At 41.9% G+C, this 288358-nt stretch overlaps 3 protein-coding genes, 2 long non-coding RNA genes and 2 pseudogenes across 22 annotated transcripts; 3 read left to right on the forward strand and 4 right to left on the reverse strand.

Moving 5' to 3' along the window:
- Nucleotides 1-35164: 35164 nt before the first annotated feature.
- Cyp7a1 (cytochrome P450 family 7 subfamily A member 1) lies at nt 35165-44849 on the reverse strand. The gene is given in 6 exon segments (NM_012942.2): nt 35165-37459; nt 38041-38216; nt 40208-40338; nt 41354-41940; nt 42644-42884; nt 44736-44849. Coding segments are annotated over 6 exon segments (1512 nt in total). The 5' UTR covers nt 44816-44849; the 3' UTR covers nt 35165-37162.
- A 54148-nt stretch (nt 44850-98997) lies between these two features.
- LOC102549899 (uncharacterized) lies at nt 98998-117557 on the reverse strand. Of its 4 annotated transcripts, none has more exons than XR_015620632.1 (5): nt 117467-117557; nt 115994-116075; nt 105707-105887; nt 101784-101880; nt 98998-99997 (listed from the first exon to the last, which is right to left on the reverse strand). It is a non-coding gene; the product is annotated as an uncharacterized LOC102549899 (long non-coding RNA). The 4 variants fall into 4 exon arrangements; XR_015620633.1 differs by having other exon boundaries at nt 117246-117552; XR_015620631.1 differs by lacking the exons at nt 115994-116075; nt 117467-117557 and adding an exon at nt 111271-111928.
- LOC148005658 (uncharacterized) lies at nt 111871-141791 on the forward strand. Its single transcript, XR_015620635.1, has 3 exons — nt 111871-112042; nt 137637-137817; nt 138968-141791. It is a non-coding gene; the product is annotated as an uncharacterized LOC148005658 (long non-coding RNA).
- LOC148005659 (eukaryotic translation elongation factor 1 epsilon-1 pseudogene) lies at nt 121129-121652 on the forward strand (annotated as a pseudogene).
- Nucleotides 141792-154119: 12328 nt separating the features above from the next.
- On the forward strand, nt 154120-180843 carry Sdcbp (syndecan binding protein). Of its 12 annotated transcripts, none has more exon segments than NM_031986.2 (9): nt 154120-154186; nt 165194-165259; nt 167361-167445; nt 168854-168963; nt 173269-173430; nt 174543-174718; nt 178000-178171; nt 178800-178891; nt 179686-180843. In NM_031986.2, coding segments are annotated over 8 exon segments (903 nt in total). In that variant the 5' UTR covers nt 154120-154186; nt 165194-165208; the 3' UTR covers nt 179741-180843.
- A 604-nt stretch (nt 180844-181447) lies between these two features.
- Nsmaf (neutral sphingomyelinase activation associated factor) lies at nt 181448-241397 on the reverse strand. 4 transcript variants are annotated; one of them, XR_015619776.1, is made up of 31 exons: nt 241114-241397; nt 228241-228330; nt 224294-224372; nt 224043-224110; nt 223926-223962; nt 220859-220909; nt 219759-219830; nt 219343-219390; nt 219194-219246; nt 214294-214423; nt 212329-212400; nt 210375-210483; nt 208954-209130; nt 206746-206825; nt 205752-205842; nt 205568-205631; nt 203342-203393; nt 203131-203251; nt 202661-202792; nt 202107-202149; nt 201473-201636; nt 199986-200094; nt 198580-198638; nt 193750-193817; nt 192972-193039; nt 192461-192584; nt 190636-190763; nt 183693-183843; nt 183276-183378; nt 183053-183162; nt 181448-182110 (listed from the first exon to the last, which is right to left on the reverse strand). XR_015619776.1 is itself a non-coding variant. In NM_181389.3 (31 exon segments), coding segments are annotated over 31 exon segments (2763 nt in total). In that variant the 5' UTR covers nt 241173-241388; the 3' UTR covers nt 181448-182015.
- Nucleotides 241398-276748: 35351 nt separating this feature from the next.
- Nucleotides 276749-288358, reverse strand: part of LOC148005660 (ubiquitin-fold modifier 1 pseudogene) — a 16692-nt pseudogene continuing 5082 nt past the window's right edge.

The following is a 288358-nucleotide window of genomic DNA, read 5'->3' on the forward strand; positions in this document are numbered from 1 at the left end:
GCCAGCCTGGTCTACAGGGTGAGTTCCAGCACAGCCAGGGCTGTCCTCTTTGGTGCCTCACCTCACTGTCCATCCTACCTTGCAGAATGTTGGGGCTTCTGAGAGCTAAGGGTTGTTTAACACTGCTAGCCTCTCGCGCTACCACCCTGCTGATTAGCCCATCTACGTTCTTCTTTCTTAGTTCTCCTAATTCGCTTCTTGTTATTTTAAGTCTCACTTTGTTTCATTTGTATTTCCCCTTTTGGTTCTTATGGTCATTCTCACTCATTCTCTCGCCCTCTCTGTAAAACTACAAAATTGTCCTTTGTTGTCTACGTGATGTTAGTTATTCCTGTTATGTAATTCCTTTTATATAATTGTTCCTCATAGGCGTTAAGCAATTCAATGATCCCTAATACTTTCTCATTCTAACTCTGAACAATATATCTTTTCTTTACTGATTATTCATAATTCTCTATGTCTTAGTTTGATGTCTTAAAACTAAAGGACCTAATGTTAAAATTTGTCAAAAATTTCATGAACTTCATGAAATTCATAGGCAAGTGGATTGAACTGGAAAATATCATCCTGAGTGAAGTTCAGGATGTTCCTATATCACTAATGGCTTCCTGGTTTTTTGTTTGTTTTTTTTTTTTTATCTTGCTTCCGGGTGCAATTTTCCTCTGAAGGTGCTTTGTATAAACATGTGAATTGCTTCAGCTATCAAGTGGAACGACTTGGGTTTCACTTGCTGTTACCATCAATTTTCAGAACATTTATAGTAAAATCTTTTATAAATATCATTATTGGGGGTAGGGGGCCAATGTCTAGGACTTGCCAGAGACCTGGGATTGGGGGAAGCCCCAGGGTGTTTATGGGGGGCATTTCAAGCTGAGACTCCTTGCAGTGGGGAATATGAATCGTCAAGTGGCCACATCCACAGCCAGGCAACAGGAGGGATAAGGACAGCAACCCACCCACAAAACCTTCCACCCAAAATGTGTCCCACCTACAAGATGGACAGGGACAAAGATAGTGCAGAGATGGAAGGAATGGTCAAGCAATGACTGGCCCAAACTGAGACCCATCCCATGGGCAAGCACCACTCCCTGACACTATTAATAATGTTCTCTTACGCTTGCAGACAGGAACTTAGCAGAACTGTCCTCTGAGAGTCTCTACCCAGCAGCCAATAAAAAGATATGCAGAAACCCACACCCTAACATTAGATGGAGCTCCGTGAGTCTTGTGGAAGAGTTGGGGAAGGATTGAGGTGCTTGGAGGACATAGTGACTGTAGAGGAAGACCAACAGGCTCAACCAGCCTGGATCTTGGGGGACTTCAAGAGACTGAACCACCAACCAAAGAGCAAGCACAGGCTGGACCTAGCTACCCCCATCCCATGTCGCCCCCACATATGTAGCAGATATTCAGTTTGGTCTTCATGCAGTTCCCCCAACAGCTGGAGTGGGGGCTGCCTCTGAATCTGGTGCTTACCTGTGGATCCCAGTCCCCTGTCTGGGCTGCCTCCTCTGGTCTCAGTGAGAAAGGATGTACCTATTCCTGCAGTGACTTGTGACTTGATGCGTTGTTATTGGAGGTAGGGTGATACAGAATGGGGAAAGAATCTTTCGTGAGAAGGTGCTAGAAGGAGAGGAGAGGTTGGCACTGGGGTGTAAAGTGAATGAATAAATAAATAAATAAACTTTAAAAAAATCTTCCTATATTAAAGTCAATAACACAGGAAAGAGGTGTTTCTGAGAAGAGAATAGCACATCATAAAACATGCTGAGGAGCCGAACAGTGCGAGAGCCACATCTGAATCCTGGGAATCTATTTAGCTAAAAGTGCAGATGGGCATGGCAACATCCTGATTAGGTCTTAAATCAAAGGCCTCTCACCCAGGCAAGCTTGCCTAGGTAACACTGATGCCAGTCAATGTCCATCCAGATGCAGGAGTGGAAGGTGAGGAACAAGCAGAGTGGCATCGAAAGAGAACACATTTGAGTGCAAAGCCCCCCCCCCACACACACACACTATTGGATAGTTGGCCCCTCCTCCCATCACCCATCCCCTTTCTTCTATGAGGGTGCTCCCCCTCCCACCCAGCCACTTCCACCTCAACACCCTGACATTCCCCTACACAGAAACGAGCCTTCACAGGACCAAGGGCTTCTCTTCCTATTGATGCCAGACGATGCCATCCTTTGTTACATATGGGACTGGATACCTGGGTTCCCCCCACATGTACTCTTTGATTGGTTGTTTACTCCCTGAGAGCTCAGGAGGAATCTGGTTGGTTGATATTGTTGCTCTTCCTATGGGGTTGCAAACCCTTTCAGCTCCTTAAGTCCTTTCTCTAACCCCTCCATTGGTTCCCCGTGCTCAACCTGATAGTTAGCTGCAAGCATCTTAATCTGTATCAGTAAGGCTCTGGCAGAGCCTCTCAGAAGACATCCATATCTGACTCCTGTCAGCAAGCACTTCTTGGCATCAATAATACTGACTACATTTGGTGGCTGCATATGGGATGGATCCCCAGTGGGGCAGTCTCTAGATGGCCTTTCCTTCAGTCTCTGCTCTACTCTTTGTCCCTGTATTTCCTCCCATGAGCATTGTGTTCCCCCCTCTAAGAAGGACTGAGGCATCTACATTTTGGTCTTCCTTCTTCTTGAGCTTCATATGATTTGTGAATTGTATCTTGGGTATTCTGAGCTTTTGGGCTAATACCCACTTATCAGTGAGTGCATACTCTCTCTCTCTCTCTCTCTCTCTGTGTGTGTGTGTGTGTGTGTGTGTGTGTGTGTGTGTGTGTTGTGATTGGGTTACCTCACTCAGGATGATATTTTCCAGTTCCATCGATTTGCCTATGAATTTCAAGAAGTCATTCTTTTTGATAGCTGAGTAATATTCCATTGAGTAAATGTACCACATTTTCTGTATCCATTCCTCTGTTGAGGGGCATCTGGGTTCTTTCCAGCTTCTGGTTATTTTAAATAAGTCTGCTATGAACATAGTGGAGCATGTGTCCACGGTATATGTTGGAGCATATTTTGGATATATACTCAAGACTGGTATAGCTGAGTCCTCAAGTAGCACTATGTCCAATTTTTTTGAGGAACCACCAGACTGATTTTCAGAGTGGTTGTACCAGCTTGCAGTCTCAACAATGGAGGATGTTCCTCTTTCTCCACATCTTCACCAGCATCTGTTGTCACCTGAGTTTTTGATCTTAGCCATTCTAACTGGTGTGAGGTGGAATCTCAGAGTTGTTTTGATTTGCATTGCCCTGATGACTAAGGATGTGGAACATTTCTTTAGGTGCTTCTCAGCCATTCGATATTCCTCAGTGGAGAATTCTTTGTTTAGTTCTGTACCCCATTTTTAATAGGGATATTTGGTTCTCTGGAGTCTAACTTCTTGAGTTCTTTGTATATATTGTATATTAGCCCTCTATTGGTTGGCAAAGATCTTTTGCCAATCTGTTGGTTGCCATTTTGTCCTATGGACAGTGTCCTTCATCTTACAGAAGCTTTCTTCCTGAATCTTAAAAAGTGTATTGCAGGTGAATTTTTAGATCTTGTCAAGATCCCTGAAATAAAATTTTATTTTCTGACCTCCCAATATATCTTTTATAAATTTGAAATCATTATGACCTCTGGTCTTCAAGTATTTCATAATGTGTATTTAAGATCTGATCATCTCACCTGTTCTTTGCTGCTATGACTCCCTCTCACGATGAACTCTCTTAGCCCTGTCACTGTAAGCCCAGATAAACTCTGCCTTATGTTTTAAAAAAAATCTGATCTTCTTCTGTGTTAACTGACACCTAATTGGCTTTGTTTTTAAATAATTCAACTCTGAAACTTGTATATTTGCCATTCTCTCTGCCTCACCTCTCACTTGTTAATAGTGGATATTTCTCCATTGAGAAATTTTTTTATTGTAATTTATTTCAGATTCCTCCCATTTCTGTTGGAAAATACAGAATCATTGTGTTTTGTTTAGGTAATATGTGCTTCCTTTCTGATTGGATCATGTACTTGAACACTTGGTTCCTCTGTGGCACGGTTTGGGAGGTTATGGAACGTTTGGGAAGCACAGAATTATTTGCATAAATGTCAGTACTGGGGTGGGGTTCATGTGTTTATAGCTGTTCCCCACATCTTCCTACGTGTGGTTAAGATGTGATCTCTTTGCCTCCTACTCCAGCCACCTTCTGTCATCCCTCCATGGCCATCATGCCTCTGGAGCTATCATCCAAAATACTTTTTTCTTCCTTTAATGGCCTTTGGTCATGATATTTTACCAGCAGCAGAAAAGTAACTAATATCCAAACTGGCCTAAGAAAATTAATTCTTATAAAGAACCAATCATAAGAAAAAAAATGCTATGTCAAAAGCAATTCCTACTTACTTCTTTAGAGATATGAAAGTAGAGATCAATATTTAGAGTCACTAATACATATCTATCAGCTATTTAGAGGATAAGTAGCCAGGGGTCCTCCTCACTCCCAGTGCAAATGAGATGGATCTCAGTTCTGAGTAGCCTGGTAAAGTTTCCCCAGCCTGAGAAAGATCTATGAGTCCTATTTCTGTTACTTACTCTTGTGTGTCTCTGGAAAAAAGTTATTCAGAATTCTGTCTTCACTTACAAGATAAACAACAGCTAATAGTATTTTCCAAACATGGGGACATAATAACTGATACAAGATAGTTACATATTTGTGAACCACACCCAGCTCTGAGAATACAATGTTAGTAGGGTTATAGGGAGAGAGAAGGAGAGAAAAGGCTACATGTTGGACAGATATGGCTCCAGTTCCCTTCCTTCTAATTCTTGTCTGAGATAGATCCTGATTCCCATTCATTATGGAGCCTTTCCCAGAATTCTCTAGCATTGGCAGCTGACTTAATTTTCATGAGCATCTTTGGCCAATTCGATATATGTGCTGCCATCTTGCTGTCCTTTGAGCATGGTTCAGACTCATAATAGAATGACACAGATATTGAACTTGGAAATTTCTGTGGCTTTCACATGCACTCTTATCTCTGGAAAAAAAGGCCTTAGAAAGGAACTGCACGTGCCTTCTTGATAGCTACCTTTGCTAAATAAGAAATAATAAACTGAGTCCCTAACCAAATCAATTGATGTCTCCAGCAGGAATTGCAACACAGGAGCAATTCTGTAGAAAGCAATTTGCCTTTTACAGAAGTGGTAGTAAATGGCATTTGCCTACCAGTTCATAGAGGTCTGGTTTTTTATTCTTAAGATGTATCTATAGCATTAATGGGTTATTTGGTTTGTCATTTCATCTGACTAGAGCTTATAAGCCTAAGAATATAAAATCATTTTAATATAAGCTTAAGTACCAAAAGATCAAACCTACATGCAAGTTTAGTCTGGGGGTAATGCCCCCTGTCCCCTTACCCCCAAGACCTTTTTAAGCTCAGTTCAAGGTCTACTCTTGTCGGTAAACAGCCTTGATCTTGGATCAAGACTATGTTGACTTTGGAAACCATACAGCTAGCTCTTTAGTTACTGAACCCTTGACATCTCTAAACTATCTAGTACACACATGCACACCTTGCTTATGATATTTATTTGTTCTAAGACATATGAATCATGAACTCACCTTTTTGATCAGCCCGTTGTATGAACTTTAAATTTCTAAGAACTGAATAGAGCAAAGGGAAAAATAGTATCTCAGTTTACTTAACACATCTGTGTACAACCAATGATTTCTTTGAGATTTATGTTTCAAACCTTCTGTAGAACATACCCTGTCACCAACAAAATATATACCAATGTTAAATGGAGGCCAGAGTATGAAAATGTTCATGTTGTCCTTCCTTGAACTTTCTTGTGGTTTGAATCAGTTGAGCAAGCAAGAAGAACAGCATGTCCCCTGGCCAGATGCTTCAAACATTGCCTGAACTAAATTCCACTAGATCAGCATCCCACACTGAGCTCATCAAATTACATACTTGAACTCATTTACTTCTTAATGTCTGTATTCCATGCAACCTTCCATAGAAACAATGCAGTATACATAAATGGCATGGGTCAGGGAAAATAGAACTATAACCCAAGTCCATGCATTAACTATCAGTGAGTCCTCAGACAAATTCTTTTCCTCTGTGAAATCTTGAACAGTGTAGCAATGTCTATGTGTCTATGATCTACTGTACTTGGTCCTTTGCTTTACCCACTACTGTCTGGAAAATAGGAAACATTTTGCTTGTTATTTTATTTACTTATTCTTTAACAATTCCTCTCCACTTAGTCTCTCATTCCCCTTTCCTCCTACTGAGTGAATCCTTTCTTCCCAAGTCCTCCCACTTTCACCTCCTCTTTTGTCAATTTGTTTGCTTCTCTTTTTCTTGCTCTATTATACAAATTATTTATTTTTTATTTACCTACTTTACATCCTGATCACAGCATCCCCTCCCTCCTCTCCTCCCAGCTCCCTACTTCTCACCTCCCTCATCCCTTTCTCCTCTAAAAAGGGGAGGCCTCCCATGGATATCAGCCACCCTTGGCATATCAAGTTGCAGTAGGACAAAATACATTTTCTCCTATTGTAGCTAGGCAAGGCAACCCAGTTAGGGGAAAGAGGTCAAAGGCAGGCAGTAGAGTCAGAGACAGCCCCTGCTCCTGCTGTTAGGAGTCCCATATGAAGACTGAAATGTACAACTATTAGATATGTGCAGAGGACTTGGGCCCCTATGAACCCAAAATAATTGGTTCTGTAGGTTTTCTTGTGGGGTCCTTGACCTCTCTGGCTTCTACAATCCTTTCTTCCCATCTTCCACAGGATTCCCCAAGCTCTGCTCAATGTTTGGCTGAGGGTTTCTACATCTATTTCCATCAGTTACTGGATAGAGCTGTTCAGATGACAGTTATGCTAGGCTCTTCTCTGCAAGTATAGCAGAATATCATTAACAATGTCAGGGGTGGGCTCCCTCTCACGGCATAGGTCTCACGCTGGGCCACTCAGTGGTTAGCATTTCCCTCAATTTCTGCTCCATCTTTGTCCCTGCACCTCTTGTAGGCAGGATAAATTATGGGTCACAGGTTCTGTGGCTGGGTTGGTGTCCCAATACCTCCACTGGATGTCTTTTCTGGTCAGTGGAAATGGCTGTTTTAGGTTCCATATCCCCCGTTGCTAGGAGCTAGTTTGTTTACTTCTTAATAAATCAACCTTTTAAAGTAATTTGGAATGTTGTTAAAAAAAATAATAAAGTCACCTACTGGCAATTACCATGATCTCAGAGTCCTCTCCCAACACTTTTCTCAATATTCAGTCATTACAGTGTATGTTAGACAGCTTACCAAAATCTCTGGAAAAAAAAAAAAAAGGATGTCGATTTATCCTCTTAAAGATGCTTTCAGCATTGTCAACCTTTGAGATTTCATTAGAGTTATGACCAGTGTGGTAAAAGATAAAAACACCTATAAACAATATATTTGACTTATTCATATGTCTTTAATTAAATTAAATTTGTCTCCTCTTTGATTAAATTACTTGTCTGTGCTTAGCTTAAGTTAGTTCCATGTATAGCACTTCTATTCTAGAACTGTCTGAAATGTGTCCTTTCATCTTTAGCTTTGAGTCGTAAACAATCTTGTTAGTTTTCACAAGTACTGTTTGGGGATGCAGCTGGGCTTATGAGTGGGCTTGACCCTGTACTCAGAAAACGGGATCGCTATGAGGGTGAGGTTTCCTTCATAACCTAGAATTTTATAAAGCTGCCTCAGTTCTGTTCACTTGAGTGACAGCCATACCTATGCCAGTAGCGATGAAACAGCCACTCTGCCCCCATAAAAGTATCATTTCTAGGCTGCTACAACTGGGTTTCCTGGAAGCATGACTCTCAAACATTTAGTCCTCAGTGAACATTTCTAAAAGCCGAGATGCGCTCTGGGGGTTACTTACAGCAATGGATCTGAAGTACAGAGACTGTGGTAGCTAGCACAGCAGGAAATTGTCCTGTTTGATTTTGGAATTATGTCTCCTGAGCTATCAGCACAATGCTATTTCCCTTGGATATAGATCCTTGTTATAAGGCTTTACAAACACCAACTTGAGGCTGAGGAGATTACTTGGTAGGGGAAGTGCTTGCACTCATACATAAGGACTAGAATTTGGATTTGCAGATTCTGCATGTGCTGTGCGGGCCTAGTCACCTGACCGTAAGCCCCAGTTAGAAAAAGATGGCAGAGCGAGGTGGCTAGCTAGGCAGTCTACCTGGGCTTAGCGTGTGCTACTTTGTGGCAATTTATGGGCATTTGAATAAGAAGAAATAATTAGCTCAGAAGGAATTAATATTTACATGTATACACAAGATAAATATTAATGCTAATATTAATGTTAACTAATATTAATATTAATGCTTCTGGCAGCAGTGCTTTAGCTACTTTAATGTACAACTAATGTTTATTCTCATCTTCGGTCTAGTCTCTGTCAATTAGTATGAGGAGCAGAGACTAGAGGTTGGTCAGTTGATTTTAGGACCACATTTGCTTTTGGTAGTCAAAGTTTTGGAGATCATAACAGCAGGTTCCACAACAACACGAGCAAACTTGTTGGCCTTTGTGGAGCTACAGCTTACACAAACTCCCTTTGTCAGCATTGGAATCAAGCCACTTACTCGGGTAACTTAAGTATGAGGTGAACAGACCCTGTGGGTGGGAGCGCCTGGATTTTGTGCCCAGAATAGGTAACTACAGGGCAGAGAGAGTCCGCAATTGGCAAGCATGTTAGTACTGGAATAGCTAGGGCCCCAGTTAAGGACTAGCCTAGAGTGAGATCATACAATGCTAATCTTTCTATCCCTAGTTTAGTCAACTAAGTCTTCCATTGTGTATATGTGCTACTGTGCCTTTGCTATTCATCTGTTTGTGGGCATCTGTGTTATCACTATGTCTTTAATACTGCAAACAATGGTAACATGAATATAGGAAAACAAATGTCTCCTTGACATAATGATCTTGTTTCCTTTGGATATATACCCTGAAGGGATAGTGCTGGGCCACAGAACAGTCTGAATTGTTAAGCACCCTCCAAGCTGTCTTCTGTAACAGTCTATATGTTTATCTTACCTTCCCAGCGTTATATAACAATCCCTTTTCTCAACACACTCACCAAGGCTGTCATTCTCCTTTTGAGAGAGCCATTCTTACATGTATGAGAGAATAACTCCTTGTAGCTTTGTGATATTCTCTTTCTTTCTTTTTCCTTCTTCAATTCAGGATTTCTCTGTGGACCTCCCCTGGCTGTGCAGAAGCTCACAGAGATTAGTCATGTTTTCTTGATGAAGGTCGTTACTGAGTACTTTCCCACATAGTTGGACTTACATGTGCACCCATGGATACGTCTTCTTTAGAGAAATACGTATTTCAGAAACTTTCTTCTTTTCTACTTGGGTTCCTGTTGTCAGACTTAGTTGGTTAAACAAAGTCTCATCATGTAGCTCATGCTGCCTGGCAATATGTAGCCTAGGTTAGCCTCAAATTTCAATTCTATGTCTCCTGAGCACTAGTATGATGGCATGTTCCTCCATGTCCAGCAGAATTTTTTATTTTTTCCTACTAAGTTGTTCATATTACTAATATAAAGTATTCTCTCCCATTCTTCAGATTTTCTTTATTCTATTTCCTTTGTTATACAGAAACTTTTTAATTCAGTGCAGTCCTATCTCTTGTTTGTCTTCTGTTATCTATGTTTCTGAAGATATGTTCATATATATATATATATATCTTACCAAATAGATAATATATAACCAATATATAAGATATATACATATATGTATTGCATATATATGTATTATATATATGCAAACCCAAAGCCATTGTTAACAAGTGTCTTTTCAGTTCTTCCAGCAGTTTTTCAGTTTTAAGCCATAACTAAGCTTTTATTTCATCTCGAGTTGATTTTTATGTGTGAAGTCAGATTAGAGTCCAGTTTTGTTCTTCTGCATGTGGGTCTCCAATTTTTAAAATACTAGCTGTGGAGGAGACTGTTCTTTCTTGATTGCATACTGGGTACTTTGCTGAAGGTCAAGTTACTGTGGTGAGGTCGTTCTGTTTCTGGCTGCCTCTACTGTTCTACTGCTCCCTACAGTGTTTCTGTTCCAGTGTTCTGCTGTTGTTGTTTTGTTGTAGTCTTGCAAATAGGATATCTCCAGTTTTGTCATTGCTATCTGTTTAGGACTCTTTTCCTGGCTATGTTCAAAATGTTATAAGGTTTCAGCAGGAATTATTTAATATCCAAAGGAGTTTGGGCAGTATGATGTTTCTTACAATATTGATTCTTCAATGCATGAACATGTTATATTTCCTTCCATTTGTGCCTTGTTTCCCATCTTCCACAATTATTATGTTTTTTAAAGACTTATTTATTATATATAAGTACACTGTAGCTGTCTTCAGACACACCAGAAGAGGGCATCAGATCTCATTACAGATGGTTGTGAGCCACCATGTGGTTGTGGGATTTGAACTCAGGACCTCTGGAAAAGTAATCAGTGCTCTTAACCACTGAGCCATCTCTCCAGCCCCACAAATAATTCTTTGAACAGAACTTTCACTGTCATGGTAAAGTTTTCCCCCTGGAGTCTTACATGTGATGGTTTTCTTCTTTATCCGCTATTTGAAAGAAGTTCTTCTGGCAGTGATCTGCACACCATCATTGCCATGCTCCCAGGTGGAACACTGCACGCAGAACCATCCTGTGGCCTCATCATAGTCTACTCTCCAAAGAGCTTTGGATTTGGTGGCTTTATCCCATCTCTGTTCAAGGGAGGCTCAGGACAAGAAGAAAAGCAACCCCCATTCCTTCCCTTAACCTCCGTGTGCCAAGTATTCCTCAGACCATTCTTCACATCAGTTATTTGCGGTATCTTTCCATTGGCTTTTGGTTTCCCAATATCTTCAGCACATAAGTACTGGTCCTTGGTAATCTGACCCTACAGGGGTTCTAGACAAGCAGAAGTAAACGTTATTAGATGGATGAAGCAAAGAAGTGCAGGCCGACAGGAACCGGATGTACATCTCTCCTGAGAGACACAGCCAAAATACAGCAAATACAGAGGCGAATGCCAGCAGCAATCCACTGAACTGAGAACCAGAACCCGTTGAAGGAATCAGAGAAAGGACTGGAAGAGCTTGAAGGGGCTCGAGACCCCATATGTACAACAATGCCAAGCAACTAGAGCTTCCAGGGACTAAGCCACTACCCAAAGACTATACATGGACTGACCCTGGGCTCCAACCTCATAGGTAGCAATGAATATCCTAGAAAGAGCATTAGTGGAAGGGGAAGCCCTTGGTCCTGACAAAACTGAACCCCCAAATGAACGTGATTGTGGGAGGGTGGTAATGGGGGGATGATGGGAGGGGAAGCCCATATAGAAGGGGAAGGGAAGGGGTTAGGGGGATGTTGGCCCCAAAACCGGGAAGGGGAATAACAATCGAAATGTAAATAAGAAATACTTGTTAATAAAGATTTAAAAAAAAAGAAGTAAACGTTATATTCTCAAGAAAGACAAAACGTTTCTAGGAGGACACTGGTCCCAAAATCTGAGATTAACTATCTTTTACCGTTCCCCTTTTGTTTGTGAGGCTTTGGATCTACTGGGGGGGGGGTGTATAAAGGAATGATAGTTTACTCATGAAGTATTGCTTTACTATTGTTAAGAATGTGGACAAGAATTTGAAAAGAAATATCACTTGTGTACATATGCAAACACTGCCTGATAATTTGGAAATTCTGGTTTTTTTCCCCTTAGCCATTAACATTGTAGTAGATCATGAGACATGAAGTCAGACGTCTATCACCAGGGGTCAGAGCTTTTCTTAGTCACACATCATGTAACTTTAAACTGCAGTCTCCTTACCTGTGACATTACATAGTCTATAGGGTGCAAAAGACCGTGGACATCATGCAAGCCCTGGGTGTAGCGACTGCTCTCACCTTATTAGGAGGGTGCTCTTCCCTGAGTCATGGGTTTTCTTTACCGGCAGTTACATGGGCTTTTGGCTCTAGTGTGGAGGCAGACCTGTTCCCTAAAATCAATAATGACTTGAGGTGGCATGTTTACTTTGACTTTAGTCCTATTGGAATTCTGTAACCTTGGACTAAAATGGACAGTTCTCAAATATAGTCCTTCTAAAGGGCAAAGTTACGAGGTTCTTTGTACCCTATTTTGTCCTCAGGAATAGGGTGGGGACCTGAAAATAGAACAAAACTGCATCCCCTTTCTAAGCAGGACTGTACCATGAAGGAACAAGGTCTACTCTGCCCAGGCAGACATTTATAATCCTATCATTACTGATATGGAACCATTTACTTCTTCCTTTGGGGCTGCATCATACAGGTAACATGTTTAGCATGGATTTTCCAGGACATGGGGTAGCAGGGAAAGTCACCATGTGTCACAGCACTTGGAAATGTGCCACATCAGACAAACCCTTTCAACGGCAACTCTAACTTCTGTGGGGCTTACCTAGTCCTCTGCCTGGTTTCAACTTTTTCTTTCTCCTAGCAACCCTCTGTGGTCAGTGGTCTATTATTCCTCTCTAAAATGAGGAGACAGATACAGGGAGATGGCAATAGATGGCTAGTAAGTGGAGGACCCAAAAAGTCAATTCTGGCTTTCTAGTCTATAGCCCAGCCTACAGTTCTTTGGTGGGACAGCCTCCAAGACAGCCATGTATTTTTTCCTTCTAGGAACCACTTTGTGGAAGAAGTCTAAACCTTATGACTTCCTTCTGTTGTTGCTATTTTGTTTTTGACACAGGATCTCATACTACACCCCGGTATAGCCTGGAACATATAGTATGGCAGGTTAGCCTTATACTCTCAATGGTGCATCTGTTGTAGCCTCCTACGTGCTGGAATTATGAGCATGAGCCACCATCATGCCTAATATCTAAAGGACAGGATACAATAGTAGTGATAGATGCCTCTCTGAGGTTAGGGTCTCATCAGACTACAGAGTACATGTATAACATGCTTCCTTGTACTCAGATGGCTCATTACAAGGAGAACCCAAGTGCTACTGAGACCGTGAAGAAGACCATACAAATAAAACTGAGTACAGGTTTATAAAGACGATCAATAACTCTACAAGGGAATCTGAGCAAGACTCCTTAGCTCCAGTCTGCCCTTCTAAGGACTGCAACCTCAGAAGAGACCTGAACCAAGGCATCCAGCTAAATAGTTCTGCATTTCTGAAAACCAGGAGTTAATGTTATTTGGGGTAATGTGTTATGTATGCTGGTAATACAACCACCAGGACAGAGTGCTAGGTTCTTATTAATTTTAAAACAGCAGAAGATATCACAAGTAGACAATGACTTCTTAATGAAGCCTCTGGTTAGCAGGGGCACTAATGGCATTGTTTTGCTCAGCTTCATAATTTTTTAGAACTTTTGAGAACTTTTTGAATGTTAAAATTTATTTACTAATTCCTCTCTCAGAGGAAGCCATTTATTACCTATGGGAATCATATGGAGACTGGGTTTAATGGGAAGTGATGGGGCCCCATCATCCAGGCTCCAGAGCTGACAGTGTGCAAACATCTTGGGCAACCCAACCTTACGTCTCCTGCTTCTCTCTTCACTTCCTCTTTCTTGTCTTTTCCTTCTTCCTTATGTAAGAGAAGAGCAGGCAGTTTACCTGCATAACAATTAACATTCTGACCCATTCCTATGGACCCCCTACCTCAGCCTCTTAAGCATATCCTACCAGCAGAGGAGAAAATATTGGTACATTAGTCAGGGGTCTCTAAAAGAAAAGAACTGGTAGATGATATATAATATATAGGCTGACAGGGTGTGGTCCAGGCATTCCAGCAATGGCTGTCACACAACAGAAAGGCTAAAAATCCAACAGTTGTTCAGTGCACAAGGCTGGATGTCTCAGCAGTCCCAACCTGGGGCTGAAGTTCTAGAGGATTTTTGGAGATCTGCTGATCCTCAGTCTATGCTTGAATTCTGAAGAAGTTGGATTAATACTGGCTGCAGCAAAAGGATAAGTGGACTTGCCAGCAAGGATGAAAAGGCCAGATTTCCTTTTTCCATGTCCTTTTCTGTGGGCTGCCACCAGATGAGTTGCCCAGATTTCGGATGGGTCTTCATGCTTCAAATAATCTGGTTAAGAAAAATCCTTCCCTGAAATAAGGGATAAAAAATGGAACAGAGACTGAAGTAAAGGCCATCTAGAGACTGCTCCACCTGGGGATCATCCCATATGCAGCCACCAAACCCAGTCACTACTGCTGATGCCAAGAAATAGTTGCTGACAAGATCCTGATCTGGGTGTCTCCTGAGAGGCTCTGCCAGAGCCTTATCAATATAGAGGAGGATGCTTGCAGCTAACCATCAGACTGAGCATGGGTACCCCAATGGAGTAGTTAGAAAGTAGGACTGAAGGAGCTAAAGGAGTTTGCAACTCCAGAGGAAGAACAACAATTTCAACCAACCAGAACCCACAGAGCTCCCAGGGACTAAACCATCAACCAAAGAGTACATGTGGAAGGACACATGTCTCCAGCCACATATGTAGCAGAGATTGGCATTGTCTGACATCAATGGAGGAGAAGCCTTTGGTCCTGTGAAGGCTCGTTTCCCCAGTGTAGGGAAATGCCAGGGTGTTGAGGTGGGAGTGGCTGTGGGGGAGGGGGAGCATACTCATAGAAACAAGGTGAGTGGGGATGGCAGAGGGGGAACCAGGAAAGGGGATAACATTTGAAATGTAAATACATAAAAATTCCAATAAAAAAAAGAAAGAAAAATCCCTCACAGGAGTGCCTAACACTTTGGATTTTAATTGAGTACAAATGTAGTTAAGTTGACAATCAACATTGACCCTCACAATGAAAAAGGATATGTAACACTAAATGCCTTTCCAAACAGTCATACAGAACCTACTACTTACTGTAGAAGCTTCCTAAAATATATACACACACATGTGTAAAAAAGAGTTAAGAAGAACTCACCCTATTGTGAGGTGTCAACATTCCTATTAGTTACCACAGGCTAACAAATGAAAAGCTCATTGCCAAGAAAAGGTTGCCTCTTGAAGTTGTTAGTCACTGAGGTAACATAGGTCACATAGTGTCAAACATTATAGGCTATCAGTGCTCTTGGTTGCCATGGTGGTTTGAATGAGAATGACCTCTTCTCTTCTCTTCTCTTCTCTTCTCTTCTCTTCTCTTCTCTTCTCTTCTCTTCTCTTCTCTTCTCTTCTCTTCTCTCCCCTCCTCTCTCTCTCTCTCTCTCTCTCTCTCTCTCTTTCTCCTGCGTGTGCGTGTCCTACATGCAAATGGAGTTGTGAACTCTTAGCTATTCTTGCCACAATGACTTTAGTCCACCATCATGTACTCTAACTCTCTGATACCATAAGCCCAATTAAATGTTTCTTTTGTAAGATACTTTGGTCATGGTACTTTCTTAGAGCAATAGAAAACTAATTTAAGACAGTTACCCACAGGGGTTGGGGATTTAGCTCAGTGGTAGAGCGCTTGCCTAGGAAGCGCAAGGCCCTGGGTTCGGTCCCCAGCTCCAAAAAAAAAAACCAAAAAAACAAAATGAAGGTATTAAAAAAAAAAGACAGTTACCCACTAGAACTTGACACTTAAACCATATTGCTGAAGACTTGAGTAGTAGAATATAGAGAAATAAAACTTGAACTACTATGGAAACTTCTTCTCCACTGGCTAACATTCACAGTGCTAGAAAGTGCTATGAATGCTACTGGAAGAGAAATGTAATGCTTAGTCTTACATAAGTGTGAGCCCTGTAAGCTATAATAATGATTGTCCTGAAAGGATTCCCCCACTGGTACAAGAATGAAACAAACATTGTGGGAATGACCAAACACTTGGTGATTGGATGTAAGGCCACCATATCTGGCATGATTATCAGGCCAAAAGCATGTAAGTCAGAAGCCCTAGGGGAGAACCTATAGTTCTGGGTGGACAAGCATTAAATACACTAACAGTGACTTATCATTATACCTGTAAACCAATGCATCTCTCGACTCTCAGCAGATAAGTTTCAGTTTTCAGTAGTTGTTAATTGATAGGCCTGAACATGTGAAAGTGCAGAGAATAGTAGACTGTGGAATCTTTAGCCCTAAATGGGAAGTCTGTGCCATACCACCTTCTCCCAAGGCTCAGGAATCATTTTGGAAGAGGGGGGTGGAAAGATTGTAAGAATGACAGGAGGTGGGTAACGGTAAGGAAACGGTGTCTGGAGGATGCACCAGGGCAGATGCACATATGAACTCATGGCAGTAGTGATCACATGCACAAGACCCGTGTAAACTCTAGCCAGACCAAATCCCAGCAAGGAGAGGGGAACCGATGAAGACCCAGAGCTCGGTGAGGGGCTACTGACAATCAATCGATTGCTGCTTGGGATGGAGAGTGTGACCTCTGGTAGAGCAGCATATCTCAGTAGAAGCTCACACATCCAAGAGTAATATGGCAGAATAATTTAGAATTGATGGTTTTCTTTAAGACAAAATTTTAGGTAGGTAGGGAAGGCAGTGGATCTACAAAGGGCTGCAAAGGAGGGTGATTGATCAAAATATATCATGAAATTCTTTAACTAATAATATAGAGAAAATATATTAAATTTCTCTAGAAATTGAATTTTTCTTTATGTCTACAATTATCAAAATATTCAAGAGAAATTGTTATTGTTTCTATATTTAACAATGTATTTTAAAAGTACTGAGGGATTAAAATATGACCCTGTCCACCTGTCTTACATGTTTTTGGTAAATTTTAGTGGAGGAATGCTGAAGTGTCCTCAAACACAAGCTTGAAAACTCTGTAAGTCACTGCCCTAGGTTGCTTTTTGTTCTTTATGTGTATGAATATTTTGCTTACATGAATATATGTCTACTATGTACATGCTGACTGTTTCCGCAAAGTCCAGAAGACCATGTTGAATTTTCTAGAACTGGGGTTACAAATGTATGTGACCTGCCTCATGGGTATTAAGAATCAATGGTGGGTTCTCCAGAGGGTACCAAATGTTTTAAACCACTGGGCCATCTTTCTGAACACTGACTTTGTTTTTTGTTTGTTTGTTTGTTTGTTTCTTTCTTTCTTTCTTTCTTTCTTTCTTTTTCTAAGTCTTTGTTTCTCAGGTGTGGGACAATCTCATGGAATCCCCCTTTTAGCACAGTTCTGACCACCCACAAAGGCTCTAGCACCCATTCCTTAGTGTTGTAAGTTGTGGTTGAGAGGATTATATATGTGAATTGAACCTAAGCCTTGAAGGCACCTGGTCATCCCAAATTGACATCTTAACTTAGCTCCCTGTGGAAGGCATATTTCAGAAGGGAGTCCATGTTTGAGTGATATTTATAAATGTAGGTGGTGTGAGAAATGCATCTCTGAATAAGGAGTTACTTAGTCTATCATTGTGCTCTTATTTTCTCCCCAATTCTTTCACCCTGCTTCACTTGCTCTTAATTTGTCATCTAGAGCTGGGGCAATGCTTTTATTGTGAGTACAGAATGCTGTTGAGAGAGAGAGAGAGAGAGAGAGAGAGAGAGAGAGAGAGAGAGAGAGAGATTCAATCATGGCACATTTGGACTAGGCTTTAACTTTCTTTATTCTTACCAATCATCCTTTCCAATGTCCTCAAGTGACTTTAGATTTACCCATGATACAGCGATGGTTACAGCATTTTACAAAGATAACAAATACGAACACTGTGTAAGCTACTGTGGACTTTCTAGATCTGGTGCCAAAATTTCAAACACCATGAGACAGCATTGGAAGACATCCAGTGTAAGGTTCTAGGTTGGAGCACTGAACCCCAGGGTTGTTTTTCAGGATTACTATGTTAAACACAGGTTGGTAAGAGCTAAGGAGAGTGGATGAAAAAGCAAACTTTTTTCAAACAAAACAACCTTGAAGTTTTGTGGGCGAGTAGTCATATAAAGGCTAGCCTTCGAAGAGGAGGTGCCTCCAAATTTGATTGCAGGATGATGTTTATTCATGCTCCAAAAAGGATCTCCATCACTAATCTACCCATTGAAATATACAGTGCACTCCCTAAAAAGTAACATATTTTACACTTACCTCTACTTACATAGGCAATTAAAATTATATAATCTGTGTTTGTTAAATGATCAGACTGATTACTGCAAGCAAGGACTGAGTCTTTCTGTCTCTGTGAATTGATGTTGCCAATACTGAGGTGGGTATGCCCTACCCATTCAGCAGCCCTCAGCTCTCTCCTGAACAAATGTTGGACTGCATTAACTGAGAATAGGGCATCCAAGCAACACACATCATGCTCATACCTCTATCTCATTTCTGAAGGTCCTTTGAAATAATATGGCCTCCCATGTGGATTGTTCTAGTTGAACGAATGCATAGATGTTGTGTGGTTAGGTTGTTACTGTGTATTAACTTCCAAAGGCCCCACTATCACCATATGAGCCAAAGTTCATGAGAGAGATCCTTGCTTACCCAGAAGAACCTGGGAGTAGGGAGGACCGAAGATATATATGGATATCTGTGCTTGCTTTTTGTGCTCAGAACATTCAGCACTACTCATGGGTTCTACAAGCTTCCCAGAATCTTTCTTCATGCCTGTTGGTTCACATCTCCCCCTCTCCTTGACCTGGTTAGCACCTGTCTATTCACTATTTCTATGACTGACGTTTTTGTTTTCAAGTGTAACTCACTCATGTGCTGTCTTCTTGAAGGTACCTAATTTAGCATAGCATAATGTTCTTCAGTTTTGTGGATGTTGTTGAAAAGAGCAGAATGTCCTTTCAATGACTGGACAATGAACTGTTGCATGTACGGACCACATATCCCTTAGCCAACAGTGGAAACAGGCTGTTTCTATACCATGGCTGTGAGAATGCTATAGAGAACATGAGAGTGCAAATGTCTCTTGGGGTTTGGTTCTTCCTTCCATTTGGATGGATGCTCAGAATTGGCATTGCTATGTCGTATAGTAGTTATATTTTCAACTTTTAAAGAACTCCTGTCCTGTTTTCCAGAATAGGTATACTTGTTAAGAGTGTATTATTGACATTCACATCAGTGTCACAGAGGGGCTATTTCTCCACATTTTCCAATGTCTGTGATCTCTTACCTTTTTTTCTGTTGTTGTAGAAATGATTCTTACAGATGTGGTATAATATCTCACTGCAATTTGAAACTCATTTCTCTGGTGGCTAACGGTGCTGAGCAGTATTTTAGATATCTATTGGTAATCTACATACCTTCTTCAGATTAATGTCTACTCAGGTGCTTTGCCCAAGTTTTAAGGTTTTGGAGGATGAGTCATATAAGTCCTCATAAGTGTTCTCTCAAATATGTGGTTTAATAAGGAGATAAACATTTTGTCTCATCCTGTAGGCATTATTCTACTTTCCATTCTGTTTCTATGGTAAATTACCCTAACATCAAGAAACACAGAGAGAGAGAGAGAGAGAGAGAGAGAGAGAGAGAGAGAGAGAGAGAGAGAGAGAGGGGAGGGAGAGAGGGGGAGAGGGGCAGGGAGAGGGAGAGGGAGAGGAAGGACAGGGAGAGGGAGAGGGACAGGGAGAAGGAGAGAGATACACACATACACACATATGCATGTACACACACACACACACACACACACACACACACACACACACACAACCTTAATGGGGTGAAGAAATGGGTTAGTGGTTAAGAACATTAGTTTCTCTTGCAGAAGACCCAAATTCTGTTCTTCCAACCATGTTGGATCATAACCACCTATAACTCCACCTTCAGAATATCCAATGCTTCTGACTTTTGTGGGTACCTTCACATGTTAACATGCCCACATACATTCAAAGGGGAAAAAAATCTAAACCCTTATGTTTTTAAGGCAACTTAGAGGAGAAATGTTTTTAGCCCAAAATTCTAGTTCATATGTTACAGTGTGTGGGGAAGTCATGATGGCAGGAACTCAGAACAGTCACATCATATCCACAGCCAAGAGCAGAGAGACATGAAGATGGACACACCCACCATCTTGCTTGATACTCAGCTAGATCTCTCTACTCTTACACATTTAAGGGGCCCCTTGTGGCCAAAATATAGTCTGAACCTGCCTCTGTCCATTCAGAATCAAGACAATCTCCTACAGCTGTGACCCAGGCCAGCCTGATCCATATAATTAACTCCTCGTTAAGACTCCTTCCCTAGGGGTCTGGGTTGTGTCAAGTTGACAGTTAAAACTAATCAATTTGTTTAAGTATTTCTTTTTATTATTTTTAAATTTTTACTATTTATTTTTATTTTATGTGCATTTGATATTTCACCTGCATGCCTATCTATGTGAGAGCATCAAACACCTTGGAACTGGAATTATGAACATTTGTTAGCTGTCATGTACGTGCTGGGATTAAACCTGTGTCCTTTGGAAGAAAAGTTGGTGCTCTTAACCATTGAGCCATCCCTCCAGGCTGGACTATTTCCTTTCTTAGCAGAAAAATTTAATATGCTGTAGTTGTGCATTTTTTGTCCTTGTTTTTGTTGACTCTACTTTTGGTATCAGATAAAATTTTAAAAAATCATTAACAAGAAGCTTTGCTTAAGCCTTATTTATAATAGCCAGAAGCTGGAAAGAACCCAGATGCCCTTCAACAGAGGAATGGATACAGAAAATGTGGTACATCTACACAATGGAATATTACTCAGCTATCAAAAACGAGTTTATGAAATTCGTAGGCAAATGGTTAGAACTGGAAAATATCATCCTGAGTGAGGTAACCCAATCACAGAAAAATACACATGCTATGCACTCATTGATAAGTGGCTATTAGCCCAAATGCTTGAATTACCCTAGATGCCTAGAACAAATGAAACTCAAGACGGATGATCAAAATGTGAATACTTCACTCCTTCTTTAAAAGGGAAACAAGAATACCCTTGGCAGGGAATAGAGAGGAAAAGATTAAAACAGACACAGAAGGAACACCCATTCAGAGCCTGCCCCACATGTGGCCCATTCATATACAGCCATCCAATTAGACAAGATGGATGAAGCAAAGAAGGGCAGGCTGACAGGAACCGGATGTAGATCTCTCCTGAGAGACACAGCCAAAATACAGCAAATACAGAGGCGAATGCCAGCAGCAAACCACTGAACTGAGAATAGGACCCCATTGAAGGAATCAGAGAAAGAACTGGAAGAGCTTGAAGGGACTCAAGACCCCTTATGAACAACAATGCCAAGCAACCAGAGCTTCCAGGGACTAAGCCACTACCTAAAGACTATACATGGACTGACCCTGGACTCTGACCTCATAGGAAGCAATGAATATCCTAATAAGAGCACCAGTGGAAGGGGAAGCCCTGGGTCCTGCTAAGACTGAACCCCCAGTGAACTAGATTGTTGGGGGGAGGGCGGCAATGGGGGGAGGATGGGGAGGGGACACCCATAAAGAAGAGGAGGGGGAGGGATTAGGGGGATGTTTGCCCCGGAAACCGGGAAAGGGAATAACACTCGAAATGTAAATAAGAAATACTCAAGTTAATAAAAAAAAAAAAAGAAGCTTTGCTTAATTTACATCTAGGAGTTCTAAGTTTCAGGACTTGCAACAAGTCTCTAATACATGTTAAGCTCTTCTCCAATAAAAACATGGGACAGGGCATACTTTCTCGCTTCTCCATATGGATATTCAGTTTTTATGATATAATTTATTGAAGGGACTTTCCATTCTCCACCGTGTGTTCATAATGCCCTGTTTAAAATGGCTTAAGCATACATATAGCCATTTATTTCTGTGTTCTTTATTCTACTTTATTGGTCTACTGTCTATTTTTATGTCCAATATCTTGTACTTTGGTTACGACAGCCTTGGGATACAGTTTGAAATCAGAAAATGTGATGTCTACAGCTATTTTTTGTAAAAGTGCATTGAGAATCCAGGGTATTTAATAGTGATTAGTGAAATTTCAGATTTCATTTTCTATGCCTGTAAAAAAATTGTTGTGGAAAGGTGCTGCATTGCATCCGTGTTGGATAATGTGATTATTAATTTAATGACATTAACTCTTCCAATCCTTTTACCTGGATTATTTTTAACTGCAATTTCTTTCAGCCATATCTCATGATTTTCAGGTTGAATTATCAAATGTTGCATCATCAAAACTCATTTCAGTCAATTCTTTTATCATGGTAACTTGGCAGGTGTGATTGAGTATCTGGGTAAGTTTAGGAATTATACCAAGACTTTTCTTACAGAAGTTATTTCTAGCAGCCATCCAAGCACTAGGTTCACTATTGGTGGACTTCTCTGAGGTATGGTTAATCATGTTTGTATCATAATTTGAATATAAGATGTCCCCACATGTCCCTGCTTTTAGATGTTTGTTCCTGAGCTGGGAACTGATAGGAACTTTAGATCTTGGGGATTCACTGGAATAAGTAGCTCAGTGGAACATGCACACATGGCCTGTGGTCCCCACCCCTTCTGCCTTCTTGACTTTCTATCTGCCATGCGGCAAGTATGTTCTAACATACACACTCCTGCTGCCATGACATTCTACCTCTATACTGACCAAGGAACAATGGAGCCAAGAACTGTGAACAGAAAGCTCTGGAACCCTGAACCAAAATAAATCATTCCTCTCTTGTTCGTGTCAGCCACTCTGTCCCAACAACAATAAACCAAACATAGTCATATTTTATTCTTGCTGGTTTTGGAACACTCTGCTAAAGTAACATTTTGGCTACTCCTGGTCGCTGGATACGTGAGGGATTAAAAGATATGCTTTTCTTCAGTAGTTTACATAATGAATGAGTTGAACATGATAGAGCACTCATCAAGTTCATACCTAGAATTTAATAATTCAATTACAATGAGCAATGAATCTTTAAAAGTAGGAGGTTTTCTTCCCACATATTTGAATGTCTCTAGAACCTGACCAAAACAAGACCTACACTTATGCCCGTGATTTTATCTCCAGTTCCAACAAGTATAACACTCCCCCAACTGATGTGAGCATAGACAATCTATTTTCACACAGTAATAATGACGGTCAGGCTAAGTCAACCTGTTATACACATTCCTATGGCAGAGCTAAGCATCGACTGCTGAAGATGCCTATCCATTTCTGAGCACATCAGCCTATGTCTTGTGGTAGCGTACTTCTTTCTTTAGAAAGCAATGGACCAGATCTCAGAATACTGGAATATTCTTCTTGAAAGTCCCACTCCTAGTCCCTACACCCACAGAGACAAGTTGGTCAAATATTCCTAAAAGAATTTGGGAAAGTATGGTTTCTCCACTTTGTTGCATATCAATGTTTCCTGTGACTACTCGTGGATTAGTAACAAGGACAGATCCAACTGATCCACAGCTTAATGGGACCTGGATTCCAAGGCTTCTGGAATATAGCATGAAGAAGTGGACTGATATCCAAGATGTAAGAGAGTCAGATAAGTGGCTGGAGAGATGGCTCAGTGGTTAAGAGCACCGACTGCCCTTCCACAGGTCCTGAGTTCAATTCCCAGCACCCACATGTCAGCTCAGGGATATCTGTAACCCCTGTTCCAGGGGATCAGACTGCCTCACACATGTAGACAAAACACAAATGTACATAAAATAAAGAAAAATAAATTTTTACAAAATGAGAGATCAACTGCTCATGAGATTGTTGCAAAGATTTGGAGATGACAGACGTGTACAATGGATGACCAGGATCAGATGGTACCATTCGTTCAGCGTCTGTAGGACATAGCAAGTGATGGGACGATTTGAGCATTTGGAATAGCTCACAGGCCCAGAGCACAAGCCATAGAGCTTCAGGGATGTGCTCCATTCCCAGACAAACCATCTCCAGAAGAGCCGGTACAATGTTAGGGAGAAAAGATTTATTTGGGCTCATGGTTCAAAGGGGTACAGTGCTCCTGGAGGGACTAGAATTTAGAATCAATGTCTCCAGGTTACAGAGATGAAACCACTACTATACTTATTTTTTTGTAGCTGAGAAAATCAAGAAATACAAAGTTACTTTTCATTTTGCTTGAAACTTACTGAGCCCTTTACCTTTATTCAGTTGTCTCACGGAAAGTGAGGCCATATAGGGCAAAGTTCTCTGGGTTTTGGTCTGGGTCTGTTATCTCTCCCTTAGCACATTCACCTGATACGCTGCACTTTCTACTCTCAATGCAATGAGTGAATTTGACTTTCTGCTTGTCGTTGTGGAAAGATAGGCCCCATTGACAACAAAGTTTACTTAATACAATGTGTCCTTGGCCTCAAACATTGTGCTCCCAAGTATCTGCTCAGTACATGTGAGGGGCTATGGGAAGAGTTGAGCTGAAGAGGGTTCAGCAACAACCTTTACTGTAAGGAGCAGACTTGGCCTATTTATAATAAAAGGAGATCTACATGGTGAACAATACTGCTAAGCCACCGCCCAGCCTTTGAAAATTATACAGTGAATAGGTTATATCAGGATGTTCCTAAGCAAAAGCTTCATTATAAATAGAAAACAGGACAGGTTCAGAAAGATGAGCATTTCTGAACAAATGGGCTGGCTGTTTGGAGAAAGAACCCTGTCCAACTTCCACTCACATTGACTCCACATCTCATATAGTAACGGTGTTGTCCCAGCCTTCCTCTCGCTCTCCAAAAGCCCTCAGCAATCTCCTTACAGAGTAGAGGCCTCGCGTGGTCACCAGCTTAGTAAATCCATCTGTGCCAGGGATTATGGGAACCTACCAGCTGCATGCTCAGTTCTGTGTGTAACTCTTTCCCAATATTTTACTAGGATGGGAGATCAATAGAAAGAAGCAAAAGGCTTCCTAGTAATGCCACCAAACAGTGCGGTACTCGATGAAGCTTGGACTGTGAAGAAAAACAGTACAAAACGCCTCCACACAAATCATTTGTTCATTCTGTCCTGGTCTTCACTAATCTAACTGCCCACAGGTGTCTGGTAGGAACAGGAGCCTTGGCAGGTTGGGAAAAGAAATATAGTTATATTCTTTAGCAAACCGCAATACTTGGCAATGCCTCCAAGAGACTGAGGAACTAAAAGCCCTTAAAACCAGAGATAGCGGATTCCGCGTGCTGAGCATGCTTCTGTGACCTCAGTACTGGTAGAAACATTTGCCCTCTATCTTCAGACATGTGCAAATGTCACTTATCATACACCATGTCACCCTGAGGGGCACGTGTTCAGGGTGCTGTCACTGTGTTCTTGATAGTTCCCCTAACCATTTTCCCACTGACACCTTCCAAATAAAGGAGGTAAATACCAGACCTAGAGACATAACTGTGTGATAGGGTGCCTTCCTGACATGTACAAGGCTCTCAGTTTGACCCCAGCATAATAAGTAATTAACTAATTAATTAATTAAAATATATGTTTAAACTTCTAGTGCACATTCTCCTACTTTCATTTTTAAGGAGAAAAAGAAACACAAAAATTCTGATATTTCAGAGGTTTTCTGATTTCACTACTTTTCTTGCCAGAAGAGCAGAGACTGTGTTTAGATGTCACACTGATACTGGTGGGGAAAACCACCAACTCCCTTGGGAGGCCCCTCCCCACCATCCCCTAGTCTCTCTAAAGAGTCCAAGAAGCCTAATTCAAAATGACAAGTTGGAAACTTGAAACCACAAAAATCATCAATGAAAACCTCACTGTCATCACTTTTCAAACTGAACAAGAGTGAACACGACCAAAAGAAAGAACAGAAAGATACACACAATCGGGCATCCAGGTCAAAAGGGGAGCTCAGCGTGTGAAAAAATAAACCCTTGTCTCAAAGTTAATTTCATCTGTCAGATTCATACAAGTACTCATGACTCTTAAAGCCATTTGTTTGATCTCTGATTAGTGGGGCCCTGTATCTGATGCCCCACACCAAAGGAGAAAACCTTTATGTAGTTATAGTAATGGAAATATTTTAGACATGTTTTGATTATTTTATTTTTCAAAGATATCTTTATATGTAAGCGGAGTTCTGGAAGTCTATAAAGCCTGTGATTTGGTGAGTGGGATCTGTAATAGACAAATGTACAATTAGCTCAGCGCAAACACCAGGTAGTGGGCAAAACAAATATGGGGTTTCTAGAGTCCTGCATGCCCTACTTTTGTACTGTGAAATTGTTTTAAACAAAACCACTTTTCTGTTTACTGAATGTCAGCTTCTAACTAAAGTGAGATTGAACTTCATGACTGTAGACGGTACAGAAAGGTCTACAGAGTTGGTACTGCTGCGTTATCCTGGTACAGGGTGGGACTGACTTGCTAACAGTTAGTATGGGTTGAAAAAGCATCAGACAGAAGCTCCAAGCTAATGCCATTCTGTGACTGAGACGGAATCTAAAGCCTTGCTCTCACTGCCTCAGAGACATGCTACAGCAACCATAGGAACAGCACAGGACTTACAAGAAGCATCTCACGCTGTTCTGCCATTGGTGAACGAGGCACCTTGCTGTCTGAGATGAGGATAGGATAAAACACAGTTAATACATTGTGGCCTGCCTTGGCTCTCAGACCCCTCAGTCTCCTCCCGGGCCTCCTTGACCAGTTGACCTCAGGCCAAAATGCTCATAGTGTCTGACCCAGTGATGTTCCCAAACAATGGGGACCTAGGGACAGTAATGGCCTCAAAAATTGTGCTTACTGTGGATTATCTTTTCAAGAATTAAGACAGTCTGCCCTCTGGGAGTCCTGCAGATGCTGGCTTTGGAGCACAGCAACCTGGGTTCAAATTCTCAGAGGTGAGGTGAAATCTCAGGGTTGTTTTGATTTGCATTTGCCTTATGACTAAAGATGTTGAACATTTCTTTTTTTTTTTTATTAACTTGAGTATTTCTTATATACATTTCAAGTGTTATTCCCTTTCCCGGTTTCCGGGCAAACATCCCCCTCCCCCCTCCCCTTCCTTATGGGTGTTCCCCTCCCAACCCTTCCCCCATTGCCGCCCTCCCCCCATAGTCTAGTTCACTGGGGGTTCAGACTTAGCAGGACCCAGGGCTTCCCCTTCCACTGGTGCTCTTACTAGGATATTCATTGCTACCTATGGGGTCAGAGTCCAGGGTCAGTCCATGTATAGTATTTAGGTAGTGGCTTAGTCCCTGGAAGCTCTGGTTGCTTGACATTGTTGTACTTTTGGGGTCTCGAGCCCCTTCAAGCTCTTCCAGTTCTTTCTCTGATTCCTTCAACGGGGGGACTTATTCTCAGTTCAGTGGTTTGCTGCTGGCATTCGCCTCTGTATTTGCTGTATTCTGGCTGTGTCTCTCAGGAGCGATCTACATCCGGCTCCTGTCGGTCTGCACTTCTTTGCTTCATCCATCTTGTCTAATTGGGTGGCTGTATATGTATGGGCCACATGTGGGGCAGGCTCTGAATGGGTGTTCCTTCAGTCTCTGTTTTAATCTTTGCCTCTCACTTCCCTGCCAAGGGTATTCTTTTTCCTCATTTAAAGAAGGAGTGAAGCATTCACATTTTGATCATCCGTCTTGAGTTTCCTTTGTTCTAAGGATCTAGGGTAATTCAAGCATTTGAGCTAAAAGCCACTTATCAATGAGTGCATACCATGTATGTCTTTCTGTGATTGGGTTAGCTCACTCAGGATGATATTTTCCAGTTCCAACCATTTGCCTACGAATTTCATAAACTCGTTGTTTTTGATAGCGGAGTAATATTCCATTGTGTAGATGTACCACATTTTCTGTATCCATTCCTCTGTTGAAGGGCATCTGGGTTCTTTCCATTTTCTGGCTATTATAAATAATTATAAATATATTATGCAATGAACATAGTGGAGCATGTGTCTCTTTTATATGTTGAGGCATCTTTTGGGTATATGCCCAAGAGAGGTATAGCTGGATCCTCAGGCAGTTCAATGTCCAATTTTCTGAGGAACCTCCAGACTGATTTCCAGAATGGTTTTACCAGTCTGCAATCCCACCAACAATGGAGGAGTGTTCCTCTTTCTCCACATCCTCGCCAGCATCTGCTGTCACCTGAGTTTTTGATCTTAGCCATTCTCACTGGTGTGAGGTGAAATCTCAGGGTTGTTTTGATTTGCATTTCCCTTATGACTAAAGATGTTGAACATTTCTTTAGGTGTTTCTCAGCCATTCGGCATTCCTCAGCTGTGAATTCTTTGTTTAGCTCTGAACCCCATTTTTTAATAGGGTTATTTGTCTCCCTGCGGTCTAACTTCTTGAGTTCTTTGTATATTTTGGATATAAGGCCTCTATCTGTTGTAGGATTGGTAAAGATCTTTTCCCAATCTGTTGGTTGCTGTTTTGTCCTAACCACAGTGTCCTTTGCCTTACAGAAGCTTTGCAGTTTTATGAGATCCCATTTGTCGATTCTTGATCTTAGAGCATAAGCCATTGGTGTTTTGTTCAGGAAATTTTTTCCAGTGCCCATGTGTTCCAGATGCTTCCCTTGTTTTTCTTCTATTAGTTTGAGTGTATCTGGTTTGATGTGGAGGTCTTAATCCACTTGGACTTAAGCTTTGTGCAGGGTGATAAGAATGGATCGATCTGCATTCTTCTACATGCTGACCTCCAGTTGAACCAGCACCATTTGCTGAAAATGCTATCTTTTTTCCATTGGATGGTTTTGGCTCCTTTGTCAAAAATCAAGTGACTATAGGTGTGTGGGTTAATTTCTGGGTCTTCAATTCTATTCCACTGGTCTATCTGTCTGTCTCTGTACCAATACCATGCAGTTTTTATCACTATTGCTCTGTAATACTGCTTGAGTTCAGGGATCGGGATTCCCCCTGAAGTACTTTTATTGTTGAGGATAGTTTTAGCTATCCTGGGTTATTTGTTATTCCAGATGAATTTGCAAATTGTTCGGTCTAACTCTTTGAAGAATTGGATTGGTATTTTGATGGGGATTGCATTGAATCTGTAAATCGCTTTTGGTAAAATGGCCATTTTTACTATATTAATCCTGCCAATCCATGAGCATGGGAGATCTTTCCATCTTCTGAGGTCTTCTTCAATTTCTTTCTTCAGAGGCTTGAAGTTCTTATCATACAGACCTTTCACTTGCTTGGTTAGAGTCACACTGGGGTATTTTATATTATTTGGGACTATCATGAAGGGTGTCATTTCCCTAATTTCTTTCTCAGCTCGTTTCTCTTTTGTGTAGAGGCAGATTACTGATTTATTTGAGTTAATTTTATACCCAGCCACTTTGCTGAAGGTGTTGTTCAGGTTCAGTGGTTCTCTGGTGGAACTTTTGGGATCACTTAAATAGACTATCATATCATCTGCAAATAGTGATATTTTGACTTCTTCCTTTCCAATCTGTATCCCCTTGACCTCCTTTTGTTGTCTGATTGCTCCGGCTAGAACTTCAAGAACTACATTGAATAAGTAGGGAGAGAGTGGGCAGCCTTGTCAAGTTCCTTATTTTAGTTGGATTACTTCAAGTTTCTCTCCATTTAGTTTAATATTAGCTACTGGTTTGCTCCATGTGGCTTTTACCATGTTTAGGTATGGACCTTGAATTCCTATTCTTTCCAGGACTTTTATCATGAAGGGGTGTTGAATTTTGTCAAATGCTTTCTCAGCATCTAATGAAATGATCATGTGGTTTTTATCTTTTAGTTTGTTTATATAGTGGATTGCGTTGATGGTTTTCTGTATATTAAACCATTCCTGTATGGCAGGAACGAAGCCTACTTGATCATGATAGATGATTGTTTTGATGTGCTCTTGGATTCGGTTTGCAAGAATTTTATTGTGTATTTTTGCATCGATATTCATAAGGGAAATTGGTCTGAAGTTCTCTTTCTTTGTTGGGTCTTTGTGTGGTTTAGGTATAAGAGTAATTGTGGCTTCATAGAAGGAATTCGATAGTGCTCCATCTGTTTCAATTTTGTGGAATAGTTTGGATAGTATTGGTATGAGATCTTCTATGAAGGTCTGATAGAATTCTGCACTGAACCCATCTGGAGCTGGGCTCGTTTTGGTTGGGAGACTTTTAATGACTGCTTCTATTTCTTTAGGAGTTATGGGGTTGTTTAAATAGTTTATCTGTTCCTGATTTAACTTTGGTACCTGGTATCTGTCTAGGAAATTGTCCATTTCCTCCAGGTTTTCAAGTTTTGTTGAATATAGACTTTTGTAGTAGGATCTGATCATTTTTAGAATTTCCTCTGATTCTGTAGTTATGTTTCTCTTTTCATTTCTGATTTCTTAATTTGAACACACTCTCTGTGTCCTCTGGTTAGTCTGGCTAAGGGTTTATCTATTTTGTTGATTTTCTCAAAGAACCAGCTTTTGGTTCTGTTGATTCTTTCTATGGTCCTTTTTGCTTCTACTTGGCTGATTTCAGCTCTGAGTTTGATTATTTCCTGCCTTCTACTCATCCTGGGTGTGTTTGCTTCTTTTTGTTCTAGAGCTTTTAGGTTTGCTGTCAAGCTGCTGATATATGCTCTCTCCTGTTTCTTTCTGCAGGCACTCAGAGCTATGAGTTTTCCTCTTAGCACAGCTTTCATTGTGTCCCATAAGTTTGGGTATTTTGTACCTTCATTTTCGTTAAATTCTAAGAAGTCTTTAATTTCTTTCTTTATTTCTTCCTTGACCAGGTTATCATTGAGTAGAGCATTGTTCAACTTCCATGTATACGTGAGCGTTCTTCCCTTACTGTTATTGAAGACCAGCTTTAGCCCGTGGTGGTCTGACAGAACACATGGAATTATTTCTATATTTCTGTATCTGTTGAGGCCTGTTTTATGACCAATTATATGGTCAATTTTGGAGAAAGTACCATGAGGTGGTGAGAAGAAGGTATATCCTTTTGTTTTAGGATAGAATGTTCTATAAATATCTGTTAAGTACATTTGGTTCATGACTTCTCTTAGTCTGTCTAAGTCTCTGTTTTATTTCTGTTTCCATGATCTGTCCATTGATGAGAGTGGGGTGTTGAAATCTCCTACTATTATTGTGTGAGGTGCAATGTGTGCTTTGAGCTTTGGTAAGGTTTCTTTTACGTATGTAGGTGCCCTTGTATTTGGAGCATAGATATTTAGGATTGAGAGTTCATCTTGGTGGACCTTTCTATTGATGAATATGAAGTGTCCTTCCTTAACTTTTTTGATGACTTTTGGTTGAAAATCGATTTCATTTGATACTAAAATGGCTACTCCAGCTTGCTTCTTCAGACCATTTGCTTGGAAAGTTTTTTCCAGCCTTTCACTCTGAGGTAGTGTCTGTTTTTTTTTCTCTCATGTGTGTTTCCTGTAGGCAGCAGAATGCAGGGTCCTCCTTGCGTATCCAGTTTGTTAATCTGTGTCTTTTTATTGGGGAATTGAGTCCACTGATGTTGAGAGATATTAAGGAATAGTGATTGTTGCTTTCTGTTATATTCGTATTTGGATGTGAGGTTATGTTTGTGTGCTTTTCTTCTCTTTGTTTTGTTGCAAGACAATTAGTTTCTTGCTTTTTCTAGGGTGTAACTTGCCTCCTTTTTCTTTTTCTTTTTTTTCTTTTTTTTTTCGGAGCTGGGTACCGAACCCAGGGCCTTGCGCTCGCTAGGCAAGCGCTCTACCGCTGAGCTAAATCCCCAACCGTAAGTTGCCTCCTTATGTTGGGCTTTACCATTTATTAGTCTGGATCTGTAGAAAGATATTGTGTAAATTTGGTTTTGTCATGGAATATCTTGGTTTCTCCATCTATGTTAATTGAGAGTTTTGCTGGATACAGTAACCTGGGCTGGCATTTGTGTTCTCTTAGGGTCTGTATGACATCAGTCCAGGATCTTCTGGCTTTCACAGTCTCTGGTGAGAAGTCTGGTGTGATTCTGATAGATCTGCTTTTATATCTAACAACCTTTTCCCCTTACTGCTTTTATTATTCTTTCTTTGTTTTGTGCATTTGATGTTTTGACTATTATGTGACGGGAGGAGTTTCTTTTCTGGTCCAATCTATTTGGAGTTCTATAGACTTCTTGTATGTTTATGGGCATCTCTTTCTTTAGGTTAGGGAAGTTTTTTTCTATGATTTTGTTGAAGATATTTACTGGTCCTTTGAGCTGGGAGTCTTCACTCTCTTCTATACCTATTATCCTTATGTTTGATCTTCTCATTGAGTCCTGGATTTCCTGTATGTTTTGGACCAGTAGCTTTTTCCATTTTACATTATCTTTGACAGTTGTGTCGATGATTTCTATGGAATCTTCTGCTCCTGAGATTCTCTCTTCTATCTCTTGTATTCTGTTAGTGATGCTTGTATCTACAGCTCCTTGTCTCTTCTTTTAGTTTTCTATATCCAGGGTTGTCTCCTTTTGTGCTTTCTTTATTGCTTCTCTTTCCATTTTTAATCCCTTCACCTGTTTGATTGTGTTTTCCTGGAATTCTTTCAGGGATTTTTGTGATTTCTCTCTATAGGCTTCTACTTGTTTATTTATGTTTTCCTCCGTTTCTCTAAGGGAGTTCTTTATGTCTTTCTTGAAGTCCTCCATCGTCATGATCAAATGTGATTTAAAATCAAGATCTTGCTTTCCTAGTGTATTTGGATATTCAGTGTTTGCTTTGGTGGGAGAATTGGGCTCCGATGATGCCAGGTAGTCTTGGTTTCTGTTGCTTGGGTTCCTGTGCTTGCCTCTAGCCATCAGGTTGTCTCTGGTGTTACCTTGTTCTGCTATTTCTGACAGTTGCTAGACTGTCTTATAGGCCTGTGTGTCAGGAGTGCTGTAGTCCTGTTTTCGTGTTTTCTTTCAGCCAGTTATGTGAACAGAGTGTTCTTCTTTCAGGAGTGTAGTCTTCCCTGTCTACTGGTCTTCAGCTGTTCCTGTGGGCCTGTGTCCTGAGTCCACCAGGCAGGTCACTTGGAGCAGAAAAGTTGGTCTTACCTCTGATCTCAGGCCTCAAGTTGTGCCTGGTGGGCTACACTTCAGCTCTCTGTGAGGGCGGCAACCAGTAGGGCCTGCGCCTCCTTTTCTCGGGCCCCCATGCACTGGGGTCCCAGATGGCATTAGGTGTTTTCCTCTTGAGTCAGAAATGTGGGCAGAGTGTAGTCTCTTCTGGCTTCTCAGGTTTGTCTGCCCCTCTGAAGGTTTAGCTATCCCTCTCACGGGATTTGGGTGCAGGGCGAAGTCACTGTTTTGATAGCTGAGTAATATTCCATTGTGTAGATGTACCACATTTTCTGTATCCATTCCTCTGTTGAAGGGCATCTAGGTTCTTTCCAGCTTCTGGCTATTATAAATAAGGCTGCGATGAACATAGTGGAGCATGTGTCTTTTTTATATGTTGGGGCATCTTTTGGATATATGCCCAGGAGAGGTATAGCTGGGTCCTCAGGTAGTATAATGTCCAATTTTCTGAGGAACCTCCAGACTGATTTCCAGAGTTGTATCAGTTTGCAATCTCACCAACAATGGAGGAGTGTTCCTATTTCTCTGCATCCTCACCAGCATCTACTGTCACCTGAGTTTTTGATCTTAGCCATTGTCAGTGGCGTGAGGTGGAATCTCAGGGTTGTTTTGATTTGCATTTCCCTGATGACTAAGGATGTTGAGCATTTCTTTAGGTGCTTCTCAGCCATTCGATATTCCTCGGCTGAGAAATCTTTATTTAGCTCTCTATCCCATTCTTTAATAAGGTATTTGGCTCTCTGGAGTCTAACTTCTTGAGTTCTTTGTGTATTTTGGATATTAGCCCTCTATCAGATGTAGGATTGGTAAAGATCTTTCCCCAATCTGTTGGTTATCTTTTTGTCCTAATGACAGTGTCCTTTGCCTGCAAAACATAATTTAATATGATATTTTAACACATACATATACAGTATACATCGTTATTTTAATGTAGATGCCTTTTTCAAATAAATTTTTCCTGAGATGAATGATGTAGTCTTTAGTTAATTCCTAAATTGATATTTTGGATAAAACTATAATTGCAGATTTTTAAATCAATTCCCCTCATGTGCTTTAAATTTGGTACATCTTAAGTTAATGTAATTATCAATTAAGAAAACATGTAGAGTTTTTTTAACCTCCAGATTTTATCCCCATCTCAGTTCACCCTCTGATTGTTCCACATCCCATACCTCCTCTCCTTCCCAATCTGCCCTCCATCTCAATGAGGATGTCCCCACCCCTCCATCCCCCTTCTCCACCAGAACTCTCCACTCTCAGGGGCCTCCAATCTCTTGAGGGTTAGGTGCATCTTCTCTGACTGAACCCAGATCCAGCAGTCCTCTGCTGTATATGTGTTGGGGGCTTCATCTCAGCTGGTGTATGCTGACTGGTTGGCAGTCCAGTGTCTGAGAGATCTCAGGGGTTCAGGGTAATTGAGACTGCTGGTCCTCCTACAGGGTTTTCCTCCTCCTCAGCTTCTTCCAGCTTTTCCCTAATTCAACCACAGGGATCAGCAGCTTCTGTCCATTGGTTAAGTACACATATCTACATGTGACTTTTTCAGCTACTTGTTAGGTCTTACAGAGGGCAATCATGATAGGTCCCTTTTTGTGAGCACCCCATAGCCTCAGTAATGGTGTCAGGCCTTGGGGCCTCTTCCTGAGCTAGATCCCACTTTGGGCCTGTCACTAGACTTCCTTCTCCTCGGGCTCTTCTCCATTTTTGTCCCTGCAGTTCTTTCAGACAGGACCAATTATGGGTCAGAGTTTTTCACTGTGGAATGGCAACCCCACCCCTCACTTGATGCCCTGTCTTTCTGCTAGAGGTGGGCAGGGAGTTCTTACACAAGACCTGGCAAATACTTGGAAATTTTTTTTCTTTTTTCTTTTCCTGTGACAACACTGATTTCTGAAATGTTAAGCTCTATGTCCTCCTGGTCTCTCTCACAGAGCCTTGTCTTTTCAGTTACACAGCAAGAAGCTGTAGACCCTGGGCTCAGCATACAAAGCGCTTGCTGTGTAAGAGAAAACTGAAGCACATCCCGCACCAGTGTAAATGCCAGGAGGGTATGGTGACCTCCTGTAATTCTAGGGCAAGTTGGCTAGACTATCCTGTGCATTGGACTCTGGCTAAAGGGAGAGACCTTCAAGAGAGAGCAGTGGAGGAAAACACTCAGTGTAACCTCCAGTCTCCACACATATGCACACATATGTATATGTATTAGTACTCACACATGCCTCCACAAAAATGCATACCACACACACATGTACACATCAAAAAACTGGAATTGTAGACATAATGAAAAGAATGAGGCGTCTGGTATCCCAATAAAATTTTACTCATGGATTTGCTAGTCTGTGTGTCACATGTCACTTCACATATGACACAAAATGTGCCTTCCCTCCAAGTATTTAAAAATTATTCTTAACACTTAGGCTGCACAGAAATAGGAAGAGTAACCTTGCTCCATGGGTATCATTTGCCAACCATCACCGCACAAGAATAAAGACATGAAAGGAAGACATCACCGTGAAACCCATCATTCTGTGTATGAGAAATGGGCATTCAAGAAGCCATGGAAAGATGTATGGATACATTCAATTTGAGAGTCATCAAACTTGTTCTAAGAACAAATTTAGTTTACTACAGATTAGTATATAACAGAATTGTGTTACTCTTATACATCATCTAAACAATTAAAATTTCTGATAGGGAAAATTACTTCCTAAAATAAGTGAAAACAGGAAGTACAGTGAGTTCACAGCTTAAGCTACATGGAGGGTCCCAGTCAGCCTGGGTTGCTAAGGGACTCTGCTGAAATGAAAAAGGAAAGGGAAATATCCTACTTAGGTAATAAATGCATGATAATAGTGATAAGATTTTAAAAGTTTAAGGAGTCCCGTGGATAAAGCTCGCTGCAGCAGGAGCCTCTGCTCGGCACCCACGACACCCTGCTTCAGTCCCCGAGGACAAAAACATGGTATTGAATTTTTCTGTAACCATAGGGAGACATTTGAGTGAGCGATTCCTTCAGATATTTTTGGATTTCTTCAAGATATGAATGAGACAAAAAGAAATAAATAAGATAAAAATCACCGTAGATGAATAATTTAAATGTTCTGTTCAAAGTTAAAAAACATACAAACATTCATACATCATTTTCTGAAAGGTATATAATTTTAAAATTACTAAATGTTGCAATATTTTTATATTTATGGTATAAGAAAAAGATAAATATAATTTACATATAAATATATTTTAGTAAAACTGGCACGGCTAATGATTCTCTTAAAGTACATTACCAAAGCATTATTGCACTTAGTGTTTAAACAGTATTATTCAACTTTTCATTATTATTCTTCATCTGCAGGGCATTTAGAGATAAAACATAAACTATTTTTAAAGAACATGTAATGTCAACTTGTACTTAATGAATTCCACATACCTCAGAGCTAAGTTTTTTAATTGCTCATTTTCTCTGAGTCCTGATTGAAAATTTATCTTTTAGGTTGATTCATAATCAGTTATGACATAAAGATTAGCTGTATTTTTTAGACAAGATCCCATTCTGTAGTCCTGGCTTGTCTGGAGCTGATGTAGACCAGAATAACCTCAGACTCAGAGATCTGCCTGGCTCTACTTCTCGAGTGCTGGGATTAAAGGCTTAAAAGTCTCAGGGTAGGGTTCTGGGAGGTGCCTTGTTAATTCCTAAAAAATACTCTTCTCATTGGCATGCATGTCAAAATGGGGGAAAGATAAGGTAGTTGAAAACTGGAATGAAAATTTCTAGCAACAGTAAAATAAAATATAGCGAGAGCATGTCGAAACCTCCCCAGTGTTTCTAGAACAGTAAGATTATTTTCGAAGCTCATAGACACAGAAAAGGCTGAAACATAGTTTCCTTTACCTTTATGCAAAGCACAGTGTGACCCATTACAACATTTTTATAATACAGTTTCACACCTGAAGAACCTTACTAGTGAAAAATCAGTAATTTCACTAAAACGTGAATTTCAAGCCCTTTCATAATTAATTGGTAGTTTTCATAAAAATATAAAGCAATTTCCTTAGGAAAAATATCCTGCCAATTGGAATATCTTCATTTTGAAAATAAATACAAAAGACATTGCTTTCTGAAAGTGATGAAGCTCTGGCCCCAGCTATGTGAACACCCAGGAATGTGGGCAGCGAGAACAAAGTTCTTCCCACTAATCCAGTCGCTAGGGCGCATCAGTGAGCATTGGTCCCGAAGGCCTGTTTAGTGATGACTCTCAGCCGCCAAGTGACATCATCCAGTGTTCGCTTCTTCCAACCACGTATCAGTGTTTCAGTTTATATTTAAACTCAATATCATGTAGTGGTGGCAAAATTCCCAAGCCTGCCCGGGACTGGTCTAGAGGGGGACACTTGACTTGGCTCTCCACAAACTCCAGTTCAAAGCAGGAGAGCATCAGGATCAAAAACTGCTTGATTTCTTGGACGGCAAAGAGTCTTCCAGGACATATTGTCGCGCCTGATCCGAAGGGCATGTAGAAACACTTCAGCTTGTTTCCATTACTGTAGAAGGTGGTCTTTGCTTTCCCGCTTTCATCAAGGTACCGGTCATATTTGAAAGTCTGCAATAAGAATACAACAAGCCAATGAGATGTTTTGAAAGTAGCGTGTCCCATCCTTGACTTGGGAGACCCAAAGTGTAAATTTCTACTAATAACTCCGTCCTCAGCAAGTTAGCGCGCAGCCAGCTCTGAACCAGAGGGACACTGGGAAGAGCTTACAGAGACCTGGTGAACTAGAAACTCTAGGTGCCTCCGAGCTCTGCCTGGGGACTGGTTCCTCAGTTAGGCAAAGAAGCAAGAAGGTTTCTAAACAGAAACTAAAAGGATGAAGTCAGATAAATTGTCCTCCAATAGTGTGGATCTGGGAGAAGGTACTTTTTAAAGGAAAATAAAGGTAGCTTTGCAATGACTGAAAACATAATAATCTAGCAGAATCTTTGAAATGAAAAATATAAGGTCTAAAACTCTTGTCTCTATCAATAAAGTGTCCAAACATATTAATATTTGTTGTAATGATGGGGAAATAACTATGGTCCCGATGAGCAAATCAAAGCTGTCATACAAACAAATCCAAACCCATTCCTTATCTAAACCTGCATGGATATCACCACGATACTGAACTTTGATGAGCAGAAACTTACCAAAGGGTCTGGGTAGATTTCAGGATCCAAGTGCATTAACTGTGGATAAAGAGCTATCATGTCATCTTTTCGGATGTTATAGGAACCGTCCTCAAGATGGAGAGTGAAGTCCTCCTTAGCTGTGCGGATATTCAAGGATGCACTGGAAAGCCTCAGAGCCTCCTTGATGATGCTGTCTAGATATTTTAAAATAGAAGAAGTCAGATGGGAGGGAGGAAAAGAAGGAAAGGAAATGGCAGTATGGGAAAGAATAATGTATACATTAAAATAATCTCGATTTATTCACTTTTATTTTTGCGGCTGTTTTGCCTGTATGTGTGCACGTGCACCATGCACATGCCTAATGTCGGCACAGGTCAGAAGTTGTCAGATAATCCAGGCCTGGATTTATGGATGGTTGTGAGCCTCAACATGGGTGCTGGGAGTTAAATCTGGGTCCTCTGCAAAAGCAGCAATTGCTTTGAACCACTCGGCTATCTCACCAGCCCTGAGTTTATGCACTTACAGGCTACATAACATAAAACCTGAACTACTTCTGACAACCTACACAAAATGGGCAAATGTAAAGTCAATGGGTGAAAGCTTCCCAAAGCCGTGTCTGTTGCCACTGTGCTATTCTTGGCGACTCGGGTGTTCTAAAATATATTTTCAATCTGCTCATCTAAGTCAGTGGTTCCCAACCGGTGGGTCATGACCCCTCTGGGGTCAAACAACCTTTTCACAGGTTACTTATGACTATCTGAAACCACAGACTTTACCTTACAATTCACAATAGGAGAAAAATTATAGTTCTGAGTAGCAATGAAAATAATTTTATGGTTGGGGGGCCACCACAACATGAAGTGCCACAGCATTAGGAAGGCTGAGAACCATTGATCTAAGTTACTATTTGGTATGATATAATATTCTTCACCGTCAGTGAGAACTAGATAGTGACCCCTCATTTTATAGAACATTAATATTATTTCTGTAGAACACCAGACAGTTAATGATATTGGATAAACTAGTAATCGGTTTTGTGTGAATTGTGGTTGACACTTCTGAGACTAAACACGGTGATAGAGAGATGTCTCCAGTGATTTCATGGATGTGCCATTCAGTGTTTCGGAGGTCTCCCTTTCAGCCATACATTATCTGAGGATGTGAAGTGCTGTCTGCTTCTGAGTAGAGGCATGCAGGAACACGGTAAACCTCAGACTACTTGGAGTCTAAGAGAGGTCCAGTCTAGCCTTCCAGCCTCTAACCTCCGCTGCCTTGTTCTCAGGGTCCATGACATGATTGTGTGCACAGTCATAAATAGGTGGTGCTTCGTTTACAAATGAGAGGGGGGAGGTGACCAAGTCTCCCACATCTGGCAGCACTGGACCTAGATTTCTGCCACTATTGTTCTTTAACTTTCTTTTTATTCTTTATGAATTTTACATCGTGCACCACCCAGTCCCACTCATCTCCCCATCCCCCCACCTCTGCCTCCTACCCTTTTAACATCCCTCCAAAAGAAAAGAAAACAAAATAATAATAATTATTATTATCATAATAATTATTATTATCTTTGCATGGAAGCTGTGGTAAGTCACAGTCTGGCACACACTTCTACCCAAACAGCTTTCTCGCTAGTGTTCACTGCAGTGAGTCATTGGTCTGGTTCGAGGCCAGTATTGATGTGTAGCTGAAGCCAGAGGGCTGGAGCCAGACTCCTGCAACTTTTAATAAACTACACTGCTCTGGTACCATATGTCGGCTTCTGTCCCTTACAGGAGAGAACTTACAGAGATTATTTTACTATAAACGCATGACGCTTCTGTATTCTAGCAAATGTAGAAACACAGGAAGAAAAGCCTCAGTCCCACTACCCAGCCCAATCATTCTTCCTTGATGGTACCTGGCTCCCATTAACTCCATCGTTCATTTTTCCCTAACCTTAATGGTTTGGATGGACTAACAGAGGCAAAGACACAGAGTGGCTGCCACTGTTTCCTTTTCTGATCCCACGCATCATCCCACCCTCTGGGTCTCAGTCCCTTGCTTGGTAGACACAAATGAAAATGTCCCTAGCTATCAGATGTTTTGGGGGTGTGCAAAATGCTTGGCATAATGTATAGTACATAGTTTGTGTTGAGCATTGTTATTAATGACAAGGTGGATGGGGGTAGCATAGCGGGCACACCTAGTACCGGCAGGTCATTCAGTTGCACTTGATCCAAGTAAATGGCACTCCCTCCAGAGCTGAGCTCTTGGCCAGCACTCTGTAAAGCTCCACTCACTTCTTCAGAGGCTGCTTTCATTGCTTCAGGACTCCTGTGGAAAGAGCCGTATGGGGAAAATGTCCTCATTCAGAGAACTGCAAGTAAATAGCAATTATCCCTTCCTTTTAATGAGGTGGCTATGGTAGTAGGAAGTATGCCAGGAGAGGTCCTAGTACCAGGGTGTGCAAGGGGAGGAGGTCATGGGAATGTGCGGGAGGATGTATGGCAACGGGAGTCTGCCAGGGAGTATGCAAAAGGGCACTGAACTGGATTCGTGTCCTTGAGTTTAGGAATGGGCATTAAAAGGAGCTTTGCTATGCAAAAGCAGAGCTTTGGTCAGATCTCTATAAACTAAGGATTGAAATATACGATGAACATAGTAAGTCAGAAGGGATATGTCACCTAGCATACAATTACAAGGGATTGGTTAATTCTCAAGTAGAAGTTAAAATTTACCCTTAAAATTCATACCATGGCTTCAAAACTGTGCTTCCATTTATATATTACTGTTTTTGAATGGTGGGATAAAGGATATTCCATTTCAATGCCTGGAAACTGGTAGGACGCTGAGTTTAAAACCTACTTTACCTGATTACAGTGAACTGAGCCTCAGAAATGCTTGACTAACAAGTAGTTGTGCTATTTAAAATATGGCTGCAGCTCCTATATGATACAAAATCGATGGTGTTACTTTGCTATGAATTCCAGTGAATTAGTAAGGTATGGTCACTGCTCTTATCACACCTGCAAGTCAGTCATCATTTCAAATGTTTATATGGTGGTGACGACTGCACTCAGGGATTTAATTTGATATTAAGAGGAACATATCGGGTGAGGAGCAAGACCAGGCCAGGGAACCTGTACTAATGGAGCGCCAACCTGTCTGAGTTCTGTGGCTTCTGGGACATCCCTTTCGATGGGACTGTGCACCTAAAAATTGCTGCTTCTGTTACGCACATGCTAAACACGGACATTGAGTATTACTTTCTTTGTTGATAGCACAGAAAGCTCTATAAGTCTTTTTGGGTTTTGAGTTTAAAATGCAATTTCTGTCACTGGAAAGTTACCTGATCATTTGAAATAAGCTCCAAAAGGTTGCAGGAATGGTGTTTGCTTGAGATGCCCAGAGAATAGCGAGGTGCGTCTTGGCCTTCTCCATGTCGTCAAAGGTGGAGAGCGTGTCATTGAGAAACATACGTAGACGGATCAGTTCAGAGACCTGGTCCCTCACACACAGGTTCTTGTGCTTCAATCCCTCAGCCAGCTTTTCCCGAGCTTTATGTGCGGTCTTGAACAAGTGAATAGGAAGGCCTGCCACCAGTGCCGGAAAGACTTGGTCAAATTGTTTGAAGTTGTCAAGGTTGTTTAGAATAAGTGCTTTTTGTGTGTCTGTCTTTGAAATATCTCTGCCAAACAGTGTTAGATAGCCAGCTTCAAACATCACTCGGTAACAGAAGGCATACATCCCTTCCGTGACCCAGGCATTGCTCTTTGATTTAGGAAGGCCAGGAGGTCTCATGACAGATTGGAGGTTTTGCATCATGGCTTCAGAAAGTGAACACAGAGCATCTCCCTGGAGGGTTTTGGTAAAAGTGTTGTTTATATTTTCCGTGGTATTTCCATCATTTGGGTCAATGCTTCTGTGTCCAAATGCCTGGTAGAAAATAGAATCCATGAAATGGGGAGGGTCTAAGCCCAAGCTAGCTAGTGTTAGAGAGTGGCTGGAAGATAGATTAAATACATTCCCACTTCTCTGTCTGGCCTTCCCTAATATGATTTTACAGCACATTCCAAAGGTAGAATCAAGTCATACTCTTCCCTTGGGGTCAAGTTTAAATCCCAGCTTTACCGTAGGATTTCTCTGGATGGCCCATCATCCATTGGTATTGTTCTAATCTGCCTTTACTTTCTTTGTAGATACTCTTTAACCAGATTACAATGTACTTAATGACAGAGACTATAACTGATATTTTCTTGCAAAAGATCATTAAATGCTGTTTTCTCTAGAACAGATTCTTGATGGCTTCCAAATCGTGTTTAAATATACAGCCTATATCTTAGGAATGAAACGTGTGTACAAGGACTGAAGGCTAAGAGTGCCAACACCCTGCTCAGGGTGTTGTGAAGGGACGAGTGGTGCTATGAATCTGTACCTTCCTGATTCCTGCAGTGTCCTCTGTCTCCGGAATCATCAATGACAGGTTTACATCTGCCTTAAATGTCTAATGCTTATTACTAAGAAACGCCCTGATTTTATGTTACCTCTATTCTGCAACCTAACAAAATTGGAACAACTAAATACACTAATACATCAACAGACCAGGAAACAAACAGAATCTGTATAACGAATTAATTACCTTCGCAGAAGTAGTGTAATGAAATTTTTTCCAGTCAAAATATTTTCCATGACATAAGACTTTGTGGTATGACAGGGAGTTTGTGATGAAATGGACATATTTCCCCATCAGTTTGCAGGTAAAAACGTGACCATGCTTCCTTTGATTAGCTCTTAGGAACTCAAGAGGATTAGATCCAAATTTCAGAGCACAGCCCAGGTACGGAATCAACCCGTTCTCCAAAGGAGGTTCACCAGCTTTCCTGGAAGACAGAGACTTGAGAGGTTAGGAAAATGACATGTTTAGTGTTTTCTATTACTTAGTTCAAGCTTCATGACTACGGTTTGTAGATACTTCTTTTGATGATGGGGGTCCTGCTCTTTTACTAAAACAGTGGCTTTTTTGAGCCTACTAAGATATTGGTGAAAGGTGATTATTAAATCTACCCACTTGGGCTGGAGAGATGGCTCAGCGGTTAAGAGCACCCGACTGCTCTTCCAGAGGTCATGAGTTCAATTCCCAGCAACCACATGGTGGCTCACAACCATCTGTAAAGAGATCCGATGCCCTCTTCTGGTGTATCTGAAGACAGCTACAGTGTACTTATATATAATAAATGAATAAATCTTTAAAAAAAAAATCTACCCACTTACCAACCCAGCCAGCAGCCCACCCATCAGTCTATTCACCATATATACATACATCATCAAGTACTCATCAAATTCTTTTCTGTGCCTGTGTCTGATTGCTTTTTCCCTACAACAGGGCTTAAAGTGTTAACACAGCCAACAAGATTCTTGTTCTTGGTGTAAAAATGAAACTATCACCTAATGATTAGACTTGCTCTAAGAATCATTTCCCCCAAAGAATGCCTAAAATGTTCCATTTGCTTGTTTTTTTTGTTTTGTTTTGTTTTTTAACAGATGTGAAACATCAAATAACAGAAAGGGCTACAGCACTAAAGTTTTTTTTTTCTTTTTCTTTTTTTCAGAGCTGGGGACCGAACCCAGGGCCTTGCGCTTGCTAGGCAAGTGCTCTACCACTGAGCTAAATCCCCAGCCCCAGCACTAAAGTTTTAACAACCTACATAATTTAAAATATTGGCATTCTGAGGGCTGGAGGTGTTACTGAAGAGCGGAGCTTGTGCCAGGATGAAAAAACCCTCCATTTGATTCTCAACTCTGAAAAAAAGAATGTTAGTATTCTGCAATGATATTTGGAAAGAACAGGAATCTCATTTGAAAAATTAGATAATTATAAAATGAAACTGGGTCAGGTAAACATTGACAGACAATGAACTATAATCCACTACTCTTTTTCTCTCTCTTAAATGTTTTATTAAAATTATGAGCTTATTTATCTCCCGACATAAATGATTTTATTTCTTGTAAGAACAATTAAGTATAATTGATATTTCCTTTCCTAGCATGAAAATCAACAGTTTAATTAAAACTGAAAACTTTCAGGTTTGAATTAAAATAGCCAAAGGGGCAAAGAAATTTCTTTAAAGTAAGACAACGCACAGTAGTCTACCTCTCTGAAGATAATGCCAGGGGCATTCTCCTATTTTGATGTTGACATCACAGAAAATATCTTAATATCCTGTCCCTAAATGTTCTTTGAACTATTCAAATGGCTGTCATGTGCAGGCGCCAAGGTTTCACAGCCACACAGCTGATTACCACTGGAAGGAAACGTTAGAGGCAGACAGACTCACACTTGGTGCTCTCACCAGGCTTAGACTGAGTCTGAGGAAAACTCAAATGAATGTGTGTTTGCTGAGGCAGTGCGTCTATTCAGTTCATGTCACAGAAAGATCCCTCCCAAATACTACTCTTCTTAGCTTAGGTTTGTTCCGCCCATGCAGACACAAACTTACATCGATGACTTGTGATTTCTTTAGTTATATTTCACAAGATCTGCATTACCAGTGGCATATGTGAATGTTCCAAGGGGGACTCTCTACATCTTACTAGATTTAGTCAAAGAAGTACGTCTTTAAATTTTAAATTTAAAAATATTAATGCATTAGTATTTTTTGCACTACATAATAGTGAAGGCAATGAATACTAGAAATAAGCTAAAAGACAAATTTTTAAAAATCTTTCCATACCTTCTCCTTATTCCAACAATAAACCATATGCAACAGCTCACCAACACGGCAATTCCCCAAATCAAAGAAATAGTCATCATTTTGCAAAAGCAGGAAAATTTCCAAAGGGGAGACTCTTTGCCTAGCAAAGCAAGGCTGTCCCGAAACAGTGGGTCTGACTAGACTTTATATGTGCACAGGACCATGATCCAATAACTTGAACTTGAGTGACCAAAGCAAACACTATTTGTCCTCCTACTAGAAAAAAGAAGAAAAAAATAGCATTACCCGGCCTTGAACTAAGTCCATAGTCTCAGAAGAGGCTCCAGAACAAACAGAGAGCTGCAATACTCGATAAGCTGAAGGTCTGTCCCTCATGTGCTGACATAACATCCAAAGCCGGGACAGCAGCTAATGCTGTGCTCTGTGTGTAGAAAAAGAAGTAAACAGATGAGCACATCTGTCAAAGGTGTGGAGCACGACGCAAAGCAAAACAGGCAGAAGCTTCCCATCACAACACTGGCTGCCCATAATGTTACCCTTCGGGGAAAATTATTTAAATGAACCTCCAGAAGTATCCCGAAACCAATCCTAAGGGACGCGAACTGTATGGAACTATTCTCCTGCTTGACTGCTCGGTGTGTTTACAAAGCCACAGGTATTTCATGTGGTATATGACAGGTTACCTATCTACCATCATCGAAATAGAAAACCTCCCAGGACTCATCTACCAGGAAGCCACAGCTTGAGAATTCACTCCTTACCAATTGTTATTGGTAATTAAGATGTATTTTATTTCAAATAAAGACTACAACACTTCTTGTCCGAAAAGTAAATATGAATTCATAATTTACCTCCTATACTACTCATAGACTGGCATACATCCTTCCCAACTTTATTTAACATAATCTTTCATTCTGTGCTGGAAGTTGAACCCATGGCCCAACTCCTCCTAGGTAAGCCCTCTACCTCTGTGATATACCCCAGATCCCTGTTTAACATAAATATTAATTGAGCGTTTTTATGTCCCAGGAACTCTTTGAAGATATTCTTGTTTCAGGTATTAACAAGATATGGAGTTTCTCTACTGAAGATTATATTTTAATGGGGAGACAGGTGGCAAATATGTGTTGTGTATCCATAAAATGAGGTGTCCAGAGCTACTGGGGGATGAAGAGGGCTTTAAATATGTTGATAGGAAAAGCTTTTCTGAAAAGATGGTCTTGAGATGGAATAGCCAAGAAAACACATTTCCAGGAGACCGGACAGCAAAAGTGAAGTTCCTGAGCAAAGGATGAGCCTGATGTGCGAAAATATAGAATGAATGAATTAGAGCAGAGTGAATAGGGGAGGAGTTGGGTTAAAACAAGAGTCAAGAAGATAAGCAAACACTGGCTCATGGAGGGATGCTTGGGAGTGGGGAGAGGATCGTGCCGGTTGCCTTGGAAGGCAGTACATCAGTACAGTGTGCTGAACATTTGAAAATCCAGGAGACGATGTCAAATTGTCAACTGAATGTAAGAGTCTGAGGTAAGGAGAAAGGAGAAATTGGGGATGTAAATGTCGAGCCATTAGCATTTTTGATATTTAAACCCTTTCGGGTCACCTAGCACAAAGTAAAGCCAAAGAAATAGGTAGAGTGTGGCACTAGGCCACAGTGAGTGCATTCTATTCCTTGATGTCAAAGAGGGGAGAAGAAAATAAAAGAGATAAAATGTACATGTGTATGTCTCTAGATACATATCTGTATGGTGTGTGTATGTGTGTGTGTGTGTGTGTGTGTGTGTGTGTGTGTGTGTGTGTGTGTGTGTGTTATTACCATTGACATGTGCTTAAAATTCTGCAGAAAGTTATCCGAGGGGACACTTATTCAACGTATTCATTTTTTCAAGATTTATTTATTTTATGTATACGAGTCTGCATGTACACCTGCATGCCAGAAGAGGGCATCAAATCACAATATAGATGGTTATGAGCCACCATGTGTTTGCTGGGGATTTAACTCAGGACCTCTGAAAGGACCGTGTTCTTATCCACTAAGTCACTACCCCAGCTCATCAACTAATTCTCGATTGGTGAGCATTGAGTCCTGTCTAGTTTTCTCTATAGACTCCATTTGCAATAGTTTTTTGACCTCCCTAAACAGAGTCCACAGATCCTTTATCGTGTGGTCTGGGACTATAATCATAAACATCAGTTGCTACACAGCAGGATAGATTTTCTCAGAATCTATTATCTCAGACCTCCTAATGCTTTGTGCACCTTAAGTATATTTATATTGCTTTTATAAAATGACACATGGCTCTTGAGGGGCCTAACCCTAATGCATCCAACCACAGCAGAGTAACCGAGGAAGCAACAGCCTCATAGCCAAGCAAGCCAGGTCTCTAACCCTGTCCCATAAATGACAGCAGACAAAAATAGGAGAAGCCACAGGTGGCCTCTTAGTATTCTCTTTACAAATTCCCATGAACCTGGAATTCTCTGCAAATAAGGATGTTTCAACATGGGAAGGGAAAAGCACTCTCGGAGCCTCAGAAAGCTTCCTGAGGTCTTCTTCACCCACCTTCAGAGCAGCGTAGACTCTCTCCAGTCGCCCTGGCTGGCATTCATCCTGATGTCCACTACCCTGTCCTTTTCTTGTTCCTCCCTTACTTGTAACACCTTGCCATGTCAGGCACCCAAGCACGTATATGGAGACACAGACACACGAGAGTGGAGATTCGAGATTCATACTTAGTTTTCGTTGTTACATAGGCATTGGCTTTCCTTCTAACAAGTCCACTTCTTGCTGCTATCCTGTGCTCGCAAACAGCATCTACCAAAGCTTCTAACCTGGGGCTGGAAATGCTAGTGCTCTCTGAAGTTGTTAAAACTACAAGTAGACTGCAAGGGGATGTGTGTAAACGATTTTCTGATGAACAGTGCATGAAGTTTCATGCCTGGGTGTGAGGACAGCTGGGTGTTCTTAGCATAGTACTGGGACTTTATGGTGTTGAATGCCCAACTTTTTCTCCTCCTTTTCTTTAATTCCCTATTTTAGTTGGTAAAATTTTATTAATTTTCTGTTTCTGTCTTTGTATCTCTCTGTGTGTGTGTCTCACACACATGCACACAAGCACGACACACGCACACACACACACACACACACACACACACACACACCATGACACCTATTGCATGGTAGGCACTGAACTAATCCTGGGGACACTGTGTAAAACACAACAGCTGTGACCCTGACCTGTGGAGTTTCTATTGCAGCAGTACAGATAGATGCCCTGAAAAGACAGGGTTATTATTGTCCAAAGTCCTGGCATACCAAGTTGAGTTTATTTCGACTCTAATACTGCTCTAATGGGTCACTTTCTTTTCCATTTCTGTGGGATACTATAGAAGACCATAAATCCTGCAGTTTGGAAGAACTTGATTTTGGCCTCAGAGAATATAAGGCCTAAGCCCAGTTTCCAGTCATCATAAATAGAAATGGGCAAAGCAGGCTAGAAAGTCAGTGGTTAAGATCCCTTGCAGAAGACCTCAGATTGCTTCCCAGCACCCATACAGGAAAGTTCACAAGTGCCTGTAATTCTAGTTACAGGGAACCTCTGGCCTCTGTGGATACCTGTGCACCTGCTGTACACACAGACTCACACTGACAACCACACATATGCATGAAGAAAGAAATCATTAAAAAATAATTGATAAAACATGGGGTCTTACACACAGAAGAGTAGAAAGAAAAATCAACCACTACAGCTGTTAGCATGCATATTCTGGTGGCACATTTGATTGAACTGTGTATTAAAAAGTACAATAGCAGAGCAAGGGTAGAGCTCAGTGGTGGGAGCACTTGCCTGGGATATGTGAGTCCCAAAGTTCAACTCCCAGCACTGGAGGGAGGGAAGGGGGAGATAGAGAAAGAGAGAGAGGGGGGAGGGGTCAGAGAGAGAGGGAGGGAGAGAGAGACACAGAGAGACACAGAGAGACACAGAGACAGACAGAGAAACAGAGAGAGTGGCAGAGAGACAGAGAGACAGAGAGAGAAATAGAAAGAGACAGGGAGAGGGAGAGACAGATGGAGAGAGAGAGACAGAGACAGAGAGAGACAGGGAAAGAGAGAGGGGGAGGGAGAGGGAGAGGGAGAAAGAGGGAGGCAGATGTGCAGTAAATAAAGCAGGTCGAATGCTTTACATAAAAATAGTTGTCAACATGGTCAAACAACTGAGTCAAACTAGCTGCTGTTCTGAGTTCAGCTGAACTGAATTAAGGTGAGTCTTTGACTTTTCCATGTCTGCAAAATGAAAAGTCCATGTGAGGTGCCAGAGCCAGTTCACAGAAGGGCAGGTCAGGATGGGGTGGTGAACCTGGCTGTGATTACCTTAGGGCAATTATAGTAAGCTTTTGGGAAACATGTCTATTCACTTTTGAGTTAAAAGTATATGAAGCTGTAGAAAATAACTACTTGTGTAATAGAATAGATTGTCTGATTCCCCAAGATAATTGTAGCTACGCAGAGTAGCACAGCCCTGGAAACCCAGCACTCGGGATGCTGAATGAAGCAAGAGGACTGCCATGAACTCAATCACAGCCTGGATTATATAGTCAGTACCAGCATCCAGTACTATGTTGCAAGAACTTGTCTTGATAAAAAGAAAATGTACTTTTGAATCATAAATACCTGGTTTTAAAATTATAGGTATCTAGTAAAACTCAAGTATAAAAAATATATGTGTTAAGTCATTGGAAACTACTTAAGTTTTAGGGAAGTACACAGTGCCTTAATTCAGTGGGAAAACGTAATGTACCACCACCTAACTATATATTAATTAGTATTTATTTCATGCATTTTGTTCACATTAACTTATCACCTGTTTTGTGAAAGACATTTCTTAGATGCTGGAGATAAAGAGATAAATGGACAAAATGAAGCCTCTACCCTACGTGGGGATACAGCCAATCAAAAGTTAGGAGAGACACTGCTTGGCGTCTGGCAACATTTCTATTATTAGGAAAGGTTAAAGCAAGGCCTTAATGTTTTGTGCCAAGACTGTCAGTACTTGCCTCCCTAACCACGTGATAGCAGTGTGAGATGAGTGCTGCTGTCTCTCTATGCAGATGGCCTGATCCTGTGGGTCTCTGGCACCTAGTCCACATCCATCTCTGCTGCACCCACTATGCAGCATCTAGGGAAAACCATATTGCCCAAGTTACAGAGATCAAAGTTAAGTCCTTTCTTTGCTTTCTTTAGAACCCTCATCCCAATCTCAGGTTGGTCTATAAAGTTCAACTACGCCATCAAACTGATGAACCAAATGAAATGAGCCTCACGGGGTGAGGGCGCAGAGACACACAGACGAACAGATGGATGGACAGACTGGCGGACAGGTCTACCAGAAGTAGATTGTGTTCTTACTGTCTTGATAATTTCCTTAGATGCACACAAGACTTAACATCAACAGAATATTAATTTATAATGTTCCTAACTGCTTTGTCTTTCAATGCCACAATCAAGATATTTCTTAGTTCTGGGCTATGAAGATTTATACTTTCATTTTGCTCTCGTGGCTTTTAAATGTTTTGCTCTTAAATTTAGACCTGATTAATTTTGGGACAGTTTTTTGTATATGACACGGCATAGGAGTTCAGCTTCATTCTTTTTATGCATTGCTGTAGCTGTCACAACACTGTTTGCAGAAAAACACTTTGTTAATGAAAGCTTTTATAAAGATTATTTTATTTTATGTATTTGAATGTTTTGATTGCATGTATGTCTGGGCACCACATCTATGTATGGTGCTGTGGGAGGTCAGAAAAGGGTGTTGAATCCTTTGGAACTGGAGTTATGGACAGTTGTGACTGCCATGTGGAAGCTGGAAATCAAAGTTGGGTCCTTTGCAAGAACAACCACTGAGGCATTTCTCCACCACTCTCCCTCATTGAAAGTTTCTTAGATATTTGTGTAAATTAGTTGACTATATATGTGGGTCTTAGGGCTAAAGAGATGGCTCTGTGAATAAGACCTGGGTTTGTTTCCCATCATCTGCAGGTTGTCCAACAACCCTACCCAGTTCCAAGGGATCTGACACCATATCCTGCAATTCACATAGACAGTACATTTATCCATAATACTATATACATACATATATATATGTGTGTGTGTGTGTGTGTGTGTGTGTGTGTGTGTATGTATATAGCATTATAAATGGTTGTGTTCTGAAATTTTAAGTCTATTCGATTCATTCTATCAATGCTGCTCCTTATGTTCATAGTACGCAGCCTTGGTACAAGTTAGGGTAGACTTGTGTTAAGATTTAAAATCAGTAAATATAGGTCTCCTCATAGGATTAATTTTAGAGACATTTTCGACGATTGTTTAGTGAGTACTCTGCATCTCTTATATTTCCACATAACTTTAGGATCATCTTTGATTACATCTAATTTCTTGTCTAGATCAATTTGAGGAGAGGACAGTCCATCAGAATTAGGTTCCTTTTGATTGGGGAACATGAGTTTCTGTTTGCTGAGGTCTTCTGTAGTTTTTTTTTTCAATAATGTTTTGTCGCTTTTATTGTATAGTTTGTTGCACTTATTTCTAAGGACTTTATGTTTTCACACACGGAGTTGTTTCATAACTCCAGTTACAGTGTTCATCGCTACTGTTCAGAAATTATAAAGCTAGACTGGATTTTTGAAATTTCGCCTTGCATCCCCTAACTCTGAAGAAGGTAGCTCTCAATACTACTGTGTAGATTCTTCAGGTCTTTTAATAAACAGGCTCATTTATTCTTTGAGACTATTTTCTCCTTTTATTTCTCTGGTCTAGCTGCACCAGATACAGCCATTAGTAAAATGTGGAACAAGTAGTGAAGACAGAGATCCTTGTCTAGGAGAAAATATTTCAGTCACTTATTTCATTAAGTGTATCAGCTGTGGTATCTTGAAGTCTTCTTTGTAGATATTGATTTCTTACTTGTAGAGTGTTTCTCATGGAAGGGGGAGAGATTTTTGATCTGTTGTTTTTCTTTGTCAGTGAGATTCTTTGTGTTTCTCTATGCTGCTGGGAAGTATTTCATTGTTTCCTTTGCTTCCTAGGCTATTTCTATTGGTGGGATAAGTCCTGCTTGTCAGGGGTATAAGGCTATTATGGTTATTATTGCTAACTTTGTTTATGGAAGATTTCTCAATCCATGGGCACTAGGGACACTGGTTTGGAATGGGTCTCATATAGAAGATCTTTGACTTTAGTAGTAGGCATGTCTTAGTTTGGGTTTCATTGCCGTGAAGAGACATCATAACCAAGGCAAGTCTTATAAAGGAAAATATTTGGCTGGCTTACAGCCTCAGAAGCATGTCATTAACATCATGGCAGGAAGCATGACAGCATATACAGGTCTACATGGCCCCGGAGATAGAGTAGAGTTCTACATCTTGATCTAAAGGCAGCAGAAGGAGATTCTTCCACACTGGGCAAAGCCTCATCATATTGAGACCTCAAAGCCCACCCACACAGTGACACACTTTCTCCAGCAAAGCCACAACTCCTTCAGTAAGGAAGCATTGAAACATGGGATTATATGGGGGCCAAACTTATTCAAAGGTATCACTGCCTCAGTATGATGATTTTGAAGTTTCTTCCAAATTCTAGATGAGTTCACAAAAGGTGGCTGCTAGCTCTATATTAGATGTTCAGTACAATTCACTTAGAAAGCCATCTGGTTCTCAAAAATTTTACAAACTTTCCTACTTTAACCCTCCTTCTAGGACAGATAATATTCAGACTTCTTAAATTCTGCCTGAATCAATTTGTTTTGTCTTATTTTACCTGGCTTTGTTTTCATGGTTCTGGGTTTTTATTTTTTCAGTTTGTATTAATTAATTAATATATTTATTTTGGTTTTGCCACACATACAACAAACTTTAATATCTATTCTAAAGGTTTCAAAATACAAACCTCAACCACAATTGGTGACTTCTACCAAAACACATGTGTGAACATGGTAAATAATTTATTTCTTTCAAGGCTATGATGAAGAAGAGAAGAACAGAATGTTTTTGTTGATATTGAAAACATCTCTGATGCGTACACTCTTTACCAAGTCACTTACATGGATAGGGTTTTTATCTGGTATAAGTTTTTTTCCTATTTACTGACATTGAGATGACATAAAAGACTTTAAAATATTTACATCACTGTAGACATGCCCAAGAAATTAATATAAGTTCACTCTAAGAAAGAAGCAAGGTTTTTGACAACGTCATGTAAGTCCCGCTATAAGATGATACAACAGTCTAATTTTCCTGGAAATCAGCATGAACATGAATATTCTTACACAAAGACATAGCCAAATCTCATAATTACAATCTAAGGAAGTTGATGAACAAATAAAAATTTACTCATGTTATTTAGTAAGCATTCATTACTACAACCCAGGGGTTGAGGCATTTGAGGGTTTACCCACAGTTTTTCTTCATCATGAATTGGATCATGTAACAGAAAGCAAACATGTAGGCTTTAAGTCAGAGAAATCAATCCTTCTCAGTTGGTGGTATCTTTTGCGGAGAATTGGGAAATGCTCCCCTGCTGGAGAAAATATGTCATTGGGGGTGGACTTGATATTTTTTACATACTCACACCATTTCTAGTTCCCACACTCTCGTTAATGCTACAGGTTGAAGGTGTGAGCTCTGAGCTCCCTCCTTTAACTGCAACATTTGACACTTGTTGCCCTGACACTTTCATGGTGATCAATAGCCCTCCTGAACAGTAAGTCAAATTAAATGCTGTTAAAAGTCTCCTTCCTTTTGAGGTTTGGTCTGTTGCTTTGTATTGTAATGCTAAGGGCGGGCCCCCAAGTCCTGGTTGAACCAGAGAAAAAAGAGTCCGCACATAGACCCATGTGATCCTGTGGGACCTTGCCCCCAGGTTACTTCAGATCAGTGACTAAAGATGACAACTGTCAATAGCAGAAGAGACATAGACAGGGCTCAGGGTCACTGGACTTGGGGTCAGAGGATAACTGCCAGTAGGAGGAGAAGGTAGAGAGAACAGAAAGCCACCATGGTTTAGGGGAGTCATAAAAGAATGGCCATGTGAGGTGGGTAATTGAAGTTAAGATCAGCAACCCATACGAAACATGGCAAATCACATGTGGGGTTATTGGCTGGGAAATAGATGTAATAGCATAGACGGCACATGTTTGCCACGCTCCTGTGCTGACTAAGACTTATTATAAATATAAAGATTATGTGTGTGTTTTATCTGGAAATAAATGGTAAAAGGTGGGAGGAAACCCTGGGTTGGGGTTAAATTTGTGTACAATACCTTAGAAATCTTATCACAGAAACAGAAAAGGCACTAATATTCACCCATAGAACTTTACATCTGAATGAATTTGGCAGTTTTTATCTTTATAAGAAGCTAATTCGTGGTTTTTTATTGGTTTCATCGATTCCCATTTCTCTCCACTATTTATTCTGGCTTTGACCTTTATTCTCACTTCTTATTTTTAAGATTTATCTAGCTCCCATTTTTATAGATCATCATGGCGAAAGAGTGAGCTGCTTGGTACCTTTCTTGGACTTTTATAAATGTATTATTACCATGTGCATTAGTATTATATGTGTGCATAGGGTGTTGGGGAGTGTCCCACGCGCCACAGCATGTGGAAGTCATAGGGCAATTTAGTGAAGCTGTTTCTCTCCTTGCTCTTGTGTGGCTTTATGGGCTGAACTCAGGTAGCCAGGCAGGTTTGCTCACCCTCTTTCCTGTACTTCGTGCAGCCATCTTGGTTAAAGCTTCCCTCTGAGCGGTGCTGCCACTTACTATAATATTTTGTTGGTTTATTGTACTTTATGTTTTGAGCATTTTTTTTGTTTTGTTGTCGTTGTTGTTGTTTATTTTTCAAGACTAACTCACCATGTAGCCCTGGCTCTCCTGAAACTCACCGTGGCAATCAGGCTGGCCTCACACTCACAGATCTGCTTGCGTCTGCCTCTGGAGTGTTGGGATGAAGACCTGCACCATCATGCCCAGCTTGTACTTCATTATACTCGCCACATTTTTATCCAGTTTGTGATTTCTTCTTTGATTCACTGGTTATTTAGGAGTATATTGTTAAAGTTCCACATATTCGTGATGATTGAAATATTTTTGTACTATTTCATTCTAATTTTATTTCATAGTTATTAGAAGATACATTTTGTATGATTTCGATATTTTTAATTATTAAGATTGATATTATGACCTGTTGTATAAATGTCCCACAGAATGTCACACATGCCCCTGAGAAGAATTTGTGCTCTCCTGTTGCTGTACAGAGTTTGCATTCTAAATATGTCTGCTATGAATACTTTAGGTACAGTGCTCCTTAAAGCTTCTAGCTTCTTTTCTTTTTTGTTTCTTTTCTTTTATTCAGAGCTGGGGACCGAACCCAGGGCCTTATGCTTGCTAGGCAAGTGCTCTACCACTGAGCTAAATCCCCAACCCCAAGCTTCTACCTTCTTACTGACCTTTCTAGCTGTTCATAACATCATTAACCTGAGGTTCAAAAGTCTCTAAGTTTAGTTGCTGAACTGCGTGTTTCTGATGCATTCTGCATGGCTTCGAGGGCTGGACTAACTGACACGAGGAGTAAAGATAGGGCAGACACATGTAGGGATGCTGGGATCAAGTGCGCTGTCTTCACTTTGGTGGGTGGCACCAAACACACAATCTGGAAACTCAGTTCATTTATTATACATATCTGAATCAAGGAGTTATTATACCAATCAGAAGAAGTTTTATACTGTTGAACCGATCAGGGGGATAGGTTTAGCTAGTCTCAGTAGGAGGCCTCTACAGGGGAAGTCTCAGGCTCCAGTCAGCCCAGAGGAGGAAGCTGTAGCTGATGGCTTTGGTACACCCAGTCAGTGTTCACACCTAGAGGAGAGGAAGGCTTTGTTATCCCTCTGAGCCTCACCCTTTGCCTCTGCCATGTAAGTGTCCCTGACAGCAATACCCATTCTCTCAGGACTCCATCTGCCCCTTACTCGTCCACCCAGGGTTTCCTCTGCTCTTCACATATTTCTCCCTTCAATTCTGTCAGTTTGCTTCAGTCATTTTTGGAACTTTGTCATGAAATGCATATATGTCCATTGTGGCTTTAACTTCTTTAGTTGCTTATTCTCTTGAGAATTATAAAATGTTCTTTGCCTCTAATAACAATTTGTGATTGGCATTGTCTTGCCTTTGCCCTAGTATATACAGCTCTGGCAATAATGGAATACCTTTCCCTTGCATGATTCATTTCTGGCAAGTGTTGAATAGTTACAAGCTATACACAGTATACACAGTATACAACTATACACAGTATATATAGTATATACAGGAATATAAGATCAAAATTTTTATTGTTTTAAGTTTCATTCAATCTTTTATTTCCTTACTCTTCCTGCATAAACATGTTTGTACAAGGAACTTGGTTAGACATCACATTGAAAGAGATTAATGAGTATATTGCCCTCTAGTGGACACCTTGACTAAATTATAGTAGTCGCCTTTTATTGGTAGACAATAAATTTCAAGACCCTTACTGAATGTCTGAAACTGCCAACAATATCATACCCATACTGTGTTTTTTCATATACGTGCATACTTGTGATAAATTTAACTAATATATGAGGAAACATTGTAGCATCTAAATAATAATTAGAAATTGTAACATGCTATGTAATCAGAATCATGTAAATTTAGACTCCCTCACTGTTATAGTTTGAATGAGAAGCATACTCCACGTGCTCTTGTTTGAAACTTGGTCTCATATTGATGGTGCTGTCTTGGGATTTGATGAAAGCAATGGATGATATGGCCTCCATAGCATCGGTCACTGGAGGCAAGCCTTAAAGATTACATCTGCTTCTGGCTGTGCCTGAAATGCTTTGCTTCCTATTATGCCAAGGTGTAAAAACAGCTACCTCACAGAAGCACTGACAAAGACTGAGCCTCTCCTACCATCACTTCTTCCCTGGTACCACGCACTGAAACGTTCTGAACCATGAAGCCAGATGAACCCTTCTTCCTTGAGTTGCTTCTGTCGGTAATATATCACAGCGATGAGAAAATGAATATATATTGTCCCTAAAGCTATCTGGTTTTGTTGTCTTCACCCTTCTTCTCCTGGTGATATGAGATAATGCAGTGCCTATTTAGAAGATGCCCACAGTGAACTCAGATAGCACTTTACTTGTTCACCGAGTGTGTGAGTCTTTCCTCTTAGGGGTTCTTCCTAAGAAGTTTCTCAATCTCCATCTGAAAGAGACCCCTACTGTTCTATCCTTATATCATTGACTTATCCATATACATAATTCATGTTTTCCACCCCTCTTGATCTTTGAGAGTAAAATTCAATACCTTCAATAAAAAGTTAATCTCTTTCCTTTCATCTCTATAATTCCATTAAGCCGATTCTAAGAATGTATTCTGTGAAGATCAAAAATGGCTGCTAATCTCCTAGGGATGTGGGCATTTGGTGTGGACCCTGCTGTGGGGTGGCTATGAAAGGTACCCTGATTCCTGGTTGAGATAGGTTGAAACCTCAGAAGACCCTAAAAGGGATTGTAGGCACATTCCCATTCTCCTAGGATATCAGGGGCTCACATAGCTGTGCCCACCATGGACCCCTGTAGAGAGGTTTGAGACAGACCAGTCATATAGGGCAATGCTCCAAACCTCTCCTCCACAGGTGAAGACATGAGCACAGGTTACATAGGCTCAAGACAATGTCCCAAGCCCCTCCGCCAAGGTGAGAACTTGACCAAAGGTCATGTAGTCTCAAGACAGATCAATCACAGACTATGCCCCTGAATATATAGATGAGGTCTTCCCAAGCTCTCAGGCCAAACTAATAAGAAGTACCTGTGAGACAGTGACCCATCCAAAAAACTGTATTTGAGGGTCATGTTCAGAATTAAATGTGTGCAAGAATCACTCCATTGTCTAAGAGCTTCTGTCATAAGAGCTGTAACACTGCTGCTTGGGGAAGAGATCTGCTCTCCCAAAATCACCACAGAAGCCCTCCTGTACCCTTCACTGGCTAGTCCATCACCTGCTGACTAAGCATGGCCTGAAACAGAGGCAAAACAACACCTGATCGAGTTCTCTTTCTTTCTCCTGGACCCATGAACCTAGTCGGACCAAAGATCTCCTTGGAAAGCCTCCAGCATGGAGGCCCACCCCCCCCTAGATATTCCTGGCAGCCCTCCTAATTCTTTGCTTCTAGACAATCTCCATTTCTTTGTGACTCCATCAACCTACAGAATCCCTCTCTTCCAAGGAGCCATTGCACCACACTAGTCTGGGATTATGTAGGGGACATTTATCCTCCTTCCTGTCCTCCATTCCAGTCTCTCCTGACTTACCCTTAGTCCTACTTCAACCCACCTGTCTGAGCCCCTCTTCTGAGATCATTTCTATCCCCTAGGAATTTGACCTCCTGGTACAGACAGAGTCTCTAATTCTTACCTGGTTCCCCTCTCAGCCTTTGATTCTAACCCATCACAATTTACTTTTAACCCCCCACACACACTGGCCTCCAGAACAGCTCTTCATCAGGTAACCCAAACATAGCATACTTGGCAGAGACCTGGGGTCCCCATGTGGCTAGACCCCAGAATGAAAAACAGCAAGAACAGAATAACCACTCAAAAACGATAACACTAGATATCTACACTAAGAAACACATCAAACACCATAGCTCCAGTACTTAGATCCCAATGCAAAAAATCACAATCATAAATAACCTATACCGTATACTTCCTCAAGATGCCAAAAACCCTATTGTGTTAGACCCCAAGAAAAGACATTTAAATGAAGTACAAGACATGACTAAAATAGCAATTGTGAATATGTTCAAATACCTTTAATAGGATATGAATAGATGCCTTAATGGTGTCTATGAGAACACAAACAGTAGAATGAGATAATGAAAACAATTCAAGACAAGAAAGAAGAATTTAACAAAGAAACAAAAGCTGAAATAAAACAGGAGATGAAAAACTCAGATGTCAAACAGAGACCTTAGAGATAAGCATTAACCACAAAGGCACTAAACATCCAGGAAATCTGAAACTATGAAAACAACAGGGCTGGAGAGATGGCTCAGAGGTTAAGAGCAGTGCCTGCTCTTCCAGAGGTCCTGAGTTAACCCCAGCAACCACATGGTGGCTCACAACCATCTGTAATGGGATCTGATGCCCTCTTCTAGTGTGTCTGAAACAGCTACAGTGTACTCATATACATTAAATAAATCTAAAAAAAGAAAACAACAACAACAACAGAAGAGAGGAAGGAAAAGGAATCAGTTCAAAGGCACAGGAAGTATTTTGAACAAAATCAAGGAAAAAATGTCCCCAATCTAAAGAACAAGTTGTCTACCAAGGTACAAAAAGCATGCAAAATTCCAACCAAACAGTGCCAGAAAAACCCCCTAAGGCACATAATAATCAAAACTTTAAATGAGTTTTTTTTAAAAAAGTATACTAAAAGCTACAGGAAGAAAGGCCAAATCATACCAGAAATCAGGCCAGTTGCAATATGACCTGAGTGTGCAATGAAGACTCTGAAAATCTCCCATGCTCATGGATTTCTTGGGTTTGTGTTAATATTGTAAAAATGACCATCATACCAAAAAGCAATGTACAGACTCAATCAGTTTTTGACAGAAACCGAAAAGGCAATCTTCAACTTAATATATAGAAATTCAAAAAACCCAGGACAGCTTTCTAAAATCCCGCATAATAAAAAGATCTGTTGGAAGTATCACACCCTAGAGTTCAAGCTCTAATAGTAAAAACAACACGGTATTGGCATAAGAACATACATGTTAAACAAAGGCATCAAATTAAAGACTGAACATAATTCTACACACCAATGGATAAGTGAATTATGACCAAGATAACTGGGGGAAAAGACAGCATCTTCAACAAACAATGCTGGACAAACTGGAGGGCTGTATGCAGAGGAATGAAAATGGATCCATATCTTGGCCCTGAGTGAAACTCAGCTCCAAATGGATCTTGGAGATTAACAAAACAACAGATACCCTAAATATAGTAAAAGAGCAAGTTGAGGATAGGCTTGAACTTGTTGGCAAAAATAAAAAGGACTTTCTGAACAGGACAGAAATTAAAACTAACAATTGACGAATGAGACCTCATGTGGAAGAGAAACTTCTGTATGGCAAAGAACACTATAATTCAATCAAAGCGACAGCTTACAGAATGGGCAAAGGTCTTTACCAATTATACATCTGATAGATCTAGACTATATTTAAAACAAAACCAAAAAAAAAAAAAAAAAACCAAGGAAACAGCAATCCAATTCAAAAACATATTACAGACTAAACAGAGAATTCTCAAAAAATCTGAGATACAAAGAAAATGTTCAACATCCTTAACCATCAGGGAAATGTAAATTAAAATTACTTGAAATTACATTGTACCCCAGTCCGAATGGCAAAAATTAACAAACGACAGCATATCATGCTGGTGAGGAAAGTGAAACATATATCCATTGCTCCTGGGAGAGCAAGGAAAGGCAGTCTCTATGGAAATTGGTGTGAAGGTTCCTCGGAATGCTGAAAATCTTATCTACTACAAGAGCCAGCTGTATCACTCTTGATATATGGCCAAGGAGCTCTACAGCTGACTCCAAAGATCATTGTTTGTCCATGTTCTTTGCTGCTCAAATCGTAACAGCCCAAATCTGGAGATGGTCTATATGTCTATGAACTGATAAATGAATATTGAAAATGTAGTACATTTACACATGATTATTATTCAACTGTTAAGAAAAATGAAATGAAATCTGTATGTAAGTGAATAAAGCTATAAGTCATCCTGATTGATATAATCCAGACCCCATATCTATGCTTTCTTTATATGTGGATATTAACTTTTAGACACTAGGGATGTGTTTCACAGGTTAGGAGCTAGTGAGGAACCAGTAGGGAGGAAGAGAATCCTCCAAGAAAGGAGAAATAGACTATAGTGTTTTGAAGACATAAAGAGGAAATAAGGCTAGGAAGATTAAATGGGGATAGTACCAAAAATGGGATAAAGAAGGAACTATGGGGAGGGACAATTAATGCTATATGCCTTTTTAAAGAGCCACATGGAAACTCACTACTGAAAAAGTTCCCTAACTGTATACATATGTGAAAGGAATCTAAATGGAGTCACCATATAATCAGGGAAGACCACGCCCTTATTTGACTTCTTGGTCACCAGGTAAAATGTCCAATTGACAAGAATGGGTTTTTACATCATTTTAAATAGTTGGCCAAAGGGGTCCCACAGACCTTCCTCCCAAATATCACAAGCTCGGACCAAGCCTATTGATTACTCCCCAAAATCAGCAAAAGGGCAAGGCCCTATTCATGAAGACACAATTTTCTTATATCATCAGACATGGAGAAATTGAACTGATATCTAACTAGAAACTTCGCCCTGCTGACTAGTGTTTATGTTGCTAGAAGGTGCTTTGCATGGTACCAGAGGAGAAAAGTCATCATCAGTTTCACCTAGCTTCAAACCCTGTGACCTACAGCAGAGATATGCCTGCAATATATACTAGTACAATAGTGGCACAAGCATTATGGGAGTAACTCACTACTTTTTAATTATTATTATCATTGGATTTAAGGCCCACTCTATGATGTGGAGGCTTTCGCATATTCAACACTACTAAAGTGGCCAAGAATATGAGACTAGATAGGCCTAGTAGGAAACATTAAACCACTGTTCTGCTAAAGGAACATAGCAACAAGAAGACTCCTAATGATATTCTGCTATACTCATAGATCGGCACCTCGCTCTATCCTCATCAAAGAAGCTTCTTCTTGCAGTAGGTGAAACACTCAAAACAATGTGCAAAGAGTCAGAGACCTTAGGGCACTCAACCCTAAATGGGATGTTTTTATCAGACCTCTCCCCTCAAGTCTCAGGAATCCATGCAAAAAGAAGAGGAAGAAATATTCTAAGAGCCAAATGTAGGGAATAGGTCCAAGGAAACAGTGCGTTCCAGACACAAAGGGCTGATCACATATGCGCCCACGACTGAGAGCATGCACAAGACCTACACACGTTCAAACCAGACAAAACCCCAGCACTGAGAAGAGGAGGTAGACCCAAGGTCTCACCCTTAAGCTATTTGCAATTGATAGCTTCTGGGTAACAGAAAATCGGTTTTTCCAATAGATTGTCACTGGGCTTATCAACCGTACTCTCGGCAACACTCTATATCCAGGAATAGTTGGCCAGCAAAAAATAGACTCCATGTTTCTTGTGTGCTTTTTTTTTTTTTTTTTTTTTGCTTTGTCTTGGGTTTTTCTCTTATTTTCTTTTGTTTAGTTTCTCTGTTTTTATTTTGTTTTGGTTTTTTTTTTTTTTGTTGTTGTTTTCCCTAGGATTTAGTGGGTGGGGTGAAGAAGAACATAAAGTTGGGTGCATAAGGAGGTAGAAAGAATCTGGGAGAAAGGGAAGGAGAAAGAATATGATCAAATTACATGAGAAAAATAATGTTTTTATTGAAAATAGATTTTTCTCAGGGTTGGAGAGTTGGCTCAGTGGTTAACAGCACTTATTCTTGCAGAGAACCAGAGTTCAGGTCCCAGCATCCAGGTACCAGAGATACTTGTGGTACACAGACATATGTCAGGTAAGCACTCATACACAAAATATAATAAATCAAAACATAGGTGGGAAGAAGTGGTAATGTCATTTTAAAAAGAAAGAAAATAGATTATCTCATAAAATACATTCCAGCTTCCCTGAACCCCCTGCTCCCAAATCGACTCCCCTTCCATTACCCTTCAGAAAAGAATGGCCTCCTCAAGGGGATACAGATCGGAAAAGGAGAAGTCAAAATATCACTATTTGCAGATGATATGATAGTATATTTAAGTGATCCCAAAAGTTCCACCAGAGAACTACTAAAGCTGATAAACAACTTCAGCAAAGTGGCTGGGTATAAAATTAACTCAAATAAATCAGTAGCCTTCCTCTACACAAAAGAGAAACAAGCCGAGAAAGAAATTAGGGAAACGACACCCTTCATAATAGACCCAAATAATATAAAGTACCTCGGTGTGACTTTAACCAAGCAAGTAAAAGATCTGTACAATAAGAACTTCAAGACACTGAAGAAAGAAATTGAAGAAGACCTTAGAAGATGGAAAGATCTCCCATGCTCATGGATTGGCAGGATCAATATAGTAAAAATGGCCATTTTACCAAAAGCGATCTACAGATTCAATGCAATCCCCATCAAAATACCAATCCAATTCTTCAAAGAGTTAGACAGAACAATTTGCAAATTCATCTGGAATAACAAAAAACCCAGGATAGCTAAAACTATCCTCAACAATAAAAGGACTTCAGGGGGAATCACTATCCCTGAACTCAAGCAGTATTACAGAGCAATAGTGATAAAAACTGCATGGTATTGGTACAGAGACAGACAGATAGACAAATGGAATAGAATTGAAGACCCAGAAATGAACCCACACACCTATGGTCACTTGATTTTTGACAAAGGAGCCAAAACCATCCAATGGAAAAAAGAGAGCATTTTCAGCAAATGGTGCTGGTTCAACTGGAAGTCAATATGTAGAAGAATGCAGATCGATCCATGCTTATCACCCTGTACAAAGCTTAAGTCCAAGTGGATCAAGGACCTCCACATCAAACCAGACATACTCAAACTAATAGAAGAAAAACAAGGGAAGCATCTGGAACACATGGGCACTGGAAAAAATTTCCTGAACAAAACACCAATGGCTTATGCTCTAAGATCAAGAATCCACAAATGGGATCTCATAAAACTGCAAAGCTTCTGTAAGGCAAAGGACACTGTGGTTAGGACAAAACGGCTACCAACAGATTGGGAAAAGATCTTTACCAATCCTACAACAGATAGAGGCCTTATATCCAAAATATACAAAGAACTCAAGAAGTTAGACCGCAGGGAGACAAATAACCCTATTAAAAAATGGGGTTCAGAGCTAAACAAAGAATTCACAGCTGAGGAATGCCGAATGGCTGAGAAACACCTAAAGAAATGTTCAACATCTTTAGTCATAAGGGAAATGCAAATCAAAACAACCCTGAGATTTCACCTCACACCAGTGAGAATGGCTAAGATCAAAAACTCAGGTGACAGCAGATGCTGGCGAGGATGTGGAGAAAGAGGAACACTCCTCCATTGTTGGTGGGGTTGCAGACTGGTACAACCATTCTGGAAATTAGTCTGGAGGTTCCTCAGAAAATTGGACATTGAACAGCCTGAGGATCCAGCTATACCTCTCTTGGGCATATACCCAAAAGATGCCCCAACATATAAAAAAGACACGTGTTCCACTATGTTCATCGCAGCCTTATTTATAATAGCCAGAAGCTGGAAAGAACCGAGATGCCCTTCAACAGAGGAATGGATAGAGAAAATGTGGTACATCTACACAATGGAATATTACTCAGCTATCAAAAACAACTGCTTAGGGTTGGGGATTTAGCTCAGTGGTAGAGCGCTTGCCTAGGAAGCGCAAGGCCCTGGGTTCAGTCCCCAGCTCCAAGAAAAAAAAACAAAAACAAAAACAAAAAAAAAAACAACGGCTTTATGAAATTCGTAGGCAAATGGTTGGAACTGGAAAATATCATCCTGAGTGAGCTAACCCAATCACAGAAAAACACACATGGTATGCACTCACTGATAAGTGGCTATTAGCCCAAATGCTTGAATTACCCTAGATGCCTAGAACAAATGAAACTCAAGACAGATGATCAAAATGTGAATGCTTCACTCCTTCTCTAAAAGGGGAATAAGAATACCCTTGGCAGGGAAGAGAGAGGCAAAGATTAAAACAGACACAGAAGGAACACCCATTCAGAGCCTGCCCCACATGTGGCCCATACATATACAGCCACCCAATTAGACAAGATGGATGAAGCAAAGAAGTGCAGACCAACAGGAGCCGGATGTAGATCGCTCCTGAGAGACACAGCCAGAATACAGCAAATACAGAGGCGAATGCCAGCAGCAAACCACTGAACTGAGAATACGACCCCCGTTGAAGGAATCAGAGAAAGAACTGGAAGAGCTTGAAGGGGCTCGAGACCCCATACGTACAACAATGCCAAGCAACCAGAGCTTCCAGGGACTAAGCCACTACCTAAAGACTATACATGGACTGACCCTGGACTCTGACCTCATAGGTAGCAATGAATATCCTAGTAAGAGCACCAGTGGAAGGGGAAGCCCTGGGTCCTGCTAAGACTGAACCCCCAGTGAACTAGACTGTTTGGGGGAGGGCGGCAATGGGGGGAGGGTTGGGAGGGGAACACCCAGAAGGAAGGGGAGGGGGGAGGGGGATGTTTGCCCGGAAACCAAAGAATTATTATTAAGTATTAAATAAATTTAAAAAAAAAGAAAAGAAAAGAATGACCTCCAAGACGCAACAACCAAACATAACAAAACAGGACATAATAAGAAATGGCAAAAGACCTGATACTGAGGCTGGTCAAAGCAACCCAACAAGAAAAAGAATTGCAAGATCAGGCAACAGAGTCAGAGATACAACCACTCCCACTCTCAGGAGTCCCACAAAAACACCAAGCTGACAATTCCACAAAGCAGATCTGAGTAGAGCAGAATATCATTAGGAATCATTTCATTGTTTCGGTTTTTTGTTTGTTTTGTTTTTGTTTTTTCAGTTGTATTTGGTTCTAGCCAAATCTCAGGGCTGTCTAGTCTCCAGTTCCTGGCAATGAAGGCAGAGTAAGGCCTGGACTCCCTCTTGTGGCACAACCTCAAATTACATCACACATTGGTCAACTACTCTCACAAGTTCTGTGCCACAATTGCCCCAGCACATCTTGCTGACATAACACAGACATTGTAAGATTTTGTGGCTGGTTTAGTGTCCAGGTTTCTTTCTGTAGCCTTCAGAGTACGTTCCCACATCAAAGAGACTAGAATGTAAGGGTAAAGGCCCCATGCAGGTATCAGCTCCACCTCTCTGTTCAATGAGCTATGTGGATGTTGTCCTTGGCAATGGGACCCCACTGTTGGTTTTTGGAGAGCAACCCTCTGCCCTATGGGATCCCATGGAGATTGCAAAATAAAAATGAGTATTTTATTTAATGGCTTCCAGATATGTTGTGAAGAAAGGAGGAATCTCAGAGTGTAGTCCTGAGTAGTGAATGTGTGCTGTTCAAATGGAGAATGTAGAACAAGGGAAGAGGTGGGAGAGAAAGCAAAGTCAACAGGTTTCTGCACTGCAGAGAGAGATGAAACTAAAGATGCCACAGTGGTGAGGAACAGGCAGATATGACGTGCCTGTGGAACCAACTACCTGACATCATGGTGATATACAGGAATGGATTGCTGCCAACATCCATGTCTGTGTGTCCATGGCCCTACTTCAGCTGGGATCTCTGCTGATATCTGTGACCCATGTTGTCACAGAAGGCCACCTGAATGTCACTGGTTTGAGCTGTTGCCTGAGCCCATGTTGATTTCTGAGGTCTATTCTAATGCTAGAGGTCAAAACAACCTGAGAAGCCTGTGCTGGCCCTGAGACCATGGTGACATCCTGACCCTGACTGCTATTGAGGGCCTGCTGCAGCTGGGGTCTGTGTCTATGTCCATGGTCCAAGTTATAATCAAAATCCATGCAGATGTCCATGGTCTGAGCTGCCACCTGAAACCATGTGCATATATATCTGAGGGCCATGCTGCCACTGAGGGAACATACTGATCTGAGTGCCCTATGCTGAGACATTGTGACATCTAGGCTTATGTGCTGCCAGGAGTAATGTCTGGGTTTATCCATGGCTCTATCACAGCCAGGGTCTGTTTGTGTCCCATGTTACCACACATGTTATCTGGGCTGCCTTCTAAGGTCATTTTGATGCCCAAGCACTACAACTACCTGGCCCTGGCACTTGACCAGTCTTTATTTGGAAGGCTGGTTCTGGACATTTTCAGAGACATTTAAAAATTGACAGCTGCCTTGTATAAAGTTACATTTGTAGTGGAAAAAAATTGGGACAGGATATGGATTTCAACAAGTGTTAGGCTCTTAGTCTTTTATTAATTGGTCATGTTAAATTCCTTTTGTTTCTTCTATGGTATTTAATCTAAGTTGTATTGATTACACTTTCTAACTTAGTTACTGTGTTGAAATCTGACATGTCTGTTATGGTGATCTATGAACTAGTTTTTGTTTTATTGCCCGTGAGTATTACAAGACCATGGTATTCTGAAAAAGGCTTGCAAATATTGGAAGAAGTGAGTCAGGCTTTAAGCAGAAGCAAGAGGAGTGGGCTTGATTATTGCTAGTATAGCAGCTTTAATTACATTAATAGTTAGCGCCACTTCTTCTGCAATTGCTTTAATATAAGAAGTTAAGAGAGCTACTTTTGTTTATTATTTAGCAAATAATTTTACTAATGTTGTGAGTATTCAAGAGGATTTAGATAGGCATTTGGAACTATGGATTGATGATCTTTATAATACTTTTCAAAGTATTAAAGAGGAGATTCAGAGTTTAAAAGTAATAAGCCATCTTGAGTGTCATGCTAAATATCAATTTGTGTTACTTCTAAAATTTACAATGATAGTCACTATAATTGGGAAAAAGTTCAAAGACATTTGCAGGCTATTTGACATAATTCTAACACCTCTCTAAATGTTTTAACCTTGCATACTGAGACTATGAATTTAAAGAATGCTGCTCCCCTGAGCTTTGATGTTGCAGATATTGCTGATAAAATTATTTCTGGCCTGAGGTCAGTATTTCCATCTTGTTCAAGCTTCAAGAATGGCATATATAGCTTGATCATGCTATCCCTTCTTGTCCTGAGAATACTTTTATTCCTACCCATTGTGATAAAACTTGCCTTTAACAACATTAATATGTTGATGGCCAAAATATATGGCTTGAAACTAAAAATGGATCTCCATACGGAGTCATTAATTTAACAGGCTGGCAGCTAAGGACAGGTAAGGTACTGCACAGAGCCTTACCAACCTAAGACAAAATAGCATTGTTTTTTAAATAATGCATATTCCACAATAGATAAGGAAGGCATTCTTGACAGAATACCTAAGACAGGCACAGTTTTGTTTATGAAATAAAAAGGAGAGATATGGAGAGTTTTCTAGACTGCTTCTAGAAACTTGGCAGGAATTTGACATCAGGTCAGGAGAAAGAAGTAAACTCAAGGTGGGAATCTGACTTTGGGCTAGGACTCAGGAAATAGGCTCAAATTAAGAATATTTACATTTGAGTTAATGCAAAGCTCAGAGAAGGCAGGTGTGGCAATCCTTTTGACTTGGTCATCCTGATTAGCCCCTAGAAAGGTGTTTATGAGATTTTGTTTATTGTCTTGCTTATTCCTTGACCCAGAACTGATATTATTATTTTGCATGTACTTAAAGTGGTATAAAAGCAGGCTGGAAAAAATAAACCAACCTCAGTCTCAGACTGGTTACAGTATTATTTAATTGTCATTTTTCTTTTAATCCTCATTCCTGTCCTGGAGAACTTGTTGAATGACTGAGCTGGCTCAGTCACCAAGGAAGTTAACTACACCAGTGAAAATACAGGAAATTAAAAAAAAATCACAATACCAAAACCAAAAGAAAGGAAATACATACCACCATCATCACCACCACAAAAACAAAACCAAACAGGTATCAACAGTCATTGGTCATTGATATCTCTCAATATCAATGGACTCAATTTCCCCTATAAAAAGACTCAAACTAACAGAATAAATTTAAAAACAGGATCCATCCTTCTGCTATATATAAGAAAAATACCTCAACAACAAAGATAGACATTACCTTCAAGTAAAGGACTAGAAAAAGATTTTTCAAGAAAGTGATCCTGGGGTTGGGGATTTAGCTCAGTGGTAGAGTGCTTGCCTAGCAAGCACAAGGCCCTGGGTTCGGTCCCCAGCTCCAGAAAAAAGAAAGTGATCCTAAAAAACAAGCTGACCAAACAATTTTAATATCCAACAAAATAAACTTCAAACCAAAATTAATCAAAAGAGACAAGGGAAGAACACATCATACTTATCATCCACCAAGACAATGTTTCAATTCTTAATGTCTATGACTAAGTGAAAGGGTATCCACATTTGTAAAGGAAACATTACTAAAGCTTAAAGCACAAATTGATCCTCACACATTGATAGTAGAAGATTTTAATACCCTACTCTCACCAATAGACAAGTCATCTAGCTAAATACTAAACACAGAAATATCAGATGTCATAAGCAAGAGGGATCTAGCAGATATTTACAGAACATTTCACTCAAACACAAAAGAATATACAATCTTCTCTGCACTTCATGAAACATTCTCCAAAATTGATCACATACTTGATCACAAGGCAAGTGTCAACAGATGAAGAAAAATTGAAATAACCCCCTGCATCCTATCAGACCACCATGGATTAAAGCTGGATTTCTTTTTTTTTTCTTTTTTTTTAAATTAACTTGAGTATTTCTTATTTACATTTCGAATGTTATTCCCTTTCCAGGTTTCCAGGCAAACATCCCCCTAATCCCTCCCCCTCCCCTTCTTTCTGGGCATTCCCCTCCCCATCCTCCCCCCATTGCTGCCCTCCCCCCAACAATCTAGTTCACTGGGGGTTCAGTCTTAGCAGGACCCAGGGCTTCCCCTTCCACTGGTGCTCTTACTAGGATATTCATTGCTACCTATGAGGTCAGAGTCCAGGGTCAGTCCATGTATAGTCTTTAGGTAGTGGCTTAGTCCCTGGAAGTTCTGGTTGCTTGGCATTGTTGTTCATAAGGGGTCTTGAGCCCTTTCAACCTCTTCCAGTTCTTTCTCTGATTCCTTCAACGGGGGTCCTATTCTCAGTTCAGTGGTTTGCTGCTGGCATTCGCCTCTATATTTGCTGTATTCTGGCTGTGTCTCTCAGGAGCGATCTACATCCGGCTCCTGTTGGTCTGCACTTCTTTGCTTCATCCATCTTGTCTAATTGGGTGGCTGTATATGTATGGGCCACATGTGGGGCAGGCTCTGAATGGGTGTTCCTTCTGTCTCTGTTTTAATCTTTGCCTCTCTATTCCCTGCCAAGGGTATTCTTGTTCCCCCTTTTAAAGAAGGAGTGAAGCATTCACATTTTGATCATCCGTCTTGAGTTTCATGTGTTCTATGCATCTAGGGTAATTCAAGCATTTGGGCTAATAGCCACTTATCAATGAGTGCATACCATGTGTGCTTTTCTGTGATTGGGTTACCTCACTCAGGATGATATTTTCCAGGTCCAACCATTTGCCTACGAATTTCATAAAGTCATTGTTTTTGATAGCTGAGTAATATTCCATTGTGTAGATGTACCACATTTTCTGTATCCATTCCTCTGTTGAAGGGCATCTCGGTTCTTTCCAGCTTCTGGCTATTATAAATAAGGCTGCTATGAACATAGTGGAGCACGTGTCTTTTTTATATGTTTGGGCATCTTTTGGGTATATGCCCAAGAGAGGTATAGCTGGATCTTCAGGCAGTTCAATGTCCAATTTTCTGAGGAACCTCCAGACTGATTTCCAGAATGGTTTTACCAGTCTGCAATCCCACCAACAATGGAGGAGTGTTCCTCTTTCTCCACATCCTTGCCAGCATTTGTTGTCACCTGAGTTTTTGATCTTAGCCATTGTCAGTGGCGTGAGGTGGAATCTCAGGGTTGTTTTGATTTGCATTTCCCTTATGACTAAAGATGTTGAACATTTCTTTAGGTATTTCTCAGCCATTCGGCATTCCTCAGCTTTGAATTCTTTGTTTAGTTCTGAACACCATTTTTTTTGGTTCTTTTTTTCGGAGCTGGGGACCGAACCCAGGGCCTTGTGCTTCCTAGGTAAGTGCTCTACCACTGAGCTAAATCCCCAACCCCCTGAACCCCATTTTTAATAGGGTTATTTGTCTCCCTGCGGTCTAACTTCTTGAGTTCTTTGTATATTTTGGATATAAGCCCTCTATCTGTTGTAGGATTGGTAAAGATCTTTTCCCAATCTGTTAGTTGCCGTTTTGTCCTAACCACAGTGTCCTTTGCCTTACAGAAATAAAGCTGGATTGCAAAAGTAACAGACATAACAGAAATCCTACAAGCTCATGGAAAACAACTTTCTACGGATGACCACTGAGTTAAGAAATAAAAAAGAAATTAAAGACCTTCTAAAATGAATAAACAGCATACCCAAACTTATGGCAACAATAAAAACAGTGCTAAGAGGAAAGATCATAGTACTAAGAGCCTATATTTAAAAAAAAAAAAATCGGAAAGATCCCATATTAGCAAATTAACAGCACACCTGACAGCTCAAAAGAAAAAAAAAAGTAAACTCAACCAAGAAAAGCAGATGGTAGATATTAATCAAACTGGAGGCTGAAATTAGTAAAATAAAATCAGAACAACGCAAAGAATCAATGAAACAAAGAGTTTGTTCTTTGAGAAAATTAACAAGCTAGACAAACCATTATCCAAACTAAAAGACAAAGAGACAATATTCAACTTAACAAAATCACAAACAAAAGGAACATATAACAACACACACCAAGGAAATCCAAAGAATCATTAAGTCATACTTGAAAAACCTGCATTGCACAAAATTTAGAAAATCTAATAGAAACTGATGATTTTCTTGGTAGATACTACTTACCAAAGTTAAATCAAGATCATGTAAACACTTTAAATCCATAACCCCTAAGGAAATAAAGGTCATTAAAAGTCTCTCAACCAGATGGCCTTGTTAGGCACCAATGGAAGGAGAAGTCCTTGGTCCTGCCAAGGTTGGACCCCTAGTGTAGGTGTGGGGGGAGGGCAGGTGGATGGGCAGGGGAAAACCCTTATAGAAGAGGATGGGTATGGGATAGGGGTCCTATGTCCAGGAAACCTAGAAAGGGAATAACATTTGAAATGTAAATTAAAAATATCCAATGAGAAAATGAAAAAGAAAGGTCTCTCAACCAAAACAAGGCCAAAGCCAGATGGTTTTGGTGCAGAATTCTCCCACACTTTCAACAGAGAACTAATACTAATGCTCCTTAAATTATTCTAAAATAGAAACAGAATGAACATTGCCAAATTCATTTTATGGGACGACAATCAGCCTTATACCCAAACCACACAAAGACTCAAAGAAAGAAAATTACAACCAATTTCCTCTATGAACATAGACACCAAAACATTCAGTAAAATACTTGAAAACCAAATTCAAGAACACATCAAAAATATTATTACTCACCATGAACAAGTAGACTTCATCCCAGAGATGTAAAGATGTTTCAACATATGAAAATCTGCCAATGTAATCCACCATATAAACAAACTGAAAGGGGGAAAGAAACTTATGTTCATCTCACTGGTTGCTGAAAAATACTTTGGTAAAACTCCAACACCCCCTCATTTTAAAAGTTCTGGAGAGATTATGGATATGAGGCACTTATCTAATATAATAAAAACAATATATGGCAAGCCAAAAGCCAACATCAAATTAAATGGAGAGAAACTCAAAGCAATTCTACTAAAATTAGGAACAAGACAAACATTTCTACTCTCTCTCTATTCAACATATTAACTGAAGTTCTACCTAGAGAAGTATGACAATTGTAGGAGATTAAGACTCAAATTAGAAAGAAAGAAATCAAATTTTATTATTTGTAGATGAGATGACAGTATATCTAAGCAATTCCCAAAATCCTGCAGCTGATAAACACCATCAGTGAAGTGACTGGATACAAAAAAAGGAAAGAAACGAAAAGAAAAGAGAAAAGGAAGAAGGAGGGAGAGAGAGAAGGAAGGAAGGAAGGTAGGTAGGAGGGAAGGAAGGAAGGGAATCAGTAGCCCTCTTACATATAAATGACAAACTTAAAAAGAAATCGGAAAGCATCACCCTTCACAATACTCACAAATACTATAAAATATCTTGGCATAAATCTAACCAACTAAGTGAAAGACCTGTGTGACACAAATGTCAAGGCTTTATAGAAGGAAATTGAAGAAGATATCAGAAGATGAAAAGAGCTTCCATCTCATGGGTTGATAGGACTAACACACTAAAATGGCCATATTACCAGAAAACAATGTACAGATTCAATGCAATCCATGTCAAAATTCCAACACAATTGTACAGGCCTCGAAAAGGCAATATTCAAATTCACATGGACAACAAAAAATGCAAGATGGCTAAAACAATCTTGAAATATCATAGAACTCCCAGAGTTGTGACTGTCACTAATTCCAAGCTGTACTACAGAGTTTTAGTAATAAAACCTGCATGGTATTGGCATACAAAACAGGTACACCGATCAGTGAAAGCTAACTGAAATCCCAGACATAAATCCACATACTTATGGACACCTGATTTTTTTTTATTAAAAAACAAGATATACAAAAGAAAAAAAAAAAGAAAGCTTCTTCAACAAATGGTGATGGTCTAACTGGATGTCTGCTTATAAAAGAATGCAAATAGATCCTCATCTATCACCCTGCACAAAATTCAAATCCAAGTCGATTAAAGACCTCAACACAAACAAGATACGCTGAACTTGATAGAAGAGAAAGTGGGGAATAGCCTTGAATATAGTGGTAGCAACTTCTAGAATAGAACACCAATAGCATGTGCACTAAGGTCAACATTCCATAAATGAGACTTCATGAAACTGACAAGTTTACATAAGGCAAAGAACACTGTGGATACAACAAAAGTGCAGCCTATAGAATGGGCAAAGTTTGTCACCAAATCCACCTCTGATAGAGGGGTAAAGTCTAAAATGTACAAAAACCTCAAGAAACTAGGCAACAAACCAAACATTCCAATTTAAAATTGGGGAGCTGGGTGGTGGTGGTGCACACCGTTAGCACCAGCACTCAGGAGGCAGAGGCACGCAGATCTCTAAGTTCAAGGCAAGCCTGGTGTATAGTTGAGTTCTAGGACATCCAGGGTTATGCAGAGAAATTCAGGGATGGAGATCTAAACAGAAAATTATCAATACTGGAATCTCCAATGACTGAGAAACACTTAGAGAAATTTTCAACATCTTTAGCCATCAGGGAAATGCAAATCAAAACTACTTTGAGATTCCATCTTACATCCGTCAAAATGGCTTTAATTGGCAGCTCATGAAGGCAAGGATGTGGAGCAAGGAAGGGGAACACTCCTCCATTGCTGACCAGAGCCAAGCCCACTTAAACACCCTCTGTTTCTGGGAAACCTAGCCAGTTACAATAAAAGAAGCACACCTGCCATGGTTTAGGGTTCCAGGAACCGAAAGAATATTGGGAGGTTGGTGATGGTAATGGGCTGACCTTGGGTCCTGTGTGACCTTCCTGCTTGCTTGCCTTTATAAGCCACTGCCCTGAAATAAAGTTTGAGAGCTTGATCAGACAACAACTTACTCTCCTTCTTTGTGCCTCCTTTCCCCCATTCTTTCACTCGCTCCTTAGGTCTCTGCTGAACCCCACACAGGTCGGGGCAACTGGCGCCTAACGTAGGGCCTCAGTAAGGGGCTCCGACAGAACATTGCTGGCCCATGAACGTACCCCTAGCATATGATCGCCACTTCCCTGAGGACGTGAGAGAAGATCCACACTCTGACTGTAGTAACCGCCGACTGTGAGTCCGATCTTCATAAGGTAAGACCACGCAATGCAATCATGGGACAGTCATTGAGCAAACATGACTTATTTTTAAAGGGGCTTAAGGAGTCCCTCAAGGCAAGAGGAACTTGGGTTAAGAAAAAGGATCTTGCTAAATTCTTCATATTCCTTGATGATGTTTGTCCTTGGTTTCCCCAAGAGGGAACTATTGATGAAAAAACAGCTTTTTTCTCCAGAGTGGGAGACTGTCTGAAAGACTTTTATAGGACATTTGGTTCAGAAAGGGTCCCTGTTCAAGCCTTTTCCTACTGGAACTTGATTAATGAAGTACTTAGGGTTTATAAGACATGGACAGATATTCAAGAGATACTTAGTGAGGGAGAAAGGTCTTACAGCGCCATTCTCCGGCTCCTTCAGTCTGCGATACTGTCTCCATTGTAATTCCAGATCCGGGCCCCCCACCCCCACCCCTGGTCCGCCTGCCGAGTCCTAGTAGGCATCAGCAAAAGTTCCTACTCCTAGTATTTACCCTTCCTTGACTCAGTTGAAAGCCCCAGTCCACAACGAGCCTGATGAGGTCAGGGAGGTCCTTCCCCCAGAAGATCCATCATCCCTAGAAGAGGCTGCCAAATATCATAACTCTGATTGGCCACCCTTACATACTGTCCACTCTAGGCCAACCCCTTACACCACTACTCCCCCATTTTGCGCTCCTGTTTTTTATTTTGACTCAGATATTGCCAACACCACTGAAAATGCTAAAATAAATCTTTGCTGGGAAGTAGCCTCCCTTAAAGATTTACTCTGAAAGAAAAGAAAGCATCTTACCCTATTGAGGGAATTGCGAGCTTTGAGTCTTGAGCTAACCCAGTTGCTCCCAAGCCCACCCCTCTTAAAATTGAGATGAAGAAAAATCCTAAAACTGAAACAAAAAAAAATTCCCTAAAACCCTTCAAGCATTCCCAGTCACAGATCAAAATAGCCTCCCCAACCCCACCCCGCCAGGAACAGCCGGAGAAGACAATGCTTCCGATCAGGGAGAGAACCCACCCCCCTCAGTTGATGAAGCCTCGGATAATGAGAATGAGGTTTCAGGAGATTCAGATAGGGAAAAGGAAGAGGTTAGACATCAACAGTATCGCTGCCTCTGGTTTAAACACGTAAAAGAATTAAAGATGGCGGCGAAACTCTATGGCCCGGTGGACCCGTTCACTGTATCCATAATTGAAACCCTGAGTGACCGATGGCTTACACCCAATGATTGGTATCTTGTGGCACAGGTAACCTTGTCAGGAAGTGCTATGTTCTCTGGAAAAATAAATTTGTTGAAAATTGTACAGAAACAGCAATCCACAATTCCGAAAACAAAACCTCCAAAACTTGGACCAAGGATAAACTTTTAGGTCACAGCCCCTATGACACGATGAAAGGCAGGCTAAGTTTCCTCCCGGCCTCTTAGCTCAGATACAAAACGCTGGTCTTAAAGACTGGAAAAACTCCCCCCTAAGGGGTCGGTAACTACCTCCCTGGCCAAAATACAACAGGGTCCCGAAGAGCCCTCTGGCAGTTTCATCAGATGCCTCACAAATGCGACTGAAAGGCTTGTCAGCTGAGACAAAATAAAAGAGAATTCATTAAACATCTTGCTTTCAAAAACAAAAACCATACTTATCAAGCTGCCATACCGCCCCACCGTAGTGGCAAGGACAGAGTTTGGTATAGCCCAAAATGTTTTCGCCATACTACCAGCCTAGCCATTGGAGCCACCCTTAAAGACTTTACCTAGGATAGTCGTCCAAAGATTTGCCTCAATTGCAAACGACCAGGCCATTTCTTCAAAGAATGTAGGGCCCATAGGGCTGAACACACGTCTGCCTCCTCCCTGTGTCCTCGATGCTAAAAGGATAGACATTGGGCTCCTAAGTGCCATTCTAAAACAGATGCCCAAGGTAACCACTTGCCCCCAAGGCAGGGAAATTCCCAGAAGAACCAGTCCTTGGCCCTGAGCTGGAGACAAACCCCTGGGGCTATCGGGCTTGTCCCCCAAACACCCAACCCTCAGTTCAAATAACCCAAGAGTTGCCTGCCTTCATTGAACAACCACAGGCAGCGCAGAACTGGACTCTGTTCCACCACCCGCGGAAAATTAACACCTGAGATGGGAATTTAAATCCTACCTATGGGAATTTTTGACCCACTACTCCCTGACACCTTCAGCCTCCTTCTTTCTCATGCCAGCCTAACCCTCCAGGGTCTGAACATTTCCCCCAGAATAATTGACAATGATTATACAGGAGTGATAGAGATTTTAGCCTCCTCTACTAACCGCAGGGTCGGGACAAAGAATCACTCAATTACTTTTGCTCCCCCTTATTCACCCCAACCCAAATGCTCAACAAAAAACTAGGGGTGCCAGCAATTTCGACTCCTCAGGTGCTTACTGAGTCCAACAGATTACTCAAGATCTACCCCTCCGTAAATTAAAACTAGATGGAAGGAGTTTTGAAGGACTTATAGGTACTGGAGCAGTACAGTAATTTCAGAGAAATCTTGGCCCTCCTCCTGGCCCCTTACTATTTCTATGACTTACCTTAAAGGCATCGGGCAGAACACCAACACCCAATAAAGTTCCAAGGTCCTTACATGGACAGATGAGGTAGGTAATACCAGCACTGTCCAACCTTATGTTGTGTCTGGCTTACCTGTTAACCTTTGGGATGTTCTTGCCCAATTACATCTCCTTATGTGTAGCCCAAATGAAACTGTAGCCCATCAAATGCTAAAACAGGGCTTCCGCTCCAGACAGGGACTTGGAAAACATTCACAAGGCATAAGAGAACCTATTCAGGTGAATGAAAAGTTGAATTGTTTGGGTTTGAGTGCACCAGATTTACCCTAGTGGCCATTGAAACTCCTGTACCTCAAGCAGATAAAATCACTTGGAAATCTAAGGATGCTGTGTGGGTTGATCAATGGCCATTGACTTCAGAAAAGTTGGCCGCAGCGGTGGCGTTAATACAGGAACAGCTTGCCACCGGCTACCTTGAGCCTAATACCTCTCCTTGGAACACTCCCATCTTTTTTATCAAGAAAGAAACCAGGCAGGTGGAGGCTTTTACAAGATTTGAGAGAGATTAATAAAACTATGCTTGCTATGGGAGCCTTGCAACCAGGTTTGCCTATACCCGTGGCCATTACTGCTGGGTACTAAAAGATAGTGATAGACCTTAAAGATTTTTTTACCATCCCTTTACACACTGAAGATAGAGAACGTTTTGCATTCAGTCTACTGGTGACAAATTTTAAAGGGCCCATGCCTCGCTTTCACTGGAAGGTTCTGACTCGGAATGGCCAATAGCCTCACCTTATGCCTAATATTTGTGGCCCAGTTCATTGATCCATTTAGGGCATTAAGGCCTTCCATTTACATAATCCATTATATGGATGACATCCTCCTGACAGGACCTGATGATTCTGAATTGCTTTGCTGTTGCCAGCAGCTTTCACAAAAGTTGACCACTAAAGGCCTTCAGATTGTCCCTGATAAAATTCTGTTGAAAGATCCCTATTTTTACTTGGGGTTTGAACTTCATCATCAAAAGATTATTATACAAAAAGTCCAGCTTAAGACTAGCCACTTAAAAACCATAAATGATTTTCAAAAACTTTTGGGAGATATTAATTGGCTTAGGCCCTATTTAAACTCACCACAGGAGAACTAAAGCTCCTTTTTGACATCCTTAAGGGAGACTATAACCCCTCTTCCCATTGATCTTTGAACCCTGTGGCCAATGCCCTGCAAATTGTTGAAGGGGTTATTCAAAGTCTGGGAGTTACCTTCATCTCTTATGAAAAAACCCCTACTCTTTGCTGTCTGAGCCACATCCCACACTCCCACTGGAGTGTTTTGGCAAAAAGATCCCATTTTGTGAACAAATATTCCTGCTTCTCCCACTAAAGTCCTTATCCTTTTTACCTCCTTGGTTGCTAAACTTATCCTCTTAGGGCAAGAACAAAGCAGGCAGTTCTTTGGCCAGGACTCTGATAAGCTGATCTTACCCTACTCTAAGGACCAGATACATTGACTTATGCAGACTACCGATGAGTGGTCTGTGGTTTGTTCATCCTTTTCAGGAATCATGGATAATCACTGCCCTGCTGATTCAATTTGCAAAGATTCATCCCTTCATTTTTCCAAGGATCACATCTCCTCGACCCTTGAAAAGGCATGCCTGGTGTTTACAGACGGCTCCTCTGGTGGAAGTGCAGCTTGTGTCATGGATGGACAAACCACCACAATTCAGTCTCCCTTTTGCTCTGCACAACTTGTAGAACTCTTTGCAGTAATTAAATTATTTCAAATAATGATAGGTTGTCCTTTTAATTTATATACAGGTAGTGCTTATATTGCCCAGTATGTCCCACTCCTTGAGATGGTCCCTTATATTAAGTCCTCTACTAATGCCGTCCCTTATTTTCACAACGTTAGAAATTGATTATCTCTAGATGTCAGTCTTTCTATATTGGGCACCTCTGTGCTCATTCAGAACCCCCTGGCCCTCTCTCTGAGGGAAATGCTTGTGCTGATGCTGCTACCTGTTTGGCTTTCCCCATCCCTATAGACCCCATTGTACAAGTCCCAGAGAGCCACTCATTACATCTCTTAAATGCTCAGACACTTGGACCACTCTTTAGAATTATCTGAGAAGAGGCATGTCAGATTGTTAAACAGTGCCCAGCTTGTGTCACATAGTTGCCTAACCTTTATTTGGAGGTCAACCCCAGGGGCCTGATCCCAAATGAGATATGGCAGATGGGTGTTACCCATGTGCCTGAATTTGGACATCTCAAAAATCTTCATGTGGTAATAGATACCTTTAATGGATTTATTTTTGCCAGCCTACACACTGGAGAAGCCTCAAAAAATGTTATAGCCCATATCCTAAATTGTCTTTCAGCTATGGGTGAACCTAAGGTTATTAAGACAGACAGTGGCCCTGGCTATACGGGAAAAAATTTTCAAGAGTTCTGCCACAGGCTACAGATTAAACATGTTACTGGCATCCCTTATTATCTTCAAGGCCAGGGCATTGTTGAACACATTCACCCAACTCTCAAAAACACTCTGCTCAAGTTAAAATGGGGTGGTTTATACCTCATAAAAGGATCCCCAAAAATAGTCTTCATCATGCATTGTTTGTCCTCAATTTTCTGAACCTAGGCACCCATGGTAGATCAGCCGCTAACTGTCTCCAGCACCCTGAAACAAACAAGACATATGCTACGGCCATGTGGAAAGACCCTCTTGCTTATAAATGGGATGGCCCAGACACAGTTCTTATCTGGGATAGAGGGGTGATGTGCCTATTTGATACCGAGGAGGGTGCTGCTAGGTGGCTACTAGAAAGACTTGTAAAACATATGGATGTCCCCCAAAAGGATAGCTCAGCCCCAGAAATATTAGAAAGTGATGAAATCCAGGGAAGAAAGTCTCCCTGAGATTCCTCTTTCCTTTTCTCTTCACAGGTTAAGAAAAATAGATCATTCCCTGTCAAGACTTTTTGTTCTACTGCTGTTCTTGATGTCTACATATGGAGCTAATTCTCACCGACCCCTCAATCTTACCAGGCTGGTAATAAATGGAGAGGATGATGCTCTGTGGAGCATGTCTAAGGTTACAACACCAACTCCTGGTGGCCTAGTCTTCACCCAGACCTTTGTCAACTGGCCATGGGCACCCCAGCCAACTGGGACCTAGAGGGATACTATAATCTTCAAAAGGCTCCCTCATTGCCCTCCCCTCCTGGGAGACATGGTCTTGACCCATGGGGTGGTTGTGCCACAAAAGATAGAAGAGTGTTGAGAATGCTACCCTTTTACATTTGTCCCGGCTTCTACTGAGATCGCACCTTAAACCATGGGTACGGAGTCAAGGCAGAATACTTCTGTTATAATTGGGGCTGTGAGACCACGAGTGATGCTCTTTGGAATCCTTCTTCCTCATGGGATTTCATTAAAGTCACTGCTAATTATACACACCATAAGTCTGGAAGCCCAGGTTGGACAAACATAGAGAAGTGTTCGGGGTGGTGCCACCAACTACATATTCAATTTACAAAACTGGGAAAAAAAAATACACCTGTGAACCAGTAACGTTTCATGGGGTCTGAGGCTTTATAAGGCATGCCATGGTGGTGGTGTGGCTTTCACTATAAAGTTACAAACAAACCTACCCGGGGCTGATAAACCAGTCATGCGGATTAGGCCAAACCTTGCTTTGAATTCCCTATATTTTTCGGGGAAATCTTAAACCTTTCCCCACTATTTTAGCCCCACCCCCTTTGCCCTCTGCTACTCATTTACCTCCAAATAGGATTTATGAGCCCAATACCTATCGATTTATCTTCAATATTGTTAATCAAACCTTTTTTGTGTTAAATCATTCCCCTCCTGAACTTACTAAGTCCTGCTGGCTGTATTATCATTCTGACCGCCCCCCCCCCACATCCTTTTTATGAAGGAATTGCAACAAGTATTAATGTTTCGGGGACAGATGATCCTTTCCTATGTAGGTGGCACCAACAGAGGCTAACTAACGTTGAGCACGCTCTCTGGCCAAGGATCCTGTGCTGGCAACCAAATTCCCTCCACTCCTGCCCAGCTATACAAGCAAATGATTCCCATTCCCTCCTTCTTCAAGTATCTTCTTCCCTCGAATGATATATGGTAGGCCTGTAGTGATGGCCTTACACCCTTCGTTTAAACTCCCAATTTGATAAATAATGCTACTGCCTTTTGTGTACTTGTACAACTAACTCCCCGCTTGACCTACTATATAGCCAATGAATTTGCCCAGATGTAGGATCCTGTTACTGATCATGCCCTACTTCGAACAAAACGGGAAGTCATAACAGCAGTTACCCTGTTGTCCTCCTCGGCCTTGGCGCTGCGGGTGCTGGGACGGCATAACCTGGTTCTCTCCAACAGACATTATTCTGACCTTCGGCAAGCCATTGACAAGGACATTAGGGAACTGGAAATTGGCATTACCAAACTAGAAAATTCCCTTGTCTCTCCTTGTCTGAAGTGGTTCTCCAGAACCGAAGAGGACTCGATTTGCTCTTCCTCCAGCAAGGGAGGCTATGTGCGGCCCTTAAAGAAGAATGTTGCTTCTACACTGACTATACCGGGATAATCAGAGTTAGTATGGCTAAGGTTAGAGAAGGCTTAGAACTAAGAAAGAAACAGAGAGAACAAGAAGAGGACTGGTTTAAGAGCTGGTGTTTCTCCTCTCCCTGGCTCACCACCCTCCTCCCCTCCATTTTGGGGCCCCTAGTTGGTTTCTTCCTGCTCCTGGCTTTTGAGCCTTGGACCTTTAACCGGCTCACGGTCTTTATCAAACAACAAATTGACTCCTTGGCATCCAAACCCCTACAGGTCCATTACCATGAGTTCAATTTGGCAGATAGAGGTCTGGCTGAACCCTATGATGACATATCTCCCTTGGGAGCTGCATAACACTCACATTTATGCTCGCCTGTATTGGCGTGGGTACCTGCAAGGGGTGCGAACTAAGTACAGCAAAGGGAGAACCCTATTGTCTGTCTCTGAGTACCCTGTGAAGTAAACCTGATTGCATAGAGGTTCGTGTCGATTTCCCTTCAGCCACACACCATTGAGAGATTCTCGGAGTTGGCAGGGGCTAAGAACTCCCCTCCCTAAAAAGACACCCCCCAAAACTATCAAAGACCAGTGATAATGACCGGAGGATGAGGTCAATACTTCCCCCCTCGGGTTAAACCCCGCTTGTCTCTGTGACATCGTCATCACATATTACTCGCCAGCCTCACATAAATTGATAAAAAGGGAGGAGATGCCAGGAGCCAAGCCCACTTACACACCCTCTGTTTCTGGGAAACCTAGCCAGTTACGATAAAAGAAGTACACCTGCCATTTGTGGTTTAGGGTTACATGACCCAAAAGAGCATGGTGACAGTAATGGGTTGCCTTTGGGCCCTGTGTGACCTTCCCACTTGCTTGACTTTATAAGCCACTGCCCTGAAATAAAGTTTGAGAGCTTGATCAAACGACTTGCTCTCCTTTGCACCCCCTGTCCCCCACTCTTTCACCCCCTCCTCAGGTCTCTGCTGAACCCCCCTTAGATCTGGGCACATTGCTGGTGGAAGTGCAAACTTGTACAGCTAGTTTGGAAACCAATATGACACTTCCTTAGACACAGCTTTACCACCCTACCACAAGGACACTTTGTCAGCTATATTAATTGCAGCTTTAGTCATAATACCCAGAAACTAGAAACAACCTAGGTGTCCCTCGATCAAGAATAGATAAATAAAATGTGGTACACTTACACAATGGAGTATAATTCAGCCAAAAAAATGACATCGTGAAATTTGCAGCAAAATAGATGAAACTAGAAAAGATATACTGAGTGAAGTAACCCAGATCCAAAAAGGTAAACCTGGTATGTACCCAATAATAAATGAATATTAGCTCTTAAGTAAATGATAATCATGCTAGAGTCAACAGACTCAGAAAAGCTAAGTAACAAGAAGTGTTCTGGGGAGGAAGGATACATGGATGTCCTTGGTAAAGGGAAATAGAATAGATTCTGCAATGGACTAGGAGTGGGAGAGATCATGTTAAGGGTAAGATGGAGGGAGTTTGGGGAAAGACTAGAACTGGAGAGCATTTGGGCAGTGATGTGAAAACCTAGTGCAGTGGGAGGTCTCTTGAATGCATGGGGGTGACTCCTGGTATTGGAGGATAAGGAGCCTAAACAGTTCGTGTTCTGTGACCACAAAGGGCTTCCTGGGAGGGACTGGGAAACACCAACCCAGACAGAAAACCTTCAACCTACAATCTGTCCTGCCTGAAAGATGTGCCAGGGCATAAAACTTGTTCAAGTAGCTAACCAAAGCCTGGACTGATTGGAGGCCGACACCACAAGCAGAACCAGAGGCTGGATAGACCAGTGACCTGGGGTAGAACCAAATGTGACTGGCCAAAAAAATTAATAAAATGATTCCTAGTAATGTTCTGCTATAGTCATAGATCAATGACTGACCCACAGCAAAACATTAGGCAAGAAGAGACTATGTTGGAGGTCCCCATTGGATCCCTCTCCTTGGAGCTCAGGGAACTGCCCAGAATTGGGATAGGAGGAGCTGTGGGAGCCAAAGGGGTTGAACATATAAGCAGAGCACAGCTGTTGGATCACTTAAGTAGTGCTCATGTGGATTCACAGAGACTCAATTAGCAACTGTAGAGCTTGCGTGAGTCTATGCTAGGTCTTCTGCATATACGCTATGACTTTTGGCTTGACGTTTGGGAAAGACTCCTGACAATGGGAGCGGGGCTGTCTCTGACTCCTTTGCCTGTTCTTGGAGCCCTTTTCCTCCTACTAGGTTGCCTTGCCCAGCCTTGATGTGAGGGTTTGTGCCTGGTCTTATTGAATCCTTTTGTGCAGTGTTCAGTTAAGTCCCAGGAGGCCTGCTCTTTTCTGGGGACAGACATGGGGACAGTGGATCTGAGGAGGGAGAGCAGAGGAGGAGAGGAACTGAAAGAAGTGAGAGGAGGGGAAATCTGTGGTCATGATTTGTTGCATGAGAGAAGAATAAATATTGGTTTTAAAGAAAGCTGCACAACGGAGGGAGGCTATCTTGAAGTTGAAGGCAAACAACTGATACCAGTACAAGAAAGTGCTGTGAGGAACCAAGTAAGAAACCTTGCAAACCATAGGTCCAACTCGTGCAGACATAGGGTGTTCAAATGCACATCTGGATCTCAATCATTCTGAGTGTCAATTTTAAGTGGGCTGAATGTCACAAGCAAAAAACATGCAGTGGACCCCAGGACAGAAGTTCTCCACTGTGGCTTGGGATGAGTGACCAGGTGAGAGGTCAGCATGCCTGCCGTATTTTGACCTTGGGGTGACTATTACTTTATAGTCCCAGGTAAGGGAGCTCCAGCTGGTATGACTGCTAAGTTCCCAGACCTGTTATTTCTGATATTTTCAGGTGCCATTATTTACTGGAGTAAAAATAATTGTCAATCTGTATCTCTTTGGCAAATGGTGGTTATTTACTGTGTCAACAATATGTGGGGTCATTCTTCTCTAGCATTTAAACTCAAAGCAGAGAAACTTAGATCAATGCTGTTTTACAAAACAGAGTGACAACCTACCTATTCCCCTCTGTACATTCTGATTCTTAGGAGCAGATGCTCAGTAGCTCTGTAGCAAGACAAATCACATAGTTGTCTTTTTATGTGAAGCAGAGCATGAAGCTAGACGCAGTGCATGTCTCTTGAAAGGTTTGTCAATCAGATAAATGCGAGCTTTGCATTTAACTGCCTGCTTGGTGAACAAAATTGAATCTGTATATTTGCCAATGGTTTGCAGAAGACATCAGGTGCTACTCTGAGTTCCCCATGTGTTTCAGTAACAAAGCCTGAATATGTCATGTGTCATGTCTACCCACAGTATTTCTTAGATTCCACAGTGCCATGATTCAGGTAGGCCCCTGTCTGATATTCCTTGAGTAACATTTTCAGGTCATTTTCCTTTCTTTAAATCTTTATTGGTTATTTTATTTATTTACGTTTCAAATGTTATCCCCTTCCCAGTTTTCCCTCTGCAAACCACCATCCCATTCCCCGATTCCTCTTCTATGAAGGTGCACCCCTACCCAGCCTGCCTAACAGCGCTAGCATTCCCCTACACCAGGACATCTAGCCTTCACAGAACCAAAGGCCTCCCCTCCCATTGATGCCAGATAAGGCCATCCTCTGCTACATATGTAGCTGGAGCCATGGATGGTTGAAGTTTAGTCTCTGGTTGTTTGATATTGCTGTTCTTCCCATGGGGTTACAATTCCCTCCAGCTCCTTCAGTCCTTTCCCTATTTCCTCCACTGGGACCCCTGTGCTCAGTCCAATGGTCAGCTGCAAGCATCCTCATCTGTACTGGTAGGGCTCTGGAAGAGCTTCTCAGAAGACAGCTATATCAGGCTCCTGTCAGCATGCACTTCTTGATATCAGCAATATCAATGTCTGGATTTGGTGGCTGCATATGGAATGGATCCCCAGGTGGGACAGTCTCTGGATGGCCTTTCTTTCAGTCTCTGCTCCACTCTTTGTCCTGTATTTCCTTTAGACAGGAGCAATTCTGGGGTAATATGTTTGAGATGGAATGGTGCCTCCATCCCTCAACTGGAGGCCATGGCTAACCACTGGATATGGTCTCTATAGGCTCTCTCTCCACTTTGTTGGGTATTTCAGCTAATGTCATCCCCACTGGGTTCTGAGAGGCCCTTGCTTTCCTGGAATCTGGGACTTTCTGGTGGCTACCCCCAGTTCCCCATCCACCATTGCTACGCACCTCAGTTCAATTTCCTAACCCTCTGTATATCTGTATAAACCCATAGGTGATCCTGCCTACCGTTTTTCTTCCCCAGCTTCTCTTCCTCCCAAGTCCCTCCCACCCTCTACCTCCTGTGAGTATTTTGTTCACCCTTCTAAGTGTGACTGAAGCATCCAGGTTTTGGTCTTCCTTCTTCTTGAGCTTCATATGATCTGAGAATTGAATCATGTGTATTCCAAGGATTTTTTCCTAACATCCACATATTAGTCAGTATATACCACATGTGTTCTTTTGTTACAGGGTTACCTCAAACAAAATGATATTCTCTAGTTCCATCCATTTGCCTATGAATTTCATGAAGTCATTGTTTTTAATAGCTGAGTAGTACTCCATTGTGTAAATGTACCACATTTTCTGTATCTATTCCTCTGTTGAAGGACATCTGGGTTCTTTCCAGCTTCTGGCTATTATAAATAAGGCTGCTATGAACATAGGCTGCTTCTTTCTACTTGGTTAATTTCAGCCCTGCATTTGATTATTTCCTACCATCCACTTCTCTTGAGTGTATTTGCTTCCTTTTGTTCTAGAGCTTTCAGATGTGCTGTTAAACTGCTATATATGCTCACTCCAATATTAACATAGTGGAGCATATGTCCTTGTTATATGTTGGGGCATCTTTTGGGTATATACCCAGGAGAGGTATAGCTGGGTCCTTAGGTAGTACTATGTCCAATTTTCTGAGGAACCTGCAGACTGATTTCCAGAATGGTTGTACCAGCTTGTAATCCCACCAACAATGGAGGAGTGTTCCTCTTTCCTCCACATCCTCGCCAGCATCTACTGCCTCCTGCATTTTTTATCTTAGCCATTCTGACTGGTGTGAGGTAGAATCTCAGGGCTGTTTTGATTTGCATTTCTCTGATGACTAAGGGTTGAACATTTCTTTGGGTGCTTCTCGGCCATTCGATATTCCTCAGTTGAGAATTCTTTGTTTATCTCTGTATCCCATTTTTAATAGAGTTATTTGGTTCTCTCAAGTCTAACTTCTTGACTTGTGTGTGTGTGTGTGTGTGTGTGTGTGTGTGTGTGTGTGTGTGTGTGTGTGTGTGTATGTATGTATGTATTGGATAATAGCACTCTATCAGATGTAGGATTGGTAAAGATCTTTTCCCAATCAGTAGATTACCATTTTATCCTGATGAGTGTTCTTTGTCTTACAAAAGCTTTTCAATTTTATAAAATTCTATTTGTCTATAGTTGATCTTAGAGCCTGCACCATTGGTGTTCTGTTCAGGAAATTATCTCCTATGCAAATGTGTCTTAGGCTCTTTCCCACTTTCTCTTCTGTTATATTCAGTGTATCTAGCCACTTTCTTGAGGTTGTTTATCAGTTTTAGGAGTTGGTGGAATTTGGGGGGGTCACCTAAGTATATTATCATATCATCTGCAAATAGTAATATTTTTACTTCTTCCTTTCTAATTTGTATCCTTTTGACCTCCTTTTGTTGTCTAATTGCTCTGACTAGAACTTTGAGTATTATATTGAATAGATAGGGAGAGAGTGGCCATCCTCGTCTAGTCCTTGATTTTAGTGGGATTGCTTCAAGTTTCTATTTAGTTTGATTTTGGCTACTGGTGTGCTGTACATTGCTTTTTACTATGTTTAGGTATGGCCTTAAGTTCCAGATATTTTCATGATCAACATGAAAGGGTGTTGAATTTTGTCAAATACTTTTTCAGCATCTAATGAGATGATAATGTAGTTTTTTCTTTGAGTTTGTTTATGTAGTGGATTACGTTGATGAATTTCCATATATTGAACCATCTCTGCATCCCTGGAATGAAGCCTCCTTGATCATGGTGAATGATGGTTTTGATGTGTTCTTGGATTGGCTTTGCTAGAATTTTGTAGCTTGAAAGTTTTTTGTTTTTTGTTTTTTCTGGAGCTGAGGACCGAACCCAGGGCCTTGCACTTGTTAGGCAAGCTCTCTACCACTGAGCTAAATCCCCATCCCCAGCTTTGCTAGAATTTATTGCATATTTTTGCATCAATATTCATAAGGGAAATTGGTCTGAAGTTCTCTTTCTTTGTAGGGTCTTTGTGGGATTTTGGTATCAGCATAACTGCGGTTTCATACAACAAATTAGCTAGTTTCTTTCTGTTTCTATGTTGTGGAATAGTTTGAAGAGTATTGGCATTAGGTCTTCTTTGAAGGTCTGATAGAATTCTGCACCAAACCCATCTGGTCCTGGGCTTTTTTGGTTGGGGGAATTTTAATGACTGCTATTTTTTTATGGGTAATGGGACTGTTTATCTGATCCTGATTTAACTTTGGTACCTAGTATCTGTCTAGAAAATTACCCATTTCATCCATATTTTCCAGTTTTGTTGAGAATAGTTTTTTGTAGTAGGATCTGATCTTTTTTTTTTAATTTCTTCAGTTTCTGTTGCTATGTCCCCATTTTCATTTCTGATATTGTCAATTTGATTACTGTCTCTGTGTGCACTGGTTAGTCTGGCTAAGGGTTTATTTATCTTGCTGATTTTCTCAAAGAACCAGCTCCTGGTTTTGTTGTTTCTTTGTATAGTTCTCCTTCTTTCTACTTGGTTGATTGCAGCCCTGCATTTGATTATTTTCTACAATCTACTTCTCTTGAGTGTATATGCTTCCTTTTGTTCTCAAGCTTTCAGATGTGCTGTTAAACTGCTACTATATGCTCTCTCCAATTTCTTTGTGGAGGCACTCAGAGCTATGAGTTTTCCTCTTAGCACTGCTTTCACGGTATCTCACAGGTTTGGGTGTGTTGTGCCTTCATTTTATTAGATTCTAAACTGTCTTTAATTTCCTTCTTTATTTCTTCCCTGACCAAGATATCATTGAGGAATTGTTCAGCTTCCATAATTATGTGGGTTTCTGATGTTTTTATTGTTACTGTAGACCAGTCTTTGTCCATGGTGATCTGATACAATGCATGGAATTATTTCCATTTTTTGTATCTGTTGAGGCCTGTTTTGTAACCCATTATATGGTCAGTTTTGGAGAAGGTACTATGAGGTGCAGAGAAGAAGGTATATTCTTTTGTTTTAGGGTGAATTGCTCTATAAATATCTATTAAGTCCATTTGATTTATAACTTCTGTTAATTTCACTGTATCTCTGTGTAGTTTCTGTTTCCATGATCTGTCCATTGATGAGAGTGAGGCATTGAAGTCTCACACTATTATTGTGTGATATGCAATGTGTGCTTTAAGCTTTAGTAAAGTTTCTTTTATGAATGTGGTTGCCCTTGCATTTGGAGCATAGATGTTCAGAATTGAGAATTCATCTTGGTAGATTTCTCCTTTGATAAGTATGAAGTATCCTTCCTCATCATTTTTGATAACTTTTAATTGAAAGTCAATTTTATTTGATATTAGAGTGGCTACTCCAGCTTTTTTCTTGGGAGCATTTGCTTGGATTTTTCTTCCAGTCTTTTACTCTGAGGTAGTGTCTGTCTTTGTCACTGAGGTGTGTTTTCTGTATGCAGCAAAATGCTGGGTCCTGTTTACATACCCAGTCTGTTAGTCTATGTCTTTTCATTGGGGAATTGAGTCCATTGATATTAAAAGATATTAAGGAAAGGTGATTGTTGTTTCCTGTTATTTTTGTTGTTAGAGGTGGAATTATGTTTGTGTGGCTATCTTCTTTTGGGTTTGTTGAAAGAGATTACTTTCTTGATTTTTCTAGGATGTGATTTCCTAGAAAATCTTTGTGTTGGAGTTTTTATCTATTATCCTTTGTAGGACTAGATTTGTGGAAAGATGTTTAAGTTTCATTTTGTCATGGAATATTTTGGTTTCTCCATCTATGGAAATTGAGAGTTTTGCTGGGTATAGTAACCTGGGCTGGCATTTTTTCTTCTCTTAGGTTCTGTCTTTGTTACAGTTTATTGCTGTAAATAGACACCATGACCAAGGCAAAACTTATAAATTACAACATTAAATTGAGGCTGGCTTACAGGTTCACAAGTTCAGTCCAGTATCATCAAGGCAGCAACATGGCAGCATCCAGGCATGCATGGTACAGGAGGAGCTGAGAGTTCTATATCTTCATCTGAAGACTGCTAGTGGAAGATTGACTTCTAGGCAGATAAGGTGGGAGGTCTTAAGCCCATGTCCACAGTGACACATCTACCCCAACAAGGCCACACCTCTAAATAGTGCCAGTCCCTGGACCACGCATATACAAACTATCACAGGGTTTGCATGACATCTGCCCAGGATCTTCTAGTTTTTGGAGACTCTCTTGAGAAATCTAGTATAATTCTGATAGGTCTGCTTTTGTATGTTACCTGACCTTTTTACCTTACTGATTTTAATATTCTTTCTTTGTTTAGTGCATTTGGTGTTTTGACTATTATGTGACCAGAGAAATTTCTTATCCAATCTGTTTAGGGTTTTGTAGGCTTGAGTGTTTATGGTCATCTTTTTCTTTAGATTAGTGAAGTTTTCTTCTATAATTTTGTTGAAGATATTTACTCTTACCTTTTGAATTGGGAATCCTCACTCTCTTCTATACCTATTATCCTTAGCTTTGGTCTTTTCATTGTGTCCTGGATTTCCTGGATGTTTTGGGTTAGAAGTTTTTTTGCATTTTCATTTTCTTGGACTGTTGTGTCAATGTTTTCTGTGATATCTTCTACACCTGAATTCTATCTCTTGTATTCTGTTAGTGATGTTTGTATCTATGACTCCTGATCTCTTTCCTAGGTTTTCTATCTCTAGCGTTGTCTCCCTTTGTGATTTCTTTATTTTTTCTCATTCCATTTTTATATCCTGTATGGTTTTGTTCAATTCTTTCACGTGTTTGGTTGTATTTTCCTATATTTCCTTAAGGAATTTACATGTTTCCACTTTAAGGGCTTCTACCTATTTCCTTGTGTTCTCATGTGTTTAAGGGAGTTATGTCCTTCTTAAAGTCCTCTATCATCAACATGGGACATGATTTTAAATCAGAATCTTGCTTTTCAGATGTGTTGGAGTATACAGGGCCTGCTTTAGTGGGAGAACTGGCTTCTGATGATGCCAAGTAGACTTGATTTCTGTTGTTTATGTTCTTGTGCTTGCCCCTCACCATCTAGTTATCCCTGGTATTAGCTGGTCTTTCTGTCTCTGACTGGAGCTTGTCCCTCCCGAGAGCCTGTGAGCCTTTGAGCCTGTGAATCTGTGGTCTTATGTATGTCAGTTCTCTTGGGAGACAAGCTCTCTCCATGTGGGATTGGGATGCAAATAGCTGTGTTACAGCCTCAACTCCAGGACACTGATAGATCCTGTCCCTGGCTGTTCTGCAGTTCCTGGTTCCTGTGGGCTCCGGTTCCTGTGAGCTCCAAGTGTGTCCCACTTGGGCCAGGTATTGGGGCAGTAGTGGTGGTCTCACTTGTGATCTTAGGTGTGTCAGCACTCCTGGGGACACAAGCTCTGTCTGAAAAGGATTAGGGTTCGGATAGCTGTGGCATAGGGTCATCTCTGGGGTGCAGATGGAAACCAGAAGTGATTTGATGGGTCTTATGTAAAGAATCTGTTGTCTAACTCCCCAACAACGGTAAGCTGTGAATTGGAAGTCCAAGAATCTCGTAGTTTCTCAGTCCCACAAGGCTAGTTGTTTCATCTGTCTTCTGTAGAAGTACACCCCAACAGATGTGCTGGCAAGTAAATGCAAGTGTTGAAGAAAAGAGAATCTTCCTCTTCCAATGTCCTTATGTAGGTCTCCCTCATGTCATTTTCTTATTGGCAATGTGTCTCAACTTTATATCTCCTAGATTTACAAACATCTGTCCATGTAATCTTGAGGGGTGATTGTAATGTTGACTTTGGTGCTTTAAATGAGAAATCCCCCAGAAGCCCAGATGCCTTGATGTACTGGCTAGTTTTGTGTGTCAACTTGGCACAAGCTAGAGTTATCACAGAGAAAGAGCTTCCCTTGAGGAAATTCCTCATAAGATCCAGCTATAAGGCATTATCTCAATTAATGATCAAGAGTGAAAGGGTCCATTGTGACTGGTGCTGTCCCTGGGCTGGTAGTCTTGGGTTCTATAAGAAATCAAGTTGACTCTCACCGCCTGATCAGGTGGGCACTCCTGAGGCTGCAGAGCGGAGGAGACCACCAACACTGCCCACCCCTGCCCACATCCCTGGCCCAAGAGGCAACTGTATAAGGCCTCTGGGTTCCCGTAGGGGAGGGCCCGGGAGCGGCAGGACCCCTGCGCCTGAGACACTGCCGGAACCTGAAGGAAACAGACCGGATAAACAGTTCTCTGCACCCAAATCCCGAGGGAGGGAGAGCTGAACCTTCAGAGAGGCGGACACGCCTGGGAAACCAGAAGAGACTGCACTCTGTGCACATCCAGGCGCCAGAGGAAAACACCAAACGCCATCTGGAACCCTGGTGCACGGAGGCTCCCGGAAAGAGCGGCGCAGATCTTCCCGGTTGCTGCCACAGCGGAGAGGACTTAGGCAGTACCCCACGAGCAAACTTGAGCCTTGGAACTGCAGGTAGGACCAACTTTTCCCTTGCAAGAAACCTGCCTGGTGAACTCAGGACACACAGAGGCAAAATTCCTCTAAGGCCGGGCACTTCCTGTGTTTATAGGAAGTCCCACACCGGCGGATCCCAGACCGCAGCAGCTCTCTGCTCCCAAACCCCGTGGGAGAGAGACCCCACCGCCTGATCAGGTGGGCACTCCTGAGGCTGCAGAGCGGAGGAGACCACCAACACTGCCCACCCCTGCCCACATCCCTGGCCCAAGAGGCAACTGTATAAGGCCTCTGGGTTCCCGTAGGGGAGGGCCCGGGAGCGGCAGGACCCCTGCGCCTGAGACACTGCCGGAACCTGAAGGAAACAGACCGGATAAACAGTTCTCTGCACCCAAATCCCGAGGGAGGGAGAGCTGAACCTTCAGAGAGGCGGACATGCCTGGGAAACCAGAAGAGACTGCACTCTGTGCACATCCAGGCGCCAGAGGAAAACACCAAACGTCATCTGAAACCCTGGTGCACGGAGGCTCCCGGAAGGAGCGGCACAGATTTTGCCGGTTGCTGCCACAGCAGAGAGGACTTAGGCAGTACCCCACGAGCAAACTTGAGCCTTGGAACCACAGGTAGGACCGATTTTTCCCCTGCAAGAAACCTGCCTGGTGAACTCAAGACACAGGCCCACAGGAACAGCTGAAGACCTGTAGAGAGGAAAAACTACACGCCCGAAAGCAGAACACTCTGTCCCCATAACTGGCTGAAAGAAAACAGGAAAACAGGTCTACAGCACTCCTGACACACAGGTTATAGGACAGTCTAGCCACAATCAGAAATAGCAGAACAAAGTAACACTAGAGATAATCTGATGGCGAGAGGCAAGCACAGGAACCCAAGCAACAGAAACCAAGACTACATGGCATCATCGGAGCCCAATTCTCCCACCAAAGCAAACACGGAATATCCAAACACACCAGAAAAGCAAGACCTAGTTTCAAAATCATATTTCATCATGATGCTGGAGGACTTCAAGAAAGACATAAAGAACTCCCTTAGAGAACAAGTAGAAGCCTACAGAGAGGAATCGCAAAAATCCCTGAAAGAATTCCAGGAAAACACAATCAAACAGTTGAAGGAATTAAAAATGGAAATAGAAGCAATCAAGAAAGAACACATGGAAACAACCCTGGACATAGAAAATCAAAAGAAAAGACAAGGAGCTGTAGATACAAGCTTCACCAACAGAATTCAAGAGATGGAAGAGAGAATCTCGGGAGCAGAAGATTCCATAGAAATCATTGACTCAACTGTCAAAGATAATGTAAAGCGGAAAAAGCTACTGGTCCAAAACATACAGGAAATCCAGGACTCAATGAGAAGATCAAACCTAAGGATAATAGGTATAGAAGAGAGTGAAGACTCCCAGCTCAAAGGACCAGTAAATATCTTCAACAAAATCATAGAAGAAAACTTCCCTAACCTAAAAAAAGAGATACCCATAGGCATACAAGAAGCCTACAGAACTCCAAATAGATTGGACCAGAAAAGAAACACCTCCCGTCACATAATTGTCAAAACACCAAACGCACAAAATAAAGAAAGAATATTAAAAGCAGTAAGGGAAAAAGGTCAAATAACATATAAAGGGAGACCTATCAGAATCACACCAGACTTTTCGCCAGAAACTATGAAGGCCAGAAGATCCAGGACAGATGTCATACAGACCCTAAGAGAACACAAATGCCAGCCCAGGTTACTGTATCCTGCAAAACTCTCAATTAACATAGATGGAGAAACCAAGATATTCCATGACAAAACCAAATTTACACAATATCTTTCTACAAATCCAGCACTACAAAGGATAATAAAGGGTAAAGCCCAACATAAGGAGGCAAGCTATACCCTAGAAGCAAGAAACTAATCATCCTGGCAACAAAACAAAGAGAATGAAAGCACACAATCATAACCTCACTTCCAAATATGAATATAACGGGAAGCAATAATCACTATTCCTTAATATCTCTCAATATCAATGGCCTCAACTCCCCAATAAAAAGACATAGATTAACAAACTGGATACGCAACGAGGACCCTGCATTCTGCTGCCTACAGGAAACACACCTCAGAGACAAAGACAGACATTACCTCAGAGTGAAAGGCTGGAAAACAATTTTCCAAGCAAATGGTCAGAAGAAGAAAGCTGGAGTAGCCATTCTAATATCAAATAAAATCAATTTTCAACTAAAAGTCATCAAAAAAGATAAGGAAGGACACTTCATATTCATCAAAGGAAAAATCCACCAAGATGAAGTCTCAATCCTAAATATCTATGCCCCAAATACAAGGGCACCTACATATGTAAAAGAAACCTTACTAAAGCTCAAAACACACATTGCACCTCACACAATAATAGTGGGAGATTTCAACACCCCACTCTCATCAATGGACAGATCATGGAAACAGAAATTAAACAGAGATGTAGACAGACTAAGAGAAGTCATGAGCCAAATGGACTTAACGGATATTTATAGAACATTCTATCCTAAAGCAAAAGGATATACCTTCTTCTCAGCTCCTCATGGTACTTTCTCCAAAATTGACCATATAATTGGTCAAAAAACGGGCCTCAACAGGTACAGAAAGATAGAAATAATCCCATGCGTGCTATCGGACCACCACGGCCTAAAACTGGTCTTCAATAACAATAAGGGAAGAATGCCCACATATACGTGGAAATTGAACAATGCTCTACTCAATGATAACCTGGTCAAGGAAGAAATAAAGAAAGAAATTAAAAACTTTTTAGAATTTAATGAAAATGAAGGTACAACATACCCAAACTTATGGGACACAATGAAAGCTGTGCTAAGAGGAAAACTCATAGCGCTGAGTGCCTGCAGAAAGAAACAGGAAAGAGCATATGTCAGCAGCTTGACAGCACACCTAAAAGCTCTAGAACAAAAAGAAGCAAATACACCCAGGAGGAGTAGAAGGCAGGAAATAATCAAACTCAGAGCTGAAATCAACCAAGTAGAAACAAAAAGGACCATAGAAAGAATCAACAGAACCAAAAGTTGGTTCTTTGAGAAAATCAACAAGATAGATAAACCCTTAGCCAGACTAACGAGAGGACACAGAGAGTGCGTCCAAATTAACAAAATCAGAAATGAAAAGGGAGACATAACTACAGATTCAGAGGAAATTCAAAAAATCATCAGATCTTACTATAAAAACCTATATTCAACAAAACTTGAAAATCTTCAGGAAATGTACAATTTCCTAGACAGATACCAGGTATCGAAGTTAAATCAGGAACAGATAAACCAGTTAAACAACCCCATAACTCCTAAGGAAATAGAAGCAGTCATTAAAGGTCTCCCAACCAAAAAGAGCCCAGGTCCAGACGGGTTTAGTGCAGAATTCTATCAAACCTTCATAGAAGACCTTAAACCAATATTATCCAAACTATTCCACAAAATTGAAACAGATGGAGCCCTACCGAATTCCTTCTATGAAGCCACAATTACTCTTATACCTAAACCACACAAAGACCCAACAAAGAAAGAGAACTTCAGACCAATTTCCCTTATGAATATCGACGCAAAAATACTCAATAAAATTCTGGCAAACCAAATTCAAGAGCACATCAAAACAATCATCCACCATGATCAAGTAGGCTTCATCCCAGGCATGCAGGGATGGTTTAATATAAGGAAAACCATCAACGTGATCCATCATATAAACAAACTGAAAGAACAGAACCACATGATCATTTCATTAGATGCTGAGAAAGCATTTGACAAAATTCAACACCCCTTCATGATAAAAGTCCTGGAAAGAATAGGTATTCAAGGCCCATACCTAAACATAGTAAAAGCCATATACAGCAAACCAGTTGCTAACATTAAACTAAATGGAGAGAAACTTGAAGCAATCCCACTAAAATCAGGGACTAGACAAGGCTGCCCACTCTCTCCCTACTTATTCAATATAGTTCTTGAAGTTCTAGCCAGAGCAATCAGACAACAAAAGGAGATCAAGGGGATACAGATCGGAAAAGAAGAGGTCAAAATATCACTATTTGCAGACAACATGATAGTATATTTAAGTGATCCCAAAAGTTCCACCAGAGAACTACTAAAGCTGATAAACAACTTCAGCAAAGTGGCTGGGTATAAAATTAACTCAAATAAATCAGTTGCCTTCCTCTATACAAAAGAGAAACAAGCCGAGAAAGAAATTAGGGAAACGACACCCTTCATAATAGACCCAAATAATATAAAGTACCTCGGTGTGACTTTAACCAAGCAAGTAAAAGATCTGTACAATAAGAACTTCAAGACACTGAGGAAAGAAATTGAAGAAGACCTCAGAAGATGGAAAGATCTCCCATGCTCATGGATTGGCAGGATTAATATAGTAAAAATGGCCATTTTACCAAAAGCAATCTACAGATTCAATGCAATCCCCATCAAAATACCAATCCAATTCTTCAAAGAGTTAGACAGAACAATTTGCAAATTCATCTGGAATAACAAAAAACCCAGGATAGCTAAAGCTATCCTCAACAATAAGAGGACTTCAGGGGGAATCACTATCCCTGAACTCAAGCAGTATTACAGAGCAATAGTGATAAAAACTGCATGGTATTGGTACAGAGACAGACAGATAGACCAATGGAATAGAATTGAAGACCCAGAAATGAACCCACACACCTATGGTCACTTGATTTTTGACAAAGGAGCCAAAACCATCCAATGGAAAAAAGATAGCATTTTCAGCAAATGGTGCTGGTTCAACTGGAGGGCAACATGTAGAAGAATGCAGATCGATCCATGCTTATCACCCTGTACAAAGCTTAAGTCCAAGTGGATCAAGGACCTCCACATCAAACCAGACACACTCAAACTAATAGAAGAAAAACTAGGGAAGCATCTGGAACACATGGGCACTGGAAAAAATTTCCTGAACAAAACACCAATGGCTTATGCTCTAAGATCAAGAATCGACAAATGGGATCTCATAAAACTGCAAAGCTTCTGTAAGGCAAAGGACACTGTGGTTAGGACAAAACGGCAACCAACAGATTGGGAAAAGATCTTTACCAATCCTATAACAGATAGAGGCCTTATATCCAAAATATACAAAGAACTCAAGAAGTTAGACCGCAGGGAAACAAATAACCCTATTTAAAAATGGGGTTCAGAGCTAAACAAAGAATTCACAGCTGAGGAATGCCGAATGGCTGAGAAACACCTAAAGAAATGTTCAACATCTTTAGTCATAAGGGAAATGCAAATCAAAACAACCCTGAGATTTCACCTCACACCAGCGAGAATGGCTAAGATCAAAAACTCAGGTGACAGCAGATGCTGGCGAGGATGTGGAGAAAGAGGAACACTCCTCCATTGTTGGTGGGATTGCAGACTGGTAAAACCATTCTGGAAATCAGTCTGGAGGTTCCTCAGAAAATTGGACATTGAACTGCCTGAGGATCCAGCCATACCTCTCTTGGGCATATACCCAAAAGATGCCTCAACATATAAAAGAGACACGTGCTCCACTATGTTCATCGCAGCCTTATTTATAATAGCCAGAAACTGGAAAGAACCCAGATGCCCTTCAACAGAGGAATGGATACAGAAAATGTGGTACATCTACACAATGGAATATTACTCAGCTATCAAAAACAACGAGTTTATGAAATTCGTAGGCAAATGGTTGGAACTGGAAAATATCATCCTGAGTGAGCTAACCCACTCACAGAAAGACATACATGGTATGCACTCATTGATAAGTGGCTATTAGCCCAAATGCTTGAATTACCCTAGATCCCTAGAACAAAGGAAACTCAAGACGGATGATCAAAATGTGAATGCTTCACTCCTTCTTTAAATGAGGAAAAAGAATACCCTTGGCAGGGAAGGGAGAGGCAAAGATTAAAACAGAGACTGAAGGAACACCCATTCAGAGCCTGCCCCACAGGTGGCCCATACATATACAGCCACCCAATTAGACAAGATGGATGAAGCAAAGAAGTGCAGACCGACAGGAGCCGGATGTAGATCGCTCCTGAGAGACACAGCCAGAATACAGCAAATACAGAGGCGAATGCCAGCAGCAAACCACTGAACTGAGAATAGGTCCCCCGTTGAAGGAATCAGAGAAAGAACTGGAAGAGCTTGAAGGTGCTCGAGACCCCAAAAGTACAACAATGTCAAGCAACCAGAGCTTCCAGGGACTAAGCCACTACCTAAAGACTATACATGGACTGACCCTGGACTCTGTCCCCATAGGTAGCAATGAATATCCTAGTAAGAGCACCAGTGGAAGGGGAAGCCCTGGGTCCTGCTGAGACTGAACCCCCAGTGAACTAGACTATGCGGGGAGGGTGGCAATGGGGGGAGGTTTGGGAGGGGAACACCCATAAGGAAGGGGAGGGGGGAGGGTGATGTTTGTCCGGAAACCGGGAAAGGGAATAACACTTGAAATGTATATAAGAAATACTCAAGTTAATAAAAAAAAAAGAAAGAAAGAAATCAAGTTGAACAAGCCAGAGGAAGCAAGCCAGTAAGTAGCATCCCCCCATGGCCTCTGCATCAGCTCCTGCCTCCTGCGCTGCTTGAGTTCCAGTCCTGGCTTCTGGCCCTGCCAGCGGGGACCCAGTTATTCAGGATCCCGAAGAGGCTTTCTACCTGTGGGCCAAAATGGGGGTGAAGAGAAGAAGGAGACCAAGCAAAAGTTCTGTTGTCAAGGTCTCGTTTATTGAGAGAAATGTACAGCATTTAAAGCTCTGAGGCAGGAATAGAAGCGGGAACTGAAGCTTAGGGTGGGTGAGTTTGGGAAGTGCCCAAGGATAAGGTGAATCACTACACTGCAAGATATCCTCCTATAACAAAGAGGCAACAGTCTTCCGGGGACATGTTCTTTGAAAAGGTTGAACCCTTCTCAGGAATCTGCTCAGGGACATCCGGTGTTTTGCTCAGGCTGAAACATCCTGTCATTGCTCCCAGGGTCTTCCTGGGAGAGGCTTTAGTTCAACAATCTCATGTCCGTATGGCAGTCATTTCAAGGTTAAACCTCTGTGGCCATGCAGCCCAGAGTCAAGTAGCCACCTTGAGCTATGCAGTCACAAAGCGGCTAGGCCCAAATCCAATACGGCTCACTGCATCTCCCCCGTTATTCTTTTAAAAAGGACCATTAGGTGGAAGTAGTGGTCTGAGAGAGATCAGACATGCCTCACAGAGTGCCCAGCTTGGCCATGGCGAGCCACTCTTGCAGTCAGGACTGCACCCCAATGGCTAGGAATGAACTTATGCTGTAACACACCGTTCTGGGCTATACGTGTGTGTTTATTGGGGGAGAAACTGGGCAGAGGAGCATTTGACCGGCCCGTACATTTAAACGGGGTGTAGCCACTTCTGTCTTAGGATCGACCTCTCGAACCCCAGCCTTATCCGTCATAGGATCACTTTGTCGCCCGCAAGGCACCATGTCTTAGATTGGTCAAGGGTCAGAGGAAGTTGCCCGTCACTGAAGAAGCTACATCAGGTCATCTTCTCATTCCTCTCACTTGAGCCCAGGGGCGAAAGAGCAGGGGCCAGATGTCATTAATTTAAGAGATTGTGGAAGTTGAGCCTCTCCCAATATGTTGTAGGCACCTCATCTTGTTCGTTGTCTCTCTGGTTCTCCTCAGCTGTTCCGGTCTCCAAGCGATGATAATGTACTGAAACAGAATTTCTAGGCAAAGCAGAATGTATTTGTGATTTAATAAAGCCTGTAAGCCATTGAAAGGCCCAAGGACCAAAGGAAATCAACAAAGGTAGGCTCACAAGAGGTCCCAAAATTGAGGACAACAGGGTAGAGAGCCATGGGGATGTAGAAAACCAGTTTTTATACCAGGACTTCTGTTGCTCTCTCTCCCTTTTTTGTTTTTCCAGGCTATCTCTCACTTTTCCTAGACTGTTTCTACAAGTCCAGTCTTATCTACATAAACACAGCATTCTCTTTTAAGGCTGCACAAAGTCCTCCTTGTTGTAGGAAGAACAAATCAAGCTCTCTTCTATTTTGCAGTACTACTTCTGAAAGGGAGGCAACAGAATCTTTTAAATTGGCTAAGCCCTCTCTCAGCTCAGCTAGGTCCTGGTCAATTGCAGCGCTGAGTAAATGATAGTGTTGTTGATTTAGTTGGGAAGTCACAAGAGAAGCGATGCCTGTTCCTGTCTCTGCTGTCCCTAACCCCAAGAGGACTGCAAGAGTGATGACCCATATAGGCTCTCTCTTCTCTCGATGGGGTGCACCAGGGTTTCTATCCCAAAAATCCAAGATATCTTGTGGTTCATGAATGCTGAGTCTGGGGAGTAATTGTACTAATACGCAATAATCGCGCTGCTGTAAGAAATCAGATATTATTACATAGGTAGTCAGCCCTGATAAACATGCCAGATAGGTATGGTTTGGGGCGAGCAGGTACTCATGATGTTTGTTAACAACCAAGGTATGGTTGCATATTTCTAACAGCTGGTGAGAAGAGAACATATGTTCTCCCAAAATACAACTTCCCACCCCGGATACCTCAGTGAGGGTAAATCCTAAAGAGTCTCCATATAGGACATTGGATTCATTGGAATAAATAAATTCTCCAAAAGGGCAATGCCTTCATAAAATGGAGGGGAGGCAGAAAAGCACATCCAACATTCCACATATTTGGAGGAATTGTTTATCTGCTCTTGGAGAAGTAAAGCTGAGGCGGATGCATTAAGGATGGAAAGTATGACTCTGGAGGATGGCAAGGGCCTGGAGGAATGGTTGGCTGAAAGACAGTAGTACTCACAAGGGAATCTTGTGGGGCCTGTGTGGCCACCGGGTTTTTGGGCTCTGAGCCTTTTTTAGGCAGAGAGGGAACAAAATTATGAAGAACAGGGTTTGGTCCAATAGAAGCCCTGTATGTGCTAGGGACAGTTTTGAGTAACTTTATGGTAAAATAGAGTCCCTGGTCATAGCCAGTCAGATAGAGGCAAAGGCCCCAGGAGAGGCCTCGTGGCTCCTTTGTCCAATCTTTCGCATTTCCTTAGGGAGTGAAATTAATTACCAAGGGGCTGCACCAACTGGTGCAGTGGTGAGGTTCATTTTGTGTATCCACCTCCACGGTAATATAATCCCATGTGGATGAGGGATTCCAGTAAGTATCTCCTGTGGTTTCACACCCCCAGGAGGCACAATGGAATTGATCCCTGTATCCACACTTATAGTTTAGGGAGCGATCTCTGTGGGATTCAGGGCAGATGTAAAAGTCAGTTTCCCTAATGTTGGTGCGTCGATGGACAGTGTCACAACTGACATATCTTTCATTAAAACTAGACCCATGAGGGGCTTTATCTAGGGGTAAGTATTTGTCTGTGAGGCCCCAGTAAGAATTTCCTCCTGCAGGTAGTTTACATAAATCTGGACTTAATTGTGGCCAGGTGGGGTTAGGGCCAGTGTGGGAGGTGGTAAAGGCAGTATCTCCAGCCTCATTTATAATTACCCAGGTGTAATTCCAAATCTGATAGGGGCTTGATGTTCCGGATGTCAGCACAGTTGGAAAGAGAAGTTTCAGTAGAATCCAGTAGAGCTTCATTGCTCTGAAAAAGAAAACATGCATTTTTCTCAGGCGCCACCCTGGAATTTGTTATAAGGCTTTATCAATCTTGGAATTTGTTTGAAATTTATTGTAAAGCTTTATTAATCTTTCAGGGAGCCATCTGGCTCTCCCCTCTTTAGAATTATAAATACAGGCGGACCCTTTTCCCCAGACTATCACAGGGTCATGACCCTGCCACTGTCCAGTTAGGGGGTCCTTCCAGAGAACGTGAGCGTGATCCATCTTGGTTGAGGGGTGCCATAAGCGATCGGCGGCTGAACGCCCTTGATTATCCAAAGTTAAGAAATTTAAAACAAAAAGGGCATGGGATAATAAAATTTTAGCGCCGCCTTTAAGAGAATAAAGAGTTGCTTGGGCAGTAAGCTTTAACAGTGTATTTTTAACGGTTTGATGGGCTCGTTCCACAAATCCTTGTCCTTGTTTTATTCGAAATTGGGAGCAAAATTGTTTAAATTTGTGACTAACATAGCCAGGCCCATTATCTGTTTTTAGCATTTTGGGTTGTCCCATAACAGAAAATGTGTAGAGCATATGAGCAATAACATCTTTTGTGGCCTCTCCTGTGTGTGCAGAGGCACATATGAACCCACTAAAGGTATCAATGGTAACATGTACAAATTTTAATTTACCAAAGGAGGGAAGATGGGTGACATCCATTTGCCAGAGCTCTCCAGGGACCAGCCCACTGGGGTTGACCCCTAGGTAGGGGTCAGGCAGTGGGGTCGAGCAGCCTTTGCAATTATAAACTATTTGGTGAGCCTGTTCACGGGTGATCTTATATTTAATCCTAAGGGTTTGTGCATTAAGGTGATGTAAGTCATGTGCTTTTTGGGCAAGTGTAAGGGGCATAGAGAAGGCCCCCTGGGCCAAGGCCACGAGTCAGGTGAGGTGATCAATGGTATCATTACCATCGACCAAGGGGCCTGGCAATCTGGTAAGTACTCGGATGTGTCCCAGAAAGAAGGGGCAAGAACGCCTCTGAATATACTTTTGTAAGGTGGCAAACTGGGGAGCAGCATTGGTGGTAGGCTGAATATAGAGCACTGTTTCTAACAGGGGATAGAAAAGGCAAGATAAGAGCTATCTGTGCATCAGGTTGTGCACAAAATACTGCAAGGATAGCTTGAAGCTCTACCAGCTGAGCGGAATCTAAAGGAATAGAGAACTGTTGTATTTGACCATCAATGGAAAATGTGGCTTGACCATTAGAGGAGCCGTCTGTAAAGACAAGGTGGACTCCCGACATAGGGTGATCACATGTTACTTTTGGAAAGACCACTAGGACTGTAATTTTGTGAGAAAACAGTATCAACTTCTCTGAGGGGTAATGATTATCTCTCTTACCCTGAAAGGCAATGCAGCTAATTGTCCATTCATCTACCTGTTGACTGAGCCAAAAGACCTGGGAGAGGCTACAGGATAAGATTAAAACAACGGGGTCCCTTCCAAAGAGCTTATGGGACTCTTCTCTTCCAAGACGTATGATTTGTGCCACCAGCAAGGGATAGGTGGAAAGGACCCTAGTTAAGGAGGCAGGTAAATGTATCCAGTAAAGAGGATATTGCTGCCAAAAAAAAAAAAAAAAAAAACTGCTGTTAGGGAAAAGGAGGTAGGAAGGACATCATTGGAAAATGACAAGAATACCAGTGAAAAATCACAAGGAGGAGCTTCCTGTTTCTCAAGATTGTTTAACTTTATGGTCCTCTAGTTCCTGGGAGAAGCTTCCTGCTTCTCAAGATTGTTCTCTAAGATTTTAATCTAACTTTATGGTCAGCTAGTTCCTGGGAGAGAGTTGTCAAACCGGCCGATGTAAATTACCCATTCTATGGTCCTAGGAGAAGCTTCCTGGAACATATAATTCTGGGGCCTAACCTGTTTCTTCTGCTCTAAACTTTGCGTCTAGGGGGGCAACTTTAAAACTTTTACCTTTGAACCCCCACTTCTTCTAGTGGCTAACTCTAATCATAGAACTAAATTAAAATGTGGTATTACTGACATAACATCAAAATCCTAACAGCACTTACTCTTTCTCTAATGAAGGTAACTAGCTTATTTAACACACATGGACCTATAACCAGAAACAGAAGCAAAATTAAGAAGGGTCCCATAAGGGAAGATTTCAGGGTAGTCATCCAAGGAAATCTACTAAACCAGCTCTCGAACCATCCCTGATGTGCTTCTCTGTCTCTCTGTCTTTTGTCTAACCTTTTTCTAAGTTTACTCATGGAGTCTTTAATTACTCCTGAATGGTTTACATAGAAGCAACATTTTTCTTTTAGTGTAGCACACAGACCTCCTTCTTTAAGGAATATCAGGTCTAATCTTTTTTTTTTTTTTCTGAAGGACTATCTATGAGAGGGGGGTTCGGGATTCTTGGAGGTCAGCTAAAAAGTCCTTTTTACTCTTTCTATATCTAAGCCAATGACAATTCTGAATTCTCCATAAGCCTTGTGTTGCAGGGCAACAGCAGATGCCCTTGCAGCACCTAGCTGGACTCCACCTTAAGATAGCCCTAAGTAATTCTCAACTCTCTTTTGTGTCTTACTAAGTCTTTAGCATCAGGATTCCAATCTGGACACTATCTGAACCTACACACAAAGATCATGACTGCCTTTTAGAACTTCTAAACTTAAACAGGTTGTGATCCCAGAGGCACAGTCCCAAGAAGTGTTAGGAGTACTAACATATGCAATGTCACATCATTTGCAATAGAAATCAAGCCTATCCCCACACCTATCCCAAAGGAACCCAGGGCAAACCTGAAATTCTTGTTTCTCAAGCACACTCAAGTGAGCATTATAGATTTCCTGTAACAGCCACTAACAAGCATCCCAAGTGGGATGGTGAGAAAACAAGAAGAGAGTCCAGAAAATAGAGGTCTGCTGAAGAGGGCAAAAGCATTTAGTCACATAGAAAGACAATCAAAAGATTAACAGACCAAAAAACAAAAGTGCGCACAAAACAAAAAACAAGCGGCCGCCGCAAGATTGCCACAAAACTGAGCTGATTCAGATGGGAGCTTCCATGAGCTCAGCAAAGACAGATGAACGGGAGCAGATTCCACATCACTCCTCCTTCCCAACCAGAATCTTCCCATTGTCAAAGTCACAAGTAACACAAAACAAAGACCTAAGACACACAGACAAAGACCACTCTGGAAATACAGACAGCCGGAAAGGCGGGTCTTTTCTCCAATCCATGAGAATCACCGAATCCTCACCGGCACCCAGACGGGAATCTCCCAGGCGTCCCTGGGGTCCCTTTTTACCTCCTGGGACGTCTCTCAGGGCAGTGCAATCGGTGAGTCCCTGGCACATCTACCACTCACATTTGCGTCTCTCCTGAGACACGATCCTCCCTCTCAGCCTGAGATGGGAGTAGCTGCAAAACCAGAACTCCAGAACTCCAGAACTCGCAAGCAAATACAGACCCAGAGTTTAGCCGGCACAAAACACAAAGACACAAAGACACAGACACTACCTCCTGAATCAGAACCACCTAGGATCCTTTTTCTTACAATAAGACATTTAAACACTTTCCAACCTTATTCCAACTATAGGAATTAATTTCTGCTCCTTGAATAATAAACCAAGGACAAGTTTCTCACACAAAGACAAAAAAAAATTCACTTAAAATTAACCAGGGACACTTTTCATCAATAAAACAAAAGAACTTGATTAAATCCTTTTTCTTAACTCTTAATCCTCTCTCCCTGAGTGAGCGCTTGATTTCTCCTATGAAACAAGCCTCCTAAATCTATACCTTCCCCACGGCAATTAGATGACAATTATTCGAACGGTCCTTACCTCCTTCTTCAGCGACGCACGAGCGATACGAGCGATACGGCCTGAAGAGTCCTCGATTCCCGCTGCAGCTCTCTTATCTCCGTCGTCCTGTAGTCAGCCTTGCTTCGGGGTCCCTGTTCGGGCGCCACTTGTCCCCGCCAGCGGGGACCCAGTTATTCAGGATCCCGAAGAGGCTTTCTACCTGTGGGCCAAAATGGGGGTGAAGAGAAGAAGGAGACCAAGCAAAAGTTCTCTTGTCAAGGTCTCGTTTATTGAGAGAAACGTACAGCATTTAAAGCTCTGAGGCAGGAATAGAAGCGGGAACTGAAGCTTAGGGTGGGCGAGTTTGGGAAGTGCCCAAGGATAAGGTGAATCACTACACTGCAAGATATCCTCCTATAACAAAGAGGCAACAGTCTTCCGGGGACATGTTCTTTGAAAAGGTTGAACCCTTCTCAGGAATCTGCTCAGGGACATCCGGTGTTTTGCTCAGGCTGAAACATCCTGTCATTGCTCCCAGGGTCTTCCTGGGAGAGGCTTTAGTTCAACAATCTCATGTCCGTATGGCAGTCATTTCAAGGTTAAACCTCTGTGGCCATGCAGCCCAGAGTCAAGTAGCCACCTTGAGCTATGCAGTCACAAAGCGGCTAGGCCCAAATCCAATACGGCTCACTACAGGCTTCCTTTGGTGATGAACAGCAATGTAGAAGTATAAGCTGAATAAACCCTTTCCTCCCCAACTTGCTTATTGGTTATGATGTTTTGTGCAGGAATAGAAACCCTGACTAAGATACTTGAATACTTTGTCCCCAGTTGGTAAAACTGTTTGGGTAAGTTTAGGAGACATGGTCTTGCTGGGGGAAGCATGTCTCTCAACACCTTGTGTGTGGGTGCAGAGGTTTCAAAAGTCAGAAACCATGCTCAGTTTGCTAACTGACTTTTGTTTGTGGTTTGATGTATGAGCTGTTAGCTCTCCACTTCCAGTTTTACCTGCCATATCTGACACAGGATGCTATGCTCTCTCCACCATTATGAACTGTGACCATGAGCCTAAATAAATTTTTCCTTCTGTAAGCTGCCTTAACCATTGGTATTTTTTTCCCACAGTGATAGAAAAGCAATATGCCATATTATCAATATAAACCTTCCTATATTCAAAACATATGTAGGCATAGTTGTTATATGTGTAGAGTGATAATCTATGGTTGGAATAATAGCCTCAAATAAATAATGAACAGATGATAACAAATTATGCACATTTTCTGTTTATTAGAATTCTGACATCATATATATACATGTTAGCCAGTTTTCTACAGGCATGTGTAGTATCTGTACTTTAATGATTAATTCAAATTGTCAAATTGGAACAACCTAAAGTACTTGGAAAGAGAGTCTTTACGAGGAAATGTCTAGATCAGGCTAGCCTATGGGTGTGTTCATAGGTGGTTGAGTTGATTCTTTATTGATTAGTAAGACCCAGCCTGCTGTGGAAAGCATCAATCCCTGGTAAAGGATACTGAACTGTATAGGTGTAGAGAAGACTTGAGCCTTAATAGGCAGGTATGCATGCATTAATTCTCTATATGCCTATGACTATGGGTGTGAGTAGCTGCTTTCAATTCCTGCCTTTGCTATCTCTGCAATGATAGACTATAACTTCGAATTGTAAGCTAAGTAAAACTTTTGTAAGTTACTTTCTGTCAAGATATTTTATCTCATAATATATCACTTTAGGGGTATGATTTCAATCCTTCTGCCACTGATCAGCTCCGTTTTGATGATGCGGAAATGATGGTTTCATCAAGACTTTCCACTGCAACATTTTCTTCCCCCACAGAGCACACACATCCCCACCAAGGGGAACAAACAATTCAGTCTCATCCAGTTATTGCCTTTTACTCAAAATCTGACCTTACTGGGTCATTAGCTGTCATTGTGTTCAGGTGTGTCTTCTTCAGGTCAACTAGCATATTAATTTAAAACAAGTTATTTACTCACTGTATTACAGTCCTATAGGCAGTGTTGAATAGTGTTCACTACTCTAGTTGGCACTGAACCTAGAAATGGGGTGGACTAAAGTCTCATGCAACAGCCAACTTTATTCAGAGCATCGGGCGATTTATACTCTAAGGGCTAAGAAGAGTCACCTGAGTAAAGTATCAGAAGGGCATGCCTCACATGGCAAAAACATGTTTTCCATAAAGATATATGAATAACAACAGCTGAAGTAAACTCGGTCTTATCCACTGTACCAGGGAGGAGCACGAAAAACACATTTCAAGAGTCGTTCTGTGTTCTGAAGAAACTGGAGTCACAAGACTTGTCTTGTTTTTTGAAGTTTACTCACAACCCTTCAGCATTCTGAATTAATTTAATTCTCCTCACATGACTCTATTCTTGAACTGTGTTGCAACAGAATATCACTAAGATAACTGCAGTAGAACTCAGAAGACGTAGAACATAGTAATCAGTGTATCACAATTAGCAAATGCTACTGATGGGATATACCAACTGCAGAGCTATCTGAACATAATGACTTAGTCTGTGAGCCTCTGATTCGAGGTATTGCTTACCCATGATCCTCTTCGTTAACATTTAAAGTGACAATTATACAGACTTTTCAAGCTAGGTAGCTTTGAAAGTGGCTTTATTGCTTAGTTAAGAGCAATTATCAGATTTATGGTTTGTTTGGCAATATAATACCTTCAAAATCTTAACTGGTTTTGAGCCTCCCAACTGACCATTCTCACGTGCTGGTGGCCACTGAGTAAGATTCTTCTCAAAATGCAATTTGTTTAGATTTTAATTTATTTATTAGAGTTTATTATAATCTCTAACTATTTTGTTAACTTTTTATAGGGAGAAATGGGCAAACACCCCCAGACAGTAAATGAACAACAGACTACAATAACGATTATGTCCAATGTGTCGAGCCCATGAGTTCACTGGGGTTACTTACAGGAAGATAGTTAAGGGCTATTTATAGAATGGGTGACTCAAAAGCAGCTGCAACAGCAGAAAGCCCACCCCAGCATGGATGAATCACAGAAGCTATATCCATAGAACTCTCTGCATGACTTTTAGGGAGCTTGACAGGTAGGAAAGTCTCCTCCAGGCAGTTGAACTGGTCAGATACCTCCTATCCCTAGAAAGTGATTACTGCTTCTACAACATTGAGTAGGGACCTATGAGTCTAACATTTCTGAGTTCTATGACTTGTGGGTTGTTTATTTCCTGAGTCTCAGGAACCTCCTTCCTCCTGTAGCAATTGCTTGTATATAGTATTTGTATTGTCTGTATACTTGAAATGTTTGCATACTTGTGTTTAATTTCCCAATGAGGTAGATAACTCAAGGAATTTTTTTTCATAAAATCAACACGGTAGGAATGAAATTACACAAAATTTATTTTAGGCAAACCTGAGCTTAAATCTCTTGCTGGTACACAGCAGGAAATGATTAGAACAGATTGTAGTAATGGTTGTGCCGTGAGCACCAGTAAAACTGTGTGTCTCATAAAGTGCATTTGAGTATTTGTAAATATATCAAGTGCATTATTTTTTATTGTGTGCTTATATTAGGAAAGTTTCTATTTCTAGATTACTAAGAATTTTAAAACCAATACTTCACTTTATTTTTATTAAGTGTTTTTTTCAGAATCTATTAAGTTGTCCCTATACTATCTTAATCTTAAAATTAGTATTATTGAAAAGAAAAACATATATGATTCTTGTCTCTGTGTTTTCTGTGCAACTAATCCAAGATCCTAGACTGGGTATATTCGAAAGCAAAGAGAACCATTTTAACTCACTCAGATGGTTCAAGGTGGAGGAGCTTCCTGTAGTGATGGCTGTTTGCTGCAGAGTCCTAAGGCAGTACAGAGCATCATAAGACAAAGTGCAGGTGACTGTGTCCATGTGCATGTCTTCTTATAAAGCCCTGGTTTTCGGTCCTGACAGCTCCACTCCAATGACTTTACATCATTCTACTCCCGAAAGACTATATCTTGCAAACCCATAATCACAGTGAATTTCCATTCACTCAGTGCCTCCCAATGGCAATTCACCTTCAACATGAGTTTTGGATGAATCTACTGTATTTAAACAAATAACACACCCAGTTATTACTTACATAAGAGTTAGCACACATAACAGGAGACCCTGTGTATCCTTCCTCCATCCTCTTCCCTAACATTTTGCTCCTCCTCCTAACCTGAGTTTGATTTTTGCCTGTTCTGACATTGCTTGCATTTTTAATCGCATGTGTGTTTCTCCATAAGATATGTGATATTGTTCATGCCTTTAACACATCCTGTAAGATTTTTGCATTGCAGGTGGAGCTCCATACATTACTCTTCTTCTTTCAGCATTGGCTCTTTGAGGTTCCACTCTGTCCACAATGTGTATTAGTTTGTTTTAACCACAACTTAATGTTTACTGACTGACTACACAAAATGTTCTATCCACCTACTGGGAATGGTCGATCTCGTTGTCAACACTACGTTTTGCCTGTTTCAATGCCATGTATTTTGCTTTAGGTTTGTTTGTAATTTAGGGTGATTGGATTTAGTGGACGATACCAGACACACAGCCTGATTTGAGTCTCCCAGAAATAATAAGTTTTCAGTATGTGTCACAAACATTACTCCTGCAAGAATTTCATTCCAAACACAGTGAGAGGACAAGCACCGGACACGCTATTACCAGCTGTTACCTCAGCATCTAAGACAACAAAGAGGAGATCAGGAGTTCAAGACAAGCCTGGCCTATATAATGAGACCCTGACTTAGAGAAAACAATACAAATGCTCCACAAAATTCCAGCACATGCACACACAAAGAGCAATTAAAAAGAAAGTTCGCTCAAACGATAGTTGATTTTACTTATTGATATTCTGGTCTTTTTTTTTTTCTGTTCAAATTTATTCTTAACTACACCATCTTATCCCACCCCCCATTCATAAGAAACAAAAATATGGTTCTACTACCAAATAAATTAATTCCACCCCATTACTAAGGGGCCAAGCAGGTCCCACACTTTGAAAAATAGTTACAGGGTAGACAGCCAGGAGTGGAATGCTAATTTGTAAGCATTCCATTTGGGGCTTTTCAGAACAGCCAAACTATTCTCCAGAGTGCAAGCAAATGAACGTCCTTGTGGTCTGCAGAGTTTTACTCTGGTCAAAACTTCCCATGCAAAGCCCTCCACAACAACAACAACAACAACAACAGAACAAACTAAGAACTAAAGCTTTGCCTGGTACAGACAGACATAATTCCAAAATTTCTTGACTGCTGGAGGCTGCCTCACTTCGGCACACATGGCTGTCACTGGTGCCAGTAATGCTTAGAATCATTTTTGTTCTTGTTGATCATGAGAAGGTCGTCCTCAGTGAACTGCCAATTCAGCCTTTGCTTTTATTGTGGGCTACCTGCCCACTAGTACACTTCGTTTCTGATAATCACGCAACAAACACCTAATCTGAGGCGTCTTCCCATTTGGTTTCTACGGATACTTCTTAATGTGAGAGTATTTTAATATGGCCAAATATTTGAAAATATTTAAATAGTTGAAAAATAATATCTACCTTTTACAACTTGCTTCAATAAATGTAGTCTGCTTTTCTTTGTAGTGACAACCGAAAGCAGCTTGGGAAGAAAGGATGTTTCCTGTTAGGCTTCACAGTCGTCACTGCGGGAACTCGGGGCAGGAACTGCAGCAGGGGCCATGGAGGGCCACTGCTTACAAGCTGCTCTCTTGGCTTGCTCAGTGTTTTTCTTTCTTTCTTTCTTTCTTTTTTTTTTTTTTTTCTTTTTTTCGGAGCTGGGGACCGAACCCAGGGCCTTGCGCTTGCTAGGCAAGCGCTCTACCACTGAGCTAAATCCCCAACCCCTCAGTGTGTTTTCTTATATAAACCAAGAGCATCTGCTCAGGGGTGGTCTCACCCGTAACTGCTAGGCCTTCCACATCAATCTCGAATCAGGAAAATACACATACAGTCTGGCAACCCGCAACGGATGTCTCTCTCTCTCCCCAGGTATCTCTAGCCGTGGCAAGTTAAAAAAACTCCCCAGCATAGTCTGGAAACGAGGCGAATTTCTCCGTGCTTACTCCTACGTCAGTGATTTTGGTCTGGTTTAGTTATTGCTACTCTATATGGCAAATGCCTGAATGACTGTTAGCGCCTGACAGGCTCTGAATGCTTGATGAGTCAACCGCAGTGTGTAACTGCCAACGAAGAAGTCAGATTCTGGGGCGAGCCCTTCGATAAGGGTTGTGGGGCGGGGCCTGGAACCAGAGTCCTGGGTGTCCATAAACAACCTTGGGCCCTCAAGAGAAAGACAGAAAAATTTGCCCAGGTAAAGCTTTAAAAGGATCATTATTCTATTTTATCTAGTATTTGAGTGGAATACACGTGAGATTTTTGAGTTACTTATCCTACAATCTCACAAGAAATTTATAGTTTGAGTTATATTAATAGACTTTTCAACTTCCATGCACATCTGCCTTCCCAGGATATACCATTCTTAAAAACAGAGGTTTTATTTATAAGGACTGAATCCAGGGTCTCATGAATGCTAAGCGAGTACTCTACGCTCACTGCTTAAAATATTGGATTTTGTTTGTTAATAACATTTTATAGGCTTTCATATTTTACGGTTATAATTTTTCTGATAGTATCTTTTTTCTAATAGCATTATCTGAACATGTAGATCAGGAATTATCCAGGGCATTCAGTACTTCAGAGATTTTAATGATGACAATTTTAATTTTGAATTTTAATTATGAACTTTGCATGGAGACTGTCAGATTTCGTTACTCTGCCAGGGAAAAATCTTTTTACTTGGTCTCTTTGGATTTTTAAGCCTGGAATGAATTTTATTTGTTTTTTATAAAGATCTTAACTGGCACCTTTACAGTCTCAAGATTTTAAAATCACATGTATTTGCCCGTGTGTGAAAGAGGAGGTGGGGGTTGTAAGCGTGTACCACATGGAGGACAAAGGACCGTTTGCCGGAGTCTATTCTTGCCTTCTGCCGCGTGGGTCCTAGGAATAGAATTCCGTTGCCATGCTTGGCAGGCAGGGCCTCTACTCACTGGCTCAGAATCTCAAGTGTTTAGCAGAGCAACACAGATAGTAGATGTTCTGCACATAGCAAGCCAAGAAGCTGTGAAAAACATGAAAGACTAGGCTGCTGCAGACCCAAAGGGCCTGTGTACAACGGTGAGGCAGTCCGTCAGTCAGGAAAGTGAGCCGTGGAGCCTCTGAAGGAATTGTCAGCGTGCTCTGATTCCAGATATTCTTGAAGGGAAGTTCTCTCCCTTCTCCTCAGACATAAAGAGGGGTTTTCAGAGGATCCACAGGACCCTTCTTGTGCCTCTTGAGGACGCTTGACTCCACAGATGATAGGCCTACTGCAGCCAGGGTAACAGACAAGGAGAGGATCTCTCATAAAGCAAGTCCCGGGACACCATCAGAGAAAATCTTTCATGTTGAAATATCGTGGGACGATTTGAACATCATGGTGACTGTCGCACAGTATAGCCAAACTTGAAAGCTTTATGCTGCTCACCTTTCATATATTTAATCGTTATCGGATAATGAAATATTTTAAAACATGCCCAAATTACACTCACCCGTTTCAGAGAGCTTTCCAACAGACAAGCTTCTGATTTTTGTCTGCCACATCTATACTTTTGTTACTTTTTGTATTTTTTTTCCAATCAGTATGTATGCCAGGGCACATGTGTGGAAGTCAGATGACTGTGGAAGTTGGTTTTATCTTTCTACCCTGTGAGTCCTAGGGATTATTAAACTCAGGACATCAAGTTTGGCCACAAGCACCTTCACCTGTTAAGCCCTCTCACTGACCCTGCCTTTTTATTCTTTGGTTTTATTTTTTTCTGTTCTAATAACTTCTCATATTTATTGGTCCCTTTCTCTGAGGTTATTTGGAAGGGTTACTTCTCCTACTTTTTTTTTCTAGTGTTTACTCTGCTTGCCTTCTAAGTTGTACTTATCACTTATCTTTAATACTTTTATTATATTTTCTCTTTTTGATTAGTGCATACTACTTCAAAATAATGGACTTCGCTGTAACATTTGGACTTGAGGGGCCCACACTTGCTTTCTCCCTCATCTGCATCCCCCCACTCCTGCTGGCTGGGCCTTTCATCTTTCCAAATGCTGCCCCTTCTACTTTCACATCTTTCTTAAAAAATCCAGGGCTTGGAGCGAAGGCTCAGCAGCTAAGAATTGCTGTTACATAGGGCCTGGGTTTGAGACCTAGCACCCTGTCTTAGTTGGGGTTTTATTGCCATGAAGAGACAGCATGGCCAAGGCAACTCTTAAAGGGGACAACATTTCATTGGGGTTCAGTCCATTCTCATCAAAGAGGAGCATGGCAGTGTCCAGGCAGATGTCTGGAAGAGCTAGAATTCCACCTCTTGGTCTAAAGGCAGCAAGTAGACTGGGTTCCAGGCAGCTAAAGCCCACACCCACAGTGAGACACTTCCTCCAACAAGGCCACACCTCCAAATAATGCCACTCCCTGGGTCAAGCATGTTCAAACCACCACACACCTACACTATTGCTCACCACCATCTCTAACACCGGTCCCAAGGAATTGGAAGCTTTCTTTTGGCCTCTGTAGGCACTGTACAAATGCATATGGCGCATGTAAGTAGGCACAGAAAGAAGCCGCCAAAGCAAGCCACTCAGTGAGGGAGAGAAGCAGTTTACTAAAAGCAAAAAAACCTGCCAGCTCCTCCCATAGACAGTGTTGGACAGTGACAGCTGGACCTAGGATAGTGTAGGACAGTGACTCCCGCAACACTTCTTAGGTGTTATATGGATATATGATATGTGGGGGGAAGGGGAATATCCAGGTGGCTAGTGAGGGGCTCTCAAATAGTGGGGTACTGCCCTTTCTGCTTAGGGCTGCTCATCCAGCCTTTATCAGCTTCTGAGAAATGCTTTATGTGTCTACTTTGTAGCAAACCCCAGCCCAGGTGGAACCCTCTTTGTAACTTAACAGCATGAAGGCAAAACACTGTTCACAATAACGTAGCAGTAAGTACAGCCTTTGTCTTTGCTCTAAGATGATGATCTACAATTCCATCCATTTTCCTGCATAGGACACAGTTTCACGTGGCCGTGGCACACTTACTGTGCTTTCCTCTCTCCACTCATCTGTCAATGGGTAGCTAGGCTGGCTGCATAACTTGTGACTCGTGCCACAGTAGCCATGGGTGTGCAGATGTTTGTTATGTGCTCACATAGACTCTGTCTGATACCCAGGAGTGATGTAGCTGCTGGCCCACATTATAGTACGGTTTGTAGGGTTTTGTTGCTGTTCTATGGGTTTGATGGTGTTCTGAAACTCCCACACTGAGTTTCATGATGACTGGACAATTTTACATTCCCAACAACAGTGTATTTTTCCATTTGTTCTAATAGCATATGTTGTTTATTTTCTTAAGGATATGCGTTATGGTAAGGGTATGACACAACCTCCATTGATTGATATTTGACTTAGATGGTGAGCACTTCATTTCTTGTATTTATTGGCCATTTGAAAAATTTCCCCCATTAACTTATTTATTTATTCACTTTACATCCTGGCACAGCACCCACCTCCTCCCAGTCCGCCTCCCACCATGGCTCCTCCTCCACCCTCTTCCCTTCACCTTGGAGAAAGGGGAGGTTCCCCCTGGTACCAACACACCCTGGAACCTCAAGTCATTATTGGACTAAGCACATCCTCTCCCACTGAAGCCAGACAAGGCAGCATTTGAATTTCTTTTCAGAAATGTCTATTTAATCCATTGGCTCATTCCTTGGTTGGATTGTTAGTTCGTTGATGGTCTATGTCTTTGTTTAGAATCCAAAACAATAGATTTGATTAACACATTCTCATACATGTGCATCCATGCACACCACTTGCATTCAGCCTTCCACTGCTCCCTGAGTCCCTTCCTGGCCCCTGGTACTGTTCCTCCATAGAAAAGGTCCACTTACCTTTGTGTCAGGTGTCTGCACACGTATTAGAATATTAGTTATGTAGTGAAGAAAGGGGATGAAACTGGCCTTCTCCATCATACTCTCTTCCATCTCCTCTTTCTGTAGAACCTGTTTTATTTTCATTTCTATTGCTGTGATAAAGAATTCCAAATGTCCCCAGTGGGAGCACAGTTGTGGGTGGCTGCGAGCTACCATTTTGTAAATGATAGCAGTGAGAAAGGAACGCATTGCAGTGCTGTAAGCACTCAGTATGCATGCTGCTACCCTGTATGCAAATGGACCTCACCTCTGTATAGTTGAGAGTCTCATCAGAAATGACTGTGGTGCCTGGAACCTGGGCTCCTCAGTGGTTGTTCAAATTCAAATGTCTGTAGTGGAGACACATCAGATGATAAAGTCGTCATGAGAGTATACTTGATTTCTGGGTGTCTCATTACTTTATTCCAGTATACTGACACATACTTCAAGACATCTTTCCCAGAGTGCCTCAGACCTTATTGCTTTAAGAGGATGATGATGTTTTCATAACTTTATTTAATGATTTAGTAAAGTGATTGAATCTGGTGTAGACTTCTGGGTGTGTGTGTGTGTGTGTGTGTGTGTGTGTGTGTGTGTGTTTAAAGTTTTTATCAAACTGTAATATTTGTGAATGGAATGCCTTGTAATATGAATGTTAATATAATATGTAAAGGGAGATTAAACGTTTGAATGATTAAACAAAAAAAAAAGAATTCTAACAAAAACGTGCCTTAGGCTTGGCTGTAACACACCTGATGCTTCCCTAATGTATATAATAGGCTACTGTAATGACCTGAATCTTGCACAGCTTTGGCTCTGGCTACTCGATCATGGTGTTCCCAGGGGTGCCATAAATGCTAAGTTATTAGGTTCTTGCTTGAATTCTATAATAATATGGGCTTTTAAAACTACCGAACAATTTTTAAAAAAGAATCCCTCAAGCCATAGCAATAGGCGATCACAGCCTGTCAGATCCCAGAGTTGGGTTGGTTTACCCATGTAGAAACCTTCAATGAAGTCATGCCCTCTTGAAGAAGAACCTTGTGCAATATCAACCTTTCTTCCATCCTTTCCTGAAAGGACTCATAGCCTCTTCCTAAGACAACTGCACACAGGGGAAAGGAAATAGATCTGCTGTGACCTTCTAGATGCGGGTTCTAAATTGATATACGTAAAGCATTGCTGTCCTTTAATCAAAGTATAGGCTGGTAATTGGCAGCGTTTTAGCCTAAGTCCAACTCACAGCGGGTACAGTGGACCTCCAAACTCATGCTGTCCTCATTTCCCCAGCTTCAGAAAGCAAAAGTTGGCAAAAGTCCTCATTTTAGTTCTCTGACCCATGGAGTGAGGTGGGACAGGCAAAACCGGAATCCATTAGAGCTGTGTCTACCAAAGAAACTATGGAATTAAAAAGCAGTGTTGCATCCCTTTTGTATTCTGTAATTGGATTACGGAATTTAGTGCCACCACCAAGGACTTCAAAATTAGAAGAGTGTAGTTCTCATAATAGCTCATTTTACCTCTTCTCTTCAGCCTGTGCAGAAAACAGATGATGAATCATAGACAATGGAGAAAACAGATGAATCACAGACAATGGCAGCTGATCATTGCAAACTTAGTCAAATAATTACTCTAACTGCTGCTTCTGTACCAGGAATGCTGTCTGAGTTTGAGCAGAGTAAGGGTTCTCCTGCAACATGGTAAACAGCTGTTGATTTTGCAAACGCTCTTTGCTTCATACCTGTCCATGAGGACCACCAAAAGGAGTCTGCTTTCATCTGGCAAAGCCAGAAGTATAACTTTACTGTTGTGCTTCAAAGGTCTCTCAGCACGCCAGTCCTATGTCATAATTTAGCTCATGAAGATTCTGACCACCTATCTGTTCCACAAGACATCACACTGGACCATGACATTGATGACATCACTGTAACTGGGGCAAGTGAGCATAAGATAGCAACCACTCTGGACAAGTTGGTAAAACATGCATATCAGAGGACTGGAATTGAATACAACCCAAAGGGCCTTCTACTTTGCTGAAATTTGGGGGGCCCAGTGGTGTAAAAGATGAAGAAATATTACTTCTAGTATAAGGAGAGTGCATGTGGCTTCTCCCACCACCACGAAGGACTCACAATGTGTAGCGGGCCTATTTTGGAGGCCACACATTCCCCACTTGGGTGTGTTGCTCAAGCCTACGAACAAAAAAAAGGAGAACAGAGAAACCTTCCCATTTTCAGTATGGTCTGGAATGAGAGAAGGCTTTTCAACAAGTTTAAGCTTTCGTGCAGTTGCTCTGCCATCTGGACCATATGATCCAGCTTACCCAATGGTACTTGAAGTGGCAGTGGCAGATAGGGATGCTATTTGGAGCCTTTGGCAGGCTCCTATCCATGAATTACAGTGGAGGCCCTTCGATCTTTAGAGGAAGTCCCTAATGTCATCTGCATACAACTATTCTCCCTTTGAAAGAAAGCTAGATGTTGGGCCTTAGCAGGAACTGAACAGTTAACAACGGGCCATTGAGTATCATGAAACCTGAACTGTTCATTATGAGCAGTGTTATCTGACCCATTAAGGCCTAGCAGCCACTCTGTAAAGTAGCTTGTACAGTAGCAACCCATCATCAAATAGGCATGATAAAATCAGGTCTGAGCCGGTTGTGATGACATAATTGTGTTTCATACGTTCCCACTCTTGCTTTCTGACTCTAAGCATGTAACTATAGCCTCATGGGTGTGCTGTGTGATCAATTGCCTGGGGAAGGGATTAGGACCCAGTTTGTGAATAGTTCTGAACATTATCAGGTACCATGCAGAAGATGGCAGTTGCAGCATCGCAGTCCCACTCTAAGACAGCCCTGGAGGACATTGGTGAAGAAAAAGTCTTCACAGTATTCAGAACTTCAGACAGTATACATGGCTGCATTTGCTTAGAAAGGAAAATGTCTTGATGTACAATTACATACTGAAGCAAGGGCTGTGACAAATGATGTGGCTAGATTATCAGGAACTGGGAAGGAGATGGTGAGGTAACTGGTGAGAAAAACACTGGAGAAGAGATAGCTTGATCCCTGGGCCCCACCTGGCAGGAGAGAACTGACTCCCCCAAGTTTGTACTCTGACCTCCACATGTTCACAGCAGCATGCACACACAAACATACACACACACACACACACACACACACACACACACACACACACCCCAAAATGTTTAAGTGTATTGGTGCAATCTCCATGTATTTGTGTAGTTCCTACAGTTTCACTTGCTACTGCTTTCTAATTTTTTTCCACTATGACATGTTAAATACAAGAAGTCATTTTGATTCTTTTTTTTTTTTTTTGGTTCTTTTTTTTTTTTTCGGAGCTGGGGACCGAACCCAGGGCCTTGTGCATCCTAGGCAAGCACTCTACCACTGAGCTAAATCCCCAACCCCGTCATTTTGATTCTTTTACTTGCTAAGAAATTATTTATTACTATAAGTGTGACCTATTTTGGAGAAAGTTCAATGGATTGTTGAGAAGCATATGCCTTGAATTTTTGACATTGTCTGATTGACATATAGTGCCAGATGATTCTTCAGTTTCTTTAGTAATTTTTTTTTAATCTGGGTGATCTATTGATCCAAGTGAGATACTGAAGTCAACCATGGTTATTGTATCTGTACTTCTCTGTCCCTTTGTGTCCAGTAGCATTTGCTTTGTGAGTCCGAGTGGTGCAGTAGTGTTTGGTAAAGATATTTCATCACCGTAGCTCTTTGATAGTGTGTTAATATTGATTGAATTCCTTTTCTGAATGATTTTTGACTGAAATCTGCTCTATCAAATGGGAGCAGAGCTGTTCTTGCTCACTTTGGACTCCATATTCCTTGAATATAATCTTCAGTCTCTCTCTCTCTCTCTCTCTCTCTCTCTCTCTCTCTCTCTCTCTCTCTCTCTTTCAGTGTCATGTCAGCCTTCTCCCTTAGCTTCCTCTTTATTCATCTTTGTGATTTAAAATGTAGGATCTTTCCTGTGTCTCACTGGTTTATTCTGTGATATTCATTCTTTCCCAAGCTCTCACATCTCTATGTATACTTTTTTTTCTATGCATTGAACTCCTTCAAATATCTTCTACAATGATTGCCTAGTGCTTATTAATTGTTTTAGTTTCTGATTACCATGACTGTTGACCTTTGTCAACTTGTGCAGCTCTTGTCTGGTGAATCTGATATCTTAATGCCTGAAAGACTTGGGCATACATGAGAGTATGCACTTAGGAGAAAATATGTTATCAGTCTGATTCTGTTTCATTTCAGTTAATGCTTCATTCTTCATGTGCCATGATTTTGTTCTTTTTTTTATAGCTTGGTGAAATCTCACTGTACCATATGTACTAACTTTCTTTATTCTTTAGTCAGTTGGTGACTACATAGACTGGTTCTTCTTCTTGGCTATTATGGACAGAATCATAATGTGGCACTAAGCGTACATGTGCAAGTGTTGCTGGGATGTGCTAACAAAGTACTTCCTATATCATTCCCATGAGTTATGTAACTTTGTCATGTGGTAGTTGCAAGTGTAGTTTTTTGAGGAAGCTCCACAGGGGCTCCCATAGGGGCTGTATTACTTTTCCCTTCCCCTAGCAGTTAGTCAGGGAATATCTTTTTTTAGGTCCTCACCAGTGTTTCTTGTCATTTATTTCCTTGACAACAGTCACGGTGACTAGAGTAAGGAGGAATTAAAAAAGCTGTTTCAATTTGAGTTTCCATGCTGGTTAAAGATATTGGTTATTTTCAGAAATATATATATCGGTTTCTTCCAAACTGTCTTTCATTCAGTAGCTTGTTTATTGAGTGCATGATGGTGGTGGTGTTTACAATTCTCATTTCTTCATATATTTCAGATACCAATCCCCTGTCTGTTTAATACATAGTTGGCAAAGATTGCTCATCTTATAGGCTGTTATAGTGTCTTTGCTGTGCAGCCTTTTAATTTCAAATAAACCCAACTGTCAACTCTTGGAATTACTTCTTGTGCTGTTGGTACTGCTGCTGCTGTTGTTGTTTCTTTTCTTTTTTCAGGAAGTCCTTGCCTAGATACACTGTGTTTGAATATGCTTAGCCCATGGGAAGTGGAGTTGTAGCCTTCTTGAAATAGATGGGGCCTTGCTGGAGGAAGTGTATCACATGTAGGTGGGCTTCCAGGGCTCCTAGTGCTCAAACTCTGCCCAGTGCAGAAGAGAGCCTCCTGGTTGCCTGTGGAAGACTCCTTCTAGATGCAGAACTGTCAGCAACTTCTCCAGTACTGCGTCTACCTGAATTCTGCCATGCTTCCCACCATGATGATAATGAACTGAACCTCGGAAACTGTAAGCCAGCCCCAATAAAATATTTTCTTTTATAAGAGTTTCCTTGGGGGCCAGAAGATGGCAGTGGTCTCGGAGTTGAGGCTACTAGAGAAGAGTCTGGGACTGAAGCCAGGGAGTAAGCACAGTGCTCAGGATGAGGGACAGATTCCAGTCCTACAAACAAACAATGGGCCAAGTCTAATGGGATTGGGTACCATGGAGACCCATCTAGTCAAGCATGTCAGAAAGGAGCACTTTCGGGGGAGCACAACAGAAGAAAAGGTAATAGTTCAACAGTGGTTAGAGTTCAGGATCACTTGGGTAGGTGGTCACTCCAGTAAACACGACACCCAGGCTCTGCTCAAGGGTCTTAATTCCTATCTTGAAGATAAAGTCTACCTTGGAGGACATAACATTACCATGACAGATATCCTATGGTACCATGGGCTCTACCACTTTATAGTTGGCCTGACAGTTCAAGAAAAGGAGAACTATCTCGATGTGTCTCCTGGTTTTGTCACATTCAACATTACCCAGACATCAGGCAGCATCTGTCTAGTGTTGTCTTCATCAAGAACAGACTGTATGCTAACTCCCACTAGGAGCCCTGCCGGGCAGCAGCCAGAATAGAAGTGTAATGGAAAATGGACCATGGTACTGATATAAATTAATATGACATTGTTGTTTCTTTGTTAATGTTGGTAGAATTTTTAAAGTGTAAGCTCAAGTCTGAATGTTTTATTTTGTCCCTTAGTTGAGGCTTAGTAAGTTTTTAGTGGAAAAGTTCAGCTGTTACCCAAACAAATCATGATCAGATTACAGATTTCGTTTTTTTATGGGTGAAGTTGATTTTAGTAACAGTTGCAAATCAGTGGCTCAACTTAAAAAAAAAAAAAAAACAGTCCCTGTTTGTGTCACATCTGAATGCTCACCTTTGTCCTGTTTGTAAAATTCATTTTTCTCTTAGATATTTATTTTAGGTTACTAAAACCTATGACAAATTATGGTGAGGAATCAGAAAGGGAAAATAGATATATTTGTTCTCAAAATATTTATGTGAGCTAATAAATGTGTCTTTTTTTTTTTTAAAGAGTTGCCTTGGTCATGGTGTCTCTTCACAGCAATGGAAACTCTAAATAAGACATATACCTCTTTTTTTTTTTCCTGGCAGACTTACGAATTCCTTGCTATTTCAAACATTTTAGACATTTGGGTTCCAATTATTGAAAACCTGAGAACCTTTAGATAAGCCATATTGCTTTGCCTTTCATATTTCTTTTGTCCCTGAGTTTCAATTTGGGCAACTGTTGGGGCGAATAACATTTCCAGTTTTATTTGCAGTGACTTGCTGTTGGGCAGCCTTCTCTTGAAGGTCCCGCCCCAAGTGTTACTCAGAAAGGAGAAAACAAATTAGCGCATTACAGCCAAAGCAAGCCAGACATAGAAACACAATTACTGCCAAGTACTACACCCACTAACAGCTGTAGAAAGGAAAATTGAAAAAATGAATAATGTAGAAGAAAACCATAGCAGTTAAAATTTAATTTGGCAACCATAATAGATGAATAAATAAAAGAGTGGGAAGGGAAAAAAAAAGGAAAAAGAACCAGCAATAAATGAAAGACAGTAAAGGGGGCGTGGAGAAGAAGCGATGGGGAGAGAATGAGCAAGAGCCGGAAGATGATCCCGCAGAGGACAGGAGCCCTGTCAGGAGCTTCGTTTCTGTTGTTTTAGGGCCATCCAGAGCCTGCCCCACCTGGGGATCCATCCAACCCAGACACTATTGTGGATGCCAAGAGCTATATGCTGATAGGAACCTGATAGAGCTGTCTCCTGAGAGGCTCTGCCAGAGCCTGACAAATACAGAGGCAGATGCTCACAGCCAACCATTGGACTGAGAGCAGGGTACCCAATGGAGGATTAGAGAAAGGACTGGGGTAGCTGAGGGGGCTTGCAACCCCATAGAAAGATCAACAATATCAACCAATCAGACACCCCAGAGCTCCCAGGGACTAAACCACCAACCACAGAGTACACATGGAGCGACCCTTGGCTCTAGCCGCATTTGTAGCAGAGGATGGCCTTGTCCGGCATCAATGGGAGGAGAGGCCCTTGGTCCTGTTGAATGCTCGATGCTTTAGTGTAGGGGGATGCCAGGGCAGAAAGGCAGGAGGGAGTGGATGGGTGGGTGGGGGAGTACCCTCATGGAGGCATGGGTGGGGAGATGGGATAGGGGTTTCTGGAAGGGAAACCTGGAAGGGGGACAACATTTGAAATGTAGATAAAGAAAATGTCCATTAGGGGGAAAAATGAAGAAAAAAAAAAGATGAGCTGTCCCCTCAGTCAGTCCCTCAGGCCCTCCCTCCATCTCTTCACAACGGAATCTGTCCCATCTGTTTACCCCAGGGGTCATGGAGGTCTTTGTGTTCACAGACCTGCACTAGGTGAGACTGGAATGGTAAACACTCCCGGCTGTTTCTTCAAGGGAAGGAATGCAATACCCACTATCTACCCGGAAGGCTAGCAAATAGTGAGTGAGGTCTGCTACCAAAGATAGCAAAGAGGTCACCAGGTCATTAACGAATCCACCGCCAGGCTTCTGAGAAGGAGAACCGGTATTTTATTTTCTCCACTGAGGGCAGACCTCTGCGTGTTTAACAGTCCTGGTTCCTTAGTGTTCTCCGGGTATGAGGACATTTGTGCACTCAACACTCTGCTTCTCAGAGAGATTTGTGCATACTTTCCTGTGCATGACGTACTGAGTCAGTCACCACCAAAATAGTGTTCACCAATTTGTGCTGTGCTCAAATATGCCTGGAATAAACCACTCAGGGTCAAGTTGGAACCATCACAGGCTACTACCTCCTCCAACCCCACCCCACCCCCATAGTCCCACTCTCTGAAGTTTGTAAAGGTACTAAGAGATCTCCTGCATTTCTGCTTTCTAATATTGGCTTTTAAGGTTCTATTTCTTTTGAATTTCATTAGCTCTTATTTTGACTCATTTTTTGCTTGAAGATAAAGGATCCCTTTCCTAATAAGCAAGTCAGTTATTTTTACAATGCAATGAAATTCAGAATATTACAATGCAGGCCCAGCTGCAATCATTCTTCAGGCTAATTCCTTCCACATGTTCTCACTTTAAGCTCATGTAACTAGTCAGATATCTAGATATCTGTACTCTGACTTCCCAGCCAGCTTGTATCTAGACATTACCATAGTGGAGGAGATCTGGACAGTGATGATGGCATGGTTTATCTACCCCCCAACCCCCATCCCCAAATGAAGCTTTACAACGTGGCAAATTGGTAAGAAGTCTTAGCATGAAAAACAAAGCACACTGTCCATGTATTTCTATACTTACGGTTTTTCATGTGTCTCTAGCCATGTTCTGTGGCTCAGCACTTGTCGTGAACTAGAACATGACATCTCTTAAATTGGGCCATTATTAAGGCAGAGTGACAGAAGATAAATGTTGTCTGTTCTTACTGTAATATAGTTAATTCAAGAATGACATTCAAAGACAAGCCTAACACCCACATGTTGTTGTAAAAATATAAAAATAAAACGGTAATGTTGGTCTTTTACCCCGCTGGGTCTACACCTCGGTGTCCCACAATATCTGCTAGATATCTTGGCGGAAACACATCCCGGCCTCGCACTTTCCTACACTCAAACCCTCACATAAAAGAACACACAACACAATAATCTTTGATCCAGTTGATAAGATATAATTGCCCACTTAAACATACAAAGCCCGGTACCATCCATCCCTTGAGAACATTAATAGCAACCTGTAAATACACAGAGCAGAATCTTAACATAACCTGCCATCTTGTCCTGCCATGGCTTCTCTGCCTCTCTCCCTCCTGTCTCTCCTTTCTCTCCTAGTTTCCTCTTCCTCCTTCAAACTTCTCTTCTGCCCATCCTTCCTTCTCCTCCAATGACAGGCTTCCTTCTATCCTGTTCCTGTCCCTCCTCTGTACTTTACAAATTCAATGGGGAGGTGGCTCTGGTGAAGTCATCTGACTTCTGAGTACTTGACTAGCCAGCTGTCCTTGGGGCAGTGGAATTAGCATCAAAATACAGATAACTTCTTCAGGGCAAACCACAACACCCACAAATGGCTTTTTCCTGTTGTCTAGGGAGCACTATTGGTAAGTTCTGAGTTGTTTGCCTAACATGTAATGTTTCCAGGCAATTTTTTGGTTTGTTTAATAATTAATTCTAAACAATAATTATTTCCCTCCTTCTATTTCTTCTTCTTCTTCTTCTTCTTCTTCTTCTTCTTCTTCTTCTTCTTCTTCTTCTTCTTCTTCTTCTTCTTCTGCTGCTGCTGCTGCTGCTGCTGCTTCTCCTCCTCCTCCTCCTCCTCCTCCCCCTCCTCCTCCTCCCTCTACTCCCCCTCCTCCTCCTTTTTTCTCCTCCCTCTCCTCCCCCTTCTCCTTCCCCTCCTCCTCCTCTCCCTCCTCCTCCTTCTCCCTCTACTCCCCCTCCTCCTCCTTTCTTCTCCTCCCTCTCCTCCCCCTTCTCCTTCCCCTCCTCCTCCTTCCCCTCCCCTCCTCCTTCTCCTCCTCCTCTTCCTCTTCCTCTTCCTCTTCTTCTTTTGAGACAGTCTCCCTATGTAGCCCAGAAAGACCTCAAATTTCCAAGTACTATGTATACTCAACATCACTGACTTCATTATGGCATATTAGTCTTTCATAGACTGTTATCACACTGTTTAATTTAGACTTTAAACTGATATAGCTTGTCTGATATTTAATCTATTGACACAACGATATCATTTCTCAATGTCTTTAGTTTTGGTCCAAACATCAGATTCACCCTCTCAGTCCCTTATTGTTTAGTGTGTAGCAACGTCATAGCAGTATGCAAAAGGACAGTCATTGGTTTCATTAGCTTGATGGTCCTTGCTCTTTGAACTTTCTGAACCCATGGTACTAAGCTATGATTGCCACTGCCTACTAAGCTTAAACAAAAGATATATTTTCCAGAAACTGTAGAAACCTAGTTCTAGTGTTTTTACACGGAACTGTAAGATCCTGTAGAACTATGAACACAGGAAGGGAGGATAAAGATCAGATGAATAGGTTAAAATTTTTAAATTGGGAGGATAAACAGAATGGATACTTGAGCAGAGGCGGAAACTGCCTGGGCAGATCTCATATCTTAAATACCACAGATCTTGACAATACCCACCAGAACTGAGGCATGCTTTTAAGGCCTCTTGACAGTTTTTCTGCATTTATTGACCCTGTTTCCTGAACGGCATACATATTTAACATACCATCCTTATTACGAACACTGCTTTCCAACTCTGTGAAGGTGTTTCAGCATCTCATTGCTTGCCACTGCTTGGTTTGTGGTGTCTATTGATTGGACATGGGCGCTAGCTTGAAAAACTGAACCCATGAAAACCGCTAAAGATTGCTGGTGGGTACAGTGCGTTCATTCACTTGGGAGCAGTGCACACTTGCAATGTGCCTAGAGCCTTCTACTGTGCATTTTTTTCCACATCCTGCATACATTCCCTCGACAGGTCAAAGTTGATTGTTTTCTACACCCAGTTATCTGTCTCTGAATGTTTCACTGGTTCACTTTTTTTTTTTTTTTAATATTCCTTCTTTGTTTTTGTTTTATATGCATAGATGTTTTGTCTGGGCACCACATGCTGCTGTGCTCACCATGGCCAGAAGAGGGTGTCAAGTCCCCTGAGACTGGAGTTATAAATGGTTGTTAGCCACCATGTAGGTACTGCAAGTTGAACCCCAGACCTCTGAAAGAGAAGCTAATGCTCTTAACCACTGAGCCACCTCTCCAGTCCTATCCACAGAATTTGTAATAACTGTCTGGCCATGATAAAATGTCCCTATATGGTCTTCCTCTCATATAGCACAGTTATAAACTTGAAAAGAATTTTGATAAAGATCCCATCAATTTAAATTTTTTCAGTAAATAATTAATGTAGGTTTTCCTCGCTGGTAAAAAATAATTTATGCTTCTACTTTATTGGATATTTTCAGAATAATTTCTCAGGCCATACAGCAACTAGCTAGACACTGCTTCAAAGTCTAATAAGTAGACACCAATTGTCACTCTCGATTGTTTCAGCAAGATCATTCTCACTAAACAATTTCAAAAAGTTTGATAACCTCTCTAGTGGGAGTGGTACTTACGTAGTTCAGCTTTTGTTCATATACTTCCCAATTGTCCCTCTGGTGCTACCTATCTGTCTGTCTGTCTGTATAGATATTGTGTGAAAGTGTGGTATGTATGTATGTGTGTGTGTGTGTGTGTGTGTGTGTGTGGTCTGTGTGTGTGTATGTGTGTGTGCTGGGAACTGAATCCAGTCCCATTTATGCTAAGTCTATACTTGATCACTGAGCTACACTCTGGACAATTCTTTTTTATTTAGAGTTTTGGGGTGTGTTGTGACATCCAGGCTAACATGTGGAGGAGGAGTAATACACAGTAAGCCTTTTCTCAATGTGAGGATTTATCAGATACTTATCAGTCTTGTTACTTGTCAGCAGAGAAAAGAGAATGTCATTCCAAATACTCTCTTGGAGTTTGAAGCATAGATACTGTCAGGGATAGGGGGTCGGGTAAGCATATTGAAAAAGAAAAATTAAAGTATCAGCTCGGGGAGCACGGGACTGTAAAGAATAACCCCATGTCCATCCTTCACCTGTCAGTTTAGACCATTCTGTCATCAAGGTTCTGGTCTGTAGTTTAATTCCTGAGTAGTACATTTGAATAAAGTCAACTTTGCTTGTTAAGCTGGGTCATATTAAAAAAGCTGTGAGTTCTTATCCTGGCTTATTCAGTAAATTACTATTGAATTGTTTTCCTAGTTTGTGTACATAGAAATTCATAAAAGCAAAGCAGACAAATAAAAAGATTGATCTAATCCAAGAGGTAGATGATAAAAATCAAGTCCGCCCTTATCGAAATGCTGAAGACGTCCCTCTTTTGGTCTGTTTTGCTTTTATGTATAATATGGATAATATAAAAATAATACCTTGAGGCAGTTTATGTCAGGCTTTGTTTATGTATTATCTTCATTCAAAGAACCATTAGAGATTTTCAAATCAAAGGGATTTATTTGGTTTTGAGTTTATATACATTTTCTGAATTCCCAGTTATTGCATGGTCATCAGAAAGCACGATCTTGGGTTGAGTTTGATTTTCAATAGTTTTGAGATATATATATATATATATATATATATATATATATATATATATATATATATAGAGAGAGAGAGAGAGAGAGAGAGCCATAGTTATATTTTGAGGATGGTTTTGTGGTTATTTTAAAGTAAGTCATCTATTTCTCTGAACCAGATGTGTAGATCTACACTCCTGTGTTGAGATGGAAACATTGCTTGTATTTAAGCTGTTGCACCTTTAGAATTCTTGCCCTGATACTCACATTTAAGTGTTAATGTGCTTTTCCACTATGTTTAGAGACTTGTGTATTTTTCCTTCTGTAAATCTTTCAGCTTTTGACTGCTTTATATTTGGATCTGTTTTGAAGGTGTACGTTTGGTATTGTGGACTCACCAGATTGATTTCTATCAATAATCAAATGCTTTTGCCTACACCTGAATTTGTTTGTTTTGTGTTATTATACATTTGTGCTTATTTGTGTTTACCTCAAATGTCTTCTTTTTCTTCTTAGATGTAAAAATTTTTAAAGCGTAATTTTTAATGACAAAGAGCTTCAGTTTGTTCTTAACATTGCAGTGGAGTTTGTCTTTTAACATGTCATTCTTTTCAGCTGGGTGATGGTAGATACTCTAATCCCAGTACGAGGAAGGCAGAGGCAGGCAGAGCACTGTGAGTTCAAGGCCAACCTGGTCTACAGAGCTAGTTCCAGAACAGCTGAGGCTACATGGAAAAACTCTGTCTAGAGAAAAAAAGAAAAGAAAGAAAGAAAATATTATTCTCGTGTCCTATTGGGTTGTCACACCTGCTCATCCGACTTTTTTGTTTGTTTGTTTCCCAGTAACCACTGCTGCGTTTCGCTTCTTCCTGCCTGTGTCGGATTGCGGAACTCCTATTCATATCTCATTTTTTATCTGTGACGTAGGCACTACAAATCTTTAAAATAAGATTCTTATTCCTAGGGGTCATAGTGGTCTGAATGGAAAACGTGTCCCACAGTCTTGGGCATCTGGACATGTATTCTGCAGTTGAGGGTGCTGTGTGGGGAAGTGTGGGAAGTCGAGCCCTGCTGGGGGAACTGTGTCACTGGGGAGTGAAATAGCCTTCCTTCTAGGCTTCTCTCTGTCTTTCATGCTTGCAGTTGAAGATGTGAGCATTCAGCTTCCCTTCAACTTGCCTCCTTGCCTGCTGATAAGCCTCAATGCCGTGAAAGCTCCTTACCTTCTGGAACCTTAGGCCAAAAGAAAACCATTCCTTTTTTTAAGTTGCTTTGGGCATGGTACATTCTCACCATAACAGGCAAGAAACTAATATGGTGTTTAGACACACATTCATTCCGATTTGGCGAACAGGTTCTCGATGTGTAGTCGTGGCTTACCTGATACTATAGACTTTGTTCTTCGTGTTGACATTGATCTCTTGGCAATCCTCCTGCTTCAATCTCCAGAAAGGTGGAATTAAAGTGTGAGTCACCACCCCTGGCTTTCTGATATACTCACATCATTAACGGATGCATTTAATTTATGCCATTCTAGCAGCATCGGACATAACCTATGCCCTTTAAAATCACTCTTTAACCTGAGAGAAGATGAACAGGCTGTGAATCTCCTCATCCTTAGCACCTGGAAACCATATAAAGATAATGAGATAATTGCTAAGGGTTTTTTCTCCATATTATATGCCAGTCATTAGATTCAACCACAGATTTTGCTAGTATTTAAAAAGTATTATTTTAAAACTCTTACATTCATTTTGTTTTATATAGTCATTAACTTGCTTAATTTGCCTCAGTTCTTTGAGAAGAGAATGTGTAGACAAATCCTGCGAAATACTCTAATTTTTTTTTTTGCTTCTTTATCTACTTTAGTTGTAGTTCCTCTAAAACAGACATGATCCAAATTAGAATTCATCTGCCTGTGCTTAGGGCTAAATATGATGCCCTTCAGTTTGGTTGCCCTGAGACATTGCAACAGAAACCATTGCACAACCACTGCCATCAGTGTGCTTCTGAGTGTCTCCAGCAGAAGGACTTGGTTTCACTGTTCCTACTCCTGCTCTCAGTGAGCAGCAGGGGCTGCCAGCTATGGAGAACATGTGGTCCACAGGTCACATCCAAAGCTGAGAAGTGTCATGGATAGCAGTACAGTAGATGCAGGCACTGCGATCATGTAGCAAGGTAGAATGAGGTCTTTCAAAGATGCCAATGTAAAATTCCTCTGCACTTAAGAATGTGAAGAAACAAGGGCTTATGTGAAGAACTCTGGTGAGCTAAAGTTGCATGGAATGTCCTTGAACATAGCATGAGGAAGAGATGGTCTGAGCCCAAAGCATCGCTGTTGACGGAGAAAGGCACCATTTGCACTTTACTAGTTTATGGTCTGAAAATCTGAATTCTGAAATGGAGTCAATGGACTACATCAAGGGTTTTGCCAGATCTGGTCTCTCTTAGACATTGTAGGGGAGAATTGGTTTCTTTGCTTTTTTCTAGTTTCTAGAAGCTTCCTAGATCCCCTCACATAGGACGTTTTGTTGCCTGGAATACTTTGCTTATCACCCATCCTCCCAACACATTTTGGATTAGCATATTTTATGAGGGGGAAAGTTTCCCCAATGCTCTTTAATTCTTCCTCTCTCTTTTTCTTTTTGAAAAGTGAAGGTAAAGTGTGTTTGATCTAGCTGGGATTTTACTCAGATGTTCACAGAAGCCTGAGATAAAGCACCTTAAGCAACTTGTGGTAGTTTGAATGTAATTCGCTCCCATAGGTACATAGGGAATGGTACTATTAGGAGGTGTGGCCTTGTTGAAGGAAGTGTGTCATTGTGGAAGAGAGCTAGACCCAGTGACATAATCTCCTTTTGTTACCTATGGATCAATATATTAAACTCTCTGCTTCTCCAACACCATGTCTGCCTGGATGCTGCCATGCTTCCCTCCAGAGTGATAATGGACTAAACCTTTGAACCTACAAGCCAGCCACAATTAAATGTTTTCCTTTCTAAGAGTTGCCTTGGTCATAGTGTCTTTTCACAGCAATAAAACCATAATTAAGGCAGAAGGTCAACATTTTCTTTCTTTTTTTTTTTTCCTTTTCTTTTTTTCAGAGCTGGGGACCGAACCCAGGGCCTTGTGCTTGCTAGGCAAGCACTCTACCACTGAGCTAAATCCCCAACCCCAACATTTTCTTTGTTGTTATTATACAAAAAGGAATCTAGAAGTGAAATATCAGGTTACAAAAACATCTGCTCTGCCAGTTATCACACTCCAGAAAGCAAGAGGGAGCTAAGGTAGACAAGGCCAAAACCTCCTTGAGGTTTGAAAACAGATTGTATCTCACCAGTCATATCTAGCTGCAAAAGGTCTAAAATATTACTGGTTTTCCAGCAGAGTTCCCAGGTACCTGATATTAAGGAAGAAAGATGACCAGATAGGTGGTTGTAATACAATTGGCTTTCTGTGTTTTGTGCTGTTATTAAAAGTATGAATATAATATACCATAACATCTATTAAATGGGGAACAACTTAAAGATCTAGAAAACTTGGCTCGTCCCATCACAGACACACACTGTAATATATGAGTTCATGGGAGGGGGCTAGGATAGCTCAGTTGGTAAAGTACTTCCCGTGTTCTAGCCCAGATCCCACAAATAACCACAGCATACTGGCCAGCCAGCCTAGGCCAGTGACAACCTCGGGAAAAAAGTAGGCAGTACCTGAGGACTGACACCTAAAGTTGTTTTCTGGCCTTCACACACATGCACACACTCTTCACAAGTACCCATGATTACACATGAGCACACATGTACACAAACATGCAAGAGTGAACAGAAAGCCACAGAATTCTCCTTCCAATTCCTCCCAGGCCTCTCCCCAAACAGATAGTCTCTTTTTCCTTTACATTCGTGTGTGTGTGTGTGTGTGTGTGTGTGTGTGTGTGTGTGTGTGTGTACATGCACGCGTACGCGTACGCGTAGATATGTATGCAGAAAGACATAAGTATATCTTGCTGAGTCTGGTTTTGTTGCTTGTGTATATATGGGTTCATGGCTAGCAACTTTATATTGGCCAAACAATAAGAGGGCTCACCTCAGAGAAGGTAAATCCCCCTCTCCCAGCTACCAATCCCCTTCAAAGAGACTCCTCCTCATAGCAAATGGAAACCATCCCAGAGCACCATGTGTGTAGGTCATGTGAATTGGCTCACATAAAATTAATAAATGGGAAAATGAATCAATGTAATAATATCAACACAGTTTGAGTCCTATACATGGGATGTCTCCAGCACATCACCCCCATGTAATCAGTGACAACCTTTCTCCACAGTTACAGAATGAGCTTCAACAATGCACAAGCCTGTAAGAGAGACTTAGCAGTGGTGCCTTCCTTTAATGTTAGTGTTTGCAAGAGCTCCTAGGAGTCTCTTGAGGGTTATGTGGTTAGTAAGGTGTGATGACAGATAAGGAAGCTTCCAGAACACAAAGAAAATTTAGAAAGAAGGAGTGGGGAGCAGAAAAAGAAAAGAATCCCTCTTGATTAAAAAAAATGATGATAGCCCATCACTCAAGCTTTTAATTTTTATAATGCTAGTCTGCTAGAATACACACACACACACACACACACACACACACACACACACACACACACACCTTGGAAAAGTAGAGACAAGCCCCTGCCTTCAAAGCCATCTCAGAATAAGACTGGTTGGGGGCTTGCCTCTTTTTAAGGCATGCTTTTAAATAGCTGCCTTGTTTTTGCTCGCTGCTCCTATTTGAATACCGAGCACTGTGTTCTATCTCTCAGCCTGTGTGTGCCATCTGCCGTGTTGTTTACAGTATGTATTTTTGTAGAAAACATTTTGATAGACCCATGAGGTTTTATAAAGAAATTACAATGAGAAAGCAAGGAAACTAGAACTAATACAATGTTCCCCTTTCAGATCTTAACACCATTTTTCAGCCAAAGTTGGCTTTCTAGCCAAAGGAGGCTTCCCTGCCTCCTACCATGGCTTCATTTTATTTAATGTTTAGACTCAAATCTTTATAAAGGCAAAGCACGTCTCTTTGTAGTCTCTTTCTCAAGAAGCTGCTAGACAATGCAGTGCCTACACAGAGAGCAGAGAAAAGGCTTGGGACTCTCCAACTCAACACAACAGAGCCGTGGGGAAGAAGTTCAGGATGCTGGACAGCAAAGTCAAAGACAGATGGCCGTATGGCCTCCTCAAGTGCAACTTGTCCATCTGCTCCTTGGTCTAAAAGATAGCTGCCAGGAGGAAGATGGAGACTAGAGCTAAGAACTGAGGAGCACAGAAGTTCCCCCTTATGACTAGGATACATTCCAAAGCACTGCAATGCTCTAAAATTTAGAGCAGCGCTAATCTCTTTATAGACTATGCATTTTCTATCCATGCAGGCCTATAACCTAAATTATTTTATAAACTACACATAATGAGTGTAAGGAAGATGCTAATAATAGCATAGAACAACCACAATCGACTGGAGTAATGGAAAGCATGCCTTTCCCCTCTCCTGAACTGTCTATCGACTACTTAGCACCTTCCTGTGATGGTAGGCGATGAGCCCATCTTGAGTACCAAGGATGGAGGATGGTAAGGAGCCAGTTAATTAAAGGTTATGTGCCCAGCTGCTGGAAGATCTGACATAATTTATGCAGGGCTATGTTGCAGTAATTATTAAAAAATAGAATCTTTTATCCTGCACAAGTGCTGGCACCATTGGGCCGCATGGCATCTTCAGGATATTCTCATCTCAGCAGTGGCCAGTTCCAGTGTGGCACCATTCCATTTTACCTCTAGCCAGGGCAGTCTCTTGGCCCCCATCTCTAGCTGCCCTTTCCTGGCTGTCTCTCTGCCAGCCAGGAACTCTCTGGTCCCAGCTACCCAGTAAAATCAGGACACTAGAGATCCAGCAGTGTCTGGCCCTATCACGGCTTCCGGTTGTGGACTCTGCCCACATTCCCAGTAACTACCCCCTGATAGTTATAGTATAAGCTCCCAGCAACCTGTTAAAATCATGACTCAACAAACTGTAATTTAGCAATCAGATTTATATGTTAAATTCTCAATTCACAATATGTCCACACAATAAACTCACAACAAACTGATAAAGATATAAAGCACCCACCCAGATAAGATAAACTGACCTACAGAAATCCGTCCACTAAGAAATATTCATAGCTACCTATGGCCATTTGAGGCCACACGGATCTGAGTCGTCCTTCTCTGCCTTCATTTCGGTTCTTCTCCTTTTCTCTCTCTCTCTCTCTCTCTCTCTCTCTCTCTCTCTCTCTCTCTCTCTCTCTCTTCCCCAAAACTTTATGCCTGCCCCACTTTCTCATTCTCCAAAAACAGGCCTTTGCTTAACTTGTGCAGCCCTCACCTGCATATAGACATCAACCTACAGGGCTGGATCATACGCCCTTGTTCCCAGGGGCATTTTATACATAATCACCCCAAAGTGACTTCTTTCCAGAATGCGTTATATAACCCACTAATATATATGGTATATTAATGGTATATATGGTATATTAATTAGATACCAGTTGCATTTATTGTTTATGGTTCTACAGACATTTAGTAGCCGACACACTATGTGCTGAGGCATACTTCTTGCCCTTGATCCAGCTAGGCTTTATTGCCTGTCACTACTGTTGTGATAGAGTCATGGCTCCCATCTGGACAGACCACACCAGGCCACTGTAGTTCCACAGGAGAAAGGTTTATAGGGAGGGGCTACAGAGATAAAGGTGGGAAAGAAAGAGATTCTGGGATTTCAGGGTCCAGATTAGTGTATTACGATAAAGCCTTTGGGAGGCGTTCTAAAAATTTGTCCCCGCCAGCGGGGACCCAGTTATTCAGGGTCCCGAAGAGGCTTTCTACCTGTGGGCCAAAATGGGGGTGAAGAGAAGAAGGGGACCAAGCAAAAGTTCTGTTGTCAAGGTCTTGTTTATTGGGATGAACGTTACAGTTTTTAAGGCTTTCAGGTAGGGGGAGTGACCTTTGTGAAACATGAAGGAGGGGGAGATGAGGGTATAGGCAGTGATAGCTGGAGGCAAAGAAGTCAGGCGATGAGGTCAGGTGGTGGAGACACCGGGTGTTGACTGAGGAAATAACTGGTATCTGCTCGAGCTGAGGCATCCCTTGAATGTTATCTTCCTGTGCCGTAAATTCATGGGAGAGGCTTTGTCCAACAATCTTAAGACTTAAGGCAGTCATCTTAGGGGTGAGTCTCTGTGGCCAAACAGCCCAGAGTCACCTAGCCACTTTGAGCCATGCAGTCAAAAAACGGCTAGGCCCAAATCCAATATGGCTCCGTGCAAAAATTGAGATGGGTTTTCTTGTTTGTCCTAAACGACCTCTTGGAGGTTTTCAAAATTTACTCATTTTAAGGTGCCTTATGGAGACTAGCCAGGAGGCAGGTTATGATTCTATCTCTGGCTAAAATACCACCTGCGGAATTATAATTCCATTGAGGATTTTGGTCAGGTACTGCCTCAGATCCGATTGGTTATTTTCTGTTTGATGAATTTTGACTGCATGTGGTCTCGCTTGTTCCCAAACTCGCTTGTTCCCAAACTCGCCTACGTTCATCGGGAAGTAAATTATTAGTAAGGATCATGTGTACGTCGTGGAAAGTCAAGCTATAAGACTGAGGAGTGTACTGAAACTCTTTAATAAAGGCAGAGGAGTTAGAGGTATAGGAACCCAGTCTGCTGTCCAGTTGAGAAAGCTCACTCACTGAGAAGGGACCATGCACTCTGGCAAGGCCATCTACCCCAACAACTTCCCCTAAAGGAAGGGCAATGCTGTGTCAGGTGTCCCTGGGGGAAAGGCACTTGGGGGTTTAGCTGTGGCCTTAGAGTGGATCATAGGATGGGTGAAGGTAGGTGCCAGTTCATGGTGATTAGAGAGATCTGCAGCTGGCACAGGTGGGGAGAGGTCTTGAGAGGTCGAGCAAGGAGGCTCCGAGGTAGCCTAGTGAGAAGGAGAAACTGAGGCGGCAGTTTGGGTTTTTGGAGGCGTGGAAACAGTCTGCATCAGAGAGGAGGCCGTTTGGTAGCTGGATCAAGGGTTGTAACGTCCTCTAGTGGAGGTTTCATGGCTAAGAGAAGTTGGGTCCGGGAACAAGAAGAACACAGGGAGGGATTGGAGCGAAGATAGGTAACCGCTTGGGCATAGGAAACCTCTTTCCATTTGCCAGACCGATGGCTCTATGTATGAAGATCCCATAAGACAGTCCGATCTAGTGTCCCATTAAGTGGACATTTGGAGCCATGGTCTAATGGGTAATGAATCCAGACCATATTGCAGAGTTGTACTTGTTTTGATGCCCTCATGTCGGGCATTAACTTCAGAGATTTGAAATTTTCCAAGAGACATCACAGTGGGGAGCCTGGAGGTATGTTCAAAGAAAACGAGTCACCCATTTGGGGGGGAGGGTATTGAATTATTCATACTGGTGTCCGGAGAATAATTTCAATAACAAAATTTCAGCCAGGCCAGATGTCTAAGTCGTCACTTAGACCCTCTAGAGGCTATATTCGGCGAGATCAGACTCATCAGAACACATCTCTACCCAGGCCTGGGATTTCCTGAATAGCCGCAAGAGCCCAGAGGTAGCGTGCGAGAGGCACTTTTGAGTGGGTAGACAGCCAAGGGATGAAGTCTTATCTTGTATGTCAGCTAGGAGGCTGATCATAAGGACTGTGGCCGTGAACTGCCAAACCCTTAGCCCATAAAGGCTGGCCAGGCCCTATTTAGGAAATTAGGGTCCTCTCCACCAACTGACAAAAACCTTACCTATCTGCTGACCTTCATGTGAGAATTTTAGCAGTCTGGTAGAAAACGTGAAACTGTATGGTTGGTGTGGGCCTGTCTGACTAAGTAACCTAGAGGGCAGGAGCTAGCACCTCATGGTGAGCCATGGTGGACAGCAGCTCAGGTGATGGAAGTCCGTGAGTCCTACAGAGCCAGCAAGGGGCGGGGGGGGGGGTTATTTGGGGGTTGAACACGGTGGCGGTGATAGAAATCCATCCACGTGGCCACTTCAGTGGGGTGTTGGTGGCAGCTGTGGCTCACGGCCCCAGAACAGCAGCTGTGCAAGAAACGGAGTGGCAGAGCGGAGGTGGCACAGTGCTGTAGCCAGCAGCTCACAGGCCCTGGCCGCAACAGCCGCAGCAGCTGCCGGCTGACACTAGAGGTTCTAGAGGTTCCTGAGTGTTGGCACCAATGTTGGCACCCAATCAGACCACACTAAGCCAATGTAGTTCCACCTAGGAGAGGTTTACTGGGGGTGTAGGGTGGGACGGTAGGGGGACGCAAAAGAGGGAAAGAGAGAAAAAGAAGGTGCGAAGGTCAGGAAGGGTCTGCTTTTTATTTAAACTATGGTGTAATCACCCACAGGTAAAGATGGGATCTAAACCAAATGGACGCTGGGATTGTATGGCCATTGCCATGACAACAGATGCCCTGGTTCCTGTCACCTATGCATGATGTCACCTCTGGGTTGAGGAGAAAGCTGGATCCTAATACCAACAACTGTTGTTTGGGGGTTGCCTGGATACACATAAAACATTGCTGAAAGGTATGCCACAGTCCTTCCTTCAGAAGACCTATTTTCCATTGGGCTTTTATCTCTGCCACGACCTTGCTTCCTGTATGTCCCAGTCATCAGTACAGACATATAGCAGAATCCTCTGTTCAAGGTCTCCCACCTTGAACATCATTTTGTTTGAGGTATTTGCTTAGCATCACCATTTGCTGTGGTTTGGTAGCTTGGGTCTTAGAATTCTGAAAACATCCCCAGACAATCACTTTGGATAGTTATAATGACGATACCACGCCAACTTCTGACTCTGGCAGATTTGGAATCAGCAGCTGCGGAGCCTGAGAGCTGCCCATGAATCACCCTCCCAGGTGAAGGCAAATTTTCTTGGCTCTCCAGGACCATGCCAATGGAGAGAAGAGGCTTTGCCAGATCTGCCACATGGTGGTATTGAAAGATCCCACGCAGAGAGACCCTTACTCAAGTCTTGGGAAATCACGGACCCCAGACACAGAGAGACCATTTTGGATGTAATAAGCAAAGGCGAGGTTTATTACAGAGACCTATTACAGAGATCTCTGGGCCGACACATATCCCACGCAGGAGACAGAGGTGTCCGCCGGCCCGAGAGGCTGGGAGAAAGAGCATTTAAAGGCAGAGGCTGTAAGCACCAGGGGATGGGGGATGTCAAAGGGGAATGCACCACAAGTTACAGGATTGTTTTATGGCTCCAGGAGATAAGGGGATGCCAAAAGGTTTTATGGCCCCCTGGTTCCTGGAACAGAGCTACTAAATCAGGAGAACGGTTGGGTCTTTAGGTCCTCATTATTTTTAAAAGTTTGTCAAAATTGATGAAGCATTTGTATTTGAAACACCTCTGGTTAGGCTTGGGCCTCCCGGTTTCCTGGAGTGCTCTCTGCAGGACACAATGGCTGGAAAGCACAAGTAGGGGCTTATCAGGGTCTGGAGGACATCTGGTTAAAGTATGACTCTGAGTAAGCTGGGGGGATGTCTTTGGATGGTTTATGGGTCAGTCCTCATAGCCTGAGCTGGTTTTTGCATTCCTTTTCTTTATCTTTATGGCCTGCTATTCCTGGCGGCAGGGCTTGGCCCTGAGTTTGTGGCTTTTGGGGCTTACTCTTTTAATTTTATATTTTTAAACCTTAAATTTGTATAATTCTCCTTTCAGTATCAACCCAAGGACAAGTCGTTGATCCATCAAGTCCATGATGGTGGCACCACAGCACACAGGAGTGGAGTTTCCTCTTTCAGTTCCCTTTAGCCCACAATCATCCTCCAGATTCCATTGACTTCTGCAGCGGCCACACAGGGGAGTTTAAGGGACTGTGCTGTCTGTATTGTTATATCAGCTCCTCCTAATCGCTTAATAGTCTGAGTAATCTCTTCATGCTCCCTAGGTCACTGATACCTGTGTACCTGAACTCTGCTCAGGAAATCGACAGTATTTGTGGATAGTGCTATAGATGACCTCATACCACTGTCACAGCTGTGACTTACATTGTAAACTCACTGGCTGTCGTTTGGAGGGTTGCCAGCACTCAGAAGATATCCTCTCCCAGCATATATTTAGCCACTAGAGACACATATATTGTGTATGACCAGGAAGTCATGGTGATGTTGATCGTGGGGCCACCATAGCTATCTATGTATGCAGTCAGCCTAGGAAACAGAGCAAGGCTCCCATGAACTGACGTACAGTCAATCCCAGTATCAATAAAGGCCAACACTCTTCATTCCTTGGAGGACAATTGAACATGAGGCCTTTGGTCTTCCAGAGTCCCCTTAGAGTAGCCTCTCAGCCCCACCCCTAGCTCAAAGGGCAAGGTAATGCAACTGAAGTAGTGCCAGAAAAGCCTGGAGAAATAGCTTTCATTTTTCTGCTGGTCCAGACTTCATTTCCATGTCTTTAAGGAAGCTCTGGAACCACAGGAGGAGGAGGGGTTCAGTTGGTTCCACAATGCTAACAGTACCTCTTTGGCTGGTGATCTATCCCAGCTAGAATGAGTTCTACCCATATCTGCGCTCCTGACTTCTGCTGGAGAGTGATTTAGCCTGTGCTCATCCCCCATCTGAATAGCTCATAGAGCTCTGCTCCCTTTTCTGGCTTTCCGTGTTGCCCAGGGCCGTGGTCACCTCTTGTATACGCTGGTCTGTGTAATACTACAGCCAAAGACCCAAATGTACGTTCAGAGCAGTAGCAAAAATCAAACCCCTCATTCTGGTCATAAAAATGCCTTGTATCAGGTACCTGGGAGTTTACATCAAACATAATCTCTACCATCTGGATAAAGACAGTGTACAAAGTCCATGTATACACAATCCCTGGCAACTTGTCAGCCTCAGACCATACCAGAGATGTTCCAGCTGTTATCTGGCCCATTATCAAGCGTCCTCCCAGATCCTGTGGTCTCAAGACAAGCAAACATTTCCTTAAAGATCAACAATGGGTGGTGATGGAAGTCAATTTCTTCACCCCTTTGCAGTTCACTGCCTGCACTTCCCTTGTAGAGGTGCAGCGATCAGGCAGGGACTGGCTCCCCTGGACTCTGCCCTGCTTTCCAAGCTGCTGCAGCTCTGCGAGATTGTAGGAAATGTAGATCATGTGTGTATGACTGTCATGTGCCTTGGGCCTGACCACACAGACCCAGGGGCTGCTCTGTCTCCGGCTTATTTGCCAGTAGAACTTACAAGAGGAGGTGGGGCATCGCTTCATACCCCGCCTCACCTTAGATGATGGGTCCTAGGCAGCTAGAGTTCTAAATCACGTTTCCAGGATTCTAGTTTCTCCACAGCTCTTAGCCTGCCTTGGCTTCACACTGCAGGGCATCTTTATAACCAGCAGCATAACTTTCCTACTGCTATTTGTTTTATTGTCTTGTTTTGTTCTTTTGCTTTTGTTGTTGTTGCTGCTGCTGCTGTTGTTTTTCCTGTCAGGGGATCTACCAGGACCCCCAGAGCCTTTTCCCAGGATGCAGGCAGTCTGAGCACCTCATCCCAGATTTCTGCTGGGAGTCCAGTAGGAAAGAAAGGCTACCAAAGGATATCAAATGCTGTATTCGAGCACATCTCCTCCACGCCTCCTTCAACCACTGTGGAAGATAGTTCATTTATTTCTGAGGTCCTACCCTACAATGCTGCCTATGCCAAACACTGAGGCAGAGTTCAGGGGGTCAGGGGTTGAGGGTCATGAAGAGCTGGGAGATTAGAAAACGATTTGTGGATGCTGCTGCCAGCAGAGCCCCTGGCAGGTTGAGCACACGCCTTTTAGTAGCACTTGATAGAGACATTTTCTAGAGAATCACACAAAAGTGGCGTCTTGCCAGAGCTGGTTACATAATAAGTTATACAACAGTCCCGTTTCCTGATTACTCATGGCTCCCTGGATATGCAGTAGCTCCCACATGAATCAATCCCCCACCAATGCCATGCTGTCCAGGCTGGAATGACATGAGAGGTGAGGTCAATGCTGTAGGCATTGTGACATCTAGTTGCTACAGTAGAAGGGTGACTGAGCCATCTGCTTTGCTTTATCTCACAGTCAGGGAACCAACATGGCAAAAAAACCAAACCAAACCAAACCAAAACAACAACAACAGCAGCAACAACAAACCTTAGTAGTTAAGTGGCATACGCAGTGTTGACACACTGGCTCAAGGGCAAACCATGTCTTAGATAGAGCAGAACAGGAGAAAACAGACGGTCTGAGATTTCATCTCATATCCAAAGGAACAATTCAAAATCAGTGACTTATTTATGTCTAGAAATTTCTGTTAGCATTTTTATAACTCTTGCCCATAATTGAAATCAAAGGAACCACAACCCACAATAAAGGAGGGCATAATGTGTCTGCATAGTTTTGAGTAGAAGGAGCGTGACACCCAGCTTTTGAGTAGATGCTCAGATAAATAATATGTGAGGCTATGAACAGCTAATTCCAGTTCGACTTGCAAAACAAAAAACAAAAAGACAATAAAACAAAACAAATATTTGTATCTCCTCGATACGTAGACTGGATTATGGGTCCCGGGATTCCACTTGGGATTTAATAAGAATAGTAATGCTCAGAGGGTTGGGGATTTGGCTCAGTGGTAGAGCGCTAGGCCCTGGGTTCGGTCCCCAGCTCCAAAAAAAAAAAAAAAAAAAAAAAAAAAGAATAGTAATGCTCTGTGTATGTATGTGCAGAGTGCGTGTATGCATGTGCCCATCTGCACACACATGTATGTGCAGACCAGAAGACAGCCTTGGGTGTTACTCTTTCTCAGGAACCAGCCACCTCGTGACTCTGTTGTTGTTATTGTTTGTTTCTTTGCTTGCTTATGAGATGGGGTTTTTCATTGGTTGACCTAGAGTTTTCTAGTTAGGCTAAGCTAGCCAATAGGCAAGCATCAGGCATTCTCCTGTTTCCACCTCACTAGCTCATTTCTTCATGCTTTTCAAGCATTTGACTATAACTTCAGGCCCATGCTTAGAATAGGTTTATTTATGCTAAATCCAGAATGCAATCTCAATTTTATGCCAGTGACCTAGATTAGCCGATCAATCTACCTTCCCAAAACATAGTCGAGATCCCATCTTTGTATTCTCTCCTAAAAAGCACAGTGACACCTCTGCTTGGGTTCCATCCATATTGCTTACTGAGGATGCTCATGGAGATCTGACTTTAAATGCTGGTCAAACTCTTCTTTCTTCCAGTACCTGGGATCCCACACAGCTCTTGCTCCCAAGATCCACTTGTTGATTCTCTAGGACTCTTACGTAGCTGTTCTGTGCATTGGACCAATTACGTGCACAAGGCCAATTATCAGAGAAGAGTTCAAAATCGTTAATGAGGACCAACCTCCTTATATGAAAGCCAGAAGCACAGGGCTCTCTGGCTTCCATTTGTGGTCTTGAGTTACCTCATCCTATAATGATTTTCAAACCATCTTTATTGGCAACAAAGAAACCCAACTTAAGTTAAAAACATAATCAGTTCAGTGTTGTCACTGCTAATGTTGCAAGGGAAGTGACAGTCTTCTTCTGGGGCAACTATAGCACATGACTGAACTTGAACAGGCAAAGAGAAACAGAAGCATCTCAACTTATATTTTTTCCAGACACCGTGGCCACTGAAACCTTAATGTCTGAACTGTTAGAATGTAGAAAGATACAGTATAGATCTGGGGGAGGAGGGGTGGCTATTACACACAGGAACCTTTTCAACTCCTTAGGCATTGCTCCAGGAGCAAAGATAACAAAAAACAAAGCCAGTTCAGCTCTCAGGCAGTTCCTAGTTAGATTCATAGATGGTTAATACTCAAGAGACCGCAGGGAGGAAAAGACTATGCTTGCTAAAATGTAAAACTGTGTAAAGGCTGTAGCAAGAGCTGAAGGCTAAGATCTCATGGTTGGACTAGTGTAGCTGTTCAGTTATCTGCACTTGGGAAAAATAAAAGGACTATATGATTCCCTATAGGAATAGCATTAGAAATCCTGTACACCCCTGGACGGGTAGATAAATGTGTGGCTGAGTCTGAGCATCTGGAACATCGGCTCTGAGTAACTTGGAAATAAGCCTTTGGCACCCGGGGAAAGTTCCAGAGTGGGAAGCAAAAGCAGTCAGCACATTGAAGGAGTTCAGCCATGTCCTAGGAAGGCACTGATCCACAAATGATGGCACCAATGTCACCATGGCACACACCTGGCAAGGGACAGGTGTCCTTAGGTTTGTTAATGACTTTATTCAGTGTTCTTAAATAGTTAGTCCAGAGATTATTAAAATTTAAGCTGAGTATAAGTAGCCACCCAATATGGTAGTATTCCTGTAAAAATTGCCCTCAACACTGGTGTGTTATATCCTTCTTACTAACATGTCAGTATCAAAACCACTATAATATATCCTTATATATTGTTGATTGCTTCTTTTTATTTTCTTGTTAGAGGACTCTTGTTTACAATGGGCTAATACATCTTAAACTTCCTCTCCTTATAAATATCATTCATGACAGCCAACTAGACAAGATAGACTTTTGAAACGCACTTAGTGACTGAGTCACCATGCCACGATTGAAACTTTCTTTTTAGAGAAAGTCACAAGTCACTTTTACATTGCCTTAAGCTTTTTTAATATATTAAAAATATATTTAATAGAGGGAAGATATTTCAAAACTAAGTAAATTTTATTTTACTTTCTTGGAAAAACATAAGCCAGACTAGAGGTATAGTTGAGTGATAAAGTGATTGCCTCACATGCCTGAGGGCCTTTCAGTCAGTCCCTGGCAGGAGGTGGAAGGGTCCGGGTACAAGGGGCGACAGAAGCCAATTATTACTTTTTAAGGGGTTTTGATTAAAGGGTCCAGGGGCTCAAGTGTTGTGCAAATTAGCTTATATTTTACAAATTGTGTTTAACATGCCTTCCATCAATTAACAATGTTTTGACCATCTCTAAGAGATAAGGGTCATGTGACTTTATAGTATAGATAATGTGTCACAATGAAAACATGCTGTGATAGAACTTGAAAAAAATAGCCTTGTAATATCCAGTTTAGCAATGGGGACTTTATAACTTACACAGCTCTGCTAAATCCATCTTTTAAATGATATTAAGGAATAATAATTCACCTTCATAAATACCAAGGCTTCACACAATGATTTATCCCACTGTTCTCTGTGCTCTTTGTTTGTTTGTTTATTGAACCCACAGCCTTTCGTGGTAGGTAAGCACCCTACCACTAGCAGCACTGCTAATCTTCAACGCTTTTTTAAAATATGGTGCCACCCTTGTACATCTAGAGTGCCACACAAAAGACAGTATGATGTAGTTCTTTTCGGAGCTATAGTCTCTTCTCCATGAGATTCTCTAGGATGTGCTTCAGCTGCAGTTGCCTGTGTTAGACCTGTACAAGATCTAGTCAGTCATAATTCCAGGATGAATGGGAGAGGCCCCACCCCCTTTTTACTAACTATTGGTAGTTAATGACTAGCAGGGGAAGGGGAGTCAGTGTTCTTGAAGGATGTGGCCCTCATAAGTTGCCCTTGCTCAGATGGTGGCCCTGGACCCACATCCTTATAGGAAGCTCTAATTGGGCTCATTGGGTTATAAAAAAAAAAATCAGTAAGACGACATGAAGTTAGCAGAGGGATGGGTGCGAGGAATCTGAGAGGAGTTGGAGTGGTTTATAATCAAAATATATTGTAAACAAGTATGAAGTCATAGAATAAATAAAAGGATTAAAAAAAGAACAGCAGCCAGAGATTTATTTCCAGAGGAAGGCAGCAGGGGAGCGTTTTAGGTGATATATTGTTTAACAAAACGCTTATAATCTTGCTAGTGCTTTGGGGTGGGGGGAGCTGTTCTAGAACAAAGGCCGACCTAAGGACTTTCGGGAAGCTGCTTTGTCATGTGCCTGAGACTTTTGCAAGAGGAAGTTACATCACTCACAGAGCATGTGACCTATCAGGGATCAGCTCCTCTCCGATTTTTGGTAAAAGGAAACCTTTGAAGAGCAGCAACGCTAATTTTAGTAGCTCCAGGCAGCTCGAACAGAGGAAATTCTGAAGATTGATTTTTTTTCTGATAATTACTTGCAGTTTTACTCCCTTCGAATAAATACCACTGTACTGTAGGCATAGCAGGAAATACCAAGGTGACTTTTACAAGCAGCTATGTCATGCAGGTTGGTTATGCTCTACCAGAATGATTGCTAGAGTATATACACACTTACAGATTTATTTTTACATCAAGTTACTGAAAAATCCCTCTGTAGCCCAAACAGGTTGATACTGGATTTTGGGGGTGGGGGTGGGGTTCACTAGATGATACCAAGGAAACCAGGGCCATCTCTTAGTCCCATTAATAATAATTTTAGGAGACTACAGGGATGGCCCAGTGGTTAAGAGAACTGACCACTTCTTCCAGAGAACCTGGAACTCCCAGCACCCACATAGCAGCTCACAACACAACTGTTTGTAACTCCAGTTCCATCAGATCTGACACCCTCGCGCAAACAAGCACACAGGCAAAACATGAAATGATAAGGATACATAAAAAGATAAAAAGAATTTTAAAATGGAATCAAGCAGAAGCTTGAGACCATTTTATTAGGATTTAAAAAGAAAACAGCACAGGGTAGGTGTTAGTTTCAGAAACCTGCCTCCTTAGTACATCTGAGAAAACCTGGTCATTAGCTTCTTCTTACATCCCTCAGGTCCATCATGTTACAAGGCCCTGCTAGCTGGCATTCCCCACCCGAAACTTCTCCAGCACAAGAGGCTGCTGGGCTTCTCTGCCCCACAGCTGCTCTCCCCTACATAATCCAGCCAGTGTGCTTACCCCTCCTCTTTTGGGACTCGTAGATGTTGCACCTGGTTCCCCTCTCTTCCTTCCGCTCTCCCTTCTCCTCACCTGGTTCAGGATCACGTCTCTTCTGGACTCTCCCGGATGTCCCCGCCTCTCTCTGGCTATGTTCTCCCACATATCTGTCATAAACTTTCTCCTCCACCATACACAGGGACAGTCAGTTCCCTCCTTTTTCATTTTTTTGTTCATTAGGTACGAAAGCTATAAACCTCAAAAGCTACTCAGAGGAGGAGAGTAGAGGAGAGAAGGAAATTGCTATGCTTCTTAGCTGGCATGGTGTCAGAGACGTGGGACAGGCAGACCCATGATGGAGAAGCGGTGTTTTGGAGAAAGAGTGAGTTCGAAACAGTGCTAGGGAAAGAAGGAAGAAAAGGGAGACCTACATTTTTCTGAATAATTCAGAAAAGCCGGTAGATTTAAGCAGCATTGATGATGCTCTGGAAGAGTTAGTGCTGGGGGCAGGAACTGTGGAAATTAAAAATATATTAGCCCATTAAAGGAGAATTATTTTGCCTGTCTCTTTAGAGTAGCTTAAGGTAATCCTACTTTCTAAGGAAGGGTTCTACCTTCCTAAGTGGTGGCCCCTGCCTAGGCCAGAGACTAGGCCAAAGACTCTAGTCTCTTGACCAAAGGAGTATTCATTCCATTGATGGTTCTTTATTGGTGCTCTACCATGATCATGTTTCGACCTAAAGTAATAATACTTTAATCTAACTAGGTTTACATAAAGACTGTTCAATCATGAGAGTCATGTATAGTAAAGCTCTTAACCTTTGAGCCATCATTCCAGACATCTTTCAGACGCCATTAGTAAATGCACAACCGCTAATGCACACGTGTCTTCAGATCTAATCAGTCCTGCAAACTTCCAACTGTCTTGCCTCCTCTCTGTGTTCATTTCCGTATGCTCCACCTCAGTCTGTCACTGTCAAGAGTATGCTTATGTCAAAACACTGGCAATCATCTCGTTAGCTCCCCATAATGAATCCAAACCTGACTAATCATGGAGTCTTTCTAACTCCTTTTCTTAAAGTTATTTAAATTTCAAGTTGTCTACATCTCTACCCTCAGTAATTGAAACATAAATACTGCTGTAGAGGTCTCTATACGAGTTCGTCTTTCAGTTGCTATGTCAAAATACCTACAGCTGGGCATTTAGAACTTTATTGAGCTCATAGCATTGGAGGCTTAAAGCCCAAGATATCGATGATCCCATCTGTTTAGGCTCTGGTGAGAATCTGCTTGACTGTATGACAGTTTAGCCTAAATATAAAGAAGTCACCAACTTCAGAAGAAGGCCACATGGACAAACAGGAAGCCAGAGCATGATTGTATAGTTTGGTTTTTTTATGTCAGCTAATTCCACAAGTCAGGTATGAGTTTCTTTCCAAGAGAATGTCACTAACGGACGATCCATCACCTTTAACTAGGCCCCATCTCTTAGGTTCCATATACTTCTTAGTCCCACCATATTGGGGATCAGCAATGAGCCTGTGGAGGCCAGACCACATGGAAGTCGTAATTAGACCTGTCCTTGCCTGTAATCTGTCCCCCGCGCAGCAGTGGGAGCAGCGCTTTCAATGTGACCTGATGATGCTCTCAATGCTCTCTGCGCTTAGGAAGCATTTCCTCCTGCCCAGCCTCATCTTAGCCATTCATCCTTTATCCTGGAGCTCTAAGCAGCTGCCGAGTGCATCAAGGCTCTGTTCATCAACTGAAAAGCTTTTCCACATTCTTTCCCCTTTGCCCAGGACACTTTTCTTCCATTAGTCACTTGGCTAATCCCTCCCCTTCCAGCTAAAAGCTACATCTCCAAGGAGGCATTAGTGAACTCCTAGGCTAATATCGATTCCCTTGTAATGTCATTTTGTAGTGCCTGAGGTTTTCTTCTTCAAATGTCTATCAGAGCTTTGTAGAGTTATTTTAGTTCCGTATTATTGTTACTCTTTAAAGCAGTGCTTTGAGGTGGGTATAGGAGCACATGCCTTTAATCCCAGCACTCGGGAGGCAGAGACAGGTGGATCTCTGAGTTTGAGGCCAGTTTGATCTCTTTGAAGCTAGCCTGGTCTATAGGGTGAGTTACAGGACAGTGAGGGATATGCAGAAAAAGCCTGCTTCAAAGGACCAAACAAACAACAGTCTTTTGTGTTTACAGGAAAGTTGACCTAATGGTACTGAGAGTTCACATATACTCCCTCTACTCAGAACACAGCATTCATACTAAATGTACGTTTCTGCAGTAACACATTTAGTATAAATCATGAGTCAAGATGGATATAACATTAAATGAAAACCACAGTTTTCATCAGAGCCCTCTATGTGTTATACAATATATCCTGTCAACAATTCTCTGACACTGAGAGTTCCAGTATTCTATTCAATTTTGATTCAGCGTGCTTCCAGTTCACAACAGACCCCCAACTAGGCAAAGATCTTCAACAAAATTGCCCTATGTTTCCCATGCGTTCACACTGCTCTCTAACTAGGGCAGGCATTTGAAAGTACTCACCTTCCCCCACTCCAGGCTCAATGATTAGCTGGGATGACTCACTGAAGTCACCCTGAGAACTGTACTTGTGAGAGTAATTTTATTATAGAGGATATAGCTGGACAAATGAAAAAGTCCAAAAGCTAAGGTCTGGAGAACTAGCAAAGGCCCTTACCCTTGTGGAACTGGCCTGAATGTAGCACTTCCTACCCACCAAAGGCTCCAGGAGCTGTCACGCAGAGATGTTTTATTTGAGATTTCATGGTTTGGTCATGGGCACGAACTCAGACTTCTGACCTCTCCTCTTTGGATGTGAGTGGTTTTGGCTGAAAGCTTTAACCCTAACCACGTGCTTAGCCTTTGTGACTACCTCTAATCTGAAACTCTTTAGAGCCCTCCATCTCAGCCCAGCCATAGATCATTTCATTTGATTAACAAAGACCCTTGTCACCCAAAAACCTACAGTCTGAGGGTTTTGGAAGATTTGTAATAGGAGCTGGGGATAAAAAAGCACATAGATACCTATATAAACATACATATATATCATATAAGTAAACAGATAACGCAAATACATGCACACACATAATGTTCTATCATATGTTCTTTGACAAATTCTTAATATCATGTATCTACTGTTATGGTATCACATAAAATGTCTACCAACCTCTGTAATTCACATACTTAACCACTTCTCTATGTTCCTCAACCTCTTGGTAATCCCTGGTATTTTTAATGCCTTTAATTTTGCTGTTTCTGGAATTAAATATTGTTGAAATCACACATTGTAGTCATTGTAGGTTAGTTTCTAAAATGCATTTAAATAGCTTCCTTTCAAATAAGAACTTACTAGGTAGGTAAGTCTGGTCTCCAACTTATAGTCTTCCTATCCTCCTATTCTTAGCGGGGCATTAAAGCTACTTACTGTGATGGTGATCTTTCTCATGTCTTTTTGTGGCTTTATAGCTCATTAGGGGTCTGTGTGTGTGTGTGTGTGTGTGTGTGTGTGTGTGTGTGTATGCATTTGCACATGTACACAGGAGTACACACATGCACCTGTGTACATAGGTGCATATGCACATTTGTATCCATTCATAGGCCCTTCAAAGACCAACCATGGGTATTATACCTTCCTCAGGTACTGTTCGTGGGAAAACTCCGCCAAGTAAATTTGCAGTCCACCATAATAGTCTCTGAGCTTGGCGGAAAATGGGAGACTCCCTTGCTGGCAGGTTTCCCCCTTTCCTGATCTTGTCCCCCACATTGGCCTCTATCTGAGGAAAGTCACATAGCATTAAGAACCAGGCTCATGAGGTATCTAGATAGGCCCTGAGTGTTCAGAGAATGAGCATTCCTCCTCGGCATTTCTCCTGCAAAAGGTATTTAATCCTTGGTTCTTCCGTAGTAAGATGTATGCACTCACGTTCACCATCAGATCTGTCTCTCCATCAAGATTGCATTTCTAGTAAGGAGCCATGACTAAATCTCCTGGAGAAGGCCTTCTCTTTTCCAGCCCGCAACAAGGCTCTCTGCCTTCCCCTTCCTGCCTGCTGCATGAACTCCCCGAGGGAAAGCATGGACAGGGACTCCATGCAGTATGCCAGCAAAGCCTGGCTAGAGAGGAGATTGGGAACTACAGCAATTGACCCAGACTCTGCTATTTCCCTTTGGGGAAAACAGGAACTGAGGATCTCCATTATGGACCGTATCTGCTTACTCTGAGCAGCCTGCGGGCAGCACTCCTGGGGCCTTAGCAGTGAGCCAGGCATGCAGCCTGGCAACTGTCCACCCTAGTTTTTTTGTTTTTTGTTTTTTTTTTTTTAATGTGAGTTCTGAGGCTAAGACGCGGGTCTTTGTACTTACAAAGCAGCACTTTGCTGATGGAGCACTTGTTTCTCTACCTCTTGAAGAACATCTTGTGACCGGATTTGGTAATGATAAACAACTCTGATAAAAATATTCACAGGCAGTTGCTTTGTGGACATAACTTTTCAGCTAAGTGCCCAGAAGCATGGCTAATGGCTCTCAAGCATGATTCATAGGACAACATCACAGTTAAATTGCTAAGGAAGTTTAGATTGCTGTCCAGTGGCTGGGCTCATGAGTGTCTCACCATTCTAATTGGCATTCGGTGTTATTACTGCTTTGGATTTTAGCTTTGTGATGGATGTATATTGTGGTCTCATTTTAAATTTGCTGTCTCCTAGTTTTACAGGATTCTGAACTTCTCTTCAAATTGCTCTCCTCCTGTATCTTCTTTCAGACCTTTCGCCCAGTTTTTATTTATTTTCAGACAGGGTTTCTCTTTCTCCATGTAACCCACCCTTGGCTGTCCAGGATCTTGCTTGTAAACCAGGTTGGCCTTGAACTCACCTATCCTCCTGCCTCTGTTCCTGAGTGCTGGGGTTAAAGGCTCTTAGCACTAACACTTGACATTTTTATTGTTGAAATTTAAGTGTTATTGGTGTCTTGGGAATGCACATCTTTTCTCGGATGTGTTTTCTTGTTGCTTTACCTCTTGGTCTGTACCCTGTTTCCTGTGAACTCTCTTTCATGACACGCAAACTTTTCTTTTTAATGAAGGTCAGCTTATCAAGTGTTTCTTCTGTGGAATGTACAGCTAGAAGCCTTTCCCCAAACTTTCCACAGATCTCCTATATTATTTTCTAGAACTTTTACAGATTTGCATTTTAAATTTATCAAAAAATTTTTTTTGTTTTGTTTCATATGGTTTGGTTTGGTTTTTAAGATAGGCTTTCTCTCTCTCTCTCTCTCTCTCTTTTTTTTTTTTTTGGTTCTTTTTTTCGGAGCTGGGGACCGAACCCAGGGCCTTGCGGTTGCTAGGCAAGCGCTCTACCTCTGAGCCAAATCCCCAACCCCCTAGGCTTTCTCTTTATAGCCCTGGGAATCCTGGAACTTGCTCTGTAGACCAAGTTCCAGGCTGTTCTGGAACTCACAGAGATCCTCCTGCCTCTGCCTCCTGAGTGCTGGGATTAAAGGCATGTATGCCACCGCCAGGCTGAAAGTGATTATTATAAAAGTCTAACGTCCATATACTACGTTCATTTTTACCTGAGGACATCCACTTATTGAGGAAATACCCACCGTCCACTCCTTTCTCTCTCTTCCTCTTCCTGTTTCCCCTCCCACAGTCATTGGTCACCCATAGCCAAGTAGGACGACTGCCGTCAGGTTTCCTGCTTCTTCATGTTCTCTTTCATGATCCTGGGAGTCAGACTCAGAGCCGTGTGCTTTCGAAGCAGGCGCTCTTTGGTTTTCTGTCAGAGATCTCTTCCATGTACTTGTTGACTTTATTTCTCTGCTTCTATTTGTCTGTCCAATCTGCTCTGTCTTAATTACTACAACATCGAAGGAGTTTTGTACTGAGTACTGCTACGAACAGAGTGTGTCTCTAATTCCCAATTCCTACAGGGAAGCCCACTCTGTAGTATGATTCACGAACTCTCCCCTCTTCCCTTCATCTTCCGACCTTTTTTCCTCATCATCCCCTTGTTTTTCTCTCCTGTCCTTCAGATGGCTATCTGCAAATTAGGAGGTGGTGTTGTTATTAATATCAGATATCAGTTATTAATAATATCAGATATCGACTGCACCCGTGGGGAAAGAGCACACCAAACCAACACCAACACGGTTCCACATGGTGAGATTTTAATGGGGGAATGAGACAAGGGAAGGGGCTAGAGAAAGAAGAGAGAAGAGGGGGAGGGCGCAGGGAATCTGCCTTTTATTTAGAATGTGACATAAAGGTTCCTAGGTGGAGGTGCGAATTGAACCGAAAGGTCTTCTGGGGATGTATGGCCATTGCCATGGCAACGGTGACCAAACAGTGTCACTGCTAAAGGCAATTCCTGATACCAACGGGTGGGTCCTTGTTAGATCCACAGTCTTTATCCAGACCCAAGATACAACAGGTATTCCCAGATTGCACAATTGGGAGGGAGGAGTTTTTGTTGCTTCAACCACCTAGCCTTTGGTAATTTGTTCTCATAGCCACAGTAAAACACCATCAAGCTATACTTTATTTATACTTACTGTTCGTGTGTGCACCGGTGTGTATGTGCACAGTTCTTATGTCACACAGCACAAGTGTGAAGTCAGAGGACAGCGTCTCAAGATCTGGCTTTTTCTTTCAGGTTGACAGTTTGGGGTTTTGTTTTGTTTAAGCTCTCGTCTTAAAGGAGATAAGAGATAGTTTATTTTGGAGTCATTTTGAGAGACCACGGCTTGAGAACACAGATTTAGGTTACCCCAAATTCCATGTTGTCATGTGGAAGCAGTTTCACTTAGTTCTGGTAGTCTTACAGCACAGAGGAAGTCGTCAGTCTAGGCAAGTTTATAATATGGAGGTGTGTACATCAGAGAGGCAGGTACATGGGTGTGGGGGTGAGGTTCAGGGAACCTGTATGTAAGACACAAAGTGTTTTCTGATGACAGTCTAAGCTTTTGGATTGGTAAAAGCTTGTTGCCTGCTAACTCAATATATTCTAAAGACCTTTTATCTATTGTCACAAGATAAGATGTTAGTTTGGACGGGAGTTGGGGTGGGGGTGACTGTTCTGGAGGGCCAGGATTTAAGCCCAAGAGAAGGTGATCTTCCTCTGGACTTGCAACATTCCAGCCTATTTCCACAGTATGGAATTCTAAGCAGGAGTTTTCCTCCGCACAGATATACATTCAACTGTGCTTGTAGCAAAGTATTTTTATCTCGATATATTTTTAATATTGAATTCCAATTGCTCGTTTTGAGCAGATAGGGAAGTAATTGACTCATGTACATTAACCTTGTATCCCAGCAACCTTGTTGTAGCTGCTTATTGGTGTTTATTTTGTCTCTGTTTACATAGATAATCATGCCATCTGTGAATAGAACTGTATTTCTTCCTTTTCAATTCTGTAACTCGTTTTACAAGTTTTTCACCAGTTCTGTCATAAGCTCCCCAGAGCATCAAGTTTTCATTCTTCTTGTCTTGCCATGTTTATTGTTTTACTAGTTACCGGAGATATCGAGTTATTGTAATGGGGAGTAATTTAGGTAGACGATTGCTTGCACGCCAGTGATGTCATACGCCGCTACTAAGAAACGGTCAGGTAATGGCCTCAGCAATGGAATGCTGTAGATTTTGTCAGTTTCGCATATTAATGTAGACCCCAAACATCTGAGTTCTCGTATCAGCACCATCAATTCTCAGAAAAAGCATAGTCTACGTTTTTAAGATTAGAATGTGGCTTTCTATTTATTCTTTGTGTGTTCAATACCGAGAGTAACAGGCAGCAGCCAATGAGCATTAGCTCTGGGAACAAAGGGTAGTAAAAGGCGGCGGGGCTGCCAGGGAAACGGGGCTGGAGTGGGGTCTTGGGCGGATTTCCTAGAGGGAGACTGGGCGGGAGGTCGCTGGGGCTGCGCCGCGTTGTCATGGGGACGGCGCCTGCGCCTGCGCCTGCGCGGCGGAAGGCGGGGGCGGTGATGACGCGCAGGGCGGGCCCCGAGGTTCGGTTGTGTGGAGCCGGAGCGAGCGGCAGGAACATCGCGGTGTTCGGGGCAGGTGAGCAGCCGCGGGGGTCCCGGACCCTGGCAGGTCTTGGACGCTGATCGGGCGCTCTGCTCGGGGATCGGGTAGGTCTGGCCGTGTCCTCACCCGCACTCGCTCGCGTCCTCGGCGGCGTCAGGACGGCTGGGCGCGGACGGACCGGAGGTGACAACGGTTAGCGGCCGAGCCGCTGCTCTTGGAGGGGGCGGGGAGGACCAGGGCTTGCAGCGGGGTGTGTGCACAAGAACGGTCCCCAGAGGTCTGGTGACTCAGATCTCCTTTGAGGATTTCCTTCTAATACCGGGCGGAGGGAGGCGCACGGACGTGGAAAGTTTCCAGTTTCAGAAGTGCAGTTAGGGAGCGGTGGAGTGGATGGAGTGAGTGGGGATCGTCTGTTTTATTTGTCCTTTCTTCAGACACTTAGCTTTTTTGTCTTGTTTTGTTTCCATTAGGTAAATTACTTAGAAAGTGTAGGGTTTGAAATTCTTAACACGCACGCCTTACACTGAGAACTAATGTTAAGAACGAAAGTTAACCTTGAAAACAGCTGCTGCCCTGGTCAGTTGTCTTGCTTTCTGAATGCCAAGGTGATAGCGTTAAATAGATTTGTACTCTCATTTTCCCGATCTAAGGACGAGGACAAGCTAAAAATGTGCCTTTCCATCCTGTTAATAACTTAGTTCCTTAAACTTGTAGGTCTTACGTGGTACATAGTATTACTAACCAGATGATTTGCACCAGGAAATAAGGAAGTGGAATGACTAAAAGGTTCAGTAAACAATCGCTCCATTATAGCCGAAGTTACTTAACTTTGGAATCAGATTTTAGCTGTACTGGAACTATTGAAGAGGATTTAAAAATAAGGAACAAGAAGGGGCCGATTAACATTTTGATGCACTTTTTAATTAAGCAGCTCTTTAAAATGAGCATGACTCACCAGTTTTACCCCCGTTTTTGCCACTTTCTCTTAGGTAGTAAACATCAAGAGACTGTAAGACACCCACAGACTTTAAAATACACATTTAGTAATAGTTCTCTTTGTATTTATTAATTGCCAAATGTTGGAACACTTATTGAAAATTTTAGTTTAGTAAACATATGGCTCAAAATTTAAGTATGAGAAAGTGTAAAACGTAAACTTTTTTCATCTCCCCTGTGTTTGGATGATGCTTTGGCTGTATGATTGTCACCCTTTGCAAGTTTGTAACAACTAAAGACATGAAACGTCTTCCTGTGTGTGGAGTTATAATTGGAACAGATATCTAAATTGAGTTACTCCCATTATACTTTATTTTCTTAAAGTTGTACAAGGCTTCGAACCAACTGTATTAAAAATTGACAGTTTTTCCCCCTTTTTGCTAGCTTTTTAAAAAACATTGTGTTTGTGTGTGGGTGTATACATGTGAATGGGAGTAGGGGGTGTAGAGGTCAGAGTCTGCAGATCCCTGTAGGTTTGGATTTGGCGCCTTTGTCAACTGCCCAAAGAACGGGTGCTGGGAACTGAACAGCACGTGATCTGAAGAGCCGAGCACCCAGAGCTGCCAGCAGACCTAGACCCCCAATGCCCAGCCTCAGGACAGCTCTACATTAATAACCTTGTCATCTTTCCATTACCCTCTGCTAGTGTACATGGTCTGAATCTTCCTGGACCCCACTCCTGATGGAGCATAAGCAGAAACTCCTTTTGTGTTCCGAGCTGAAGGCTCTCTCCTCTTCAAGACTCCTGTCTTCTTACAACAACTCCAGCTCTTCTTAACAGCTGTTATGAAGGGCAACTCATTTTAGCTCTCTTCAGTAGACACTATAACGCCTTTCATTAATCTGTGACACATATGGGAGCAGTTCTCAATGGCTGATCATCAGAATCCCCTTGGCTTTTGTTTAAGAGGACAGGTCTCAAGTCTCTCCCAGACTCCATAAGTCTAAGGAAGTGTTTTTTTCTTTTTTACTTTTATTTTTATATAGTCCAGTCATTGCCCCCCTCCTGGGAACAGTTTTTTTTTTCTTAATGCCTGAGGTTTTTAATCTGAAGATTAGCCAAAGTCAAGTCGTTCTCTTAGGACCTGAATAAGTGTGTCCTCTGCCACTCTGTGTGTGTGTGTGTGTGTTCCATGTCACCGGATGTCTGTTAGGACTGATTCAGGTATGTTCTTTGACACATTATATGAACTACAAAGAATGTCTTTTGTCGCTCAGGACAACCAAGCTCCTTACTGTTTTGAGTTCAACACAGTCCTTCTTATTTTTGCTTTTAAATTATTTATGTATAGTTGTCCAAAGTGAAAAGTTTCACACTAATCATCTCTCTCTTATTTATCTGCTGTTTGCCTCTTCAAGTGATGCACAGCAAATTTGGAATACAGATAAAAGTTGTTAAAACTGTACTGTCCTCTTAGCAAGGGAGGGTGGGGCTTTTCTTAATACTGCAGGACAAAGTTCTTCCTGTTGACTAAGGGATTTTGTTTCTCCAATGAATAGAAATATGTTGTTTACTCACTGATTCTCAGGTTTGAAGAATTTTGTTGAGAAAGATTTCATCTGAAACCTCTCAGTGTATATGATCAGGTTATTCACATTAAACCTAGACTTCACCAGAGGGTCTCACATGCACCACCTTTCTCATTAGCTTTCTTTTCTGCAACTGTGGCTGAGAGAGCAGAGTTCTAGCTTTCTTATTAGACACAGCAGCAGCTAAATCCTAGTTCTTTCAAAATCTCACTTCCCTCATTTGAATTGTGTAGGCCTAAGTGACATACATTGCTCTGGGCATTGAGGGACAGGTAGAAAATTCATGATCTAGAAGTTCCTTCATCGGATGCTGATTTTCCCCAACTGTGTCTACAGAATAACAGGATCTTTGACCAGCAGCAGAGCAGTGGACAGTGATAACTCGTCACTCTCAGTTTATCCCACCTGAGTAACTGTCCTTTCTAGAAGGCACCATGTCTGCAGATAACATTTCTTATAGTCTTTTGTTGTCTTCTTGTTTGAGGACACTCTAGTATTACCCAAAATTAGGGGGAAAACAATTTTAACAGAAACTCTTTGAGGAGTTATTTTCTAAAACCTACTGATAACCAGGAATTCAGGGTTCTTCATAAGACATGACAGAGTATTAATGGTTTCAACCAGTATGGGGTGAGCTACACATGCCTGAAGGGCTGATTTTTTTTTTTTTAATTTATTTATTTTATGTTATAAGTACACTTTTGCTGTCCTCAGATACACCAGAAGAGGGCATCTGATCCCATTACAGATGGTTATGAGCCACCATGTGGTTGCTGGGAATTGAACTCACGACCTGTGGAAGAGCAGTCAGTGCTCTTAACTACTGAGCCATCTCTCCAACCCTGAGACTGGCTGGAGAGGATTGGTTCTTTCCAAGGAATAAAACCAGTACAGAGTGGAAGGTTGCAGGCAGACCTCCACAGATGGCAAGGACTTCCCCTGCTGGTTTGATTTCAGGAACACTGGATGATGTATCATGCCATCTCTCCTGAATGGAAGGCCTAGAAGCAGAATTCTGTGGTTTAATAGGAGTCATAAAGGATTAAAATGAGAACTCTTCACTAATGTAATCTCGTAATTCACATTGGTCACTGTAAAGAGCTCCAGTCAAGGGTAATCATGGTTCTGCAAAAAGAGCTAAATACTTCTGACACTTGGAATCAGATCAGAGACTTAGTGCAGGAGCTTTCTTTTCCTCAGCTCTGTGATTGGGGACAGTGGGAAGCCAGGCAACAGCTTTGGCAAAGGTAATGTTTTGTATCTTAATCTGAACACCAGATTCAAGCTCAGTGGATAGGGTGCAGTCCAAGTCGCTTAGGGTGTTTTATAACTGACTGCTGTGGAAATAGAAATTAAATGATCCACTTCAACTTGGAAAGGATCTCTTTGTTTTCCCAGTATGGAAGATAAATGCCTATGATTCCATCCCTCTATAATGATAAACACTGAGCTTGAGTGATTTTGTTGGAGTTTTGGAGCACTGTTATTTGTGCAAAACTAAAAAACTAAGGAGTGCAGAGGCTGGAGCCAGTCTTGATCACGCAAAAGGAGGTCATTGAAGGCCCAGTTTTCTCCAGGAGTTTCCTGCCTGTGTGCATTCCTGCTATTGTCAGCTATGGGAGGAATTTTATGAGGAGCTGGGAAGCTAGGGCTGCTTGGGGAGGGTACATAGGTGGATGTGAAGAAGACTAGGATTGCTGAGGGAAGAAAGGCTGTTAGTAGCTTTCCTGTGCTCTCTTCTAGACTGTGGAGTTAAAAGGTGACTTTATTCCGAAGGAAAGTTGCTAGAGCAATTGCTATGCATAAGATCTGTGGACATCTCATTTGATCTAGGCCAAAAAACAAAACAAAAAACTGGCTGGATTTTAAGCAGAGAAGAAACAAGGTGAGAACAGCAAGGGGGATCAGCAGGCGGGAGAATGGCAGACTCAAATCCTAGTCAGAGAACTTAGCCAGTTCTTAGAGGGAAGGAAGGGGCCAGAAAGAAGGGCTAACCCTGGGCTCAAGCTGAGAAGTAGAAGGAAGTGTAGAGGTTTGAGGGAAGAGTAGTGTTAGCAAAGGTTGAGAAAGCTTGTTCAGGGAGAAGAAAACTCTTCAGTTGATTGTTTACCTAGAGGCAGTGATTGGCCCGAAGCAAGAGAGCATCTGGTTCTGATGGAGAGGTGCTTGTTTGCTGTAATGGGAAGAACACAGGGTAGGAGAGCCTTTCATAGCTGCTTGTGAGATCAGCTAGACACTTCTGCTCCGAGTCCCTTTCTCCTGCGTGCTGCATGTCTGTATGCTCGATAATAAACTGGAAGTAAGTCGTGCTTTACTGAGATTTGAGTAGCTCTGTCACATTACTGAAGCACTTGATTTGTAGCCAACGTGCTGATACAGAACTTGTTGATCCCACTGGGGAAGAATAAGGTGACTTCCACAATTTTTGAGCCACATTTGAGCAAGCTTTATTAAATAGTAGCCAGAATGATGGACACCGGCCAGGTCTATACCAGAGATTCCTAGAGAATGGCTAAGTTACATTGGTCAGGTCCTTATAAAGGCAAAACCCACAAGGCTATGGACTGCCCACCGTCATCCAGTGGGGACAGGCATATACTTCCTGCTGCTCATGTGTGGTCAAGCATATCCTGTGCAGTTGGGACAACCAAACCAGCCTTGTGTACAAAAGTGAAAAAAAAGTGGCTTGTTACCTTACGTGAGCAATAGCCCCCGAATTCCAGGAAGTGATCTGTCCTTGGGCAAGTGGGACTTACAGTTAGAGGCATTTTTGTCTATAGATCACAATGTAAATATTTCATTTGCAGGATATCTGATGTGGGACCCCTCTGAAAGGGTCATGCTATCCCCAATGGGTGGGGTTGTAACGTACAGGTTGAGAACCACTGCTCTGAGTCTTGACCTTCTCTCTGCTCTCTGCATGAACCATGTGTAGCCCTTCTTTCTGACCTCTTCCTCTAAATCTATTAATTTGGCAGAAGTACTTAAACTGCAGCAAAGTACCTTCCCAGTGTTTAAATGTATTGTTATTTTATGATGGGTTGAGCATGTTTCCTGTGGTAAGCACAGGACCTCAATCTGTGGGCTGTTACCCTTTTGAGAGCTGAACAGCCCTTTCACAAGGGTCACCTAAGACCATTGAAAAAACACAAATATTTATCTTATGATTCATAATGGTAGCAAAATTACAGTTATGAAGTAGCAACAAAAATAATTTTATGGTTTTGGGAGGTGATCACCACAACATGAGGAACTGAATCAAAGGGTCACAGCACTAGGAAGGTTGAGAACTACTGGCTTAGGACACTCAAAACAAAAGTGTGGTGTTGTAATGCTAAAAGCAGCCACTCGGTAGATAAACAGTTATGTGCACGCATAAACTCAGACCTTTAAAATGCATAGAGTCAATTAGGACAGAGGAGAAACTGATAATAGCGTATGGATTTCCTTCTCAGCTCTGACAGTGGAGAGGATGTGGAAATGATGGAGCATTAGCAAGCAGAGGAGGACTTGAGTAGCACTGTAGACCAAATGGACCCTAAAGCCATCAACAGGGCATTCCAGCCATTTCACAGAAGACATTGTGGGTACAGCTCATTTCACTTAACAATGAAAAAACCCTGAAATATCAAGCATCATTTTGACCACAGTAAAAGTAGAAAGCAAGGGGGTTGGGGATTTAGCTCAGTGGTAGAGCGCTTGCCTAGGAAGCGCAAGGCCCTGGGTTCGGTCCCCAGCTCCGGGAAAAAAAAAAAAAAAGTAGAAAGCAAAATACACTCTTGATCACCCTTGTAGGGTAAAAGAAGAAATCGAAGGGGAAACTAGAAAATATAAGAGACAAAAATGAACTAGAATGTGTTTAAACTCAGGGAGCCATTATAGGCAGTCGTCAACTGCCCAACATTGGTGCTGGGCACTGAACTTAGTAGGTCTTCTACGGGAGCAGTGAGTGCTCTTAACCACTCAGCTATCTCTCTCTAGCCCCCAGATCTAAGAATATGCTTATAAGTACCAATTCTATTCTTTTTTTTTCTTTTTTCTTTTTTTCAGAGCTGGGGACCAAACCCAGGGCCTTGCGCTTTCTAGGCAAGCACTCTACCACTGAGCTAAATCCCCAACCCCACCAATTCTATTCTTAAAACTTAGTAACAGGTCAGGAGTAGGGAGGGTAGCTAGATTGTAAAATTCACACCAAACTGAAATGTTTGTAGAATAACCATAAGGATCTTTAAAAGGAGTGGGGTGGGAAAATTCACACTCAACTTAATGTAAAGGTACAGTAATGAGCAGCAGGACTGGTAAAAAGGAAATCAGAGTATTAGAGGCCAAGAGTGATGACACACTTAACCATCAACCGATTTTCAACTAGGCTGCCAGTGCCATTCTTTTCAAGGTAGAATTCTATTCTTTTCAAAAAACAGTGCTAGGAACAACATCTTGATATGTAGGTAGAAAGAATTAAATACATCAGTGTTTCAACGGTGTTAAAATAAATTCAAACTAGATAAAAGATCCAAATATAATAGCGATTTAAATCTGTAAAATTCATAGCCCAAAGCAGTGTTTTAATGACCATGAGTTAGTTTCTGTATGTTGTCTTTAATGTACAACTAACCGGGGGAAACACATTTAACTTTATCAAACAAAAACGTTCGTGCTACAAACAACACTCAAAATGAAAGGCTATCTAAAGAATGAAAGGAAAGTATCTGAAAATCTTATCAGATAGGAGTCTGTGATATGTTTGAACATATACCCTCCTTCAAAATTCACTGTTTAAGCTGTGCCAGCATGAAGGTTAAAGTGAGTTTGGGCAATGAGATCTGAAGGGCTCTGCTCTAGTTTAGGACTAGAGATAGTATCCTTCCAGGAGAGACACCACAGAAATGCCTTGTCCCTTCTGCCTTGTGAAGGCACAATCAAAAGTTGCTGTCTGCGGCACAGGACATGACACTTCTATCTGTTCTTGGACTTTCTAGTGTGCAGAACTTTGAGAATTAAATTTGTATTTATAAACTAGCCAGTTCCATTGATTTTTTTTTTTTGAAACCTGAATGAATGTAGAATTTGACGCCTAGAATTTAAGCAGAACTGTTACCATTAAAAACAAATCCAGTTAAATAAACAGGAGGTGGTTTTAAGTAGGCGTTTCTTCATAGATAGAAGATGTAGGTGTAATAGGGTCTGCCAGTGGCCAAGCACCTGAAGCATTATTGGTTAGGAAAATGCAATTTTGACCACATTGAGATGCTATTTCACTTCTAGCATGGCTGTTACCAGAACCACAGACTGTAGCAGTAAGGAAATGGAGAAATTAGAATTCTGAGAGTATAAAAATAGTATGATCCTTTTAGAAACAGTTTGATCGTTTACAAAAAGTTAAATGTAGGTTACTGCACTGATTTAGAAATTATGTTCTTAGCTATATATTAAAAGTATAAAAGGTCATCGTTATGCAAAAGTTTCTAAAGCATATATATTATTTACCAGTAATAAAAAAGAATATTTGATTATCAAGAATATTATTCATTATGGCCCCACAGTACAGATGAGAATGAATAAACATAAAATGGTGTATAAGCAGTCTAATGTATGCAGTTTTAAAAGGTTGAACTACTGATTGGTGGAGGCCACAGCATGGATGAACTTTAGCATACAAACATATGGTAGAAAGGAAGCCAGCAAAAGGATATTAGTAATCCTAGTTAAAATGTAGGTAACCCAGGGGCAAGAGGTCTACATACAGTTGTCTGAAGCAGCAGTGGATGTCATGGGGGAGGAGGGCGGTGCCATTTGAGTCCATAATAGTATTCCTGTATTAGATGTGGGATGATGGTACAGCTCATGTTGATATGAAAAATAAATTCTTAAAAGGATATGTTTTTCTGTATGTGAATGGTAGTAAAATGTCAATTACTGCCCATCCAAGAAATAGAACTCTAGTGGCCTTTTAATAAAGTTTAATGTACAGAATTAATACCTATAGCATGGTTGAATAAATGGTGACTGGTTAATGAGCAGGAAAGAGTCCTCTGGAGAATCTAGAAAGGGTAGGTTATTTTTGTTTTTTTTTTGTTTTTTGTTTTTTTTTTTTTACTTTTGTTCGAAACAGGTTCTTTCTATGTATGTAGTCCTGAAACTTGCTGTGTAGATCAGGCTGGCGTGATCTGCTTTCCTTTGCTTCTCAAGTGCTGGTATTAAAGGCATGGACCACCACCTCATCCTGCTTCTTATTTTTGAGATTATAAAGTAATTACAACATTTTTCTGTCCCCTTCCTCCCTCTAACCCACCAATATATCACTCCACGCCATCTTTCAAATTCATGGCATCTTTTTTTATTTTTGTCATTTGCCTATATGCATATATATTTATATTTCTAAATATAATCTGCACAGTCTGTATGCTACTTGTATGGTTGCTTTCCAGGGCTGACCATTTGAAATTGAATAACCAATTAATACGTTTTTCCCTGGGGAAGATCTCCCCCTCCCCACCAGCCTCTTTGATTGTCTGTATTTCTTTGTGTAGCGTTGAGGCCTTGTGACCGTTCCCTGTCTGTATTGTCATGTATGCTGTTGTCCCTACTGGGCTCGTGTGTAGGCAGTCATATTGGTAGGCAGTCGTATAGGTGAGGCTTTTACGGGCAAAGCTTCAACAACCCCCTGGTTTCTGACACTTAGAGCCTCTTTACCCCATCTTCTGCCGTGTGCCCTGAGCATTTGGTGGAGTGTTTTGTCCATTTATCTTGATTTGGTTTTCTATATTGGTCTCTATCTGTTGCAAAGAGAAGTTTTCCTTGATGAGGGGTGGAACCGTGCTTTCTGAGGATGGACACTTAGAATGTGGTGAGGGCCTGTACAGGCTGGTTTGTAAGGTTGTGGTTGTAGGTACACTTCCGTACCCACAGCCTCACTAGCCCTCAGTGCTTAGCTAGGCTTGTGAAGTGGGTGGCATCTTCACCTCCCGTCTCTAGGGCAGTAGCTAGAGGGCGCGTGTTTTGGACTCTCTTAAGACAACCCTGGGCAATACCTCGAAAGAGGGCTTCTCATGTCTTTTATTGGGGTTTTGTTTTAGTAAGTAACCACTACTACGACTGAGAACGTGCACAGAAGGGACAAATTGGCTGCTGATAGAATTGTTCTGGGTCTTGTGAGATGCTCCTTAGTAGACATGGTCGAACATCCAGTGAGGTTTTACTTTAGCATGTCCCACTTTAGAATTTACTACAGATCCATATGAAAGGATTTCTGAGTGAAATGTTCCTACAGAGAGAACTTGATGGCTTTCTCCTGCTTTTCTGCTCAATAGAACTGGGCTAAACTTGTTGAATCTTCTTCCTGTGGTGGAAACTCCTGGAGAAGCAGGTTCTGCAGGAGCCTGGTGGGGGATGTACCAGCTCCAGCATGGCAGAGAGGCGGGCTCCTCGGCTTGCCGGCTTCCCTTGCCTAGTGCTCAGCATTCTCCTCCTGTCAGCAGGGCAGTGTTTAAAAGGTTCAGCTCTGGTTTTGGAGAACAGGAAATAAAGAATAGATTTGGAAGTAGGAGGTTGATGGAACTGGCTCAGTAATTTGCCAAGCCTATTAGAAATTAGGATACATTGGTTTATTTGGTTAAGCGAAAGTCTCAGGTATTTATCTCAGAATAGCTAAACAAAATTTAAAATACGTGTCTGAGTAATTTTTCAGGTAATTTTATTTTAAATTTTTGCAAAACGCAATTTATGGTAGCTTAACAAACACTGAACTATATAGAAATGCAAACAATGAAAGGCAGTAATTGGGCTGGAGAGATGGCTCAGCGGTTAAGAACACTGACTGCTTTTCAACAGGTCCTGAGTTCAAATCCCAGCAACCACGTGGTGGCTCACAACCATCTGTAATGAGATCTGATGCCCTCTCCTGGTGTGTCTGAAGACAGCTACAGTGTACTTTTATATAATAAATAATTGTTTTTTTTTTAAAAAGAAAGATAATAATTTCCTTCTTATATCCCGTTCCTCCAGATAAAACCATTGCTATAAAATAGATGGCGTACGTTAAGTTTTTTCATATACTGTTATCTTCCCAGTGCTGTTTTACATGCATACTGTTTGCTCTTGGCTCTTGTTGTTAGAAGGTAATGTCCCTGCCCAACAGTGTCTTGTGAAAGGTCATTTTCTGACTCTGGTTTAGCTGAGGGGCACTGTGTTAGCTAAGGGTAAGCCACATCCCTTTCTTCTTTGATTTTCACAACTTGTGAAATGAAGGGAGCTTTTCTTGACGTTTGAAGTCCATAATGAATGTAGTTAAATATCTATGGGAACAGAGAGACAGTTTGGTAACAACTGTTAAATGTCTGTTAACTATGATATGCCTTAAATAGTCCTGTTGTTTCGTTTTTTGGGTTTTTTCCGAGCTTGTTTATTGTATTAAACAGTTGTTAAATGTTTATATGCACATTGCTGGCTATACATACTGTGCGATACATTTCTATGGCATTTTAAAAAATATGCTTTTGTTGTTTGTTTGTTTAGAAAACACCTGCAAAAATGTCTCTCTATCCATCTCTTGAAGATTTGAAGGTAGACAAAGTAATTCAGGTATGTTTGCTTTTAATTAAAAAGTGTTTCATAATGTCTTCATTTGTTAAATGAAACAGGAAGTATGCCTTTGTTGATGTATTCCTGAGTCTGTTTAGGTCTCTTATAGACTAAAACATTAACTAGAAATCATTTTCATTTCTCTACCTATGAGCACTGGGATAGAATTTCTTTAGCTAAACAAGTGTGTGTTTGTGTGTATGTGTGTGAGAGAATGTGTGTATGTACATGAGAGTGTGTCTGTGTGTGTGAGTGAGAGTGTGTGAGAGCGTGTGTGTGTATGTGTGTGTGAGAGAGAGAGAGTATGTGGTGTGTGTGTGTGTGTGTGTGTGTGTGTGTGTGTGTGTGTGTGTGTATACGTGTGTGTATACATGTAGCGGAATACAAGTATCTTGGAAGTCGGCTTAAGTGGGGGCTTTAGATCTGCTGTAGTGGATTGGAGTTGCATGTGGTTGTGAGCTGTCAGGCTCCAGTGCTGGGAACTGAATTTGGGTTTGCTCAAGAGCATTCCACTGTCTTCATCCTCACCACTGAGCCAAGTCTCCTCCAAGTAGTATTTCTTTTCTTTCCCCTTCCTTCCTTCCTCCCTCCTTTCCTTCCTTTCCTTCCTTCCTCCCTCCTTTCCTTCCTTCCTCCCTCCCTCCCTCCCTCCCTCCCTCCCTCCCTCCCTTCCTTCCTCCCTCCTTTCCTTCCTTCCTCCCTCCCTCCCTCCCTTCCTTCCTTCCTTCTTTCCTTCCTCCCTCCCTCCCTCCCTCCCTCCCTCCCTTCCTTCTTTCCTTCCTCCCTCCCTCCCTCCCTCCCTCCCTTCCTTCCTTCCGTGTGCATTGTGGTTTGCTGGCATGTATGTCTGTGTAGTCTCCTGGATCTAATTATTAGTTATGACGGTTGTGAGCTGCCTTGTGGGTGCTAGGAATTGAACCTGGGTCCTCTGGAAGAAGAGTCAGTGCTCCTAATTAAGTCATCTCTCCAGCCCCAGATAATGTTTCTTTAAATTTGTTTTACAGTCTTCAAAGATAGCTTATTTCCTTAGTACAGTTTAAATTACAGAAGACGTGTGTTAGTTGAGCTGTAGAATGTGCACGCCAGCCCTTTGCATAGTGGTCGTTTAGGTGTAGCGTTGTGTTTTTGTTTTGTTTTGTTAGGTTTTTAGGTCTTTAGGTATGACGAGTCCTAGAATAAATATGCCCCCTCTCTGAGGATAAAATGAACAATGAGATGATTGCTGCTTTTAGAGCAGGAGGGAAAGCTCAAGGGGAGACTAGAAAGTAACCAGGCTTCAGCTTATGTCAGCTGACCTCTCTGAGAGAAGCAGATTTCCCTCACAGGACGTTTGCTGTTACAGCAGAGAGCTTGCTGCTAGGAGGTGGAATGGTGGAGGGGCAGGAAGTGGGGTGACTCTTCTGTTCCTGTAAGATTTTAAGATATTCCAAGTCCAGCCACTCAGGGTAGTGTTCTGTGCGTGTGCTTTTGATCTTGAGATGCCCTGGGAAGAAGCTGCGGAAGAGTACAACATTCCTTCTTGGTGTCTGCCCTTTTCAGCACAGCAGTTCATATTTTGTAAATTACTTTACAGTAGCCATTACGCTGTTGCATTCAGCACCACATAACTGTAGAACTTCTTTCAGTTGCAGACTCTTAGCAGCCTGTGCTTGTCTGGTCTGTATGCAGCCTTGGATTCAGTCCACCCCCAGCATTAAATAAACTGAGCATAGGGGCACATGCCTCTCACCCCGGGACTTGGGAGGGGGTGGCCAGGGCGGCAAGAGTTGATGGTAATGTGACACTCAGCTACAGATGAGTTTGAGGCCTGACTCAAACACCAAGAGAGAAAGAGCGTGCGGTTACTTTGTTTGCAGGCGCCCTGTTAAGCACTGACCGTAAGATGTGGCAGATGGTGTCCTTCAGGTTCGAAGTACTCCTAAGAATTTTAATTTACAGGTTTCCTTTGGGGGGGAAATGATTGCTGAAGTGTTTCAAGTGAAACTTTGAATAAAACTTCAGTTGTTAGTTTGTTCTGGGAAGTACTAGAATTAACATGTAAATAATATAAGAAAGATGTAGGCATTTTTGGTATTTGCTAGAATTTTCTTTTCTTTTCCAGGCTCAAACTGCCTCTTCTGCTAATCCTGCCAGCCAGGCCTTTTTTTTAAATGTGGTCGATTCTGCTGCCTTTCCTCCAGGTGGAAGTAAGTCTTCCCTGACACTGAGTCCAGCGTTCTGTCTGGACGTTTCGGTTTATGAAAGGACTAACTTGTTTAATCAAGAGTGATCTATGAGTATGAAGATGGGTTTGGGTGCATAATAAAATGCTTAGTTTGCCTCGTAATCCTTATCATAGTCTATTCATTAGTGAGAAACACTCCTCCATGGGACCACAGTTTTCCCAACTGCCGCTCTCTCACACATCCGGAGCTACCTCTTCCTTACTTTGCCAGGGAGCTCAGGGAGTTTCCAACTGTGTTCTTTTGGGAAGTTTCTTTCAAAACTAAGAGTTGCTGTTCAGACTCCATAAACTATAATTTGTCTGCTTTCCATCCCGAATCCAAAGGCTCTAGGACCCAGCCGCTGTAAGACACTAAGATACAAAGTAAAGGATTAACTTAAGAGTTTCTGGCCTTTCATCTTCTCAGTCGCCCTCTCTTAACTTTATTCTTTGTAATAAATCTATTCTGAAGTCAAAACAGATCATAGAAAAAGATTTTGGAAGTAGCTCACTTCAAAAAATGTTAACCATTGTTAATGTTTAAAAATTCTGTTTGTCTTATTTCATTGGAATATGCCTATCATTCTTAAAGTGGTAGGACAGAGTAAATCACAAGCTCTGGCAGTGTCTCCTCTTACGTGAGAGGAGCCATCCCATCCAGAGTTAAGCAGCTGAAACAGTAAACATGTTGGGTCTTGTGAACTGGAGTCCCTGCCATGATCCCTCAGCGTCTAATGCATTAGGGCTATGTTACAAACCCAGAAGGTCAAGCAAGGTCAGTTATTTGGAAAATTATTTTTTACCTTTGAGTAGTTATCCCTCTGTGTCTTTTATTTCTGTCTCTAAATTCTATATTTGTACTGTGATCATACACAGTTTTTTCTTATTTTTCTTAAGAGAAATGCAGCAGCTGCCAGTGTTGGGTGGTATTGTATATGGTGAGTCTCCTGCAGAGGTCAAGCAGACAGGATAACCTGCACAGGTCTCCTGATGGCGAGACCACCTTCAGCCTTTAAGGTGTTGTGATGTAGCCATGGAGGGCCTCAGATTTGTGGCAGTCCTCCTACTTCTGCCTCACTAGTGGCGCTCTGGGCTTAAAGCCATGTTGCCACCACGGCTAGCTTGAGCCATCTTAAATGAGGGACTTGAACACCTGCAAGTGTGGCCTATGGTGGGTTCCAAAGTGCCTCATGGCCACAAATGGATGACTCACTGGGTTAGAAGGCTAAGACTGTTTCAGCATTAAAGTGGTTATGGACTTTTTCATTCTAATTGTGACAGAGATGGGAAGATGTCCTTCCATTTTATGCATGAAAAATAAGACACAGTAAGTCCATACTAAGTTGTTATTTTGCATATTCTGCCAATGCCTTTGTCTTTGTTTATATTAGATCTCTATCCTAAACTGTATCCAGAACTCTCTCAATACATGGGACTGTCTTTAAGTGAAGCTGAAATATGTGAAAACATGCCTGTGGTCTCTGGAGCGCCAACCCAAGGGGTATGTACAGTATAAGCTTGAATCTATCAAACGTACTTTATACAGGTATAAACTCTCATTTGTAGGGAACTCACCTATTTATAACTTTGGGGCTGAACTCTCCTATGATTATTAAACTCTACATCTCTGACCATTGTCATCCACTGTTGATTAGGTCATTGTCTCTCCTTTGTCTTCTGCGTTTTATCCTTCCCCTGACATGTTTCCAAGCTAGTTTTATCCTTTCTAGCTGTGTAACTACACTGAGGTTTGTAATTCTGACATAGCCCTACTAACTAGTACAGTTATTTCTTAACAGACCTCACAGCAAGTCTTGTTTCAGACAGTATTTCATTCCTGGCAGATTAGTTATTTGAAGTATATATCTGCCATATTATTTTGTCCACAATCTTAACATTCCTCCTCTTGTAATTAGAAACCATTTTTTTGTAGTTAGACTGAGATTTTAGGTTTAAATGTAACATGTAGCTTTTGCTCTAATTATAGTTACATGCTTCATGACTAAATCCACTTCTGTCCTCTTGCTACTGCTTAGTACAGAACCTGGCTTTTATATATTGAAATTTCAGTATTTATTGAAACCTTGTATTAGTTATGATTTGTACAGTGAACTCTTTGGATTTGCTAATGGAAGACACACACATGCACATATGCGTGCCAGCTAACTTTAAAATGCCTTGGCTCCCTCGAAGGCTGGGCACTACAAACCTTCCCCTGCTACCCAAGCCCAGTCTGGGAAGTGGCCACTCACCTGAATTCTCACATCGGCTTTCTTTCTTTTTTTTTTTTTTAAGATTCAAATTTTAATTTATTTTGCATGTATATGGACACAAGTGCCATGGGATGTATTCTAGCTTTCTTTTTTTTTTTTTTTTTTTAAGGTTTATTTATTTATGTTCAGCATTCTGCCTGCATATGTGACTGCAGGCCAGAAGAGGGCACCAGATCTCATTACAGATGGTTGTGAGCCACCATGTGGTTGCTGGGAATTGAACTCATGACCTCTGGAAGAGCAGTCAGTGCTCTTAACTGCTGAGCCATCTCTCCGGCCCTCGGCTTGCTTTCTTGTAGTTCCTGTGTCGCATCCTTCTATACATGGTGATCTCTCTTCTCTCCCGTGTATCCTAGCCTGAGCAACTCTCAGGGTTCTTCCCTGTCTCCCTTTGTCCATCTGTTAGCTGCTGGCATCATTATTGATGGATTAAAAACCAATTGAGGACAAGGACCTTTAGTGCTTGGACATGCAGATTCCTGATTGAATCAAAGCATTAGAACCAGTCTCCACCAGTATACAGCATATTACATATCAATTTGTGTACATTGTGAAATATTTCTACAATCAAGTGAAGCAATCTAACTATCACCTCCTAGAGTTACAACTTTTTTAGTATGTGGTTATAACACTAGCAAGTTTCAGTTGTAAAAATATTAACAGCCATGGTTACTGTGCTGTTCCTTCAGACTTATTTTTATTATTGAGAGTTTGTATACTTTGTCTGCCTTCCCATTTTCCCTCCATTCATTTATTGGCCCTGTCGAGCTCCTCCTCTGCCCAGCTCTTACCCCCAACAGGGCCTTCCTTCTGCTTCCTCCTGCTGAGACTGTATAGAGAGAGTTTACATAAGATCACACTGTACTAGCTTTTTGTCTCTGACATATTTCCTCTAGTATAATGTCTTCCAGGGTCAATCTTACTGTTCCAATGCCAATGTTTTTATGGCTTTAGTAATAAGCCATTGTGCATTTACAGACAACACTTTCTTTATTTAGTCCTCTGTTGACAGACACTAGTGTTTCTCAGCTTTGACCACAGTGATGAATGCTGCAGTGAACACGGGAAGGCGGGTGTCATTGGCATGGAGGGATTTTATTTCCCTTTTGGTATATACCTGCAAGGGAGATTGTCTGACTGTATGGCACATGCGTTTTTCACATGAGGCTCCTTGTTACTATTTCATAATGGTTATTCCAGATATGTTCACTGTCTGACAGTACACAGGAGTTTACGAGCACTTCTGTCTTTTTGATAGGTAATATTTGCTGTGGGGTCTGCTTGAATCCAACATGGATCCAATGTGACAAACACCAGGTTAATGCAGATGACAAAAGTTATTATAATCAAGCCACTACTCGTCAAATAGACTTATGGGCTGAACTATGACCCTGAAAGGATGCTCTATGACATAAAGGATGAAACCATAAAGCAAGGGTAGTGGGGTGGGTTGTACTATTGTCCAATTATATTTCCACATAAGGGGTTGAGCAAGGGAGTTTTCACCAATTGGAGGAAGTTCCTGGGTCTGGGAACATGAACATAGTTTGACGCTGCTAGCAAGATGGAGTGTTGTCCTTAGATGGCTGGACTCATTCAGCTGTTTCCTTATAGTAGAAGCTGCTCAGCTCAGGAAAAGTCCCCAGCTCCCCTAGGGCTGGGACCTTAAATGTAGTTTCTCCCTAGGATTAACTGGAGTCTGAAAACGAAGTGGTGGGACTTAGTTAGGTTCTTTTGCTTGTTCCCAGCACACTGACACATGAGGTGGTGATGTCACTGACACATGAGGTGGTGATGTCACTGTCACATGAGGTGGTGATGTCACTGACACATGAGGTGATGATGTCACTGTCACATGAGGTGGTGATGTCACTGACACATGAGGTGGTGATGTCACTGACACATGAGGTGGTGATGTCACTGTCACATGAGGTGGTGATGTCACTGACACATGAGGTGGTGATGTCACTGACACATGAGGTGGTGATGTCACTGTCACATGAGGTGGTGATGTCACTGTCACATGAGGTGGTGATGTCACTGACACATGAGGTGGTGATGTCACTGTCACATGAGGTGGTGATGTCACTGTCACATGAGGTGGTGATGTCACTGACACATGAGGTGGTGAAGTCACTGTCACATGAGGTGGTGATGTCACTGACACATGAGGTGGTGATGTCACTGTCACATGAGGTGGTGATGTCACTGACACATGAGGTGGTGATGTCACTGACACATGAGGTGGTGATGTCACTGACACATGAGGTGGTGATGTCATTGTTCTGGCTTTGACTTTTTTAACGATAAATGATCTGTCACACCCGTTTGTTTTCTTTGGGAAAAGGTTGTATGTAGGCATTTTGCCCATTCTTGAGTTTGCTTTTTCCGCTGTTGAGTTTTGAGTTAATTATTCCTTGGGATATTTGCCCCTTACTGCATGATGATTTTCCAGTCACTTCTCCCATTCTGTGGGCTCTCAGTTTGGTGAATGCTTCTTTGGTTGTGAAGAGCTGGTTGTGAAGAGCTTTTTTGTTTGTTTTGAGATAGGTCTTGAGGCTGGCCTCAAACCTGATCCACCTACCTCTGGGTGTGCACCGTCCTGCCCCACTCCAGCTGTGAAGACTCTGGTTTTGCTGTAGCTCCGCTTCTGCACTTCTGCTTATGCCTCTAGTGTGAAGATTAAAAAAGGCACTGCTAAGATCCGTGTCGGAGATCGAGCTTGCGTTTTCTCCTAGTTGTTTGTGTTCCGCAGATCTTAGCTGTGGCTTTGCAGTCCCTCTGGAGCTGACGTACCTTCCATATAAGATCAGCCACAGTCCACTGCCCTGCTCTTGGCGCCTTGGTTTTCCTAATCCTGTTTGTGTACAGATGGAGATTTTGTCAAGAGTAGTTTAACATGTTTTTATGTTGTCTCCTTATGTCATTCCTGGCTTAAGGCCTTGTTCACATTGAACTTATTTATAAATTGGTAATTTTATGATTACACCACAGAAAATCTTGGAAAATTAATGTTGCAAAAGTCTAGTGTGACGTTTAAGTTCTAGGAAAATATGTTTGAAATAAAGGCAATCCCCAGTGCTGCTGTCAGCCACAGAGTGTCTTCTGAGAAATGACTCATGCATTGCTCTCAGGGGCGCACCAGCTTCATCTAAGTGCACTTACCCAGGCTGAGGCCGCATGACCTCGTTGGGCAATGCAGACGTTTGAGACAGCTGTTGTCACTTATGTGGTCTCTGGCAGAGGCACTTCCGAAGTATATGCTGACCCCGAACGCAGGGGTGCCAGCTGACAAGTCACTGAGTCTTATCTTCCCAAGGTTATGGGGGAGTAAATTACCAAAAGAATGAGGAGATAAAAGCACTGTCATTATTGTGGGAGCAGACTCGACCTGAGGGAAGTTATTAATGAGCGATATTTGTAAGAACTCCTGAGGGAAGTTATTAATGAGCGATAGTTGTAAGAACTATAACTGAATGTGTTTCAGTTAGTTGCTGTGTTTCTAAATACTGTCAAATTTTGTATTTTCTTAGCAGTTGGTAGCAAGGCCATCCAGTGTGAACTACATGGTAGCACCTGTGACAGGTAACGATGCGGGGATTAGGAGAGCAGAGATTAAGCAAGGGATTCGGGAAGTCATTTTGTGTAAGGATCAAGATGGAAAAATTGGGCTCAGACTGAAGTCAGTAGATAATGTAAGTATTTATATTTTTGAATTTATCTAAATAGGTCTCAGAATATTAATGTCAAACATTGAAATGAAAACAGTTTGGCTAGTCATAACCACCCATCTACAATGGGAATATTATGTATCTAGAGTTTTTACGTGGGACACCCGCTTAAAGAAGCCGTGCTGGCACTTGCAAGCAGATCCCACAGTTTTCTTCTGAATTTCTTTACTGAGACGAGTGCTGTCACTGGGTTTATATAATCATATGAAAGCATGCGTGTGATAGAATTCTGGGCTTCACATAGGGCAGCATATGTGAGAGTAAAGGAAGAGTGGACCAGTGAGAATTGGGTGCACATTTTTAAACTAAGTGATAATTACTTATGAGGTGGTTCTGCAAGTTTGTTATTTCTGTTCATAAAATTTGAACCATTATCCTCCTGGATTCTGTTGCAGTCTAACTGTTCCTTAGCTTCAGTGAGTCCATCTTTCCACATAGAAAATAAGCGTATCACAGTATTCAACTGAATGAGGCTGATGTAGGCAGGAAAGACGAACACTACCTTTCCACTCAAAAGGCTGAGGGCATGATTGTGTGTAGCCCTCTGTCCATGCTTCAGATCCATCATTGTGCTTGTAAAGCCCTGGCCTCACTGAAGCTCAAGTGTGGTATAGTTCAGCAGAGGTGCCTTAGCACCGTTCTAGTTTACTGCTTGGCACAGGTCAGTCAGTGGGATGCTGCCTGTTGCTACTGCTTCATGGCAGATCTCATGTCTGGTCCACCACAGACTGTAGGCTTGTGCTCGGTTCAAAGTCTGATTGAACCAACAGAAGTTCAAGATAAGTGTGTGTGTCCTGGGAGTTTATTGTTAGAAGTACTTTGTTGTTGCTATTGTTTATCCCCAGTTTTATTGATTATTTTAAGAGATGAATAAAGTGGCCTTTGAGCTAAAAAAATACGGAATTGTTACCCCAAACTATCATTTAATTGTTTTTATAATTGTTTGTGTTGAGTGTTGGCCGGCATATTTGTGCACCATATACATGCCTGGTATCCTTACAGGTCAGAAAATGATGCCAGGTCCCCAGAAACTGGAGTTACATGTAGCAGTGATAAATTATTTTCTTGTTCTCTAGGGTATATTTGTTCAACTAGTCCAGGCTAATTCCCCAGCCTCCTTGGTTGGGCTGCGATTTGGGGACCAGGTGCTCCAGATCAATGGTGAAAACTGTGCCGGCTGGAGCTCCGATAAGGCACACAAGGTGCTCAAGCAGGCCTTTGGAGAGAAGATTACCATGACCATTCGTGATAGGTGAGCTGCTCCCCACCAGTGACACTGAAGTGCAAGCCCATATTTAAATAGAGTTGTCTACTTTTTATTTTTTAAGGCAAATATTGATTTATTACATCTTGCTGTTAGGTGTTTTTCTTACGTAGTTAGATTCTTTTCATAGAAGTCTACATTTGCATATACATTTTACCACCCTGTCTGGGAATCTGTCCTCTAAGCAAGCTTTCCTGTCTCTCTCTCTGGAAAGGTTATATATGCATCAGGAGTAACTGATGTAGGAAGGGCTGTGGCCTCACTCTGTAGCACACTGCCTAAGCGTCCAGTGCCAGGGCCCCTTGTCATGAGGACTAAATGTCAGAGAGTTCCTAAGGACTCAGTTTTGAAACCAAATCTGGTCTGGGGTGGTTGTGCAGTTAAGTAAAAGAGGATGAGTCATTCTGCATGGTCGGTGGTCTACTTTTAACCTGGAAACTGTACAAAAATGATTTGCCTCTTTTCTTCCCAGCTCCCACAAGTATTAAGACCAGTATCACCACTCTGAGAGAGTAAAAGTGACATTGATCAAAAAATGTTTATTAAATTCCTAAATGTAATAAAAATGGAAAAGTCCATAAAATTGTTTTAATGTGTAAAGCAGAATTTCATAAAAATTGGACCAGGTCTGGCCAGTTTGGTTCCCATACCCAATAGGGTGGGTCACAGCCGCCTGTAATATCTGTTCCTTTCTTCATAGGCACCTGCACTCACATGCACAGGCCCACCTGTGCCATTTTTTTTTTTAAAAAAAGCAGTAACATTGCAAATACAAAGACATCACATGTTGGAATTCACCAGACTCAAACATTATAAACCTCAGGGAACCTCTGTACAGATGTTCATCTATCCGGAATCTCAGGGAACCTCTGTACTGATGTACAGCTATCCGGAACAGAAGCTGTGGAGGGAGCTTCATGGTGGATTTTACATTTCCACCCTAGAATGTATTTTTTGAGTTACTCACAACTATAAGCAAATTCATGAAAGAAAAGAAATCACTTTAACTTCTTTTATAACTCAGTGTGGACCACCTGCATTCAGTCCTTTCTTTTGCCCTAACCTTTACCGTATTGCTTTCCATGTTGTATCGTGTGCACCTTTGTTTATGTGCATACACTATTGGCTAGGTTCCGACTGGGAGGAAAGTGCATCTCAGTTAACTCCAGCTCATTGCTGTAGTGAATAAAGCAGGACTAAGTGTAGGGGCACAAGTGTGTCAGCAGCAGGCTGTGGGGTTCTCTGCATGTAGTGTGTGCCTAGGGGTGAAGTAGTAAGGCCATGTGCTAATTTAATGTTTTGTTTTGTTTTTTTTTGTGTTTTATTTTTTTTGAGAAGCTTCTAAACTTATTAGTGGCTATATTAATTTGTACCCTTGTTTTTTGATAATAGTCATTTTGATGAGTGGAGGGGTAGTATCTTGAAGTAGTTTTAATTTGCATTTTCTTGATGACTGAGCAGTTTTTGTGCGCTGAGAGGTTGAGACAGTTTCTCTGTGTGGCCCTGGCTGTTCTGGAACTCACTTTGTAGACTGTTCTGTCCCTGAACTTTAGAGATCTGCCTGCCTCTGCCTCCCGAGGGCTGAGGTTAAAGGGTGGAATTAAAGGCATGTGCCACCTCCCCGCTGAACTTTTTAACATAGTTACTGGACCTTTTAAGTTATTTTGAAAAAATATTTTATTAGTTCATTTGACCGTCTGTTGATTGGTGACTTTATTTCCTTAGTATGTAATTTCTGCAACTATTTATAAATTCTGGGTGTTAGCAGCTTGTCTGAAGTTTGGTAAAGGCTGCCCATGCTGTGGCCTTTTGCTGTGCTGATTGTTTCCTCTGGTGTACAGAAATATTTTGTTTCCATGTGGTCCCATCTTGAATCTTGGGCTTCATCCCTTTACTGTTGCTGCTCTACGCAGAGTTGTTGTCAACCTCAAGTGCTTGAAGGGTGTCCCTGTGGTTTCTTCTAGAAGTTGGAGCCATTTAGGATTTAGGATTCTGGTCCATTTTTATTTTATTTTAGTACAAAGTGAATCTAATTTCACTCATCCACAGGTAGAATCTGTTTTGCCAGTGTTGTTTCTTGAATTGTTTTTTCCCCATTATATGATTTTGCTTTTGTTGCCAAATCTTTTTGTGCACTCACTCCGTTGCGGTGGTCTTGTGTTTACACCAGCCCCGAGAGTTCTTCAGGCTGTAGCGGTGGGTGCTCTGCTCCTGAGTATGGCAGCCCCAGCAGCGTCCTCGCTCCTCAGCATCCCTTTGGCCCGCTGCACTCTTCTAAGGGTCCAAGGGAATTCTTGGTTTGCTTTTTTTTCTAAACCTGTAAAGTCCAATATTAGAATTTTGATAGGTATTGCATTAAATCTGCAAATTAATTGTGTTGTAGTAAAGGTATTTTTATAATAATTCGGCCAATCCAGTTGCTTGGACTTGCCATCATCAATTAACTTCTGTGGTTTCCTTTTTCAGTATCTTTTGCATTGGGAGAATCTGTCACTTACAGAAAGGGCTTTCACATCTTTGGCTAGATATATTCTTAAATGATTTAAAAAGTTACTTTGAATGGAGTTGGACTAATAGGAAGGTAGAGCTGCAGACTTTCCTGCTGTAAACAGAGCACGTTCAGAAAGTCAGTCAGCGAGCATTAGTGGCATGACAGTTTCTGCAGGCAGAGCTCGAGGCCTTTTTAACTGTAGCTTGTGCCTTCCCGTCCAGTCAGGCCTCATGAACCCCCACTCACTGCTTCTCTGGTGGGTCTTTCACATTAGAGCCAAGTTTTGCCTGTAATCCCGGCCACCTAGGTGGGGTCCTGGCGCACGTGGTGGGGAGAGCTCATCCTGCAACTTACACTTTATGCATAGCACACCTAGTAAGTAAGTGAAAGGAACGAATCCGTGAAAATGTCAAAACTGAGATGTGGAAAGTGCAGGGAAGTTTAAGGCTTAAATGTCTGAGACCAGCTGGTTCCAGAGGTGCTGGAAGGACTTAGTGGTTTAGTGGAAGGGCATCTGGCTCACTGTTAACGCAAGGTATGTGGGCTGTGGAGGGAAAGCGCAGTGATAACTCCATGGAGCACTATGCTCTCTCCTCACACTAACAGGGTATCTCAGTAGTGAGTCAGTCAACCCGTGTGACATGTTAACCATAATAGATTATTAGAAACACCTAGCGCTTACTGTAGCAACATACCCCATGTGGCAGAGTTTGTAGGCATGCGTGTGTATTGAAATAGGAAGTGGAAGTTTCCGTCTAACACAGCCCTTATGCTTCAGACCCTTTGAACGGACAGTTACCATGCATAAGGACAGCAGTGGACATGTTGGCTTTATCTTTAAAAGTGGAAAAATCACATCCATAGTGAAAGACAGTTCTGCTGCCAGAAACGGCCTTCTCACTGATCACCACATCTGTGAGATCAACGGACAGAACGTCATTGGCTTGAAGGTAAGGAACTCACCTTACCTTGAAGGTAAGGATCCTGGTTTCGGTGTCATTTTTTTGTAGAAAACATCATTTAGGTGGCAGGGCTTTTGTGATGACCCCCAGTCATTGACACTTGGTGGGAGGTAAGTGCAGGAGCTGGGGCTCTGGCTCTAGCTTAGGCCATCCAGAAGTAACTTTGGGTTATTTGAATTACCTTTCCTATGCCAAGGTGGCTAAACTGTGATTACGGGCATTCCTTAAGCTAGAGTTCTGTTGAGACATGGGCAGGGAAATATTCAGACATTCTGAATGGATGCATGGCCAATTTTTTCATTCCAGAAATACAGAAAAGGAGTAAGTCTTGGTACTTAGTAATCCTTTGTGTTTTTGTAGATTTTGACTAAGTCCATAAATTCTAGAACACAGTTAACTGTGGCGCAGGTAGTTCTCAAGCAAGAAAAAAGAGTTTTGTTCCGTACCTTAACTTTGCTACTAGCTTAAGAAAATTATATGTCAGATTAAAATCAAAATTCTGACATACCGGGACTGGGACTCCAGCGATATCAGCAGGACAACATCAAAATATAGTGCCTTTTTTACCTAACAATAGAGAACACCTTAGTGAAACTTCATTCTATTGTTTCATCAGGATGCTCAGATTGCAGATATACTGTCAACAGCTGGGACTGTGGTCACCATCACGATCATGCCTGCCTTTATCTTCGAACATATTATTAAACGGTAAGTAGATTGGGAGCTCTTCCACTTATGCTTGCCAGCACCTGACACACATGTAAACACTGCCTTCGGCTTGCAGGTCTTCTGCATATTAGATTAGAAATCTGGTCACGGTGGTTCCTGATGGGTGGCTTGCCTGCGAGGTATTGAGAGTGGCTGTTGCTGTTCTCTCCTGTGTTTTAGAAAGTAGAGAGCTGCATGGTGCTCACTATCTGTCCTTGGGAACCGAAGAGGGTACAGTCATAGGCCAGCAAGGTGGTTCTATCCAGAGTTTTCAGATCCTTTGTTCCTTCATAGCTGTTGCCATGCTGTCTTGGACACACTTCTTCCAGAGCCCTGATATAGCACATGAAAGTGAGATTTGGAATATACATAAACGTAACCTTTGTAATGGATTTTTGTTTATATGTTTGGGTTTTGGGTAGAATGAAGCTAGCTACCCTCAGAGCAGGAAAAAGAGTTGATTGTTGTACAGTCTTTTTTAACTATGGTAGGTTCCTTATCCTCCCTCCTTTTCTTCTGAGTCATCACAGTCGTCCATTTCAGTTAAACAACCAGTCTTAGTGTAAAGGCCTCGCACCTTCTCGCATGTCTATCCCTGACGTAAATATCTATTCTTCCTGGACAGTTTGTGACAACTCAGATATTAGTTCCTTAGATCTGTGCTCATTTAAAGACCTTTCCTTCTTCATCAAATTCATCAGCACAACAGGTGCTAAACTGGAACTGGGGTTGTCTTAGGTGAACATGGTATTTTTGAAAATAAGACGCCAGTTACATGAGTGGCTCTCTTGTAGGATGGCTCCCAGCATTATGAAAAGCCTGATGGATCACACCATTCCTGAAGTTTAAACCTTGTACAGTGCATCACCGCCGAACGCTTCCAGTCTTCCTCTTCGGCAACTTCTCTATTTCACCGCACATGAAGCTTTCCCGGATCCAGGGAGACTGTGCTGCATGGAGACCTGTCTATCTTCCACCATGGCTGGGAACCTCACTCTATCTGAGAGCGTCTTCAGATTTTAAGATAGGTGTAGCCTTATCCTGGTTTTACAGATGTGAAACTCTCAAAAGATTCCCTGACTTTCTAGACTTGGTTCTTTACTGGGAACCTGATGTTTTTCTATAAGCCATTGTGATTAGGATGACTGGTGTAGGCTTAGCTGTGTCCGAGAACTGGTCTGCTTTCTCCGAGAAGTGCACAGTGCTAGGCACGTGCTTCAGTTCTGTGGCATATGTGGATTGTAGTACATCAGCATAGTACCTGTAGGATGATTGCCTTTGATCGCTACTTTTTAAGTTTGTGTGTGAGTGTGTAAAATTCCAGTTAATCAACACTTCCATTCCACAAAAGCATTATACAGTTCTGTGTAGGTGGCAAGAGACTAATGATTGTCACTAAATTCTAACTACCTTCACTTAATGTGCTTCAGTTGTCGCCTTAACTACAGTAAGCATTTAGAATAAAAGCCAAAATAGAATTATTGCTGCCTTCTGAAACCTGAGAGGTTAGCTCTCTATCAAGCTGTTCTATGCTAGCCCTGAGCAGCTTACTGGTGTCGCAGAGCTGCCTAGCTTTACCAAGATTTTCTAGTCACTGCATAAAGGAAACGCCTAAGAGTTGCCGTATTGCTTTCTGAGATACAAATTGCTATATATTTCATGTAAAAGTTGTTATACTAAATAGGATAAATTTTGGAGTCTCTTTTTCACTCGTAGATTAAGTGGGTAATATCTAATTTGGCACTTGAGTCCTAACATTATGTAACTTTAGCTAGGTTGGGGTGGGTTTAGAATGTTTCCCTAGTCATCTCAGTTTGTTCCATTTTCTGACTCTATCCTGCAAACAAAAATGGCAATGACACTTTATCCTGACTCTTTCCTTCTTAGTTTGTGCCTATCTTATTATTTTATGTGATATTATCCTATTAAATGTATAAAAATATTAAATGTCAGTCTGTCTGTGATTGCATCAGTCCTTACTGTGAGGTTGCCTGACACCCAGGGTCTCTTAAGACAGTCCTAGAGCTCAGACTGTCTGGCAGTACACTAGCTGGGAGTCTTTATTGGCCAGGCCGTGGCCCTCTTCACCCTGCACACTTGATGTCATGGGACCACACTTGCTGGGAGGCCTAGATGCCCAGCCTGTGGCCACCTTCTCCCTGCATACCGGGCGTCAAAGGAACCTGGAAAGGCTGCTGGGTCCCTAGTAAAGCCAGAGACCATCCACATGTATTAGTGACACTTAAAACTAACTCGGGGTTCTACTACTTTAGTCTGGCTCAAGAATTTGTCCTTTTCACTGTAACCATGCTTCCAATAGCACAGAAAATTTGTAGCTGCTGTTCAGAGACTGAACGGAAAAAAAAAATCTTTGCAGGCTCTATATAGGCTACCTTGTTGGAAATTTATAATTCCCAGTTTGATTATCTACCTTGCTCTATGGACTTGTTCTGAATGTAGGTCCAAAAGAAATGAAATTGTATTTGTGTCATTAAGTATGGTTTTGTAGAAGGATTAGTACTTGTGATTATTTAAATAAGACAAGGGAGAAAGTGCTTTCATTACAGAAAAATATTTTTAATGTAGAAAAGATGAACATTTTGTAGCATAATGAAATATAAACCATTGCTATACACAGTAATAGACTTCCTGTTATAAGAACAGCTACTCCTCCCCCAGATTCTCAGAAGCTGGGCACACAGCACCACAGAAAGGAACGAGTCCATGAAACACACGAAGAACGGTGTTATCATCAGACCTGGGCAGCTTAGGTCAGAGGCTGCTTCGCCTCTTGGGGACTGAGCTGGCCAGTGTTGTCCAATGTTCCTCAGTCCAACTGGGTATCTTTCTTGTCCTGAACCACCCCGTACTCTTCTAAGTGTTGTCATGTGTGACAGTCCTTCCTCTGTCTTAGAATTTCCTTTCCCCTAGCACGGCTGTGTTTTATCTGCTTAATGGATGGCAACAAATGGCTCTGAATGAAGTCACCATGATTTAGGAAGTTGGAACCACAAATTCTTCATGTGGTCAAACTTCTAAGTACTATCATTGCACATTCACCAGTTAAAAGTTTGGTTTAAAAATACATTAAATAGAATTGAACTTGATAGAGAGGAAAAGGCACTTAATACTGCAGTTTCCAGAACATAACTTGTCTGTCTTCCCCTCCGGTGATGATGCTGCTACACTGTTCATTCATCCATATGCACGTCACGGCACCTGAGAGACATTTCAGTTAGAGAGGAGTGCAACCAAAGGCAGACAGTGCGTGCCACGCTGACTTCTGAGCCCTGACACAGAGGGAATAACCTTTCATTCCTATATAAACTATCTAAAAACACTTGCTTCTACAAAGAACTTACAAGGAGTGAACCATTTCACTATGAATCTAAAAGCAAAATGATTGATGGAAACACACACCTTGGCGAATGCTACAACAAGAAACATGGAGAAATTTACAGAAAGGGAAGGGGCAGCCTGTAGCCAGCCTTGTGATTTTATGCCTTTTCCATAGAAAGGTTCAAATTGTAGCTATAAAAAAACCTAAACTTGAAAGGGACAACATAGCTACATAATTTTAAGATACAGGTTTAAGAAGAAATAAATCATATGAGAACTGTATAAGGAGAGAGAGTTACAGTAGGCAGTTACAACTTACAGTTGAAACAGTCCTCCAGATGACCAGGACAGATGCAGTGTAGCACACTACACTCGATCTCCAGGAGTGTGCAAAGGAGAAGGGAAAGGGAGCAGACGAGCTTTACCTGATACTGTGCATGTGCAGTTCTAGCCACACTGCTTTCAGTAAGATCTATACGGGATTCACTGCCAAACCCCTCAAGCCTGGGATGCAGGAGTTGCAGCCTGACAGCAGTAGGCAGGGAACCTTAGTTACCATGGTACTTTATTTTTGCATGGTCTTTTGGTGACTACATTATTTTTAAAAATCAGTCACTCAGCTTTGCCATAGTTTTTAATTCTTTTTGTGGAAGTTAAGACTTCTTTCAGAGGCTAAAACAAATATAACCTTAAGGAAACTTAAAAGACACCCACTGGCCAATCAGGATGTTCAAGGGAAATGTTAATGCATAGAGCACATAGGGTTGTGTCTGTCTAAGAAAAGGGCTCATCAGCAGATTAAGACAGCCACACTCCACTCACCTGTGTGGCCCTGTATCCGCTCACTGACTTTTGCTCCAAGGAGGTCCCAGACAAGCAGCTCACCAGTCCGACTTCCAGATAAGACAGAGTTTCCATCCCAGACAAAGCACCTGCAAGCATGATCAGGAGACAGTCCATCATAAAGGAAGGGTGTGACCTGCTCAAGCATGACCAAAGGAAAAGATCACAAATCACGTTATGGCCCTCCCCCAGGTAGCTGTACCTCTGCGGCTCCTCTGAGGCCATGGAGGAAATGAGCATGCCCGTCTGCACATCAATCACATTCAGGCAGCCGTCTACTCCTGTGCTGAGGACGTGGCGACTGTCTGCCAGAAAAACATGGAGCTATTCACAAAGCGGCTTTATTTCCGAGTCCACTCCCTGCTTCTTCCTGGACCTCCTTGTATTCTTGAAATGGTTTGTTTTGTTTCTTAGACCCTATAATGAGTTGACCCTTCTCCTGGTGAAGAATTAAAAGCAGGGTCCAGTTTATAAATTACCAGTGCCGGAGTATATGTATCCAGACATGAACCAGCCTAGAGGCGAAACCTCTCATGTCAAGAAGGAGTGCTGTTCTGTTGAACTTTTAATTTCAGAGTTCAAATGAATTGTCATTTGTATTGAAAAGGAAAACACTTACCTGGGCTAAAAGCAGCATCACATACTGTCCCTGAGTGGCATGAAATCTGGTGTAATAGAGTGGCTGTGGTGAGGTCCCAAATATTCACCAGGCCTTCCTTGGTGCCAGAAACTAGCAGTGTACTCACAGCATTTAAATTGATCGTATTGACCTAAGAAGAAACAATGATAAAGAACTGATTCAGAATACTCATTAACTATGTGTGTCCAAAATGAAACTACCGTGCGATGTGCTGGTATAGCTAACGTGATTGTATTATATTTTAGTGGCATCTTATCAAATGGCCACTTGTTTTAAAATGAAGTAAACTTCTAAGGATGCCAGAGAAAAATCCAAGTATGTGAAATAATTCAGGGAATTTACTGCTGTTCTCAAATGGTCTAAAATAGTCTAAAAAAAAAAAAAGTTTGTAGGATTGTAGAGATGGCTCAGTGGTTAATAACATGCACTGCTCTTGTAGGAGAACCAGAGCGAGGTTATGAGTGCCCAAATCAAGTGGTTCACAACAGGCTGTAGCACTGTCACCAGCAGATCTAATGCCCTATTATCTTCCAGGAATACTTGCACTTAGGTGCCCACGCACATGCACACGTACAAGCACATGCACACAGAATCTTTAAATAAAATGGACTTCCCTCCAACCTACTGTCTGCAAACTCACCATCCTAACTGTAGACTTGGCAGCGATGAATTCAACTGTGAATCCCTTTTCCTGGCCTACATCTAGGTTGGGAAGCCGCCTTTTCTTGGTCCAATTAAAGAGCTCATTCAGCTTCACATGACCCAGCTCAGCTGGCGCATCTCCTGTATTGGCCCCATCTAAGGAAGGCCACAATAACACCAACCAAACAACCAAAGAAGTGCACATGCCCAGGTCAAATCACAGAACTAAACAGGGAAAGACCACAGCAGCATGTCTCGTCACTCACTAGTCCTATAGGCGTGTTCTCTACTCAACTCCCTAGATGAACCTTAAGATACAATTTAAAAGAACAAGCATAAATTTTTACCAAGTAATTCATTTAAAAATGTAATGAAGACACAAATACTTCATTTAAGTCCATGAGCATAACAAACACCTGAAAGACATACAAGACTTCAATAAAGATAATTTAAGATTTCAAAACTGAATTTAATAAAAGCATGGAAACAGTGAAGAAAATCACAAGCCAAGATGAATTGAAACACTCAATAACCAAATGAGAAAATCCTCCAAGCAGAAGACAGAATATCAAGACTTGAAGACAGAGATTAAATAAGGAAAGAAAACATTTTTTAAATATACTCAAAGGAATTTACAGGAAATATGGAATACCATCAAAAGACCAAGTCTTCAAATTATAGGCATAAATGAAGGAGGAGAATCCCAAGAGCGTAGCATAAAAGAAAACTTCCTCAAACTAAGGAAAGACACCCATACAAGAAGATATGGGCACAAGAAGCACACAGAACCTCAACTAGGCAGGACTCAAAAAGGAAACACCTCACAGTGTATCACAGTCAAAACATTAAATGTACAGAGAAAATAAAACTGCAAGAGGAAAATGTCACAAGTAAAGGAAAGCAAATCAGAATAATTCCTAATTCTTCAATGGAACCTCTGAAAGCTTGAAGAACTTAGAACAATGCAGCCTACCTTCTAGAAGGCTAACTGCCAACTTTGTCAAAGTTTTGTATTCAGCAAAAGTGTCTGCCACAGTTGAAGGAGAAAGAAAAAGTTTCCATGGTTTAAACAGCTTGGAATTCAAAAAAAAAATCCAAGTTAAAAAACTAAATAAAACAAAACCACTAAACAGAATACCTGAAGAGAGGAGAGGACCAAGCTCAGCCAAGTCACTCTAGAAAGAAAAGAATGAAGCCTAATTTAATAAAAACCAAGCAACTGAGCACAAGGCAGAAAAACAAAACCCAACTGACTGTAGTTTACACATATCTTTCAATAGTAATTCTAAATATTAATGGACTTAAGAAATCCATTATATGCTGTCTACAAAAAAAAAAAATCTCAGCTTTAACAATAGGTACCACCTTGAAAGAATGGAAAAAGTATTCCAAGCAAATGGAATAAAGAAGCAAACAGGCTTGCCCTTCTAATAGAAGAAAAAATATTTCAAACAAACTAATCAACAAAATTATGAAGGGTACTTCATTCTAATCAAGGCATCAATTAGTCAGAAAAATATCACAATACTAGACATATATACACCACATTCTGGTGTACCCAATTTAGTTACAAACATATAGGTGGAATTAAAGAGAGATTAGCACAGTCACAATCACAGTAGATAATTAAACAACCCACCCACCTTCTCTAATAGATAAGTCATCTGGACAAACAAGACAAAGACAAAGACAAAAACAGAGAAATGTTTTCTTACCTACCTCACATGGTCCTAACAAATTTAGAGAATCTTCTACCAAAATGCCAGTTAATGTACATTATCTCATCAGCACATAGGAGCATCTCTAACACAGACAGCATGCTGGCACACAAAGCAAACCTTTGAACTAATCCAATGTATCCTATGCAACCACTATGTAATAAAATCAACAGCAAACAAAACTCTAATAAGTGCATAAACTCATGGAGATTTAGCAACTCATGATTCAAAGATATATGGGTCAAAGAAGAAATTATAAAAAATATTCTTGAGAAGAAGTGAGAATGAAAACATAACCTCTGGGACACTGAAAGCAGTCCTATGAGGGACGTTTATATTTATAGGCTCAGACAGACTGGACATTTTTAGGCAGAATGATGACTTTTATTCACAGCAGACCTACTGGAATTTCAAAGAACCACAACTAATCCTTCCTAAATTCTTCATAAAAATAAAAGGATCTCTCCCAAACTCTCTTCTGTGAAACCAATATTACTAAACTCCCAAACCAGGCACAACAAAAAACAAAACTACATACCAATATCCCTTTTGAATATAAAATAAAAAATCCCCAATAGCATACTGGTAAACTGAATACAAGCACATATCCAAGAGAAAAAACATCTCAATGGCCGCAGAAAAATCCTTTGTCAAAATCCAGCACGCTTTCAGGATAAAAGTCCTAGCATAGTAGGACTGGAGGAACATACATCAACATAATAAAGACTGTATATGACCAGTGTACAGCCAACATTATTCTAAATGGAGAAAAATTTAAAGCAGTCTCCTAATAGGGAACAGGATAGGGCTATCCGCTCCCCACAGTCCTTTCCAATACAATATAGAAGTACTAACTGAAGCAATAAGAGAAGAAAATGTAAAGGACACAAACAGGAAAAGATGTTAAACCATCCCTACTCGCAGACGGTTTGATACTGTACATAAGAGATCTCAAAATTTCTACCATAACACTTGGAGAAAACAATGTCAGCAAAGTGGCAAGGTACACAATCAACTTACAAAAATCAGTAGCCTTTCTATGGATCAACAAACACTGAGAGAGATCATAGGTACTTCTACTTACAGTAGCATCAAACACAATAAAATAGCTTTGAAGAAACTCAACCAAGGAGGTAAAAGACGTCTACAATGAAAACTTTAAATCTCTGAGGAAAATTTGAGAAAGACATTAGAAAATGGAAAGACATCCCACGTTCATGATCGGTATTCTGAAAGTGGCCATCTCACCAAAGCAATTAATCAATTTAATCCCAATCAAAATATTCACAACATCCTTCACAGAAAAACAAAAGAAAACAAAGCAAAATAAAAACCTAAAATTCAAGAGGAACCAGAAAAGACCACAGATAACCAAAACAATCCTGAACAAAAAGAAGAGTAAGAGAGAGACTCTTGTTCTAGACTTGTATTAAAGCTTGGTACTCACACAAAAACAGACATGCAGACCAAAGGAATAAAAGAGAAGACACAAATATATTGTATTCATAACTACTGCCATTTGATTATTTAACAAAAGTCAAAAAACATACCCTGCAGAAAGACAGCATCTTCTATAAATATTGCTGGCAAAACTGGATGTCTACCCATGAATTACACTGATATCTAATCTTTTGCACAAAAATTAGATTCAAGTGGATCAAAGATATCAATTTTAAATATGAAATAATAAAACTTCTAGAAAACATAGGCAAGTACCCTAGAAGATACAGGCGTCAGAACTTTTTCAACATGACTCCACTAGCCAAGGGATTAAGGCCAGCAGTCGAAAAGAAGGACTACATAAAATTAAAAAGCTTCCTTATAGCCAAGGAAACAGTCAATGAGGTAAATTAATATTGAGATTAATATTTTGATTAACATTCAGAATATAAAAGGAACTAAAAAAGCTGAGTAAAGGAAACAAATGACTCAATTGAACAATGGGCTAAGGATCTAAACAGAGAAAGAAGAAATAAAAATGGCTAAAAGTACTTCAAAAAGTATATATCATCCTTAGCTTAGGAAAATTAAAATTAAAACAACTTCGAGCTTTCATCTCGCCATGATCTGAATGGCTAAGACAGCAAACTGATAAAGGAAGCTTCATGCACAGTTGTGGGAACGCAGATTGGTGCAGCCACTCTGGAAATCAGTGTGGAGAATCCTGAAGAGACTGAAGCTTAATGGACTATACGACCAGGCTCTTAGGTAGGCCCAAAGGACTCTCGCATCTGTGCAGCAGATATAGCTCAGCCATGTCCATTATTCACAATGGCTAGGAAACATAAACAGCCTAAATGTCCATCAACAGATAACTGGATAAAGAAAATGTGGCACTTATGTGGTGTGTATGTAATGGAATTCTATTTGGCTGTAAAGAAAAATGAAATTTGCAGGTAAACCAATGAACCTAGAAAAGATTATATTGAGGGAGGAAACCAAGACCCAGAAAGACAGATGCTGCGTGTTCTTTCTCATCTGCAGTTCCTAGCTCCATATCTTCACATGTGAGTGAGTAACACAGGCACCAGAGAAGTAGAGAAGACCTATAGGTGTGTGGAAGGAATGGGAAACAGAATAATGAAGAAGGGGATCCAGCTCGGGGAGGTCAAAAAGGAGAGATGAGGGACAAATACCAGGGTTGTCTGATAAAGCCTCAAGGAATCATATTACTTTATATTGACATAAAATTATACACAATGGTATACACAATATGAAAGTGTACACACACACACACACACACACACACGCACACACACGCACACACACACACACAAAATTAAGCCACTTGGACTGACAGTTCTCCCCACAAGAATCATAGACTAACCAATACTCCAGTACCAGGCACAAGAGATTGCCCTTTGAGTGGTCACAGTAGTCCAAGTGACTCTCCAAACAATACAGATTATTGATAGAGCTCTTGGTTGCCTCTCAGGGGTTGACGGTGGACCCTTATTTCTGAAAACACCACACCTTAGCTGAGACACAGAATTCAAATGACTTGAGCTGGATCTGATCTGAAAGCTTCTTTCCTGTGGTCTTGCTTCCACAGTTACAGAATTACTATACAAGCTGCCAAGGGAGGGAAGCCATTGAATAGTCCTACCCAGCTGCAATACCTAGGAATCGAGACAATTGCTGGCATGTTAAGAGATTCATGAGAACACAGTAAGTTACACTCAGATATCAGTGGCAACCAACAGCTATCTTGTCCGACTTAAGGTCCCCTTAACAAGAGGGAGAGCATTCCTGGGACATTCCTAAGCTAGGGGACCAGTGAGGTCATGACTTTAGAAAAGAATCCACTACTACTACTTTGGTAGTAATTGTTACTTCATGCTAAACTTATCCTAATACCCACAGATAAGGATAATTACCACCCCTCACTAAAGAAGCCTCTCTTAACAGCACATGGAGACCATCACAGAAAACAAATTGAAAGTAACCCAGCCCCAGTGGATACATTTGTATTATAGCTCCTGCATTTATGGCTCAAGGAACATCAAGGAAGAGGGGACAGAGAGAATGTTAGAGCCAAAAGTACCAGGAAGTCAGTCGTGTGTGAAATCGTCTCTCTTGGAAATGGCTAAACAAGGCTGGAACCGTGGCATAGCAATGGACATGTTAATGTGGGAAGGGGAAAATGATAGAGGGTCTCACAATAGACAAAACTGCAGGCAACTGATGACTGCGGGGAGAGGGAGAATTAACCTTTCCTAGGTTGTCGGTTGTCGGTTGTTCAATGCATAGTCAGCCTTGAAACATCTCCACACGGCCAACAGACACAGACTTGGCAGGTTGCATTTATATATTTTTGTACATACACATATACATATGTGTATATAACAACAATATTAACTTGAAAGTGGGTAAGTCCTGGTAGAGACCTAAGGGAGGTTAGGTCAGAGGGATTAAAGGGAGGGAAAGGAGGGTAGAAAATGATGTGATTCTGTTTCAATTAAAAGCATTTTTAAAAGTTAGCTGACTAGTAAATCCTATGGAGGTGCCAAACTGCTTGAAGCAGGCTGATCCGTGGTTGTTTGAAGGCTCTTTGGAATGAAGGATCTCTCCATTTGAACACCATCTTGAACTGAATACTGAGTATCTTTAACCTCAGGTGAGACTGAAGACCTAGCATCAGTTCACAGCCGCTGAACAAAAGCAGTGCTGCCCACTACAGCCTACGTCACAGCAGAATGAAAGCAACAACAACACAGGAAAAGCTTTACTTGGCTCTGCTACAGGCTGTGCATTCTTGGCCATCCAGACAGCTTGTCACTGATCTCAGCTTTGGGATAGGTATCTCCTGAACAGACTGATGGTCCCTTCACCTTCTAGGCCAGAAGGCAGTAAGATACTGGGTCCCACCTTAGAACTGACATTTTGGAAATTAATTGGGAACAGAAGTTAATTCTCAGGGAAATGTACAAAGGAACAAATTAGAGGGGGAAAGGAGGGCAGAATCAAATACTTAGCAGGGTTACCCAAAGAACTTGCCTATACTCCCTAATATGTACAAGAAAAGGAGGAGGGAAAAACCATACACAAATTCAAGTACTTACTCCCCACCCACCCTCTGGACCTAAGGCTCTGCTGTTGGACTCACACTGACATCATGCTCAAGCTCAGCCAGTAAGTCAAACTGGTGTCTTTTTGTGCCTGGCATTTCTGCAGGAACGCCGGACCACACCTAGGACAGAGCACATTGCAGAAGGTATTTTTAAACCTTAATACAAAATTCTCAACACATTTGAAAAAACCTCCCATCCGGCCTGCCTCTCAATAGATGCTGGGACAGGTCCAGCTTTTCCCCAGGGGCCTCTTCCTCACTAGGACACCCCTGCCTCTGTCCACGTCCACCCCCGAATGTGTTAGTCAGCGCAGTCAAAGCACTGTGTGAATCGAGGGGATGGGAATGTGAAAGTGCATAGTGTCTAGTAATGTTTTAAGAAATAAGTAACCTGAACATCCAAAGAACTAAAATTATGTAAAGGAAACCTCTCTATAAGATTAGAGAAAAAATTCTGACAAACGCTGCAAAGATCATAATAGGTTTTTTTTTCTATTTTTTTCTTTTTTTTTTTCTTGTACACAGAATCAAATGGAAACCTAAGGTAAGAAGCAATGGAGTGGCTTTTACGGGAAAAACACCTAAAAGTCTGAAGAGGCTTGTGGCATCCTGCAGCACAGAAACAGTGAACGAGTACACGGATGCCTGCTTCACATGTAAACACACTGATCTTTCAACGATTCCTCAGCATAACTTGCACTGTTAGGATTAACTGATCAACTCGTAGTTCCAGTCACCAAGCAAGAAGAGCTCTGATTCTGATTCTGAACAACGAGCCTGTCAACACCGAGGCCATCACACTGCACAGAAATGCATAGTGAAACCCTATTTGAAGACACAATACACTTGTATTGAAGGATGTAAGAAATCAAGTTGGAAATGACCTAGAAATTTTCTTCCCTGCTGGCTAGCTTTCAGTGTCAGTCACTGGAGGTAACAGATTTATTCAGCAGTGGACCCTGTTTGCTACTAGACTGACCTGCCAGTCAAAGTGTGCCTACTTTGTACAACAATGGCTTTCCAACTGGATCTGAGGCCTATTCCAGAGGGAGGAGCTCATGTCTTGCCCTATAAACCTGGTCAAAAGCCCACAGCTGGGGAAGCCAAGGCCTTAGGTGAAGCCTACTATTGCTGAAGGGCCAAGTGGCCAGTGTGCCTTCCTAGTATCAGACCCATAGACAGGTGCTGCCCTCAACCTCGGTCAGAGAAGCTGCTTCCTGAAGTACAAGAAGCTCCTAACAGTCTGTGGGATGGGCAGGAGTGTTACGAAATGTTGTCTTCTGGATCCAACATGGCTATAGCTCTCCTGAACTCACAACAGCTGTGGTTACCTACATGACACTTCCAAAATATTCTGTCATGATAGGAGGGGCCCCATGAGGCTCTATCTATCCCTACCTAAGAAACTACTGGCAACTTGTTGGGTGGGGTGCCATTTTCCTTCAGTGGTGTTGCCTCTGATGAGTTACTCAAGCTGTACATCCATTCTCCATGCAGGCAACACTAACTAGAGTCTGGGTTTAAAGGAAGAGCAGGAGCAGGTGAAGTTGGGGGGGGGGGGCACTGGGAGAGTCCAGGGTCAAAAGGAGAGGAGATTTGTGTTGGATATGACCAAGATATACTTTATGCATTTATAAGACTGTCAAAAAAATAAAAAAGATATTCAAGAAAAGGCAGTTAATAACATATATTTATATATTATTTATATAATTTATATAATTTCTGAAAAAGTGAAGTGATTGAATATATTGACAGGAAGCTGAATGGCTCACAATATTTTATGATCAAACATTTTCATTTAAAAAGTGTATATAAACCTTCACAGTAGAGTCCCAAGATGCAGAGTACAGCCTGTCATTATGCCAACAGATCTTACTGACAGCATCGTCATGTCCCATCAGTGTGTCTTGGCGTCTTCCAAATGCTATGGAATAAAAATAGCTAAAAGATAACAACAACTATTAAAATAATATCCAAGCTTAATTTTAAGATTCTCAAACATGCATTTAAGAAACAAATATTGGATTTTTTAAAATTCTAAACTACTGAGGCTTCCTGAAATTACAAATTTCTTGATCTTGTATTAAGTGAAAAATATAAAACTTTGAATTTGAAATTAGATTATTTCCTAATTGTTTTAGCTACATTTCACCTGAGTTTAATAGTTAGAAAAATAGATTTTACTGGAGAAATTCTTACAGTAAAATAATGGTATTTGAATCCAGCAATACTGTCCTCTCATCTCCAGTGTGTATCCCTCATATGCACACGTAAGACAGCCACTAAGCATGCAGAACTAATTTCAAAGAAGCAGGCGTGGATACATACACGTTGTTATCCCAAGAAGAACTTATGACAGTGGTGTCTCCTGGCAAAAGTAAACAAGACGATAAAGCCTGAAATAGAAAAGATTTGATATCAGTCATTTGTAGTAAAGTAGGTCCTTCATTGGTATGGTAAGACTGATGTCAGAGTCTTTCTATCCACGGTTTTCCTCATAACTACCCAGGGCTCAGAGCTGGCTAAGTCTAGATGGAGGGCTTTCTCCCAAATGCTTAAATTTGCCAGGAATAACATGGCCCATCATGATGCCTCTTGTGCTTCCATAGGACTGGAGGATTGTGGCTAATCTGGAATACATCACAGTGGAAAGATAATTCTTAAGAATGAAATGCCCCTCTCTGTTTGGCAGACATGTGGCTATGCGAATTATACAAGATTCGTAACAAAATTTCAAAATCTCCTGGAGGACTGACATTAAAGATAAGGCACATTCTTTAATAACTTGTTTTATAGTACTGATCAATCAGAAGCAACTAAATTATCTAAGTAGTATAGAAATATTTCTTTTCTGATAGCTAAAAGAAAGGATAGACTTATTAAGGAGAATTCTACTGGGTATTTAAGATTTTTGGTTAAAATGAAATCATACTAGTACTAGAAAGAAGCAAGCAGAAACTAGCCCTCCCTCCTTCCTGCCTCCCTTCTTTCCCTCTCTCCTACCATTCCTCCCTCTGCATCCAAGACACAGGCAGGGCTTTGCACACGCTCGGCAAATGCTCAAATCCCCAATGGACTTTACCATAACACTGATAGATGAACTTACCATATTTGAAAATGATATACTTCTTTGTAACATTTTGGATTCCTTAGAAAACATCTTCAAAGTGGAATCTAAGAGTTAGAACACAGACAATGAAAGGCTTCCCAAGATGCCAGAGGACAGCTGCCCTTGCTCACTAACTGTTGGAGGGTAACATCAGTGTCGTTTCATAGAGAACTAAGTATACACCGACTGAATGGTCTGAGACTGTGCCAACATTAAGACTCTATGAGCTATAACTTCACGATTAGCTGAAAACCCACAATCGCAGCACAGACATGGTATACCATGACACTTCCAAAGGCCTTCTTCACACACACTGAAGCCCCACACACAAGAGTTACAGAGGAGGGAGCCAGAGATCTCGATATCAAAACAAATTTAAGAAAGATTTACGGGCCTCTCGTGTGTGTATGTGTGTGTGTGTGTGTGTGTGTGTGTGTGTGTGTGTGTGTGTGCGCGTGTGTTTTGGTTTTGCATGCATGCATGTGTAGACTACATGTGTCATGTGTACCTGCTGCTGTGAAGGCCAAAAAGTGTTGATTTCCCTAGAACTGGAGTTCTAGATGGTTATGGACTAGCAAGTGTGTGCTAGGAACCAAACCTATGTTCTATAAAGAGTAGCAAGTATTTTAAACCACTGAGCTATCTCTGCAGGCCCAATTTTTATTTTAAGCAAACAAAAATTTTGGCAATAGAGGTAATTTTTTAAAAACTGAATGGCCTAATTATACAGTGACATTCTTGTTCTGAACTACTTATAGATGAGAAGCACTTTTATCTTTATTTTTATTTCCTTTCTTCTGAGTAAAAAAAAAGTTTTGTTGTATAAGGAATAGTGCCTAAGGCAGGCACTGAAAATCCTGAGCTTAGCCCAACACATGCCTATTTTATAAATGAGCAGAGCAGTTGCCTACCATGGAGCAAAGTCTCAGGACAACCTTCAGTACTTCAAACAAACCCAAGCCTCATATTCCGCCATGCATAACGTACTTCCTAGATATCCAACATGGTACACTGTCAGAATGAACTTTAAATAAATTTCTTCTCCAACAATAAAACTTCACATTTCAACCTTATTTTTGCAACTGAATTTAAGGAAATGTATAAAAACCTGGAGCCTCATGTGACCTTTTCTTGAGGGGTGGTGTTACTATTGGGACACCCTCCCAATTTGCTTTTGACTCTTAGGCATGTCTGAGTGCTCCCCACAAAGTCTACTGAGGACAATGTGACCATTTTACAGAACCGAAAAGCAGCTAGACACTTTTCTCAAAACCAAAGATGTTCTCCGGCTTAGAAGTTGCCAGCTTAAAGGCGTGTCCCATGCATGTTCACAAAACCTAAGCAGGCTGTGCACCTGAGGGAAGAAAGGTTAGCCTTGAGGCAAATATCAGTAAGTGTATAATTTCGTAATATAAATCCTGAAAGTCAAAACTTCAGAAGTTGAAACAAAAATACAATTGTTTGACTGTAACAAAAATGCAGCCTTTTACTTAGCAAATTCTAAAAGCAATGGTGCAATTCTTTTTTTTCCCCCATCTTTATTAACTTGAGTATTTCTTATTTACATTTCGATGGTTATTCCTCTTCCCAGTTTCCGGGCCAACATCCCCCAACCCCTCTCTTTCCCCTTCTCTATGGGTGTTCCCCTCCCCATCCTCCCCCCACTACCGCCCGCCCCCCAAAATCACGTTCACTGGGGGTTCAGTCTTGGCAGGACCAAGGGCTTCCCCTTCCACTGGTGCTCTTACTAGGCTATTCATTGCTACCTATGAGGTCGGAGCCCAGGGTCAGTCCATGTATAGTCTTTGGGTAGTGGCTTAGTCCCTGGAAGCTCTGGTTGCTTGTTGCTCTGGCATTGTTGTTCATATGGGGTCTCAAGCCCCTTCAAGCTCTTCCAATCCTTTCTCTGATTCCTTCAACAGGGGTCCCGATCTCAGTTCAGTGGTTTGCTGCTGGCCTTCACCTCTGTATTTGCTGTGTTCTGGCTGTGTCTCTCAGGAGAGATCTACATCTGGCTCCTGTCAGCCTGCACTTCTTTGCTTCATCCATCTTATCTGGTTTGGTGGTTGTATATGTATGGGCCACATGTGGGGCAGGCTCTGAATGGGTGTTCCTTCTGCCTATGTTCTGAACTTTGCATCCCTATTCCTTGCCAAGGGTATTCTTGTTCTCCTTTTAAAGGAGTGAAGCATTCGCATTTTGGTCATCCGTCTTGAGTTTCATGTGTTCTGTGCATCTAGGGTAATTCAAGCATTTGGGATAATAGCCACTTATCAATGAGTGCATACCATGTGTGTTTTTCAGTGATTGGGTTACCTCACTCAGAATGATATTTTCCAGTTCCATCCATTTGCCTATGAATTTCATGAAGTCATTGTTTTTGATAGCTGAGTAGTATTCCATTGTGTAGATGTACCACATTTTCTGTATCCATTCCTCTGTTGAAGGGCATCTGGGTTCTTTCCAGCTTCTGGCTATTATAAATAAGGCTGCTATGAACATAGTGGAGCATGTGTCTTTGTTATATGTTGGGGCATCTTTTGGGTATATGCCCAAGAGAGGTATAGCTGGGTCCTCAGGTAGTTCAATGTCCAGTTTTCTGAGGAACCTGCAGACTGATTTCCAGAATGGTTGTACCAATCTGCAATCCCACCAATAATGGAGGAGTGTTCCTCTTTCTCCACATCCTCTCCAGCATCTGCTGTCACCTGAGTTTTTGAGCCATTCTCACTGGTGTGAGGTGGAACCTCAGGGTTGTTTTGATTTTCATTTCCCTTATGACTAAAGATGTTGAACATTTCTTTAGATGCTTCTCAGCCATTCGGCATTCCTCAGCTGTGAATTCTTTGTTTAGCTCTGAACCCCATTTTTTTTATTAACTTGAGTATTTCTTATATACATTTCGAGTATTATTCCCTTTCCCGGTTTCCGGGCAAACATCCCCCTCCCCCCTCCCCTTTCTTATCAGTGAACCCCATTTTTAATAGGGTTATTTGTCTCCCTGTGGTCTAATTTCTTAAGTTCTTTGCATATTTTGGATATAAGCCCTCTATCTGTTGTAGGATTGGTCAAGATCTTTTCCCAATCTGTTAGTTGCTGTTTTGTCCTAACAACAGTATCCTTTGCCTTACAGAAGCTTTGCAGTTTTATGGGATCCCATTTGTCGATTCTTGATCTTAGAGCATAAGCTATTGGTGTTTTGTTCAGGAAATTTTCTCCAGTGCCCATGTGTTTGAGATGCTTCCCCACTTTTTCTTCAATTAGTTTGAGTGTATCTGGTTTGATGTGGAGGTCCTTGATCCACTTGGACTTAAGCTTTGTACAGGTTGATAAGCATGGATCAATCTGCATTCTTCTACATGCTGACCTCCAGTTGAACCAGCACCATTTGCTGAAAATGCTATCTTTTTTCCATTGGATAGTTTTGGCTCCTTTGTCAAAAATCAAGTGCCCATAGGTGTGTGGGTTCATTTCCGGGTCTTCAATTCTATTCCAGTGGTACAATTCTTAACAAGCTGGGGGAAGATCTGAAGCCTTGATGGTTGGTCAGAAACATAAAGCCCATGGTTAACAAGCTCAAACCATCTCAGAGAAACCCTGCTAACCACTAGTTCTCAACCGTCCTAATGCTGTGACCCTTTAATACAGTTCCTCATGCTGTGGTGACCCCCAACCACCAAATTATTTTCTTTGCTACTTCATACCTATCATTTTGCTACTGTTGTGACTTGTAATATAAATATCTTATATGCAGGATATCCGACGTATGACCCCTGTGGAAAGATCATTTGATCCCAGGGTTTTGCAACCCAAAGGTTGAGAACTACTTCACTTGAGCCTTTGTTAAAGGACACCACAGTGTCTGCTGGCTGCTTCCTGATCAGCACAGCAGTTGGAAACCCTTCAAAGCACAGACGTCTTCCTCCTTCCAGCAGCACTGTCGGTACCCTGATGTGTTCAGTCAGTGTGGCGCCCTACACAATCATTTTGTACACTGTGTACGAAGCTCTACTTTACAGGATCCTAGGTGGTGTGGGAAGAGAAAAGAATGTGACGCCCAGATAACGCACCACAATCACAGAATGTGGGAGTGGGCATTCATCTACCTGGATGTGGTTAGCTCTCAGTATCATTTCTAAACACCACATGTGGAAAATAGTTTCCTGTGGTAATCTGGGACTGAGACGAGGAGCCTCATGGAAAACAGTCAGTAGCTCTGTCAGAACTGGCTGTCCTGACTCTAAAGCTGAACAGTGATGTCCCCTTACTGGGACACACTTCAACCAGCAATGTACACACACCTCCAGGAGAACACACGCGCTGTAAGAGATGGATATTGGTAGTGCTTTTCTAGATCAGGATATCCAAAGTCTAGTGTATCCTTAAGATACAGTTTAAGTCTTATCAATAAGGCAAAGGTAAATAATCAATATATGAATTCAATGTCATATCCTACAAAAAAAATTAAAGCTATATGCTGAATGTCAAGGTAAAACTAGCAGCAAATCTGCACTCCACAGGTGAACATGCAGCACAACAGCCCAGGCCTGCCTCAGCCCTGACTCCCACTCACACCCTTCTAAGTTCCGCAGGCCACGCAACAGCCCCTTATGGTAAGATAGCCTGGAGTGAGCAAGGCCATGGCCTTGTTCCTGCCCTGTGACTTCATCCAGCGGGCCAGGCCAGCTTCAGGAAGCTTTTCCTTTTTTGGCAAACTATGACAAAATTTTTCTAAAGTCTATTTTCCGTGAACACAGCTCATACCAGCAAAGCTTAGCTCAGACTCTGTGCTTGCAGCTAAAGTGCTTTTCAGGCAGGAAGACATACCTTGTGAGGTGGTAAAGACTGAAGACCCATTGCAAGACACTGCTATCCCTGTAACCGCCCTGTTGAGAAGCAAAGTTTTACTGATTACCGTTAGCTGTGAGTGAGGACACTGTTCTGCTTCACTCTCACTAGGCTTCCTTCATTTTGTCTGCGAAGCTTCTTCACTTGAACTGTTCTCTGCATGTCCCTGCCACTCCAAGCCAATCCTCAGCAATGCCCACCTCTGCTCGGACAATACCCTGCTGATAGAACACATTCTCCCTCTCTGCTCTCCAAGCTGCAGCAGACCATGCTGAACATGTTTCTGGCAAGAGGAAACTTCTTCTCCTACAATCCCGCCTTACCTGGCCATCCCCAATGAGATGTCACCATTCTCATTCCATTCAGAATACTCTGTCCCTAATGTCTGCCAATGGTGTACGTATGTGGGTCTAGTAGCCCCTTTCACAGAACGTCCAAGGTCAATCACTAACCGTTACGTGTATAAGTACTAGAGGTTTATTCACACCTTCACTGGACTGTCTTGGACTGCATGATCACTTCCTCGATGCCTTTGGGGGGCACAGTTAAGGGAAGAAAGGCTAGCATGTATCTGTGTGTGGGGGTGTGTCCATGTGGAGGCTCACAGTTGATGACAGATGGCTCTCCACTCACTTTACTGAGGCAGGGTCTCCAGCTAGCCAGCTTACCGAGGGACCCTTCGTCTGTTTGTTGAGTTCTGAGATTATAGATGGCTACCCTACCTGCCTGGCTTTTACATGGCTTCTAGGGACCTAAATTCCCACCCTGACACTTGCATGGCCTTATTATTATTATAATGGTTTAAGGTGTGCTTTTTCCTACACTATCTGTAAATTCAAAGCTTGATAACAAACATGCTTGTTCCACACTTTCCCACATTTTAAATTTTGAGGGGTGGTATGTACAGCTTATAGGTACAAATTACAGGTTGCCTGCATCCTAATCTCAGCCTAGAGCAACATGTCACAGGAAGATATACGGGAGAGCATGGTGGCCCAGACTAATTTTCCTTTGCTACACTGACTTCACATGGCAAATCCCCACAGACATTTTGTAGGCTAGAAAGCAGTGAAGAAAACATTGGATGGTCATTTTCACACGTGACTTGTCTTCTGTAGTTCATTCCCATGCCAAACTCCCAGCTTTTACACAGACTAGGGGTTCTCAATTTTCCTAATGCTGTGACCCTTTAATATATAGTTCATCAGGTTGCGGTGACACCCACCATAACATTATTTTATTTTTTATTATTTTATTGCTATTTTATAACTGTACTTTTGGTCCCATTATGAACTGTAATGTAAATCTCTGATATGCAATGGCCAAAGGAGTTGTGACCCACAGGTTGAGAAGTGCTGGAAAAGAGGCATGTGAGATACTCTTACTCTTTGTGGATTTTGTACTGCTCATGTAGCTGCAACTTGGTGATGTTATTCCAGGCCAGAGTTTTGCTCTCTTCAGTCAGGTCTTCAAATGACTCCTCCCCTGGAGAAACTACATGAAACTGATACTGAGTGAGTCAGTAAAGTACAGAAAGTCAGCTGTTTCAGATCACAGGGTCTGAAGGATTCTATCAGTGTTAAAGAACAAGAAAACAAGCCACCACCAAAATATGCTTTCAAAGGTACAAATCATACAGCCCAACATTAGCTAAGAATAAAATTATACATAGACCATTGCATTGAAAGCTCCAGGCTTCTTAGTGTTTGCAAAGTCCTGACTTGACCAGTTGCTTGGGCATCACAGGGAATAAAAGTCTGAGTGGCCATTTCTGTCTCAGCCCTTTCTTTTGGAAAACGCAACAGTTGCCTAGGAACACTGATGCTTTATTTTGGTTTTGAGGAGAAAAAAAAAAAAAACCCCAAGAACTCAAATAAGGCTTCTTGTTTCTCAGGAGAAGAAGTAATACTCTTACTTCTTCATGAAGAGAAGCTAGAGGATTTGCCCTGCTTAAAGTAGCCACATGATGGTGCTTAGGGTTGGTGACCAAGGGAAGAAGACAGTAACCAGACTCTCCCCTTTATGTAGTCACAAGGTCCTTCAGGCTGCCCTTATCAAGCCCTCACAGTAAGAGGCTGGAGAGGAGGGTTAGCTACTCTTGTAGCAGCAAGCCTGACAGGCTCAGCATGCCTGGGTGTCATGAGACAAAACCGGAAGAAAGGGAAATCCTTTGCTGATGAGAGGCTCGGCCGTCATCACATGGCTCCTCCTGGGAGGCTATGGCATAAGAACTGTGGTTATATGGATGGAGACGTATGACTCTTCCTTTCTTAAAGTTTATCTTAGACACCATTGTGGCCGGGATGGAGGGGATACTCTATATACATTTGCCACATGTTAATAGAAAATTATTAAAAGGAAGGAAGGAAGGATGGATGGAAGAACGGAAGCAAATCAAGAAAAGGTAAACAGGTTAAAAAGCACAGCAGTTTGAGCTGAAGTCAACCTTCATGTAAGTTTGGCAAGTCTTCTCTAGAAAAGCATGCGTGTGTGGGAGTATACGTCGGACAGTATTGCTAAGCGTGGAGCAGGAGCTTTAAAACCACAGAAAAGGAAGCAGCTAGGGAAATCACAGTCATAATGGATGGCCAGAAAATGTGACTTAATTTCTTCCAACAAACAACCTAGAACAGAAACAGGAGTGGAACGAATATGCTTGTTTGCTTTGTGGTGCTTGGGGCTGAGCCCAAGGCCTGGCACGGAAGACAAAGGCAGGGCTTTGCCACTGGAACAGCCCAAAGCCCCCTACAGAGGCAAACATCTTTGAGCAACTCAGGAGTTCATGTTTCATCTGTTTCAGACTCTTCAGAAACACATTCCTCACAAAAGACAGACAAAGGGGCCACTCTACATTCACTCTTACAAGACTTACCTGGGGAGTCTGTCATAGAAGCATTGTAGCTGGACGCTTGGGACAAACTTTTAAACTTGGGGGTGATCCTTCGAGGATGTGGTGTCACAAACAGCTGTTTTGGTGTCTGCCCAAATTCCAAAATTTGGGTCAGCATGGCTACTTTGTCATCGGGATCCTCAATGCTTTAGGAAGAAATATAAAAGATGGCATAAAGCACCAGGTTCACGTTCAAACTGCAGATCCGCTGGAGACAAAAACCCCCAAAGATACTACGAGCACAGACTAAACTTGTTCATACACCTTTCCATAATATGTCCTTTCTCCAATGATTGATTCCGATTATTTTTATTTATTTGTGTTTGTGTGTGAGGTAATACCACACACGTACAGTGCCTGAATAGGCTAGAAAGGAGCACCAGGTTCCTCAGAGCTGCAGTTCCAGAGAGCTCTGAGCTTCCAAACAGGGCGCTAGGAATCAAACTCAGATCCTTTCAAACAGTGGTAAGTGCTGTCAGTAGCTGAGCTGGCTGACCGGCCCCTATCCCCTGTGTTTTAGCAACTTGAAAGCAAGATATAAATAATTTCATAATTTAACCTCTCAATACATGCATTAATAATCAAACAGAACTGTTGTGTAGTGAAACGTGCATACCTGTTCAGGTCTACACCGCCTTCATAGGTCAGGGGGTGAAACACTGAAGGAGAGAGGTAAATACTATTGAAAATATGTACATTTAGTCATATATACTCTGCACAGAATGTACGCAACGCAACTTAACTGTATGCATAGAAACTCTTATTCATTTGTAAAACAGACCAATGTTCAAGCTGAGTAAATGCTAACTTGTGGTATTCTGTTATGGCTGCTATCTTGTATCTTCTTGGTTAGCATTGCTTTCACTTTAGGGAAGGAAGCCTTAGACACAGTACTGGAGTGACTGGGCTTCCCTTGAGTCACTTCTGGATTTCAGCTCAGGTAATTTGTTACTGACGAGCAGAGGCTGATGAGGCTGACTGCTGCTATCTTCTTCCTGCTTAACTGAAAGCCATCTCTGGCCTTCACGGGCACTGACGTCACTGTCCTATCAGAGATTTCTATTTGATTTGCAGTCTGGACACAGAGCCCAGACTGGTCTTGAACTCCTGCTCTCCCTTCTGCAGCCTCCTCACAGGACACTAGGTGAAATGCCAGCCAATATTACATACCGTTATGGGCCCCTATGGCCTCACTCCCTTTTTGCTTATAGCCAAATATCAGATCAATCCACTCATGAAGGTGCTCAGACACATAACTGCTTTCCAAGGCGTCCTTGTTCTTCTGGAGAAAGTCTTGGGGACCTATCAGAGCAGATTTCATCAGAACTTTAAGCCATCTCTACTGTATTTTCTTTCATTTCTTGTACCTATCCATTTGTGCATAAAACTTCTCGGAGGAGATGCTTTTATGTTTTTTCCTTTTTACGTATTTCTAATTAAGATTTCATCTTATATAATTTTTTCCCCGAAAAAAGTGTCAGGAACCATTTTTACAATGTTTAGATCTGGCCAACATAAATAGATCTCCTTACAATGTAGACTACGCACACTTCTGGCTGGGATACACAAACTCACAAGTGACACAATACAACAAATAACACCGCCACTGCACTCCTGGGAAGGCAAGTACAGACACTCACTTGAGGCCCATGCAGGAAGCTCCACGTCGTCAACCATCTGCCCTCCTTGTCTCTTCCCCAGATCCAACTTCAGACTATTGATCAAGAAGCTGGCGTCTTCATCATAGAATTCTGGGATCAACTGCAGGTTGGAGGTGGGGGTACACAACAGATGCTCTCAAGCATTCAGGAACCAGAGCCCCGTGGCTCACCAGCTTCCTGGGCTACTTACCTCTTTGAAGTCCGTCGCACCATCCAAACAGTTTTTCCAGGTTTCTGCAATGCTAGACATGAAAAGAGTGCTGTGCTGATTAACCCGAGCTATGGAGACAGCAGCAGCAGGCTGCTCTACGTCCTTCCACTGACCCCTACTGTTCCAGGCTCTGGTGATCTAGCTTTCTCACTGACACAGGTTGTAACATCCATGTGAGGCTCCTTGACTCAGGGCGTTGGTGGAATTCACTAGCCCACAGGAGAGTAAACCACACCCCACGGCACCACACGCTTCCTGCCCTAGGTGCACACCCTAGGATCCTATTGCAACTGCTTTGTGGCTCCAGAAAAGATCAGACACAAAGGGTGTTGTTCCTTTTTTGTATTCTGGTAGGGAAATGTTTATCATATAAATGTGTAAGCCAATTTTAATGCTTTCACCATAGCATAATTAGTAAAAAGAATAATTTCTCTCTTTGGAGAGAAGTGTGATTGCCCAATAGAGAATAATAGTTTGAGTAATTATGGTATATTCTAAAACAGGACACAATCGTTTTTTTTTTTTTTTTTTTTAATTTATTATATATAAGTACACTGTAGCTGTCTTCAGATACACCAGAAGAGGGCATCAGATCTCTTTACAGATGGTTGTGAGCCACCATGTGGTTGCTGGGAATTGAACTCATGACCTCTGGAAGAGCAGTCGGGCGCTCTTAACCGCTGAGCCATCTCTCCAGCCCGACACAATCGTTTTTAAAAGCATTCTTTCAAAATAGTATGGGGAAAACTGCTCAGCCTGCACAGGACAGGAGAAAAACTACATTTGAAAATTTGTTCCTTAACCTAGTGTGGTGGCACATCCCAGCAATCAGGTGGCAGAAGCAGGTAGATCTCAGGATTGGAGGCCAGCCTGGTCTATGGAGTGAGTTCCAAAACAGTCAAGGCTACACCACAGAGAACCTTTGTCTTGAAACAAAACAAGGCAAACAAAAATCAGTTCCTAGGACTTTAGAGATGGTCCAGTGGCTATGAGGACCAGTTACTCCTCTAGAAGATGTAGATTGGATTCCTATCAACCACATGGTAGATCACAACTGTCTCTAAGTCCAGCTCCAGAAAAATCTCCTGGCTCCATGGGCATAGCATACACATGGTGTACATTTATAGATGCAGGTAAACACTCAGATGCATGAAATACAGTTAGAATAATTAAAAACATATATTTTCCTATACACACGCATTATGAAAAAGCCTGAAAGAAATCACTTGTTTCTAAGACAGGGTCTTACTAGGTAGTCCCGGCTGTCATAGTGAGAGATAGAGTTTTAAATTAGCCCAAAACTCAACAACAGGACCTGTCTCTGGAAGACAGACTGTTAAAAATGCAAGAGAACTACTTTGCTTATCACCCGGAGGCGTGAGTAACTGTTCTTTGTTCTGCCCCTGTGATGTTTATTTAAGCCCCCACTGTGCCTTCCAGCCATTGTGTCCTACAGAGAGCACTCCAGGAAACCCGCAGCCCAAGCCTAACCAGAGGTGTTTCAAATACAGATGCTTCATCAATTCTGACAAACTTTTAAAAATAATGAGGACCTGAAGACCCAACCGTTCTCCTGATTTAGTAGCTCTGTTCCAGGAACCAGGGGGCCATAAACCTTCTGGTGTCCCCTTATCTCCTGGAGCCATAAAACAATCCTGTAACTTGTGGTGCCTTCCCCTTTGACATCCCCCATCCCCTGGGCTCACAGCCTCTGCCTTTAAATACTCTTTCTCCCAGCCTCTCGGGTCGACACCTCTTTCTCCTGCATGAGAAACGTGTCGGCCAGGAGATCTCTGTAATAGGTCTCCGTAATAAACCTCGCCTTTGCTTATTACATCCAAAATGGACTCTCTGTATCTGGGGTCCGCGATTTCCCAAGACTTGAGTAAGGGTCTCTCTGCATGGGATCTTTCAGTAGAACTCTGCATGACCAGGTTGGCCTAGAACTCACAAAGATCTGCCTGCCTCTGTCTCTCTCTTTTTTTTTTTCCTCCTGGAGCTGGGGACCGAACCTAGGAAACGCTCTACCACTGAGCTAAATCCCCAACCCTTGCCTCTGTCTCTTGGGGGTTAAAGGCATATGAATCCAGACCTTTCAGGTTTTATATTTCTTACCACTTTTGTATACATCTAGAATTTTAAAACAAACACACTATACATGTATAATCAGAAAGCTTTAAAAATGGTGAAGTGTTGTTTCCAAACCTGTTGAACATCCTATCTGCATTATCAAATCTTCCATTTTGTAGACACAGCATATATTCTGGTGCTAGAGGGAAACAAATCAGAGTTAAGTCAGACTGTAGAGTTATCTGGAAATCTACATGAAACAGTACACTAGGGCTTCAGAGATGGCTCAGGGTTTAAACGCCACTGAGGCCGGCCTTACCGATCCTAACGAGGTAAAAGAGCACATAGCCTGGGGAAGAGTAGTGGCTCCCATACATGAACTTCGGCTCAGGCATTTCCTGGTATCGAGTCTACAAATAAGAACAAACAGCCATGGGTCTGTGTTGACTGTGAGACAGTAACGGCCTGAGGAGTCAACCCTTAGCAGAGAACTGGACACACTACATTCCCAATCCCTGTCTTAGGAACAGCAGAGGGCCAGTGAGAAAGCACAGCTGTGGCTAGCAGCACTCCTGTTGCAGACTCTCATTTTCTGGGGGCAGGGTGTTGATGGGTGCTGACACCCAACAAAACACAAATAATTTAGTGTATAGGGAGAGGTTCTGATGCTAAGGTCCTATTCCCCAATTGGTTCTTGATCTGCCAGTAAAGAAAGTCGTGGGCCAATTGCTGGGCAGAAGGGACAGGTAGAATTTCTGGATCCCTGTAGGCAGGAGCGGGACGCAAGGAAGGAGATATAGTTCACCTTGCTTTGGAGAGAGGAGAACTGAGCAACCATGTGAGACCTCAAAACAGAGCAGCCACACAGGCCGGTCCTACAGGGGAGTAGTCAGGGGAGCTTAGCAACTGAAGTTTAAGGCAGGTGGAAGAGACTGAGACAGCAGTGCCCTGCAATTGTGCTAAGAAGGCAAGGTTAAAGGAAACCCTGTGTGTGTGTCTTTTATCTGAGGATTCAGGGGAAGCAGGGAGGGGGCTGGTCACTTCCGGAAGCTAAAGGTGGGTAAAGCTTAAAAACACGCGCTGCACTTGTGCAACTCTTTTGCAATTTATCAAACAATATCTGCATGAAAATAATTCAAGCAGCTCATTCTCCCACTTCCCAAATTAAAGCAAAGCACACAGAAAAGGTGGTCACAGAAGGGTGAGGACGTGTGTCAACAGCGCACCTAAGCCTAGGGACTGAGATTCCCTTACTAAGCAAGCACAGGCCATGCCCCGCAATGCTGCTTAGAAACAAAGAGCCCACACAGTACCAGCAGTCTCTCCAGCCTCTCTGGATTTAGGGCTCCCACTGGCTTACTAAGATCTCGGAAGGTTGCAGGATTTGACAAATCTGTGAATACAAACACAGTAGCAGTATACCATTACTCTCCTGAAATGAGCCAAGTTCACGCCTGCTTCTACAAAGTAGTTCCAAAAACTGAAATAAATCCACAAATAGTAAGTACCTATATATTTATAGAGCTGCAAAAACAAGCAAACAAAAAATAATAATAAAAAAAAAACAAAGAAAAAAAATCCTGAAACAAAATTACATTTACTTAACAGTAACATCTGTAGTATGAGATACCTGGAATATAGATATTTTTTGCAACAGACCAGATGGATCTGTGGGTAAAGACATCTCCCACGGAGTCTGACAACTGGAGTTCAATCCCTAGGACCCACATCAAAGAAGAAGTGGACTGACTCCCACAGAGCTGTCCTCAGGTCACCACATAGGCTCTCCACGGCAGATGTTCCCACCCACACCAACTTCCAAATGCAAGGAAGGAAGGAAGGAAGGAAGGAAGGAAGGAAGGAAGGAAGGGAGGAAGGAAAGGAGGAAGGGAGGGAGGGAAGGAGGAAGGGAGGGAGGGAAGGAGGAAGGGAGGGAGGAAGGAAGGAAGGGAGAGGGAGGGAGGGGGAGAGAGAGAAAGAGAGAGAGAAAGAGAAAGAGAAAGAGAAAGAGAGAGAGAAAGAGAGAGGGGGGAGGAAGGAACAAGTGTCATCTTAAATTACTTTCTAATCAAAAACAAAGGAAACCCAATTCCAAATAAAACTCAAAAACAAATTTTAAACCCATATTCTCCTACTAAGGTTTATGTTCTATGTCTGAATTGCAGTGACTATTATCTTGTGTTGTCAGTAACATTTGAAAATCAAAATATTTGAAAATTAACTAAGAAATATGATCTTATATTCTTAAACAATTTGTTAGCACTTTCTATGTCAAACTTCAACTCACTAAATTGTTAAGCGAGCTGTTGTTTGTCATACATAATTTTTAAATGCTATGATATAAAATAACAATATTAACACATTATTTAGGAACATTATTTAAGGGACCAAGAAAGAAGTGTTAATGTCACAAAAACATGAGTGTTACTTGTGATAGTCTGAGTGCCAGCTCGGGTGGCCTGAGAGCCTGTGTCCTCACTGGCATTTCCCGAGACAATCAGATGGGGATGAGGAGGTTGTATTCCTAATGAATGGACGGATCCTTTAGTTCATTCATAATAAGATGTCATTATTAACGAAGCAGTGAGAAGTCAGAGGCAGAACCTTTGGAGAGGGTCACTGGGGACATGTCTTCAGGCTGTATCTTTCCTAGCCCTCTGCCCTACTCTCTTTCTCTGCTTCCTGGCTGCCATGGCCCTTTGCTATGGTGCATGGAGCCCTTTGAAACTGTGGGCTGAAATCAATCTTATAACTTGGTTTTCTCAGGCGTTTCATCACAGTAACACAAGGCCTGAGCATAGTCACCTCTCAAATACGACTGTGGGTGTCTTCCATTTCCTCCTGTGATCCACAGTAGATGCTGATTTTTTTTTCTTTTTTGGTATTTAAAATCTCAATGTAAATTTAAAATAATGAACTAACTTGAAATTTTCAGTGAGAAACTTATTTTAAAACTTGACACTTACACATAATAGCAGGAAGACTGAATTAAAATTTTGTACATATTTTCTATGTATGACCTTTGAGAATGGGTAAATACACAAAAAACACTATACAACATTTGTCCAATATTTTGAAGTGGAAATTGGTAATCTTTGGTGAGAAAACTGAAAAGAGTCCAAATTTGTCCTGTAATGAGGTCTGATATAGAAGGAATCACATCTGAGGTGATTTGTATATGGCCCAGGGAGTGGCACTATTAGAAGTTGTGGCCCTGTTGGAATAGGTGTGCCACCGTGGGTGTAGACTTTACAACCCTCATCCTAGCTGCCTAGAAGTCAGTATTCTGCTAGCAGCCTTCAGATGAAGATACAGAACTCAGCTCTGTCTGCACCATGCCTGCCTGGATGCTGCCATGCTCCTGCCTTCATAATAATGGACTGAACCTCTAAACCCATAAGCCAGCCCCAATCAAATGTTGTCCCTCTAAGAGCTGCCTTGGTCATGGTGACCATGTGCAGCAGTAAAACCCTGACTCAGATGGCATCCTTCCCTTTGGAAGCCTGCATAACAGTGCTCACCTAGCTCTGGGCTGGAGTAGTCACTTATTACCCATGGAAACACAGGGTACTGGGACAGGTCATTGCAGCTGCGGTCGGCCAGGTTGTTGAGGTGGAGCAGGTACTGGTAGTTGGACAGGTGCCCTCGCTGCCACTGCAGCATGTAGCTCTCCGCAGTGTGTTCTGCCATGTGGTGTTCTGAGGGGAGAGGGGCTTTGGCGGTTACTGCCCTTCGCAGGACACTGGCTAGCTTTGACATAACGTGTCAGAACAAGCCTCCTGGGTGTGGCCCTTCCACGAACTTCTGAATTGTTGATTTGTTCTCACAAAGATCCAGGAAAAGGAGTTAAGTATCCTGAGCTACCAAGCCACTCCTCCCAGATATTACATAACTTGAGCCCATACTGAGACTATGAAATGAACACACAAGTGGTGTGTGGAAACAGATGGCAATTTCACAGAGTAACAAAGCTCCATCGGACATGCTGGGTTTTGACAGTCTTAAGGACCATGGCCACTGTGTACACTGCCCCCACATGTTTATGAAACTAGAACAGAACCATATGGCTTCATTAACTGTTTTTAGACTCTGAAGAAGTGGGCCACTGTCAGTTTATCAGCTTCATGTTCTCTATGATCTCAAGAAAAAAAAAAAAAAAACTCCAAAGAAAAAGGGGAATTTTGCAGCAGGGCTAAGTGTCAAACCAGAGCATCCAGGAAGGCCGACGTCCCTGGAAAAATGACCTCTTAGTGAGAACTCTGGATTTAGAAAGACTGGGGGATGACTCAACTTACCCACAAATGAGTGGACTTGCCATTTTGTTTAGAAAACTGCTTTTTTGAGTCTAAGCTCTTTCCTGGATATATCAAACAACAGCTCATTTGCTGTTCTGCTCTTTATGCACTCATATTGACTTTTTACCAAGTTTCTAGTTAATTACCAGAGAAAGGCTTTAAGAAATGAAACATTTATTTTAGCTCTTGGGCCCTTTGGGGAAAGCTTGAACAAACTTAGAAGTGAGCTCACATAGAGTGAGTGGTGGCTGGGAAGCCAGGGGAGGGAGGAAGGGAGCAGCTTTGGCAACAACCTCAGCATCCACCTACATACAAACATCCTCTCCCACCTCAACACCCTCTGGGTTGGTATTCACGACTAAGTCATCATGTGACTGGACATGAAAACGCTTGAGTAGTCTCTTTGTAACTCACTCAAGCTGGAGGTCATTAAAACAGGGATGTATTTAAACATAGTCACCAAGAGCTTTAAAAACACACAAATGAATTCACCAAAATAAATTCACATTTCTCTTGTTTTTAAGATACTGTATCACAGAACAAACACATCTAACTATGGTGAAGTGATGTCTCTTCTCTTATGTGCTGTCCCGGCTTCTTAGGTCCTTAACTACCTTCAATAAACAGACATAAGAAGACCAGCAAACCTAGGTACGTGGCAATATAAAAATAGAGGTCATCTCTGTCTTGAGGCTCATAGAACTTTAGGTATATGTCAGAACACAGGTCATCTTCTGTGCAAAACACTTCCAAGCCCTAAGGAATCAAAAAGAATAAAACCAATAGCACCACGTTCATCCTGAAATCACATGTGTACATCGTCTCAAAAGTCAGGTAAGCATTTATACGCTTAAGTTTTTAACCTTGTCTACATCTATAATTTGATTCAAGGATATGTATCCCTATAGTCATATGTGTTGTCTTAAAACTTCTTGAAAACAAGATATACCACCTTACGCAAACAATGTAATTCTCTTTGGTACCAAATCCTGTTACTGACTATTGCTTTTATTAATTTACTATTCTGAAATTTAAAATTAGATTACCAGTCAACCCTCGTTTCTTCCTTGGATATAAATGTTTAGCTTTCTTGTACATATTAAGTAACCATTAAACATAAGAAATTAATAAGTCAAATAGGCCATTCAATTATGGTTACTTAAAAAAACCTATGAGCTGAATGTTTTCCCAGCACTTGGGAGGCTGATGCAGGAGATCATAACCTCAGGGCCCTCAGGTCTGTAAAGTAAGGCCAACTCTCACGAGAAAAGACAACTACAAGCTTTGTAGGCTTCATCATGCTGGCAAGGTGAGATGGGAAAAGACAGCAGGGAGAGCCCAGAGAAGTTAGAAGTTAATCCTGGATTCAGGGCTGCTTTCTTTGTATGTACAGCAGCTGTGGTGGAAACAAGGAGAGGAACCAATGAATTCTGTCGCCTTACTGACTGTTCTTCTATATACGAGCGAGCACCAGATTTCTAATAGGATCTCTTTCCCTTCACTTTCTACCAACATTAGAAATGAACGGAAAATAGGTACTTGAATTTCACAAATTAAAAATACAAAAACAGGCTGGAGAGATGGCTCAGTGGTTAACAGCACTCACTGCTCTTCCAGAGGTCCTGAGTTCAATTCCCAGCAACCATATGGTGGCTTACAACCATCTGTACTGGGATCTGATGCCCTCTTCTGGTGTGTCTGAAGGGAATGACAGTGTACTCACATAAAAATCAATCAATCAATCAATCAATCAATCAATCAATCAATCTTTAAAAGTACAAAAACAAGCTAGTTATAATCTGCAAGAGAAAATGAATTCATATTGCTGTCAATTCCAAACACCTTGGAATCATCTATCAGTGGTGATTCTAAGGTGCATATGTGAGACAAATGTAAGTGATGTGTGTGTGTGTGTGTGTGTGTGTGTGTGTGTAGTGAGGGAAGTGGTGGGTAGAAGCAGCTGAATGCTTTAATGTTTGCCTTCCCTATTTCTCTTTTTTTTTTTAAGATTTTTTTATTTATCATATATACGTACACTCTAGCAGTCTTCAGACACACCAGAAGAGGGCATCAGATCTCATTACAGATGGTTGTGAAGCACCATGTAATTGCTGGGATTTGAACTCAGGACCTCTGGAAGAGCACTCAGTGCTCTTAACCGCTGAGCCATCTCTCAGGTCCCCTATTTCTCTTTCATTGAGCTCAGAGACTACATTAAACACTGTGACTGTCTGCCTGTACTCTCTCACTGTACTAAAGGACTTTGAGGGTCTTCCCAGTCTTACTCTGAGACCCGGCTGTAGTGGGTATGAGGTGGGAGGAACCCTGGACTTAGGTTCTAGCCTAAGGCCAGAAGTTCGGAAATTTCAGGAGTGAGATGCTTAAGGACCCTCTAGTCTTTTGCTCTTTGAGCAAAAGTATTTTCTGCCCCAAAACCTCTTATTTCCAGAAAAGTTATTCTTGTATCAATTTCTAGCCTCTACGTGCTCACATACAGCACACTGGAGCTTCCAGGCCTGTGCGGGGCCCTGTAAGTGAATTCGCTGCTACACTGCAGGCGAGACAATCCCCCACAGGTAACTGTACAGCGCCCGAACTCACCAAAGGCATGAGGCCGTGCCTCCTTTTGTAAATGCGCCGGACATCTTGGAGCGTTATCTGGACCACAGGTTTCTTTAAAAAGTACAAAGATAGTGTCACCATTGTAGCTCAATTAAAAATTGTTCGTTTGTTTCTTACAGCAGTGAGGGAAAGACATACAATCCTTGCCTTCCCGGTGCGCTGCAAGTAAACACCTAGGAGGGATCTTGGACAAATCATACCTGGCTTCGCATTCTGCTCGGACACCTTCCTGACCCTCGTCAGCAATCTCAGATGATAATGCTATTTTCATCTTTCAGGTATCATGAGGATTACTGCATGGTTTGTAGCATTCAGCAATGAGTAAAAATGGCTATTCAAAAATTTTACTCTTTTAAAACATTGTCGGTCTGTCTGTCTGATTGTCTGTGTACCTTGGAGTATATGCAATCGCCTGCGTATACAGGACTACATGTATCTTCACTCATATGTGAAGGCCAGAAGGGTTCATCGAGTGCCCTCTGAGCGCTCTCTCTCTCTCTCTCTCTCTCTCTCTCTGTCTCTGTCTCTGTCTGTCTCTCTCTCTCCACCTATCCTTTGGGGCAGGGTCTCTCCCTTAACCTGTCTGCACCTGGCTCTACGCTGAGGTTACTGGTATGCATGGGACGCCATGTATTCTGAGGGTGCCAGCGTTGTGACGACTGGGCAGGACAGGCTCTTACTACTGAGCCACTGCTCCAGCCCCGAGGTTCTCTATGGTTTGCTTTGTTCTAACATCTTCTATTTTAAAGAATTATGTTTTTCATTTCCTTAATATTACAATGTTAAAGCTGATAAATTAAAACATAAGGCAAGACTTTAAAACTTTCTTTTTTAAAGGAAAAAAACATTTTGATTCTTTGATACTTGAAAACAGTTATAAGAAAGAATCAAAGTTAGAAATTATCGTATGCTTAGATAAGGCAAAGCTTCAACATCCCTGCTCCCAGGTAACAGGGAAGCCAGGCTAGGGAAGCCTGGTCAGCAGGGACATGTACACTATGTCCCCTGAGGCTGTGGTGCCATACATTTTCTGCAAGTTTCTGACCAAAAATAGTAACTGTATTAGCCAGTATCAGAACACCAGGCCAGCCAGCCATGTGCCACGTCACTGGAAACTTTGCCCAGTATGTGCCACCACCTAGTGGACAGAAGTGTTATGACACCATGTCTGAGCTATTTAGAGTCAATGACTACCTCCCTCAACAGTTTCCACAGCATTCTCTTTTTCCACAGAAAACGGCCCCTGGGGAACAGGTGCTCTGCCAAATGGTGCAGAGCTGTGTGGCCAGAGGGATGGGACTTGTCCTGCTATCATGGCCCACTCGGAAAAGGACCTTCTCTGGATAAGCAGCAAGTCTTTACTAGTGTGGGTGTAGATCCTAGGTTATGGTCACTTCCTGGCAGAGTTTTAGGTCTAGCATTCTTTTCAAAGAGAAGATGGTTTCCTAGATGGTGGGATGGGTCCTACAGCTCCTGACTGTGGTATCTTACACGACTCCACACTGGCTGTGAGAACCCTACACTACCACTCAGAGAAGTCAGAGAGCCATAGTCTGCAATGGTGAGAAACAAGCAGCCCACACCCCCATGCTTATACACAGGCAACTGCACACGAGGATCCATTTCCCATTCATCACAGCACTTCCTTGGTGTCCTTCCCTGTGCTCCTAGCAGAAGGATAAGTCTCCCTCGACTCATCCATAATCAGGAGGGGTGGACACTCTTTACACACCACTAGGTACAAGGTCCTTCAGAATGGCTGAAATTCAGGGGAGTGTGCACCAGATTCCGACTACGTAGGGCACTAGGAAGTCACTTCTACACAGGGTTGCCAAATGACTTTGACCTTCCCCAAGATGTGAGGGCACAGTAATAATGTCAGCTTCCTGGAAAATCTAGCTGGAAGACCAAAGCAAGCACTGTATGGCCCCGTGATCTACGCACCGGGTACCCGTTGAGAGGCTGGAAATACAGGTTGGTGTCAGTAATGCACACATGCCCAGGGTTCGTCACCAGAGGCGTCACCATCTCTGCTTTGCACTCCATGTGCAGCTTTTCTGAAACGCTTTGGAACCTGCAAAGATGGTTTGCAGCACAAGTAAGAAGAGTTAGGAACTGACCTGCTGTTGAGGCTTAAGCACAGTATGAGTTTGCTTGCTTATCTGTCTAAACACTACACAGATGAGGCGGCTGCTTAAATAAAGTTGACACACTTTCAAATGGCGTAGTGGAGGCCTGGCTTTTTTATTCATTGCAGACCTTACATGTCACAGAAACAAGTCTCTCCCAAATGATCAGCCCTGAGGCTTGTCCTGCATTCATGCGACTTCCTACTTTCACACGGTTAAGACCTACTTTTAGAGCTGAGAGTGGTGCTGTGCACCTCTTACCCCAGCACTTGGGCTACAGAGAAAGACACTACTCTTAGCACATTTACCTTATCAGGGTTGTAACACATAATTACAGTTGCTTTTAGGTCAGTTTCATTTCTCCATATAAAAACCACTCAATGATGCCTTTTCTACTCCTAAAATGCTTTTAAAAAAAGCTCCATTTCTGATTTGTGAGTTAAAAAAGTAGTGTGAAAACAACTAAATTATTCATATTGTAGGGTGATTACTTAGTTAAATAATCGGATTAAAAGTAAATCACAGGGGCCTAGGATTCGGCTTGGTGCTAGAGGGCACTTATGCAGGAGCCCTGGTTCAATCCTGGCACCGAGGGAAGTAGACAGAAATCTCAGGACACGACGCTGGCACAAACTTTTCTCTAACTGAAAGTGTGAAAACTCGAAGAGAACTCTGGAGTCCTCATGAGTCCTTAGAACCAATCAGAAGCAGAGAGCTCAAACATTTAAATGGCCTTGACTGCAAGAGGGAAGAAGCAGGCCTACAGGTCAGAGGCAGGAGGAGGGCAGCTTCACAGGGGTTAGTCTGCAGACTTGGATGGCTCCAGTAACTCTACAATCGTCACTGTCAGTTTTAGTGTACCTCTCCAGCAAATGACAAACCAGTCAACCAAGCACCATAATGTCTACACCCTGGGAAGGCCCCCAGCCAGCTGAAAGGGAACCACTGCTGCATACACTTCCTACCAGGAACCAGGAAATATTCACCAAGAGCAGCCATGTACTAGACTATGAGACAAATTCAAACACCAGAGGAGTGAAACGCAAAACATATTTTCTGATCAAATAATATTAATAAACCAGTAACAGAAAGATAACTACGAAATCCTCAGCTGTGTGAAAACTAATACTTCTAATCACCTGTGGGCAAAAGAAGAACTGGCAGCGTTAATTACAAAATGGATGACTGAAACGAGTCCAGAAGCAGTTCTTTAGGGGGGACCTTCTAAGATGAAGGGCTACTGTAACAAGAGAAAGTCTGATGCTCTCTCCCGCAGCCGTGCTCCTAGTTACAGACATCAACTTTAAATAAAATGGAAGACTAGGAAACTAAGGCAAAGGTTACTTGAGGTCAATAACATTTGTAATCCCTTTGCAACACTGTGGGAACAAAACGTATCACCATAAGGAAGGCACAAATAGGCACGAATGCAGTCTGCTAGCACTAAAAGGACACGATACCATGAGATGGCTCTACCGTGAGATAGTCTAACTTCTCTCCTGCATGGTGGCAGGAGAGAACTGACTTGTGAGACTTGTCCTCTGACTTCCACATGGGTGTCATGGCAGGCATGCACCTGCAGCCCACCCCCCAACTACATAGTGTTTTTTTAATTTTACAAATGTTAAAGGGATCTAAGAAACACATGTCTCATAAGTCAGACACATTATTGAAATACACAACTTACCAAACCGGATATAAGAATCAACGTGTAAATTAAATAGTCCTACATCTAATTTAAAGCATAAGAGCAGGCTGGAGAGATGGCTGAGCAGCTAAGACACTGACTGCTCTTGCACAGGACCTGGGTTGCATTCCCAGCGCCCTCACAGCAGCTCATATCCATTTGTAGCTCCGGTTTTAGGGAAAACAAAACTCTTTCCTGGGCGCTCCAGGGTACCTGAAATGCACATGGTCGAAAGACACACATGCAGGCAAAACATCCATACATATTTAAAACAGCAACAACAACAACAACAACAGCAACAACAACAAACATAAGCTGGTGTGTTGGTCTGACTGACACCACATGCTGAGGAGACGGAAGGAAAAGAATTGTGGGCTTCAGGCCAGTTTGAGCCGTGTAACAGGAACCTCTCTCGAAATGACAGGAAAAACAAACAAACAACGTTAAGTACAACCTCTAAGAATGCAGTGTATTTATATAGTTTTATCTACAGATTATGTTTAAAAACTGTAAGAAAAAGTCTCTTCTTGTAAACACAGGATCACAGCAAACATGCGAATCTACCCTGTGAGGTCAATAGAACCTTGCGCCAAAACAAATGCTAAATAAGGACAGAGCAAAGTCCCCAAGTAGATACATGCAAAAACACCTGACAAAACGCCAACCAAGCAACAGAGAGGGTTTACACACCATCATCTTAAAGAGTATTTTCACATGAATACATAGTTCATTTAAAACTAAAAACTCAATAAAGTTATAGTATTAACAGAATAAGTGAAAAGAAATGATCTCCATAAGTACAGGAAATATACAAAATTCTGCATCCTTTATTGAAAAAAGTTCCAACAAACAAAATGAGCTTCCTCACTGTGACAGTGAGTGCCTACAAAAACCTACTGCCATCACTGCTCCTCAGTGACAAGGATTAGACCCTTTTCCCCACAAGATCTAGAATAAGGAAGGATGTCTGCTTCCAACACATCCATTAACAAAATGGTGCAGTGAGACAGCAAGCAGAAAATAAACACAAATGTCTGTGAAACTGTCCTTGTCCAGAAACGATAAAAGAAACAATAGAAAAAAAAACCCAACCAAATGAAGAAAAACGAATAAACAAAAAAACATCTAGGATTCATTCATGCATGAATTTAGAAATGGCAGGGTATAAGACCAACATTAAAAAAAAGAATTTGTTACATTTCTATGTCATGTAACAAATGTTTGGAAAGGAAAGGGAATCAAGGAAATATGTAGGAATGTATAGGGATACGCGCACACACACACACACACACACACACACACACACACACACACACACACACACGCACGCACGCACCCCTGTGGTCCCTAAGCCCCTTATCTGCCAGGACACAGTATCTGCATGAACCATAGCCACCTCCTTTGCCCACTGAACTGGTAGAAGTCGATGACTGGGACCAGCTAACGCCATCCACGTGCCTCACAGGAGCTGCCTGTTGCATACCGAGGGGATACGACAAGAAAAGTGCTTGAACAAAGCATGCACACACAGCAGAGCAGTGACATGAATGTGCCAGAGAGCACGGCAAGACCCAAAGGAAGCCGGACATACACTCACAAACACATGCCTCATACATCACAGGGTGTCTGCGTTCACTAGACTTTCCCTCAAGGTTGTCAGAATTTGACAGTGTTAAAAGTAGGGGAAATATAGCTCTATTCCTTCGATAAGAGGCATTTCTTCAAAAGCATAATGAAAGTTTTTGTTTGCAAGTTTACTTTCACTTGTTTAGAAAGTGTGCACAGAAACAGAATATTTCATTTTATACTGCAAAGATGCCCATCTAAATCCATCAGTGTGACATTCTGGGTCTTGGACAAGTAAATGAAAACTTTCAAAGAGAACCACTTTTAATCTCCTTAAGATTTATCTATTCCATGCTGTGTTCATGAGTCTTGCCCACATGTGTGTCTGTGTACTATACATGTACCTGGTACTCTAGGAGGTCAGATCCCCCAGAAATGGAGCTGTAGACAGTTTGTACCACCAGGAATCAATAGTTATTGTAAAGATAAAGTAATACAGAAGAACAGGACATAAAAATATAGGCAAGTAGCCCACATCTAATTAATATAAGGCAAGAAATAAACAAGAGACTATGATAATAAAAAAAGCATCATTATTTTTAGAAAATGTATTGCATGCTTATAAAGCCAAGAAAATCAATGGGAAAGCCATTAGAACAATGAGTGTACTTTCCTGGTCCTGTGGGGAATGATGGGACAGTATTCAGTGCAGTTTGAAGAGCCAAAGAAAGACTCTCCTGCAGAGCGGACAGCTAAGCTAAAGTCGGAAGGCCCAGTTAGCCAGGAGCAAGAGGCAGGTACACATTCTAAGCACGAGAAACAAGAGGCTAATATGAAGGGGCAGAGGAAAGAGAATATGAGGGAACAAGGGAACGAGAGGACGTGACCAGCAGGATCTGCTCCCTTCATAAGCAGCCGAAGCCCAGAAACTCACAAGAGCAGACATCCACCTGGAGCTGTGAGCAGTGACCAAGCACTACCATGCAAGGGGCTGAGACCAGTGCCAGCAGGTCATCTTGGACATTGTTAGTTCCGACAGTCAAGTGATAAATGTGCTCTTCATACAGGACAAAATGTAGCATGCCATTAGGTTCAGGGGAGACGAGGAACTGAGGAGGGAAGCTGAGCACTGAGAAGATGGACTAAGGGCTGCTATGGTGCACTGGGGCAATCACAGTGGAGAAGACAAATAGACGGGCTAGAGAGATGGCCATGTGGGGATGCACGGGCTTTATCGTGGAGAGGTCAGGAAGATAAAGGGCAGAGGAAGCTCTGAGATCTCTCGTTCATAGGCTGGGCCATTCCCTAAGAGGAGCAGGTCGGAGGAAGATGATAAAAGCATCAGTTCTATTTGTGTGGCTAGGATCAGCACTCAAAGCCTCACTTGTTTGAGGCAAGTGCTGTCTCACAGCCCTGCTTGTTCACTGATTTCTAATCAGAAAACAAAACCTCGAAATCTTACCTGTTTTTGTCAAATGATGTCCTAGCCAAACGTGACTGCAAGATAGCTGTTATCTAGGAGAAAACCATTTAAAAATATGGATGTAAGTCTAAGTGACATAAACCAAAGCTAACACCCAACCACATGTAACAATTGTCCAGGACACTCACCATGGCCATTTGGTCACCAAGTTTATCAAGGCAGGATGCTCTGTGCAGCTACAATGTTACAAATATACACAATTAGTTTTCCTTGAAGATAATCGCAAGTATTTGTTTAGAAGCAATGGGAACATACTGAATACTTTGTCACTGAGTAACAGTGAAGATTCTGACATGTCTAGCCTTTCCTACAGTTTTCAAATTCAACATGTTCAAGTAAATCTGCAGCATGTGCTGAAAAGTGGCGATTTGTATAATATGAGATACGAGGTTTAAAAAACCGGTTTCTCGAGCATGCCTTTAATCCCAGTGCAAGCGTGGGATGAGCTCTCCTGCCTCAAAAACCAAAAGTGAAAACTAAAGCAAGGGTTTCCAGCCCAGTCTGCTCTGTGTTCTGTGGGTGCTAGTGTGGAAGGCTGGCCTACCTGTAGCAATGTCTCCACAACATCTTCCACCTTCCCAGAAACTTCCAGTTGGAAGACATACTCCATTTTTCCCTGATGAGGACAAAAGCAGCAGCATGTCAACCTGACGCGTTAAGAGCATCTGCACAGCAACTGCCAATCTCCGAATTTTTTGTGGCCCAGCCACATTGACATGCAATGTCAGTCACAAAAATGCAAACGTATTTCATTGCTTGTGTTTGTCTGTGAAGCGGTATCTGTGTGGAATCCACACGTGAATCAGTAAACTGGGTGAGCAGACTGAGCTCTTCTATGTAAGTGAGTCTCGTCTGTGAAGGAGATCTAAAGACTAAAATCTCCACCTCTGTGACTCTCCATGCTGGGGCACCAGCTTCCCTGCCCTTCAGAAACAATGATCTTACACTGCCAGCTCTCCAGAGGCTGGATGGCTCCTCCTCGTCTCACGTGCTAATTCCTTGTGATAAATTCCTTATAACACACTCGGTCTCAATTTCCCCCATGCACTTTGTATACATAGATATGTACAAGCACACGTGTGCACGCACATACCCATGTGTACACACACACACACACACACACACACACACACACACACACACACACACACACACACATCCATAAATGCAATAGCCTGATAATCTGTGTTCTCAGAGAACCTTTCCAAGAACTGATAGCTATGTGGCTGGCAGGGAAATGCAGCTCTGTACTTCGGATGGTCTCGGAGGAGCTACCTGAGGAAGGACAGGAGGGAATGCTTTCGACTTCAAAAAAAGAGTAGTCTACTGCCCACGGGGGTTGTGTCAAAGTGTGGAGACAGTGCCACAAGAAGAGAACAGTCACAGGTGAGACGCATGTAAGTAGGGAGGGATAGTGGGAGTGAGAGCCACTTACACGTTTTCTTGTCTATAAAACCGCAGGAGTGGTTTGTGTTTCACACGCTTCAAAAAATATTGCTTGCAGGGGTAATTTTGTAATGGCTGAATAAACTCTGAAGTACTCAGTATGACCATATTTGATTAAAGATGTTAACAGAATCATAAAAATCTTATTGATCAAACTCGTTGCATAAATTTCAATAATACATGAGAAACTTTACCTACCCGTTCTATCTTATACGGTGCCACGATGTTGTGCTCCTTAATGAAATATACCTGAGAAAGGCAAGTCAACACTGAAATAATAATCAAAAATTCTCACTAAAAGAACTCCTATAAAGACACCATATTTACATTGTTACACAACCTCTATTTGCAAGGGCACCCATATTCCTATTGGTATTGTTTTAAAGAACTGACACTGAAATAACAAATGTTATATGAAAAAGTGAATCAACAAGTGGATACAACATGTCTTATAAATGTTATTGTTTGTACCAAGTAGCCAATCACATAAGGTCAGAAGTTGTCAGTCCAGGAGACAGTTTCCTAACAAATGGGGAAAGCAAAGGCATGGATGTACAACACATTCAAGGACATTAAGAGATCTCCTCCCTCAAGGAGACTTGGCTCACGGTGTTTGCATGAGGCTACCACTCCACCTGCATCTTAAAGAGTACAGAGTCAACACCACCATCTCCAGAGTGCATCGACGGCCTGGACAGTTATTTCCTGCCTTTTCTCTCACAATGCAACACCTCGAAGCTGCCCCAGCTTCTCAAGGGCAGTTGTCCTAGCAGGGTTCGGAATACAGAGCCTGCTCCGTTCCTGTGAGAGCTCACTAACTGCTCCAAGAACAATACATGGTACACCTCTTCCACTTCACACAAGCCACAGGTACCTATTCTGTTGCTATCACACCATCCTCTGGCCATTTGTCTGACCTTTGTGTAGCAAGACTCTTTGCCAGAGCTATTTGTGATTTCTTTGAGCCCTTAACCACCTTATATCCCACTAAACTACTGAAGCCACTCCTTCAAGATCTGCAGGTCACCAAACATCACAGTCAATTCTCAAGCCTTTTTGGCTGCCCTGGAAAGTTCTACCCAGGCCCAGGGCTTAAAAGTTCATTGGAAACTCCAAGTCTCCATTATCTTTCTAGTTTCAGCCCCATGAAACCTAGACAAGAACACCCTAGCGTCTGCTCCAAGTCTGGAAGGCTTATAGGCCGCCCATTCCTCAAATCCCCAAGGAGCTGTTCCTCTTTATCTCCCCCCGACCCTTTTATTTCAGAAGGGTGGCCTGATCCAGCTGGCTGGAAGTCTCTCTGGGTGTCCTCTTTCATGCACTGCAACTAAGTCATCAGCTCATTGCCAGGCTTTCCTGCAAAATATATCCAGACGGACATCCAGACAGACGAGCTCTCATCATCCTCATGCAAGCGAAGCACCCGGGTTTCTGAATGCCCTCAGATCTCCTGGCTCCACTCTGGACCCTCACCAGAAAGATTGCAAACACATACAAATCAGGTCAGAGTCTTTCTTCTAGCTCCCAGTGGTTTGCTTATTTGCTCTGACTCTAAAGCCTCCCGATGGTTCAGAGTCCCTGGCCCTACTCCAGCCTTCCTGTAGTACTTGCTCTGCTCTGGATCTTCTGACTTCGATCAGCACCTGTGTCTCACGATCATCAGGGGCTCCCCTTGCTGGCACTGGTCAAGTGGTTCTTTCTCAGTGACTCTTTCCTAGCCACTCTGTCTAAAATAGCACAGGAGTGTTCCCCACTTCCGTACTGTTTTCATTTCCTTCATAACATTTATCACTAACACTGGAGGAGAGATTTCTTTTCTTACCATCTATCTCCCCTATTGAACATGTGGCTTAAAGCTAATATTTAAACAAGCACACCTAATACACACACAAACATGTTAGTCCACCAGCAATTATAACAAAAAACCTGACAGTGCAACTCTGTACTAAAACCTATTTCTGAGACCTGGTAAAAGTCTTGACATATCATACTTAAAACAATCCTTGAGGGAGTAGCTTGCATCTAGGTACCCCTGATTTTTAATTCGTGTGATCTGAGATTTCTTCCCAAAACTATTAAAAGAGGGAGGATTTTGAGCTCTATTTCTAAAAACCAAGCTATTACAACTTTATTAAAATGGATAGTTCTCTTCAGGAAATGTTACTTTTAACTAGAAAAACAAAGTGCCTTTTCCTTCCAATGTATGAAGAGCTGCAATTTGCTCCAGAGGTAATGAATACGAACTGTGCACTCGGAGCTGGGATACTCACAGCGCTCCCTCCACAGAGCACTAGATGGCCAGACCTGTTTGCACCGGGGGCATTAAATACGAAGTTGAAGATAGTTCATGAGTCTCTTCTTGGTATAAAATTGGAATTCCAGAAGCTACTAACAGAAAGTTACTTAACCCAAAATCTAACAGGTTTTGTAAGGTGAACGTCAACACATGTTTAACAGGGTTCCGTGATTCTGACAGCTGGGGTCGCTCTTGATACCTACCGCTTTGCTCCCCAAAATGCTCCAGGCACTGTCCTGTGCAAACCTCTGGACCAAGTGCTCAAGTGCAGTCATGTTCCCCACAGGTCTCCTGCACTCACGTGATCACAGAATGATGTTTCTCTGGACGCATCAGAAGCGCACAGAATGCAACCCAGGGAACACATCCTTTGGTAAAGGATGTGAAGTTGCAGACTAAGGAACGAAGAAAGACCTCTGCTTTTTCTTTACTTAGTTTTGTCAATCTACAATGTACTGATGACATGCTAACAGAGACACTTTAATTTGCCATGAGATGCCCATGCTGACTTGAGTGAATGCAGCATGTATCTGCAATGAACTAAAGACAATAGCTCGGGTCATTCCTGAGAGGAGAGCACCCTTCTGAGGCACGCTGGGCTGTCACACATAAGCCTGAGCTCACTTGGGCGGCCTGGCCCAGGCCTCCCACCTCTTTAACACTGGGAGGCCACAGAAGGAACTGCTGTGCTTTCACTCCAAGCTTCCTCCCCTGAGCTCCTGAGGACAAACTGCAGTTCTTATACTTAGTAAATACAGAGGGTCCTGTGGGAAAATATTATTTTTTAAAAAGTTTATTTATCAAGGATTAAATTCTCAAGGCATTTAAATTAAACATTAGTTGTGATTTGTACATAAGTGATTTATCTTACCATGCAAAACAATTATACACATTCATTCACAAAAATCTTCACACAAGTTTGGGCAAATATATACTAACATCTTAGTATTTTTACTAAATGCTTCTTACCTGACTGAAAATGAGTGAAATACCCAAAGATTTTGCCCTGAAATGAAGATAAAAATCATGAGACATGTAACATTTTTTTTGTTGTTGAAATAAAGTTAAAAGTAAAAAATGACATACTTTGCAAAGTGTTTATTGGCTCCATTGTCTCCATGTTTTCCTATTTTTAAACAGTCTCTCAAAGGAATCTGGATAAAATTAAGAGAGATTATTATAAAGATGAAAACACACACACACACTCACATACACACACACATACATACACACACACACATTCACCACACACACACACAGACACACACACACACACACACACACACACACACACACACACAGAGCAATGTTTCTGCTCACATTTAAAACACCTTTACCTTAAGAATGGGCTGCGATATTGCATCTGGTTCAAAAATCACTGATTTTGAACATATCTTTAAGGAGCCTCTGATTTTCCTGGAGCCAGAGAAGAGACAGATTATCTGATGAACACCAATACAGCCTCAAAGTTATTTATTGTGACTAAAATGTGGACTGCTCAGGTGTCAGCTAACAAACGCTTGGCAACGAGAGAAAGGGTGTAGCAGGATGGTGACAAGCTACCTTTATCTCTACTCTCAAGAGAATGGAGACACACACAGGCTGAAGTTACAGCTTCTCTGGTTGACTACAACCCCACGGCCCCAGTAATTATTATTAATTACTAGCATCATCATTATTGACTGTTCCAACTGCTCTCCACAGAAACAAAGGCTCAGAAGCAGTAATACATGCTAGATCTGTGATGATTTCATTCTCTGAACCTAGAAAAACTACCCAGAAGGCAACACTAAACAAGTACAGGTAACTGACTAAAAACATTTTTTGTCACAGAAGAATTGTTTGAATTTTACATACAAGAGAGCATAAACAGTGCTTCTGAGGTATTCAGGGAAAATCTATATCATGGCGATAAGTAATTGTAAAGACTGTGGATATGCTATCAGAGTCGGGTGTGGGGCTGACCACTTCCTTAGTTTCCTAGACATTCATATGGCTTTACTATGTTTTATGGAAAAAATATGCAAGTGTCTTAGAGGCTGTTGTTAATTTGGGCCAATATGTACTACCTTAACTTTCTTTTAGCAATTGATTCTTATCAATGATTAAACCAAGACAACAGCTTTCTATGGAGTCAGACACAGGTGAGGGGATATTGAATGCATCTATAAAAAGTTATACAAAAATAATTCCTAAATGTACACTTCTATACAAGTGCAATGCTTATGATCACATTCTTTTTCTTCCATTTTTCACATGTATGTGCATGTGTGTGCGCGCTCATGTTTACGTGTGTGCACATGCATGTGGAGGGCTGTGGGTGATGTGGGAATCATCCCCCATTGCTCATGCACATTGCTGTTTGAGACAGGATCTCCAAGCAGCACCCAGAGCTCATAACATGGCTAGCCTCACTGTGCAGCGAACCTCACTGGGCAGCGAGTCTCATTGGGTGGCGTGCTCCAGGGAAGCCCTCTTATGTCTTCCAAGGCTGGGACTGCAGGCAGGCAGCCATTCCCAGCCAGTACATTACATAGTTCTGTGGGTCTGAACTCAGTCCCCCATGAGTGCATGAAGAGTGTTTTAACCACTGAGCCACCTTCCCGGCCCTTGTTTCCTCTGCAATCATTTCAGTGCCCTGTGGATACTTCTCTAGCCCTTGGGTCAATTCTCTCACTTTGTCCATCCAGGGCTCTTGGGTCACCCTGTTTTAACTGAAGCAACTGCAGATGGCCCTGAATACCCAAGCTTCTATCTCCATAAATTCACCCAAATCAGATTGTTTTTTAAATTTTAGATAGCACAAAACCAGCATTTGCTGTGGGGAGGAAGTGCTGCTATGTAGGCTTCATGTTTAGTGCTGTACATAATCATAGATGTGTTAGGTAAACAGGAAGATGCTTGAAAGTTACATGCAAATACTAGACCACTTTATATAAGGGACCTGAGCATTCAAGGACTTGTGGATTCGGAGGAATCTGAGGAGAAAAATCTGTAAGTCTCTATCTGTACATAAAGTGTCAAAAACAAAACAAAAAACAACAACGACAACAACAAAAGCCACACTAAGAAATACAGTCGCTTAGTCTGACGGTGTTCTCCCAGCTTCACAGCAACGGTCTCTCCTTCTGTGGAAGGACGTTTGCTGAAGCTTCCTGGTTATCCCCAATGTTCCACTGAATGGATGAACAGGGCCATGGGAACAACTCTGCTTTCTCAAAGAGTTTTGAAAATTTACATTTTTCATGTTCTTATGTCCATCTACTTTTAAGATGCAAACGTACCCAACAGTAAAACTTTTCAACAGTATAAAATTTCTAAGTATAAGCAAATAGAATAGAAAATGCCCATACACTAATCATTTTATTTTAGCATCTGTCAATATGTGGTTATTTTTGCTTCTTGTATGAACCCCTCCTTAGCCCTGCTGGTCTACATGCAGACCTGTTACCAGAGACATTTCCACGTAAGTCTTTAAGGAAGCACTCCTTCTTTCTCTTTTTCTTTTTTTCCTTTAACATATTATTTAACATTGATTCTTTGGTAACACCACATCATGAACCCCAAACACAATTGTTTTCCAGTCCTCCCAGGTCTGCCCATCCCACTGTACAATGACCTCCTCTCCCCAAAAATAAGGAGAAAAAAAAAACAACCAAACAAGTCCAATTTCTGTTGCCCATATGCTCACTGGAGAATGGCCAGACTTGGTGGCCAGACAGTAGAGAAAATGGAGTCCTTCCCTCCCAGCCACCAACTGTGGAGAGCTACCCCTCCGAATCCCTATCACAGTTTGAAGAGTTCTCTTCAGTTATTCAATGGCTTTCTGTCTGGGCTGTTACTCCTTTTCCTCCCTTCAGTTTTTTGAGACAGGGTTTCTCTGTATAACAACCCTGTTTATTCTGGAACTAACTCTGTAGACCAGGCTGGCCTCAAACTCACAGAGGTCTGCCTGCCTCTGCCTACTCTTCACATTTGCTAATAATCTAAATCAATTTCCTTATGTCATCATTTTTGTTGTCCCTTTTGCAGTACCAGGATAGAACACATATTCTCTCGAAAGTTCTAGACAAGGGCCCTCCCAGTGCAGCAGCAACCTCACCTCCCAGCCCATAAGTGTTGCTTACTACATGTGTGATACTCCTCTGCCATATCCTTCTTTACATCATCCATGAGACAGATCAGATTCTGTTCCCTAATCCAACAGAATCCAACAGAACCTCAGGGGAGGAACACAGTGTCTACAAGTGAGATTAATCTTGGTGTGCCCATTACCAAAGCTCTCAGTTAACCTCTCACCAAATGGTTATAGCAGCCCTTGAAGATTATCATACACTATAACTATGGTATAGTCTTTATGAAGGGCCAGAGAGAGGTATCTTTATAGCTTATGGAGTCACAGGGTGAGCACACATGGGCCACACGAATGGCAGTGACCGCTATAAAACACCCAGTCGTATTCTGTCCAAAGGCTCTATGTGGCCTGCTGGCCCCTCCTACAGTTCCATTGCTTCATCAGGGATTTAAATTCTAGGGCCGGAGAGATGGCTCAGTGGTTAAGAGCACTGACTGCTCTTCCAGAGGTCCTGAGTTCAATTCCCAGCTACCACATGGTGGCTCACAACCATCTGTAATGGGATCTGATGCCCTCCTCTGGTGTGTCTGAAGTCAGCTACATAAAATAAATGAATCTTAAAAAATAAAATGAAATAAAAAACAGAGCCTATTGTATGATTTAAAAAAATTCTATCACTCCATTATCTTCACTAGCTGGAATCTTCCAGCTGAGAATAAGTGCATATTAATCAGCAATTTAGTGAATCTGAAGTACAATTTGTACAAGGAAAACAAAAACTCAAAGACAAAAACATGCTTTGATTGACAGCTTTCAAAAACTGATACAAAACAACTGGATCTGTTTTTACAGGAGCAATTGCAAGCTGTGGAGAAAGCAGATTTTCCTCCAGTTCACACTGTATACTATTTCTTACTTCAAATTGAAGAGGGTGACATTTCTCACTGCTCCACGGTTTATGAGCATTACTTAACTGCAACCCAGTGACAGAGAGCAGGATGCACCGTGTGGTGATAAGGGAGATGCAGGAGCCGTGCTAGACCAGGGGCCTGATCAGCAGCTTCATGGGAGCCGGAACCATTGTAAGTTGTGCCCCAATGTCACTGCCTATCCACGCGGAGAGAAGAGGGCCCGCCCCATGCAGCTGGCCCTGTGTTTAGAAGTCAGACCTCAGAGCCCACTTGTGCCCAGAGCTATCCGGTCACTCACCTTTCCTCGGGGCTGCCCTGGTGCTGGACATGGAAAGCCGTATGCTGCTCGAAGTAGTACTCCTCCAAGTTGAGCAGCAGTAAGGAGAACCTGAGCATGGAAGAGGAAGGGGGCCGTGTGCTCATCTGGTTTACATAAAGTGCTGAAGGCTTCACACATAAAATGCCTGCTCCCAACTCCCCAGCCAGCACTCGAAGCCCACACTGCTCTCTCCCATGCCCCGGATGGAGTCCTTCTCACAGTATCAGCACCCTCCTTAAACAAGTCCCCAACTGTGTGAAATTGTTTATGAAGTCTGAACTCTCTCCCCACGCCCCATGAAATTTTCACATCAGTGTCCCCTGACACCACAAGCCAAGGCTCCCTGCCATACCCTGACACCTTGTCCCATACTGACTTCAGTTCTTGTGACTCCCACAAAACACTGAGCTCTGAGAGACGGCTGTGAAGGTGGTTATAACCAATCTGATGTTTTAGGCACCGCTCATGTTTAATAAACAAAACCAATGGGCTGAGTTGAATAGTTCCTTGAGTTTTAAGTGCTCTGAAGTTTAAAAGGTAGACAGGAGAGAAATGTAAAGTGGGGAGGCAATTCCAGCTCAAGCCAGATGACCTGCCCCTGACCTCCACACTTGCACCATGGCCCGGGTACATGCATACACAATGAAAAAAGTAATAATTACTGCCACAGAAATAAATATAAGGGCAAAGCATGAAAAGAAGCATGTCCCTGGCTGCAGAGTGTGTGCAAGGAACACTGACAGCATCTCAAGTCACCAAGAAAGCTTTCAGGCAGGGTCAGACCTCAGACGGATCTAGATGCTCTGCTGTCCTGGAGGGAGATATCTAGATTAAATGTGACCTACGCAGAATAATATTTATAGATTATTTATAGTGAATATGATTTTTTAAAATGACAAAGCCCAAAGAAGACAGCAAACTAGAGGGAGATCAAAAGCCAGGAAGAGATGTGAGTCGATCTGTGGGAGGCAGAAAGCAGACGGGAGAATCATTGTGGATGCTTCCTGACATGAACCCACTCATCAGAAAACTAATGGGAGAGCAGGACTTCCCCAAACCAGGAAGCGGCAGGCATCACCGTGCAGAAGTCACTCCCAGATAGCTGGCTCCTAATGCGAAGGCACAGGGCTCAAACAAGCATAGGCTTACAAACCCAAGGACCAGAGATGACTCGGGGTCAGAAGGAAAGGTCAAAGACTAAGTGACAGAGTGACAACCAAATCAGCCGAATGTCATAACATCCTAATAATGTCCCGAGTTCACTCACAAAGCAACCTGACCCAAAGGGCTGGCTCACAAGACTAAAATGAGTGAGTCCAGGAACCAGTTTTACCATCTAAGTTTTATTGATCGGTTTAAGGTTTCTGAACAAGAATTAGTCATAAATTCGATTTAGTCTCCATTTATTTTTAATAAATTAGTCATAAGCTAAACTTGCCAGAGCGTGGCCTGAAATGTTTCTCCATCCTTCTGGATTCAGTAGTCACCAGATTCAGGAGTGTGAGGGCATTCCTCTGATGTGTCCAGGCAGGAACTTACTCACTACTGACCGCCCACTCTTAATTCTGGCGGCTGTGCACTCCTTCCTTCTGTTCCCTGCTGTCCCCACAGTGTCCACAGAAAGGGGAAAAGAAACCAAGTGTTCTTCAACAAGATACATGAATGATCATACGCTAGCAAACACAGAGCCCCTTCCACAACAACTGTTCTTCACCTGGTAATTAAGATACGCGTATGTCTACTTTTTAAGCACCAAATCTATCATCAACTAATAGCAGTTTCTTTGGTTCATCAATACCTAAGTTTGACAAGAAATGCAAGCCTACAGAGAAGGGCTCTGGCCAAATCTTAATACATAACATTGACAGCTTAAGAAGCTGTTTAGTTCACTCAAGGGTTTACTGGTAATCTGCTTTAAATATTTTCTATGTAAAAAAATATTTCAATTAACTTTCAACAATAACTTCTAAACAATATTCTATGGAGTTAAAAAAAAAACTCATGCTTGAAAAATCTTAAAGTCACTGTCATGCAGTTTCATAATTTTGTGCGCTCACATGCTAGTGTTACAGCAAACCATGAACTACTTCTTTAGAAGACTTGTGTAACCCACCTTTATAGAGCACTGTCATTTCCTGGATATTTTCCACTTTAGAGAGTCATTACACTAAACGCCTTGTTCTACCTTCACGCCTCCACCTGAAACTTAAGAGCATACTGATGTGCTTAACGCCTGACCAACTGCTGCACTGCAGACAGCCAGAGGATAGCCCTGCATGCTCAGCGACTCAGTTCTTCCCAATCGTGCTGACCATCAGGCCTGTGCCTAGGTTCTGGGTGTAAACCAGCACAGGTTCAATGGGGAAAGCTTTGACACCTGGATGGCACTGCCCAGGCCACAGGAAAGCTACACTGTCCAGGGTTTGTTACCCACACACACCCTGATACACAAACTTACCCTCAGATTAAGCCAGGCTGTTCTGCTCCTATTAGAGAGGTGGTTAAACAAACTGGCTGTTTAAAATTTAAAAAACAAAACAGGAAAACCCTTCTTGGATTACAAGAAGCAAGATTACAGTTGGTGACCAGTGCTGGAAAACCACCCACCTCCAAACAGCAAAGTCTGAAGAGAGGACTAGAGGCAGAAGAGCTAAACCTCTCCTTGTCCATCATAATAGCCACACCCACTCTCCTATAACAAAGGTGGGCTCACAAGGGAAAAGCTCACCAAATTTATTTAATCAAAGTTTTGCATGACAGGAGAGCCTTCCAAAGACCCAGGGGAAACTGCCTTCCTTTTACACTTAAGTCCCTGAGACTTAGGCTTAAGTAGACAGCTGTGCAGAACCATGAAGGACAGAAGGGTGCTACATGGGGAGGGGACCCAACAACAGCTCTGTTCAGAGTCCTCTTGGCCTCCAGAGTGTGGTCAGGACCCCTCAAAGTGAAGGCCTTCAAGAGAGGAACAGAAATTGACTTTTCTAGCTTCTGTGGTTGGTTAAAGGAGAAGGGCTGTAAGTTCTATGACACAGAAGGGGAGTTCTGAATTCATGACTCACTTTAGAAGATCGTGGAGGCAGGAGGTCAGACTTTCCGAAGCCTTCTCAACTCTTCAGTTCAAAGTACTTAGCATGCTGAGAGCACACTCTGCAGTATTCCTTTCAGATTCTCAACAGTGGGATTAGATTCCATCTAACTATCTAACACCATTCTCCTCATCTTAATTTTGTGCACACAAATTAAAAACAAACAAACAAACAAACAAACAAAAAAACGCTTCATCCCCTGCCCAAGTGAAAATGACTGACAGTTTTACCTACCAGTCAGAACTCCACCAACAGAGTTAGTGAAGCAGGGTGGGACTTCACTGGTAATTCACAGGGGTAAAGGGTGACAACTTCCCCCTTCCTTTTCCACGGTCCGTGAACCATCTGTCTGTCTGGAACTGCCAGCAGCTAGTGCACACATGCTTTTGCAGTGACTCTCAAGGTTCCTACATCACTAGACAACCAACTGTACTCGGGTTTTTATCTCAGCAGACACTTGCTTCCTCTGTACCTTACTAAATGAAATTCTCCTTTAGAGGAGACTCACTGCTATGAGAAGGGTACAAAGGAAGAGTCACTTTCTCTGTCTTAGGTCCACACCGTCCTGCTAAGTAGCTACATACATCCTCAATTTCAAACACAACTTCTTGTTTTTTTTTAACCTACAGCATTTTCAAAGCCTCCAGTCAGGGGAGGCTCCAACTTTCTTGGAAGCCTGTTATGACTTCTGGACTCAGATCTGGAAAACAGCTTGGAGGGACACTATCACATAGCCATTCTGTATGATGTCTGCTTGCCTTACTCTCTGCAGCTCTTCAGGAAAGAGAACTTGAACTAGAAATTCTGAATTATATTTTTGATGATGTCCATAGTTCTTCAGTGAAAAAGTTTTTTTAGAAGTTTCTAGTAATAATGTATGATTTGTGTGTGTGCACGCATGCGCGTGTGTGTGTGTGCGTGCCTCTGTGTGTCTGTGTGTGTGTGTGTCTATGTCTGTGTGTGTGTCTGTGTGTCTATGTCTGTGTGTGTGTGTGTGTGTGTGTGTGTGTATGTGTGTATGATGGAGGGGGTTGTGGGGGCTTTTTCTTACTTGAAACTTTCAATTCTGTTTTCTTAAAAATCTGGGTTTCAGGTAAGGCCTCTATCTCTTGACTCAAATGTGTTACCATGGATCACTGCTTTTTCTGAAGATTTTCACTGCTCTCTGCTTCACTACTCACTCTTTAATGTTCAGAATTCAGTAAACTTCCCAAATTCTCTACATCAGGATAAATTAAAAGTGTCAGAAGGGAAGTGAGGAGCTGTCATTAGCTCCACTAAGCCTCTCAGCACTTGTCACTATTGCCACTTCCTGTTTTCTGGTCTACCCCAGGTACACATCTGTCACTTTTTCCGGCCCACTGGCATGGCCTGCAATGAATGAATACTAGTGTGTTTTATCTCTGCTCACTTTCCAAAAGGTCCTCCCTATGCGGCCCCACCCAGCCTAGTGCTGGATTCCAGACACAGGATGTTGCTTCTCCTCCATGTTAAGGACCCACTGCCTCCCCTAGCAAGGTGGTACTTTCCCACACGTCTGCAGCTTTTCAGCCCTGGATTTTAACTTCGATTCCCATCTCCGCAAGCATCAGTGACACCTAAGCGCACAGTATCCCACATTCTACTCTGCTTTCTGTTGCTGTGATAAACACCATGATAAACACAACTTAGGAGGAAAAGACTATTTACACTTTCAGGTTACACGTCTCGTTTAGAGAAGTGGTTCTCAACCTATGGATCACAAATGCCCTTTCCACAAAGGTCACCTAAGGCCATCAGAAGACAGATATTTACACTGTGATTCATAGCAGTAGCAAAAAAAAAAAAAAAAAAAAAAAATGAAGCTATAAATTAACGGTTTAAGATCTGTGTAACAGCATTGGAAAGAACCCAGATGCCCTTCAACAGAGGAATGGATACAGAAAATGTGGTACATCTACACAATGGAATATTACTCAGCTATCAAAAACAACGAGTTTATGAAATTTGTAGGCAAATGGTTGGAACTGGAAAACATCATCCTGAGTGAGGTAACCCAATCACAGAAAAACACACATGGTATGCACTCATTGATAAGTGGCTATTAGCCCAAATGCTTGAATTACCCTAGATCCCTAGAACAAACGAAACTCAAGACGGATGATCAAAATGTGAATGCTTCACTCCTTCTTTAAAAGGGGAACAAGAATACCCTTGGCAGGGAATAGAGAGGCAAAGATTAAAACAGACACAGAAGGAACACCCATTCAGAGCCTGCCCCACATGTGGCCCATACATATACAGCCATCCAATTAGACAAGATGGATGAAGCAAAGAAGTGCAGACCGACAGGAGCCGGATGTAGATCTCTCCTGAGAGACACAGCCAGAATACAGCAAACACAGAGGCGAATGCCAGCAGCAAACCACTGAACTGAGAATAGGACCCCCGTTGAAGGAATCAGAGAAAGAACTGGAAGAGCTTGAAGGGGCTCGAGACCCCTTATGAAGAACAATGCCAAGCAACCAGAGCTTCCAGGGACTAAGCCACTACCTAAAGACTATACATGGACTGACCCTGGACTCTGACCTCATAGGTAGCAATGAATATCCTAGTAAGAGCACCAGTGGAAGGGGAAGCCTGGGTCCTGCTAAGACTGAACCCCCAGTGAACAGTGTTGTTGGGGGGAGGGCGGCAATGGGGGGAGGATGGGGAGGGGAACACCGATAAGAAAGGGGAGGGGGGAGGGGGATGTTTGCCCGGAAACCGGGAAAGGGAATAACACTCAAAATGTATATAAGAAATACTCAAATTAATAAAAAAAAAAAAAAAAAAGGTAACAGCATTAGGAAGGCTGAGAACTACTGATCTGAAGAAACCAGAAGGCAGGAACTCAAGATAGCTCCCAAGGAAATAGCGCTTCCTAGCCTGTGTCCAAGTTCATGTAAACTACCTTTCGGGTACAGCCAGAACCTTCTGTGCAGGGTGCCATTTCCCCCAGTGGGCTCGGCGCTCTCCCCATCAATTAGCAATCAAGAACATGCCCCCCTAGACAGCTCCCAGGACCATCTGACGGAGGCAGTTTCTCAGCTGAGGCTCCCTCTCCCCAGGGGTCTCTAATGAGTGTCACATTATCCATAGGCTACAAATTTGCATAGAAATATCTGAGTGATTAAAGGGTGTTTCTAGTTCAGGTACTCATTGGCCCATGTAAATTTCTGGTTCCTCTTCCTCTGAAGCTGTGGGTCCCTAGAAAAACGATTTCACTACTTGGGCTGGCTTTTGCCTTCTTTCCCCTCCACAGCACATCTACCGCTCCATTACTTAGCCCAACTCTGAGCCCACTAACACTACCCACAAAGCCTGGTGCTTCTAATCTCAAGTCTCCACAACCTATAAGGTTAAAACATTGCCCATGCTCTCAAAAGCCTTTCAGCTTCCTAACTCACCCAGGCTCGTAGCTGTGTGCTGGGTGATAAAGCTATGCCGTGGAGTGCTTACCCAGCACCTTCAGGACCCTGGATACAATCTGCAGTACACACACAGAGCCATCGCCCAGGAGCCTCGGGGCCTGACAGACTTAAGAAGTGGTTGGGAAGAACAAGCAGACAGAACAGACAGCCTGGGCGCCTGGCTGACAGGACCAGTAGCTTCTCCCACTCAGGTGCTCACATTCATCTTGAAATCACATCAACGCTGGATTCTGATGTGGACCTGGTCTGTGAGCTCCAGGAATGCTCATCCTGCCAGCCTATCACGCACAGGGAGACTGAGTCCAACACCATATAAACTAGGTTCCCTTCACCCCAGACGCGTTTTAAACTTCAGAGACCACAACAGTGAGTACTGTCCGGCAGTTCGCATGTCTTGTGTTTAAAACAGAATCAGTAAGTCACAGTGGGACAAAGGCTGAACTTGGGCCCAGGACCTAGGTGCTAGTGCTAGCTGCGTTAGTTTTATTTTTGTGGCTCAGAATTTCATAGGTGTATCCTGGCAGGGGGGCGTGGCCAGCAGTTAACATCAAATGTCTCAGCACATTTCCTTCCTTCCTCGATCAACCCCTAATGGATATTCACACTCTGGGCATGTCTTGTTCTCTGTCAACCTTCTCTGGAAATGGCCTCAGAGACAGAGGTGTGTTCACATGTGTTTTCCAATGCAATCCAGGTGACACAACTAACCAGCACACACAGCTAAGCTATGTGGCCTTGTCAAACATTTCCCCAATTACTTAAACTCGACTCCGAAACATAGTGGAGATATTAACAGATGAGCTTATTTACAAAACAGACCAAATAAATCTGAGTCTAAGGAAATCACCAGGGCTGGATAAAAGGCAGCAAACACCACAGAGAGGAGGCCTCCAAAGCTTCCAGAGAAGTCAGTTCACTTGTAAACAGTTCGATAGGAACCGCGCTAGTTTGTTACAGATGAGAAAGCGGCGTCCTGCGAAGCTCCCCAGCATCCAGCTTCGTCTTTGTGTTTAAGATCATCAGTTCTGGGGTTGGGGATTTAGCTCAGCGGTAGAGCGCTTGCCTAGCAAGTGCAAGGCCCTGGGTTCGGTCCCCAGCTCCGAAAAAAAGAAAAAAACAAAACAAAACAAAACAAAAAACAGAAAACAAAAAACAAACAAGATCATCAGTTCTGGTTGTCCACAGGCTTGAGCCTTACCAGCCCCTCCCCTCAACACCAGGGAATGCGCTCGTGGTTCCCCCAACTATAGACAGGGATACCTCAAACCCTGCCAGATCTTGCAGATTTAGCCTATCTCCCATCAGGCCAGTGGGCGTAAGGACAACGCAAAGCCTCCTGGTCATTCTGCAGGGTTCAAGTTTCTCCCTAACTTAAATGGCAAGGTTGAGTAGCTCTGTTGAGAGAGAGCAGGACACACCAGTGTCCAACCATTTCTCTGCTAGTGGTATCATGACCTATATTGCTCCTCCAGCAAGTACTGGGCTATCCAATGGCCATCTGCCTTTGTTTAGAGATGCTCAAGAAATGACACATATAGCAGCAAGGCTGTTCTCAAAGCAAGGGCAAAATGAGACTATGTTTAGACACGCAGGAACCATGGCTGCTTCCTATCATCAGACCCTGCTCAGAGGAACGTTTACAGGTATTACTAAGAAAGAAAATGTCCGTACGGGAGACATGACATGCAAGAAGGAAAGCCCATCTAAGACTGCAGCAAGTATGCACATAAAACTAAGTAATTATCCATCAGGCAGTCCTAATGTGTAGATTTAACCGATCAACAGTGGACTATAATTTAGCATGGGACAACAAGGGTGGTTATTCCAGGGCCTCTGCATTGATTGAGAGGAAGGCAGGGAGAATGATGAGCTTCTGATATAAAAGAACATACTAAAATGTCAAGGAGAAGTACCAAAACAAAGGTAACATTAGAATGCAGAACCCCATACTCTGCAGGAAAATACAAGGAACACATCAGAACTTTCACTTAATCCAAAGAAGAAGGGGCTGAGGAAGGGGATACAGTCAAAGACTGGAGAAGAAATAAATCTGTCATACTCATAACAAATGAACGTTGCTTAAGACAAAGACTCAAAATGAACTGCTAACAAGCCCAACAACAAGGGCTGGCAAACAGCTCTGTATTAGCTGTTACGCCTGACACCCTCAGTTTGGTCTCTTGGGCTCACACGGTAGAAGCAGAAAACTGACTCCTACGGCTGACCTCCACTCACACGTGCACACACACATATGTACATATGTACACGCATGCACAAAATGCATGCACGAAATGAGTGAATAAGATGTAATAGTTTTAACTTTAAAATTTAAATAATACATTATTCACAAGAAACATATACAAAACAAGGCTACAGAAATTATTAAGAGTGCAAAATTTCGTATAATGAAAATCACCTAAAACCCCCAGTACTGATATTAATATCAGACCAAAAACATTACTAGAAACAGTGAAGTTATTATATGTTCCTAAAAGATTCACTTGAGAAAAACATAACAATTCAAAGTTCCTCATAAAATACAAATTAATAGTAAGTCACAGGGCTGGCTAGAACAGTTGCCTACCATCTGAAAGTCACCGTGTTCAATCCCCAGCAGTAGGGGGGAAAAGAAACAAAACAAAACACCAATTTTCAAAATCTTTTGAGTTAAAATGTGAGGACAACTTCTAAAAATGTGGTGATAAAAATTGAGGCCACAGTGGTATTTAGAAGAAACCAGGCCAAGGTCTATCTCAGAGGTAAAGTCTTTATCTACCCTTAGGAGACCCTGAGTATCCCCAGTGTATCAACTACAGCAAAACAAAAATATTGTACCCTGGTTAATAAAATACCGGGTATGATATAGGCTTGTAATTACAGCTCTTGGGAAGTGTTGGCAGGAGGTCAATAATCCACATCTGGCATGGACTACACGGGACCCTATCTCATAAAAGAAAGAAAGGAAGAATGGAGCAGGGGCAGGGCGGGAGGGTACATGGAGGGAAAGAAACTATAATTGAGCACTGAATCCTTAATGCCTACTACTATTTATACTTCACTTAAAAGACATAGTTAAGGGGTTGGGGATTTAGCTCAGTGGTAGAGCGCTTGTCTAGCAAGCGCAAGGCCCTGGGTTCGGTCCCCAGCTCCAGAAAAAAAAAAAAAAAGAAAGAAAGAAAAAAAAAGAAAAAAGAAAAAAAAAGATATAGTTAATGTGAATCATACAGCAAAAAAGCCTCAGGTTCAGCCTGGAGAGATGGCTCAGTGGTTAAGAGCACTGACTGCTCTTCCAGAGGTCCTGAGTTCAAATCCCAGCAATCACATGGTGGCTCACAACCATCTGAAATGGTATCGGATGCCCCCTTCTGGTGTGTCTGAAGATAGCTACAATGTACTCATATATATCAAATAAATAAAACTTTAAAAAAACAAAACAACAACAAAAAAACATTGTCTCAAAAAACAACAAAAAAGCCTTTATTTGCAGCATTTATTTTCTTACTCGATTTATATGTGGGAAAAAAAAATGAGCCAATTACTTTAAAGTAGAAATTTATGCGACCACAGCATTCCTGATTGCCCGAGTGCTGACTCTGCAGTTTATCTCTGATTCTAATACCTAGCATAACCTACAAAGGAGAATGAAGAACTGGAACGCTTCACATTAGAAATGGAAGGTTACACAGGAGAATAACACATCACTCAGTATTCTAAAAGCATATTGCAAATAAGTGCAAACTCAGTTGATAAGCGAAATGTGCTGAGTAAAAGAAATTTGATATCAGCAGAACCAAGGAACTGCACACCCACGGGCTACTCGGAACAAGGTGGAAGTCTCCGGAATGCCTGTGACACACAGGCACACAACAGAAAGTTAAGAATCGGTAAGGCTTGAGCCTGAGTCGGCAGCTCACAAACCACAAAGCTATTCATTCTAGTACAGGACAGGAACAGAACACAGACAGCTCTCTCTCTCTCTCTCTCTCTCTCTCTCTCTCTCTCTCTCTCTCTCTCTCTCTCGCGGCTCCTGGTATGTCAGCTACCTAAATATCTCCTTCACCTCAGATGAGAATGGTTGTGACCAAAACAAAACTTAAACAGAAATATTCATAAGTGGAAATGTCTTCGGTGGCAGTTTGCAGAACATCCTCATTTGCTTACCCACTGAGCATTTCCGCCAGGCCCAACTATCTCAGAGAATAAACCGGAACTGTGTCCTGAATTTTTTCATCTGCCTTCATTGGCATCTAACCGTGGCCTTTTGAAATAACCAGTAAAAGCTGATATGACTCCTGACATAGTTGTACAAGAGTGTTTAATTGAACTGTTTGCTTTCTAGTTCTGAAAATTACTAAAGCTTTTTTTTTTTTTTCATAAACTTCAGCAAACAGTGCCAGGGTATGGTTATTTGAAACCTATGTCTGTGTGCAAGGCTGTGTGATTTGGCAAATAACAGTACAGGATCTAGATGGAGGTTGAATTTTAGATAAACAGTATATTTAGACTGTACTGTGGTTTTAGTATACGTATGTCCCCAAATCTACATGGGACATATGCTAAAACATTATCTGAAATTAATATTTAAGTGAGAGTCTCGTATTGTAACTAAGAATCCCAGCCAAGTTTCTTTCTACAGCCCTCTTAAATGCAATATCAGCGCTGCTCACAATACATCTCATTAAACATCTAAAACATATCGACTTTTCTCCATTCTTTCTTCTGTCATCCTTGTGGCAGAATCTCCCAGCCAGGAGCTTCTACTTCTGTGGAAAATGTTAACTTATGCTAACGGCAGCAGAATCAGCAATCAGAGAAACACAAGCTAACTTCAGTTTCTCTTTCTCTGGGGTCATTGTTTGGTAGTTGTAGAAGAAATCTAAAATCCCTAACTCAGTATGAGAAGAGCCAGCGAGTACACTAAGCAGAGGCCTCTGGTTATCTCTGAGGCTTCAAGCTCCGAGAAAGAACAGAGCTGTGAGATAGCTGAAACCAGTCACTTTTATCATCTTGCCCATTTGTGGCCGATGTCGGCAAATTATAGATAAGAAACACGTGAGCAGAAGAAATGTTAAATTTGGGTCGGTTTTCCAAAGTTAACTTTTAAAAGTTCCTCTTTTTAGAAATAGTTCTATGATCTCTAAAGAAATCTGCTTGGTTTAAGTTCAAATCTCAGTCAGAAACTTTCCACTAATGCAAATAGAAACCTTTGAACAGTACCCTAAGATTGCAAAGCTATTAAGCAGAGTTGGGGGTGATCAGGAAGTGTGAATTCAATGGCTGTTGCTGATTGTAGGGAACAGTTGATGCTGGCAGTTGATAAATGCTTGACTTGGGAGAACTCTTACCTTGGAGTACTGAGTCCAATATGTAAACAAAACAGCTGGAAATAACAAGGGCAGCGGGTTCCCCCAACATTACAGAACAGTGGAAAACGATTAAAATAAGTCAGAATATAAGACGAAACACCCCTTTCCCGATTTCGCTGTTTATCACTGGGGTCACAACATTGTTACAAATGACTAAGTCCTAGAACAGGACAGGCCAAGCGTTTAAAGCATTTCAAATGTTAATGTGAATGCTCATCGATGTAATATAGAGCACTAACAAGTCTCAACAAGTCGTCAGAGCCAGACAAAGAAATTCCACTTAAAATCCGGAGGGAAATGGTAATTTCAGAACGGACCACCTTGCTAGCCCACTACAGATTAAAGAGAGGTGCACGGATGGGGAAAGAGGGCGGGTCGAGTAATAGCTACAAGTGAAGACTCCGGAGAGCCACCCAGAATAAAAGCTGCACCTGCATTTCCTGGCATAACCTACTTTGCTGGATCCACTAAGCAACAACGTGACCGTCCATCCCAGCTCCCACAAACAAACCCCATATCTCCAAAAAACAAAAAACAAAACCCCAATGTATCCCGCATTCTCTTTGGAACCATAGCTGGATCACCCGCAGGTGCGTGGGTCACAAAAAAATCGTCCTGGGAAGGACACACCGGGCGGAAGTGCGCTTTCCTGTGTGGGGACAGGATCTAAAGGAGGCCGGAGCTCTACCCTCGTCCTCGCTGGGCCGCGGCTGACCACGACCGTCCGGCCGCGCGCGCTTCTCCAACAGCCTCCCACACAGGCCGGCTGCGGGGCGCGGAGGGTCGGTGGGGAGACGCTGGCTGGGGATGGCAGGCGGACGGGCCCGGGCCCGGGCCCGGCCCTGCCTCCGCGTCCGGAGGTTCCCCGCCAGCCGGGCCCACCCACGGCTCTGCGGCCTCCAGAGGAGCCCCTGGCTGCCGCCCGGCCCGACCTCCCGCCCCGCGCACCTCTCCTTGGAGTAGAGCTGCAGCTGCTGCTCGCGCTGCCTCTTCCGGGTGAACGCCATGGAGGCCCGGGGCGCGCAGGCCGCCGACTGTCCCGAGCAGTCCCGAGCGGCGGCGCTGGGCGGGCGGCCGAGAGCCCCACGCTGCGCCCCAGGGCCCGCGGCGTCCGGACCTCGCTCACCGCAGCATCCTCGCGTGGGGACTCCGGCGACGCCGTGACTCAGGCCCGGAGGAGGGGCGCGCCGTGACCTGAGGCCGCGGGAGCCGCGTCCCACACTGCCCCGACTAACCTCTGCAGCGCTGCTGCGGCGAGGACACCTCACACGTGAAAGCCCAGACCTGCTGGGGAGCCCCCCAGTACGTTGGTGGCGGGGATTTGAAATAACAAGGTTTTCGATGTTTAGTGCCAAATTTCAGTCTTATAAATAATTGATGGTTTTGTTTTGTTTTGTTTTCGCCCATGTATGGTGTAAGCAGTCAATGGTTCTTAGTAATATTCACAGGTTGTAACTATTACCACAGTGTTGGGATATTTTTACCATCTCAAAAAGAGACTTTTACGTTTTAGCAATCACTACTCCTAGCTGCATCTCCACAAACCTTTGCCCTAGGAAACACTACTTAACTCTCTGTCTCTGTGAATTTGCCTAGCCTGGACCATACAATATATGGTCTTGGTGTCTAATTTCTTTCGTGTAGCACTAGGCTTCCAAGATTGGTCTGAGGTACAGCACAAGTCAACATTTTATTCCTTTTTATCACTGAAGTGTATTCCATTGTATTGCATACCGCATTTTCATTAATATATTCAACAGTTGCCAGGCATATCAGTGTTTCCACCTCTTGGCTATTAAGAATAATGCAGCTATAAGCATTCGTGTGCCCGTTTTTGTGTGTGCATGCTTTCATTTCTGTTGAGTGAAACTGAAATCAAAGAGTGGAGTTGCTAGACTGTCTTAATCCCAACCGTGAACTTTGAAAGACTGCCACTGTGCTTTCAAAGTATCTGAGCCATTTAACTCCCACTAGCAACAAAGAAAGGTTCTGACCTTCAACAATACTTAATATCTTTTGGATTATGTCTCTCCTACCTACCAACTATGACTTGCATTTCATAGGGGTTATGACTTCTCCATACCCTGAGAATAAGCTGGATATTGCTTACCTCTAAGGGGCTCTCAGATAACAAGCCTCCAAGTTGTGTGTGTTGAAACACTCCTAGCGTTGACTTAAGAATCAGGTTCTGCAGGGTTGAAAAAAAAAAAAAAACAAAAAAACAAAAACAAAACCAAAACAATGGCCGCAGAAGTATCAGTGCTTCTTAGCTGTCTTTCATCAATGTCAGGTCGTGACTGAAGAGATCTCAGTACCCTGTGTCAGTGAATCTCTCCCTTGTCTCCCAGGGCTGCACAGATGCTGAACTGATTTAATGGTCCTTGGGAAAGTGTCTGTGTGCCTATGTGCACAATGAAATAAGATTATGAGAATGCCTCCGGTACCACTTGAAAAATTTCTGTATGAGAAAGAGTATAATAGATGCTATGAAGCCAGAGGAGAGATGTTAATTTGGCTGGAATAAAATAAGGAAAAAATAGACCAGAATATAAGTTTTCTTTCCATTAAGCATTGAGGAAAGATGTGGTCCTGGTAGGTTGAGAGAGACAGTCTCTCCTTGGCCAAATTCTATCTAGGTCCTGAGTCCTCTTAAGTAGGCCTCGATCTTAGCTTACAAAAACTGTAGACTTCCATCTTGTACCCTCTCCTTATTCTGGCATCATTTCTAATGGTTCCTCTGGATGACCCTAAGCCCCTATCAGTACCTGTTCCAAGCTGCCAAGAGATCTCACTGTTGTTCGAATCTACTGTCCTATATAGGCTTCCTGAAAATGACTTATGGGGCTGGGGAGATAACTGCTAGCGAAGTGTCCGCCACACGTAGGTAGAGATCTGAGTATGCACCTGGTGAGTGTGTATCCAGGCACCCATGTGAGGAAAAATAAAAATAAAAAAGTCAAGCCCGGCAGAACCAGCCCGTAACCCCAGCACACCGGGGAGTCTGACCCTGACTTACTGGCTAGCATGTCTAGTGAACGTTGGGTTCGGTGAGAAGCCCTTTCCCAAGAAAACAAAAATTAAAATGTAATTCCAATAGACGAGGCCCCAGACAGACATTGGCCTCTGGTCTCCCAAGTGCACAGCGCCCAGGGGCACACGGGCCTTGAATACACTTCCCTATCTACCCTACTTCCCTACCTACCCCCGCTTGGAACTGCTTACATTTGTTAATCCTTTGTCCCTTTGGGGTGTGTTTGTATCTCCAGCCCGCAGAAGTATCCTTTTCAAGGTCCTGAGAGCCACTCTTTTGAAATGGGTGTGGGAAGACAGAATTCTAACCTTCATAATTGCCTGTTAACCTACCCAGCTGCCTAACTGTGTTTATATTAACTTTCTCCCCCGACTCTCTTGAGCCACTGAGCTCTTCCTGAGTTCTACGCTGTCCCTTCAGAGTATTTACTCCACTTTTCCACAAATCAAAGTTCAATTCAGTTCCCACACCTATGGTAACAGCGCATTTCCGATTATAAGTGGTCCTTCCTACTTTAGGCTTTTCTTGAACAAAGAGAAGGGAGAAATATTTTTCAAAAGGTCTTATTTCATTAGCCCCAAAGAGAGAGATTTCTGCTATAATAATGTGTTAGGGAAGGGAATTTAAGAGGACTTTGAACTAGCAGTCCCTCCCTTTCCTGACACTCACTGGTTTCTCTTCTCCTGTGTTCTGTCTTTGTTTATATATGGGGGACCCTAAGGGCTTTTCCAGTCCCACACCCTCCTTGCAGCTTCCCCCTCCTGCCTGGGGACAAGGCTAGGCCAAGTTCCATTCTCCACCCACAGGAACATTCTTGAGTAAAAAAATTCAGAAAGTACTGACTGATAGTCACAGGACCCTCTGAAAAGTCCCAGGTAGAGTTCAAATTTGTGTCATGCTTGCTACGGCCAATACATTTAAAGGTCAATATGCTTAACCAATAAGTTTGAACTGTAACCTTGCTGATGTAACCTGTGCCCCTAAAAAGAATAAAAACTGCTTGTAATAACCAGTCGGGGGTGCCTTCTCGTCACTCACCAGAAAAATAAACCTCCTGCCTTTGCTTCGACCTCCATTCTCCTGTCTCACTTTGGGGGTCTCTCGATAGTTAAGACTCACTTCGAGTCGTTTGTGTGTGTGTGTGTGTGTGTGTGTGTGTGTGTGTGTGTGTGTATTCCTATCAAAGGCTAACTTTTTCTTCCCAGCAGCCATGAACCTAAAATTATGCTTTCTTCTGTCATTCTTGTAGTAAGTCTGTCTTCTCTCACTATCGAATCTTTCCCATCTGAATAGTGATGTATTTTTTTCATTTTACTGAAAATAGATTATATTTTCATACAATATATTCTGATTAAAGTTTTCCCTCCCTCTACTCCTCCGGGTTCCTCTCCATCTCCCTTCCCCTCCCAATCCACTCCCTTTCTGTCTCTCACTAGAAAAGAACAAGCTGCCAAGAGATAACAACCAAACGGGACAAAATAAAATATAATAATATGAAGCAAAAATTATATCAAGGTTAGACACAGCAGGAAGAAATGAGTCCCAAGAGCAGGCACAAGAGTCAAAGCACACTTGTTCTCCTAGTCAAGAGGCCTATAAAAATACCAAGCTATTATCTACAAAGGACTGATTGCAAACCCATGAAGGCCATGTGCTTGGTGCTTCAGTCTCTGTGAGCTGATATGGGCCTTGATTCAGAATCTCTTATAAACAATGCCTATCAACAAAAAACCTTATGGTCAATGAACTGAGGCAGGAAATAGGAGGTGGGACACTGGTGGGAAGAGAGAATTCTGGGAAATAATGAGAGAATAAAAAGATACAGGGAGAGATTCAAGAGATTTTCGAGGGAGAGGCTCAGGAGACTGGAAGGAAGAAGCAAGCTGGGACTGTAGGGGAGGAAACTAGCCATGTGAACGACACAGAATAGTTTGAATGGGTTAAATAAGTCATGAGCTAGTCAGGAAATGAGCCAAAGTTCATGGCCTAGTCATTTAATAATAGTTTTAGACTCACCATTCCTGGGTCACCATTCCAGGGGCCAGGAGGAAAAACAGATTAATGTTTTTACAAGAAGGCCTTGTTCTCCTGGTCTCCTCCAACCCCTCTGTTCCTTACATTCTTCCGGTACCCTCTTCAGCGAGGTTCCCTGAGCTCCAAGGGAAGAGTAACATATTTTTAAGATTGAAATAAGCTTTCCCTTATCATGTACTTCCTTCCAGCATCTCGTTCCTGACAGGACTCCTTGACATATTTATCTGCACAAGCTGTCTCCATTTTTTTTTCTCTTTGCAATCTGTTCAGTTCGTTTTGATTGGACTTCCATTACCACACCTCCTCTACAAATGCCTCCCTGCCAAATATCCACATTCATTGGTCACATTCAGCATACTAAAACAACATTGACCATTGCTTCTGTCTGTAGCATTTCACCCCATTGCTTCCAAGCTCCCATAGTTTCCTTGCTTCTCTCCTACCTTACTCCCTGCTCCTAAGTCCCTTTGTCTGCCCCCATCCCCACCCCCACACTGGATTTCATAATGCTGATCCTCTGGTGACTTAACCAGTTCTGTAAGGGAGGAATTGAACAGGCGTTGAAGACAGAAACTTCTTCTAATCTTAAATTGTTTATTCTGTCCTAGGGTAAACATCTCACTAATTTGGGTAAATCTATTTGAGAATTAGGGTGTCTGTATAGGTACACTTGTGAATGTTGTTTAAGAAATTAAATATCTCTAAAGGTTTAGTCTCCAGTTGATGGCACTATTGGGAGGTGGTGGAACCAGTAGAAGGTTGGCCCTAAACGGTGGGATGCCTTTGAAGGGATACTGAAACTCTGGCCCCTTCCTCTAGTGATGGGGGCCTTCGCACAGGCCCCAAAGCAACAGGACTGAAACCCTAAGACAAAGGAGCTCTGTCTTCCTTTAGTTCGATCTTCTCTTGGGTATTTTGTCACAACAGCAGCAAGCTGGCTAACTGTCTGAAATAAACTGAGCAGTACAGTTGAAAATTTTGTTATGAGTACCTAACTATCAAGTCAGACATGAGGAGAAATGTCAGTACTAACAGCCAAATATGAGCATTGAGTAGAGTCTGACTGAGAGGTGTCCTTGAAATGTATCTTCTTTGAGGGACTGAAGATTCCTTATAACCATTGGACTTTCAGTAAGGCTAAGCAAAGGTTTAACAGTCTTGTTTTTAATGATAGACAACTACACGTTGAGGTCCTACTACCACAGATGTTTACTGTTGCATTCCTGTGGTAAGCTCTGGAGAGGACTCACTCCTTATCTTTGCTAAAATTAAAGGCTGTGTTCCTGTTCATTCTGGGAAGTTTCACAGTTGCAGAGTACATCTGGAGTTCTTAGTAATGTATTATTTTCAACCCATAGGCCAAATTCCAGGTCTTTTTTCAAACTCCATGCATATTATCAGTTTTGACAACCTAATTTCAAAACTTAATGAGGGAACCCTTATTTGCAGTTGGTAGGGGGTACAAATTAATACAGAAATTGTACAAATAAGTTTGGAGATTTCTCAAAAACATAAACATAGAAATATAATATGTTGCAACTATTTCACTCTTGGCGTATACCCATAAGCCACCATAGAGATATTTGCCTTCCATGATTACTGCAGCTGTATTCACTAAAGCAAAAATCTGGAATTAACCTAGATGCCCGTCAAGAGAAGGGAGGATAATGAAAAATAAAACATCTATGAATGCTATTCACCTCTAAAGAAAAATGCCATTACAAAGTTTGCAGGAAAATGGATGGACTCAGAATGTATAATACTAAGTGTGATCACACATTTCCCCCTCCCCCAAATAAAAAGTCCATATATTCTCCCTCAAACTCAAAACTCTGCCAATAATATATGTATATAAGAACCTAAATATATGTGGGTATAGTATGACCTGTAGAAGAGAGAACAAAATGGGCTAAATAGGAGATGGGAAAGGATTGAATGCAGCAACGGACAGGAGTTATAAAACTATTTTCTAATTCTAAATCTCTCATGAATTGTCTTAGGATTTTATTGCTGTGAAGAGACAACATGACTATGGGAACTCTTATAAAGGAAAACATTTCACTGGGGCTGGCTTACAGGTTCAGAAGTTTAGGCCATTATCATCATGGCAAAAAGTATAGCAGCACGCAGGCCAACATGGTGCTGGAGACAGAGCTGAGAGTCCTATATCTTGACCCACAGGCAGCAGAAGGAGACTGTGTACCAGACTGGGCAGAACTTGAGCATAGGAGACTTCAAAACCTCCCTCCACAGTGACATACCTCCTCCAAGCATTCAAACACGTGAGTCCATGGGGACCAAACCTATTCAAACTACCACGTGGATTTCCATTTTTGTTGATTTCCATTTTTGTTGCTGGATAAGTATATAAGATATATTTCGTAGTAAAAGAATTGAATCTAACCTGAATTGTCACAGCTTTAGAATAGTTCTTTTAACTATAGAAGTTCATTGAGATGTATAGTTTAGTTAACTTCAGCATGTGATTTTATTTTTTAATTTCTTTTTTTTTAAATAATGTAAGTTTAAAAACTTGCACTTGCAGCAAACATTGGTTCTGAAATTCTCATTGCCCCTACCATCTCCCCTTTCCTTGGTCTCTCTCTTGAGATTGTGAGGAGATGTTCTGCTGTGTTGCCCAGGCTAACCTCAAACTCATGAGCTCAAGTGATCCCTACAGCCTGTCAACTGCCGACATCCATTCCTGATTTTAAATGTGCAATTGCTGGAAATAAAACTAGGTATTCTATAAGCCAGCAGTTTTCAACCTGTTGGTCTCAACGCCTTACAGGGGTCACCTAAGACCTTCAGAAAACACAGGTATTTGTATAGCAGTAGCAAATTTACAGATGTGAAGTAGAAACGTAAGTTACTTTCTGGTTGGGGTCACCACAGCGTGAGGAGCTGTGTTAAAGGGTCACAGCATTAGGAAGGTGGAGAACCACTGCTATAAACCTGTCTCGCACGGCTCTCTCCTTGAGTTCTGCGTGGTCGTCAGAGGTACCTATTGTGTGTCGTCTATACAGCTTGTCCTCCCCACAGGAGTAAACATCAGTGCATGTTCTAGATTCATACTTCACTTCCGATCTTCACTTTTGTACTTTACAAATCCAGAGTATTTTTAAATAGAGTATTGCCCAGCACAAGTTAGATTAAAAATAAGAAGGAAACTATAAGTGAAACAGTAAGGGGGTGGAAAGATGATTCAGTGGGTAAGAGCAATTACTGCTCTTGTAGAAGTCCTGAGTTTGATTCCCAGTACCTGTGTAGCAGGTCATGATTTTCTGTAACTCCAGTTCCATGGATCTAATACTTCTTCTGGCCTCCATGGGTACCAGGTATGCACAGATTTATGTGCAGGCAAAACTTCTATAAAATAACATTTAAATAAATGTGTTTATGTTTTAAAGGTCCTATGGTGCTCTTTCCGAATACAGACATTTAGCCTCAGTGACCTCACTTAACCCTTGCCATGTAGACCTGAAGATCCAACTTAGGTTCTTGGACTCCACTGTGGAAATTGTGAAAGCCTCCCACCTTAAATTAATACAGTCTAGAAACAACCTCCCAGAAATTCTCACAGATTTATCTCTTAGATGACTTTAGATCTTGTCAAGGTGATAATCAATGTAAAATATTATGCCACCAAAGTTAAATATCTAGAAATATATTCTTAAAAACATATGTTTATCATCAAAGTTTATGAAATAAAGTATTCATTATCATTTTATTTTCAATGTGTGAGAAATTAACAGTGATCTAGTATTAACAAAAGACCAATGGTTAAGTATTGATGATCTATTCAGTAGGATATTTGTTATATGTCCACTTAAAAGTCTATTTCTAATGAAGATTTAATTGCCTAAGCAAATGATGGCAATATATTTGTGAAAAAATCATGAAATCACTTACTTTATACAGTACCACCAATTTTAAAAATAGAAGAAAAATTAGGGTTTTGTGTTATCTTCATCCTACTACATGGTTTCAAAGGCCATTATATTTTTCTGTACTGGGAATTCTGTTATTCAGAAAAATAATAATTTGGTGGTTATATCCAATGTGCTTTCCCTACTTCTCTCTAGTTGATTACCAGACATTGAATGTGATTCCAGATGATTCCTCACACATGAGTTACTATTGGCTCAGGACCATTTTTCTAAGCTGCTCGTGTCTCTGCTTCTCCCTCTACGGTCTTGAGAATTCAGCTTGGCTTGTGTAGTCTTGTGACTACCAGAACACAGCATACCCCTTACAGTTGTTTCTCCAAGCTTGGCCAGGTTCTTCTCTTTACATATTTTTCAAAATGCATTGGTTCATGATATCTTTTTCTGTCAAGGACTGGGACTTGAGACATTCGAGGACATAGCACCAGCATCTGACAATATAATGAGAAGTGTGCCAAATCCATTCTTTTTACCAGTTACCAACTGGTACAAACTGATCGATCCCTGTATAATCCATTCATGCTAACTGACTACCACTCCTAATGTGGCTGCAATGGACGCTAAGATTCCAACAGAAGGTTTGGTGGGATCACTAATATCACAGTAGGAGGCCAACTGAAAATGTTGCTTGAAGTATACTGTGAGTACACTTGCACTTGCAGTATAATGTGAGCTCTCTTGGGTTGATGCCAACACTAAAGAGAAGAGGAGTTGTTCTCTTCAAGGCTTGGAAAAGATGTTGTTGTTCTAAACTGAGTGGGGTTTGCTTTATTGTTATTGATTCTTAATAGGGACTTGTAGCCAAAACTGGCCTGGAACTCATAATTCTCCTATCTTAGCCTCCTGTGAGCTAGGATCCTAGTATTTTTCTGCTATGTTCAGTTCATTCTTGCATGTGTATAGACTATTATTATTATTATTAACAACAACGAAATACGCTTAAAACCAAGGCTTTTAGAGTTAGGTCTCTGAAGAACATCCTTGTTGGCAACAGTTTTGCACAAGGGGATATCTCAGAGTATCTGTAGGCATGAGGCGACTGTTGGGGTTTAAATCTGGCCTTGCGTCTGAACAAAGCACAGCAAGCCAACATGGTTCCACGTGGAAAGGTTTAATGAGAGAAGAAGAGTAGAAGAGGAGAGGAATAAAGGCAGGCCATGAGCACATGGAGGGAAGGGGGAGGTGAGATGGGGAGAGATCTAGGAGGGGATAAGCAACCCCTTACATAGTGTCAGACACAGCTGTCTGTTGCCAGGTAACTGTGGGGGTGGAGCTTAGACAGAATACCAAGAGTGACTGCAGTCATACACTTTCACGAAGGACTTGAAGGACTTGATCTTTTGCTGAGCCCAGGATGGCCTTGGTGGGGACAGAGTGACATGGTTCCTGCCCCTGGGACAAGGCACCAGGTGTCAGCCTCCACAAGTATCAATGGCTGCTGTGGGTGTACAGCTTGTTTTTGTGTTAATGTACATATTTCACATTCCTTCTGAAGAATGTCCTCCCTGTTAATGTTAGTGACTCCATGACAATCAGACAACATGAGTCCAGGAGGTGAAGGTGTGGCTAATGTCTCAGCAAAATGGTAAATGCTGGGACCCTCGGGACAGCCCTTAAGGCTGTGGGAAACAGTTCTAAATACATGAGTTCAAAACTATGTAATTTCTCAACTATGCAAATATGTTGCAAATAAGGATGCAATGTGAATTATATGAGGGGCTTCTAAAGGAACACAGGCAGCTGCATTAATGAGCCAGCTTGTCAGAAAGATAAAGAGGCCGGCAGATTTCTGAGTTCCAAGTCAGCCTGGGACACAGCAAAATGAGGCCCAGGCATGGTAGAAATGGTAATCTCAGGGCGGGGTCCCACTCAACTAGTTTAGTGTCTTGCTTACTATAGGGAGACTGATATCTGAACTCTTTTGCAATGTTAAAAGAAAATGTGTGCTTGCTGTCTCCTAAGAATTAAGGGGCTTGGATCATGTGATTCTAATTCATAGGATAATTAAAAGGGAACCTGGAATAAATAACTGGATTGATATGTAAAGGAAAAACTGTGCTTTTGGTCTGCATGAGAGGAGCTAACAAGAGAGTAATGGCAGTTCTTCTTTAGAATTTTCTCTAGGGAGAGCTGTTTTATGTATATGAGTACACTGTACCTGTCTTCAGACACACCCAAAGAGGGCATCATCCCATTACAGATGGTTGTGAGCCACCATGTGGTTGCTGAGAAATGAACTCAGGACCTCTGGAAGGGACAGTCAGTGCTCTCAACTGCTGAGCCATCTCTCCAGCCCAAGAATTTTTCCTAGCAGGATTTCTGACAGGGTCATAAGAGCCAATAATTTTTTATAGCAGCTTTTCTGACTTTGTCAGAAAAGGTATGAGCTAGCCAGAAAGCAAGAAAAAGCGCGTGTGTGTGTGTGTGCGCGTGCACACACACACACACACACACACACACACACACACACACACACACCAGGCACAGCAGTCTGGAAAATCAACTCAGCTTAGACCCACGAATTGACCTTAAGTCATTCTTTTTGCAGCTCCCAGTTCTCTCAGAACTCCTCCCCATGCTGAGGCTGGTCCTTGGCAATTTTGGATCTCTTGACCATTTGCTTCCTGCTCATGTTCCTGTCACTTTTGGTGGATAGTGGTCAATTCCAGCCTCTGGACTACAGTATGAGGCACCATAACCTCTGTTCTTCATGACAACAGCTCTGTGTCCTGAGTAGTATTCAGCCAAGACCAGCATCACTTTCCCAGGTTTCATGAACTTGCCCATTTCAACAGCAAGCAGCAGGGACCCAGCAAGAGAGTCTTATTTTCATGTGCAGAGCTGCAGTTCAAATCCAGGGCCTCGTGGACGCTAGGCAAACACTGGCTCACAGAGTTTTAGCCCTAGCTCCAAGGCAGTATTCTTTATAATGTGGTCTCAAGACTTGCATCAGAGTTGCCTGGGCACTTCATAGGTCTGCAGCTCTTAGCTGGGCAGGTCCGTGTGCATCTGCACATCTGCAATCCTATTGTTTGAAGAAGGAAGATGAGCTCAGCGTTCATTCAAGGTCAGCCTTTGCTATTTGGTAAGTTTGAGGGTAGTGTGAGCTACAGGAGAGTCTATCCTAAGACCATAAGAAAGGACTAAAATTTTCCACTTGAGTTACCAGATCTAGCTGTTCTAGTTTTCACAGCCGGTATCTCTATATGGTAAACAAGGGCTATAAAGAATAAAAATGTCGACCGGCGGATCCCGGACCGCAGCAGCTCTCTGCTCCCAAACCCCGTGGGAGAGAGACCTCACCGCCTGATCAGGTGGGCACTCCTGAGGCTGCAGAGCGGAGGAGACCACCAACACTGCCCACCCCTGCCCACATCCCTGGCCCAAGAGGCAACTGTATAAGGCCTCTGGGTTCCCGTAGGGGAAGGCCCGGGAGCAGCAGGACCCCTGCGCCTGAGACACTGCCGGAACCTGAAGGAAACAGACCGGATAAACAGTTCTCTGCACCCAAATCCCGTGGGAGGGAGAGCTGAACCTTCAGAGAGGCGGACACGCCTGGGAAACCAGAAGAGACTGCACTCTGTGCACATCCAGGCGCCAGAGGAAAACACCAAACGTCATCTGAAACCCTGGTGCACGGAGGCTCCCGGAAGGAGCGGCACAGATTTTCCCGGTCGCTGCCACAGCAGAGAGGACTTAGGCAGTACCCCACGAGCAAACTTGAGCCTTGGAACCACAGGTAGGACCAATTTTTCCCCTGCAAGAAACCTGCCTGGTGAACTCAAGACACAGGCCCACAGGAACAGCTGAAGACCTGTAGAGAGGAAAAACTACACGCCCGAAAGCAGAACACTCTGTCCCCATAACTGGCTGAAAGAAAACAGGAAAACAGGTCTACAGCACTCCTGACACACAGGTTATAGGACAGTCTAGCCACTGTCAGAAATAGCAGAACAAAGTAACACTAGAGATAATCTGATGGCGAGAGGCAAGCACAGGAACCCAAGCAACAGAAACCAAGACTACATGGCATCATCGGAGCCCAATTCTCCCACCAAAGCAAACACGGAATATCCAAACACACCAGAAAAGCAAGACCTAGTTTCAAAATCATATTTCATCATGATGCTGGAGGACTTCAAGAAAGACATAAAGAACTCCCTTAGAGAACAAGTAGAAGCCTACAGAGAGGAATCGCAAAAATCCCTGAAAGAATTCCAGGAAAACACAATCAAACAGTTGAAGGAATTAAAAATGGAAATAGAAGCAATCAAGAAAGAACACATGGAAACAACCCTGGACATAGAAAATCAAAAGAAAAGACAAGGAGCTGTAGATACAAGCTTCACCAACAGAATTCAAGAGATGGAAGAGAGAATCTCGGGAGCAGAAGATTCCATAGAAATCATTGACTCAACTGTCAAAGATAATGTAAAGCGGAAAAAGCTACTGGTCCAAAACATTCAGGAAATCCAGGACTCAATGAGAAGATCAAACCTAAGGATAATAGGTATAGAAGAGAGTGAAGACTCCCAGCTCAAAGGACCAGTAAATATCTTCAACAAAATCATAGAAGAAAACTTCCCTAACCTAAAAAAAGAGATACCCATAGGCATACAAGAAGCCTACAGAACTCCAAATAGATTGGACCAGAAAAGAAACACCTCCCGTCACATAATTGTCAAAACACCAAACGCACAAAATAAAGAAAGAATATTAAAAGCAGTAAGGGAAAAAGGTCAAGTAACATATAAAGGCAGACCTATCAGAATCACACCAGACTTTTCGCCAGAAACTATGAAGGCCAGAAGATCCTGGACAGATGTCATACAGACCCTAAGAGAACACAAATGCCAGCCCAGGTTACTGTATCCTGCAAAACTCTCAATTAACATAGATGGAGAAACCAAGATATTCCATGACAAAACCAAATTTACACAATATCTTTCTACAAGTCCAGCACTACAAAGGATAATAAAGGGTAAAGCCCAACATTAGGAGGCAAGCTATACCCTAGAAGCAAGAAACTAATCATCTTGGCAACAAAACAAAGAGAATGAAAGCACACAAACATAACCTCACTTCCAAATATGAATATAACGGGAAGCAATAATCACTATTCCTTAATATCTCTCAATATCAATGGCCTCAACTCCCCAATAAAAAGACATAGATTAACAAACTGGATACGCAACGAGGACCCTACATTCTGCTGCCTACAGGAAACACACCTCAGAGACAAAGACAGACATTACCTCAGAGTGAAAGGCTGGAAAACAATTTTCCAAGCAAATGGTCAGAAGAAGCAAGCTGGAGTAGCCATTCTAATATCAAATAAAATCAATTTCCAACTAAAAGTCATCAAAAAAGATAAGGAAGGACACTTCATATTCATCAAAGGAAAAATCAACCAAGATGAACTCTCAATCCTAAATATCTATGCCCCAAATACAAGGGCACCTACATATGTAAAAGAAACCTTACTAAAGCTCAAAACACACATTGCACCTCACACAATAATAGTGGGAGATTTCAACACCCCACTCTCATCAATGGACAGATCATGGAAACAGAAATTAAACAGAGATGTAGACAGACTAAGAGAAGTCATGAGCCAAATGGACTTAACGGATATTTATAGAACATTCTATCCTAAAGCAAAAGGATATACCTTCTTCTCAGCTCCTCATGGTACTTTCTCCAAAATTGACCATATAATTGGTCAAAAAACAGGCCTCAACAGGTACAGAAAGATAGAAATAATCCCATGCGTGCTATCGGACCACCACAGCCTAAAACTGGTCTTCAATAACAATAAGGGAAGAATGCCCACATATACGTGGAAATTGAACAATGCTCTACTCAATGATAACCTGGTCAAGGAAGAAATAAAGAAAGAAATTAAAAACTTTTTAGAATTTAATGAAAATGAAGGTACAACATACTCAAACTTATGGGACACAATGAAAGCTGCGCTAAGAGGAAAACTCATAGCGCTGAGTGCCTGCAGAAAGAAACAGGAAAGAGCATATGTCAGCAGCTTGACAGCACACCTAAAAGCTCTAGAACAAAAAGAAGCAAATACACCCAGGAGGAGTAGAAGGCAGGAAATAATCAAACTCAGAGCTGAAATCAACCAAGTAGAAACAAAAAGGACCATAGAAAGAATCAACAGGACCAAAAGTTGGTTCTTTGAGAAAATCAACAAGATAGATAAACCCTTAGCCAGACTAACGAGAGGACACAGAGAGTGCGTCCAAATTAACAAAATCAGAAATGAAAAGGGAGACATAACTACAGATTCAGAGGAAATTCAAAAAATCATCAGATCTTACTATAAAAACCTATATTCAACAAAACTTGAAAATCTTCAGGAAATGGACAATTTCCTAGACAGATACCAGGTATCGAAGTTAAATCAGGAACAGATAAACCAGTTAAACAACCCCATAACTCCTAAGGAAATAGAAGCAGTCATTAAAGGTCTCCCAACCAAAAAGAGCCCAGGTCCAGACGGGTTTAGTGCAGAATTCTATCAAACCTTCATAGAAGACCTTATACCAATATTATCCAAACTATTCCACAAAATTGAAACAGATGGAGCCCTACCGAATTCCTTCTATGAAGCCACAATTACTCTTATACCTAAACCACACAAAGACCCAACAAAGAAAGAGAACTTCAGACCAATTTCCCTTATGAATATCGACGCAAAAATACTCAATAAAATTCTGGCAAACCGAATTCAAGAGCACATCAAAACAATCATCCACCATGATCAAGTAGGCTTCATCCCAGGCATGCAGGGATGGTTTAATATAAGGAAAACCATCAACGTGATCCATCATATAAACAAACTGAAAGAACAGAACCACATGATCATTTCATTAGATGCTGAGAAAGCATTTGACAAAATTCAACACCCCTTCATGATAAAAGTCCTGGAAAGAATAGGTATTCAAGGCCCATACCTAAACATAGTAAAAGCCATATACAGCAAACCAGTTGCTAACATTAAACTAAATGGAGAGAAACTTGAAGCAATCCCACTAAAATCAGGGACTAGACAAGGCTGCCCACTCTCTCCCTACTTATTCAATATAGTTCTTGAAGTTCTAGCCAGAGCAATCAGACAACAAAAGGAGATCAAGGGGATACAGATCGGAAAAGAAGAGGTCAAAATATCACTATTTGCAGACGACATGATAGTATATTTAAGTGATCCCAAAAGTTCCACCAGAGAACTACTAAAGCTGATAAACAACTTCAGCAAAGTGGCTGGGTATAAAATTAACTCAAATAAATCAGTTGCCTTCCTCTATACAAAAGAGAAACAAGCCGAGAAAGAAATTAGGGAAACGACACCCTTCATAATAGACCCAAATAATATAAAGTACCTCGGTGTGACTTTAACCAAGCAAGTAAAAGATCTGTACAATAAGAACTTCAAGACACTGAGGAAAGAAATTGAAGAAGACCTCAGAAGATGGAAAGATCTCCCATGCTCATGGATTGGCAGGATTAATATAGTAAAAATGGCCATTTTACCAAAAGCAATCTACAGATTCAATGCAATCCCCATCAAAATACCAATCCAATTCTTCAAAGAGTTAGACAGAACAATTTGCAAATTCATCTGGAATAACAAATTCCCAGGATAGCTAAAGCTATCCTCAACAATAAGAGGACTTCAGGGGGAATCACTATCCCTGAACTCAAGCAGTATTACAGAGCAATAGTGATAAAAACTGCATGGTATTGGTACAGAGACAGACAGATAGACCAATGGAATAGAATTGAAGACCCAGAAATGAACCCACACACCTATGGTCACTTGATTTTTGACAAAGGAGCCAAAACCATCCAATGGAAAAAAGATAGCATTTTCAGCAAATGGTGCTGGTTCAACTGGAGGGCAACATGTAGAAGAATGCAGATCGATCCATGCTTATCACCCTGTACAAAGCTTAAGTCCAAGTGGATCAAGGACCTCCACATCAAACCAGACACACTCAAACTAATAGAAGAAAAACTAGGGAAGCATCTGGAACACATGGGCACTGGAAAAAATTTCCTGAACAAAATACCAATGGCTTATGCTCTAAGATCAAGAATCGACAAATGGGATCTCATAAAACTGCAAAGCTTCTGTAAGGCAAAGGACACTGTGGTTAGGACAAAACGGCAACCAACAGATTGGGAAAAGATCTTTACCAATCCTATAACAGATAGAGGCCTTATATCCAAAATATACAAAGAACTCAAGAAGTTAGACCGCAGGGAAACAAATAACCCTATTAAAAAATGGGGTTCAGAGCTAAACAAAGAATTCACAGCTGAGGAATGCCGAATGGCTGAGAAACACCTAAAGAAATGTTCAACATCTTTAGTCATAAGGGAAATGCAAATCAAAACAACCCTGAGATTTCACCTCACACCAGTGAGAATGGCTAAGATCAAAAACTCAGGTGACAGCAGATGCTGGCGAGGATGTGGAGAAAGAGGAACACTCCTCCATTGTTGGTGGGATTGCAGACTGGTAAAACCATTCTGGAAATCAGTCTGGAGGTTCCTCAGAAAATTGGACATTGAACTGCCTGAGGATCCAGCCATACCTCTCTTGGGCATATACCCAAAAGATGCCTCAACATATAAAAGAGACACGTGCTCCACTTTGTTCATCGCAGCCTTATTTATAATAGCCAGAAACTGGAAAGAACCCAGATGCCCTTCAACAGAGGAATGGATACAGAAAATGTGGTACATCTTCACAATGGAATATTACTCAGCTATCAAAAACAACGAGTTTATGAAATTCGTAGGCAAATGGTTGGAACTGGAAAATATCATCCTGAGTGAGCTAACCCACTCACAGAAAGACATACATGGTATGCACTCATTGATAAGTGGCTATTAGCCCAAATGCTTGAATTACCCTAGATCCCTAGAACAAAGGAAACTCAAGACGGATGATCAAAATGTGAATGCTTCACTCCTTCTTTAAATGAGGAAAAAGAATACCCTTGGCAGGGAAGGGAGAGGCAAAGATTAAAACAGAGACTGAAGGAACACCCATTCAGAGCCTGCCCCACAGGTGGCCCATACATATACAGCCACCCAATTAGACAAGATGGATGAAGCAAAGAAGTGCAGACCGACAGGAGCCGGATGTAGATCGCTCCTGAGAGACACAGCCAGAATACAGCAAATACAGAGGCGAATGCCAGCAGCAAACCACTGAACTGAGAATAGGTCCCCCGTTGAAGGAATCAGAGAAAGAACTGGAAGAGCTTGAAGGTGCTCGAGACCCCAAAAGTACAACAATGTCAAGCAACCAGAGCTTCCAGGGACTAAGCCACTACCTAAAGACTATACATGGACTGACCCTGGACTCTGTCCCCATAGGTAGCAATGAATATCCTAGTAAGAGCACCAGTGGAAGGGGAAGCCCTGGGTCCTGCTAAGACTGAACCCCCAGTGAACTAGACTATGCGGGGAGGGTGGCAATGGGGGGAGGTTTGGGAGGGGAACACCCATAAGGAAGGGGAGGGGGGGAGGGTGATGTTTGTCCGGAAACCGGGAAAGGGAATAACACTTGAAATGTATATAAGAAATACTCAAGTTAATAATAAAAAAAAAAAGAATAAAAATGTCCACTAGGTGCACTGATAGGATCAAAGGTAGAGTGCAGAAGGACATTGCATTTCTTACTCTGTGAGGCTGAAGAAGAAAGGGTGTTGTCCACTCAATTCATCTCTGTGCTGTTTTGGGGTTGGGGGTCATAATACAGGCTAGTGATTGGGTTCTGGATCTAGGTACAACTGGTTCCAATTGAAATCCTTTCCTCATCAAATATATGATACTGTCCAGTTTTCTTATTTATAAGATAGGGTAACAGTGCCCCTATCACAGAATGGTTATAACTAGAAATGAGTTAATGCTGACAAATCACCCAATATAGCCCCTAGTAGATGCTAGCCCATGCTGCTAGTGATGCTAACAGTCATTAGCCAAACCTGGGATGTACCGTACACTTTGAGCCCCAGAGGCTGCTATTATTTACCTAGTCATCAGCATTCTGCTACAACAACATCATCAGAGTAAGACAGTCTATAAACGAGTGTTGGTCCAAGGTTTAAAAATCTATGCTTGTGGGTTGGGGATTTAGCTCAGTGGTAGAGCGCTTGCCTAGGAAGCGCAAGGCCCTGGGTTCGGTCCCCAGCTCCGAAAAAAAGAACCAAAAAAAAAAAAATCTATGCTTGTATTGGCAGCTGCTTCATAATTACCAACATCAGCGATACCAGAATTTACTCTGGAATTACTTTTTGGCAAACACTGATAACAATGGTTTGCATTCATTCATTTTTTCTCCTTTGATCCTGGTGGGAGAACATTCCCTGGTTCTCCATGACTAAACATCAATGGTTTGTGCAGAGTCATTAATATTTCAGGTAAGTCTGTGTCTTCCTTCTGCTCTTCCACTCCCACCCTCGCTCTTTCTCTGGTCCCAACCCTACCCCTAATGCCCGGCACCCTCTCTCCTCCTTTCTCTCCCTCCTTCTCTCCCATCAGCATTCTTCCTCTCCCTCCTTGTATTTTAGAATAGTGAAGATGAAATTTTCACCCTCCAGAGAACGTTGGCTAGCATCCCAAGTAACACACACAGTACTTCTTCCCTAAGGTTACAGGGTCAGTTTGACAGCAGCCTCTCTGTAGGCCATGGCTTCTTAACCTTGGCATTTCTCAGGCAGGACAAGAACAAGTGTATAGGATGCACCTGGGTTCTGTTTTACCCCACAATACCTGAGTGTCTGGTTAACCTTGGTTGTCAAATAGATGACATTTAGAATCACTGCGGGAACAACTTTCTGAACATGTCTGTAAGACGTTTCTAGATCAGAGTGATTGATATGAGTAGACCCTAATGTGGGTGGCACTGTCCTGCGGGCTGGGGGCTTACACTGAATAGGAGAAAGAAACTAAGCACCCGGATTCCTCTCTCTACTTCCCAGTGAAGAAACAGTGAGGCCGGCTGCTTCCAGCCCCCATAGCCATGCCTTTCACGGCGTGATGAACCATGCTACAAAATAAATCCCCCGCTTCCTTTTCTTGGGCATTTTGTCATAGGAAACGAATACACTGAGGGGTAAGGGAAACTGACTTCATGGGAAAGTTCTTGGTGCCTGGTCTGCCAGCAGCCAGGTACTACGTAAACTCATTTAAGCCCACAGTCTCGCTGACCAACCAAACATCTGTCACGTGCTGCTCTGCGGCAGCAGCCTGGCTTGTTGGCACATCCTTTAGGTCACTTTGTGAGAGCGTCCCGTTATTTCCAGTCATTAGAAGACACCCACTCGGGCTTTGTGAATTTAATAACAGGCACAGTTTGACTCACTTGGTGAGTGGCGGTGATGTTATTTGATCCCTGACAGCCTGACCCACAGTCTATTTTCTTACTGTTCGCAGTGCAGTTCTGAGGTTAAAAAGAACTTGATGATAATCAGAATACATTCCTTGTAGTAAATCACTCTGGTGCCCCCTAGGGGAGGGTGTTCTACCTTTGTCTGTGTATGTGTGGGATCTGGGGGTGGGGGTGAGGAGTCATGTTCTACTTTTGTCTGTGCATGTGGGGAATCTGAGGGTGGGGGTGTCATGTCAGATCTTTGTCTGTGCATTTGAGGGAAGTTTCAATAACCTTTGGGTAAGAGTCTAAGCCTTCTCCACAATCTTAAACATCTTGGAAATGGTGAACCCAAAAGAAACATTGAAGTCACAGCACAGTCACTAGTTTGTGATATCAATCTTAGCATTTCCTTTTTCTTGAGCTTCTCATAGTAGCTGTTTAGAATAACTTTGCATTTGCAAATCCATTTTTAAATTGTATTTGTGCTTGGGGGCTTTGTCTGCACATATGTCTGTGCATTCTGGGTGTGTCTGGTACCCACAATACCAGAAGAGAGCAGTGGATCCCCTGGGATAGGAGTTATAGAAAGTTGTGAGTTGCCATGTGGTTGCTGGGAACTGGACTCTGGTTCTCTTTGGAGAGAATTGGATGGGTTTTGACAGATGTGTGCATTCTTATAACTACCATAATTGTGATACAAAACATATTCCTTTGTGCCTTACAACAAAGAATCCTTGTCACTCCTCTCTTCAGAAACCATCCCCATCGGCTTTCAGTCACTATAGGTATATTTTTTCCAGATTTTCACACAATTGGTATATGGGACACAAGTGTGTTTATTCTAGAAATGACACTCGGAGTGTGATAGATTTTAAGACTACTGGGAAAAGACTACCAGACTCAATACAGATTATAATTGGACAAATTTATTAAAACTGCTAGCAGGGCTGCAGTCTCTAAGCCAAGTAAAACATGTCCCGCAGAAGCAGGTGGGGATAGGGCTTTTAAAGGTGAAGACAGCTCTTACTTTGATTTTGCAGAACTTGCAGCTACTTGAGGAAGTGCACCACTCCCCCTGCATACAGTGATAAGCGAGTATACAGAAGCCAGAACAAGCAGGTAATCACTTCACAACAGTGAATCTATTTCGGAGAGGGGACAGGTTGCCAGCTCTCATCATTCAGGAATTTAGTTTAGAGGCCAACATCTTCTAAAAGGGTACCTGGTACAAAGTGGGGTCTCCTTAGCCATCACAAGAGCAGCTAAACCAAGTTTCTCTTTTCAACCGTTGATGGCTCCAGGCCTAGTCTGTTGTTCTTAGGTATTATGAATAAAGCTGCTTCTAACATTGATGTAGATCTCGGTCAGGATGTATATTTTCCACCTATTAGGAACCACTGCTTGGAGGATATCCTATGTTTGCAGAAAACATTCCAACTGTGTAGTATGGCATATGATATAAGAATTTCCCACGATCTACAATTCCAGATCTTGAGAGGCTGTGTTAGGATTATTATTATTTTGGAGCCCTCTGAGGCTACAACAGTGAATTCAAAGCCAGTCTGAACTACAGCCCGAGGCTCATTAGTAATTCTGTGATGATCCTGTTATTCCACATGGGAGGCCATTCTAAGTGGGAGAGGAGGGGGTGGGGTGTGGTTGGGGGAAGCACATCCAGCACTCATCTTTGGTAGCAAGAAGCAGCAGACAGGCAGGGGCAACCACAGGTGGTACCTGTCCTGACTCTCAAGCAGGAGGCCTCGAGTGGGAAGACCCTTATCCCAGCAATGTGTCATAGCTCTTATATAGTCCTCAGGTCTAGGATCCTTCGCTCTACAAGGGCCAAGGCTCTTCGTGCAGTCTCAAGAAATTGATAATGCTTAGCAGAACTTCCAGACCTAGGGCCTGGATTCTACAGCTCATGGCAGAAGTTTTTGTTTTGTTTGGTTTTGTTTTGATTTTCAGCTTCTTGGCTTAGGACCCTTAGCCTTAATAACAGCCATTACTACGTCTTCTGTTGTTGTCATTATTTCTGCTGCCATCACTGTCTCTTCTTCTCCACTGCCACTGCTCCTCCTTGACTCCTGTTCCTGTGGCTCTTCCATTTCTGCCCAAGGAAACAGTGTTGCCTCGACACCATGGGACTGGTAGACATGTGAGCTCACAGACACGGTGACAGCACACACAAGACCTGCACAGGTTCAAGCCAGACAAAATCTCAGCACTGAAAAGGAAAAGTGGGCACTAACCAAGAAGCTATTTGCAAACAGTGCCTTCTGGGAAAGGGAAAACAATTTTCTTAACTGGAGTGTCATTAGTTATATCAACCACACTCCAGGACAGGCCCTGTGGCCAGGGTTAGTGGCCTACATAAAACCCTTTGCTTGCCTTGTACACCCCTTACTGTGTTTTATGTTTGCTTGGTGGGTTTTGCCTCATTCATTTTCGTTTTCTTTCTTTGTGTGTGTGCCTGTTATAATTTTTATTCTTTTATTGTTTTTGCTGTTTTTATTTTTGGGGAGAGAGAGAGACAGAGACAGAGACAGAGACAGAGACAGAGACAGACAGAGAACATGAGCTAGGTGGGTAGAGAAGTAGGAATAGATAGGCCTGGGAAGAGTTGAGAAGGAGAAAATATGATCAAAACCTATTTTTAAATATTTAAAATAAAAATTAAATGAAAAAGAATTTATTTTAAAAAATAGTATTTTGCAGAGAATGGATACTGGAAAAGTAGTTCTCCAGAGTGATAAGGAGTCTCAATGGTAAAACCTGGCTTAAATGTCCAGTGAGGTCTCACTAATCCTCCTCCTCTTCTCCTAAATGGAAATCATTTTAGCATTAATGATTAAGTTATCCATTAAACTCTTACAGGCCTTCACAGTAAGCTAACAGACTTTAAAACATTATTTTCTAGATTTATTTTATGGTACAGATTGAGTATGGGCAGTTCTCTCCTTCCACATTGTGGGTTCCAGGGATGGAACCGGCTGTCAGACTTGTAAGCAAAGAGCTTTACCTACTGAGCCACCCACCAACCCAAGTGGCTGCTGGAGCATCTGACATCTGGGCTTGAGAGTTTCTCCTCAAGTGACTTCTCTTTCAAATAATAAGAAAAGCAAAGAAAAAAGCATCTATGTGCCCACCGATTGGAAATAAAAAGCTGGCTTTCTAGTACCAAGTAATGTTGTCATCTCTGCACTTTGTCATGCTCTTCCAGAATCAAGCGGTGGCTGTTCAAGATTCCCGAGCATGTTCTGTGTACTTTGACCTTAGCACTTCTCTGCACTCTGCTTTGGAAAAGCTGACCTGGCCTAAGCCTCAAACAGCCCATATGGAGGACAAACCAACAATCTGCTGCAATGAACACTTGCAAGCAAAGAAGTGTAGCCGTTGGCTATCATATCAATACTGGATCCTCACTCGGACGCCCCTGGGATATCCTGTCGTTGCCTTGTGTCATGGAGATCCTACAACTTTGGACTCTCAGGACCAGCCCCTTCACACGCTATAGCAGTTCATGATCGGGGTAGATATTGGGGTTGGCTAACTCAGAGCATGCCAGGGTTGATCTGGGTTTTCAATCAGAAGCATGGATATCTGGAAAGGTGTGTAAGAAACACACACACACACACACATACACACACACCTCACACACATCTTACACATACACCCCCACACACTCTCCTTTAACTCACATATGCACAGTCTACACTTCTCTCCTCACACTTTCTCCTTGTCTTTAACTTGCCCCAGTCTTTTACTGTTACTCCAAAAGCAGGTAGAAAAAAAGACAACGTATAATCATTACTAGATCAAATTCAAAAGAATGACCACATCTCACAAAGAATTAAGAATTACAATTGTTCCCCAAAGTTTCAAGCTTCCCTCTCCTCCCAGGCCTGTGGCCAAAATAACAACTGGAAACTTATCATTATTTAAAGTTTAACTTTTGACTTATTATACTTCGGAGCTCAGAGCTCTGAGGTCAGCTACTTGCATTTTCCTGTGAAGCTCTAATGATAAATGACATGTGCAAAGCTGCCAGGCAGTGGCCAGAAAGTCAAGTTAACCCTTAACTCAGCAGTTCTGCTAGCTTTCTGCTTCTGCACATTGCACACAATGACTGTCCTAAGAGTCCCAGTGGTTTGCCTTAGGTTTACTAATACATAATTTTATGTATTCTATATTTTCTTATCTAGGAACCACTCTCAAATGTGTCAAACTCATTTCATAACTTCAATAGCTTTTTCCTTTCTCAGGGTTCCAATATTGGTTCTGCTTCATTTTCTTAATTTATTTCTAAACATAATCTCTTCAAACTTTCTTTGCAAGTAAAACATTAATCTGGAACTACCATTGTGCAGTTACTGCATTGTTTCCAAGATGAGAGCACATGGCATGCACCTGGGTCATTAGGACTGTCCTGTACTGTGCCCCTATGCCTCAATTTTTGATTGTTTAAGAATCATTAAATCAAGGAATATCTAGTTTTATAGAATTTACCAGAGCAGAAGGAAAAGGGAATAGGAGAGTCAGATATAATAGAATAATTATGTATACCAAGGCCAACTGAAAAGCAGTCACACAAATGAAATCTATACAGCTCTTGTCCATGGCTAAGGTTAGGAGAAATGGGAACAACTTTTTTACAAAGAGTTGCTCATGGGCTTCTGAGACGTCTCCATCTAGGCCTGCTGTGGTTGGTTCTTTATTTCTGAGGACAGAATCCTGGAGGGATGTGTCTCCTGCTTCTCAGGGTCCCAGGCTCCATCTATGTCATGGTGTGCTGTCCCCAGCAAGAGCCCTGGATCTTGTCCTGGGTGGAGACTGAGTTGATCAGCCTGATAGCTCATCTGTGCTCACACCACCAAGGCCAGCTCTACTATGCTGCTGAAGGGGTGGTTTGTTCTCCCTCTCACTCTCCTGAGTGCTGCAGCTGATGAGGTGCATGCAGAGCCAACTACCCAAAGAGCTAGCAAGAGAAGTGGAGCTTTCCTGGCTTCTTATGCACCTCGACCATTGTTAACACTTTCCTGGGGTTCCATTTTCATTAAGGGAATGACATTAGCTTCAGATTTTCTTTGTTTCTTCAGTATTTCTTTGAGTTTTGTTCCATGCTTCAGATCTCTGTAACAATGCTACTCAAAAATACTATACTTAAAAATTATTTCATAAGGATTTATGTCCTTTTTTAAATAAAAAATTATTTATTTATCTTCTGTATACCGTATACGGTACATGGTTGCTGTCTTCAGACACTTCAGAAGAGGGCATCAGATTTCATTACAAATAGTTGTGAGCCACCATGGGGTTGCAGGGAATTGAACTTAGGCCCTTTGGAAGAGCAGTCACTGCTCTTAACTGCTGAGCCATCTCTCCAGCCCAAGAATTTATGTCTTAGAAGCTGAAGTAAGACATATATAAAGCAGTGTATAACTTAGCTGAGGCTAAGGTTTTGTCAATTCCCATCATGATAGAAGCTACTTGGTGTAAAATATCAGCTTATACACATAATGGTCAGATCCTACAATTCAATTTCCAGGTTTTTTTTTTTTTTGCAAAATTTAAGTATTCACTGAAAACATCAATTAACTTCATCACAAAGTGTAATTTAAAATATGACTGAGGGCTCACAGGTCAGATGCTTCAAGCCAACTGCTTTTATGATCATTTTAAACTCTGAAAGTACATCTGAATCCAGAAAATTTAACTTTCCAAACATTTGGAAAGAATTATCAGACCTGCATCCTCTAGTCTTTTGTTTCTTTGTTAAATTTCGCAAAGTTCATTTGTTACAGGGAATCCTTCTACCTCTAACAATGTAGCAGCTCTCTAGTGTGTGACCCACTGTGTGGTACTCTACTCTCAAAAGCATTCCCTCTTCACAGAAAAAGAATGAACAAGAAGGGACAAGAGTCAGCTATCCTTGTTTAATTGATATTTTTGTTTAATTGACTGTATCATAAATACTGATTTCCAGCATATAGCAACAACAAATACCAGCTGTCTTAGGTATGGTTTCCATTGCTGTGAAGAGGCTCATGACCAAAGCAGCTCTTGTAAAGGACTACTTGAGGCTGGCTTACAGGTTAGGAGGTTCAGTCCACTATCATCATGGTGGGAACATGGTGGCATCCAGGCAGGCAGAAGGAGCTGAGAGTTCTGCAGCCAGGAGAAAACTGACTGTCTTTTTTTTAAAAAATGGATATTTTCTTTACTTACATTTCATATGCTATCCCCTTTCCAGATTTCCCCTATGGAATCCCCCTATCCCTCCTCACGTCTCTCTGCACCTATGAGAGTGTTCCCCCACCCACCCATCCACTGACTTTCTCCCTTCCTCCAATCCTTGCATTCCCCTACATGGGAACATTGAGCCTTCACAAGACCAAGGGCCTCTCCTCTCATTGATGCTGGATAAGACCATACTCTGCTACATATGTGACTGGAACCATGGGTCCCTCCATATGTACTCTTTGGTTGGTGGTCTAGTCTCTGGGAGATCTGGGAGGTCTGGTTGGTTGATATGGTTGTTCTTCCAGTAAGGTTGAAAACCCCTTCAGGTTCTTCAGTCCTTTTCCTAACTCCTCCATTGGGGACTCCATTTTTAGTACAATTGTTGGTTGAGAGCATCTGACTCTGTATTTCTCGGGCTCTGGCAAAGCCTCTCAGGAGACAGCTATATCAGGCTCCTGTCAGCATGCACTTCTTGGCATCCAAAATATCATCTTGGTTTGGTGACAGTATATGGGATAGATTCCTGGGTGAGACCATCTCTGGATGACTTTTACCCCAGTCTTTGATCCCCACTTTTTCTCTGTATTTCCTCCTGAGAATATTTTGTTCTCCCTTCTAAGAAGGACCGAAGCATTCACTCTTTGGTCTTCCAACTTCTAGAGCTTAATGTAGTCTATGGATTGTATCTTGGGTATTCCAAGCTTTTGGGCTAATATTCAGTTATCAGTGAGTGCATACCATGTGTGTGCTTTTGTGTGTGTGTGTGTGTGTGTGTGTGTGTGTTTGTGTGTGTGAATGGGTTACCTCACTCAGGATGATATTGCGAGTTCCATCTATTTACTTAAGAATTTCATGAAGTCATTGTTTTGAATAGCTGAATAGTACTCTATTGTGTAAATGTACCACATTTTCTCTATCCATTGTTCTGTTGAAGGACATCTGGGTTCTTTCCATGTTCTGGCTATTATAAATAAGGCTGCTATGAACAAAGTGGAGCATGTATCTTTGTTATATGTTGGAGTGTCTTTTGGATATATGCTGATTGGTATAGCTGGGTCCTCAGGTAGTACTATGTCCAAATTTCTGAGGAACCGCCAGACTGATTTCCAGAGTGGTTGTACCAGTTTGCAATCCTACCAACAATGGAGGAGTGTTCCTCTTTCTCCACATCCTGGTCAGCATCTGTTGCCACCTGAGTTACTTTTCTTAGCCATTCTGATTGTTGTGAGGTAGAATCTCAGGTTGTTTTGATATGTATTTTCCTGATGACTAAGGATGTTGAACATTTCTTTAGATGCTTCTCCGCCATTTGATATTCCTCAGTTGAGAATTCTTTGTTTAGCTTTGTACTCCATTTTTAATAGAGTTGTTTGGTTCTCTGGATTCTAACTTCTTGAGTTCTTTGTATATATTGGATATTAGCCCTCTATCAGATGTAGGATTGATAATGATCTTTCCTCAATCTGTTGGTTGCCGTTTTGTCCTAATGACAGTGTCCTTTGCTTTACAGAAGCTTTGCTATTTTATAAGGTCCCATTTCTTGATTCTTGATGTTAGAGCATAAGTTATTGGTATTCTGTTCAGGAAATATTCCCCTGTGCCTATGCGTTTGAGGATCTTCCCCAATTTCTCTTCTATTAGTTTCAGTGTATTGGGTTTTATGTGGAGGTCCTTGATCCACTTTGACTTGAGCTTTGTACAAAGATATAAGAATGGATTGATGTGCATTCTTCTACATGCTGACCTTCAGTTGAACCATTTGTTTAAAATGACCCATTTTTTTCCATTGGATGGTTATATCTTCGTCAAAGATAAGTGACCATAGGTCTGTGGGTTCATTTCTGAGTCTTGAATTTTATTTTATTGATCTACCTCCTGTCTCTGTACCAATACCATACAGTTTTTATCACTATTGCTTTGTAATATAGCTGGAGGTTAGGGATAGTGATTCCCCCAGAAGTTCTTTTATTTTTGAGAAGAGTTTCCACTATCCTGGGTTTTTTGTTATTCCAAATTGCTCTTTCCAACTCTATGAAGAATTGAGTAGGAATTTTGATGGGGATTGCACTGAATCTGTAGATTGCTTTTGGCAAGATGGCCATTTTTACTATATTAATCCTGCCAATCCATGAGAATTGGAGATCTTTCCACCTTCTGAAATTCTCTTCAATTTATTTCTTCAGAAACTTGAAGTTTTTGTCATACAGATCTTTCACTTGCTTGGTTAGAGTCACACCAAGTTATTTTATACTGTTTGTGACTATTGTGAAAGGCATCATTTCCCTAATTTCTTTCTCAGCCTGTTTATTCTTTGAGTAGAGGAAAGCTACTGATTTGTTTGAGTTAATTTTATATTCAGCCACTTTGCTGAAGTTGTTTATCAGGTTTAGTAGTTCTCAGGTAGAACTTTTGGAGTCACTTAAGTATACTATCATATCATCTGAAAATAGTGATATTTTCACTTCTTCCTTTCCAATTTGTATTCCTTTGACCTCTTTTTGTTGTGTAATTGCTCTGGCTAGGACTTCAAGGACTATATTGAATGGGTAGTGAGAGAGTGGGCAGTCTTGTCTAGTCCCTGATTTTAGTGGGAGTTTTTCAAGTTTCTCTCCATTTAGTTTGATGTTAGCTGCACTACCCATACATGTCAAGTTTCCTTTTGGAAGCACTCAGAGGTATCAGTTTTCCTCTCAGCACTGCTTTCATTGTGTTTCATAAGTTTGGGTATGTTGTACCTTCATTTTCATTAAATTCTAAAATGTCTTTAATTTCTTTCTTTGTTTCTTTTTTGATCAAGTTATTATTGAGTAGAGCATTGTTCAGCTTCTATGTGTGTGTGGGCCTTCTGTCATTTTTGTTGTATTGAACACCAGCAGTAGTCCATGGCAATCTCATAGCATGCATGGGATTATTTTAATCTTCTTGTATCTGTTAAGACCTGTTTTTGTGATTGATTATATGGTCAATTTAAGGTGCTGAGAAGAAGGTATATTCTTTTGTTTTAGGGTGAAATGTCCTATGCATATCTGTTTCTGTTGGTTTCACTGTGTTTCTGTTCAGTTTCTGTTCCATGATCTGTTCATTGATGAGAGTAGGGTGTTGAAGTCTCCCACTATTATTGTGTGAGGTGCAATATGCTTTGAGCTTTAGAAAGGTTTCTTTTATGAATGCAGATGCCCTTGCATTTCGAGCATTCAAAGTTGAGAGTTCATCTTGGTGGATTTTTCCTTTGATGAATATGATGTTCCCTTTGTTACCCTTTTTGATAACTTTTGGTTGAAAGTCAACTTTATTCCATATTAGAATGGATACTCCAGCTTGTTTCTTGGGAGCATTTGTTGGGCATTTTTTTCCCAGTCTTGTCGGGAGCTATAACAGGACAAGCTAATAACTAGCAGGGGATTATCCTGAGATGGCCAGCCTCAGATTATTATATAATCTATGACTGATTCACCCTTATTTAGCAAGGCTGGAAGGGATTCATTTTAGGAAAGATTCCTGCTATTAAAAAGTTTTTCCTGTTATTATAAAATATATGTAACAATCATTAAGTAATAGCACACCCCGTTAGGGAAGATCTATGCAAATCTATGAAAATGTACTCTCTTATAGTGATGCTATATAGACGAATAGATGACTTCTTAAGTCTTATTATGATCCTATAAGAATTCCTAAAATTATAACGTGATTATTAAGCTCTTTTATAGTGAGACCACTATTAAGTCTTTCTCTGATGATTAAAACTGCAGTGAGAATTCTGCCAGTCTCTCAGGTGTCACCAGTTTATTGCACTTAAATAGTAACCAGACTTTCTCCTACTCAGAGCACATTCCAAGAGGTTGTAAAACAATTATCAAAGGTCATAAAAAGAGAACAAACAATTTGTTACAGGTGCAAGGACAGAGGATAAGATATTGACTGGGATTATCTATATAAAACTTCAGTTCTAACTTAGTTATGGTTTTAAACCTTCATGAACCTGTGGAGCTGTGACAGGTGATGGATAGTTAGCCAGATAATTACTCCTGATGGATATGCATGTAAACATTCTGTATTGTAAACTTCTATTTCAATTTATGCTTTGATCTTTCATATGAACTTGTGAAAAACTTTGTAACACATGATCATGTATTCTGAAAGATGTTTAAGTGCTGAGGACAAAGAGAAGATAGACAGAAGGACTGAGCTGGAGGGGACAGAGTTGAGAAGGACTGAGCTGGAGAGGGACTGAGCGGAAGAGTCAGGTTTGAGCTAAGGAGAACTGAGCTAAAAAGATCTTGACTTAGAAGAAATGCAGAGAGGAATAATTTAGAGACTATAGGTAACATAAGAGAGCAATGTGCAGAATGCAGAGGAAAAGAGGAAAAAAGAAGCTGGAGAGAGCAGAAGGAGCAGGCAGGTTTATCCTTACCATGGGACAGAGCAGGTCATTTCTCAATAGCAAGGCAGGCTTAGTCTTATCAAAAGAAAAAAGCCTTTTCTTTTACAAATTTGGGTTTAATTCACTTAGCATTAAAAGGGTCGAAGCTATTTCTTTCTCTATGTAACAAAGATTGGAGCTTACCATTCATCCAGAATGAGTGAGTTCTTTCTGCACTGATGCTTGGTCTTTTGCTCCATATGCATAAGTAAGAATGGATGTCTGCGTAAGTATGTAATTGTGAGAATGTATGCATGTGTGTGTGTAAGAATGTAATTGTGATAATGTATGTAAGATCAGCCCAACTGATAGAGTAGAAATGTATACATGTGCATTTATGAATCTGTGTATGATTATATATGCTTATGCATATTTGGCTATGTAAAAGCTTTTCCTTCTGCAAGCACTATTCACTTCTCTTGGTTCAATAAATGTTTATTGCTCCAAATTTCCCCCTAGCCTGACAAGCAAGAGGCATAGGGACAAAAGGGAAAAGGCTCTAGCAATTAATCCTCTACTTTGCATCATCAGAGCCCAGTTCTCCCTCCAAAGAAAATACTGGATATCCAAATACACTAGAAAAGCAAGATTTAGATTTAAATCACATTTTTTGATAATGATGGAGGACTTTATGAAGACATAAAGAACTCCCTTTAAAAAATGCAGGGAAACACAAGTAAACAAGTAACCCTTAGAGAGGAAACACAAAAATCCCTGAAAGAATTACAGGAAAACACAGCCAAACAGGTGAAGGAATTAAAAATGAAAATGGAAACAATAAAAAAAGCACAAAGGGAGACAGCCCTGGATAAAGAAAACCTAAGGAAGAGACAAGGAGCCGTAGATACAAGCATCATCAACAGAATGCAAGAGATAGAAGAGAGAATCTCAGGGGGAGAAGATACCATAGAAAACATCGACACAACTGTTAAAGATAATGTAAAAGACAAAAAGCTCTTAGCCCAAAACATACGGGAAATCCAGGATACAATGAGAAGATCAAACCTAAGGATAATAAGAATAGAAGATATTCCATTACAAAACCAAATTTACACAATATCTTTCTAAAAATCCAGTCCTAAAATGGATAACAGATGGAAAACTGCAACACAAGGAGAGAAACTACACTGTACAGAAGGCAAGAATATAATTTCCTTGCAATGGAACAAAAAGAGAGACAAACATAATTCCACCTCTAACAAGGAAAATAACAGGAAGCAACAATCACTATTCCTTAATATCTCTCAGCATCAATGAACTCAATTCCCCAATAGAAAGAAATAGACTAACAGACTGGATACTAAAAGAGGACCCAACATTTTGCTGCATGCAGGAAACACACCTCAGAGACAAAGACAGACACTACCTCAGAGTAAAAGGCTGGAAAACAACTTTCCAAGCAAATGGTCTGAAGAAACAAGCTGGAGTTGCCATTCTAATATCAAATAAAATTGACTTTCAACCAAAAGTCATTAAAAAGATAAGAAAGGACATTTCATATTCATCAAAGGAAAAATCCACCAATACGAACTCTCAATCCTAAATGTCTATGCTACAAATGCAAGAGCAACTACATTCATAAAAGAAACCTTACTAAAGCTCAAAGCACACATTGTACCTCACATGATAATAGTAGGAGATTTCAACACCCCACTCTTATTAATGGACAGATCATGGAAACAGAAATTAAACAGAGACATAGAGAAACTAACAGAAGTTATGAATGTAATGGATTTAACAGATACTTATAGAACATTCCATCCTAAGTGAAAAGGATCGACCTTCTTCTCAGGACCTCATGGTACCTTCTCCAGAATTGACCATATAATTAGTCACAAACAGGCCTGAACAGATACAGGAAGATAGAAATAATCCCATGCATCTTATCAGATCACCACGCACTAAGACTGGTCTTCAATAACAACACTAATGACAGAAAGTCCACATATACATGGAAGTTGAACAATGCTCTACTCAGTGACAACTTGGTCAAGGAAGAAATAAAGAAAGAAACTAAAGACTTCTTAGAATTTAATGAAAATGAAGATACAACACTTCCAAACTTATGGGACACAATGAAAGTGGTAATAAAAGGAAAACTCTGAATGCCTCCAAAAAGAAACAGGGGAGAGCATATGTCAGCAGCTTGACAGCACACCTTAAAGCTCTAGAACAAAAAGAAATAAATAAACCCAAAAGGAGTAGAAGCCAGGAAATAATCAAACCCAGGGCTGAAATCAACCAAGTAGAAATGAAAAGGACTATACAAATAATCAACAAAACCAGGAGCTGGTTCTTTGAGAAAATCAACAAGATAGATTAAACCCTTAGCCAGACAAACCAGAGGTCACAGAGAGTGTATCCAAATTAATAAAATCAGAAATGAAAAGGGAGACATAACAACAGAATCTGAAGAAATTTTAAAAAAATCATCAGATCCTATACAAAAGCCTATATTCAACAAAACTGGAACATCTGGAGGAAACAGGCAACTTTCTAGACAGATACCAGGTACCAATGTTAAATCAGGAACAAATAAACCACCTAAACAACCCCATAACTCCTAAAGAAATAGAAGTAGTTATTAAAAGTCTCCCAACCAAAAAGAGCGCAGGACCAGATGGGTTTAGTGCAGAATGCTATCAGACCTTCATAGAAGACCTCATGCCAATACTGTCCAACCTATTCCACATAATAGAAACAGGTGGAGCACTATCAAATTCCTTCTATGAAGCCACAATTACTCTTATATTGAAACCACTCAAAGACTCAACAAAGAAAGAGAACTTCAGACCAATTTCTCTTGTGAATATTGGTGCAAAAATACTCAATAAAATTCTTGCAAACCGAATCCAAGAGTACATCAAAACAATCATCCATCATGATCAAGGAGGCTTCATCCCAGGGATTCAGGTATGGTTTAATATAGGAATATCCATCAATGTAATCCACTATGTAAATAAACTCAAAGATAAGAACCACATGATCATTTCATTAGATGCTGAGAAAGCATTTGACAAAATTCAACACATCTTCATGATAAAAGTCCTGGAAAGATCAGGAATTCAAGGCCCATATCTAAATATAGTAAAAGCCATATACAGCAAACCAGTAGCTAACATCAAACTGAATGGAGAGAAACTTGAAGCAATCCCACTAAAATCAGGAACTAGACAATGCTGCCCACTCTCTCCCTACTTATTCAATATAGTACTCAAAGTCCTAGCCAGAGCAATCAGACAGCTAACGGAGGTCAAAGGGATACAAATTGGAAGGGAAGAAATAAAAATATCACTATTTGCAGATGATGTGATAGTCTACTTAAGTGACCCCAAAAGTTCCACCAGAGAACTACTTAACCTGATAAACAACTTCAGCAAAGTGTCGGGGTATAAAATTAACTCAAATAAATCTGTAGCTCAAAGGATAAACAAGCTGAGAAAGAAATTAGGGAAACGACACCCTTCACAATAGTCCCAAATAATATAAAATATCTTGGTGTGACTTTAAGCAGCAAGTGAAAGATCTATATGACAAGAACTTCAAGTCTCTGAAGAAATTGAGGAAGATCTCCGAAGATGGAAAGATCTCCCATGCTAATGGATTGGCAGGATTAATACATTAAAGATGGCCATTTTGCCAAAAGCCATCTACAGATTCAATGCAATTCCCATCAAAATTCCTACTCAATTCTTTATAGAGATCGAAAGGGCAATTTGTAAATTCATTTGGAATAACAAAAAACCCATGATAGCGAAAACTATCCTCAACAATAAAAGGACTTCCAGGGGAATCACCATCCCTGACTTCAAGCAGTATTCCAGAGCAATAGTCATAAAAACGGTATGGTATTGGTACAGAGACAGACAGATAGATCAGTGGAACAGAATTGTAGGCCCAGAAATGAACCCACACACCTATGGTCACTTGATCTTTGACAAAGGAGCTAAAACCATCCAATGGAAGAAAGATAGCATTTTCAACAAATGGTGCTGGTTCAATTGGAGGTCAGCATATAGAAGAATGCAAATTTATCCATTCTTATCACGCTGTACAAAGCTTAAGTTCAAGTGGATCAAGGACCTCCACATCAAACCAGATACACTCAAACTAATAGAAGAAAAAGTGCGGAAGAGTCTCCAACACATGGGCACTGGGGAAAATTCCTGAACAAGACACCAATGGCTTATGCTCTAAGATCAAGAATCGACAAATGGGATCTCATAAAACTGCAAAGCTTCTGTAAGGCAAAGGACACTGTTGTTAGGACAAAACGGCAATCAACAGATTGGTAAAATATCTTTACCAATCCTACAACTGATAGAGGTCTAATATCCAAAATATACAATGAACTCAAGAAGTTAGACCACAGGGAGACAAATAACCCTATTAAAAAATAGGGCACAAACAAAAGCCATGGACCCAGTTCACTCTGTAGCAGTTGAAGACACATCAGACTCAGCTCCAGAGATAAGTCTCAGCCCTAGACAAAGCTCTAGTACTCTGCTAACTTCATGGAGCCAGCAGCAGCTCAAGCTCCCTCAAATGCTACAACTTTGAAGATCCATGTAGACACAATATTGTATTCCAGGACTAGTTCTTGGATCATGGCCTCTAAAGATTTGTCATTCCCATCTATACTGCTATCAAATTTGTTTTCCCTGAATTTGCCCAATTCTACTTTCCATGAGGTTACTGCTGAGAACCCTTTGGTCCCTGTTGTTTATTTTATATTTTTACTTTGGTATATTCTGTTAATTAAAGACATGTGTAGTTAAACTCAAAAAAAAAAAAAAGAGTAAAGAGCTAAACAAAACATTCTCAGCTGAAGATTATCAAATGGCCAAAAAGCACCTAAAGAAATGTTCACCACCCTTAGTCATCAAGGAAATGCAAATCAAAACAATCCTGAGATTCCACATCACATATTATTCAGAATGGCTAAGATCAAAAACTCAGGTGACAGCAGATGCTGGCCAGGATGTGGAGAAAGAGGAACACTCCTCCATTGTTGGTGGGATTGCAGACTGGTACAACCATTCTGGAAATCAGTCTGGAGGTTCCTCAGAAAATTTGACATTCCATTACCTGAGGACCCAGCTATACCTCTCCTGGGCATATGCCCAAAAGATGCCTCAACATATAAAAAAGACACATGCTCCACTATGTTCATAGCATCCTTATTTATAATAGCCAGAAGCTGGAAGGAACCCAGGTGAAGTTAATTGAGTTTTGCTATATCCACCGATATGTCTGTCTGTGTGTGTTTGAAGTAGTTGGTGCTTATCTTGCTTTATTCTCTCTCTCTCTCTCTCTCTCTCTCTCTCTCTCTCTCTCTCTCTCTCTGTGATTTTTTTCCTTTATTGTCTTTTCCTTCCTGTCTTGTCCAGAAAGAGTTTAAAGAGTTCAGAGAGTTTCACACAGCTCACAGGTGCTGCCAGCCCCAGTGAATCAAGTTCTATTACCTCACAGAAAAGTCACCAACTCCACACTTGGCCCTCCTTGGTTTACCCTGTGGTGTGGAAGCTCTCCTTTGATGGGATGGGAAGCTGAGACATGCTACTGAAAACAATGCCACCAGTCTCTGCAGGATTTATTCATACCCCATCATTGGTAATAATTACTGGTGTTGCTATTGGAACTGTACATTTTCCTGCTGCAAACTTCAACACTGCTGTAGAGAGGAGCACTTTCAGGAACAGTGAGAACTTTGTACAGCACTCATCAGTGGGGTCATAAAGGAAATCTCTCACCTTCAGGAGAGACCAGAAGAGCATTAGGGTCCTGGTCTTGGTGGTGCTGGCTGAGAGGGAAGCCATATTTGCTTGTTTATAAGACAATACACATCTAAAGGAGTGATTTCTGTGAGAACCTAAAGCACCAGGGCTTGGGATGTAACTCAGTGGTCAAGCATCCTTGACTAGCTTACTTTAAGCTCTGTGCCCAGTGCCCTACACTGTATAAATCAGATAGTGCACTCAGGTGTGGGAGGCCAGAATGAAGTTTTTAAGCTTCTTTTGTTGTGATGAAACACTGTGACCAAAAGCAAACAGAAAGGGAGAGGCTTTATTTTACTCACATTTCAATATAAAAGTTCATCATCAAAAGCAATCAGGGCAGGGATTTCAAGATAGGAGCTGATACAGAGGCCATGGAAGGATGCTGCTTACTGGCTTGCTCATCATGGCTTGCAAGCTTAGGTTTTATAGCACCCTGGATCACCAGCCCGGAAATGGCACAACCCTTAAAGATCTGGGCCCCCCACCCCACATTAATTACTAATATAAAAATACCTTACAGGTTTGCCTATGGTCTGATATTATGGAAGCATTCTCTCAACTGAAGTTTCCTACTCTTAGATGACCCTAGTTTGTGTCAAGTTGACATAAAACCCAGCCAGGGCAGTCACCCTTGGCTACACAGTTTGGTGCCAAAATATATGAAATCCTATTTCAAGCTGAAAGTTTAAGGGTCATCATCCACAACTCATAACCTTTTTAAAAGGTTAAAAAAACTTACAACCGGTTTACCGGAAGTCCCACACCCTCGGATCCCGGCCCGCAGCAGCTCTCTGCTCCCAGACCCGGTGAGAGAGAGACCCAACCACCTGGTCAGGTGGGCACTCCTGAGGCTGCAGAGCGGAAGAGACCACCAACACTGCTCACCCCTGCCCACATCCCTGGCCCAAGAGGAAACTGTATAAGGCCTCTGGGCTCCCGTGGGGGAGGGCCCAGGAGTGGCAGGACCCCTGCCAGAGACACCGCCGGACCCTGAAGGAAACAGACCGGATAAACAGTTCTCTGCACCCAAATCCCGTGGGAGGGAGAGCTAAACCTCAGAGAGGCAGACAAGCCTGGGAAACCAGAAGAGACTGCTCCCTGCACACACATCTCGGACGCCAGCGGAAAAAGCCAAAGACCATCTGGAACCCTGGTGCACTGAAGCTCCCGGAAGGGGCGGCACAGGTCTTCCTGGTTGCTGCCGCTGCAGAGAGCCCCTGGACAGCACCCCACGAGCAAACCTGAGCCTCGGGACTACAGGTAAGACCAAATTTTCTGCTGCAAGAAAGCTGCCTGGTGAACTCAAGACACAGGCCCACAGGAACAGCTGAAGACCTGTAGAGAGGAAAAACTACACGCCCGAAAGCAGAACACTCTGTCCCCATAACTGACTGAAAGAGAGGAAAACAGGTCTACAGCACTCCTGACACACAGGCTTATAAGACAGTCTAGCCACTGTCAGAAATAGCAGAACAAAGTAACACTAGAGATAATCTGATGGCGAGAGGCAAGCGCAGGAACCCAAGCAACAGAAACCAAGACTACATGCCATCATCGGAGCCCAATTCTCCCACCAAAACAAACATGGAATATCCAAACACACCAGAAAAGCAAGATCTAGTTTCAAAATCATATTTGATCATGATGCTGGAGGACTTCAAGAAAGACCTGAACACACTTAGGGAAGCACAGGAAAACATTAATAAACAAGTAAAAGCCTACAGAGAGGAATCGCAAAAATCCCTGAAAGAATTCCAGGAAAACACAATCAAACAGTTGAAGGAATTAAAAATGGAAATAGAAGCAATCAAGAAAGAACACATGGAAACAACCCTGGATATAGAAAACCAAAAGAAGAGACAAGGAGCTGTAGATACAAGCTTCACCAACAGAATACAAGAGATGGAAGAGAGAATCTCAGGAGCAGAAGATTCCATAGAAATCATTGACTCAACTGTCAAAGATAATGTAAAGCGGAAAAAGCTACTGGTCCAAAACATTCAGGAAATCCAGGACTCAATGAGAAGATCAAACCTAAGGATAATAGGTATAGAAGAGAGTGAAGACTCCCAGCTCAAAGGACCAGTGAATATCTTCAACAAAATCATAGAAGAAAACTTCCCTAACCTAAAAAAAGAGATACCCATAGACATACAAGAAGCCTACAGAACTCCAAATAGATTGGACCAGAAAAGAAACACCTCCCGTCACATAATTGTCAAAACACCAAACGCACAAAATAAAGAAAGAATATTAAAAGCAGTAAGGGAAAAAGGTCAAGTAACATATAAAGGGAGACCTATCAGAATCACACCAGACTTCTCGCCAGAAACTATGAAGGCCAGAAGATCCTGGACTGATGTTATACAGACCCTAAGAGAACACAAATGCCAGCCCAGATTACTGTATCCAGCAAAACTCTCAATTAACACTGATGGAGAAACCAAGATATTCCATGACAAAACCAAATTTACACAATATCTTTCTACAAATCCAGCACTACAAAGGATAATAAATGGTAAAGCCCAACATAAGGAGGCAAGCTATACCCTAGAAGAAGCAAGAAACTAATCGTCTTGGCAACAAAACAAAGAGAATGAAAGCACACAAACATAACCTCACATCCAAATATGAATATAACAGGAAGCAATAATCACTATTCCTTAATATCTCTCAATATCAATGGCCTCAACTCCCCAATAAAAAGACAGATTAACAAACTGGATACGCAACGAGGACCCTGCATTCTGCTGCCTACAGGAAACACACCTCAGAGACAAAGACAGACACTACCTCAGAGTGAAAGGCTGGAAAACAACTTTCCAAGCAAATGGTCAGAAGAAGCAAGCTGGAGTAGCCATTCTAATATCAAATAAAATCAATTTCCAACTAAAAGTCATCAAAAAAGATAAGGAAGGACACTTCATATTCATCAAAGGAAAAATCAACCAAGATGAACTCTCAATCCTAAATATCTATGCCCCAAATACAAGGGCACCTACATACGTAAAAGAAACCTTACTAAAGCTCAAAACACACATTGCACCTCACACAATAATAGTGGGAGATTTCAACACCCCACTCTCATCAATGGACAGATCATGGAAACAGAAATTAAACAATGATGTAGACAGACTAAGAGAAGTCATGAGCCAAATGGACTTAACGGATATTTATAGAACATTCTATCCTAAAGCAAAAGGATATACCTTCTTCTCAGCTCCTCATGGTACTTTCTCCAAAATTGACCATATAATTGGTCAAAAAACGGGCCTCAACAGGTACAGAAAGATAGAAATAATCCCATGCGTGCTATCGGACCACCACAGCCTAAAACTGGTCTTCAATAACAATAAGGGAAGAATGCCCACATATACGTGGAAATTGAACAATGCTCTACTCAGTGATAACCTGGTCAAGGAAGAAATAAAGAAAGAAATTAAAAACTTTTTAGAATTTAATGAAAATGAAGGTACAACATACTCAAACTTATGGGACACAATGAAAGCTGTGCTAAGAGGAAAACTCATAGCGCTGAGTGCCTGCAGAAAGAAACAGGAAAGAGCATATGTCAGCAGCTTGACAGCACACCTAAAAGCTCTAGAACAAAAAGAAGCAAATACACCCAGGAGGAGTAGAAGGCAGGAAATAATCAAACTCAGAGCTGAAATCAACCAAGTAGAAACAAAAAGGACCATAGAAAGAATCAACAGAACCAAAAGTTGGTTCTTTGAGAAAATCAACAAGATAGATAAACCCTTAGCCAGACTAACGAGAGGACACAGAGAGTGCGTCCAAATTAACAAAATCAGAAATGAAAAGGGAGACATAACTACAGATTCAGAGGAAATTCAAAAAATCATCAGATCTTACTATAAAAACCTATATTCAACAAAATTTGAAAATCTTCAGGAAATGGACAATTTCCTAGACAGATACCAGGTATCGAAGTTAAATCAGGAACAGATAAACCAGTTAAACAACCCCATAACTCCTAAGGAAATAGAAGCAGTCATTAAAGGTCTCCCAACCAAAAAGAGCCCAGGTCCAGACGGGTTTAGTGCAGAATTCTATCAAACCTTCATAGAAGACCTCATACCAATATTATCCAAACTATTCCACAAAATTGAAACAGATGGAGCCCTACCGAATTCCTTCTACGAAGCCACAATTACTCTTATACCTAAACCACACAAAGACACAACAAAGAAAGAGAACTTCAGACCAATTTCCCTTATGAATATCGACGCAAAAATACTCAATAAAATTCTGGCAAACCGAATTCAAGAGCACATCAAAACAATCATCCACCATGATCAAGTAGGCTTCATCCCAGGCATGCAGGGATGGTTTAATATACGGAAAACCATCAACGTGATCCATTATATAAACAAACTGAAAGAACAGAACCACATGATCATTTCATTAGATGCTGAGAAAGCATTTGACAAAATTCAACACCCCTTCATGATAAAAGTCCTGGAAAGAATAGGAATTCAAGGCCCATACCTAAACATAGTAAAAGCCATATACAGCAAACCAGTTGCTAACATTAAACTAAATGGAGAGAAACTTGAAGCAATCCCACTAAAATCAGGGACTAGACAAGGCTGCCCACTCTCTCCCTACTTATTTAATATAGTTCTTGAAGTTCTAGCCAGAGCAATCAGACAACAAAAGGAGATCAAGGGGATACAGATCGGAAAAGAAGAGGTCAAAATATCACTATTTGCAGATGATATGATAGTATATTTAAGTGATCCCAAAAGTTCCACCAGAGAACTACTAAAGCTGATAAACAACTTCAGCAAAGTGGCTGGGTATAAAATTAACTCAAATAAATCAGTTGCCTTCCTCTATACAAAAGAGAAACAAGCTGAGAAAGAAATTAGGGAAACGACACCCTTCATAATAGACCCAAATAATATAAAGTACCTCGGTGTGACTTTAACCAAGCAAGTAAAAGATCTGTACAATAAGAACTTCAAGACACTGAGGAAAGAAATTGAAGAAGACCTCAGAAGATGGAAAGATCTCCCATGCTCATGGATTGGCAGGATTAATATGGTAAAAATGGCCATTTTACCAAAAGCAATCTACAGATTCAATGCAATCCCCATCAAAATACCAATCCAATTCTTCAAAGAGTTAGACAGAACAATTTGCAAATTCATCTGGAATAACAAAAAACCCAGGATAGCTAAAGCTATCCTCAACAATGAAAGGACTTCAGGGGGAATCACTATCCCTGAACTCAAGCAGTATTACAGAGCAATAGTGATAAAAACTGCATGGTATTGGTACAGAGACAGACAGATAGACCAATGGAATAGAATTGAAGACCCAGAAATGAACCCACACACCTATGGTCACTTGATTTTTGACAAAGGAGCCAAAACCATCCAATGGAAAAAAGATAGCATTTTCAGCAAATGGTGCTGGTTCAACTGGAGGGCAACATGTAGAAGAATGCAGATCGATCCATCCTTATCACCCTGTACAAAGCTTAAGTCTAAGTGGATCAAGGACCTCCACATCAAACCAGACACACTCAAACTAATAGAAGAAAAACTAGGGAAGCATCTGGAACACATGGGCACTGGAAAAAATTTCCTGAACAAAACACCAATGGCTTATGCTCTAAGATCAAGAATCGACAAATGGGATCTCATAAAACTGCAAAGCTTCTGTAAGGCAAAGGACACTGTGGTTAGGACAAAACGGCAACCAACAGATTGGGAAAAGATCTTTACCAATCCTACAACAGATAGAGGCCTTATTTCCAAAATATACAAAGAACTCAAGAAGTTAGACCGCAGGGAAACAAATAACCCTATTAAAAAATGGGGTTCAGAGCTAAACAAAGAATTCACAGCTGAGGAATGCCGAATGGCGGAGAAACACCTAAAGAAATGTTCAACATCTTTAGTCATAAGGGAAATGCAAATCAAAACAACCCTGAGATTTCACCTTACACCAGTGAGAATGGCTAAGATCAAAAACTCAGGTGACAGCAGATGCTGGCGAGGATGTGGAGAAAGAGGAACACTCCTCCATTGTTGGTGGGATTGCAGACTGGTAAAACCATTCTGGAAATCAGTGTGGAGGTTCCTCAGAAAATTGGACATTGAACTGCCTGAGGATCCAGCTATACCTCTCTTGGGCATATACCCAAAAGATGCCTCAACATATAAAAGAGACACGTGCTCCACTATGTTCATCGCAGCCTTATTTATAATAGCCAGAAAATGGAAAGAACCCAGATGCCCTTCAACAGAGGAATGGATACAGAAAATGTGGTACATCTACACAATGGAATATTACTCAGCTATCAAAAACAACGAGTTTATGAAATTCGTAGGCAAATGGTTGGAACTGGAAAATATCATCCTGAGTGAGCTAACCCAATCACAGAAAGACATACATGGTATGCACTCATTGATAAGTGGCTATTAGCCCAAATGCTTGAATTACCCTAGATCCCTAGAACAAACGAAACTCAAGACGGATGATCAAAATGTGAATGCTTCACTCCTTCTTTAAAAGGGGAACAAGAATACCCTTGGCAGGGAAGAGAGAGGCAAAGATTAAAACAGAGACTGAAGGAACACCCATTCAGAGCCTGCCCCACATGTGGCCCATACATATACAGCCACCCAATTAGACAAGATGGATGAAGCAAAGAAGTGCAGACCGACAGGAGCCGGATGTAGATCGCTCCTGAGAGACACAGCCAGAATACAGCAAATATAGAGGCGAATGCCAGCAGCAAACCACTGAACTGAGAATAGGTCCCCTATTGAAGGAATCAGAGAAAGAACTGGAAGAGCTTGAAGGGGCTCGAGACCCCAAAAGTACAACAATGCCAAGCAACCAGAGCTTCCAGGGACTAAGCCACTACCTAAAGACTATACATGGACTGACCCTGGACTCTGACCCCATAGGTAGCAATGAATATCCTAGTAAGAGCACCAGTGGAAGGGGAAGCCCTGGGTCCTGCTAAGACTGAACCCCCAGTGAACTAGTCTATGGGGGGAGGGTGGCAATGGGGGGGTTGGGAGGGGAACACCCATAAGGAAGGGGAGGGGGGAGGGGGATGTTTGCCCGGAAACCGGGAAAGGGAATAACACTCGAAATGTATATAAGAAATACTCAAGTTAATAAAAAATAAAAAATCAAAAAAAAAAAAAAAGAATTTATAGTCTGGAAAATGAAAGAGGGTCTGTGTTTTCTTTTATTCATGGATTCATATTCTTTAATTATTATTGTTTTATATTTGTATATGTACATGTACATGTATATGAATATATAAATGTATAAATAGAACATGTTGGATTTACTTTGTGCTGAAGCTAACTTCTTGAGATTGGATAACATATTAGGGGGTTCATCCCTAGAAATAAAAAAAAAATGACCATTAAAAAAAAAAAACTTACAACCATGAATAGTGATTTTTTAACAGGTTTTCATATGTTTTAACAGTGCTTAACACCTGTCCAGTGCCCCTGGGCAGGTAGGTGCACTCTCATTTGACTTAGACATCAGAGAACTCATAGGATAGGATGATGGATGGACTGAAGGACCCTAGGGTCTTTTATCAGCCTTACACCCACTCCCCTCAGGTCAAGGCTAGGCCAAGTTCCATTCTCCACCCACAGTTCTCAGAATGTACTGGTTGATATTCACCTGACCCTCTGAGAAGTCCCAGATAGAGTTCAAATGTGTGCCATGGTCTGCCCATGCTTGCTAGCCAATAGATTTAATATAATAGATCAATATGCTTAGCCAGTAAGTTTGAACTGTAACCTTACTGATGTAACCTGTGCCCCTAAAAAGTATAAAAACTGCTTGTAATATCCATTCAGGATCACCCATTCTTGTCACTCGCCTTGAGGGTCAATTTTCGACAGGCTGGAAAATAAACCTCTTGCTTTTGTATCCATATGCCTCTCAGTGTCTCACTTGGGGGGTGTCTCGAAGTAAGTACCATTGACCGAGGGTTGGAGGGGGAGGTCTTACAGATCAGCTACAGGGGTACAGATACCATGAAGAATGGAGACCAGATAAAGAAAAGAGAAGTTCAGTGAGGCAGAGCCAATGCCTTCCTTTCTCTATACCAGTTGGAATTCTTAAGCTGTCAGTAAGTGATTACAGTTCTTGTGCAGTTTGCCCGATGCCATCACCTTTTAAGGTATTTGGGTGTCTGGTTGGGTGGGGGAAGCAAGAACAGTGGCTTAAGTGCAGTAAAGTGAAGCCAGGAAGACAGCTGTCTCTTATTCTTCACATGCTTGGGGGCTGAGAACTCAGAACTATGAGGAACATAGGACTAGAGATTTGAAAGGGAAAGAAGCTATGAGGATGGGATCCCAGTGTGGATGATGACCCCAGGGGCTTGGGCTCTAACGATGGTGGAGATAAATCGATGGGAATGTGAGGAGTTGAGAGAAGAAGAGTATAGTATTTCGGATTGATCGTATGGCTCTGTGGCTTCCGGATATTCCTTATTCCTGCATCTCTCACGAGGTTCACAAGGCTGAAGGGGAAGCTTTGCTGGAGGTGTGAGCTTTACCAAATGCTCTGAAGTCATTTATATGCTCAGGACTTTGCAAAGTTGTTGTGGATTAAGTGATTCCTCTTTCCTATAATTTGTCATTCTCAGTTCAAGCCAAAATTCACCAACCCACCATTTTTTTTATAGTCACACCCTAAATTGACCAAAGTAGATTCTCAATCTCCAATAGTCAAGTTTCCTATTGTCATCCTGAGTTTGGAACATAAAATAACGTAATTATTTGCTTATCTCCTTGTTTATCTTATTCTAAGAGGAGACATTTAAGGATAGAAATTACTTTACCTTTGCTTCCAAGCAATTTTGTAACTACTCCATACCTATCTCATTAGTGAATGTGACTTGAAATAGACCTCCAATTTCACTAGTCTATTACTTTTATTTACTTTATTTATTTTGTTCAAGTTTCAGAGTACTCTATAAACTTGTTTTTCAAGCTTGACCCATAAGCCCACTTAACTCCATATGGTGACTTATATGTATATGTGCGTGAATGTATAGTGGTGGGGGAAACCCTACTAGTTAAGGTCACAGTCTACTGTGACTGGATAGCTCCTCTTAGCTCAGTGCAAAATGAAGGACTCCCATTACCACTAGGACTTCCCCTTCTCTGACTTTGTTTGGAGAGCCCAACAATCCACACCTTGCACCTGGGAGGGCGCGTTAGTCCTTGGCAGACCTACAAGTTCAACTTCCTCTTTCCCGATAAGAACCAGCCCAGCAAGGACCTGGGATTCCTGGAATGCTTCTCCATACAAATGAAGCATTCACAGTACTCTTAACTCTAGACAATGATTTTCTTTTACCCCGCAAACACCTTCCTACTGTCCAAGGTCCATATACAGCCCTGGTACACTCGGAATAGAGTTTATGTGTTTAAGCTCATCCTGAATAAAAATATTCACACAAGCTAAGATCATCTAAGAGAGCTGTTTCACTGAAGGTCGTCTGAGTCGCCAGCACTCACTCCCTACCTGCAGACTATTCCAGACTTCATCCTTCGAGGCTGGTGTGCGGCGGGACCTGGGAACCCTGAAGGAGAAAATAGAGGACACAGAACCACAGCTGGCCCCAAACACACATACCACATGTGGTATGTCTTTCCAGTCTGTATGTACTCTGACTCATTGAATTGTCCACCTTTTGTGCTTTATTCCATCAGTGCTGCCTTCCTCCCTCTGTCTGGTCATTCTTGGTACCCTTTTCCATACAAGGCATTCTCTTGCACTCTGTGGGATTCCTTTTTATTCTGTTGCCTTTTTGACGCAGAAGATTTCTAATTTCCACAAAGTCCAATTTATGTATCTTTTGTTGTCTTTCCTTTCATGTCACCTCCAGGAGATTATTAGTTTCTTGGATACTATTAATTATACTAGAGCTATATGGTAACAACTGTGATGATAATCGTGATTATAATTCATGCATCGCAACCCCATTACATGGAATCCCATCGTACCTTTCAAAGTACGATGGGCGTTATACAGAGTGAGAAGAAGTATACAGACATACATACAGTGTACGATTCTGCTTACACTTTGTAAAACAATTGAAAGGATAAGGTCGGAAGTCGAACTGCAAACTACGAACACCAGAGGAAGGAGCGATGGGGACTAAGTAACTGTTTAGTGGGCATGGAGTTTCCAATTCATTAGGTGAATGGCTGTCTAGCGATGGATGATGGCAGTGACTGTTACACTATGGGATGTTAGTTGATGAACAATATACTTGAAATGATTTATTCTTGATCGACAAATGGGATCTCATAAAACTGCAAAGCTTCTGTAAGGCAAAGGACACTGTGGTTAGGACAAAACGGCAACCAACAGATTGGGAAAAGATCTTTACCAATCCTACAACAGATAGAGGCCTTATATCCAAAATATACAAAGAACTCAAGAAGTTAGACCGCAGGGAAACAAATAACCCTATTAAAAAATGGGGTTCAGAGCTAAACAAAGAATTCACAGCTGAGGAATGCCGAATGGCTGAGAAACACCTAAAGAAATGTTCAACATCTTTAGTCATAAGGGAAATGCAAACCAAAACAACCCTGAAATTTCACCTCACACCAGTGAGAATGGCTAAGATCAAAAACTCAGGTGACAGCAGATGCTGGCGAGGATGTGGAGAAAGAGGAACACTCCTCCATTGTTGGTGGGATTGCAGACTGGTAAAACCATTCTGGAAATCAGTCTGGAGGTTCCTCAGAAAATTGGACATTGAACTGCCTGAGGATCCAGCTATACCTCTCTTGGGCATATACCCAAAAGATGCCCCAACATATAAAAAAGACACGTGCTCCACTATGTTCATAGCAGCCTTATTTATAATAGCCAGAAGCTGGAAAAAACCCAGATGCCCTTCAACAGAGGAATGGATACAGAAAATGTGGTACATCTACACAATGGAATATTACTCAGCTATCAAAAACAATGACTTTATGAAATTCGTAGGCAAATGGTTGGAACTGGAAAATATCATCCTGAGTGAGCTAACCCAATCGCAGAAAGACATACATGGTATGCACTCATTGATAAGTGGCTATTAGCCCAAATGCTTGAATTACCCTAGATGCCTAGAACAAATGAAACTCAAGACGGATGATCAAAATGTGAATGCTTCACTCCTTCTTTAAAAGGGGAACAAGAATACCCTTGGCAGGGAAGAGAGAGGCAAAGATTAAAACAGAGACTGAAGGAACACCCATTCAGAGCCTGCCCCACATGTGGCCCATACATATACAGCCACCCAATTAGACAAGATGGATG

This window comes from Rattus norvegicus, chromosome 5 (assembly GCF_021556685.1).
Source record: "Rattus norvegicus strain SHRSP/BbbUtx chromosome 5, alternate assembly SHRSP_T2T, whole genome shotgun sequence".
Taxonomy (NCBI): Eukaryota; Metazoa; Chordata; class Mammalia; order Rodentia; family Muridae; genus Rattus; species Rattus norvegicus.

Bases quoted from the DNA above. Each gene is read 5' to 3' on its own strand.
- Sdcbp (XM_087551373.1), top strand. From the start codon at position 165,209: ATGTCTCTCTATCCATCTCTTGAAGATTTGAAGGTAGACAAAGTAATT. The intron at 174,719-177,999 runs GTGAGCTGCTCC...CTTATGCTTCAG, and splicing joins ACCATGACCATTCGTGATAG to ACCCTTTGAACGGACAGTTA. The intron at 178,172-178,799 runs GTAAGGAACTCA...TTGTTTCATCAG, and splicing joins AGAACGTCATTGGCTTGAAG to GATGCTCAGATTGCAGATAT.
- Nsmaf (XM_087549579.1), bottom strand. From the start codon at position 241,172: ATGGCGTTCACCCGGAAGAGGCAGCGCGAGCAGCAGCTGCAGCTCTAC. The intron at 201,637-202,106 runs GTATGCACGTTT...TTCTTCCTAAAG, and splicing joins GGCGGTGTAGACCTGAACAG to CATTGAGGATCCCGATGACA. The intron at 183,844-190,679 runs GTGAGTCCAACA...GTTTCTTCTTAG, and splicing joins AGCTTGAGCATGATGTCAGT to GTCAATACGATCAATTTAAA.